The sequence below is a fragment of the Oncorhynchus clarkii genome, chromosome 11, assembly GCF_045791955.1.
Source record: "Oncorhynchus clarkii lewisi isolate Uvic-CL-2024 chromosome 11, UVic_Ocla_1.0, whole genome shotgun sequence".
NCBI lineage: Eukaryota > Metazoa > Chordata > Actinopteri > Salmoniformes > Salmonidae > Oncorhynchus > Oncorhynchus clarkii.
The window spans coordinates 12,085,447-12,359,728 of record NC_092157.1 but is presented as its reverse complement, the minus strand read 5'-3'; the positions used below and the strand labels follow the sequence as shown (position 1 = coordinate 12,359,728).

The window sequence follows — 274,282 nt, the reverse complement described above, 5'->3', positions numbered from 1 at the left end:
GTATGGACCTCTCTTTAGCACGGGGGCATTGTCATACTGAAACAGGAAAGGGCCTTGCCACAAAGTAGGAAGCACAGAATTGTCTAGAATGTCATTGTATGCTGTAGCGTTAAGATTTCCCTTCACTGGAACTAAAGGGCCCGAACCATGAAAAACAGCCCCAGACCATTATTCCCCCTCTACCAAACTTTAAGGTTGGAAAGATGCATTGGGAGCAGGTACCGTTCTCCTTGCATCCCCCAAACCCAGATTCATCCATCCAGTTGGTGAAGCGTGATTCATCACTTCAGAGAACATGTTTCCACTGCTCCAGAGTCCAATGGCGGCGAGCTTTACACCACTCCAGCCGACGGTTAGCATCATGGTGATCTTAGTCTTGTGTGCGGCTGCTCGGCCATGGAAACCCATTTCATGAAGCTTCCGACGAACAGTTCTTGTCCAGAGGTAGTTAAGAACTCAGCAGTGAGTGTTGCACCCGAGGACAGACTATTTTTACACGCTACGCGCTTCAGCACTCAGCGATCCCTTTCTGAGCTTGTGTGGCCTACCACTTCGCGGCTGAGCCGTTGTTGCTCCTAGAAGTTTCCACAGCACTTAGTTGACCGGGCAGTTCTAGCAGGGTAAAAATTTGACCAACTGTCTTGATGGAAAGATGGCATCCTATGACGGTGCACGTTAAAAGTCACTGAACTCTTCAACTACGGCCCATTTTACTGCCAATGTTTGTCTATGGAGATTGCATGCCTGTGTGCTCGATTTTATACACCTGTCAGCAGCGAGTGTGGCTGAAATAACCAAATCCACTAATAGTGTTTTAAAAAATAGGGCCCTACTTATTTTATTTGGATAGTCCCCTAAATAGATTCTGCAGATGCTAAAACTATCACCTGCCCTCTGTTGATATTCAACGACTGGGTTATGGTTAGGGATGGATATATTACACCACTCACTGACTCAGGAAGCCTTTTAAACCAAATCTGTCCCTGTATGTGACTTCATTGACAATTACTGTATAACTAATTAATACATGTTCTCAGTGATTCAACGTGACATTCTTTGAGTACTGCCAGTTGGGGCGTTAGGTAGCCCCGTTGTTAAGAGCGTTGGGCCAGTAACCGAATGGTCACTGGTTCGAATCCCCCAGCTTACTAGGTGAAAAATCTGTGCCCTGGAGCAAGGCACTTATTGCTCCTGTAAGTCGCTATGGATTAGAGCGTCTGCTAAATGAATGAGATGTCAATCAAGTGACATTGTTATGAATGGCATCCTCCTAACTAGTGCTGCGCTGTGATGGCTGGACTACCTGGGCTGGCGGTTGTGTGGTTAATACTCCCTGTTCTGTGTTTAAAACTCATCTTGTGAGCCGCTGTCATGTTTTTGCTATAACAATCTCGTGGAAAATTGTGATCGTTATTGCTATCCCATTAGAATAGCACAGTCAGCATTTCCGGCTGATACATTCTGCCAGTGTGGGGCCCATCCATCAACAGTGGTGCAGAGTTGCCGTGTGTGTGTGTCCCCTGAGTGAATGAGAGCTTGTGTGTGTGTGTGTGTGTGTGTGTGTGTGTGTGTGTGTGTGTGTGTGTGTGTGTGTGTGTGTGTGTGTGTGTGCAAGAAATAGAGAGACACACACACTCAAATACAACAGCTTTGTGTTTAGTGAAAACTCTTAGAGAAAAAGGGATCAGACACCAAGAGAAACTCCCAGTATTATAATGGATGGGTGTATTAGCAGGCTGCATCCATCTTGTCAGCTTTGTAACAGAGCCGCTCTATGCTAGGCTGGGTCAGGAAGCTCTCTCTCTCTTTCACCCCCCCACTCCCTCTCTCACCCCCCACCACTCACTCTCTCATGTTCTCCCTCTCTCACCCCCCTACTCCCTCTCTCACGTTCTCCCTCTCTCACCCCCCCACTCCCTCTCTCACGTTCTCCCTCCCTCACCCCCCCACTCCCTCTCTCACGTTCTCCCTCTCTCACCCCCCCACTCCCTCTCTCACCCCCCCCCCCCCACTCCCTCTCTCACGTTCTCCCTCTCTCACCCCCCCATCTCCCTCTCTCACGTTCTCCCTCTCTCACCCCCACCCTCCCTCTCTCACGTTCTCCCTCTCTCACCCCCCACCTCCCTCTCTCACGTCCTCCCTCTCTCACCCCCCACCACTCCCTCTCTCACGTTCTCCCTCTCTCACCCCCCCACTCACTCTCTCATGTTCTCCCTCTCTCACCCCCCTACTCCCTCTCTCACGTTCTCCCTCTCTCACCCCCCCACTCCCTCTCTCACGTTCTCCCTCTCTCACCCCCCCCACTCCCTCTCTCACGTTCTCCCTCTCTCACCCCCCCACTCCCTCTCTCACCCCCCCCCCCCCCCCCCACTCTCTCTCTCACGTTCTCCCTCTCTCACCCCCCCACTCACTCTCTCATGTTCTCCCTCTCTCACCCCCCCACTCACTCTCTCATGTTCTCCCTCTCTCACCCCCCCACTCCCTCTCTCACCCCCCCACTCCCTCTCTCACGTTCTCCCTCTCTCACCCTCCCCTCCCTCTCTCACGTTCTCCCTCTCTCACCCCCCCACTCACTCTCTCATGTTCTTCCTCTCTCAACCCCACTCCCTCTCTCACCCCACCCCCACTCCCTCTCTCACGTTCTCCCCCACTCCCTCTCTCACGTTCTCCCTCTCTCACCCCCCCCCCCCCCCCCCCCCCCCCCCCACTCCCTCTCTCACGTTCTCCCTCTCTCACGTTCTCCCCCACTCCCTCTCTCACGTTCTCCCCCCCTCTACCCACTGATTCAAGGCCCATCATATCTCATTCTGTCAGGTGTGCTGGTGTAGTGAAGGCCCCCCCAGAGGGGGATCCTGCCGTGTCGTACTCTCCAACTCGCTTGCAATGTTGACTGAGCGGAGCACTAATTTGTAATGAGATCAGAACTCCCACATGTAACCCACCTCCAGACTTCACTTCTCCCCAATCCAGCTCAGCTATTCATCAAAAAACTGCTCTTATTTTCCCCCTCGTGTTAGTTCCCTCTCCTATATTCTCTAGTCATAGCAGGGGGCCTGGCAGGGACGTGAGGTGGGATGCTGAATGCTACTTTAACTTCAGAGGCTTTTGTTTTGTGCATCTCTATGCTAAAGGGAATGAACTACTTTAAACTAAGTAAACAGTTCTTGTGTTTCCCAACATGGGAATGTCATCTTTTCCACACCCGAATCCCTCTAGTTACACAATCATTTGCTAATGCGGTCAAATACCCTGGAATTTCCACTTGTTTCCCGAGAATCCCGAATACCCCAAAGGCCTAGAATTCCAAACTGGAAGTCTTGAACCATGACTACTACACTGATACTTGACAGGGGTGGGCGTGACTGGACACTGAGAGACAATAAGAAGAGTAATTGTCCCAGAGTAACTCTTCAAAGACCTGAAGGGATGGAAAAAGCTATTCGTCTCACCTTTTGACCTGCACTTGTCAAAATGACTCAGAGTGGAGGGAAAATAGAAAAAGGGACCCCTCTTCTCCCCATCTCAGTTACCTGGCACAAAATGGCTGCCTTGTTGCCTCACTGTCTCTCTCAAAATTCAGCCAGGGGTGGAAACAAAGAAGCGGTTGGCTCTACTGTTGATTTGAATTTCACTTGGCGTCACTGTCCCCACTGTCTCTGTTTAAAGGTTGTGTTATGACCCCGCCAATGGACATAAGAGTGTAGGGATCACTCTGAATCATTATCGGACCCTCTTTCCGGCTCTCTAACTCAAATCACATTACCAGGATCTGTTTTGGAAAAGCAATGACCCTCTGCTGTTTCCACAGTCAGATTGAATTTCAACGTACAGGCCAGACAGTGGAGTCTAATGTTTGGAATACTGAAGTGGTTTGTTCATCTGGTATGTAACGGGGAATAGAGTTATGCAGGCGGGCGTATGGATGGTGAGGTCATGGTTGGCCAACAGAAATCCATACGTTCACTGTGAGCTGGAATGCATTCCCCGTTGCCTGGCTGCAGTGCAGTAGAATAACACAGCGAGGTCAGGCCTCTTTACACGACAGGTATTTCTGATTACACGGATGCAGAGGAATGTTTTTTTCTCTCTGGAGATGATTATGTTCCAAGGTGCGCTTCAATCCAGGTCTCTGGTCTGGACCCCACCGTAATCCTTGAGGTCTGGAATGTTAGCGACGATCCGGTTAAGCGCCAACGATAATGTCCCCAATATATCAAAACCGCCGTCAATATCAACATTTACAGCAGTGATTTGTGATGACACACAAAGTACCCCTGATTCTCCATTGTCTTTTTTCCCCCATAGAGTATATTTATACTACAGTGCCTTGCGAAAGTATTCGGCCCCCTTGAACTATGCGACCTTTTGCCACATTTCAGGCTTCAAACATAAAGATATAAAACTGTATTTTTTTGTGATGAATCAACAAGTGGGACACATTCATGAAGTGGAACGACATTTATTGGATATTTCAAACTTTTTTAACAAATCAAAAACTGAAAAATTGGGCGTGCAAAATTATTCAGCCCCCTTAAGTTAATACTTTGTAGCGCCACCTTTTGCTGCGATTACAGCTGTAAGTCGCTTGGGGTATGTCTCTATCAGTTTTGCACATCGAGAGACTGAAATTTTTCCCATTCCTCCTTGCAAAACAGCTCGAGCTCAGTGAGGTTGGATGGAGAGCATTTGTGAACAGCAGTTTTCAGTTCTTTCCACAGATTCTCGATTGGATTCAGGTCTGGACTTTGACTTGGCCATTCTAACACCTGGATATGTTTATTTTTGAACCATTCCATTGTAGATTTTGCTTTATGTTTTGGATCATTGTCTTGTTGGAAGACAAATCTCCGTCCCAGTCTCAGGTCTTTTGCAGACTCCATCAGGTTTTCTTCCAGAATGGTCCTGTATTTGGCTCCATCCATCTTCCCATCAATTTTAACCATCTTCCCTGTCCCTGCTGAAGAAAAGCAGGCCCAAACCATGATGCTGCCACCACCATGTTTGACAGTGGGGATGGTGTGTTCAGTGTGATGAGCTGTGTTGCTTTTACGCCAAACATAACGTTTTGCATTGTTGCCAAAAAGTTCAATTTTGGTTTCATCTGACCAGAGCACCTTCTTCCACATGTTTGGTGTGTCTCCCAGGTGGCTTGTGGCAAACTTTAAACAACACTTTTTATGGATATCTTTAAGAAATGGCTTTCTTCTTGCCACTCTTCAATAAAGGCCAGATTTGTGCAATATACGACTGATTGTTGTCCTATGGACAGAGTCTCCCACCTCAGCTGTAGATCTCTGCAGTTCATCCAGAGTGATCATGGGCCTCTTGGCTGCATCTCTGATCAGTCTTCTCCTTGTATGAGCAGAAAGTTTAGAGGGACGGCCAGGTCTTGGTAGATTTGCAGTGGTCTGATACTCCTTCCATTTCAATATTATCGCTTGCACAGTGCTCCTTGGGATGTTTAAAGCTTGGGAAATCTTTTTGTATCCAAATCCGGCTTTAAACTTCTTCACAACAGTATCTCGGACCTGCCTGGTGTGTTCCTTGTTCTTCATGATGCTCTCTGTGCTTTTAACGGACCTCTGAGACTATCACAGTGCAGGTGCATTTATACGGAGACTTGATTACACACAGGTGGATTGTATTTATCATCATTAGTCATTTAGGTCAACATTGGATCATTCAGAGATCCTCACTGAACTTCTGGAGAGAGTTTGCTGCACTGAAAGTAAAGGGGCTGAATAATTTTGCACGCCCAATTTTTCAGTTTTTGATTTGTTAAAAAAGTTTGAAATATCCAATAAATGTCGTTCCACTTCATGATTGTGTCCCACTTGTTGTTGATTCTTCACAAAAAAATACAGTTTTATATATTTATGTTTGAAGCCTGAAATGTGGCAAAAGGTCGCAAAGTTCAAGGGGGCCGAATACTTTCGCAAGGCACTGTATATATTTCACAGGTGTGCGCTTCACAATTCACTTCAGTCTTTGACAAAACTTCAAGTGGTCTGTAGAATGCTTACGGAGATCTTATGTGGTCACTGTTGATCCTTCAAGGCTTCCATAGTTCATCTCATGTTGAGTAGAGCTAGCAAAACCAGATTTGGTCATGCTAACATGGTCAGTCATCAGTCATTTTTTATGTTTTTGTATGACATCACTGTATTGATATTTTCATAAAGTGGTTTTCCTCTGTTGTGTTTTGCAGGAAGTTCTACTACATAACCCTGCTGAGGGACCCTGTGTCACGCTACCTGAGTGAGTGGCGCCACGTGCAGCGCGGCGCCACCTGGAAGACGTCCCTCCACATGTGCGACGGGCGCACACCTACGCCCGAGGAGCTGCCGCCCTGCTACGAGGGTACGGACTGGTCAGGCTGCACCTTGCAACAGTTCATGGACTGCCCCTACAACCTGGCCAACAACCGGCAGGTGCGCATGCTCGCCGACCTCAGCCTGGTGGGCTGCTACAACCTCTCCACGGTGCCCGATAAGCGGCGCTCGCAACTTCTCCTCGAGTCGGCCAAGAAGAACCTGCGCGACATGGCCTTCTTCGGTCTGACGGAGTATCAGCGCAAGACGCAGTTCCTGTTCGAGCGCACCTTCCGACTGCGCTTCATCCGGCCTTTTGTGCAGTACAACAGCACGCGGGCGGCCGGAGTGGACTTGGACAACGACACGGTGGCGCGCATCGAGGAGCTCAACGACCTGGACATGCAGCTGTACGACTACGCCCGCGACCTCTTCCAGCAGCGCTACCAGTACACTCGGCAGCTGGAGAGACGGGCGCACCGCTTGGCACTTCGGAGTCACGGGCTGGACCCCCGTGATTTACTCAGAGAGGAGGGTGGTGTGGGGGGCGAGGGGACAGCCAGGCTGCCCACAGAGGACTACATGAACCACATAATTAACAGGTGGTAGCCCCTATCCCATCCCACCCCAACCACCCACTTTCCTGATCTCCCCATTGTCTGGTATGGTGAGATTGCATCAGAGTGAATGTTTAGGAAAGGTGAGATTTGGCACTTATGGCTTGAGAGGAAGAAAGTTGCACAGGATTGGGTGCTGCAGTGGTTTACCTACAGACTTTGCATGAGGCGAGCTGTGGGTTGCGAACCAGATGATATCACTTCCAGCTACTGGGTGACATAGTCCTTCTGGTCTTCTTGGACTATGTGAACTCATGATAAACCTGAGTCACAGGGCTTTGTGATTGGAAGCCCATGATAAACCTGAGTCATGGGGATTTGTGATTGGAAGTCCATGATAAACCTGAGTCATGGGGCTTTGTGATTGGAAGCCCATGATGAACCTTAGTCATGGGGCTTTGTGATTGAAAGCCCATAATAAACCTGAGTCATGGGGGTTTGTGATTGGAAGCCCATGATAAACCGGAGTCATGGGGGTTTGTGATTGGAAGCCCATGATAAACCTGAGTCATGGGGGTTTGTGATTGGAAGCCCATGATAAACCGGAGTCATGGGGGTTTGTGATTGGAAGCCCATGATAAACCGGAGTCATGGGGGTTTGTGATTGGAAGCCCATGATAAACCTGAGTCACCCTCTGGAGTTCTCGGAGCAACAACTGTCTCTACTCAGATTCCCAATGGAGCAAAAGAAAAACGATGGATAATTCCTTTACAAAGTAACCAGACTTGTTTTACTTTCCGTTCTGTGTCTTGGCCCATCAGAATAACATATGTGCTTAATATGTTGTTGTAAGGAATTACAAAGCAGTGAGATGGGAGATTACCTGTACTGGACATGTCCGACGAGCCATCTTTTTATTTATTAACATTGCTTTCTGATCATTTGAAATACATATTTTTCCAATGTGAGAGACTATTTGGCTCGGCTTGAAATACAGTTTGACACTTGTAAGTTATAAAAGTCATGATGGTGACTTAAAAAAAAATATTTCATAACATACTCATCCATTTGCTGAAAGGTTACTAACATTTGCAATCAAAGTTTAGAGCTATATCTTAATAGAGATGATGCATAGTGTTTTTTTTGGTTTTTTTTTACACTACACTTTTACCATTTTGTCAATGTCGTGTGAAGAGGCCAGTTTCTTTGGTTCCGATGTATTTTCATTTGCCCGTTGTACTGTGATCTGTACACTAAAGGAGATGTACAGAATTGAATGAAATATTTGGGTTTGTCCAGGAACATTTCTGACCACAACCTCCATACAACAATTGATGCTCAACAGGAGACCGACCGAGGGTCTCGCACTGAAGGGGAAACAGGAAACACTGTCTTATTATTACTTGTACAAAATAAAACTTCTGTGAGTGTGTGCATGTGTGTAAGTGTGTGTATTGTAAGTGTGTGTGTGTGTGTGCGCGTCCATTTGTTTCTGAGCTTTCATTTCCTTCTGATTGGGATCAAATGTGTCACCTAAAACCAGAACTTAAACGGGTGAAATGGATGGATTATCCATTGAGTTTGCCATGCTCCTCGATGTGCGTCTGTTGGGGCATTATAAAACGATGTAAAATAAAGTGCATCAGGTTCCATATTAAAGAGGTGAAGAATGCACAGCCACTTGTCAACCATAAGCTCTTTTTTTTGTTAATAATACATTTTTTTTGTCAACTGAAATATGATGATCCCCTGGTAAACTGTGTTTAATTAACATTCTAACAGAATGTGTCTGGACATGATATAACCCTCATCAATCAATACTGGTGTATATGGAGCCTTCACAACTATCCTATTTAAAATTCAATTCCCAAAGTCCCCCATCCAACAACAAACTGTAGTCCCACAGGCATAGCCAGTACTAAAAACAGACCCAACTAATTGCTTGGGGAGTGTTAAGATGCTAATGCATTATTATTAAGGAAATTTGGACCAGTGTGTGCAGATCCTGCGAATGACTGTCTTTTCATCAAGAACAGAATGTTTGTTTTAGTGACGAATACTTACATTATGTCCAATCCTCTCCGGAGCGGAGGTATAATGATTGGTAGCAGGAGACTTCTCTAATGCAAAGTATTTTTATCTTATTTGAGAAAGATAGCTTTGGGGAAGATGGATTACGAAGCTATGGGTTTAGACAAATCGTTACATAATGAAGTGTATGTGTGTGCGTGCAGTCGTGTGAGATAAAGAGAAAGCAAAAGAGTGAGAGAACAAGAGAATTTGGTGAAGTGGGACATTTCTACATGGGCTCTGGTCTGGTTTTACCCATATTGTATTATTGCTGTGAGTATTTCTGTTCTTCAAGCAGATTGGATCTTCTATTCAACAACAATTAAAAAAAAAAAAAGATATTTCTTTGTATTTGAGTCTCTGCTCTTATTCCTCATTGTTTGTTGTCCTGTTTGCATAATTGTTTTTATTACAGGAATTTAGCTTTAAAATGACTTTCTCTTAACCTCATGGCAAAATGTGTATAATAGCAGGAAATTAGCTCAGGGATTCTTGAGAGTCAGGACAATGCTTGTCTGGCTGGGAAACTTTTTTATTACTTTTTTTTTTTTTTTTGCATTATTTGAGCTTAAAATGTACATTTTTAGGGGAATTTTTATAAGAACAAAAATAATTTTTTGAATACTTTAAATGTTATTAATTTCCATGTCGGATGCCAATTTCAAACTCCAAAAAAGTGTTTAAATTCTGAAAACTGGCAATGGATATTAACTGGAAAATTATCGTGAGAAAATTATTGCAATAGGCCCTCTTTGACTTTTTAATTAAAGATTTTTTTATCTCTTTTTAATTAAATAATGTTTATCTCAAAACTAAAAAAAATAAAGTGACCAGATTTCTGATATGAAAACCGGGGACATTTCCAGTTCGGCGGTCAATATATAATTAAAATATCCAATGTTATTATCTATGAAATAAAAAGGTGTACAGTTCCGGTTTCATGTATTTAGTCTAACAGGCACACTGAGAAAGGCAAAGAAAACAACTATACTACAGAAACACTATAGACAAGACAGAACTGTCCGATCTGAACAGCCATTCAGTGGTCCTGCTAGAATAAGAGCAGAAGAGAACATGAGCAAAACTGAAAAAACAGACAATAGTATACGTGAAATATTGAACAACATAATAAAGAAATAAGATGCTGATGAGATTGGTAACTACATAATATACTTATACCAACCTAATCTGTATATTTCTCAGCAGAATGTATTTTCTTCAGGATTGTTCTGTCTTTGGCCAGCCTCTCCATGAACTCCTGGCAGGGGAGGTTGAAGTTTGTCTTCACAATAAGCACAGCCTTGATGGTAGGAACAGTGAACCTATTTCTTGCTGCTGTCCATAGAGCATTAATTTGGGAGAACACTCTCTCGACTGGTGCATTACCTCCAGGTAAGCACATGACAACAGAAGCTAATCTAGCCAGGTTAGTGTGTGGGATGTCATTCTCTTTGAAGTGGGTAACCACCGTGCTCCATCTCTGACTAAGTATTGTCTCCATTGGGGCATTTTTCCTGCAGTTTGCCTGCCTGCTGCCTCCTGGATCTCTTCACGTAGAGGTTGCCTTTTTAAAAGGAGACAATGTAAATATTTTAGATTATCTGTGTGCTTTCCCCATGCTTGCAAGTAGTTCATAGCCATAGTGAAGAATGATTGGGATGTTTTGAGAAAGTTCTCTTTAGACATGGCTCCAGCTCTCTCAGAAGTCCTCTGACCAAAACTGGAATGAAGTTGTCATCACGTCTTGCAGTCAATTTTGCCTCAACGTTTCTCAGAATTGCAGCGGACTCCACAACACAGTGGTCCTGGCCAAGCACCTTGATCGTGTCACTGAATACGGTCAGGTTTCCATGGACAAAGACCAGCCAACGTTCAGTCAGTGGCTCTTCGAACATTGTTTTCAGGACAACAGGGCATTTGTCTTCAGAAAGAAAAAAAAGAATTTCAATGGCACATACATTTTCAGCACTCTTTCTAGAGCAGGGAGCATGGACAGCCAGCAAACATTGTGGTGTACTAAAATGTTATGGTACTCCTGGCCAACAAACTCACAAAAGCTCTTCAGTCTTTCTACTCTGACGGTGAAAATATCTTTGTGAGCAGATACTCAACATCAAAGGGAATCATATCCAAATCTGTTCTGTTATTTATTTTACCTTTATTCAACCAGATAGGCTATTTGAGAACAAGTTCTCATTTACAACTGCGACCTGGCCAAGAATAAAGCAAAGCAGTTCGACAGATACAACACAGAATTACACATGGAATAAACAAACATACAGTCAATAATACAGTAGATAAAAATCTATATACGATGTGTGCAAATGAGGTAAGATAAGGGAGGTAAGGCAATAAATAGGCCATCGTGGCGAAGTAATTACAATATCCCAATTAAACCCTGGAGTGATTGATGCGCAGAAGATTAAGGTGCAAGTAGAGATACTGGGATGCAAAGGAGTAAGATAAATAAATACAGTATGGGGATGAGGTACTTGGATGGCCTATTTTACAGATGGGCTACGTACAGGTGCAGTGATCTGTGAGCTGCTCTGACAGCTGGTGCTTAATGCTAGTGAGGGAGATATGAGTCTCCAGCTTCTGTAATTTTTGCAGTTCGTTCCAGTCATTGGCAGCAGAGAACTGGACGAAGAGGCGGCCAAAGGAAGAATTGGCTTTGGGGGTGACCAGTGAGATATACCTGCTGGAGCCCGTGCTATGGGTGGGTGCTGCTATGGTGACTAGTGAGCTGAGATAAGGCGGGGCTTTACCTAGCAGAGACTTGTAGATGACCTGGAGCCAGTGGGTTTGGCGACGAGTATGAAGCGAGGGCCAGCCAACGAGAGCGTACAGGTTGCAATGGTGGGTAGGATGTGGGGCTTTGGTGACAAAAACAGATGGCACTGTGATAGAATGCATCCAGTTTGTTGAGTAGAGTGTTGGAGGCTATTTTGTAAATGACATCGCCGAAGTTGAAGATTGGTAGGATAGTCAGTTTTACGAGGGTATGTTGGCAGCATGAGTGAAGGAGGCTTTGTTGCGAAGTAGGAACCTGATTCTAGATTTTATTTTGGATTGGAGATGCTTAATGTGAGTATGGAAGGAGAGTTTACAGTCTAACCAGACACCTAGGTATTTGTAGTTATCCTCCACATATTCTAAGCCAGAACCGTCCAGAGTAGAGATGCTGGACGGGCGGGCAGGTGCGGGCAGAGAAGAGCATGCATTTAGTTTTACTTGCATTTAAGAGCAGTTGGAGGCAACGGAAGAAGAGTTGAATGGCATTGAAGCTCGTCTGAAGGTTAGATAATTATTTAACACAGTGTCCAAAGAAGGGCCAGAAGTATACAGAATGGTGTCATCTGCGTAGAGGTGGATCAGAGAATCACCAGCAGCAAGAGCGACAAAATTGATGTATACAGAGAAGAGAGTCGGCCCAAGAATTGAATCCTGTGGCACCCCCATAGAGACTGCCAGAGGTCCAGACAACAGACCCTCCGATTTGACACACTGAAATCTATCAGAGAAGTAGTTGGTGAACCAGGCGAGGCAGTCATTTGAGAAACCAAGGCTGTTTAGTCTGCCGATACGAATGTGGTGATTGACAGAGTCGAAAGCCTTGGCCAGGTCGATGAATACGGCTGCACAGTAATGTCTCTTATCAATGGCGGTTATGATATCGTTTAGGACCTTGAGCGTGGCTGAGGTGCACCCATGACCAGCTCGGAATCCAGATTGCATAGCGGAGAAGGTACGGTGGGATTCGAAATTGTCGGTAATCTGTTTGTTAACTTGGCTTTCGAAGACCTTAGAACGGCAGGGTAGGATAGATATAGGTCTGTAACAGTTTGGTTCTAGAGTATCTCCCCCTTCGAAGAGGGGGATGATCGCGGCAGCTTTCCAATCTTTGGGAATCTCAGACGATACGAAAGAGAGGTTTAACATGCTAGTAGTAGGGGTTGCAACAATTTTGGCAAATAATTTTAATGATGTGGGCAGGACAACCTAAGCCAATCGCCTCCCGCTGCAGAGCCTTTTTAACTTTGGTATGGACATTGACCCTCCCCAGCCTATTCATTCCTCCAAAGTTGTTATTTGTTGTCGGCAGAGAATGTTTTCCAGGTTACATTTTTGGGTGACCACCAGGACCTCAGCTGCAATTTCCTCTGCTGTTTCTCCTTTCAATTCTACAAAATCAAGCAGTTTTGTTTCCACAGATGTGCTGCCATCATATATCTTACTCACTATGGCGTCACATTTTGTCCTAGCACATGTCAACTTTGGCTCATAAACCTTCCATGTGAGTTGTGCTGGGCAGTCCATAGATCTGTAACTATGATTGTGTTGCATAGTGTGGTATGCAAAGACACCCTCCTGCACAGCTAAACCATATTCTTCTTGGGAAGGCTCTACCTTGTTGAAGAATGTGGTGACAGAGGGCAGACCAACACGGCCAATCAGAGGCTTTATGCCTTTTCGTCTGTTGATGTTCTACCACTGCCGTTCTTCCCCCGCTGCCAATTGGAAAAAGAGGAATTACTAAGGTTGCTGTGAACCATTCTATCGTCTTGACCTGAGCGTATAAGCGGAAATTCTCTCATGTGGCCATTAAAATGGCATTTTCCGTTTCTTGGAAAGAGAAAATCTATTTTCTCTGTCCCTTAATGAATAATGTTGCTACTGTTTACCATCTGTGACTTTATTCCTAGTTATATGTACATATCTACATCAATGATCTTGTACCCCTGCACATCGACTTGGTACTGGTACCAGTACTGTTACTCATTGTGTATATGTTATTATTTTAATTTTGTGTTTAACTGCTTCGTTAATGTTGTTTTATTTTCACTATTTCCTTTTAGGGGCTACATTTTCCTTTTCACTCTGCTTTGTTGGGAAAGGGCTCGTAAGTAAGCATTTCACGGTAAAGTCTACACCTGTTGTATTCGGCACATTTGATTTGATTTGTTAGACCTTGTGACCAGATTTAAATTAAATCATCCAAGCAAGGAACATAGCAGACAGAATCACTCTGGCCTTCGCCATTGGTCATCTAGGCTCATTACACCCCTGCTTACTGTGGCAAAGTAATTAAGTAAAAATACTTGAAAGTACTGCTTAAGTCGTTATTTGGGGTGTTTCCTTTACTATTTGTATTTTTTACTTCACTACATTCCTAAAGAAAAGGTACTTTTAACTCCATATGTTTTCCCTGATACCCAAAAGTACTCATTACATGTTGAATGCATAGTAGGACAGAAAATGGTCAAATTCACCCACTTATCAAGAGAACATCCCTGGTCATCCCTGCTGCCTATGGTCTGGTGTACTCACTAAGCACAAATACTTTGTTTGTAAATTATATCTTAGTGTTGGCGTGTGCCTCTGGATATCCGTAAATTAAAAAAATGAGAATTGTGCCATCTGGTTTGCTTAATATAAGGAATTTTTAATTATCCATACTTTTACACTTGAAAATGAAGTATATTTTAGCAATTACATTTTACTCTTGATACTTAAGTATATTTAAAACCAGATACTTTTAGACTTTCACCCAGTAAAGTATTACTTGAGTAACTTTCACCTCTACTTGAGTCATTTTCTATTAAGGTATCTTTAGTTTTACTCAAGTATGACAATTGGGTACTTTTTCCACCACTATGTTAACTAACACTTTTGGCTTAAATGAATAATGAGTTAAGGAGTTAATGAATGACTTGCTGTCCGTCGAGAACAGGGCTGTACAGTGTTGTCTGCAAGAAGTCGGGAAACGTTTTGAGAATGTTAAGCAAGTGCACAGTTCTGTTGGGTTTTAACAAGCGCCAGTGGAAACGGAGAGGGAATTGGGATTATGACGGTCTCCCTGTCCCTGCGGAACGAGTCAAACAGATGGCAACAGCTGGCCAGGTTTAACCTGGGGGTGAAGTCTGCTTGAGTTGAGCTCCACATGAGGTACCGCTGAGAGCATACCAAGGTCACGCTCAATCACCCAGGATATATCATTACTCTCGACAGAGAGCAATATTGTATTAACAATGTATTAAAGAACTGATGCAATACACCAGACAGCACCACATTAGCCATTTTCTTGGAATACTGGTTGTGTGTTTATTTGTTTGAGCTTATCAGAACATACAGTAGAGCAAACCACTTTGGGTAATTTCTAGGTGAAATTAACAGTCCTAACACAGTACTTTCTGGTAAACATGATTTTGATAACATGTATGTTTACATTGTATGTTTATCACATGTAGTGATTAATTGTTGTTTTTCAAATTGACTGTTGAAACATTACTTGAATGTGTTTCCTTTGTGCTCACTTACCTCCCAATTTCAGTTCCATCTTTATGGGATCCTGTTTTTGTTTCCAAACCACCTAGCCTACATTATGTGTATCCACTATATATAATGTATTACTTTCGGGGCTTCAAACTTAACGTCGGAGACCTGTTTACAACTGAAGTGTACATATTTCAGGAGCCATATAGGAGCATGAACATGTGTCCACAAACACAACCAGGTGCACTTGTCACTATAACTGACCTTAAACCCAGACATCATGAATTAACTGAATAACAAGTCTTTCTGATGATATACTGTCGACGCTGTTGGGTTGTTTCATGTTTGAATCACAATGAATAAGTCAGAGCTCAGCTGGTGGCTGTGTCTGGAGAGAACTCCAAAGACAGACTCCATCAAAACATTGCAATGAGTCGATTTGGCAGAGAAAGAGAGAGGCTGAGGAAATAGCTGGAGGATTGGCCGTATAGTATTGTGCATTTTTCGGTTTACTCAAGAAATGAGAAGACCTTGTGCTTCTCAGCACCTTTAAAATGTGTAAGTTGCACAAGGCCATACATTCTCAACTGCCTAACCCAATTACAGTGTGACAAATGGGCACAGAATTGAATTGACAGAGCTATTCGTTTATGTGAGATAAAACAGGCTTACATTGTATAAAGCTCTGAGATCAAAAGACTGCCTCAAAACTAAGACTGTTGTTATATAACTCCAACTATTTCTCTCTTTGGTTTCCCATAATGAGTGAACCATGGAGTGATCTCTTGCAAACATTAATTGACTCAAACACATCAAACCAACTGTGATATTTAAATAAATGAGCATTATAAGTATTTATTTACAAAACAAAAGTTTTTTGAGGTGATATAAGGTGATAGCGCCAAAACTTTTCACTGATCCTTGAGTGGATGTTGAATTAATATTGACTCCCGAGTGGCACAGAGGTCTAAGGCACAGCATCTCAGTGCAAGAGGCATCACTACAGTCCCTAATTCAAATCCAGGCTGTATCACATCCGGATGTGATCGGAAATCCCATAGGGCGGTGCACAATTGGCCCAGTGTCACCCGGGTTTGGCCGGGGTAGGCCGTCATTATAAATAAGAATTTGTTCTTAACTTACTTGCCTAGTTTAATAATGCTTAAATAAATAAATAAAAAAATGTAATGGAATTCAAAAACTATCTTTCAAAGATTAGGCTCTGTCTCCATCTGCTGGTTATAAACTGCCAATCCACTGCTCCCCTTGTGTTGATGTCGAATGGCATTTTCTTTTTAGTAGGTTTATGTAAAACTGAACCAACAAATATAATGCTGTATTTCTTGTAATAAGCATGTATAAACATTAAGGTTCATATTATAATCTATTTCTATGCTGTAATTTTTGAGGTTTATAATGGATTAAAAAAAGAAACATCCCTTTTTCAGGACCCTGTCTTTTAAAGACAATTCGTAAAAATCCAAATAACTTCACATATCTTTGTTGTAAAGGGTTTAGACACTGTTTCCCATGCTTCAATGAACCATAAACAATTAATGAACATGCACCTGTGGAACGGTCGTTAAGACACTAACAGCTTAGAGACAGGAGACAATTAAGGTCACAGTTATGAAAACTTAGGACACTAAAGAGGCCTTTCTACTGACTCTGAAAAACACAAAAAGAAAGATGCCCAGGGTCCCTGCTCATCTGCGTGAACGTGCCTTAGGCATGCTGCAAGGAGGCATGAGGACTGCAGATGTAGCCAGGGCAATAAATTGCAATGTCCGTACTGTGAGACGCCATTAGACAGTGCTACAGGGAGACAGGACAGACAGCTGATCATCCTCGCAGTTGCAGACCATGTGTAACAACACCTGCACAGGATCGGTACATCCAAACGTCACACCTGCGGGACAGGTACAGGATGGTAACAACAACTGCCCGAGTTACACCAGGAACGCACAATCCCTCCATCAGTGCTCAGACTGTCCGCAATAGGCTGAGAGAGGCTGGACTTAGGGCTTGTAGGCTTGTTGTAAGGCAGGTTCTCACCAGACATCACTGGCAACAACGTCGCCTATGGTCACAAACCAATCGTCGCTGGCCCAGACAGGACTGGCAAGGCGCGGTTTTGTCTCACCAGGGGCTCCCTCATCACCCACGACTTATCCTTGGAGCTGTAGGAGATGAAGGCGTCGTACTGGTAGTCATCTTTCCCCGCTGCCTTACACCCTCGAAGGCGAGTCTGCAGGAGGAGCAGGTAACGGCTACATGTGCAGTAGCTAATGGACCCCAGGAAGAGTAGCGGCTACATGTGCAGTAGCTAATGGACCCCAGCAAGAGTAGTGGCTACATGTGCAGTAGCTAATGGACCCCAGGAAGAGTAGCGGCTACATGTGCAGTAGCTAATGGACCCCAGGAAGAGTAGCGGCTACATGTGCAGTAGCTAATGGACCCCAGGAAGAGTAGTGGCTACATGTGCAGTAGCTAATGGCGATCCTAAAAAAACTAAACTAAACATACTTTAGTACAGTCATATTAATGACTGGAGCGCCATCCTTATCAAAATGGAGGCAGTTGTTATACAACACCAGTTGTTTCAGATTCACAAGACCTTAGAAGAAGAATGGCACGAGTCAGTCACGAGTCAGGCACGAGTCAGTCACGAGTCAGGCACGAGTCAGTCACGAGTCAGTCTTTTGATATGGTTCCTAAATAGATCCAGGTAATCAAGGTTTTGCAGGTCCCGGAAGGATCCTTCCTCAATGTATATGATAATGTTTAGGCCGAGGTCCAACTTCAGAAGTCTGCTGAAAGATTGATTGGTGATGTATGTTACATCGCATGGAAAACTTTTAGGTTCCGTAGGTCACTGAAAGTATTTAGAATGAATTCACTTCCGATATTGGACAAGCGTCAAAAGGTTTCTTAAAGGGAGGAACCAGCTTTGTTCACAATGACTTTGCCTGACACCCCTTAAATCCGGCTGAACCTGATGATGATGAGCAGCATGAAGAAGAGACAGGATCTTGTCATATTTTCTTTCACAGCCAACTGCACCTAAATAAGGAAATACAGAAACGTAACAAAAGCCAGTGATCTGTAAAAACAAGAAGATTAGTAAAACATATTGGTGTTTTAGCTAAAGAACAGTTCCATCTAAGAAAAATAAATGCTAGTTATTTATTTTTGTTATTCCAGTATACACATTTGCATCGGAAATAAGATCTAAATTAAGATTGAATGAGACAGAGACAGATAATTTAAATTCTAAGCTGGTAACATTTTCATAAGTGGTAACTTCATTGTAACATCCAGACAGGTGATCAGAAGGCTATGTGTAAATAACCCTATTTGCGATTGGTGGAGGGGTTCGGCATCCATCCAGCGGAAAAGGGCGGCAGGTAGCCTAACAGTTAAGAGCGTTAGGCCAGTAACATAAACGTCGCTGGTTCGAATCCCTGTGCTGACTAGGGGAAAAATCTGTCAATATGCCCTTGAACAAGGCACTTAACCCTAATTGCTCCTGTAAGTTGCTCTGTGTAAGAGCAGCTGCTAAATTACTAAAATGTAAAGTAGATCCAGGGTAGGAAGTGTTCAAGACTGCACAACCATGAGGATGCAGTAGGGAATGAGAGAACAAGACTGAGAAAGAGCTAAGCCAGACAACTGCACTGACCTTTTAATTAAAACCTCCACTTGTTAGTATATGCAAAGGTACATTGGCAGTCAATACATGCACAAATGAGTCATACAGGGATAAAGCTATGAACACAAATAGCAGGTCACAACCTTAAAAGCACCAATCACACAGTGGCTCTTCCTTCCTCAACCGCCAGTACAACTGTGAGTATTTATGAGGTCAAGGCAGCTGAAAGGGTGAATGCTGAGTGTTAAGCCCTTACAGTCAAAGCCTCTTTAGTTTTCATACGTTTCCACCCGTCTCTGTGTGGCCGCTGCCTTATTCATATCTGACAACATGCGGGAAGTTAATTTGTGGTGAAAACATGAAGCTTCTTTAGTCCAGGTGTCCCTAAACTCTGGTCGCCTAAGGGAAATAATGTCACAGAAGCTTCTGCCAGGCTGCTACTCTGCCAGGCTGTTACTCTGCCAGGCTGCTACTCTGCCAGGTTGTTACTCCCATTCTGTCTGGATCTGTTCAGGTTTATGTGAAACGGATGCTCTCCAACAAGGCCAGGAAAGAGAGAATAAGCTTTGGTCCATGCAAGACGTCCGAAACAGGTACCTCTGAGGTGGAGGAGGCCTTTATATCAGATGACAACGTTTCTAGCCCTAAAAGCCGAGTGACTTGAATTCTCCATCTCAGAATGTTATGTGGGGTCTCTTAAAGAAAATACAGTGACACATTTTGTTTTGGCTCAGTACTCCAGCACTTTGGATTAGAAATGATCCAAGTCCAGACTGTCAGCTTTGAGGGTATTTTCATCCATAACAGGTCAACTGTTTAGAAATTACAGCATTTTTTGTACCTAGTCCCCCACCAAAGGTTCTGACTCTGTCTGCCTGGTGGCCCGACCTGCCATAATGTGCTCCTCCCCTCTCTCCATCCCTCGCTAGCTCGCTATGAAAGATGCAAGAGTTTGTGTTCTCAGAAGTACGGCAACTAATCAGTCTCCTCCGTTAAAAAATTACTGAATCTAAGGAATCGAATCTTGACACCTAGAAATTGGAGTTGACACAGGGAGTCGATGTGCAAGGAGTCAAGGAATCATTTTTTTTTGGAATCGACTCTCTATCGGTTGGAAAAATGGCAGAGAAAGTCAAGCGACAGCAGCAAAGTCATGTATGGCAATACTTTCAGAAGTTAAATGAGAAGTTGGTGAAATGCAAACTTTGCATGGTGGAATTGAGGTACAGTAATGGTAGTACAGGTGCCACCTGAAAGGGATGCACCACGGAAAACCAGAAAAAGGCATTTTAAACGTTAAAATATTTTTGGCTCCATTTGTCACATCCCTACTATCAATCAATGTCTCAAGCCTCCAGTATTTATGCTGCAGTAGTTTATGTTTCGGGGGGCTAGGGTCAGTTTGTTATATCTGGAGTACTTCTCCTGTCTTATCCGGTGTCCTGTGTGAATTTAAATATGGTCTCTCTAATTCTCTCTTTCTTTCACTCTCTCGGAGGACCTGAGCCCTAGGACCATGCCTCAGGACTACCTGGCATGATGACTCCTTGCTGTCCCCAGTCCACCTGGCCTTGCTGCTGCTCCAGTTTCAACTGTTCTGCCTGTGATTATTATTATTTGACGATGCTGGTCATTTATGAACATTTGAACATCTTGGCCATGTTCTGTTATAATCTCCACCCGGCACAGCCAGAAGAGGACTGGCCACTCCACATAGCCTGGTTCCTCTCTAGGTTTCTTCCTAGGTTTTGGCCTTTCTAGGGAGTTTTTCCTAGCCACCGTGCTTCTACACCTGCATTGCTTGCTGTTTGGGGTTTTAGGCTGGGTTTCTGTACAGCACTTTGAGATATCAGCTGATGTACGAAGGGCTATATAAATACATTTGATTTGATTTGATTTGTGTAAGTAGCGACCCTCTGGTCTGGTGTATGTTGTGGTAAATATATTCATCCCGTTGTTATCTGCCTTTACGCCTGCAATTATTGCCCCTTGGGGATAAATACAGTTGATTGAATTAAATGAATAGATAGTCCTGTGCAAAGACCCTCAAAACGATGTACATATATACAGTACATCTTACAAGGGCAGATACTGGACATGAACAAACATCCAAACATCATAGAGAAACATCAACGGCAGCAGTACTGCTAAGCTCATGTATAGGAAAAGAAATGCTCAAAGTAAGTGTGTAGCATAGGCAGGTTGTCTCTTCCCTCTAGTCAATAACTCGAAGCTGGAGGGTGTTCTCCTTCACTGGGCCCACCAGATTGAACAGGTGCTGACAGGGGGCGAGCAAATGAGGAAAGAGGACGATGATATAGGACCCTCTGCTGAGCTGGAGCATTGGAGCAGCCGCATGACCACTTTTAACAGGTACCCATGCTCACTTGTCATGCCACCCACCAGACGAATCCCCCCTTTTTCTGACAAGCTGCTCAGCTCCGCACTCAGTCTGTCTCAATACATAACCTTGAACACTCGAAAATGTGTTCCAATGAAATCCAATAACCAACAATGCAGTTCAATAATTACAGTTAAGAAAATATTTACCAAATATTTACTCAAATCAAATCAAAAAAGTACATAGCAGTAACGAGGCTATATAGAGGGGGTACTGGTACCGAGTGAATGTGTGGGGGTACAGGTTAGTCGATATATATATATATATATATATATATATATATATATATATATATATATATATATATATATATATATGTTGGTTGAATCCACACTAGTCTATATCAAATGTGTTCAATGTTTTCTCAGCCTTATGGATGAGATCAAACTGCTTTATGTGAAGAAAGTTATTGGAGTGCTGCAGGTGGCCAAGTCAAAGACACACATGACATGGACAGAGTTGGTCAGTTTCACCATGTCTCAAATATTTTATATGAGGAGTCCAGCATCAATTATCAGTTGCATTCAGTCAATTTTAACACAGATATTTTGAATTCAAGCAGTAACCGAATGAAGTTTAAAACTCGAAACTAACCTTTCGGACTGAAGTCTGTCCACACGTTTGTTTCCACTCATTAATGGTAATAAATGATGCTACAGAGTACAGTGAGTTTTACTGTAACTTTTTCACAGTTCAGTGGTGTTGTGTGTGAGCAAAATGAATCCATAGAGAAATGTAACCTACATCTGATCTGCTGTTGGATGGAGACATCACCATTGTGGCAAGTTAAGCAAAAGACAATGTGAAATACCTCAATACATTGAAGTTATATGGCCCACTTGGAAAGTGTAAGAACATTGACATGATATCAAGGTGGGAATATGCAATAGGTTTATGAAAATACTGCCACATGATCTTCCAAGACTAGACATGCTAAGTCTTCTAAGACTAGACATTCTAAGTCTTCTAAGATTAGACATTCTAAGTCTTCTAAGATTAGACATTCTAAGTATTCTAAGATTAGACATTCTAAGTCTTCTAAGATTAGACATTCTAAGTCTACTAAGACTAGACACCCTAAGTCTTCTAAGACTAGACATTCTAAGTCTTCTAAGATTAGACATTCTAAGTATTCTAAGATTAGACATTCTAAGTCTACTAAGACTAGACATCCTAAGTCTTCTAAGACTAGACATTCTAAGTCTTCTAAGACTAGACATTCTAAGTCTTCTAAGACTAGACATTGTAAGTCTTCTAAGACTAGACATTGTAAGTCTACTAAGACTAGACATTGTAAGTCTACTAAGACTAGACATTGTAAGTCTACTAAGACTAGACATCCTAAGTCTTCTAAGATTAGACATCCTAAGTCTTCTAAGACTAGACATTCTAAGTCTTCTAAGACTAGACATTCTAAGTCTTCTAAGACTAGACATTCTAAGGCTTCTAAGACTAGACATTGTAAGTCTTCTAAGACTAGACTTTCTAAGTCTTCTAAGACTAGACATTCTAAGGCTTCTCACTTTAGCCATTGGGTATAGTGCTATTGTAAAGTGCCAACCGTCTTCACAGCCTAAACGTATGTAGTGTAAGTGTGTATGCAAATCCTTGAAACTGTGCATGCCACAAACTAACATAAGCAATTAGACAGCACTGCTAAAACACTGCACCTATCTATGTGGGTACATAGGTATTAGGAACACATTGTAAAGCGGGATCAACCAATTTGACAAGACATGTCGCAGTGTATGACCTCTTCTAGACGAGCATGTTGGAACACAATCACCAGGCTGAGGAACAGCCTCCATATGATCCACAGCATCTCCCAGCACGATAAGACCTCAGAGAGAATGACCTCTGTCTTCGTCAAGGTCACCAACCAGACGATCACAACCTGCAAGCCCTACCTATGCCAGGACGTGGCCACGGTCTGGGATAACGACAGGTATTTATCCTAATATTAAAATATACAGTATGTGATCTCTGCAGGAATTGAACCCACAACCTTCAAGTTGCTAGCAGCCAATGACACAAACAGCTGGCTTTCTCCCACCGTGGTCCAAAATGAACAATGCTCTGCATTGAACAATGGACGATGCTCTACATTTCTTTAGCAGGTTTACTTCATGGTCGTCACGGAAACATGAGTGGGCATTATTAATGGCTTCAGTCTGTATGATCAGATTTATAACATTGTTAACATAAAAAAAAATCCCCTGTTATGCAATTGAGTATTATATACACACAGTATGTGATAATAATACCAAATTATACACAGAAATATACCACATACTGTATGTCACAATGTGTGACAAATGAAACCCTGAATGAAAAATATTGATTTATTTCGCAATCTTAACAAACTGCAGCTATGAAAACATTTCAACCAATTTCCATAAAGTAAGTAAGCCTCTGAGATCGATGTAGGGATGTTGGCCATTTTTCTGCATGGTCATCGTATTCAAGCAATGTAATAAGTCACCCAATAACTTCTTGCGGAAAGTGGCCCTACCTTCCAACCCCGACTTTGTAAACTGCAATACTGTGCACAAAGATTTCAGGACTACTCTACTCTGTAAGATGTTGCTTCATTCACATGTACATTTGTCTAGAGGACATTCAAATGAAAGTTAATTCTACATTTGAGCTTCTTTAATAAAAAAAGTTATAATTGCACCTTTATTTTAAGATACACTATGCAGAAATGGAGCCGCCATTTCCTATTTGCAAAAATTCTAATAGTTTGCGTAATTTCAGTTTATGTGACAAAACAAGCAAGCTTAGTGTAGAGAATCATTGTACAATCTAAACCACTGGGAAATGTATTTTCCTTTACCAAAATGTTTGTATTTTGAGCTGTTTGAAGCTGGTCTACAAAACTGAAAATAAAAGACAGCTCTATAGCTTCTTAGAATAGATTTCAATGAGAATGATAGATCTAGAACTCACATTTCTATGTGAATTTGGTCAAAAGGGGTCGCCCAAAAAGTGATATATTGCAGCTTTAACTAGGCATGTCATTTTATCTTCCAACTAGTCGACATGACTGACATGTTGATTGCTGTAGTTGTTAAAGTGACTGACATGGTGATTGCTGTAGTTGTTATGGTGACTGACATGGTGATGGCTGTAGTTGTTATGGTGACTGACATGGTGATGGCTGTAGTTGTTATGGTGACTGACATGGTGATTGCTGTAGTTGTTATGGTGACTGACATGGTGATTGCTGTAGTTGTTATGGTGACTGACATGGTAATGGCTGTAGTTGTTATGGTGACTGACATGGTGATGGCTGTAGTTGTTATGGTGACTGACATGGTGATGGCTGTAGTTGTTATGGTGACTGACATGGTGATGGCTGTAGTTGTTATGGTGACTGACATGGTGATGGCTGTAGTTGTTATGGTGACTGACATGGTGATGGCTGTAGTTGTTATGGTGACTGACATGGTGATTGCTGTAGTTGTTATGGTGACTGACATGGTGATTGCTGTAACGTCACTGTATATGTTTTTATAAAACTGTGCTAAAGTAAAGCAAAACTACAACTGGGCCAAGCAACTATTGTTGGTCCATACTAGTATAATTATGTGGCATGTCTGTGGAATAAGTCTGTGGAATGTCTCCTCTCAGAAACAAGCTGTTGAGGAGGAGTGCATACAGCTCAGCCAGAGGGGTTTACTACAAAGACAAATATCTTAATTAGCCAACTAACTTTGATTAAAATAAACTATAGATTTTCTGGTTCATGCTAAACTTAGATATGTGTTTTTGGTTGTTGAGTCAATTATACCATGCCTATTTCAAGGTGTTCTCAACAAACAAACAAATGTTTCAGAATATTTAGGCAACTTACCTGGCTAATTCACTGAGCCTGCTTTGTACAGTAGTATACCTCTCAGGAGTATTAGCTGTGCTTCCAGAGGATGCGGGAGAAGCTTCGAGACAAGCCCAACGACAAGCAGTTTGAGTTCAGGTAAACAAAACTAAAAACTCGTCTAGCTGGAGAAACCTGACCTAGGTCAATTATATACACTGTCAAATACTTAAGTTGCACTTCATTTAATTTGCTCTATACAATGGAACCAAAATAGGATTAGTCCTAAAAGTGCAAACATAAATCAAGCGCACCTCATATACTTTCAAGTATTTTAAGGTATTATTTTACAGGTATGGTATTTGACTTCGTTCTAGAGAAAAATACATAGAAGTACGGACAGGCCAATGACCTCTGTGTCACTGTCTGCAGTGAAAAGGACATCTTTGGAATGTTAGACACATTCTGCAAGCGTCTGGAAAAGATTGCAGACATGGCTTCCATTTTGAAAGACCTTGCATCTCTGCAGCACATGAAAGTGGAGGGCATTGAGAAGATCTTTGTTCGCTATCAGACCATTGTGACCGTCACCAAGTCCAAGACCTACAGATGTAATATCTTAATTTGATCACCCTGCTTAATGAAGAGTACAGTGTTTTGGAGATTTAAAAAGGCTTCTGAAGTTTGTAATTTCAGACTTGAAAAATGTATCAACCCTGACAAAAACGTACATTAATTATAATCCAAATAATAATTCACATTTCCTGTTGCTGCAGGACTATTTTCCTGCTGTAACAAACTGGTGCAAATTAAAATCCTACATTTGTAGTCTATGAATTCTTTGAATGCTACTGATCCTCCTGTTTCAAGTTCCAGTTCCAAGGCCTCTTTCAGTCTCCCCAGTCATCGCTAGTGACCTAGTGACCATTTGGACCATAGAGATTCTGATGTACAGTTTCTAGAGGTTGATCATGACTGGTTATGTTGCATCTACTGTACGTAACCCGTTGTAATAACTGGCAAAGCAGCGTTTGACATGTTTCAGTTATGATTCCTCCCATTTGACCTCACTGAATTATTTCTCTACCATCAGGCTGTGCGAATGCTTGACCTCTAAGTTTGAGAATGGAGTCAGTTGGACCTCACAGACAAATACATGGCAGGACTGCATTGCTATAGCCGAGACCTGGAGCTTGTCAGTCATCTCTATCAAACGCAGAAGGACAACCCTCCCATTCTTCAAAACATGCCTCCTGTAAGTCCATGTAGTCTAACTTTAGCAAATGAATGATGTCAAAGCATGATTAATAGTATTTTCTGTTCCTATCTACAACTTACATGATCAATTTTTTTTGCATATACTGTACTGTTCTCTGACCTCTGTGGCTCCTGCAAAACACATTTCACACAAACGTTGGCTGTCCGTAGAGCTATGCAGCACCGCCTGTCACGCCCTGACCTTAGAAATCATTTTTATGTCTCTATTTTAGTTTGGTCAGGGCGTGAGTTGGGCTGGGCATTCTATGTTTTGTGTTCTATGTTTTCTATTTCTTTGTGGTTGGCCGTGTATGGTTAGCAATCAGGGACAGCAGTCTATCTTTGTCTCTGATTGGGAACCATACTTAGGTACCCTTTTTCCCACCTGTGTTTGTGGGAAGTTGTCTTTGTTTGTAGCACTATAGCGTCACGGTTGGTTTGTATGGTTATTGTTTTTGTCAGTGTCATCCGAAATAAAGGAATATGTACGCTTACCACGCTGCGCTTTGGTCCTCCTCATTCAACGATTGTGACACCGCCTCAGTTAAATTTGATGTTGCGTGACAGTGAGTGAGACCAAAAGTAGTCAGTGTAATTGTCAAAGTGTGTATGAAAGTGGATGTAATAGATGTAGACCTATTCACACATTTAAGGCATACTAGAACAAATACTATGTGAAGGACACAGCACAGCTGTGGGGGTCTATTTGGTCTTCATAGGTTTTAAAATGATTCTCTTTCTGGCAGGTTCCAGGGAAGAGGATGTGGTCATGGCAACTATTCAGAAAGATTTAGTTATATCTGTCCTGAGAAACGATATGGACATTCTAAAGATAGTCTTTCAATAACATTTCCTCAATTGTTTTATAAGTAACCCTAAATGAGGCACCTTCCTAACTTTGTCTTCTGGAATCATAGTTTTGTGTGGGAAACAAGTCAAACAATTTTAATGTGACATCCACAGTAGCTACTTTATAAAAAATTATTTAGAAAAATACCAGCTAATCAGCAGTTGTGTTCCATCCATAATAGATTGCTTCATTCTAAGCAGTATGCTAGTGTAGATATTGGTACAGACACTAATGTCTCTGTTTGGCTTGAGATGAGGAAGGTGATCAGAAGCTATAAATAGATGGCCGCCGTTCTTCTTGAGGTCAAGCTCCTGTACCACAGTGCATGGAGCAAAGCCATGGAGATGGCCTGTCACGGCCAGAATGCATTGCTGCTCGCCAGACACTCAAACACAAAGGTTTTTTACATTTAGCCGACGCTCAGGAAGTGGGAAATCTGAGGATGGTCATTTCCACTAGATGTCAACAGTCTTTAGAAAGTCTTGTTTGTGGCTTCTACTGTAAAGGAAGGGCTCATAAGGGCTCTTTGAGTCAGTGGTCTGGCAGAGTGCCACAAACTCGTGATGCTCGTTCATGTGAGAGGTAGCTCACGTTCCATTGCTTTTCTACAGACAAAGGAATTCTCTGGTTCGAACGTTATTGAAGTTTTATGTTAAAAACATCCTAAATATTGATTCTATACTTCGTTTGACATGTTTCTACGGACTGTAACGGAACTTTTTGACATTTCGTCTGCTCCTAGTGAACGCGCTTTGTGACTTTGGATTTGTTCACAAAACGTGCTAACAAAAGTAGCTATTTGGACATACATTATGGACATTATCGAACAAAAACATTTATTGCGGAACTGGGATTCCTGGGAGTGCATTCTGATGAAGATCATCAAAGGTAAGTGAATATTTATAATGTTATTTCTGACTTCTGCTGACTGCACAATATGGCGGATATCTTTTTGGCTTGTTTGGTCTCTGAGCGCCGTACTCAGATTATTGCATGGTTTGCTTTTTCCGTAAAGCTTTTTTGAAATCTGACACAGCGGTTGCATTAAGGAGAAGTGCATCTAAAGTTCCATGCATAACACTTGTATTTTCATTAACATTTATTATGAGAATTTCTGTAAATTGATGTGGCTCTCTGCAAAATCACTGGATGTTTTTGGAACTACTGAACATAACGTGCCATTGTATACTGAGTTTTTTTTATATAAATATGCACTTTATCGAACAAAACACACATGTATTGTGTAACATGAAGTCCTATGAGTGTCATCTGATGAAGATCATCAAAGGTTAGTGTTTAATTCTCTATTTCTGATTTTTGTGACTCCTCTCTTTGGCTGAAAAAATGGCTGTGTTTTTCTGTGACTTGGCTCTGACCTCGCATAATTGTTTCTGGTGCTTTCGTCGTAAAGCCTATTTGAAATCGGACACTGGTGGGATTAACAAGAAGTGTATCTTTAAAATGGTGTAAAATACTTCTATGTTTGAGGAATTTTAATTGTGGGATTTAGGTTGTTTTGAATTTGGCACCCTGCACTTTCACTGGCTGTTGTCATATTGATCTCGTTAGCGGGATCTCAGCCCTAATAATTAATCAAATCATCAGGGTGTCATGTACTGCATACCATTGTTCTTTATTCTGTCCATACTGTTTACTTCATGTCTGAAATATACTTTGAAAAAGCTGAACTGGAACAACAGACCACATCAGACAAGCTTTGTTTGAAAGGTTCTCCCACTTCAGATGTTTTTTTTTTTTTTTTTTTACATATGTGAGGTCATCAGGGATGGACTCAACTCTGTTTGGCTCAATCAAACCAAGACATGCAACAATTAAATTAAATTATACACATTGGCAACAGTTAGTTGCTTATGAGTACCACAACCACCCTAAATTGAAGTATTATTTTCCTAGAATAATTTATATTTTCATAGCTCCATGGTCATCCATTGATTCTGAGACGAAAACTTAATGTGGTGAGCTCCAAGTACCAGTCGTACTTTTACCTGAGTCGACCACAGTTCCAGGTTCCTTTGCTCAAGGCCTCTATTCAGCTGGCCATTCTAAACATTGTCCTCAGGCACCAGTCTGAAAGACATCAAGGTGCTCCTTCACACATTTAAAGAGAGAGTTCACTCCAAAATCAACTTTCTCCAATCTCTATCACAAGCATCTCCAGGTAGGATTCCTGAATTGTATTACTATCAGGTTTTTTCATTATAATTACTCATTCCTTAAATATTGTTAAAATAATAATTTAGTAAGTGATCCAAATTGGGGTCTTTCCTTGTGCCACTCCATTGATTCCATTCAAGCCATTACAATGAGCCCGTCCTCCTAGAGCTTGGTTACCCAGAAGCTTCATGATCTTTCGAAGGTTTGTTAGAGAGTTCACCACTCAAATTGTCTCCTACTCTGTAGGTAACATTCTCTCATTGTTTGAGAGAATCCCAAATTGTAGTCCCATTTAAAATGTATTAAATGTTTGTATTTAAAATAAAAAAAATGAATACATTTACCGCAGCAATGAGACTTGGATTGGCAACATCAGAGGAAAGAGATGAGAGCTTCTGCCTGTTTTAGTGTGACCTCTGACCCCTATCACAGTCATCCAGTAATAGTACCTCTACAGTATTACTTCAGGAGCTATGTTCTTTGTATGACTAGTCTTCCTCTGCTCACCTTATGTAGAAACTGGAGGCTCAGATTGAAGACTTGCCAGCCCCCTGCACCATGGGTTCAGTGCTGTTCTACAGACCACCTCAAGCTCTCCCTGGCTGAGGAGTGTTGTGCCTGGACGCTGTGGAGCTGAGCTGAACAGCCAGGCCTCAGCCAACATATACTCCTTTGTGGACAGCTTGACCAAGAGGCTCCAGAGGCCTATTGATGACCTGGAGGATGTTTCCGAGAGGTAAGAAGGGCAGAGATCCGGATAGATGCCAACATCGGCCCCCTGGAGGAGTTGTTCACCCTGCTCAACCGCCACGAGTAGATCTTCAGCGAAAGTCAACGGGCTGATGTACGCCTGGAAGAACTTTAATGCACTGGTGGGTGGAAAATGAAACCTCATTGGACAGGATAAGGCACAACGCTAGCTCATCATTTTAAAAAATCGTTGTTTTATTAGGCAAGTTTAAAAGATTGACGTTTCGGCCTTCTTCAGAATAATCACTAAGGCAATGGACAAGTTCATATAGGGCATGAGGAAGACAATTAGGGAGAAAGCACCACCAGCTGAAGAGAGCTAATGAGAGACAGTGTGATAGACCATACATGGTGGTACTGATGGTGTGGGGTACTATGGCCAATGTCTCCATCTAGTGATGAAATACAGAAGTGGAACCAATAAAAATCAATTGGAAAACTGGGCAAGCTTTTTTCAACTACAGTAGGTGTAAATGGTATACAACCATTACTATATAATACATGTTGAAAATGTTGGGTATTTAAGCAGTAAGGCACAAGGGGGTGTGGTATATGACCAATTACGCAATCCCAGAGGTGCCTTACTGCTATTATAAACTGGTTCCCAGCGTAATTAGGGTTATTTTTTGTCATACCTGTGGTATACGGTCTGATATACTATATACTACGGTCTGATTTACTATGTCAGCCAATCAGGATTCAAGGCTCGAACCACCCAATTTATAATGGAAAATAAACAACTGGGCCAAGAAAATCTACAAAAAATCAACAGCTTGAACAACAGTTAGTGAGCTAGTGAGCTCCCTCCATGTGTAAACAATGGGGGGGGGGGGGGGGGGGGGTCCTTCAGTGTTTGTCAACATCGCCACCACGTTTGTTTTTACAGACTTGTTCAATTCCAAAATAAAACAACTCAAAGCGAGTGTCTGTAACGGGATTCTTCCGTCGAAGGAGAGGAGGACCAAAATGCAGCGTTGTTATTTATAAACATCTTTAATGAAAGATGAAAACGTGAACACTATACAAAATAAGAAACCGTGGAAAAACCGAAACAGTCCTAACTGGTGCAAAACACAGAGACAGGAACAATCACCCACCAAATACCTAAAGAATATGGCTGCCTAAATATGGTTCCCAATCAGAGACAACGATAAACACCTGCCTCTGATTGAGAACCACTCCAGGCAACCATAGACTTACCTAGAACACTCAACTGAACACAACCCCATAGACTACAAAACCCCTAGACAAAACAAGACACATGTCACACCCATGTGTGGGGGGCGGCAGGGTAGCCTAGTGGTTAGAGCGTTGGACTAGTAACCGGAAGGTTGCGAGTTCAAACCCCCGAGCTGACAAGGTACAAATCTGTCGTTCTGCCCCTGAACAGGCAGTTAACCCACTGTTCCCAGGCCGTCATTGAAAATAAGAATTTGTTCTTAACTGACTTGCCTGGTTAAATAAAGGTAAAATAAAAAAAATAAAAAAAAAATGTCACACCCTGGCCTAACCAGCATAATAGAGAAAACACAGAATACTTAGGCCAGGGCGTGACAGTGTCCTCGCTCTTTGAGGTGGAGGGCCACTGGGCTGTTGGGGTCAGCATGTTCACACATTCTAGTGCACAACTCTCTTGAGGTCTCTCCTAGGTAAAATAAGCCCCACGGGCAGCAAATCACATTGCGAGAATTACAATCGATGGCACTTGAGATGTGTATGTCACAGCCCCACCTGGGGTGCTAAAAACTTTTCATACATTTGGTGTACTAGCTTTGAGTACAACTTCCACAGTTAAACCTGCCATCAACTGTACGTCACATTTTCTCACCTGATATTTCATGGTTCTTCGATTCACTTGCCATGTGTGAAGTGTGGTTATCTTGTTGCCTACCGAGGCAAAATATACAAAAATGTCTCAGGAATATGACGAAGTTCAAGACTAACATACTGTATATACTGTAGAGAGTGTATTAGTTGTTATAACCAATCAATACATATATTATATACATTTGGCAGCAGAGGGCAGCAAATAACTGAGTATGTGATGGACATATCCTTCCTGCTCTCGCTCAAATTTATGCCAAAGATGGTGGATAAAGGAAGATGTCCAACAACAACAACAAAAAAATCACAGTTCCGGTCTGCTTATAGGGTGGCTCTCCCATAGGCACCAATGCATTAGCAACTGTGACTGATCTGCTTAGTTCATTGAATGTATATGAACCAGAAAAAAGGATGGAGTTAAATATCTCACTTCCACTCCTGTATCTGTTTGAGCTGTGCTCTGTATCTGAAACCAAAACAATGACTATGACTCAACCTGTCATGAAGGCAGACCTACTGTCAGTGGTGGAGGCCTTCCAAACTCTGTCCAGACCTACTACTCTGACTATGACAAAAGGTACGGTACAGTAACCATTCTTATTGAAAATGGGGCGGCAGGTAGCCTAGTGTTTAGAGTGTTGGGCCAGTAACCGAAAGGTCGCTGGATTAAATCCCTGAGCTGACAAGGCAAAAAATACATATACATATCATTCTGCCCCTGAAGGCAGTCAACCCACTGTTCCCCAGTATGCTGTCATTGTGACTAAGAATGTGTTCTTAACTGACTTGCCTAGTTAAATAAAGGTTAAATAAAAAATACAAATAAAATAAAAGAGAAAGTCCACCCCAACATCGGCCTGTCCTGAAGCCACTCCTGCGTTGTCTTGGCTGTGTGCTTGGGGTTGTTGTCCTGTTGGAAGGCGACCCTTCGCCCCAGTCTGAGGTCTTGAGCACTCATCAAGGATCTCTCTGTACGTTGCTCCATTCATCTTTCCCTCGATCCTGACTAGTCTCCCAGTCCCTGCCGCTGAAAAACATATCCACAGCCTGATGTTGTCACCAACATACTTCACTGTAGGGATAGTATTGGCCAGGCGATGAGCGGTTCCTGGTTTCCTCCAAATGGGAAGCTTTGGATTCAGGCCAAAGAGTTCAATCTTGGTTTCATCAGACAAGAGAATCTTGTTGCTCATGGTCTGAGTGTCCTTTAAACTCCAAGTGCGCTGTCATGTGCCTTTTACTGAGGAGTGGCTTCCGTCTGGCCACTCTACCACAATGGCCTGATTGGTGGAGTGCTGCAGAGATGGTTGTCCTTCTGGAAGGTTCTCCCATCTCCACAGAGGAACTCTGGAGCTCTGTCAGAATGACCATTGGGTTCTTGGTCACCTCCCTGACCAAGGCCCTTCTCCCCCGATTCCTCAGTTGACTTTACTTTACTTCCTTTATTATCCCCATGGAGAAATTTTGTTGTAGTGTCATGTACACGTTTAAAGTGGCGTTTAAATAACAAAACGAATTGACAATACAACTTTCATAACAGTTACATACCAATGAAAAGAGACTAGCCTGCTGGCCTTACTGGGTCAATAGGAACATGAGCCCAAGCTATTTAGGAGGGATATCACACCTGGCACAAATGACTGTCTAGTTCTGTTTTTCCTGCTGAGGGGTGCCCTATACCTGCGCCCAGAGGGAAGTAGTTCAATGTCCGGGTGGCTTGGGTCTAAAATCATTTTGTGAGCCTTGCGGGGGGCCCTGACTTTAAAAATCTCATCCAGGCCTGTCTGTTTGACTCCAAGTACCTTTCTTGCTGTGGTGGTAATCCTTCTCATCATATTTCTCTGGCTGACAGTGGCATTGCCAAACCAACAAACAATACAAAAGTTAAAATACTCTCAATTAAAGATTTGTGTAATAGTCAGTATAGTACAGTCAACATTAAAAGATCCCAGCTTTTTGAGAAAGTACAATCTCTGTTTATTCTTTTTGTAGATCAGGTCTGTACATTTACTCCACTGAAGCTTATTGTCCAAGAGGACAGACACCCAGATATTTATATTCCTCTGCAATCTCTATGTTCTGACCTCTGATAGATGTTGCAGAAGTAGGCGTTGTACGCTTTCTGAAGTCTATGCACATCTCTTTGGTCTTGTTGGTATTGTGATTCCTCACACCACTCTACAAAGTCATTTAGGACCAGGCCATGGTGTTCCTCGTCATCATGCAACAGGCTGATCAATGTAGTGTCATCAGCGAACTTAACTAGGTGTCTGTCAGGATGGGAACTAGTACAACTATTAGTGTACAATATGTACAGGAGTGGGGACAAAACACATCCCTGAGGAGAGCCAGTGTTGGTGGTGCGTATGTCCCACACGTGAAAACCTACTTTGACCCACTGTGACCGTTGGTTCAGGAAGTTCAACAGCCACAAAACCAGCCCCCCCATCTAAGGTGAAGTCCCGAATGAGTCTGTGTGCCAGAACATTAGGCTGGATTGTGTTGAAGGCAGAAGAAAAGTCCACAAACAAACCCCTGACATGTGATTTGGCACCCTCTAGATGTCTACAGACCATGTTGAGGAGAGTAAGAATGGCATCATCAACTCCTCTGATGGGCTGATATGCAAACTCAAATGGGTCGGGAAGCTTCTGGGTGACACTGAGAACATGACTTATCACAATTTTCTCAAGGCATTTCATTACTAAGGATGTCAAGGCGACAAGGCGGTAGTCTTTCAGCACAGAGGGATTAGATGCTTTAGGAATGGGTATAATTATTTTGTTTTTTCACAATACTGGCACATGTTGCTGGTCGAGCGAGGATTGGAAAATGTCTGTAAAAACACCAGCCAGTTGTTCCGCACAGTGCTTTAACACATGCCCACTTATTTTGTCTGTGCCTGGGCTGTTGTGTGTGTTATATCCCCTGAACAACTTCAAACCATCAGTCTGTTTAACAACAACCTTCTCAAACCTTTGTAATGATGCTTCCATTTGTTTTATCTCTGACACAAAGTTGTCTGATTCAAATCTTGAGAAGAAAACATTCTGTTCATTAGCCATGTTCTGGCCCTCGTGTCTCCCAAGGTCAGCACTGGTTTTCCCCCTGCCTATGTGGGGGGCACTAGCCATGGATTTAATCCCTTGCCAGGCCAGCCTTGAGTTTCCTGAGGAGAGGGTCCTCTCCACCCATTGCTTGTATGCCTCCTTGTCCACCAGTATCTGTCTTTTGATCTCACATTGTACATCTCTTAAAGCCTGTCTATTACCCTCAGCATAAACTGCCAGCTCTAGGAAGAGTCTTGATTGTTCCAAACTTCTTCCATTTAAGAGTGATGGAGGCCACTGTGTTCTTGGGGACCTTCAATGCTGCAGAAATGTTTTGGTACCCTTCCCCAGATCTGTGCCTCGACACAATCCTGTCTCTGAGCTCTACACATAGTTCCTTCGACCTCATGGCTTGGTTTTTGCTCTGACATGCACTGTCAACTGTGAGACCTTATATAGACAGGTGTGTGCCTTTCCAAATCATGTCCAATCAATTACATTTAACACAGTTGGACTCCAATCAAGCTGTAGAAACATCTGAAGGATGATCAATGGAAACAGGGGGCATCTGAGCTCAATTTCGAGTCTCATAGCAAAGGGCCTGAATACTTATGTAAATAAGGTATCTGTTTTTGATTTTTAATACCATTACTAACATTTCTAAACCTGTTTTTGCTTTGTCATTATGGGGTATTGTGTGTAGATTGATGAGAATTGTTATTTATTTAATCAATTTCAACCTATCAAAATGTGTAAAAAGGGAAAGGGTCTGAATACTTTCTGAATGCAGTGCATGTACCTAAACTGTTTTCCATTCAGACATTTTTGGTAGTTGGTTGATAGAGCGTGTGTATTACAAGTGGCCCTGGAGTGGAGGGTTTGGCCCCATATGAAACCAGTGACAGACTGCAGAGGTTCCAGGCCCAATTCAATGAGCTGTGGAGAAAATATGTTACCTTCTCCGGGGGAAGGAGTTTTTCGGCCTCACAGTTAACAGTGACTATTCTCACATTCATATACACTGCACAAAAAAATAAAGGGAACACTAAATTAACACATCCTAGATCTGAATGAATGAAATATTCTTATTAAATACTTTTTCCTTTACACAGTTGAATGTGCTGACAACAAAATCACACAAAAATTATCAATGCAAATCAAATGTATCAACCCATGGAGGTCTGGATTTGGAGTCACACTCAAAATGAAAGTGGAAAACCACACTACAGGCTGATCCAACTTTGATGTAATGTCCTTAAAACAAGTAAAAATGAGGCTCAATAGTGTGTGTGGCCTCCACGTGCCTGTATGACCTCCCTACAATGCCTGGGCATGCTCCTGATGAGGTGGCAGATGGTCTCCTGAGGGATCTCCTCCATGACCTGGACTAAAGCATCCGCCAACTCCTGGACAGACTGTTGGTGGATGGAGGGAGACATGATGTCCCAGATGTGCTCAATTGGATTCAGGTCTGGGGAACGGGCAGGCCAGTCATAGCATCAATGCCTTCCTCTTGCAGGAACTGCTGACACACTCCAGCCACATGAGGTCTAGCATTGTCTTGCATTAGAAGGAACCCAGGGCCAACCGCACCAGCACAAGGGGTCTGAGGATCTCATCTCGGTAACTAATGGCAGTCAGGCAACCTCTGGCGAGCACATGGAGGGCTGTGCGGTCCCCCCAAAGAAATGCCACCCCACACCATGACTGACCCACCGCCAAACCGGTCATGCTGGAGGATGTTGCAGGCAGCAGAACGTTCTCCACGTCGTCTCCAGACTCTGTCACGTCTGTCACATGTGCTCAATGTGAACCTGCTTTCATCTGTGAAGAGCACAGGGCGCCAGTGGCGAATTTGCCAATCTTGGTTTTCTCTGGCAAATGCCAAACGTCCTGCACGGTGTTGGGCTGTAAGCACAACCCCCACCTGTGGACGTCGGGCCCTCATACCACCCTCATGGAGTCTGTTTCTGACCCTTTGAGCAGACACATGCACATTTGTGTCCTGCTGGAGGTCATTTTGCAGGGCTCTGGCAGTGCTCCTCCTGCTCCTCCTTGCACAAAGGCGGAGGTAGCGGTCCTGCTGCTGGGTTGTTGCCCTCCTACGGCCTCCTCCACGTCTCCTGATGTACTAGCCTGTCTCCTGGTAGTGCCTCCATGCTCTGGACACTACGCTGACAGACACAGCAAACCTTCTTGACACAGCTCGCATTGATGTGCCATCCTGGATGAGCTGCACTACCTGAGCCACTTGTGTGGGTTGTAGACTCTCATGCTACCACTAGAGTGAAAGCACCGCCAGCATTCAAAAGTGACCAAAACATCAGCCAGGAAGCATAGGAACTGAGAAGTGGTCTGTGGTTATCACCTGCAGAACCACTCCTTTATTGGGGGTGTCTTGCTAATTGCCTATAATTTCCACCTGTTGTCTATTCCATTTGTACAACAGCATGTGAAATTTATTGTCAATCAGTGTTGCTTCCTAAGTGGACAGTTTGATTTCATAGAAGTGTGATTGACTTGGAGTTACATTGTGTTGTTTAAGTGTTCCCTTTATTTTTTTGAGCAGTGTATATCACAGGAGGCTGCTAAGGGCAGGACGGCTCATAATAATGGCTGGAATGGAATGGTGTCAAACATATGAAAACCATGTGTTTGATTTGTTAGATACCATTCCATTAATTCCGTTCCAGCCATTACTATGGGCCTGTCCTCCCCAATTCAGGTGCCAATAGCAGCCTGTGATATCCATATACAGTGCCTTGCGAAAGTATTCGGCCCCCTTGAACTTTGCGACCTTTTGCCACATTTCAGGCTTCAAACATAAAGATATAAAACTGTATTTTTTTGTGAAGAATCAACAACAAGTGGGACACAATTATGAAGTGGAACGACATTTATTGGATATTTCAAACTTTTTTAACAAATCAAAAACTGAAAATTTGGGCGTGCAAAATTATTCAATCCCCTTAAGTTAATACTTTGTAGCGCCACCTTTTGCTGCGATTACAGCTGTAAGTCGCTTGGGGTATGTCTCTATCAGTTTTGCACATCGAGAGACTGACATTTTTTCCCATTCCTCCTTGCAAAACAGCTCAAGCTCAGTGAGGTTGTATGGAGAGCATTTGTGAACAGCAGTTTTCAGTTCTTTCCACAGATTCTCGATTGGATTCAGGTCTGGACTTTGACTTGGCCATTCTAACACCTGGATATGTTTATTTTTGAACCATTCCATTGTAGATTTTGCTTTATGTTTTGGATCATTGTCTTGTTGGAAGACAAATCTCCGTCCCAGTCTCAGGTCTTTTGCAGACTCCATCAGGTTTTCTTCCAGAATGGTCCTGTATTTGGCTCCATCCATCTTCCCATCAATTTTAACCATCTTCCCTGTCCCTGCTGAAGAAAAGCAGGCCCAAACCATGATGCTGCCACCACCATGTTTGACAGTGGGGATGGTGTGTTCAGGGTGTTGCTTTTACGCCAAACATAACGTTTTGCATTGTTGCCAAAAAGTTCAATTTTGGTTTCATCTGACCAGAGCACCTTCTTCCACATTTTTGGTGTGTCTCCCAGGTGGCTTGTGGCAAACTTTAAACAACACTTTTTATGGATATCTTTAAGAAATGGCTTTCTTCTTGCCACTCTTCCATAAAGGCCAGATTTGTGCAATATACGACTGTTGTTGTCCTATGGACAGAGTCTCCCACCTCAGCTGTAGATCTCTGAAGTTCATCCAGAGTGATCATGGGCCTCTTGGCTGCATCTCTGATCAGTCTTCTCCTTGTATGAGCTGAAAGTTTAGAGGGACGGCCAGGTCTTGGTAGATTTGCAGTGGTCTGATACTCCTTCCATTTCAATATTATCGCTTGCACAGTGCTCCTTGGGATGTTTAAAGCTTGGGAAATCTTTTTGTATCCAAATCCGGCTTTAAACTTCTTCACAACAGTATCTCGGACCTGCCTGGTGTGTTCCTTGTTCTTCATGATGCTCTCTGCGCTTTTGACGGACCTCTGAGACTATCACAGTGCAGGTGCATTTATACGGAGACTTGATTACACACAGGTGGATTGTATTTATCATCATTAGTCATTTAGGTCAACATTGGATCATTCAGAGATCCTCACTGAACTTCTGGAGAGAGTTTGCTGCACTGAAAGTAAAGGGGCTGAATAATTTTGCACGCCCAATTTTTCAGTTTTTGATTTGTTAAAAAAGTTTGAAATATCCAATAAATGTCGTTCCACTTCATGATTGTGTCCCACTTGTTGTTGATTCTTCACAAAAAAAATACAGTTTTATATCTTTATGTTTGAAGCCTGAAATGTGGCAAAAGGTCGCAAAGTTCAAGGGGGCCGAATACTTTCGCAAGGCACTGTATACAGTACATTGACATACAATGTTTCCTGGACCCATAGTATTCATATCATTGGAATTAAAAAAACGTTCCATAGAGATTTGTTTTAGAGAATAATTTAATTCAGGGCTACGCTAATATGGCTAATATCCCTCAGCCACAGAATATCTGCATCTTCAGATAAGTAAAACAGAGCTGGGCCTTTCATCAAAACTTTACACTCTCTACAACTCTACTTTACACTCTATTGAGTTTATTTTAATTGTATTTTTACAAGGACAGTGCACATTAAACGTTTCAGTAAAAGTGCCGGTTTTAGCCAGCCGGCTAATTTTCTACCGCAGTCCCTGGACAGGTTATTAAAAACAAGTACAATATAGACAATAGCAACATAGGACAAGCAAGACATAGCATACAGACATAGCAACATAGAACAAAAAGCAGCAAGACCTCTCTACAACTCTACTTTACACTCTCTACGATACTCAGTCACTGAAAGTGTCACTAGTTACTATGATATCCAATGGGCTGACCTAAACTTAGACAAGATCAACAATGAACTGCAGGATTTCCAGAACAGGTAGAATCCCATGAACTGTGATATACCCCTGGCACTTCCTTTCCCAGTATGTGTTCCCTTCATCGACGGTTACAAGATAATGTACTCAGAGAACATTGTGGAAATGCGGTCATGTGGGAATGTGGTCATGTGGGAATGCTTGCTGAGTGCATGAAAACAGGTACGATAAAACTATCGTTGTAATGGGCATTGTTTAGCATTTTGCATTCACAGGGAGTATTCATTTAATGACGATAAGGTCTTGTTTATCACCATTAAGCCCTTTTTCCACACCCAACCCGTCTCCCTCTCCCCAGACCTGGTCAAGATGACCCATCTCCCCAGACCTGGTCAAGATGACACCTCTCCCCAGACCTGGTCAAGCTGAACGGTCTCCCTCTCCCCAGATCTGGTCAAGCTGAACCGTCTCCCTCTCCCCAGACCTGGCCAGGCTGAACCGTGTCCCTCTCCCTAGGTCTGGCCAAGCTGATGGAGGCAGAGCAGTCCTGCTCTTCAGGTACAGTAGTGAACCCGCACCATTAGTACAGTAGTGTACCCACACCATTAGTACAGTAGTGAACCCACACCATTAGTACAGTAGTGAACCCACACCATTAGTAAAGTAGTGAAACCGCACCATTAGTACAGTAGTGAACAAGCACCATTAGTACAGTAGTGAACAAGCACCATTAGTAAAGTAGTGAACAAGCACCATTAGTACAGTAGTGAACCCGCACCATTAGTACAGTAGTGAACCCACACCATTAGTACAGTAGTGAACCCACACCATTAGTAAAGTAGTGAACAAGCACCATTAGTACAGAAGTGAACCCACACCATTAATACAGTAGTGAACCCGCACCATTAGTAAAGTAGTGAACTCGCACCATTAGTACAGTAGTGAACAAGCACCATTAGTACAGTAGTGAAACCGCACCATTAGTACAGTAGTGAACCCGCACCATTAGTAAAGTAGTGAACCCGCACCATTAGTAAAGTAGTGAACAAGCACCATTAGTACAGTAGTGAACCCGCACCATTAGTACAGTGGTGAACCCACACCATTAGTACAGTAGTGAACCCACACCATTAGTAAAGTAGTGAACAAGCACCATTAGTACAGAAGTGAACCCACACCATTAGTACAGTAGTGAACCCGCACTATTAGTACAGTAGTGAACCCGCACCATTAGTACAGTAGTGAACCCGCACCATTAGTACAGTAGTAAACCCGCACCATTAGTAAAGTAGTGAACCCGCACCATTATTACAGTAGTGAACCCGCACTATTAGTACAGTAGTGAACCCGCACCATTAGTACAGTAGTGAACCCACACCATTAGTACAGTAGTGAACCCGCACCATTAGTAAAGTAGTGAAACCGCACCATTAGTACAGTAGTGAACAAGCTCCATTAGTTCAGTAGTGAACAAGCACCATTAGTAAAGTAGTGAACCCACACCATTAGTACAGAAGTGAACCCACACCATTAGTACAGTAGTGAACCCGCACCATTAGTAAAGTAGTGAACCCGCACCATTAGTTCAGTAGTGAACCCACACCATTAGTACAGTAGTGAACCCGCACCATTAGTAACCCGCACCATTAGTACAGTAGTGAACCCACACCATTAATACAGTAGTGAACCCGCACCATTAGTAAAGTAGTGAACTCGCACCATTAGTAAAGTAGTGAACCCGCACCATTAGTAAAGTAGTGAACAAGCTCCATTAGTTCAGTAGTGAACCCACACCATTAGTGGACAACTAACCGATACAGCATTTATTTTCCATGCAAAGCTTTAGCTGAAAATGTTCTGGGTGGCACAAGGTAACAATGTTTAGCGTCTTCCATCAACAGTATGACCAGAGCCATCTGTACTTTGGATCTGAGTATGACGTCTGGGTATGACGTCTGGGTATGACGTCTGGGTATGACATCTGGGTATGACGTCTGAGTATGACGTCTGGGTATGACGTCTGGGTATGACATCTGGGTATGACATCTGGGTATGACGTCTGAGTATGACGTCTGGGTATGACGTCTGAGTATGACGCCTGGGTATGACGTCTGAGTATGACATCTGGGTATGACCTCTGAGTATGACGTCTGGGTATAACGTCTGGGTTTGACGTCTGGGTATGACGTCTGGGTATGACATCTGGGTATTACATCTGAGTATGACGTCTGGGTATGACGTCTGGGTATGACGTGCTAACCCTATGAAGACACTCTTTCTAAAATGTCTCACCTACACAGAGGAGGTTGGTGGCACCTTAATTGGGGAAGGCGGGCTCGTGGTAATAGCTGGAGCGGAATAAGTGGAATGGTATCAAACACATGGTTTCCGTTCCAGTCATTATTATGAGCCGTCCTCCCCTCAGCAGCCTCCACTGCATCTACAGTGTGGCTATAACAAGTTTCTAAGTAAAGCCCCTCTGCAGGTCATTATTAGCCTTGGCCTTAAATATAACGATGTCATTCACTCTGTCAGTGTGTGTGGCTTCAGGACAGGTGCCTCCCTGTATCTTAACTCCTATAATGGCTCTAGAGTTTCTTCCCTAACTGTCTGCAGTCATCTGCACACATTCACTAGGGAACACACACACACACACACACACACACACTGAGGGGATTAGAAAGCCTGTCATTCACAGGCAGTGAAATATGGATGCCAGGGGAATGCCCCGGCATGTAAGACTGTGTGGCCGTGTGAAATAGAAACAGATGTGCCAGTGAAGTCAAGGAACCTGATATCACAGCCCTTTGTCCCATCAACTCTCAGAGGAACATGGTGTTTTTGGAGTTGCAACACCACATGCGGTCTGATATGACTGACTGACTTTCTTCTGTCCAATCTATCATGAGCTTTTTAATAGATGTTTATCAAATGAATTCCTTATTTTAGACCAGGGTTATTCAACTACCGGCCCTCAAGGGCTGAAGATCTGCTGGCTAAATTTTTCGACCTGGAAGTCTATTGTTAGATTGGTCGATGTCACTGATAGGCCAGAGAGTCAACACTGAATCAGTGTCTGATTATAGGGGAAGAATGAACATTGGATTGTGTTCCTGTCCTCCAGGCCTGGAGTAGAATAGCCCTGAATTAAAACCAAAATATAATTTAAACCTAATTGATGTCAATTACTACCAATACATGTGTGTACTCTTGTACCGTCATGGCATCAGGACTCTATCACTGAGGAGGTAGCTGTTCTCACCTTACCTGGACTAGAGGATTACAACCTGGAGGCAAGCCAAGAGGATATTGGCTATGTGGTTCGCCTATGCTCCTGGACTGAAGCTATGAAGGACTTATTTTTAATCAACAAAGAGGTCATCCCTTTGAAGGTACACTACTCTGCAACCGTGCACCCCTGGATGAAGGGAATATACAATGTGGTCCAAAATTATTCACACCCTTGGTAAAGATGAGCAAAAATTACATAAAATGAATCATTCAAAGACTGAGATATATTGTACACTCAAAACATTTGGGAAATGATATTCCTTTATTCTAATACAATTATTTTTATTCTCAAAAAGATAGTCGTCAAGATGATTGACACCTCTGTTTTTAATACCTTTCACTACCTCACCATGCAAGGATAACAGCACTGAGCCTTTTTCTAAAATGTTTTATGAATTGGAGAATACATTGGGAGGGATCTTGACCATTCCTCAATCCTTCCGGATCCTTGATATCCTTCATCTGCGCTTATAGACAGCCCTTTTCAATTCAAACCACAGGTTTTCAATGGGTTTCAAGAGATTGATATGGTCATTGCAAAATGTTGGATTTGTTGGCAATTAGCCATTTCTATGTGGATTTTGATATGGGCTTGGCGGTTATTGTCTTGCTGCAGGATCCACTTGAGGCCAAGTTTAAGACTCCTGGCAGAGGAAACCAGGTTTTTGGCAAAAATATCCTGGTACTGAGTACATTTCATGATGCCATTGATCTTAACAAGGGCCCCAGGACCAGTGAAAGCAAAATGGCCCCCTCTCTATCAGGAGTTGGAGTCAGAGCGTGTGAAGCACATGGAGGAAGTGACGTCCAACAAAAGGAAGATGCAGGAGGATAGCCTCCTGTACAGACTGACCAGCACTGAGGGCCCTATAGGTAGAGGACAAGCCCCTCATCGAGGTCCTAATGGTCAGCAAGACCACAGCAGAGGAAGTATGTTACAGGTACTGTTGCAGAGCTATTTGGGTTGTTCATTGGATTCGTTCTGACATTTCTTGATTTTTTTCAAATGTATTTATTAAATTATAATTATTTGTGTACTTGTTTGTCATTTTACTGCATTGCTAGGGCAGGTTATATGTGTGTGTGTCTCCCTTCAGTCAAAATCTTTCAGGTAATGCGAAAATATCAAATCAAGCTGCAATGCCAGATTTCCATTTACAGGTCCACATTTCATATGATAAGTATGATACAAAAGGCTGCTCTGAAAGAGCATGACATTTTAAAATAAATTTTTAGGCATCCCAATATGTTTTTCAACTATGATTCGTGAAGACACAATAATCCAACAATGTACTTGAATTGTTCCAATGAGTGAGAAATGAACAGTGGCCGCTGAGAGGTAAATATCAACCTGGCCAAGGAGCAGTACTGTCCGGTGGCCACACGGGGCAGCATCCTCTACTTTCTCATAGGGGAGATGAGCCTGGTCAACATCACATCATGTACCTGACCTCACTAAGCCAGTTTCTGGTCAACATCATGTATCAGACCTCACTACGTCAGTTCCTGATCAACATCATGTATCAGACCTCATTACGCCAGTTCCTGGTCCACATCATGTATCAGACCTCACTACGTCAGTTCCTGATCAACATCATGTATCAGACCTCACTACGCCAGTTCCTGGTCCACATCATGTATCAGACCTCACTACGCCAGTTCCTGGTCCACATCATGTATCAGACCTCACTACGCCAGTTCCTGATCAACATCATGTACCAGACCTCACTACACCAGTTCCTGGTCCACATCATGTACCAGACCTCACTACGCCAGTCAGTTCCTGGTCCACATCATGTATCAGACCTCACTATGCCAGTTCCTGATCAACATCATGTACCAGACCTCACTACGCCAGTTCCTGGTCCACATCATGTATCAGACCTCACTACGCCAGTTCCTGGTCCACATCATGTACCAGACCTCACTACGCCAGTTCCTGATCAACATCATGTATCAGACCACTCTACGTCAGTTCCTGATCAACATCATGTACCAGACCTCACTACGCCAGTTCCTGATCAACATCATGTATCAGACCACTCTACGCCAGTTCCTGATCAACATCATGTACCAGACCTCACTACGCCAGTTCCTGATCAACATCATGTACCAGACCTCACTACGCCAGTTCCTGATCAACATCATGTACCAGACCTCACTACGCCAGTTCCTGATCAACATCATGTACCAGACCTCACTACGCCAGTTCCTGGGCATCTTCGACTCTTCTATGGAGAAATCCACCAGGTGCCAGATCACCTCCAATAGGATCCTCAACATCATTGAGTTTATGAACTACTTGGAATTTCAATATCCAGCAAAAAGCCTATACGAGGACCACAAGTTCACCCTGCTGCTTGTCCTGAGGACTGACCTGCAGGCCAGGAACATCTCCCACAGCGACATTTATCAAAGGTTCATCCAATAACGTTCATATTTACAGACCTATATCACATTGACATCAGAGTTCTTACCTGCTGATGTGTTATGAATGTGGCTGATGTTTTCTTCTTCCCAGACATCCAGCTTGGAAATGATACTGATGGTTGAATACAGCAAACACTTCTTGACCATCCCATTTGAATTGCTGTGGAGTAAATTTTTTACAACCTGTTGATACCGTGGAATTTCCATAACGGAAACAAGTTTAATCCCAACGTCACTACTACCGTATGTTTAGGATAAACTGTGGGGCCGAACTTTAACCAGGTCACCTATCTATGATTTTAAACAAGACAATTTCAACTTAACCCTTATTTTAACATATCATATAATCACACATATCGATATCAGTTAGTGTCTTTTGGAGACAATTGACTTGTCAAGAATTAAATCTATCCCTTTGCTTTTATCACCCAAGTAGGGTAGTGATCTCATAGTGTCTGACATGCGACTTGGCCCACCCACAAGGGGTGATGATCTCATAGTGTCTCACATGTGACTTGGCCCACCCACAAGGGGTGATGATCTCATAGTGTCTCACATGCGACTTGGCCCACCCACAAGGGGTGATGATCTCATAGTGTCTCACATGCGACTTGGCCCACCCACAAGGGGTGTAACTGAATATCTCAGACCTAGTTCAGCTTACGTCCCACTGTTGACTTTATGCATCCAGATCTATTTCAGCCCCCCGAATTTCCCTTCACACACACCAATGGCATTAGGACTTTCTTTGACTGCCATAATGTGCACCAGGTTGTGTATCTCTTCTTTTAATTATTTTTTTTTTAAATGGGGGGGTAGATCAGCTTTAATATTGCAGATAGTTTGTAGTTTCTATCAATGTAGTTGTCTGCATGAATTCCAAACTATATATTTATTTTATGTATATTTTCCATTATTATTATTATTATTATTATTATTATTATTATTATTTTCCCCTAACCCTAACACCCCTCCCCTAATTGGAGTAAACTTATGGACAACAACACTAAGGCTTCTACTTCCAGCTTAAACATACTATATACATTTTACAGAGACAGTACATTTTTCCATAAGTTATCTATTGTTTGTTTTTAGTCCCATCCTTCAGTTACCCTAAACCCCTCCCATCTATCTCTAAACACCATCCAGTTTTGATTTCTACTTAGTGATGAGGATGGTTAGCCGCCATACTTCAATCTCGTAATGAACCCACTATTTTCTCAGCAAATTCCCTGAGTTGACTTCTTCACCCTCAGCCCCAATTTGTTACAAATTAGCAATGAATCGTCATATGGGAAACTTCATAATTCTCAGTCTCTTTACTGTGTTTGTTGCAGTTATTCAATGAAATAATTATTGACCCACTAGTAGTAGGCATATTCACTGTGCAGAGAAGCATTACAGAAGATGCTATTACTTAAATTATACCACAGCATTGTTGAATACTCTGATTGGCTAGAAGGGCAAACTAGAATAAGCATTAAAATCACACAGTTGGAAAAGATATCGGGACACCTTGCAATCATGATGCAATACGCACCTACACATGCAGCCCATACTTGTTACAAAGTTACAGAAAGCTAATCCAACAACCACACAAACTGAAATTGGATACATTGTAAACGCAGACCCAAACAAGAAGAACGTAGCTATCAATCCCTTTGGATGAGTCTGGTAATATCCAGGCCTTCAGACCTTCTCACATCCCTGAGGTATTCATAATTCCCTCGCAATGCACAGTATATCGAGTGTTGATGCTTATGTAATGTACAGAACCTCAGGGTTTGTACCTTACATGCACTACATGACCAAAAGTATGTGGACGCCTGCTCATGGGCATTAATACGGAGTTGGTCCCCGCTTTGCTGCTAAAACAGCCTCCAGTCTTCTAGGAAGGCTTTCCGCTAGATGTTGGAACATTGCTGCAGGGACTAACTTCCATTCAGCCACAAGAGCATTAGTGAGGTTGGGCACTGATGTTGAGCAATTAGGCCTGGCTCTGAGTCGGCGTTCCAATTCATCCCAAAGGTGTTTGATGGGGTTGAGGTCAGGTCTATGTGCAGGCCTAACCCAGATTCGTCTGGGGGACTACCAGATAGTAAAGCGTGAATCATCACTCCAGAGAACGTGTTTCCACTGCTCCAGAGTCCAATTGCGGCTAGCTTTACACCACTCCAGCCGACACTTGGCATTGGTGATCTTAGGCTTGTGTGCAGCTGCTCGGCCATAGAAGCCTACTTCACGAAACTCCCGACAAACAGTTCTTGTTGCAACAGAGGATAGTTCGGCAGTCCCGTTCTGTGAGCTTGTGTGGCCTACCATTCCGCGGCTGAGCCGTTGTGTTGCTTCTAGACATTTCCACTTCACAATAACAGCACCCACAGTTGACATGGGCAGCCCAGAAATTTGACAAACTGATTTGTTGGAAAGGTGGCGTCCTATGACGGTGCTAAGTTGAAAGTCAGTGAGCTCTTCAGTAAGGCCGTTCTACTGCCAATGTTTGTCTATGGAGATTGCAAGGCTGTGTGCTCGATTTTATACACCTGTGAGCAACAGGTGTGGCTGAAATAGCTAAATCCACTATTTTGAAGGCGTGTCCACATACTTTTGTGTGTGTATATATAGTGTATATGTATAACTAGTTAGACAAATGGAATGCATCTCCTCCTCCCCTAGGAGGTGCTTCACTCGACCTGAACTATATGGAGCCCAAGCCTAACACAGGATGCAGGACATGACGTAGCTCGGCCTGGTCCATCTGTCCAGCGTGCCCCCCTTCACCCAGCTGCTGACCTAGGTCACCCACAATGACCGCTCCTGGAGGGCCTGGTTCGACGAGCCCACCCCAGAGGACACCCTAGTACCTGACGGGTAGAACACCATGCTGGACACCTTCACAAAGTTATTGTTGATCCAGAGCTGGTGCCCCGACCGTTCCATCGCACAGGTGGTACGGTGAGGGTGGGCCATCAACATTTCCTGTGCTATCGGCAACAATCTATTTCAGTTTCAACAGAAGATTCTTAAATGAATGTGAAAAAGTTTCATTATCTATGTATTCTAGTGTAATATGTACATTTGCATATCTGTTTATTTCCGAGGTAGTAGTTTGTATCTACCCCTCAAATCAAATGTAATTATTTCGCTATATCACCAAGCTTGAACACATCTTTATGAATCTTTCGCTGAGTCTAAATGATGCCTTTAAACTTTTGCTGCAGCTACTGTGCCTCAGAAATAAACATCCATGAAATTATACCAATCAGTGACTAATTAGCTCTTATTTAAATCCAAATAAAGCCGATTGCTGAGTGATGTCATTTGAAAGGCCAATTTACTTGGTAACCATGGAAACTCTGGGGAGAGAGAGAGAGAGAAAGGCACAGGTGCACTGTAATCTTTTACAAATGCATCCTTACAGACAAGCACCTCCCATTTCGGTTCGAACTTGGGAGGGAACTATAAAAAGCCTCTCTGAAATGAGCGAACAGCTGACAGCCCACATAGCCAGAGATTACCAGTTCAAGTTCCCCCATCTCTCCTCAACCAAACCATTGGCATGTTACACAAACCTGACTGTGTAGTGGAGTGGGTCCAGGTGCTTTAAACACTGAGCAAATGTTATGTGTCTGAAGAAATAATAACCGTTTGATGATACAATGTGCTGTATTGTGTAATCATAAGGTCAGGTTGATTATGGTTTCGAAAAACGATAAAAAAATGTATCGGTTTTGTCAACAGCATATGCTCCTTCCTGAACTGAAATGAATAGACATAACAGCAAGGTAAGGGTGGGGTGGTACTTTCCCACTATCGGATAGCCAGAGGAACTAAGGCACTGAATTCCCATGTCAAATCTGATCAGAGCCCTCCAATTTCGAAATGCCACTTACGTAATGAGGGGAGGCAGCTTATTACATTTTGACACACAGGACAGGTGGAAGCTGAGCTTGAGGCCCTTCGCTAAACATCCCCTAAAGTAGGACTAATCCAGAAACCTGAACCCTTTTCACACTACTGAGCCAAACCAGGCTAAGCCCAGCAGAGCTGTACTGGGCTGGCCTGGTCACTCAGGCACTATAGTTTATGGATCCATGCTGGAAAGAACAATGTGAAAATAAAATAGCTGAGCCAGTGCAGTATTGTCCATTTCTGCCCCATACGGTGTTAATCAGGCACTGCATGCTCCTGAAACTGGGATGAGGTTCCCTCACAGTGTGGGTGCTGTAAACAAGCTGATTTTTAAATATATGTTTCATAGATTTAGTTAATGTTCTCCACACAGTTTCTTCTCCTTTAGTCAGTGTTGAATTCTGTGGCTTCCCCCTTTGACAACACCTGTCTGTGTCTATTCTGCCAGCGCAATGCTGGCCATGTGTCACGTTTCCAATCCTCTATATATATAGAACACGACTCATACTACTGCTCCCTATGCTCCTAGGCTGCAGATCCTCTGTGTTGCAGGCTGCAGATCTTCTGTGTTGCAGGCTGCAGATCTTCTGTGTTGCAGGCTGCAGATCTTCTGTGTTGCAGGCTGCAGATCTTCTGTGTTGCAGGCTGCAGACCCTCTGTGTTGTAGGCTGCAGATCTTCTGTGTTGCAGGCTGCAGATCTTCTGTGTTGCAGGCTGCAGATCTTCTGTGTTGCAGGCTGCAGATCCTCTGTGTTGCAGGCTGCAGACCCTCTGTGTTGCAGGCTGCAAACCCTCTGTGTTGCAGGCTGCAGATCTTCTGTGTTGCAGGCTGCAGATCTTCTGTGTTGCAGGCTGCAGATCCTCTGTGTTGCAGGCTGCAGATCTTCTGTGTTGCAGGCTGCAGATCTTCTGTGTTGCAGGCTGCAGATCTTCTGTGTTGCAGGCTGCAGACCCTCTGTGTTGCAGGCTGCAGATCCTCTGTGTTGCAGGCTGCAGACCCTCTGTGTTGCAGGCTGCAGATCTTCTGTGTTGCAGGCTGCAGATCTTCTGTGTTGCAGGCTGCAGACCCTCTGTGTTGCAGGCTGCAGATCTTCTGTGTTGCAGGCTGCAGACCCTCTGTGTTGCAGGCTGCAGACCCTCTGTGTTGCAGGCTGCAGACCCTCTGTGTTGCAGGCTGCAGATCTTCTGTGTTGCAGGCTGCAGATCTTCTGTGTTGCAGGCTGCAGACCCTCTGTGTTGCAGGCTGCAGATCTTCTGTGTTGCAGGCTGCAGATCCTCTGTGTTGCAGGCTGCAGACCCTCTGTGTTGCAGGCTGCAGATCTTCTGTGCAACACGGCAGTTATTTTTCTTTAAGTTACTATTTACTATTGACCTTATTAACACCCTGAAATATCAACTTTTCACAAATAAAAACAGGTGGATTCAAACATGTAGATTTTTATTTCACAGTTCTCTGTCATCTTAGAACCCTATGTTAATGTTTTATGTTTACAGTTGAAGTCGGAAGTTTACATACACTTAGGTTGGAGTCATTAAAACTCGTTTTTCAACCATTCCACAAATTTCTTGTTAACAAACTAGAGTTTTGGCAAGTCGGTTAGGATGTCTACTTTTCCAACAATTGTTAACAGAGAGATTATTTCACTTATAATTCACTGTATCACAATTCCAGTGAGTCAGAAGTTTACATATACTAAGTTGACTGCCTTTGAACAGTTTGGAAAATTCCAGAAAATGATGTCATGGCTTTAGAAGCTTCTGATAGACTAATTGACATAATTTGAGTCAATTGGAGGTGTATCTGTGGAAGTATTTCAAGGCCTACCTTGAAACTCAGTGCCTCTTTGCCTGACATCATGGGAAAATCAAAAGAAATCAACCAAGACCTCAGAAAAAACATTGTAGACCTCCACAAATCTGGTTCATCCTTGGGAGCAATTTCCAAACACCTGAAGGTACCACGTTCATCTGTACAAACAATAGTACGCAAGTATAAACACCATGGGACCACGCAGCCATCATACCGAAGGAGACGTGTTCTGTCTCCTAGAGATTAACGTACTTTGGTGCGAAAAGCAAAGGACCTTGTGAAGATGCTGGAGGAAACATGTACAAAAGTATCTACAGTATATCCACAGTAAAAGGAGTCCTATCTTGACATAACCTGAAAGGCCGCTCAGCAAGGAAGAAGCCACAGTTCCAAAACCACCATAAAAAAAGCCAGGCTACGGTTTGCAACTGCACATGGGGACAAAGATCGTACTTTTTGGAGAAATGTCCTCTGGTCTGATGAAACAAAAATAGAACTGCTTGGTCATAATGACCATCGTTATGTTTGGAGGAAAAAGGGGGAGGCTTGCAAGATGAAGAATACCATCCCAACTGTGAAGCACAGGGGTGGCAGCATCATGTTGTGGGGGTGCTTTGCTGCAGGAGGGACTGGTGCACTTCACAAAATAGATGGCATCATGAAGTAGGAAAATTATGTGGATATATTGAAGCAACAACTCAAGACATCAGTCAGGAAGTTAAAGCTTGGTCACAAATGGGTCTTCCAAGTGGACAATGACCCCAGGCATACTTTCAAAGTTGTGGCAAAATGGCTTAAGGACAACAAAGTCAATTTATTGGAGTGGCCATCACAAAGCCCTAACCTCAATCCCATAGACAGTTTGTGGGCAGAACTGAAAAAACATGTGCGAGCAAGGAGGCCTACAAACCTGACTCAGTTACACCAGCTCTGTCAAGAGGAATGTGCCAAAATTTACCCAACTTATTGTGGGAAGCTTGTGGAAGGCTATCCAAAATGTTTGACCCAAGTTAAACAATTTAAAGGCAATGATATCAAATACTAATTGAGTGTATGTAAACTTCTGACCCACTGGGAATGTGATGAAATAAATAAAAACTGAAATAAATAATTCTCTTTACTTTTATTCTGACATTTCACATTCTTAAAATAAAGTGGTGATCCTAACTGACCTAAGACAGGGAATTTTTCCTAGGATTAAATGTCAGGAATTGTGAAAAACGGAGTTTAAATGTATTTGGCTAAGGTGTATGTAAACTTCAGACTTCAACTGTATGTTAATGTTTTCAACGGATGTAAATTGTGAAGTATTTTTTGTCCGTTAGGTATAGCCTGTGTTCTCCACATTAGCTGGTGAATATTAATCATATGCATGTAAATCTCTCATGGCTCTAGGTGGAGGAGAGACTGACTTCATCATTACTTGTTTTTGTAAGAAGTGTTGACAAGCTGAATGAACCGAGGTGTCTGTTTAAACTACTAGCACACAGCTCAGACACCCATGCATACCCCACATGACATTCCACCAGAGGTCTCTTTACAGTCCCCAAGTCAAGAACAGACTATAGGACGCACACAGAACTACATCGAGCCACGACTATATTGAACTCTATTCCACATCAGGTAACTGATGTAAGCAAGTAAAATTAGATTTAAAAAAACAGATAAAAAATACACCTTATGGAACAGTGGGAACTGTGAAGAGACACACACAGGCACAGACAGGCACAGACACACAGACACATGGTAAGGGGGAACACACTGAATGTGTTGTGAAATGTAATTTCATGTAGTATTTTAAAGTGTATTTAACTATCTTATGCTGCTGGACCCCTGAAAGAGTAGCTGCTGCCTTGGCAGCACCTATTGTGGATCAATAACAAATACAAATAACCCATATCATACCCCTATATCATAACCCATGTCATACCCCCCATATCGTAACCCACATCATACCCCATATCCCATATCCCCAATGACTGTTGTTTCTTTCATAACAATAACTCTCTTTCCATCTACTGTTCCCGTTCCCTTTCCTCTGGTTCTTCCTAATGCTCTGCCTCTGCCTCTCTTTCCCCTCTGCAGGACAGTGAACCTTCTGAAAATCACTACTGTAGGTCTACTATGTAAGACTATGTTGTACACCCTGTATGAATAAATAGATGAATGAATAATTCACAAATGTATAAATTATTTAAGAAATGAATTAATCAGTCAATCCATCCGTCAATCTAATGTATGTTGGGTTTTATCCTTGCATGAGAGGCGTAAGTTTGGCCCCCTGGGCTGGAACATCCTCTATGAGTCCATCCAGACAGACTTCACTTCCAGCATGCAGTTTGTCCAGAACCACCTGGACGAGTTGGGTGTGAAGCGTGGCGTCAACTGGAGCTACCTGGGCTTTATTCTGGCCGATGTCCAATATGGTGGCCACGTCACAGACAACCTGGACAAACACCTTCACCCACGTGTGGTTCTGAGAGCGCTCGTTTGCCGACAAGTTCCGTTTCTACAAGGGTTATACTATACCCAAAGCCAAGAGTGTGCTGGATTAGCGGCTCCACATTGAGACCCTGCTGCTGGTCAACTCATCAGTATTGGTGTGACATCGGTGCTACATCGTGCTTTTCTGATTTCAGTCAACAGACAGTTCATGTTAGACAGCTTTTGGTTCATTTTTAATAGGCAACTATCAGAATGGAGCTGCTAAAATATTTTGCTCTACTCAAACATACAACACATATACTAATCCCAGTTGTGTGACCGACAGGTATTTATTCAGTCTTCACGAGACCCTGAGCACCATCATCAATATCCAACCCAAGGACAGCGGGGGAGGGACAGTGGGGGAGGGACAGCAGGGAGGGGGAAGGACAGCACGGGGGAGGGAGAACGGGGGGGGTAGGGGAGCGACAGCAGGGAGGGGGAGTGGAAGGGACAGTGAGGGAGGGACAGTGAGGGAGGGACAGTGAGGGAGGAGGAGTGGAAGGGACAGTGAGGGAGGGACAGTGAGGGAGGGACAGTGGGGGAGGAGGAGTGGAAGGGACAGTGAGGGAGGGACAGTGGGGGAGGGAGAGTGGGAGGGACAGTGGGGGAGGGGGAGTGGAAGGGACAGTGAAGGATGGGCAGTGGGGGAGGGGGAGTGGGAGGGACAGTGGGGGAGGGACAGTGGGGGAGGGGGAGTGGAAGGGACAGTGGGAGAGGGGAATGGACAGTGGGGGAGGGACAGTGGGGGAGGGAGAGTGTGGGAGGGACAGTGGGGGAGGGGGAGTGGAAGGGACAGTGGGGGAGGGGGAGTGGAAGGGACAGTGGGGGAGGGGGAGTGGAAGGGACAGTGAAGGAGGGACAGTGGGGGAGGGGGGGTCGAAGGGACAGTGGGGGAGGGGGAGTGGAAGGGACAGTGAAGGAGGGACAGTGGGGGAGGGAGGACTATAGAGGCCACTGTGTCAGAAGCTGGTCAACGAGATGCTGGACAAACTGCCAGCGGACTATGTTCCACATGAGGTACCCAACCAGACATGGATAAGATTGGTAGTGTCATTCAAGGGTTGGGGTCAAACAAACTACATTTATTGGCATTGTAAAGATCCCATATGTACCACAGATCAACTGAACAATTGCATCAATAATAAGGTCCCCTGTGATTTGTTCTTCAGGTGACAGCTCATCTTCATGAACATCTTTCTGTGGCAGGACCTTGACCGCATTCAGCGAATCATAGTCTGAGTACCCTCACTGATCTGATACCGGCCATCGATGGTAACTCTCTGAAAAACACATACTGTAATACAGAGATAATATAAAAAAGGAAATCTGTAATAAAAACTTTTTTCACACTGTACAGTGTAACTAACATTAGACAATATTTTCCTCTAGATCTCATTAGAGATCATTATCATGTCTGAGGATTTGAGGGATGCCCTGGACAGCATGTATGATGCCCACATCTACAAACTAGGTCAAAAGATCAGATGGGACTTGGCAATGTGGGCTTCTGGTTCATCAAGCTACTGGAGAGAAACCAGCAGTTCCATACCTGGATCTCCACTGGACGGTTCCACCAGTTCTGGCTCACTGGACAGCTCCACTGGTCCTGGCTCACTGGCTTCTTCAATCCACAGGTATGAACGTTTATACAACGGGTGGGTCTAATCCTGAATGCTGATTGGTTAAAACTGTATTCCAGCCAGTGTCTATTTCACAAGTTACCACCGTCTAAATCTGTGACGTTATAATGGCTATTTACTCTGTTCCATCTGACTGTCTCGTCAGCCCAGCCAGGCAATTTATAAACTTGATCTCCACTATAAAAACCATCGAGGTATTATCTCACATTTCTTATAGACTAACATTTAGTTTTCAACAGCGGAGATTTGTATAAACCTTGCCGTCTGTCTCTTCGACATTTGCAACATTGTTTCAATATTCAAATTTGATCTTCAGATGTCCCATAGTAATCGGGAGTTGGGATGAGACAGACAGGCAGGCAGCTTTTCTCACCCGTTGAAATCATGAATCAGCATAATTTTTATGGATATATATGAAGAAATAGGGTTTTCTGACTGCCATGAGGCAGGAGAACACGAAGGTTTGTCATAGGGTTTTCTGACTGCCATGAGGCAGGAGACCACAAAGGTTTGCCATAGGGCTTTCTGACTGCCATGAGGCATGAGACCACAAGGATGAAGCTGGCCAAAGACTGGGCCCTAAACACTGTTGTCCTGCAAAACGATGTCGCCTGGAGGATGAGGAAGGATGTCATGGCGCAGCCACCAGACGAAATGGGTGGAGTCTTCATGTACTGACTCTTCTTGGACAGGGGAGGGTGGGACCCGGAAAAAAGTCAAACTCACGAGTCGCCTTTGAAAGGTTACAAGAAACATCTAATCTTTCAATGGAAATGCTTATACACATTTTTGTTTTATTAAAAGTATACTGAAATTATCTGAATTAAAAAGAGGTGATGTACCAGGCCTGGGTCAAATAATAATGTCATATACTTACAGATACTATCTTCATGCTATCTGCCTCTTCACGCCCTTCCCTGTGGTCAATGTCTATGTTATCAGCATCTTGGCTGACTATGCCAGGGTCAGCAAGGGATGAGCCTGTATCCCTGTCCCATGTATAAGAAACCTAGACATACAGACCTGATCTTCCTCTTAAGTCCCCTGACCATTGGATGCTGAGGGGAGTGGCTCTGCTCTGTGACTGAAAATGAGTGGGAATTTCTCTTCAAGTGGTAGCTATTTTAGTTTGCACAAGTTATGGATGGGGTGTGTGTGTGTGTGTGTGTGTGTGTGTGTGTGTGTGTGTGTGTGTGTGTGTGTGTGTGTGTGTGTGTGTGTGTGTGTGTGTGTGTGTGTGTGTGTGTGTGTGTGTGCGTGTGTGTGTGTGCGTGTGTGTGTGTGTGCGCGTGTGTGTATGTGTGTGTGTGTGTGTGGGTCTCAACCACATACTGAATACAATAATGACAATGTGTGTGTTTATCTCATTCCAAGTGGTTTGTCAGAATTATACTCTATTGATGCACAAACGAATTGATTAATCAATAACAACATCATTTTGTGCAGCCAATTTACAATCATTTGCATTTTTATTGAACATATTTTCAAAGAATACCGGAAGATGGAAACAATGCAATGGTCTTATAGAAATGAGAGTTTTTGAGTAACTCATCATCACATCCTGATGTTGCATCTGCTCAAGTGCTTTAGAACATATTTTTGTTTGATAGTCAACCTGTCATTAACCTGTCATCCTAACACCCTTATCCACATAAATCAACCCCTCTATGACACTTGATGCTCTCAAAAAGCATTTAAATAGCATCATGTGGCATCATAGTAACAACGTTATAACCTTTTTTGGTCCCTCTTCATTTGAAGTGCATTTTATGAAGGCTTCATAAAGCCTTCATATAGGATTCATAAGCGCTACATAGATGCTTCACAAATCATCATGTTCTATAAAGATTCATAACGTGGCATAACTGTGCAACAACCATCAACTTATTTGTTCACGTTTATTAATCTTTTATAGAGCATGAAATACGGTTATAGATTATGTGTGACCCATTTATGCAGTTCTAATGAAGCCTTCGTAAGATGCACTTCAAATAAAGCAGGGCCCATTTTTTAAAATCATTTTGTAATAAAGCATATCATAGCAAACAAGGATGCCATTTTTATTTTTTTTATTTTACAGTTCTATACTTTATGACGGGGTCGTGTACGTTGCATTAAACAAAGTGTGGTTGTCAAGCTGTTTCAACACATTTATGGGAACTTACAAAAGCTTTTGACTTCATGTAAAAAATGCCAACTATCTTGAGATATATTGCGCTATAGCAAAACAGTTAGTCTGGTATTACACCTATTTTAGACCTTTTTCAACAGGAGTAAAGAACTGTGTTCATTAATATAGAAACTAAATCTACAATTAACAAGATTATTGGACAGGTGAATAAGATGATAACATGCACAATGTGTTACCTCTCCTTAGCAGCAGAGAGGCTTCATATATATTACATATTCAGTGACATTCACTCTAGAGAATTACTCTCAACTTAAACTTAAAATAAAATAATATCTATAAACATGCAGAATTACTCACTCTGTTGAAGCAAACAACTCTCAATAAAATGTCCTAGTAATGGCTTTATATTTTAAACTACACTAGATATGGAGCAGATGCATATCTTTATGAATCTGCTTATGTCCATTTGGCCATTTGTATAACTATTTTTTAAATTTTTTTATAAAAATTTAATTTCCATAGATATTTGACATAATGCACATTAGTTTCTTCACTCACCAATTTGTCCATTCAATTACATATGCATTTTATATATGCTTTACTCCTCAGACACCAGCTGATGGAGTTTTTATCAGCAAAAATTGCACAAGAAATTCAATTTATCACTAAATTCTGGTTCGGCTGGCATGAATTTACATAATTGAGACCAAATGCTCATCATTCATCACTTACCTTTGCACAAAGACACTTTCCAGTCAATTTAATGTTTTGTGTATGAAACATTAACCTTAATCAAAACATACCAGAACTCCATTTCAACTTCCATCACTTCCATAGTTTAGCCTTAACATCCCATATTCAGCCTTTCAACATGCAAATTAAAGACAATTGAATGTCTTATGTATTATAATATGCTGATTTATAAGTCTGTAGAAAATGTCCAATTGCACAAATTTGCTGTAATTCTTGTCAGTTTATTTGTTTTGCATTCTTGTGTTAAATGTAAGAAAAAATGACAAAAAAAGATAGAAGTATATCTATATAAATCATTGAATTTCCAAAATAAAGACGATTTCAAAATGTTGTGTGGATTATATAAACTCATTGTGTTGAAACCCTAACTGGCCTGTTCATGGGACTATCGGTCACAGGACAATCCTTCACAAAGAAAACACACACGTTGTTGTTTCCCATTTAATTGAACGCTGGTTTAGGAGAGCTGTTTAATATCATGCATCGGCACCTCCTCCTCTACGCCATCCTCAGCGAGCTTAGGGCTGTTGGATTTGTGGCCCTTGGGTGGCGGGACGGGTGTGGCGTCCTCGGTGACCCCCACAGCCCCCTCCTGGCCCTCCGCCACAGTCCTCTCCTTCTTTAGTTTGGCTGGCACATGGCTGGCAATGGATTCCTTGAGCCGCGAGCCGGACTGCTTGAGCCTCTCCCCAGACTGGCGGATCTTCTGCCGACGCTCGGTTGATACGATGCGCTCACCCATCTGGCCAACCTTGCTGCTCATGTTCTCTTTCGTCTTTGTCATGTTCAAGCGGGAGAAGGTGGACTTGAAGCTCTCCATGCGGGTTAGGCCTGATTTCTTCATCTTAGCGGCCGTGGACGAGGCTTCCTCCACCACCATGTACTCATCATCAGACTCAGGGGGGAGCTCAAAGTGGTCTGGTTCCACTTCGGCCACAGATGGTTTGGGTTCCTTGGAATCCTTGGGTTCTTTGGGTTCCTTTCCGGCTGCCACAGCAGACACCTCACTGTCCCCCTGTAATGAGAACAGAAACCAGATCAAGTTTCATAAAACTAACTCAAAAGAATCAAAGGGATTCACAAAAGCACTTGTGAGTCTGCCCGCTAGAACACATCTGTAATATCAAGTGGTTATCAGGTCTGAATAATGTCTGAGCACTGACAGAAGCATTGCAATAGTATTGAGCTGTAACACTTAGAAAATAAAGACCTCAAATAAAAGTCTGGATAGATGTTTGGAGGAGAATGGCAGCCATAATATTTCTGTTTGTGTCTTATTTGTATGATCTAAATCAGGTTAAATGAAGTATCTCACGCCTTGACAATCCTGAGAAGGAGAGACCAATTATTTTCGCTTTAATGCCGCGGTTCCCATAACCCAGTTAAGACATTAGTTAATGGGTTAATGTTTCAGGTTTGAAAAAAGAGCAGTCATTATGAAGACATTGTCTAGAATCATAAATCATTCTATTTTATGATTGACCATAGAGTGCAGCTACAGTGCCCTCAGAAAGTATTCATACCCCTTGACTTATTCCACATTTTGTTGGGTTACAGCCTGGATTAAAAAAATAATAATTTCTCTCACGCATCCACACACAATACTCCATAATGACAAAGTGAAAACATGTTTTTAGAAATGTGTTTTTGGAAAGTTGAAAATGAAATACAGAAATACCTCATTTACATAAGAATTCACACCCCTGAGTCAATATATGTTGTTGATTATTGCTAGACAACCATTTTCAAGTCTTGCCATACATTTTTAAGCAGATTTAAGTCAAAACTGTAACTCGACCACTCTTGGTAAGCAATTCCAGTGTAGATTTGGCCTTGTGTTTCAGGTTATTGTCCTGAAAAGTGAATTAACCTCCCAGTGTCTGGTAGAAAGCAGACTGAATCAGGTTTTCCTCTAGGATTTTGTCTGTACTTAGCTCCATTCTGTTTCTTTTTTTATCCTGAGTCCTTAACAATTACAAGCATACCCATAACATGATGCCGCCACCACAATGCTTGGACATATGGGGAGTGGTACCCAAATGTATTGAATTTCCCCAAACACAACACTTTGTATTGAGAACAAAAAGTGAATTGCTTTGCCACATTTTTAGCAGTATTACTTTAGTGCCTTTTTGCAAACAGGATGCATGTTTTGGAATATTGTTATTGTACAGGCTTCCTTCTTTTCACTCTGTCTATTAGGTTAGTATTGTGAAGTAACTACAATGTTGTTGATCCATCCTTTAGTTTTCTCCTATAACAGCCAATTAAACTCTGTAACTGTTTTAAAATCACCATTGGCCTCATGGTGAAATGCATGAGCGGTTTCCTTCCTGTCCAGAAGGACGCCTGTATCTTTGTTGTGACTGGGTGTATTGATACATCATCCAAATGGTAATTAATAACTTGATCATACTCAAAGGGATATTCAGTTTCTGCTGTAAGGTGACCTTCTTTGCGTGGCATTGGAAAACCTCTTTGGTCTTTGTGGTTGAATCTGTGTTTAAAATTCACTGCTCGACTGAGGGACCTTTACAGATAATTGTATGTGTGAAGTACAGAGATGATGTAGTCATTCAAAAATCTTAAACACCATTATTGCACCAAATAAAGGTGTTATAAAAATAAAAATTGCGCACAGAGTGAGGTCATGCAACTTATTATGTGACTTGTTAAGCAAATCTTTACTCCTGAACTTATTTAGGCTTGCCATGATGAAGGGGTTGAATAGTTATTGACTCAAGACATTTCAGCTTTTCACTTTAATACATTTGTAAACATTTAGAAAAACATAATTCCATTTTGACATGACGGGGTATTGTGTGTAGGCCGGTGATCATTTTTTTCTCTCAATTTAGTCCATAAATTCAAGCTGTAACACAACAAAATGTGGAATAAGTCAAGGGGTGTGAATACTTTCTGTAAAAACATATGTAAATGAGTCTAGCTAATTACGCTTGTAATTCACACGCAAATACATGGTCTAGCACCACTTTACTTCAAAGTGGGACGTCCACTGCATGTATTGTTCTCACTTAATAAAGTTGGGAGTTTAAAGGTGAACTGGGGACTAGTAATAATACTCACACTGGCTGATATAGCTCGGCTATAGGCGGTAGAAAGCTAAACATATCACATCATAGCTTTTGCAACTTTTTACAGTGTGTAAATAGCTTTAAGCAAGCTGTATCTGTTTCAATGGGCAGCTTTATCAGTCAGGTAACTTGATTACTAATATAATACAACAAATAAGTTTAAAAAATATACAAATGATAGGTTAAAAGTATCATGCTAAATCCTTACAAGTATTCAAGTTCCATTTATGGTTGACGAAGTTTACTTGCAGTGCCTAATTCAGAGTTGCAGGGCTGTTCCAATATAGCTGCGTAGCTAGGTAGGTACCATTCAATATATGAGACATAACCACTATTAATGTACTGTATCATTTATATGCCTCTTGCGTATTATGTGAAACCTGATGGTAGCACTTTATTTTGCAGTCCCCCAATAACCTGGTATTTGACTTAAAACCACAGGGTAACAGCTTACGTACATATTTATTGCTACCAAGAATCATTGTCACCAAACTAGATACATGTTTTGAAGTAACTATTCGAAATTTCATTTTTTTTTTGTAACTTCATATTTTTAAAAACCCCAGATAGATACCAGTAGTAATATTAAATAAATCATGACATTTTCTATAAAGGTCTTTTAGTACCAAGTGGTGTTAAAATGTTAGACAATTGATCCAGTCATCTTAGGTAGCTTTAATTACAGCATGACATTCCATTTTCTTAGAAGGGAGAGTATGAATTGAATCAGTTCATTTGATGCTGACTTCAAAGCATGTGCTTGATTCAACATTAGTATGTGAGGCATGTCAAACTGCATATTTTTCAGTGATTATGCGGCTGCCAGTGAATCTAGTTTGTCTATGGAAAAAGCATGTTGTTCTTTATGTTATTTGACCTTCCCCTCTTCTTTCCTCATCTCAAATAAAATGGCTGCCAAAATCCACTACGCCCCCAACCCTGGCTGCTTCATCCAAATCGTATCATCATTGGCTATTTGCCACATAGTTTCTTGTTCTTGAGTGCAGCATCTAACCTTTCAGTAGACTGCAGTATATCTTGCGTGCTGTCAAGGCAACTTAGACCCTGAAATACTCTGGTCAACGGTGGGCTTGCAGCTGTTAGCTTTGAAGGCCAAAGTAAAATTAAGCCGGTACCATTCTGCCATCTAAAATAGTCCATGCTTTGATTTCACTATAACACCCTCAATTTTATCAGATGCGTTCTCCCCTCCTGTCTGTTGTTTCTGTTGGCAAAATCTTACCAAATTCCACAAGTTTTTAACAATTTACCACATCCTTCTACAACTATTGAGAGTATGATCCTCAAATAACCGATAATGAAGCCAGTTAGTGGATAAAGATGACAATGATTACTACCACTTGCTTCTGACACCATGCTTTTTGCAACAATGCAATTGGCTAGATGGGATTACCTGGTAGATAACAACCCGGAACTTGTTCTTGGCCAACAGTTCCTCCTGGGTGGTTTCCACCTTCTTGACGCGGATGTTCTGATTCTCTACCCGTACACGGACGTCCTTGATGTGGCAGCTGACCTTGCGCGTCTTCTCCAGCAGCCTGTCCACTGTGCTGCTCGTGGCGGCATGGTTTACCGTCAGCTTCACCACATCCTCCTGGATGGTCTTGACACTGTTCTCCAGCTCGAGCTGCCTCTCCTCCATACGCGTCTGGCACGTCTGCACGTTGTCGATGATGCCCGCCACACGCTCCAATAGCGCCATGATGGTTGCAGTATCGTCCCCCACAGCCAGACCTAGTTTATCAGCCATGGTTGGTGTCTTCAACCACCGTGTCTCGGATACAAAGGGAAAAGGTTGAGGTTAGAAATCCTAATTTTTCTTAGTGGTCAGTAGAAACCACAGAAAGGGTAACCAGGCCTCTAGGTAGCTTCAACCTGAGACTTGTCAGAAAGGGTAACCAGGCCTCTAGGTAGCTTCAACCTGAGACTTGTCAGACCAGCAGGGGTTGGGTAGGATTGGGTTGGGTTGGGTTGCTGGATCATTGGGCCATGGAGGGCAGCAGACACCTCGGCCAAAGAGACTCACCCTGGAACTGGTGCCTCACCCAGATCCAATGCACAAGAACATGGAGGCTCCACCTCTCTAGGGTGTGGGCAGCGCAGATCCGAGAGGGCAGACACCGTCAGGCAGGGCTCAGAGTGAGAGAGTGACAGAGAGAGACATGGGGCCCAGACTTGTCATGCGTTCACCCCAGCTAAAAATACTGAGCGTAAAGTGACTCCTCTACATTTTTTGAAGATGTGTGGCTGGGAGCATGGAAACCCCCTATCCATTCTACTTCCATCTTCTCTAAGCGAGTTATAATTTTACTGTTGAACCATTGGACAACAATATGCAAGCTATTGCCCCGAACGCCTACAGAACAATCAGGAACATGTCTTTAATTGGAAAAACCTCTCAATGGAGCTATCGTTAAATAATAGTAGACCTTTTACGCTAAGGTACACTAAGGTACATAACTGTTGCCCCAGTTAACATTGGTATCCAGAGGTCTATGCTGTCCCCTCGGCAGTCCCCTCTGAGATCTATGCTTACCCCCGAGCAGATCAATCAGATCAGGGTTTGGGCATGCGTTCCAAGAAGTATGCTAGTATGGATATTGGAACGTAGCCCAGGGCTCATGCACACTATGGGAGTGACATCACATTTGTGACCTTGTGGTACTGGATACAGACTTAAAACATAAGTCCAACAAGGTTACAGGCCTAAGAGTTCAATAATTGCTTATTCCCTTGTGTAATGTGTCTTGTATTTCTGTACTGCCTTTTATTATATGAATGCATTCCAAGGGTATCTTTGGTTTGTCATTTGGTTTAAGAACAGATACATCATTTTGTCTCTGCATCATTAAAGTGAATTTCTCAGATGGGGTGCTAAGCTCTTCTTCTACCCTTCTTTATATTTAGGCCAGTCCGAGGGGACTTCCATGATTGAGTATCTCAGTATAGCATTGGTAATATAACTCAAGTTAATCATCGTAAGATTATTATTGGTGCAAAGAATTTTACTCAATTCAGCTTGTCAGTAGTCAGAGTCATCAGTAGGAAATGAAGTAAACTAATCAGTTACTGATTGATACATTAAGTTAGAAAAGGTGCTGGCAGGTAGCTTAGCAGTTAAGAGTGTTGGGCCAGTAACTGAAAGACTGCTGGTTCGAATCCCTCCGCCAACAAATGCCCCTTAAGCAAGGCACTTAACCCTAATTGCTCCTGTTAGTTACTCTGGATGAGAGCATCTGCTAAATGACTAAAATGCTGGGAAATCAATAGATTCTTGGAAGTTATGGATCCCTACTGTAGATTGTGACTTTTTCTCTGCACACTGATTGGATATTGCAAACAATCAGTTACCTGAAATAGGATCGATATCTATTTCATGTGATAAAATACAACTGAGTTGCAAGCAGATTGCAGGCAAATGTTGAGAGTGACACACGGAACATGCAACCCAGGTGCAACTTTGTTTAAGCAAACAAAGGATGTGTTGAATGATTTTACCTTCATTTAAATAGGTATATTGATTGAGAACGCATTCTCATTTACAACATCGGGATACGGCAGGGCAGAAGTGAACGTTATCACTATTTATTTTCCAAAATGCCGACAGGTCGGGCTGGCTGAGTAGGCCCCCATAACTTAGCAACCTGTGCAAGTCGTTCCTTCCATACAGGGAGGGGCTAGGCACCTCCATGGGGACTGGGTAGGGGGAAGGGGACTGTCCAACTCCTAAAATGATGCCACCAGCTGCTGTCTATAATTAAACACTGGGTATATCTATAATTGCCCATGTCCCGTCATAGCGGAGAGCAGGCTTACTTCATCCATGTGAAATCTTCATCCATACGAAAGTTACTCACTCACTCACATAACCCAGTGTATATAATATCCCCAAATACCATCATCCATCTCTACACCTCATATCCCCATGTTGTGCCCCTCCCAAGATCTCTTAAATGAAAGATTACACACCCGTTTTAAGCTGACACGGTTTTGAACTCCTCACATACTAGATAGGAACAGACTCCTTGAAGGATTGGCTAATCCTGCCAAGTATCTGTAAATGTAATGTATGCCGAGAAGTGTGTCTGCTGCCAGCATGACTATCAGAGACACGGACTTCTCAGCTTCATACCAGTGAGCTTCGTACACAATCAGCTTTGTGACCATCAGCTACATACCCATCAGCTTCGTACCCATCCGTGTTGATTCCAAAAAAGGTGTTGATTGTCTGAAAGGGTAATACACTTAACTTAATACTGTACATAACATAAATAATTATATTCGTTAAGTTGACATTTTTTATTCACAACTGTCATGTCAAATTAGATTTGAACACTGTCACCTTTTAAAAGTCCCGCTAATCCTATTCATTAACATGGAATGTTTAGAGATATGCTGACAGTAATGGTCCAAGAGAGAAAATATTTTGAAAATATTCAAATCAAATCAAGTTTTATTAGTCACATGCGCCGAATACAATACAACAATACAAACCTTAATGCTTACTTACGAGCCCCTAACCGACAGTGCAGGTTCAAAAAATACGGATAAGAATACAAGATAATAATTAAAGAGGAGCAGTAAAAAATAACAATATATACAGGGGGGTACCGGTACAGAGTCAATGTGCAGGCTATATACAGGGGGGTGCCGGTACAGAGTCAATATATACAGGGGGGTACCGGTACAGAGTCAATGTGGAGGCTATATACAGGGGGGTGCCGGTACAGAGTCAATGTGGAGGCTATATACAGGGGGGTGCCGGTACAGAGTCAATATATACAGGGGGGTGCCGGTACAGAGTCAATATATACAGGGGGGTGCCGGTACAGAGTCAAGGTGCAGGGGCACCGGTTGGTTGAGGTATTATGTACATGTAGGTAGAGTTAATTAAAGGGACTATGCATAGATTTCAACAGAGAGTGGCAGTGGTGTGTAGAGGGGAAGGGGGGGGGAAACGTGAATAGTCTGGGTAGCCATTTGACTGGATGATCAGGAGTCTTATGGCTTGGGGTAGAAGCTGTTTAGAAGCCTCTTGGACCTAGACTTGGCGCTCCGGTACCGCTTGCCGTGTGGTAGCAGAGAGAACAGTCCATGACTAGGGTGGCTGGAGTCTTTGACAATTTTCAGAGCCTTCCTCTGACACCGCCTGGTATAGAGGTCCTGGATGGTAGGAAGCTTGGCCCCAGTGATGTACAAAGGCCGTACGCACTACCCTCTGTAGTGCCTTGCGGTCGGAGGCAGAGCAGTTGCCATAGCAGGCAGTGATGCTCTCGATGGTGCAGCTGTAGAACCTTTTGAGGATCTGAGGACCCATGCCAAATATTTTCAGTCTCCTGAGGGGGAATAGGTTTTGTCGTGCCCGGTTCACGACTGTCATGGTGTGCTTGGACCATGTTAGTTTGTTGGTGATGTGGACACCAAGGAACTTGAAGATCTCAACCTGCTCCACTGCAGCCCCGTTGATGAGAATGGGGGTGTGCTTGGTCCTCTTTTTCCTGTTGACCACAATCATCTCCTTTGTTTTGATCACGTTGAGGGAGAGGTTGTTGTCCTGGCACCACAAGGCCAGGTACCTGACCTCCTCCCTATAGGCTATCTCGTTGTTGTCGGTGATCAGACCTACCACTGTTGTGTCATCAGCAAATGTAATGATGGTGTTGGCCGTGCAGTCATGAGTGAACAGGGAGTACAGGAGGGGGCTAAGCACGCACCCCTGAGGTGCCCCTGTGTTGAGGATCAGTGTGGCGGATGTGTTGTTACCAACCCTTACCACTTGGGGGAGACCCATCAGGAAGTCCAGGATACAGTTGCAGAGGGAGGTGTTTAGTCCCAGGGTCCTTAGCTTAGTGATGAGCTTTGAGGGCACTATGTTTTTGAACGCTGAGCTGTAGTCAATGAATAGCATTCTCACATAGGTGTTCCTTCTGTCCAGGTGGGAAAGGGCAGTGTGGAGTGCAATAGAGACTGCATCATCTGTGGATCTGTTGGTGCGGTATGTAAATTGGAGTGGGTCTAAGTTTTTTGGGATGATGGTGTTGATGTGAGCCATTACCAGCCTTTAAAGCACTTCATGGCTACAGACTTGAGTGCTGTGGGTCGGTAGTCATTTAGGCAGGTTACCTTAGGGTTCTTGGACACAGGCACTATGGTGGTCTGCTTAAAACATGTTGATATTACAGACTCGGACAGGGAGAGTTTGAAAATGTCAGTGAATACACTCGCTTGTTGGTCAGCACATGCTCGCAGTACACGTCCTGGTAATCCATCTGGCCCTGCAGCCTTGTGAATGTTGACCTGTGTAAAGGTCTTACTCATATCGGCTGCGGAGAGCGCAATCACACAGTCATCCAGAACAGCTGGTGCTCTCATGCATGTTTCAGTATGATTTGTCTCGAAGCGAGCATAGAAGTAGTTTAGCTCGTCCTGTAGGCTTGTGTCATTGGGCAACTCTCGGCTGTGCTTGACCTTTGTAGTCTGTAATGGTTTGCAGGCCCTGCCACATCCGACAAGCGTCAGAGTCGGTGTAGTAAGACTTGATCTTAGTCCTGTATTGACGCTTTGCCTGATTGATGGTTTGTTGGAAGGCATGGCAGGATTTCTCAGAAGCTTCCAGGTTAGAGTCCCACTCCTTGAAAGTGGCAGCTCTAGCCTTTAGCTCAGTGTGGATGCTGCCTGTAATCCATGGTTTCTGGTTGGGGTATGTACGTACGGTCACTGTGGGGACGACGTCATAGATGCACTTATTGATGAAGCCAATGACAGATGTGGTTTACTCCTCAATGCCATTGGAGGAATCCCAGAAAATATTCCAGTCTGTGCTAGCAAAACAGTCCTGTAGCTTAGCATCTGCTTCATCTGACCACTTTTTATTGATCTAGTCACTTGTGCTTCCTGCTTTAATTTCTGCTTGTAAGCAGGAATCAGGAGGATAGAATTATGGTCAGATTTGCCAAATGGGGGGCGAGGGAGAGCATTGTATGCGTTTCTGTGTGTGGAGTATAGGTGGTCCAGAGTTATTTTCCCTCTGGTTGCACATTTAACATGTTGATAGAAATTAGGTAAAACTGATTTAAGTTTCCTTGCATTGAAGTCCCCGGCTACTAGGAGCGCCGCCTCTGGGTTAGAGTTTCTTGTTTGCTTGTGGCAGAATACAGCTCATTTAATGCTATCTTGGTGCCTGCCTCTGTGGTGGTATGCGAACAGCTACAAAGAATATAGATGAGAACTCTCTCGGTAGGTAAGGTGGTCTGCAGCTTATCATGAGAAACTCTACCTCAGGCAAGCAATGGCTTGAGACTTCCTTCGATATCATGCACTAGCTTGTTGTTTACAAAAATACATAGACCGCCGCCCCTTGTCTTACCAGACGCCGCTGTTCTATCCTGCCAGTACATCGTATAACCAGCCAGCTGTATGTTGATATTGTCGTCCTTCAGCCACGACTCCGTGAAGCATAATATGTTACAGTTTTTAATGTCCCGTTGGTAGTTTAATCTTCCCAATAACTCGTCCATTTTATTGTCCAAATATTGCATGTTTGAGAGCAGAATTGAGGTGAGCGGGGGTTTATTCGATCGCCGCCTACCCCTCAGAAGGCAGCCCACCCACCGGGCCTCTCTTTCTCCGCCTCCTCTTCACACAGATCACTGGGGTCGGGCCTGTTCCCGAGGGAGCTGTATATCCCGTCAGAGTCGTGAAAGAAGAAAAAGGATTCTGCTAGTCCATGTGTCACGCCCTGGTCTTAGTATTTGGTGTTTTCTTTATTATTTTGGTCAGGCCAGGGTGTGAAATGGGTTATTTGGTGGGTGATTGTTCCTGTCTCTGTGTTTGTTTGCACCAGATAAGGCTGTTTAGGTTTTCACGTTACGTTTATTGTTTTGTATTGTTCGTGTTTATCTTTTATTAAAGATGTATCGAAATTACCACGCTGCATTTTGGTCCTCCTCTCCTTTGACGGAAGAAAACCGTAACACCATGATGGGAATTCACAGTCCTGATGTCTAGAAGTTATTTTTGGTCATAAGAGGTGGTAGCGGCAACATTATGTACAAAAATAGTAAAAAAATAAGTTACAAACAACGCAGATAAACAAATGAAAAAACACAATCGGTAGGGGGCACGTAAAACTTCTGCTCTGGCGCCATTTTACTACCCCTTGTCAGACCCCTTGTCTTTTTCCACATTTTGTTATGTTTCAGCCTTATTCTAAAATGGATTTTTTTTTATTATCCTCAGCAATCCACACACAATACTGCATAATGACAAAGTGAAAACAGGTGTTTAGACATTTTTGCATTTTTTTTTTTACATAAATACCTTATTTACATAAGTATTCAGACCCTTTGCTATGAGACTCGAAATTGAGCTCAGATGCCCCCTGTTTCCATTGATTGTCCTTGAGCTGTTTCTACAACTTTATTAGAGTCCACCTGTGGTAAATTCAATTGACTGAGCATGATTTGGAAAGGCACATATCTGTCTATCTAAGGTCCCAGAGTTGACAGTGAATGTCAGAGCATAAAACAAGCCATGAGGTCAAAGGAATTCTCTGTAGAGGTTTGAGACAGGATTGTGTTGAGGCCCAGAACCTGGGGAAGGGTACCAAACAATGCCTGCAGCATTGAAGATCCCCAAGAACACAGTGACCTCCATAATTCTTGAATGGAAGAAGTTTGAAACTAGCAAGACTCTTCCTAGAGCTGGCTGCCCGACCAAAACTGAGCAATCAGGGGAGAAGGGCCATGATCAGGGAGGTGAGCAAGAACCGGATGGTCACTCTGACAGAGCTCCAGAGTTCCTCTGTGGAGATGGGAGAACCTTCCAGAAGGAGAGCCATCTCTGCAGCACTCCACCAATCAGACCTTAATGTTAGTGGTCAGATGGAAGCCACTCCTCTGTAAAAGGCACATGACAGCCCGCTTGGAGTTTGCCAAAAGCCACCAAAAGACTATCAGACCATGAGAAACAAGATTCTCTGGTCTGATGAAATCAAGCTTGAACTCTTTGGCCTGAACTCCAAGCATCACTTCTGGAGGACACCTGACACCATACCTACCGTGAAGCATGGTGGTGGCAGCATCATACTGTGGGGATGTTTTTCTGCGGAAAGGACATGGAGATTAGTCAGGAGAGATTCTTGATGAAAACCTGTTCCAGACCGCTCAGGACCTCACACTGGGGCGAAGGTTCAACTTCCAACAGGACAACAACCCTAAGCACACAGCCAAGACAACGCAGGAGTGGCTTCGGGACTAGTCTCTGAATGTCCTTGAGTGGCCTAGCCAGAGCCCGGACTTGAACCTGATCAAAATTCTCTGGAGAGACCTGAAAATGGCTGTGCAGCAACGCTCACCATCCACACTGACAGAGCTTGAGAGGATCTGCAGAGAAGAATGTGAGAAACTCCCCGAATACAGGTGAGCCAAGCTTGTAACTCCATACCCAAGAAGAATCGAGTCTGTATTGCTGCCAAAGGTGCTTCAACAAAGTATTGAGCAATTTAACTGAATACTTATGTAAATGTGATATATTCGTTTTTAGGTTTAATAAATTAACAAACATTTATAAAATCCTGGTTTTACTTTGTCATTATGGGGTATTGTGGGTATTGTGGGGTATTATGGGGTATTGTGGGAAAAATACAATTTAATCAATTTTACAATAAGGCTGTAATGTAACAAAATATAGAAAAGGTCAAGGAGTCTGAATACTTTCCGAAGGCACTGTATGACAGAGACACTGTACAATAAGTGGCTTTGTCTACCTCTGCTGGATTCTTGTGTTTACTGTAGTTCTAATGTTGAGGTTATGGCTTTTTACACTACCAAGTAACCAGTGTTGGGGAGTAGTGAACTACATGTAGTTCAACTAGTAATTTAACTACATTTTGCTCCAAACGCTGCAGCAGACCCGCTGAATCATAGTTTCAGCAGCAGACCTGCTGCTCATAGTTTCAGCAGCAGACCCGCTGAATCATAGTTTCAGCAGCAGACCTGCCGAATTCTTACTTGAATCATAGTTTTGGTATTTAATAGGTTGAATAGGCAAAAAAAACTGCAGTGATCTGTTATTGCAATTTGCAGTCTATGACATTTCAGATTTCGATATGATAATTTATCACATAGTAGTTTGGATGTAAGTGAACTACTTTTTCAAAGTAACGTTAGTTAAGTAAAGTATATTTTTCTGAAGGGGAGCTTTAGGCTAGCTTAAGTTCTTTCAGTGTGAAGTAATTGGTAGCTTGGTAAACTATATTTTCAGAGTAGCTTCCCCAACACTGCAAGTAACCCAATAACCACTGTAGTTCTCAGAATCAGAATAATATTGTGTGTATTATGTAATATTATGTAATATGCACATATGTAATAATACTGTATCTGAAAAATGAGCCGGGTTTGACATTAACCCATTATTACTGTAACAATATTACAATCCTATAATAAAAAAATGTAATTATATCACAATAACATTACATGAATATAACTACATTCTGGTTCTGTAATTTGTACTCATATGAAGACAACATGAGCGTTTGGAACACAGATATTTTAATACCACTGAAACGACATCACTAAACACATTTTCACAGCTCATGCAATATACAGAATCTACAATCAAATATGTTTACAACTATTTCATTAACAATAATACAAACAACATCAGAACATCAAAAACAACAAATGATATATAAAAACATTTAAATTAGTACCTAGTGGGAAAAAGTGTTCCATCCCCGGAATGGTATATTGAAAAGTAACCAAAACAAACTGTACACATCAGCTTATACCTCATTTATAGAAAACTGCATTTGGTATATAGTTGAATTTTGTAAAAACAAAACATAAACAAAGAAGTAAAATGTACTGAGAGAAAGTCACTAAAGCTGAAGCTCGCTGTCCAAGGTTTGTGTGCCTAAAGCTACCACCACCACCACCTTGCAAACAATGGATGATCAGATAAAAATAGCTGTCCTTTTTCTGCCCGTTAAAAAAAATTATAATGCAGCAGTCTGACAAAAAAGCAGCAAGAGCTGCAAATGTCCATAGGGGAGAGAAAAATAAGGCCCCATTATAAAAAAATGATACATGTCCATTCAAAATAAAGGAGGCACAAAACAACAGATATCAAAATGCGATCCATGTGGTGCAATCCAAAATGCATTAAAAAAAAACAGCTACATCATCCTGGATGAAGTCCCAGAAGGAAAATGTCCACGGTGCTGCGTTTATCTTCGTCCCCTCTGGTTTTTGGGACACCTCCTATTTAAAAAGAAAAAATGAATAACAACAAACTACATTTTGACTGCCCCTCAAAGTACAGTGTTCTGAACTGTAGAACTTAAAGAAATATGGAATGAATTACAAAATTAGCATAGTATGTATGCATACACTTTTTTCAAATGACACACATTTGGCATAGCACTTTCCATAAGACTTGCAAATTCATGCCACGGTATGTTGTTTACAAAAATGACATAAGCAGATTACATGTTTCTGTATTTTATAAGCCTATCATAAATGTGCTAATAAGATCACATAGGTCACTTTGGAGAACACACCCACCTTGTGAAACACATGACAACGGCGACGATGATGGCGATCTGTACGGCTCCGATGATGGCCGCTATGAGAACGTAGTGGAGTTTCTGTCCACTGGGAACCACGTACAGGATGTTGAAGTCTTGGATCTCGTCACACTGCTGGCCAGTGTAGCCCGAATCACACCTGAGAAGTCAACCAACCAGGTAGCACTTAATTTCATGATACAGAAATGACCAGGTGTTCACTGAGAAATGACACACACAGTAATTACCTATGAATTAAGAAAAAAAGGCACACAGAGCACATCGCTGCTGTCAGATGAAAACATCCTCTTCAAAACAGAAAAAACAATCATATTTTCCCATTAACAAACATACAATTATGAAACATTAGACACTATTTTGAATAAATGTTTACATTTGTAAAAATGGAGTTACAAGGTTTTCATTCGACAGCGACGATATGCAGGTAAGTAAAAAAAAAAAAAAGGACACCACATTATCTTACCGGCATGTGGGGATGCTATACTTGATTTCACATTGGCCGTGTTCACAGAAGTTGGCGTAGTCCTCTGTGCAGGGGGTGAGGATCTCTCCATAAGCTCTATCCTCCCCTATGTCTGCCGTGTCTTTAAAGGCATAAATAAAATTGCGGTCATTGATATTGTTTATATACATTTTAATGGGTGAGCTAGGCCTTGTCATCATTTGCAAATCAAATATAACTGAAATGTATCGTCGAACAGAAATATTATTTGCAGTGATGTAACAGCATAACATCACTATTCCCATATAGACAACATGAACCATGGTCTGAGAGATAAATCAACTACCATAACAACATCATAACAGAGTGTGGGAAATGGGAGCAACCTTACCAAAAAGATCAGTCTTGCTTTTGCTACCATCGTCTTTGTCTTTTTTCTGCCCTTTTTCTGAAAACAAGACACATATTTGTGAGTGCAACACAGACATTGCCCAGTATTGCTACAAGGCCCTTTATCTACTTCCCCTTTAAGGGATAGCAGCATTTGAAATGTGAAATAATTCATTAGGCTACCTTAAAAATATTTTTTATACTGTAAGAAGTAAAGAGAAATTGAATTGGAGTGACTCAGGGAATCAGTGTTCCAGCTCTTTGTTCTTGGAGTTGGAGAACCGTAATCACAAGGATTATACAACTGGTCATAAGAGGCCTGAAAATTGCCCCCACATTATTTTTATGCCTGGAGCAAGCGGTGACGCGGTCACATTATGGTCTCATCCCATTACTCAGTGCTGGCTTGATAGAGATAGGAATGTACATACATTTCAGCTCCACCTCAAGAATATAATATAAATACTATTTTGACTCTAATATAGTACATGTCCAACATTTGCAATTGCAGTAAGCTAGCATCATCATAAAAATAAATGTGGTTGATCAACAAACCAGTTATATGATGTGGATTTTGTACAAGTAAGACACCTACCATTTCTATAACAAACTAATAACCTACAGTACTGTTTAGGATGCTCATTGACAATAAGGCGACCATAGACACAATGTGAGGGGTATGGCGGGTTTCTATGTTGACCAGTCACAGTACGAGGCTGCTGGTAACTCTGACAGACAGTTATTGTAATGCATGCAATCATTTGCAATGCTCATTTGCATTACCAAATGAAACAAATGACAGATAAGTGGTGAGTGGCTGGGTTTAACTTGAGGGGAATTTGGCGTGTTGAGATGTAGGGTGACACGGGCATGCTTCAGCTTCACTGCATTTAATGGCCCTCCTGCAACATTTGGCCAACTGCACCGTCATTAGAAATGCCTCGCAACTGATTTAAGAAGAGATAGACACGTACTGTACATAGGGGTCACATGACAAATGTTGTTAAAACACATATCAGGCTGTGCACAACAATTACTATCTGGGAATGAATGCAATAACACCATGGTTGCCAATAATATCACCATGGTTGCCAATAATATCACCATGGTTACCAATAATATCACCATGGTTGCCAATAATATCATCATGGTTGCCAATAATATCACCATGGTTGTATACAATGTGAAATTCCATTATAGGAATACTATAGGAATATTGGAACATCCATAACTAATTATTAGGTTTCCACGGTGGGATGCATTCTATTCAAGTTTAGATTAATGTGATATGTGGGACAAAACAGTTCATTATTTGTGTAAATTGATCTTTTAGATCTAGATTTTGGGACATATTTCAAATAGGGCCATTTGTGTGGCATGGCATCGCACTCAGATAAAGAACTACATTGGAAAAATGTCTTTAAACTGATTTTCTAATAAGAATGGAGAAATATTTTTGTAGTTCTCTGACCAGCTGGTTGCCCAATGTCCCTGGGTCATAATAATGTGCCCCAAATCCCAACTGTGTGAGATTGGGGTCATGTTCGCATTGCAACATTAGTGTACAGAAGAAAGAACAATCTCAGTTTTTTTTATTTGATTCTCAAGCATTGTATAAAGCTGTTGTAAGTAGGTGGGAACCTAATAGACTTAGCTATCAGCATGTATAAAGCTGTTATAAGTAGGGGTGAACCTAATAGACTTAGCTATCACCATGTATAAAGCTGTTATAAGTAGGGGTGAACCTAATAGACTTAGCCACCACCGTATACTGTAGCATAGCATAGTGCACGGTCATAGTGAGAATCGATCAACCAATTGGAGTGGGGATCATATTTGAATTTCCCTTCCTGTGTTCACAACAGAGGCATCAGAGTTTGACATTAACTAGCCATCATACAGGTCACTGGCTGTGTAGAGTGATGCAGGGGAAGGTCATCACTTGGAAAGAGGGATGTTTATATTAACACACTACGGATCAGGAATATCAGGACTGGCAACAGAAACACAGAGGAGGATATCCAGGACATTGTATTCAACATGAAGGATTTATATCATCTACACTAAAAATCTCAGTCAAATATAAAATTGTGATGGGTTCTATTTCCCTGAGACTGTGAAAAATAAATGAAATCAATCGAAAGCCCAATGTTTTTCCCCCCTGAAATAATCCTCTTTATAATACAATACAATATGATAATGCAGTGCAATGCAGGCTAAATGCAGTATATTGGACATAAAATGACATGTTTCCAAATGACATTTTAAGATGAAAATGTGGCATTACCTGGACATCTCCCCAGATGCTTCACGTCAATCTTCACCTGCTTCAAGCACGATGCCTCTCTTACGTGACAGGGGGCAGTGTAGGAGTTTCCGTCTGTTCCACACACCGGGTTGTCATTATGGCCACTGCAGTCAATGTTGCACATGCACCTGGGTGTCGAAGAAAACATTTATATAAACATCTGTTTAATGATCACTGTATTAACACTGTATTATCACTGTATTAACACTGTATTAACACTGTATTAACACTGCATTAACACTGTATTAACACGGCATTAACACTGCATTAACACTGCATTAACACTGCATTAACACTGTATTAACACTGCATTAACACTGTATTAACACTGCATTAACACTGCATTAACACTGTATTAACACTGTATTAACACTGCATTAACACTGTATTAACACTGTATTAACACTGCAGTAACACTGCATTAACACTGCATTAACACTGTATTAACACTGCATTAACACTGTATTAACACTGCATTAACACTGCATTAACACTGTATTAACACTGCATTAACACTGCATTAACACTGTATTAACACTGTATTAACACTGCATTAACACTGCATTAACACTGTATTAACACTGCATTAACACTGTATTAACACTGTATTAACACTGCATTACCACTGCATTAACACTGTATTAACACTGTATTAACACTGCATTAACACTGCATTAACACTGTATTAACACTGTATTAACACTGTATTAACACTGTATTAACACTGCATTAACACTGCATTAACACTACATTAACACTGCATTAACACTGTATTAACACTGCATTAACACTGTATTAACACTGCATTAACACTGTATTAACACTGCAACAGTAAAAGCTCTAAACATACACCATCAATCAAACTGAATCGAATGTGACAACCCAGGACCCCAGTATATGGAGAAAATAACAGAAGATTTGAAAGGAGGACTAGCGGTCGCTAACGATTCAGATAATTGGGACCCAAATAAAGAAGACCCCCTTTCAGAAACTACTGGTTGCACAATAACATACCTTTAAAACCAATACGTTTTTCCAACAACTTTAGCATCCCACCAACCTTTTCTTTATATCTGAACAGTGTTGCCGGTATCAAAGCCGAAACGTTTATTTCCTCAAACCGACCTAGCCATGACTGCGATAAAGTTCTGCCTATGGCTCAGTATGAAATGTAGCCGTAATACTGAGGCGGCATTGGCACGCACTATGCTCTGGTTGCTAGGCAACGCCCGTTGCTACTATCCTCCTGGCAGTTGTAAACTTTGTCACCACACACACTGTTTTCTTAACCACAACTGGATGGATCCATAAATAATTACTGTGGGAATAAGTATTACTGAATGACGAAAATACTGGAATAAAGTAGGCTAATGCAATTGAAGGCATCAAATTATTGGTTACTGAAACTCCCAAAGTCATCTAATTGTTATAATACATTTGAAGCAATAGCAACTATTCCAGCACCGTTTTGTGTTGCTTTGAGACAAGTCTGGGGATCAATCAATGTCATAATATTCTCTGTTTGGATATTAGTTAGGCAACAATTAGGCTGTGGAAATGTTAGCTAAGTTGAGGTGAGTGCTGCTCGTGATCACCTTGTCTAGTTGGTTCATTCATTAGCACTGGTCAGAACATTTTGCCAGCATGTTATGTAACTTAACAAGTGGATAATTTTTCTCTTCACTCACAGTCGCTTAGAGGCCTAGGCCTTCTCCTGACCAAAATCCTGTGACTTGACTAAATCAATCAATGTGATTTTGCTTCACTGAATATCCATCTGTATATTTGGTTAATTCTCTGGCTGGGCAGATAAGTGGAGGTGGTATAGCTCATCTATCACTGATCAGAAACATTTAGCATGCTGTAAAGTAGCCTAAATCAACTGTAGGTCTATCACTGGTCAGAAACATTTAGCATGCTGAAATGTAGCCTAAATCAACTGTAGGTCTATCACTGATCAGAAACATTTAGCATCCTGTAATGTAGCCTAACTCAACTGTAGGTCTATCACTGATCAGAAACATTTAGCATCCTGTAATGTAGCCTAACTCAACTGTAGGTCTATCACTGATCAGAAACATTTAGCATCCTGTAATGTAGCCTAACTCAACTGTAAGTCTATCACTGATCAGAAACATTTAGCATCCTGTAATGTAGCCTAACTCAACTGTAGGTCTATCACTGATCAGAAACATTTAACATGCTGTAATGTAGCCTAACTCAACTGTAGGTCTATCACTGATCAGAAACATTTAACATGCTGTAATGTAGCCTAACTCAACTGTAGGTCTATCACTGATCAGAAACATTTAACATGCTGTAATGTAGCCTAACTCAACTGTAGGTCTATCACTGATCAGAAACATTTAACATGCTGTAATGTAGCCTAACTCAACTGTGGGTCTATTATTTTGCTCGAGCAACTCCAAAAGCCTGCAGAGTTTGTGAAATATAAACACGAAATTCACATGCTTTTGAAACGTGGATAATAAAAGCATGGGTTCAGTTTCAAAATATAACTTCATCTTTTTTTTGACAGCAGCTCCGCATGCTGCCGTGATGTAAGTTGTATGGGAAAAGTATTATTTGTATTTTATTCTGTTATATTTCATTATAGTCTTAGCCTACTGTAAAATATATGTGTGTTTACTGTGATCAGGGTAAGTCTTGTCTGTTTAATGAACTAAATAACTATTGATTTCCTGTGCATGGCACAGCCATGTATCCTATAGGATGCACAGAACAGTAACATAATTCAACTCAAAATATGCCATTCTAATCTTATAAAAATACATCTTATTGGTCTTATAATGTTTCTTAGGACCTGCCTAAAACATAATGGATTTCTTTGTGTTGGTGTATAATTAATGGTTTTATTCAAATCCACCACATCAGCCCACGTCGAGTCACACTCCTAAACGTGCTGGCATGTGCACGGGAGATATAAAAGGCTTTTCCTGGAAAGGATGAGGCAAAAATGGGTCTGTGTGAATTGGGTTCTAAAAAACATTGCCTGATTTATTTTATAGGCAACATACAGTGAAGTCTTTCTGTAAAGGGTATAATTCCAGAAGAAAGTACTCACAAGATATCCTCAGAGTCCACGTCGCATTCTGCTCCAAACTTGCAGGTGCCACATTTTGTAGGCTTTTTCCCTCTGCCTGTGCCTGATCCTTCATCATCTGTAGGAAAGGAGTAAAACAAAAATGTGCTGTTAGCTGTCAACAAAGTTAATATTGTTGCATTAGTGTTTGGATTGGCAAAGCTTTTCTTTTAGCAAGCTCTTTCTGTAACATTGTAACATGGGTTGGTAAGTCCAACTTATTAAAGTGAAGCAGGAACAAGTTACAGCACAATACCTCCGTCGCCTGATCCGGAACTGCCATCTGTGAGTTAGAGCATAGAAAATGAGTTAGTTTCAGCTTCATCTAAATGAGTAATAAGGCAATGACTAGGGACAGTTTAGAGTGAGAAAAAAGTGATCAGTCTGCTGCATCCTGACACTCACCGGTGGAGCAGGCCCCTTCAGAGACCTGTGATATGGACTTCTGCTGCTTGCACGCTGCTCTCCTCATGAAGCACTCGTTCTGGAAGGTGTCTCCGTTGGACCCACAAACAGAGATGTACTTCTTAGAGCACTGGAACACAACGGGTAATGGTAGGGTGTTACAGTTAATGAACCATCATAGCCTAGACCTAACCATTCCTGAGGACAGAAACCTGAAAGCGCACATAACATTTTAAATGCCCATAGACTTCAGAAATAATTTATAAGCAAACGCCATGCTAACGGATGGCAAAGGGTTATGCAACATTTGGATAAGCCATTCCTGCTTGCTTTCTTACTCAAGGTGATGGCAGTCTTATTTCACAACAGAGAACATGATAGCATCTTTCCCACTGTGTTACTTACATGGAACTGGCAGACACATTTCAGGTCAGGCCCATTCTCTCGACAGGTTCCCCCGTAACGACATGTTACAGCATCACACACTCTCAGGTCACTCTTCTTCTCAGACGCATCTGTAAAAAATAAAGGTGTTCTTATCAGCAAGGCAGTGAAATACCATTATTTTACAAAGAAATAAAGTAGAGATATATTTTCCAGTTTACAATAAAACCATCTAAATATTTTTGACAATGTATCTAGTGTAGTCTACTAGTATCCATGTGATATAGCTTTTCTGTCTTTGAGAATAACATATGAATAATTGAGCCTAAACTCTTTTTTTACTAAGAGTATATGAAATAGTGTGAAACCCTGTATAGCTATGCTCGTATAATTCATGTTCCAAAACACACCCTCAACTTCCCACTCAAATTTGTACACAAACAGTATTTTCCCTCATTTGTATCTTACCTTAAATACAGTTAGCCTGGATTCCAAATCAATATGCTTTGTTTCACCATGAAACTGAGTAAATCAGTTAGGATTCCAGGCTAAAATCCAGTATGAACCAAAGTTAATTAACTCCTGGCAACTCAAGAGTTCACGGACACTCCTTCCAGTAATGACTTTCATCACTTGTATGTGCTCCAAAGCCAATAACAAGCTTCCCCTTTAGCCAGAAATATACTTGAACATATCTCATACTGGGCAGTATTTGTCAGAGGAAGAAGCCAAAATCAATGGCACTAAAAGAGTGAAGATGCGGGTCGTTAGCAGCACGTAGCCACCGGACTGCTTCACCACAACACATCAATAGTAGTAATCTCATCACTTCGTCAATGGGTCTACTAATGAGAGATCGGGTACAGAGAGAGCTTAGCTACACATCATTGAGAAAGACAGTGCTATGAGCATTGTGCTACAGTCTCTGCCCAGTATAACTGGACTGAGAAATTTAGCCACTAGTCATTCGCACCATTTGGCCCTCATTTACAAATTCCTTGGCATTACATGATCACGGGAGTCCAAAGCCAAGTACGATCAACAGGGACCTAGAGAGTTGAGCAGAAAAGATTGGAGGAGAAGGCAATGTGAGAATCTTTCATCGGGAGCTGAAGCACATTATGTGTAAGAAGCATCACTGATAGGATTGATGAGGATTTCAGGTAGCCAAGGTAGGCTTACCAGCACAGAGCCAGGTATGCCATCACAATGTGTACGGAATGATGTGTTACGTAATCCTGATATTTAGTGAAAACAAAGCCAGTGCTGTACAACCGGTAGGCTTTCAGTAAACTGTTTAATTCCCCCTGTTGACATGCAGTTGCAGTATATTTTGTTTTTCCCCTAGCTTTGATAACTACAGCAGGAGTGGGAAATGATTGTTGTACTAGAACTACTCTAGGTTCATGGACACCCTGAGGGAGAGTGTTTGACTCTGGAGGAAAGGTAAACAGAGTTGTAATGGAGGAGTGAGAAGGCCTTCCCAGCCTTCCAGGCAGGTTGGACAGCAGCCATTTACATCCTTCTGGGGTCAACAGCGTTATCTCCTAGCCTTCATATCAACTGGCAGGACATTGGAAAAACCCCTGGCCTGTGAGTTTTAGAGGGTGGGGGTTGGGGGGGTGCAGAGAGAGCGAGGAAGAGAAACATAGGAGAGAGGGAAAGAAAGAGAGAGAGAGAAAAGGAGAGGTGATGGGAATGGAAGAATCCTACTGCACTGAGGTTTGATCTGAAGTTCCCTTCTGTTCTCGTTGCCAGTCCCCATGAGAGAGAAACATTTTCAACACATATGACCTGCAATAGGAGCTTTGTGTTATCTTATTCCCAAGAGTCTTATTCCCAAGTCTTATTCCCAAGAGTCTTATTCCCAAGAGTCTTATTCCCAAGACCTTCTCTGTTAGAGAAGGTCTAAAACCAGGAAGGCAATAGTATGCTGCTAATCCAATAGCTTGAGACAGGTAAACGCGCCACAGGGTCTAATAACCCAACCTTTGAACAAATGGGAGGCAAAGTAGTTCCAGGCCAAAGATTATCATCAGCCATTCCTAACAATTAGCTCTTCTTCTCAATAGACCAGTCTGTTACTGATAGGCAGTCCTGTGTAGCTCAGTTGGTAGAGTATGTCACTTGCAACTACAGGGTTGTGTGGGACCAGTACAAAGAAAGTATGAAAATGTATGCTCTCACTACTGTAAAACGCTCTGGATAAGAGCGTCTGCTAAATTACTCAAATGTAAAAAATGTTACTCAAGCAATGGTCCCAGTCTCTGTTATAAAGGCAGCTATCCCCCATCTCAGTCAGCCTGTACATAAAGGACCATTGGCTAATTTCCTCATTAAAGTCACGCCCTGGGGGTCCTGAAGCTAAACGATTTAAATACAGGTCCTGACCTAAAACTCCTCTGTAATCAAGAAAGAGCACCACTGTATAGGATCAGAAGTCTTCAAAACACTGCAGTAGTCAAGAGAGTATTTAAAAGCATTTCACCTCACCCGCAATAACATCTGCTGCACACGTGTATGTGACCAATAACATCTGCTGACCACGTGTATGTGACCAATAACATCTGCTGCACACGTGTATGTGACCAATAACATCTGCTGACCACGTGTATGTGACCAATAACATCTGCTGCACACGTGTATGTGACCAATAACATCTGCTGCACACGTGTATGTGACCAATAACATCTGCTGCACACGTGTATGTGACCAATAACATCTGCTGCACACGTGTATGTGACCAATAACATCTGCTGCACACGTGTATGTGACCAATAACATCTGCTGCACACGTGTATGTGACCAATAACATCTGCTGCACACGTGTATGTGACCAATAACATCTGCTGCACACGTGTATGTGACCAATAACATCTGCTGCACACGTGTATGTGACCAATAACATCTGCTGACCACGTGTATGTGACCAATAACATCTGCTGACCACGTGTATGTGACCAATAACATCTGCTGCACACGTGTATGTGACCAATAACATCTGCTGCACACGTGTATGTGACCAATAACATCTGCTGCACACGTGTATGTGACCAATAACATCTGCTGCACACGTGTATGTGACCAATAACATCTGCTGACCACGTGTATGTGACCAATAACATCTGCTGACCACGTGTATGTGACCAATAACATCTGCTGCACACGTGTATGTGACCAATAACATCTGCTGCACACGTGTATGTGACCAATAACATCTGCTGCACACGTGTATGTGACCAATAACATCTGCTGCACACGTGTATGTGACCAATAACATTTTATTTGATTTGAGCAGGACCAGGCCTAGAATTCAGTCAAACAGCATTGATCCTGACCAGCACTATAGAAGCATTAGTAATGTAAGTATGGTCATTATTGCTGTTTTACCAATAGTTGTTCTTCAGAGACATTTTAGTCATTTAGCAGATGCTCTTATCCAGAGCGACTTACAGTAGTGAATGCATACATTTTATTTCACTGGTCCCCCGTGGGAATCAAACGGACAACCCTGCTGTTGCAAGCACCATGCTCTACCAACTGGGCTACAGCAGAGCAGCAGTGCAGGTTCACAACAACCATGCTTCCACTGAATTCAACCCAATCAATGCAAGCGTTGACAAATAAAATCAGTGTGTCTCAGTAGAAGTGGGGAAATGCCACAATTCACTGTATTTAAAGGGACAGTTAACTCCAAAATGTAAATTTTGTCAGATATTTTTTAGAAGTAGTCTAATGTCAGGTCAAGCTAAATCCACGTCCCACATGATCAGTTGTGTGACCTAGATCCAGCTATGCCTCAACCTGAAAACGATGGAAAAGATAAACACACTGAAAAAAGGCAGGAAATATGGTGCTTGTATTTTCCATTAAATTCTGAAAGAAATTTTACCCTTTATATCTGGGAGATTTATGGTTGCTAAGGTCACATCTGCTATGGGGTTTTCTGAGCCTGATCAGCACCCAATTACAGGTTGTTTTCATGAGCAGTGAAGAACAACCAGGACCACAGGGAAAAGGAATGGCTCTGTTTATTGAAGGAAGTGAATCGGGTGAGTAGCGAAAGTAAACAAATAGCTTAACATGAGGAAAACAACGACGATTGGTTTTATCAGGAAAGCTACGCCGACATGCTCTTCTTTATAAATCGGAATATTTTGAAATGAAAAGTAAAAGCCTAGGTTACTTAACGAATACCATACATATAGGCCTCCATTAAAAACAGATGCTATGGGAACACTCAGGGCAATTGGGATTAGGTAGGGGTGGAAATATATCCACATTGTGTTTGCATTCATCTCTAATGTCATCAAGCATAGGCCAAATCATAGGTCAAATCTGGTTCTTCTCTAGATTTATTCCTAGGCCACTTTAATAAATGGAACACCAGTCACTTTAATAATGCCACTTGTATAATGTTTACATATCTTGCATTACTCATCTCATACGTATATACTGTATTTTGTACCATCTATTGCATCTTAGCCTATGCTGCTGTCATTGCTCATCTATATATTTACATGTATATATTCTTATTCCATTACTTTACTTAGATTTGTGTGTATTAGGTATCTGTTGTGTAATTGTTAGATATTACTTGTTAGATATTGCTGCACTGTCGGAACTAGAAGCACAAGCATTTTGCTTCACTCCCAATAACATGTGCTAACCATGTGTATGTGACCAATAACATTTGATTTGATTTTGATTTGATTTAGGTTCATGGATTTTCTAGGGAGTTTTTCCTAGCCACCATGCTTCGACATCTGCATTGCTTGCTGTCTGGGGTTTTAGGCTGGGTTTCTGTTTAAGCACTTTGTGACATCTGATGATGTAAAAAGGCCTTTATAAATAAATGTGATTGATTGAAAGTCACACTGAATGTTGTCTTCCATCCCGATCATCCTGATGGTGGAACCCCACCCCCCAATTTGACCAATGATGACACTGTATTCAAACAAAAGTCCTTACTCCTAATCAGGAAACTGAGAACTGGCAGTTTCCATTTAATAAGGAAACACAACCAAAGAGAGCAGCACAATCCAGGGTGGGGTTCACAGATGGAAATTATTTCCCTGCATGCACCTCATCAGAGGGGACAGATCGAGGCATCCTCCAAATACACATAGGCCTATCCAATCTAATTTCTCAAAAAAACATGCATTGATCCACAGTGATTCCGCTTATGAAGCAGGGCCACTCAGTGCCGTATTTCCGACTAATTCAGACTAAGTGAGCATGATGTTCTTTGTCTGCTGGTCAAGGATGCCCAATTACCGAGCAGCGTTCAATCAGCAAGGAGAGATAACCTACCTCCAGGGTCCTATGTAGCAAAAACACATAAAATGTTTGATAAACCCAAATTATTTCCCGATAAGAACTTGTTTTGTCAAAGTGAAGTGATAAAGTAAATGTGTTGATACTCACCTAGGCAGCCCTTGCCTTTTCCCGAGACACATTCGCTGCTCTGAGAGTATGAAGCCTGTGCTCCAGGCAGTGTAGAGACGGCCAAAAGGCAGAGGACCAAGGAGAGAAAACGGCCTGCCGAGGGTCCGTGAGATGAGAGGGGATATCCTCTGGACATTATGCTTACAATGCTGTGTAGAATGGGCACACTGTCGTTTCCCATGTTTCCTAACCTATGCTTTTTTCAAATGGCAGAAATATTTCAACGAATCCACCAGATGTGTATGGACACCCAACGAACAAAACGCGATGTTATTTGCAAACGGTTTCACCCACGGCTAAAAACAGGTTTCATCTCCAACGCAGAAATGGGATTTTCTCCCAGGATAGCCATAGAAAAAACACCATTATCTCGGACTTTTAACACACAAATTACATAAACCAAATGTCGGGTTGACTCTACTGGCCGCTCGACTGACCGTCGTACAGATAGGGTGTGCGATCATGGGCTATTTTGACTGTCGCCTTTACCTTTGACGTGCTTGCCTTTCTCTATTTTATCCCAGCGGAAAATATCCCTTGTTAAAATGTCCCTCCTTCATCAACACAATCCCAGCAAAGGCGAAAATATATTGTGTTGTTGTAGCAATTTACCCAGACAATGTCCCAGTGAGGTTTTGTGTATCACCATCAACAAAGGACTTCGGTGAAGCTTGGGATCACATGACGCGAGACCACCCCCATCATTGAAGCACGCTTTGCGATGGAGGGGCAATATAACCCCTTATAAATAAAATATATGTGGGGAGGGGATTCCGATTGTACCCTGGAAGGACACGTTATAACGCGGCAGTTACTAATCCTGTATAAAGCCTATCACCTATGAGACCACGCGGAGGTTACAGCCTAAACCAAAACTTTATTTTGTTAACATGGAAATTAAGACAATTAAGCCTAAAGAAATTAGAATGATTACAATTCTTATATATAAAAAAATATATTCAAATGCAGGCCTTATTATGTGCTGTTTTACACAGATCAGAAGGGTAGCCGGAGAATACAGATATACATTTTACCAATCCATGTTCAATTGATTATTTCCAAGTCATGTTATTCTTAACAAATTATATCCCAGATTCACAATTATACCATTTCTAAAAAGCTTTACATTCTAAACACGGAATATTATGGCACTGTCTTTAAATTAAAAACACTGATTATTATGGCACTGTCTTTCAGTAGCAGTTTGCCTCAAGAATAGACTATAACATGATTTAGATAATGTTTTTATATATATATATATATATATATATATATTTTTACCGTTAAGAACAAATGGCTCACTCAGCCCACAGGCTCAGTATATCATGTGGTGTTGGTGAGTACCACAGCAGCAGTGTCATTATTGATCCTGATGACACAACCACTCTTTCCATTTCATGTTTGAGCTGCCCTTCAAAAGACACATTGAAGGGTAGTCTAGCCTGTATCAGAAATGTGAGGTGCTTGCTGTGAAGGTTCTTATTCCAAGAGCACAACACATGGTTTTGGCAAATCAGGACAAGTTTGACTAAAATATGGATTCCTTTTTTCGGAGTGAAGAGATGTGTCTTGTCCAGCTGTTTTTCCAAACTGAGTCAGCTCACAACTGCATCAATGAGCTTGGGCATCTAGGACTGGTGCAATTTAAAGATGTGAGTATAAACAATCACATTTCCAGTGAAACTTATGGAACTAAACTATATTAACGGAAAGTTCTTTACATTTGAGGCTAATCGTCTAACCCAACTTTTTTTTTTAAACCCGTATGACTTTTTCAATATTTTTCAAGTATTGGGTATTAGTAGAAGTTAACTAAATAAAATAAACACAGACCTTTGTAGTTGAAATAGCCCAAATTAAACCGAGCACAGTATGGCTAATGTTATGAAGGTCAAATCCATTTAACTGCATGCCAGTCTATTACATATTGATTCCACCATGTACACTGGCTTAATATTGACACATTGCTGTAAGTTGAAATAATATAGAGTTATTAACACTGTAAGTTGACATAATATAGAGTCATTAACACTGTACGTTTAAATAATATAGAGTCATTAACACTGTAAGTTTAAATAATGTAGTCATTAACACTGTAAGTTGAAATAATATAGTCATTAACACTGTAAGTTGACATAATATAGAGTCATTAACACTGTAAATTTAAATAATATAGAGTCATTAAAGGGAAAAGTTGAACCTATCCAAATTCTTGTGCGTTCCAATGACAAATAACATGTGAAACGTGGAGATACTGTGTCATGTGTAGGTCTATTGATTCCCCTCTCACATTAAGGTTCATATATTTTGCCTGTAAAAAGCCTTCCCAAAAATATTTAATTATGTTTGTGCACAAACCAACAATTACACATTCACCATGCAAAAACACACCGTTACTTTTAGGCATACTTACTTTAATGCAATTACATAACTGATCGTATTAGAACGCGATTGATAATATATGTGGTGGGAGGGGAAGCTGAGTTTAGATCTGTATATGAGAACTTCAACCCAGAGCTATTCAGTTTGGTTACAGTACTTAGTTCAGTGTGAGTTTTTGATTTCAATTGAAGGTAAACACTTCACACATAATATGAGAAAATAGTTTACACTGAAAGCATTATTTGAACTGCAACCGAGGCTACTAACACCTAACAAATGTCAACCAATTTAAGTATATATTTTCATATGTTTTAGCTAAATCCTGGAACAGTCGCCTTTCAGCGCCGATTTGTGAAGGAGGTGAAGAAATGTGAGGAGATGGAGAGAATTCTTCGTAAGTATGTGTTTTTTAAAGGAAGATTTAAATAGGACTCTGGACAAATGCCCCTTCTAAATTAATAACATGAACATCCCCTCTATAAACATTGGGCTCATTTCTACTAGGGTTCTTGGAAAATGAGGTTGTCAAATCAAACATCCCCATCCCAGCAGACTTTACCAGTGAGACAATACCTGTTCCACGAGATGTTCTGGATTTAGAGGTAAGGTACTTGCTCTCATAGTTGGTCGGCTTCTCTCCCAGCCGTGTCATCATTCGTTTGATGTAACTTGTTTATACCAAGTTAGGCCACTGACAACCATTTAATACAATAAACTCATTTTGCAATCCCCCTTTCTCCATGTATGTTAAAGTCTAGCTTGATTCATGTTATGATATGGGTGGAAGGCTAGTGTTAGGACATAAACAAACACACTACCAGGATGCACTTAAACACTCCATCCCCAGGTGGCAGCAGCAACCAGGTCACGGTCTGTGCTCTACCAGGAACCCTTGATAAGCACTACAGGTGGTGCCAATCAGGATTGATTGGCAATATGTGACGAGAGGCCTCTCGGCTTGTTTGGAGTTGCTTTGTGTTGGTTAACCTCTTTAGTTTAGGCATGCCTCTTTGTAGTTTTATTTTTGTATATATTTACTTTGGGTCACCACTTTGAACGGGTACTGATCTGCTTGGACTGGCCGATGATGGGAGTCATGGCTGAGCTGGCCCTGAACCTGAGGTAAGGTGACTCTCTTCTGGGCACAAGCACTAAACACCTGGTCGCATATGCTTATGTCTCACATTTATGCACACATCAAATCAGGTTACAGACCATGTAGCTAGGCCTAAGACCCCTAGACATAACGAGTGCGGCAAACCCAGTAGGCTAGTTATTGGTTTTCGTAAAAATGTGTTTGATGTTAATGTAACTTGTTTATACCAAGTTAGTCCAATGACTACCGTTTAATACAATAAACTCATGTTGGGATCCCCTTTTCTCCATGTATGTTACAGTCTAGATTTGATAAACTGGAGCAGGAGCTGAAGGAGATCAACTCAAACCGAGACACCCTAAGGCAGAACTTCACTCAACTAATGGAGATCAACCATCTCCTGCAGATGACTGATGACTTTTTTGAGGAGGTAAATGACTGACTGCATTTGACTTATGTCCTCCTAGCAAATACTGGGATGGAAAGAAGAATATCATAAAAGAATGATAGCATAAACAGTCCTGTTTCTTCTCATGTTGTGCCTATAGGCTGAGTCCCAGCTCTCCATCTCTGAGCTTCCTTCTGAAGAGTCGGTGTACTCTTCCAGGGTGACATGCCGACGCACCAGTTACACCAGCACCAACGGACCCCTGAAACTTGGGTAAATTATTAGCCTAATGTTACTAGTCAGGCTAACCACACAAAAAAACACTGAAATTGGTTTAAAGTAGGGGCCACCACCATTTTCAGGTTGCTATCAGATAACCAAGTAAAGTATTTGATGCCTTCCTCTTCTTTCCCCATGACAGGTTTGTTGCAGGAGTCATCAAGCATGAACGTTTCCCTGCCTTTGAAAAGATCCTGTGGCGACTGTTTCATGGAAACTTTGTCCTCCGTCATGCTGAAATCAAGCCCCATGAGGAGGAGAACATGGCTGTAAGGAAATGGTTCACTAATAAGCACATCTTCAAACATGAGGATGTCCTCTATTTAAAGGCAAACAATCATTAAACAAAAAGGTTGTTCATTGGCTTATAATTGCAGATGCGTGTTTAGTAAACAAACATTGTTTAATGCTCACAGGAGGATCCAGTGAAGAAGGATGTGTTCGTAGTATTTGTCCAAGGAGACCAGATCAGAGGAAAGATCAGAAAGCTATGTGATGGGTGAGTGAAAAGATCCCTTGAGTATGTCAAAAGCCTTGAAAATAAGTAAATTAGCCCAAAATATTAATATTATGTTCTACTTCAGGTTTCATGCCAGCATGTATCCATGTCCCAACAATGCGTACGCAAGAAAGGAAATGAGGACAAACGCCAACACACGCATTGAAGACCTTCGATTGGTAAAAGTTCATTATAGAGCACTTTGACAATGAGGCTGCTCAAGCGGCACAATGGTCTAAGGCACTGCATCTCAGTGCTAGAGGCATCACTGCAGACCCTGGTTCGATTCCAGGCTGGATCACAACCGGCCGTGATTGGGAGTCCCATAGGGCAGCACACAATTGGCCCAGCTTCGCCCGGGTTAGGGTTTGGCCGGGGTAGGCCATCATTATAAATAAGAAGTTGTTCTTAACTGACTTGCCTAGTTAAATGAAGGTACTCATGCTAATACATACAGTTGAAGTCGGTGTTTACATACACTTAGGTTGGAGTCCTTAAAACTCGCTTTTCAACCACTCCAACAATTTCTTGTCAACAAACTAGAGTTTTGGCAAGTCGGTTAGGACATCTACTTTGTGCATGACACAAGTCATTTTTACAACAATTGTTTACAGACATATTATTTCACTTATAATTCACAGTATCACAATTCCAGTGGGTCAGGAGTTTACATACACTAAGTTGACTGTGCCTTTGAACTGCTTGGATTCCATAAAATGATGTCATGGCTTTAGAAGCTTCTGATAGGCTAATTGACATCATTTGAGTCAATTGGAGGTGTACCGGTGGATGTATTTCAAGGCCTACCTTCAAACTCAGTGTCTCTTTGCTTGACATCATGGGGAAATCAAAAGAAATCAACCAAGACCTCAGAAAAAAACATTGTAGACCTCCACAAGTCTGGTTCATCCTTGGGAGCAATTTCCAAACGCCTGAATGTACCACGTTCATCTGTTAGAAACAATAGTACACAAGCATAAACACCATGGGACCACGCAGCCGTCAAAAGTTCTGTCTCCTAGAGATTAAAGTACTTTGGTGCGAAAAGTGCAAATCAATCCCAGAACAACAGCAAAGGACCTTGTAAAGATGCTGGAAGAAACGGGTACAAAAGTATCTATTTCCACAAATATATCCACAGTAAAACGAGCCCTATATTGACATAACATGAAAGGCCACTCAGCAAGGAAGAAGCCACTGCTCCAAAACCGGCATAAAAAAGCCAGACTACGGTTTGCAACTACACATGGGGACAAAGATTGTACTTTTTTGGAGAAATGTCCACTGGTCTGATGAAACAAAAATAGAACTGTTTGGCCATAATGACCATTGTTATATTTGGAGGAAAAAGGGGGAGGCTTGCGAGCCGAAGAACCCCATCCCAACCGTGAAGCATGGGGGTGGCAGCATCATATTGTGGGGGTGCTTTGCTGCAGGAGGAACTGGTGCACTTCACAAAAGAGATGGCATCATGAGAGAGGAAAATTATGAGAGAGGAAAATTACGTGGATATATTGAAGCAACATCTCAAGACATCAGTCAGAAAGTTAAAGATTGGTCGCAAATGGGTCTTCCAAATGGACAATGACCACAAGCATACTTCCAAAGTTGTGGCAAAATGGCTTAAGGACAACAAAGTTAAGGTATTGGAGTGGCCATCACAAAGCCCTGACCTCAATCTTATGGAAAATGTGTGGGCAGAACTGAAAAAATGTGTGCGAGCAAGGAGGCCTACAAACTTGATTCAGTTACACCAGCTCTGTCCGGAGGAATGGGCCAAAATTAACACAATTTATTGTGGAAGGCCCCAAAATGTTTGACCCAAGTTAAATAATTTAAAGGCCAAGCTACCAAGTATTAATTGAGTGTATGTAAACGTCCGACCCACTGGGAATGTGATGAAAGAAATAAAGCTGAAATAAATAATTTTCTCTGTCACGAATACCACCGAAGGTGTCTCCCCTTGCTGCTCGGGTGGCGCTCGGCGGTCGTCGTCGCCAGTCTATTAGCTGCCACCGATCCCTTTTTCCTTTTAGTTTGTTTTTGTCTAATTGTTTTCACCTGTTCCTTGTTGGTTTATTACGTTTGGTGATGTATCGTGTTTGTTTTGGGTTTTCGCTGTCCAGTGTTTAACTAGGTTTTGGGTTTGTTCAGCGCCAGTGTTTTAGGGCAGTCACCCATGTTTGGACCTGTTACGTTTTGAAGGACATTAAAGCGTTTTCCCCGTTCACTTCGCTCTCTGCATTTGACTCCTCACTCATCACTCACCCGACGTTACACTCTCTACTATTAATCTAACATTTCACATTCTTAAAATAAAGTGGTGATTCTAACTGACCTAAGACAGATCATTTTTACTCGGATTAAATGTCAGGAATTGTCAAAAACTGAGGTTAAATGTATTTGGCTAAGGTGTATGTAAACTTCCCACTTCAACTGTACATTATATGTCAGTAATATGTCAGGACTTTTGCTATCCTGCTTTAATTAGTCCTAATGTAAGCGAAACTCGCCAAGGTTAGAGGTTAGAGGGATGGAAGAAAACAAAACACTTTTCTTTCTTTCTGGTCATTCATCTTCTGTCAGGTCCTGAAGAGGACAGAGGAGTTCCGTGAGACTACCCTGACTGCAGCAGCAGCCAACCTCCAGGAGTGGACCTCTAAAGTAAAGAAGATGAAGGCCATCTATTACACATTGAACCTGTGTAACATAGACATCACACAGAAGCTGATTGTTGCTGAGATTTGGTGTCCAGTGTCTGACTTAAACTCTGTGCACACTGCACTGATACATGGATCAGTAAGTCTCCCAAACTTGCTTAGATTACTAAGCATTCAGGGTGTGAACATGCAGATTTTTCTAAATGAACTGTGTGTGCTTATCTTTCTGTGTGTATCTGTGTGTTGGTGCTTTTTTAACATTAGGAGCAGAGCGGCTCCAGTCTTAGCCCCGTCGTGAACAGAATCCAAACCCAACAGACACCTCCAACATTCAACAGGGTTAACTCCTTTACCTCAGGTTTCCAGAGCATTATTGATGCCTATGGGGTCGGCAACTATCAGGAAATAAACCCAGGTAACAACACCACTATCTCCTGTGTGCGCTTGATTTACATTGGAGTGTGCAGTTTGGGGACTTCCATTTGATCACCCTGTGTCAGGAGAACATTCCCGCAATGCTGGAACTGTAAAACCTGTAGTGTATTTGAGGATTAAAAGGCTTCTGAAGTTTGTAATTCCACATAGAAATTTCAGACTTGATTTTTCTTTCGTGAAAAATGTTTCTACCTCTACAAACATTTTCATTCGTTACAATCCACATTTCCTGTTGCTGCAGGATTATTTTCCTGCTGTAGCAAACTGGTTCAAATTAAGATCCTATGTGTGTATTTAGAAGTATTTGACTTTTTTTTAAATTATTTTATATCATGTTTTTATTTAATTAGGCAAGTAGTTAAGAACAAATTCTTATTTACAATGACGGCCGGCCCAGGCCAAACCCTCCATTAACCCGGACGACACTCGGCCAATTGTGCGCCTCCCTATGGGACTCCCGATCACGGCCGGTTGTGATACAGCCTGGGATTGAACTCGGTCTGTAGTGATGGCTCTAGCACTGTAATGCAGTGCCTTAGACCACCGCGCCACTCAGGATCCCTTAATGACATAATGTGACTGACCCAGATCTGATTAGCCTATGTTTGTTTCCTTTTTTAGTCCCTCCTAAGTCGTTTTGGCAGTGATCACAACTATTGAAATCCTGTTTGAATGTGATGTCTTTTCAGCTCCATACACCATGGTGACCTTCCCCTTCCTGTTTGCGGTCATGTTTGGAGACTGTGGTCACGGTCTCGTCATGACTCTGCTCGCTTTATGGTTGATCCTACACCAAGAACACTTCAGAAAGCTGAAGAACGAGGTATGAAAAGCACTCTGTCAGAGGATGGCCTGAGCCCTGAGGATGAATAGTTTATGTCAAGTCAATTATGTTGTTTAAGTGCTACTAGTGAAAAGTCAACTTTTGAAGCTGTAAAAGTGATGTTGTACAAAATGTTAGTGGAAACCGTTTATTTTTTTTAAAACATGAGGGTGTTACAACTACACTAACATTGAAAGACAATGCGGTGCATTGTTTTGACTGTAACGTTAGTTACCCGTCCCTGCAGCTGATTGACATGCTGGTGGATGGACGCTACATTATATTCCTGATGGGCCTCTTCTCCATATACACTGGCCTCATCTATAACGACTGCTTCTCCAAGTCCTTCAACGTCTTTGGATCCTCGTGGAGCGTCCGACCCATGTTCCATCCACACGGACCGTGGACGTGAGTTTCCTCCTTTAATTAAGCTGTAATAGTATTGTAACAAATTAGTTGGAATAAGAATGTAAATGGTTAGTTTTGTTTTTTCCCCCCAGTAATGACACGTTGCATGACTCTGGCCATCTTCATCTGGACCCCCAGGTGTCTGGAGTCTACTCTGGCAATCCCTACCCATTTGGTGTTGACCCGGTTAGTGTGTGCAAACTCTTCCAACCATCTAAACCCACATAGATTTGAGGACAAAGGTTCAAATATATTTATCTCTATTTACAGTTGTGAAAAAAAAGTGAACAGCATTGTTTTCATTGTCATTATGTTACTGTTTATATCATGTCATGAAAAGTGCTTTTCTCTGCTACTCAGTAAGGTGGGCTTTCCTTCAGTGTATTTTATTCTGGGTTTTGTTTATTTTGTGCATTTTATTTTATTGTGTATTATAAATGCTTGAGTATTAAGTTATTAACCGGCTGGGATGCAGTTACTTAACTTCTTTAATTAAAGATGATCTTATATACAATGTAACCTGATCCAACTTTTTCTATTTCAAACTGATGTCTGATACAGATTTGGAATATTGCATCGAATAAGCTGTCGTTCCTGAACTCTTACAAGATGAAGATGTCTGTAATCATGGGAGTGGCCCACATGCTCTTTGGAGTCACTCTGAGTCTGGTGAACTACATGTAAGTAAAGGGCGTTCAAGACAGGAAGCGAAACTTCGCCAAAATAGAGCAGATTCCTATTTTCTCCGCCAGGTGGCTTTCACGAGCGCCGCCGACTACTCCTCCTGGATATAATTCCACCCCCCGCCTAGCTCCTTTGAAAGTGAATAGGAAACTCTGTCGCCGCTTCCTGTTTGGCAAGCCCTTAATACTAACACAGAGGCAGGAATATCACTGTGATAATGACATGTGAGAGTAACAGGGTAATAAAGAAAAGTACATGTGTTTTTTCCAGGAGAACTACAGTGCTTACAAAAACACTGTACAGCACTGTTTATGATAAACCAATACACCGTCACTTAAAATGTAGTGCCAACTGATTGCCTCCAACTGTATCATTTCATTGCAGATTCTTCAGAAACTTAAAGGATGTTGCGTTGCAGTTCATTCCAGAGGTGATTTTCATGCTGTCTCTGTTTGGATACCTGATCTTCCTCATCCTCTACAAGTGGTGTGTAGTGATGAAGTCTGAATCTGCTCCTAGCATCCTGCTCCTCTTCATCAACATGATGCTCTTTGACTACAGCTCTGAGGGTACTGTGCTTTACAGAACACAGGTACAATGGGTTTCTTTAATAATTTGTTGGTTCATTTCCCAGATTGGAACACATATACATACTCAAATGTATGCATTCACTGTACTTTAAGACCTTTTGGATAGAATACTCTGCTAAGTGACATAATGTAATCATATTTTTCTTTCAAGGAGACCACAGAAATTATTTCAATTTAACGTATGCATTTGGACACAAAAAAAGTATAGATGCCCAGACGCAACATAAACTTCGCTATGCATTAAGTTCTAAGCAAAAACTGTCATATTCTAATTTTTTTAACATTCTATTATACAGAAACCTGTGCAAATATTTCTGGTGGTTGTTGCTGTGCTTATGGTTCCTTGGCTACTGTTTGCCAAGCCCCTGCTCTTGTATAGAAAACACAAGCAATTAAAGCTGGTAAGTCAACTAGATTAGAATAATGCATTTTATAAGTAGACGTTTGTGATCAAAAGTATTGGATTAACAAGGCTGTTTTTATGTCAATGTGTACTCTGTAATTAGACTGTTCCTGCCTTTATAACTGCCATTAAAATACATATTTGAATGAAACTTAATCTAAAAAATATTCCAACAGAAGCCCTCAACAAACAAGCTTCCCATGCAGGTTTTTGGGATCTCCAACCAAGAGGCTTCAGATAACAGGAAAGAGAAGGTAAGTCACTGTTTATAAATAAATATACATGGTCAGAAAATATGTTCTGTAATTTATCATAGTTATGTGTTTATGAAAACAACATTAAATGTTAAAAATACAACTTTATTGTATTAAAGAGCAATAATTAGAAATGTTGTAAATAATAAATATATAAAAAATAAAAGAGCCAGAATCTCAATTGGTGGCAATGAAATGGAACAAGTCACATCCACTAAATTCCTCTGAGTTCTAATTAATGAAAAGTTATCCTGGAAAGATCATATTACATTTGTCTGCAGCAAAGTGATGAAATCTGTAGGTATCATCAGAAAGATTAGTGGTTTGGTTCATCAGGCTTGCTTCCTAACTCTATACTATAGCTTAATTTACCCATATCTCATTTGCTGTAATATTAGACCAGTACATATGCCTCCTACCCAGACAAATTACTCATCATACAAAATACATGTGAAAGACTAGCCGCCTCCTCTAATTAATGTACACCAGTTATTAACTTTCATCTACAACTACTCATACCTCCCAGACAGTTTATCTTTCAATGGATTCTTCCAGGTTCATTCTGACATCCATCTATATAACACACTGCAATAACCTTCACCCTCCCCACTGCCGCACCTCACAGTCAGTTCTCTATCAGATAAAGAGGTACCATACTCTGGAATTCTTATCTTCACATTGCCGAAAGCTCATCATCCCTCAATAACTTCAAGCGAAGAAAGGGGGTCAGCCTGATGAACCAAACTACCCAATAATCCCCTCTATGTAGCCTCACTCTCTCTCTCACACACACACACACACACACACACACAGTGTTTCTTGTATACTGACTACATTATGTACAATTATAATTAACATACTGTTTAACTAATTTCAATAAACTTTTTTTTTGTTGTACTTATATTTGTGATGTGGTTTTCATATCAGCACTTTTGGGCTTCCATCCTCACCTGCACACTGTTTTTACCAGGTTTTTATCTCTACTGTTTTGTCTTTCACTTTTCTTTGGTGTGAAAAAAGCCTTTTTCTCATTGCAGGTCAGTATGGCTGACATTTTTGTGTACCAGGGCATCCACACCATCGAGTACTGCCTTGGATGCATCTCCAACACAGCCTCCTACCTCCGCCTGTGGGCTCTCAGTCTAGCTCATGCTGGTAGTGTATTATTCTGCACAACACAATAAAAGCTATATGTCTGTGTGGCTGTTATGGTTATGACCTTGCCTCCCCTCGACTTTCTGATCCCCATAGTGAAAAGTATGACATAAGATGGTGTATAGAGTAAACTTCAATAGCAATCATTCCAGGATTTAAAAAAAATAAGTAGTTACATTTAAGTCATTCAGCAGATGCTCTTAAGTGCCCCGCTCAAGGGCCATTAATGTGCCTGTGCTTGTTGTCTGTGTAGAGCTGTCTGAGGTGCTGTGGAAGATGGTTCTGCAGGTGGCTCTGAGGGTCACCTCGGGGATGGGTTCTGTTCTGCTGGCAGTGACCTTTGCTGCCTTTGCTGTCCTCACAGTCACCATTCTCCTGGTCATGGAGGGTCTCTCTGCCTTCCTCCACGCCCTACGGCTGCACTGGTAGGGACAAGCGACACAAACACACATGCATCTGCACGCTCACACATACACACCTGATGTAGCCTTTGGATTCTGCAGCACTCCATCCACGTACAGACCTTGAGCTTATTGACACAACTGAAGCGCCAATTATGTAAAGAATATAACAAGTGAATTACACTTGAATGATACTTCCAAAGGTTGTGTTTTTCTGTCTCATTTGTCTTTTACAGGGTTGAATTCCAAAACAAGTTCTACAAAGGATCTGGGTACAAGTTCACACCTCTTTCCTTCGACAGGATGAGAGACATGCAGTGACTTCAGATAGAGAAACGCGTTATTGCTACGAGTCCGTTGTCATATTCATTTACTGTTTATGTTGATATGTCTTTGTGTTAGTCATTGATCACATTAAGTTGTTTTCGGTATGTAGATCGTACTCTATAACTGTCGCCATGGAATGAAAAATCGGTGCAAGCAAGGTGCAGCATTTGCCACAAGATGGCAGCACACAATTATTAGTCAGTCATGGTTCTAAAAGTAGGCTACATTCAGCAACAGAAGAATTGTCAAAAGAACACAAAAAATATAAGGAGATTTAGTTGAGCATCTACTTCCTAAAATGTCTTAAGAGTTTAATTAGATTAAAAAACAATGAACAATATTTAGATCCAACAATAGTGTACAAAACATTAAGGAAACCTTTCTAATATTGAGTTGCACCCTGCCCCTTTTTCCCTCAGAACAGCCTCAGTTCGTCGGGGCATGGACTATACAAGCGTTCCACAGGGATGCTGGCCCATGTTGACTCCACTGCTTCCCACAGTTGTGTCAAGTTGGATGGATGTTCTCTGGGTGGGGGACCATTCTTGATACTCACGGGGAAACTGTTGAGTGTGAAAAACCCAGCAGCGTTATAGTTCTTGACACAAACCGGTGAGCCTGGCACTTACTACCATACGCCAATTCAAAGGCACTTCAATATTTTTTCTTTCCCATTCACCCTCTGAATGGCACACACACACACACACACAATATATGTAAATTGTCTCAAGGCTTAAAAATCCTTCTTTAACCTGTCTCATCTACACTGATTGAAGTGGAATTAACAAGTGATATCAATAAGGGATCATAGCTTTCACATGGATTTACCTGGTCAGTCTATATCATTGGAAAGAGCAGGTGTCCTTAATGTTTTGTACACTCAGTTTATATCTGTGAAATGTCTTGGGATAGAGCATGGAAATGTTATTCTGTTGTGATTGGCTGTAGGGATTATTCTTGTACATGCTTAGTGCATGGAAATTCAAATCCCAAACCAATCAGTGCCTTGCAAGAGGTTTCATATTAATTTTAAGTGTAATAATACTGTATATCTTTGGGTTCAAGGGAAGTTGAACCCTATCCCTTCAGCTAAATAAATAATTGATTGTATAAACTAATTGGTCCTAATAGGCCAAAGATTAAATTAGAGAGAGTGGATTTATCTATAGATTTGGTGGGTAGATTAGTTAGTTGTGGATGTGCTACATTTGATCAATATCTTGTCCACTTGAAGAAAGAACTGTATCATTACCTAAACATTGACATTAGAATGCTCCCTTGAAGGAACCACCATGGAATGCAGACTAAATCTGCGGAGATATTTAGGCTAGTTGTTAAGGTAAAAACATTCTGTGTGAAAAGCAGTGTAAAGAAACCTTTGTAGTGAAGAAAAACATAGTTTCAGCTCACTTCATTGCCTTTCAACCGCTTCAGGAAAGGAAAGGCGATTCCCTGGTTACCTTGAAGAATAACAGTTGACCTACATGGCCACTGAGATTACCAATAACAATCGTCAGCTCCATAAAACATTTTAAAGAATCAAGTAGCACATTCATATTCATAGCTCAAAAAGGATGGTCACAACAAATACATTAACGACCATCTAAAGACAGACCAAGTGCATTCAGCTATCAGTGACAAAGTCTATAACACAGCTGTGAAACCATACTGGTCACAGTGGGTATCCTGACCCTTTCTCATCCTTATGTATGCCACAGTTTATTCTAAGCATTGCAGTATTTGGCTGTGTTCCCTTGTCTTTGTAAAAAAGAGGAGGGTTGTGACTATGAAGGTGATTTCAGAGACTGACTGCACAAGCGCTTCAGATGTTTATTAGACATTTATAAATCATATTTTATTTCTATGGTACTAGGTGATCTTGTGCCAATACCTAGGAGTTCTGTCAACATGACTATAACACAAAGCTTATTATTATTACTACACAACATTAAGTGCTGAGGTCAGTTTCATCCATTTACAAGCAATGTTCCCTCTACTTTTTTTGGCCACTGAGCGAATGTCAGGTTTTACTGTGAACACTGAGGCTGTACCCAATAAGTTACAGTTTTACTGTGAACACTGAGGCTGTACCTGCTTTAAGTTACAGTTTTACTGTGAACACTGAGGCTGTACCCGCGTTAAGTTAGTTTTACTGTGAACACTGAGGCTGTACCCGCTTTAAGTTACAGTTTTACTGTGAACACTGAGGCTGTACCTGCTTTAAGTTAGTTTTACTGTGAACACTGAGGCTGTACCAGCTTTAAGTTACAGTTTTACTGTGAACACTGAGGCTGTACCAGCTTTAAGTTACAGTTTTACTGTGAACACTGAGGCTGTACCTGCTTTAAGTTACAGTTTTACTGTGAACACTGAGGCTGTACCAGCTTTAAGTTACAGTTTTACTGTGAACACTGAGGCTGTACCCAATAAGTTACAGTTTTACTGTGAACACTGAGGCTGTACCTGCTTTAAGTTACAGTTTTACTGTGAACACTGAGGCTGTACCTGCTTTAAGTTACAGTTTTACTGTGAACACTGAGGCTGTACCAGCTTTAAGTTACAGTTTTACTGTGAACACTGAGGCTGTACCCGCTTTAAGTTACAGTTTTACTGTGAACACTGAGGCTGTACCCGCGTTAAGTTACAGTTTTACTGTGAACACTGAGGCAGTACCCGTTTAAGTTACAGTTTTACTGTGAACACTGAGGCTGTACCCGCGTTAAGTTACAGTTTTACTGTGAACACTGAGGCTGTACCAGCTTTAAGTTACAGTTTTACTGTGAACACTGAGGCAGTACCCGTTTAAGTTACAGTTTTACTGTGAACACTGAGGCTGTACCCGCTTTAAGTTACAGTTTTACTGTGAACACGGAGGCTGTACCCGCTTTAAGTTACAGTTTTACTGTGAACACTGAGGCTGTACCAGCTTTAAGTTACAGTTTTACTGTGAACACTGAGGCTGTACCCACTTTAAGTTACAGTTTTAAAAGTGGCCAAGTAGGCTATTTTGTCTATTTGATCATAATGCAGCTCTACCAGAGTGGCCTAAAATAAAAAACAATGGAGAAAAACTCATCTCATAACATTTTAACATGGAAATCGCTGTTTTATCGTTCAGCCTGCAGTAGCAGCCAATGTGTGGTGTTCAATGTAGGCCGACATTCCATGAGACTTTTGAGGAGAAAAAAACATGCAGGGCTTGACATGAACATGTTTATCCACTCGTCCTTCAGACAAGGTGACTGAAAATGTATGATGCTAGAAATCACTTTATAAAATAAAATGTATTATTATTCCCATACCATTATTACAGAGAATCAGACAAATTATGCTACCCTCTGCCTATTGGCTACTTAGTGTATTCAAGACCGTCTCAAAATACAATACTGCCCCTTTAAGACAAAAAAAAAGCTCTTTACCTGTAACCAGACTGGCTTTTCAAAGATGTCTAGAAATGTACCTGTTTTGTAAATGGCATAGATCCATATAAGGCAATGGTCTATTTGCATATAGGCCTACTGCAGCTCTGATTGGTTATGGTGCACTGGTCTGTGTAGAATATGGGACTTAAGTCGTGCCGGTCAATGCAATAGTATTCTACTTCAATGTGCTCTGCTTACAAGAAATTCTCAGTGCACAGTTTAGAGGGAACATTGTTAACAAGTATTCAATGTAATACTAATATATGTATAATATTTTGATTTACCTCTATGGAGTATGCCATGGCCTGGCAGTTCTGGGTGTTTACTTAGCTCTGTCGAAACTGGAGAACAGATGACTGCCGGCTTTATCAACAACAAAAAAAAAATTGTGCATTTGCCTTAAGTGCAAGTTGTGAGATGCAGGTGAAAGCAGGTTAATTGAATTGGGCTTTAAAAGTAGTGTATTGAGTGTGAGAGCATGTGCCAACTCTTGGCCCTCATTCTTTATTCTCCTCCACTTTTCCCACTTGTGCTTCATGCATGATCAAATCTCACTGAGGGGTCTCAACTTGAATGTTTTGCACAGGTTTGAGTGAGTGAGTGTGTGAGTGTGTGTGCGTGCGTGCACATCAACGCCAGCGTGTCAGTACCCTTACATGTTACTCTTGTTATTTTTTTTTTTTAAATAAAGAGCATGTACTCAGCCCTATAGGTGTGGATCAATCTGATGTGCCTCAGAACCAGTTTATGTACCCGGCCGGGTTGGGGTTAATTCCACAAATTCAAATTCAATTCCCTCTCCCTGTAAATTCCATTTAATTCAATTCCCTCTCCCTGTAAATTTCATTTAATTCAATTCCCTCTCCCTGTAAATTCCATTTAATTCAATTCCCTCTCCCTGTAAATTCCATTTAATTCAATTCAAATTCCAGGTCATTCTTTGAATTCAGAGATAATTAAATTTCTCAACTCAAATGTTAGGTAAATTCCAAGAATGTAACTCGTAATTCCATTAACTGAGACATTTACAATTCCAATTCTATAACTTCAAGAATGTTGAAAATAGAATGGAATTCAATGTAAATTCTCCACTTCATGAATATATATTCTCCACTTCAAGAATTGTATTTGAAATTAATATGGAATTGACCCCCAACCCTGGCATTCAGCCCTGTAGGTGTGGGTTCATCTGATGTGCCACAGAACCAGATGAAAGAGGTCTTGAAGACAAACTCGTCTTCCAGCATTGACCCAGTGTTTGCTCTGACTGACAGGATATTTCCAGGTGAATACCATGATTCACTCATTCCCTGAAAAAAAGATTAACTGTCATTCTCTGTTGTAAAGCGTTAAGTACAGGGGCATGTTTGGGCACTGCTTTGTGTGTTTCTAAAGGAAAAGGTGTATTTCAGTGTATTTAAGGACAAATGTTGTTTAGCAATGTCCATAAGAAGAACAACTTCTGAGATGTGTTGTACGGTGTATCATATTACAGCAGGTCACATACTGCAACACATTTCGAACAAACAGGTCCTCCCCAACTGGTCAACTGGGGACTTTATTTTCAACTGGACTTCTCTTACCTTATCATACACGGCAGGTTGTGATTTGAACAAAACAGTTGCATGAAAACATTCCGACAGAGTAGTTCATTCATTTTGCTCTTAGGCATCCTGCTGGATACTCACACTGGTTAGAACATGTGGTAAACCTGTTAGCATTATGATTCAGATGACCTTGGTTGGACAGTTTTTGTTTCTTAGCAATGTGGGATTATGTGTCCTTTACTACAGCCATTTCCCTGCAACTATAAGACAAGTAAATAAAATGTAAGACAGGGATATTTAAATGAGTTATCTGCACATTTCTTGGCCATATTCTGTTTTAAATTGTCAATAAAGTGGATATTTCAGCCCAGATTTTCTGTCTGCAGGTCTTGAGTTTTTGCTTCCGCTCAGTGGTTAAGAAGGCACTTCCGAATTCATTTCATTCACTGTCACATAATGTACGAAAATAAGAACGGTAACCCATTTGCCATAATGCTTTGTGTACTCAAATGCATAGTTCGCAAAGTAATTTGTCGCATGTTGAAAGCTTTTTTAAACTCGAACAAACATAGTTTAATAATGCATAGTGCTTTGAAGGTCCAGTGAGTGCATCATGTTTACAACACAGTAGACCTCAAACTATATTTTATGTCAAGTCTGATTTATGAATAGTTTGTGATAACAGAGTGGTTTTACATCAAGAGAAATTGTGGAAGAGAAATATGAGCTTCAAGTTCCTTATCACTAAGAAATGAACATGGTCCACACATACCCGCACAGTCGTGAAAAGGGCACGGCAGCGCCTCTTCTCCCTCAGGAGGCTGAAAAGACTATGCATGGGCCCTCGGATCCTCAAAAAGTTCTACAGCTGCACCATCAAGAGCAGCTTGACTGGCTGCATCACCACTTGGTATGCACCACCCTCGACCACAAAACGCTACAGAGGGTGGTGCGGACAGCCCAGTACATCACTGGGACCGAGCTCCCTGCCATTCAGGACCTCTATATCAGACGGTGTCAGAGGAAGGCCTGAAAAGTTGCCAAAGACTTCTGCTACAATCCAACAAACAAACATACGCAAACACACACATACTTTCATACTTATCATTGACTGATGCTACTCGGTTCTTTATTTACTATTATCATTATTAACTATCCTTATGCCAAATCAAGTTACCCTGTCTTTATGTACAATAAACCAAAATATAAATGGAACATGTAAAATGTTGGCCCCATGTTTCATGAGCTGAAATAGAAGATCCCAGAAATGTTACATACACACAAAAAGCTGATATATCTCAAATGTTGGGCACAAATTTGTTTACATCCCTGTTAGTGATTTATCCATTGACAAGATAATCCATCCACCTGACAGGTGTGGCTTGTCCTGAAGCTGATTAAACAGCATGATTATTAGACAGGTGCGCCTTGTGCTGGGGACCGTAAAGGGCTACTCTAAAATGTGCCCCACGGTGGCAGTGGGGTTATGGTATGGGCAGGCATAAGCTACAGACAATGAACACAATTGTATTTTATCGACGGCAATTTGAATGCACAAAGATGCCGTGACGAGATCCTGAGGCCCATTGTCGTGCCATTCATCCGCCTTCATCACCTCATGTTTCAGCATGATAATGCACGGCCCCATGCCGCAAGGATCTTCTAAACAAATTTCCTGGAAGCTGAAAATCTCCCAGTTCTTCCATGGCCTGCATACTCACCAGACATGTCACCCATTGAGCATGTTTGGGATGTTCTGGATTGACGTGTAAGACAGCGTGTTCTAGCATGTTCCCGCCAATATGCAGCAACTTCACACGGCCATTGAAGAGGAGTGGGACAACATTCCACAGGCCACAATCAACAGCCTAATCAACTCTATGCAAAGGAGATGTGTCACACTGCATGAGGCAAATCATGGCCACACAAGATACCGAATGGTTTTCTGATGCACACCCTTACCTTTTTAAAGGTATCTGTTACCAACAGATGCATATCTGTATTCCCAGTCATGTGAAATCCATAGATTAGGGCCTCATTTATTTATTTCAATGGACTGATTTCCTTATATGAACTGTAACTTTAAAATAGTTGCATTTCTATTTTTGTTCAGAATACATACTATATTTACCTCAAATACCTGGTACCCCTGGACAGAGATATGGTACTGGTACTCTGTGTATATAGCTTCATTATTGTGTATTTTATTACTCTTGCGTTATTTATATATTTGTAATAATTGTTTTATCATTGGAAAGGGCTCATAAGCAATAATTTCACAGTAAAGTCTAAACCTGTTGTATTCAGCGAATGTGACAAATAAAATATGATTTGATGTGATTTCAAAAAAACATAAAACACCATCAAATCTAAAATCTTGCCTTTACACAAGTTTCAAGGAAAGACCGGATGTGAACCACTGCTATACTCATACATCTTAAAGTTCTAACTGTGCTGTACAGTAACCCGATTCAACAAGGGCCCTTTACCATTGTAGCGCTAATACCTACTGGGAGGAGATTAGGTCATTTGCTTTGGCTGAGAATCATGTCCCACTTGTTTTTGTGACAACACTAAACTACAATATGTTCAGACCTGTATAACCATAATCAAATACATGATCGACAATAAACATATATAATTCCTTAGTAGGGGCTGTATGTTGCCACAATGTTCTTTTTAAAAATGTATTTAATGTTTTTAATTACTGTGTTGCATTAAGGGCCTTGTATATACTTGCTCTGTGGTTGCACAATCAGCCTGCCATTTCCTGAATCTCAAACAAATTGTCCAGAACAAGAGAATTGTATGCCCAACTGTTTTCATAACATTTGTCATTGATGTGCAATCTGACTACAGTATTCAATGGTATGTTTGATACATCAGATGTGTTGTGTCATCCAAATCAAGTGATCCCTTGATTGAGGAAATTGTTTCATGGAGACTGGTGCTGTGTGGGTTTATATCAAAACTGCCATTGTATTGTTCTGCCATTTAAAATCCTGGTTCATACCTACCAAGCTATACACAACTCTGGTCCCAAGTACCTGTCTGACCTCATCCCACCCTCCTGCCCCACACGCACCCATCACTCCTCCAGGTCAGTCTCCCTTCAGCAGACTCACAGCAAACTACAAACTATGGGTGACAGGGCTTTGAGATGTGAAGCTCCTCGGCTGTGGAACGCACTTATAGCCACTGTCAGGGCTGCAGAGTCTCTGGCCTCGTTTAAGACACAAGTTAAAGACAGAGCTGTTCAGAAACGCTTTCAAGGTCCTATGTTAATTCTGTTAATCCTGTCCACCGGATCTGACGACGCCTGTATATAGCTTTGATTGCTGTCTGTTTACAATGTTCTGTGTTTTGGATTGTTCTTATTATTATAATGGTCTTTTTGATTTTCTTCAGAACCTTGGGTGTGAGCGAATTTCTTAACAAATAAAAATGTGTTATTATCATTATTATTATTAGTTTAGAATAATACTTAGAGATGTATGATCTTAATTTGAACCAGTTTGCTATAGCAGGAAAATAATCCTGCAGCAACAGGAAATGTGAATTATGTGAATTATAATTAATGGACATTTTTTTGTAGGGGCTGATACATTTTTTGTTAGGGCAAATCATGTCTCACATTTTAAAGTGGAAATTACACACTGTAGAAGCCTTTTTAAACCTCGTTTCCTGACGTGCAGGAAAATTCTCTGCAACAAAAGATCCTACAGTTGACAGGGAGAGTACAGATGTTCGAAGGTAGACGACAGTAGCTGAGAGGAGAATTTAAACTAATCCTACCTGCCTGGAGCAGGAGGAGGGTGGCACTTGTGGTTTATTTGAAGTTACCCGCAGCATTTGTGATTCACGAGAGCTTGTCAAATCTAGAGGTCTTCACCAGGTTTGCCTTGTCAGGATCTTATTATTTTACCATTTCCAAATAAACAACCTGGTCTCAGAGCATTTTGAATGATTCTGTATGTAAATCAGAGACACTCAATTTAGTATTATATGCTACGTTTCATATGGTATGTATTAATTTGTGGATGTCCATCACACGAATTACAATTCGTATTATATGTTACGAATTTGCCAAATGTACAATATATTAAATATTTGCAAAAAGTACAATATGTTAAGAATTCTGCCTAGGTGGCTAACATTAGCTATGTAGCTTGCTAATGTTAGCTGGGGCTAGGGGTTAAGGTTAGGGCTAAGTGTAGGAGTTAAATTGAAGGGTTAAGGCTAGGGTTTGGGTAAGGGTAAGGGTTAGCTATAAATACTATGGTTAGGGGAAGGGTTAGCTAACATGTTAAGTAGCTGCAAAGTAGCTAAAATGTAGTAAGTAGTTGAAAAGGTGCTAAAATGCTAAAGTTGTCCGTGATGAGATTCAAACGCGCAACCTTTGGGATGCTAGATCTTCACGTTATATCCCATCCCTTAAGTTACCATCTATTTTATGTAACCATACCAAACAGTTTCATACTAATTTAAGTGTCCCGGATTTACATTTACTATGTTACATCTAGTCTATGAGACCAGGCTGCAATGAAATACAGAGTTCGTTGACCTGCTCAACAACAGATCCTGTCACTCACCATAGAAGGGCATGTTGTGATAGCCTGAGTCTGCATTTCACATCTGACCACCTGACGATGCACATTTTAAGGAATAAGACGGTGTTTACTGACATTCCATTGTGAGTGAGCTGAAATGTCATAATAACATAATAACAATAACAAACATCTTCAACAAACAAACGGGTGTCTTATACAATAGCTTGCAATAAAGTAGCCTAGGCATACATAGTCTACTTTACAATACGAACATAAACAACCGAAACAACATGTTATTTGAAGGTTTAAATATTTGAGGCAAAGCCTGTGACTGTGAAAGGCAATGATTGAAATAATTTTCTACTTACCTGCATTGCTGTCGAACGATCCTCCTTCCGAATGACGTCAAAACACTTGAAAGTTGCTCTGACTGCTATTCTGGAGAAAAAAAGAGAGGACCCTTCTCCGGGAAAAGAGAGAGTGCCAGCGCAACTAAGTCCCACCCAAACAGGCTACACCTATTACCTCCCCCTGGACGTAAAACGGGGGTAGATACATCACACAAACTTAGTATTGTTCGCCCAAGACTATGGACAAGTTTCTCCTGCAATTTCATTGAATATAACACATTTTGGAAACAATGCGACCTGGAAGTGGAATAGTTATTGCTGCCTTGTTCAGCCTGGGCTGCAGCATGACACTGACAGCGGACAAGAAAGGTAAGTGTGAGACCGACTTTTACACGTATATGCTTGTGGGGAATTTGGTAAAATTAGGAAAATAGTAGGGAATAGTAGGCCAGTCTAGGCTAATTACTTGAACGGAATGATAGACAACTATGAATGACAATTCTTCTGGATATACCACAGTATAACATATACATTTTTTAGGAGACACCGACAGCATGTTGCCTAATACTGAATAAGTTTTACATGATTTCAAAAGCAACTCTCTCTATCGATCAGTAGAAAAAGATACACAGTAGTATGTATGTAGGCTGATACACTTAATTAAATAAATTGCACTTTAAAAAAAACTTTTAAAATGAATAGTATAGTATAATATTGACATATGCAAGCTATTTAGCCTACCTTTCTGAACACCTACCTCATGGCTTCAGATATTTACATAGAGCTCTACAATGTTGTTCCTGTCACTGCATTACTGTCTTAAAGTAATTGCCCAGTGTTTCCATGTTTTTATTAAATATGACCTATGATTAATAAGAATATGAGTAAAAATAGTTTTCCTTCCCCAAAAAATGTCATTAAGTATGTTAAAAAGCATGTTTTCTGATGTTGGAATGGTGTGGGCGTATACCGTTATTGAAAATATTAACACAAGTTGACTGCTGATTGGCCAGCTCGTCCTCCTCAGGAGGATGACATCATCCTCTCTCAAGAAATAGCAAGCATTTTTAAATAGTCTGTTTGAGATACAAGTTTGAGGTGGGTTTTTTTTAATGGTTTTTCTCTCCAATTTATACTTTGGCCACAAATACGAGAATATGATGAGTCAACAACATTATTAGTTAACAAAATAGGAACTTTTTAGATTTTCACTGGACAGTTAATTTAAGTCTATTTCTAAGCAAAATAATAATTTTCATATTCTGAACAGAAACACAATAAATTAAGCAGAAATTGCATCACACAGTGGTAAAATGCTTCACTCCTTACACATCAAACATAACACCTCAAACTTCAAATTAAAATGCAACAGTCATCTTTATTTATTTTTTTACCCAGCGGCAGATAGCCTAGCGGTTAAGAGCATTGGGTCAGTAACCAAAAAGTAGACTTAGAGTCGACAAGGTGAAAAATCTGTCGATGAGCCCTTGAGCAAAGCCCTTAACCCTATTTTCTCCTGTAAGTCGCTCTGTATAAGCTGTAAGTCGCTCTGTATAAGAGTGTCTGCAAAATTACTAAAATGTCAATGTAAAATGGACATAAGTAACCCACAAGGAGTTGCAAAGCTGCTGTGGGACTGTCCAACCCTCCTCCTTGTCTAAACTGTCTTGGCACATTAGCCACCCCTGGGAAAGAGGAGACAAAATCGGGTACGGTGTTGTGCCAAAGTTTGTCTCCAGTCCAGATGGTGGTGATGACAGACGGCTGTCCCCTATGGAGCAGGGACTGCCCCATGTCCCCCTGGCTCCCCTGTGGACCTCCACTTGCAGTAGGAGACCCTCTAATCTGGCCATAGTGTTAGCTGTCTGTCAAAACACAGCAGATTGTTTGCTAGCAGGTTGTGGATATGTGTGATCTGGTTGGGGTTTTGTTTGGGGGTGTTGGGCAAAAGGCATTTCTATTCTAACCAAAATGGATGGAACATGTTAGTATATATTCTATTCTATTTGACATTTCTCAATTTAATGTGCCGTCATACAGAGTGTTAAAAAAAATCACTGGTTAAAAAAAAGCAACATTAGACATATTTAGCAGTCATTTATAAACTGTGATATAGAAGAAAGAGCATGTTCTGTGGGGAAGAATTCACAGTTGTGTTTGATGGAAATGTAGGGACTTGGAAATTCTACAGTGAGCCATTATAAAGTCTGATTTATTTAATAATCTACTGAGCACCAGGGAAGGAAGATTTTCCTTTTTAGTTACTAAAATGGATGCAAATTGAGCTATATAATGCTGACATGATTTTCTTATATAATTAAAATACTTCTCATCACGAGAGAAAATAATTGAGTTATTGTTCTTTTTTTGAGTCAGAATAGCTGACGGATCCTTTTCTTTGTCTGGCCTGACACAACAGCTTCAACAAAAGGTATATCTTGGAAGGACCCTTGCTTAATGCCCACACCCAAATTATCCTGGTTTGTGTGTGTGTGTGTGTGTATGCCAATTAGTGTTAATCTTCAGTACATTGTCTGAATTGATAAGACTGTTCCTGTGTCATAAACTTGACTCCTTAGGAATGTTCCCTGTGTTTCCACTATAACACAGACCTTTAAGAAAACATGTACAGAATTAGCATTGTTAATAATAAGGATCATTGGTACAGTATGTCAGTGTAATTGTGGTCTGTTCTCAATATCTTTTTAGAATTCATTAACTGAGTGATAATAGCAATGTAACAATGTCCTTGATAAAATGAACACAGTTATTTAATGCACGTAAAGAGAATGTGCATAGAGTAGATTGGAAGACCCATCTCAAATTGATGTTAGGAATGTCTTGTTCATATGACACTGGTTCAGTTTATACCAGGGATGCTGAAGTAACATTTGCTGTTGTTTTGATTCAATGAATGTTATTGTTCTCTAAAACTCTTGCCAGACTCTCAATGGCAGCTGTCTGCATTTAATCGTAATTTTATTTTGTCAAGGGGCGTCATGGGTTTTGTTTTGTTACACCACTCCGTCTGTGGCCTCGAACAGTTTTAAATACAGTCAAAGCAGCCAGCCATACAGAGCTCATCAGACCTAAACAGATTAGAATGACAGTCCTGCAAAGCTGTAGTAGGTCTTTAATGAGTCACACAGTCAATGTAACAGCTTTTAATCCATTGACAGAACATCCAGGCAGGTTGCAAACATTCCAGGACTTTAAGAACCCTGCAGAGCATACTGTAATGGTGTGGTGTTATGGCTCACCAAAGGTCTCACCTATTGTACAGGGGAAGAGTTAAAACACAACAGATAGGGCACACAACTGATTTAGAATTATTTTATAGAATGAGAAGGTAAGGTTGAACTCGTTCCGACAGTTTGTGACATAAGTAATTGGGTTTAAAATGGCCTTCATGTGGACATCCTCTATATATCCTGTCTGTATGTCAAGTCAGGTGTTCATAAAAACACATACAGTATCAAGTATTTCAGTTTGAAATGCAATGCTAAGACAGTAAACTCTCGCCTTAATTGTGACCTTGCGTACTTGCGTATCAACAACACAAAGTTATCACAAAACATTTGAACGAAAGCAATCCATTTGAGAAAAATAAACATTTCTTTCTTTCTTCCTCAAGATTAGAAAATCAGTTAAAGGAAAACTCCAAAAGATAGTTTTTGGGTGGAGTTTTCCTTTAAGTTTGTCTGCCTCACCTGTTCCAAAAACGTGTGGCGTCATGTTCTGGACTGCATTTCCCTAGGCTCCATTTATGACAGTATTTCTACCCATCAAACTGTGCACTCTAACCCTACCTGGAATGCTTGTAACGCCTCTGTTTCAAATCATGAAAGGGCTCTATTCAATCTGGATTGCTGAAGTGTAATAGAAATGTGAAGGTGTTTTCTGATTGAGCCGAGATATGCGTTTACCGTGAATGCAGTCTCCGCTAAAAAAAACATTGCCTTTAATTTTCAATCATGCTGTAACGTTGAACTTCAGTGATACAGACTGAATCGAGGCCTAAGTATCGAAGTACATTGAAAGGAAGTTGTCAAAATTTCAATCAACTTTTTTTTTTTTTTTTTAACTCGATGAGTGAAAGATTTTGATTGGTATGAATGTCATTGACATTTTCTTTTACATGTTCTTTAGACCACTATCTAAAGGACACCTAATCAGTTTGACTGGAGGAACCTTAAAAACCTCTTGAGTGTAGGGGGCAGTATTTTGATGTTTGGATGAAAAACGTACCCAAATGAAACTGCCTATTTCTCAGGCCCAGAATCTAGAATATGTATATCATTGTCAGATTAGGATAGAAAACATTCTAAAGATTCCAAAACTGTCAAAATATTGTCTGTGAGTATAGCAGAACTGATATTGCAGATATAAACCTGAGGAAAATCCAACCAGGAAGTGCCTAAGAGAAACGATTCTCCCTGTTCCATTGCATGCCTATCCTCCATTTAAAGGGATATCAACCAGATTCCTTTTCATATGGCTTCCACACGGTGTGAACAGTCTTCAGACATAGTTTCAGGCTTTTATTTTGAAAAATTAGCAAGAAAGATCACATCGCGTCATTGGATGGCTGGGTGTCAGCAGCGTTTTGCATGCGCCAACAGAGTGGAGACGCCATTTTCTCTCTCTCTCCTATTGAAGAAGCTACAGTCCGGTTGAAATATTATCGATTATATATTGTAAAAACAACCTGAGGATTAATTATAAAAAAACGTTTGACATGTTTCTTCCAACTTTACGGATACTATTTGGAATTTTTGTCTGCTACGTCGTGACTGCTCGAGTCTGTGGATTTCTGAACATAACGTGCCAACCAAATGGAGATATTTCAGATATAAAAATAATCTTTATGGAACAAAAGGAACATTTATTGTGTAACTGGGAGTCTCTTGAGTGCAAACATCCAAAGATCATCAAAGGTAAGCTATTCATTTTATTGCTCTTCTGACTTTCGTGACCAATCTACTTTGCTGCTAGCTGTTTGTAATGTTTTGTCTGCTGAGAGAGATGTCCTTACATAAACGCTTGGTATGCTTTCGCTGATTTTTTTAAATTTTAAATCTGACACGCCAGGTGGATTAACAACAAGCTAGGCTGTGTTTTGCTATATTGCACTTGTGATTTCATGAAAATTCTATATTTTTAGTAATTTCATTTGAATTTGGCGCTCTGCAATTCAGCGGATGTTGACGAAAATGATCCCGCTAATGGGATGGGTGCATCAAGATTAAAGCTAGAATCCTTAAACAATAACAAAGTGGCCACCCCACCTCTGTTAACATAAAAAGCTGAGGGACGGGACCGGTGAAATGTAACCACTCTCAAATTAAGACAGAGCTATGGATGCAAGGACTGACCATCCATGATATCAAAATTATAGTTTTAACCATGTTTGGATGCTATGCAGTGTTTGTTTACATTTACATTGTTTACAACCATTGGAGTAAACAAGCTTATATTTTGAGTTCCCATGGGCTTCGACCATTGAACTAAGCAAATGAGCAAATAAGTTATATTCTTCAAGAATCAATAGGTATGCAGTTTAGAATTAATTTCTAAGACCCGAGTGGATATAGCAAGATTTTAGCTTTACACCTCCCTCCACAAAGAGTTACAGAAAGAGGCCCCAGATATACGACACTATATGACAGTAAATTGAACAGCATCCAAGCTGGTCAACAAATAACTTAAATATATATTTTTTTCTTCTTCCATGACTTGGCTTTTATTGTTTTAGTGTTGTTTAGCATCGATTTCAATAATCTGCCTAAATACTTCAGTGTCAACAGCATTAGTTCTAATCAGCTATGTCTATGGCACAACAAGGGCACTGTCCAGCGTTGGCATTTGGCTCTAGGGTCTTCTCAAGCATACGTCGGCTATTCCCAGAACTACAAGTCCTCTCCAACCCAGAAGCCAAGCTTTCTCATTGCCGTTTTCACAAGACTAAATCGACCTTTTGAGATAAATCACGTAAATCACTATTTACTGGAAATTGATTCGAAATCAATCCAAACACTAACATTTAACATTTGATGCCACATACAATTTCAAGAACAATGTAAATACAGAACTTGTTAGCCATTTAGGCATCATCTGTTATTGAGTGTGTGAACAATGTTCCATTGATTTCAAGCCTGATTATCCAAATGTATCACCCAGGGGGAGGTCACTTGGGAGTGTGTCCACTCTGTAACACTTATCGGTGTTAGTCCAATAGCATTATATCTCACTAATCACAGCTGATCTGTTGGCTGAATTGCAATGGACTTATTTTGCTTGAACATTACTGGACTCGTTATTGAAATAGCTCTGCAGTCTTATTTGGCAAGTAAATGAAGGAAATTAACCAGAGAATTTAAAAAAAAGTTGTACATTCAGATCAGAACAAAATTATACAATAAAGATGAAATTATGTTTACTGTAAAATGAAGAGTTTTATCATTTAGATTTTTTAAAATGTGTTTTATACCCAACTGAAGAAAAAAAAACAAGTGCAAACTCTGCACCTTGTGCAAACACTTCTAGATATAGGTCTATCTATTTGTACATTAGCAGACAGACATTTTTGTGTTGTCCCCTGCGCTTGATCTCATTATTTGAATTTGGCACATCATCATAAAAGTAATTTATGGGACAGATCATGCTGCAATAGTTTTGTTTGGGAAAATACCACCAATTTCCCAGGAGAAGTACTGTAGCCATTATTAAACCAATGTCTCTATTTAAAAAGATCATGCAGGCTAATATTTAACACATTTGTTGATGTTGTACTTATGTCCAGAAATAACTACAGACATTGGTGTTTTAAAGTAGAACAGGAGTGTTCCACCCTCCTCCTGGAGGGCTGCTGGGTCTGCAGGCTTTTCCCCCAGTCATGCTTTACACTCTGTAAAGGCTTTTCCCCCAGTCATGCTTTACACTCTGTAAAGGCTTTTTCCCCCAGTCATGCTTTATACTCTGTAAAGGCTTTTTCCCCCAGTCATGCTTTACACTCTGTAAAGGCTTTTTCCCCCAGTCATGTTTTACACTCTGTAAAGGCTTTTCCCCCAGTCATGCTTTACACTCTGTAAAGGCTTTTTCCCCCAGTCATGCTTTACACTCTGTAAAGGCTTTTTCCCCCAGTCATGTTTTACACTCTGTAAAGGCTTTTCCCCCAGTCATGCTTTACACTCTGTAAAGGCTTTTTTCCCCAGTCATGTTTTACACTCTGTAAAGGCTTTTCCCCCAGTCATGCTTTACACTCTGTAAAGGCTTTTTCCCCAGTCATGCTTTACACTCTGGAAAGGCTTTTTCCCCAGTCATGCTTTACACTCTGTAAAGGCTTTTTCCCCAGTCATGCTTTACACTCTGTAAAGGCTTTTTCCCCAGTCATGCTTTACACTCTGTAAAGGCTTTTTCCCCCAGTCATGCTTTACACTCTGTAAAGGCTTTTTCCCCAGTCATGCTTTACACTCTGTAAAGGCTTTTTCCCCAGTCATGCTTTACACTCTGTAAAGGCTTTTTCCCAGTCATGCTTTACACTCTGTAAAGTCTTTTTCCCAGTCATGCTTTACACTCTGTAAAGGCTTTTTCCCCCAGTCATGCTTTACACTCTGTAAAGGCTTTTCCCCCAGTCATGCTTTACACTCTGTAAAGGCTTTTCCCCAGTCATGCTTTACACTCTGTAAAGGCTTTTTCCCAGTCATGTTTTACACTCTGGAAAGGCTTTTCCCCCAGTCATGCTTTACACTCTGCAAAGGCTTTTTCCCCAGTCATGCTTTACACTCTGTAAAGGCTTTTTCCCCAGTCATGCTTTACACTCTGCAAAGGCTTTTTCCCCAGTCATGCTTTACACTCTGCAAAGGCTTTTCCCCCAGTCATGCTTTACACTCTGGAAAAGCTTTTTCCCCAGTCATGCTTTACACTGGAATTTTACTAATCAAGATACGAAGCTGATACTGGTGTGTTAGGACAGGGCTGGAGCAAAAACCTGCCTATCCAGTAGTTCTCCAGGAAGAGTGTTGGCCGCCCCTGGAGTAGAGATTCTCACTTGTCTTGAGTTTCCAGTATACTATCATAACATTGGTGTTATATAGTTGTTTTCTTCAAATTGCCTGAATCCTGTCAGCGTCAAAACAGGTTTAACTCAAATATACACTGTATACACTGTGAATGTATGGTCCTTTTTGAGATGTGATATGAATTTTAGAAAACACTTCTGTAGTAACAAATAAACCATTATGCTATCTTATTTCATCTGAAACGTGTTTCTATACATGTACGTTCCACCTCCTCGTTAACTGCACTATCTAATTTAAAGCAGCCTTAATTAAATTTTCTAAAAAATGTAATATAAAGCTGCTGGTACACCTTCCTGTCTTTGTTGGCAACATTTACTGAAAGGGGAACTGCTCAGTGAATAATATTCTTGTCTCTCGCTACATACTCTGTGAGAGACAGGGAGACATCTAAAGCCAGATCTCAAAACCTCGAGTCCAAAGTGTTGTGAAATACTGGCTCGCTGGGGAAAAACAAAAATCCTGTCGCTGAGTTGATTCTTCTTATGTGGTGTTGTTTTCATATGTAAATTATTCAGACCAGTCAGTCATGGTGATTAAATGCGAGACATTCACCTAGGAGAGAACAGATTTTGTGTTCCTATTGAGATAAGAAGCTAAAAAGCCCTTCTATTCGTTAAGAGAGTGACATGCCCCTCTTGCTGTTTCAGCACAGGTGTCAGAAAGCAGATTACATTTTTTTTGTGAAAGACTCAACTTAGACACAATTCTTAGAATGAATCTGGATCTAAGATTACTATTGCGTAGTGAACCACACCTTATTTTTCACAAAAGACAGGAAATGAATCCAAAATAAAGTCAGAAGGGAGACAGCATGGGTTATATGACAGTGAGTCTGTGAAAGAGTGAATGCATTTGTGACTTACTGGATGTGTGACAGAGTAAGCTAATATGTTTGAAGATCTAATTCATTATGTTTCCTCAACCCAATTTCCTGCCATTTTACTCATGTTTGTTTCCTCCCATTTAAATCTTCCTTCCTGCTTTGACAAACAAGGCCTGTTTTTTTATCCTCATTGCCATGTTGAAACATCAGGGTCACCTGCCTCTGCCTCAGTTTAGTGTTGACTTTGACAGATTTCACCTTCCAGTCTTCACTGAAATCAAACATCCCTGAACTGCCATAGCAGGGGTTTGTCAAAGAACATGTACTGTACTTAACAAGTGATAGATGGCTCACTTGACTCCTGTGCTTGATGTGAGAGGAGGAGAAAAACACTTTAGAATTTCTGCTCTAGATCAAAATCAATAACGTTCTTGTGACGCTTGGTGGTGGGCTTCAATGTAAATAACATCCTGTAAATCGTATTGATTTGACCCCCCCCCCCCCCCCAAAGGGTTTGTTTGACCGATGTTGGACTTACACGAAAGGTGTGTTCTGCATTTTAAAGTGATTTCCCAGGTTGCTAATATACATGTGTCATCAATTGTAGGGTCTGATTAGGGCATAGACACCAAGACTGCAGCTTTGTTATTTTTAGACTGATCTGAATGGTTGTGAATTGATGACCCACACTTGAGGTGAGGGACGTGCCAACAAGTGCAAAATGGCCTTTTCTTGCGGGAAACGACCGATTAATTTGTGTTTATGCTTGCATTGTGCATTGGTACAATAGTCATGCAACTTTACAGCATCAGTATTTCGACGTTCATTCCCATTACAGAGATAATCTGGAATCGGTACATCCATTTCTGGCTTTAGAGGAATGCAGTTAAATGGTAGAGGGACAGGTTATAGATTATGCCTTAAAACTGATTATTGTAATCAAGTCAAATTAGAGTCACAGGAATATGATTTCTCCTGATTATTTAATTTAGAAAAATAGTAGCGTGCTATGTAGGACTATGCATACTAACATGTTAACTTTGGTTTTACTTGGTTGCTTACCAGGCACTAGCCAGGGCACTTGACTGTTTCTGCATTCAACAACGTTAGCCATATCAATGCCTTGCCAATGCAAGACAACAACTAGTTAGCTAAAGCCAAAACAGACTGGCACCCAAGCTAGCCAAACACACCCCTATAATTCAACAGATGGTAAAACTCTAAAAAGACATTCGGAATCGGTAGCACCCTCTATTCTTGCTGATACCACGTTCCCATAGTAGACACAGAGAGAGGGATATATAAAGAAGACCATGGTGAAAGAAAAAAGTGTTAAAGATAAAACCAAGGGTTGAACGGCCAAACACAGAAAACGGGGTCGACAGCCTTTTGAATGAGGGTAAACAACAGAAAGTCCAAGTTCTCTGGCCTTGACAGGGGAACACAGGGGATAAATCTGTTGGCCAATTAACTGAGCCGTGTGCTGCTACTTCAAATGCAGTCCACTGCCTGCCACTGAGATTTACACGCTTTTCATCTGCGGGCTTTAGGGGAGAAAGAGTTCGATTTTTATCAGTCCACAGCATATTTATATTAGTGCCTCGTGGGATTGTTTATGCAAAATAAAATAAAAAACAGATCCTTTCAACACCTTTCATGCACTGTCCACACAGCACCGGACCTGGGTTCTAGTAGTGTAAAAAATATTGAAATACTTTTAGCTGTGCTTGACTGAGCATACCTGGCACAATTGAACCAATGGAATAGTCCCAAAAGTGCCAACACAACCCATCTGGCTCTCAAGGCAGGTTCAAGCAAATATTCAAAAGATTTGAAAGATTTTTAGCACTATTTGAACCCAGGTCTGTTGTGCATACTCACTCAGCAGGGTGGTTTCCCCTAACGTTATTGTACCAGAGACAGGCAGGCTATCGGGCCATTCTCCTTAGAAGACCCACCGATTAAACTACAGTAAAAAATAGTGCTGTTGAATGCGGAATGAGGCAGCCGTCAGTTTGTTGTTTTATAAAGTTTTGAAAGTGTCTGAAAAAGTGTTGTATTGTAAAAGTTTGGTTACTAGCTAGCTACCTTTTGATTTGGATCCCGTGACGCGGTTGGCATCAGTTGCTGGGACTGCTGCTATCTGTCCAGGGATCCTGCTGACCGAGGGTCTTTTGATGAGCTGCTTTGTTTAGCAGTTAGCCTAGCTGCCACTGTTAGCTGTCTATCAAGCTAGCAGGGTTTCCTTGAGGGCTGGAATTCAGCCCGTGACGTGATTAGCCTTGTGGCTGGGACCGTGGATTGTCCTGTGCTTGTGGCTGTCTACATCCCTACAGTTTGTTGCTGTTTCCATCTTCCCTGTGACCTGCCCTGTCTGGAATTGCGGGGAGTAACAGCATAGCCTACGTTGCTACCATGATAAAGACCAAATCCAATGGGAGTATCGTTGAGGACAGTGGGGTCTCTCTATCACAGGTGAAGGATCTTTTAAACAAACAAAAAGAGTTCTACAAGCAGTTGTTACAGCAATAAGAAAATAGCTTGCTGTGTTGTGTCCAAATACTGGTAGAGTCAACTAATAAAAGAATGGACGACCTGACCAGAGAGGTCCAGGACCTGAAGAACAGTTTGCAGTTCTCCCAGGGTCAGCTCGATGAGTTTAAACAGGAAAATGGCAAGATGACAACAGTCTGTAAGTCATTGAGTGAGGACATTAGTTCTGTATGTGAATTCACGATAACAATGACAGAGATCTCTGATTATCTTGAGGGACAATCAAGGCGGAACAACATTGTTGTAGATGGAATTGTAGAATCTCCACATGAGACCTGGATGGAGTCCGAGGACAAAGTGAGGGAAATGATATCGGAGAAACTGAAATTGGACCACAGGAAGATTGAGTTGGAGTGCGCCCACAGGACTGGAAAACCCAACACCGGCCTAGGTGACAGACCCAGGCCAATAGTCATCAAGTGATTACTTAATTGGCAAAGTGGGCAAACTGAAGCAGGAATTGCCAAAAATGAACAGTGAGCCATCGTATTCATGCATAAGAAGAAAAATAAGAAAAAAAAGTTAGAATTTTGTAAAGTTAGTGTGGGACAGGTGGGAAAATGATTGTCATCGATGAATAATGACATACCTCCTGGCATTGACAACATACTGTAGATGGAAGGCTACTGAGGATGGTAGCTGACTCTATGGCCACTCCTATCTGTCATTTTCTTAATCTGAGTCTAGAGGAAGGTGTTTGTCCTCAGGCCAAAGTTGTTCCACTTGCCAAGAGTGGTAAAGCGGCCTTTACTGGTTCTAACAGCAGACCAATCAGCTTGCATGCCAGCTCTTGAAAACTGTTGGAAAAAAATGTTTGACCAAACACAATGCTGTTTCTCTGTGAACAAATTGACTCCCGACTTTCAGCATGTTTATAAAGAAGGGCACTCAACATGTACTGCACTGAAACAAATGACTGATGATTGGTTGAAAGAAAAGGATAATAAGAAGATATTATTGACCAAAACCTGTTGAGAAAACATGTGTTTTATGGGTTTTCATCCTCTGTGATATTGTGGATTCAGAGCTATGCATCTAATATAAGTTATTTCATGGAAGCTTCTCTAATGTCAAACATGTAGGGTGTGGTGTACCAGTCCTATACTTTTTTCATTTTTTTACCAATGACATGCCACTGGTATTAAACAAAGCCTGTTTGTCCATGTATGCTGAAGATTCAAACATATGCGTGTCAGCATCCACAGCTAATTAAGTCACTGAAACCCTTAACAAGGAGTTGCAGTCAGTTTTGGAATGGGTGGGCAGTAATAAACTGGTCCTGAACATCTCTAAAACTAAGAGCATTGTATTTGATACAAATCATTCCCTAAGTTCTAGACCTCAGCTGAATCTGGTAATGAATGGTGTGGTAGTTTAACAAGTTGAGGAGACTAAATTACTTTGTGTTACCTTAAATTCTAAACTGTCATAGTCAAAACATATAAACTCAGCAAAAAAAGAAATGCCCTTTCACTGTCAACTGCATTTATTTTCAGAAAACTTAACATGTGTAAATATTTGTATGAACATAACAAGATTCAACAACTGAGACATAAACTGAACAAGTTCCACAGACATGTGACTAACAGAAATGGAATAATATGTCCCTGAACAAAAGGGGGGGGGGGGCAAAATCAAAAGTAACGGTGTAGCCACCAGCTGCAACTTCTTTGGGATAGGGGGCAGCATTTTCACTTTTGGATGAATAGCGTTCCCAGAGTAAACTGCCTCCTACTCAGTCCCAGATGCTACTATATGCATATTATTATTATTATTGGATAGAAAACACTCTGAAGTTTCTAAAACTGTTTGAATGATGTCTGTGAGTATAACAGAACTCATATGGCAGGCAAAAACCTGAGACAAATCCAACCAGGCAGTGGGAAATCTGAGGTTTGTTGTTTTTGAACTCAGCCCCTATTGAAGACACAGTGGGATATGGGTCATTTTGCACTTCCTATGGCTTCCACTAGATGTCAACCTTCTTTACAACGTTGTTTCAGGCTTCTAGTGTGAAGGGGGGCCGGATGAGAGCTGTTTGACTAAGGGGTCTGGCAGCAGCCTCGTTCTCAGTCATGCGCATTTCACATGAGAGGTAGCTCTCGTTCCATTGCAGACAATGGAATTCTCCGGTTGGAACATTATTGAACATTTATGATAAAAGCATCCTAAAGATTGATTCTATACTTAATTTGACAAGTTTCTACGACCTGTAATATAACTTTTTGAACTTTTCGTCCGATGTTCGGTTGGACCTGAACGCGCGTTTGGATTTGTTTACCAAACGCCTTAAAAAAAAGAAGCTATTTGGACATAATTGAGGAACTTTATGGAACAAATCAAACTTTTATTGTCGAACTGGGATTCCTGGGAGTGCATTCATTCAAAGGTAAGTGAATATTTATAATGCTATTTCTGACTAATGTTGACTGCGCAACATGGCAGATATTTATTTTAGCTGTTTTGGGCTCTGAGCGCCGTACTCAGATTATGCTTTTTCCGTAAAGTAAAAAAAAAATCTGACACAGCGGTTGCATTAAGGAGAAGTTGATCTATATTTCCATGTATAACACATGTATTTTCATCAACATTTATAATGAGTATTTCTGTAAATTCATGTGGCTCTCTGCAAAATCACTGCATGTTTTGGAACTACTGAACATAACACGCCAATGTAAAATGAGATTTTTGGATATAAATATGAACTTTACCGAACAAGACATACATGTATTGTGTAACATGAAGTCCTATGAGTGTCATCTGATGAAGATCATCAAAGGTTAGTGATTCATTTTATCCCTATTTGTGCTTTTTGTGACTCCTCTCTTTGGCTGGAAAAATGGCAGGGTTTTTCTGTGAGTTGGTGGTGACCTAACATAATCGTTTGTAGAGCTTTCGGTGTAAAGCATTTTTTAAATCAGACACTGTGGCTGGATTAGTGAGAATTTTATCTTTAAAATGGTGCCTAATACTTGTATGTTTGAGAAATTTGATTTATGAGATTTCTGTTGATTCGTATTTGGCGCCCTGCAATTTCATTGGCTGTTGGCGAGGGGTTCCCAGACAGGTTAAGTACTGCAGTGCATCTCCTACTCATGGACTGCACCAGATTTGCCAGTTCTTTTTTAAATTATTATTTTATTTCACCTTTATTTAAGCAGGTAGTAACGCTCATTCCTTCGACGATAAACCCAAATCCGAGCATCACCCCTTTTGAGACAAAACCGTCACTCGTCAGTGAAGAGCACTTTTTTCCAGTCTTGTCTGGTCCAGCGACGGTGGGTTTTGTGCCCATAGGCGACGTTGTTGCCGGTGATGTCTGGTAAGCCCTCAGTCCAGCCTCTCTCAGCCTATTGCGGACATTCTGAGCACTGATGGAGGGATTGTGCGTTCCTGGTGTAACTTGAGCAGTTGTTGTTGCCATCCTGTACCTTTCCCGCAGGTGTGATGTTCGGATGTACCGATCCTGTGCAGGTGTTGTTACACGTGGTCTGCCACTGCGAGGATAATCAGCTGTCCGTCCTGTAGCGCTGTCTTAGGCATCACACAGTACGGACATTGCAATTTATTACCCTGGCCACATCTGAAGTCCTCATGCTTCCTTGCAGCATGCCTAATGCCCATGTTCACGCAGATGAGCAGGGACCCTGGGCATCTTTCTTTTTGTGTTTTTCAGAGTCAGTAGAAAAGCCTCTTTAGTGTCCAAAGTTTTCATAACTGTGACCTTAATTGCCTACCGTCTGTAAGCCGTTAGCGTCTTAACAACCGTTCCACAGGTTGTTGTTCATGAATTGTTTATAGTTCTTTGAACAAGCCTGGGAAACCGTGTTCAAACCCTTTATTTGGATTTTTACGATTTATCTTTCAAAGACAGGGTCCTGAAAAAGGGACATTTCTTTTTTTGCTGAGTTTAGATTCAATGGTTGTAAAGATGGGGACAGGTCTGTCCGTAATAAACTGGTTTTTTGACACCACACTCCAAAAAGCAAGTCCTGCAGGCCGTAAAGTCCTGTGCCTCAAAGAAAGACCTAGTGAAGCTGTAGGACAGAGTGACTGCACTTCTTCTTTTTATAAAAAGCATTAATGTGTTGAAAATTCCAAATAGTTTGCATAGTCAACTTATGCACATCTCTAACACACACACTTACCCCACCAGACATGCCACCAGGGGTCTTCTCATAGTCCCCAAATCCAGAACAAATTCAAGAAAGCTTACAGTTTTATATAGAGACATTATTGCATGGAACTCCATTCCATCTCATATTGCTCAAATGAACAGCAAACCTGATTTAAAAAATGTGATAAAGCAACACCTCTCCCCTATTTGACCTAGATATTTTGTGTGTATGTATCCTTTATCTAACTAGGCAAGTCAGTTAAGAACAAATTGTTATTTACAATGACAGCCTACCCCAGACGACACTGGGCCAATTGTGCACTGCCCTATGGGACTCCAAGTCACAGCCAGATGTGATACATCCTGGACTTGAAACAAGGACTGCAGTGACACCTCTTGCACTGAGATGCAGTGCCTTAGACCGCTGCACCACTCGGGAGCCTGAGTGATATGTAGGCTATGTGTACTGTTTTTAAATATATATAGTTCTGTTCTTGTCTATAAATGTTCTGTATTATGTAATGTTTCATGTCCTGTGGCTTTCACAATCCTAATAAAATACCAAAAAACCTGACCGGTTCTGGTCAGTAACACCCCAAGGACCGGGTGTTACTATAACAGGGTTACAAAACAAGAATTTTGCAGGAATTGAATGCACCTTAACTGTGTTATTGAGTCAATGAGGGGTGGCTAATGGCTATCATGCACGTTCCTTAGAATAAATGTATAACAGAAATAGAATGGATTCACCTCAGTACCACATACATTTGCTCCATAACCAGTCATCCAGGTTCACAGTGGAAATGATCAAGAGTCTTTTAAATCTCTCTGTAAACAACCTTGGGAAGGCAAACGCTGATTATGGTGAGCAAGTCATGTATCTGCCCCATTTCTAATGCCCACTTTGTTAAGTCAACATAGCATTTATTTACTCAGATTGGCCTAGACCTACACACTGATGTTATGGTCTGTATGATGTGAAATTATGCAATATCTAGTCATCTTTAACTGTAAAAGTGAATGTAGAAACCCATGCCACTAAAGAATGTGAGGGAAACCGCAGGGGAAACGGCTTGTTCAGTCAGATCCTGCTGCTCAGGTATCATTTTTTTAGGTTCAAACATTCAGATAGGCAAGTACATGCACTCAGGCCAGGGTGGAGCATGCTTTTGCTCCAACCAAACAGTCACACAGCTGATTCAGCTAATTCACTTTCTTGAAAACTATTTAACAGATTTGTTGTATCAGGTGTGTTACTGCTTTGACTAGAGCGAAAGCCTGCAGCCATACCGGCCCTCTGCGGATAAGACTATTCCATTGGTCCCATTACACCAGGAAAGCTCAATCAAGCTCAGCTAAAGTATCTGAAAGATTTGCTTGATTTGAACCCAGGTTGGAATTAAATTCACTCGACACAGATTAGGCCATTATTATTAACGTAATTCGGTGGATGCCGATTAGACCTTCACTAGTGCTGTAAGTCAGTAGGTACAAATTTTAGACTCTTAATGTAATTCTTAAGGCAGGCCGTCCAGAGTCGCAGCAGGGCAATTGAGGCTATTTTTTATTAGATTGCATTAGGGGGATACTGTGGCAGGAGATGGGGTCAAGCTTTTGCTATTATTAAATGAGATAGTTTGGTGCAGTAAGGCAGCCCCAGCCAACTGGGGATGGCAGGTAGCCTTGTGGTTAGAGTGTTGGGCGAGTAACCGGAAGGTTACTGGATTGAATCCCGAGCGGACAAAATAAAAATCTGTTGCTCTGCCCCTGAACAAGGCAGTTAACCCACTGTAGACCATCATTGGAAATAATAATTTGTTCTTAACTGACTTGCCTAGTTAAAAAAAAAAAAAAAAAAAGCTAGAGGATTTGAGAATATACTTAACAATGTGGAGCTGAAGTGCAGACTGTATCATACACTATGACCACTGTTACTGTAATAGACAGCCTACTTGCATCTTTAAGTTAGGACCACCAAAGCTATCCAACCACCAGGTTCATGGTACAACACAAGAAGAAGTGTTATCGTCAATGTCCTACTGTCATTCTCTTAGGGCCCGATTCAGAGTTGCGATATGCATGTGCTACTCAGACTTATTGTCAATTGGAAGACTTCAGTTAAGATGCCCTTAGCTTGAAACATGCCACAAGTGTGGGCATGTTGTGGTATGTATCAAGTACGGTGGTTGTGTTGTTTTTGTGTTGTGTCTGTTTATTTGTCTTTCATTTTTGCTTTGTTGTTTGTACTTACATAAAAAATAAAATAAGAGATGTTCAAGATGCCCTTAGCCATTTAGACAGCAGGACTGTGGGCAATTCAGCAAGATAGGACATTTTCAGCAGGAGCAATGAATGAAACAGGAAGGGACATTACTTTCCTTCTTTCTCCTCCCTCCTTAAGCCAGCAGTCTGAGTGACTGTTTAAAGTGACATCAGTGGTGAGTGGGCAGGCCTACCCATTTTCTGTGTGAATTGAATGAGTGTGACTACGTGTTTCTGCAAGAGAGAGTGTCCATCAGTGTCCTCTCACTCCTCCCGCTCTACCATTGCGCAGAGGATACATGGCACAGACTCAGGAAATTCCACACTTCTCTGTGAGGAGGGAGGGGAGAGGCAGAAGCACAGGAGTGGGCAGAGGAGAACTCTGGAGGAGGAGAGAGGTCATCTGTGGACTGTATACGAATGGAAAGTATGACTTATAGTTTGTATTGGTTCCCACTCTGCTATACCCATAGTAGCACAGAACTTGTATGACAGTCAACTGTTGCTCAGATTTCTATTGAGGCTATTCAAGTAGAAATATATAGTGAATATACAGTGAATATACAGTCTACACCCCACCCCCCACTCTTCACATTGTATAGTGTTACAAAGTGGGATTCAAACTTTTTTAGTCACCGATCTACACAAAATACCTTGGTCAAAGTGGAAGAAAAAGTATATATATTTTTAAAGATAATACACCTAATATACCTTGTTAAGATAAGTATTCCCCCCCCCCTGAGTCAATACATGTTATAATCACCCTTGGCAGCGATTACAGCTGTGAGTCTTCTTGGCTACATCTCATAAGAGCTTTGCCCACCTGTACTGTGCAATATTTGTCCATTATTCTTTAAAAAATTCTTCAAGCTCTGTCAAGGTCTTGGGGATCATGCTTAGACAACAATTTCCAGGTCTTGCCATAGATTTTCACGCAGATTTAAACTGCCTTGTTGCGTACTGTACATATGCATATTTTGGAATATTTTGTTGATCCATCCTCAGCTTTCTTTGCTCTTAGTGAGACTCTCATCTGTTTTTCAACAGGACAATGATCCAAAACACACTTCCAGGCTGTGTAAGGAGAGTGATGGAGTGCTGCATCAGATGACCTGGCCTCCACAATCACCCGACCTCAACCCAATTGAGATGGTTTGGGATGAGTTGGACCGCAGAGTGAAGAAGAAGCAGCCAAAAAGTGCTCAACGTGTGGGAACTCCTTCAAGACTATTGGAAAAGCATTCCTCATGAAGCTGGTTGAGAGATTGCTAAGAGAGTGCAAATCTGTCATCAAGGCAAAGGGTGGCTACTTTGAAGAACGTAAAATATAAAATATATTTTGATTTGTTTAACACTTTTTTGGTTACTACATGATTCCAGATGTGTTTTTCATAGTTTTGATGTCTTCACTATTATTCTACAATGTAGAAAAAAGTAAAAAATAAAGAAAAAAAAACTTGAATGAGTAGGTGTGTCCAAACTTTTGACTGGTACTGTATACACTTTTACAGTATTTTGTGTAGATCAATGACCAAAAATTACAATTAAATCTATTTCAATCCCACTTTTTAACGCACCAAATGTTAAAACAGTTCAAGGGGGTGTAGATATTCTTTAGGCGCTGTATGTGATGGGTCCCATAGCACTTGGACAGAAGGAAACTGGCTCACTCTCGAAACTATTCTAGTGTCTAATTTAGCCTTTCAGAGTCATCCAGCTGCACCCTGTAACATATCATATTTGGAAATTGAATATAAACTTTAGTTCTATATTTCCAGCTAAGACAAATGAACTGCAATGCCTCATACAGCAAACATTGAACTTGCAATGTCAGCTAAATAAACTCATACGGTGGGTGTACAGAAGAAATAAAACGATTGAGATTGCAAAATCTCTCTCACATAGACCCCACCCAGTACAACACACACAGGAACTTCTTCCTATGCAGTCTGGCATGGCCTTGCAGTGGAGGCTTTCCAAGTCAAACAATCAACTAAAACCTGTTCTTCAGAAACAAAGCAGGAGGATCATAGAGAGCTAAACCAGAGAGGATAGCACGCTTTACATCACTGGAATCCAAAGTCATATTAGCAGTCTGATTATCTTCTCATGCCCCATCTCTTTCACTTAAGGTTTGTAACTAATTGCTCTACTAGTCTACTGTGAACTACAGTCATTGAAAAAAATAGCCCTTTGCACACCTACTTTGTGTATGTTTGAAAAAGAAGAAACCAGCATACTGGTGTTCTTGAATACTTCACAATTTGATTCAAATATGAGCATATAAGATCGCCAGTGTGCTACGAGCAGCAGCAGAGTTCAGGGGACAGTTTTTGAGGAAGGGAGGATGAGTTCAACACACTGGTGTGATTGAAGGAGTGGGAAGGGAGGATGAGTTCAGTGGTGTAAACTACTTAAGTACAAATACTTTACAGTACTACTTAAGTAGTTTTTTGGGGGTGTCTGTACTTTACATGACTATTTATATTTTACTTCACTACATTCCTAATGAAAATAATGTACTTTTTACTCCATACATTTTCCCTGACACCCAAAAGTACTCGTTACATTTTGAATGCTTAACAGGACAGGAAATGGTCCAATTCACACACTTATCAAGATAACATCCCTGTCATCTCTACTACCTCTGATCTGGTGGACTCACTAAACACAAATGCTTTGGGGAATGGATAGTAGGGGAACGGATACTGGAACAGTAGGGGGAGGGATACTGGACCAGTAAGGGTGTGGGATACTGGAACAGTAGCGGGAGGGATACTGGAACAGTAGGGGAATGGATACTGGAACAGTAGGGGATAGTGGAGCAGTAGGTGGAGGGATACTGGAACAGTAGGGGGAGGGATACTGGAACAATAGGGGGAGGGATACTGGAACAGGAAGGGGAGGTTACTGTCACAGAAAGGGGGGTGTACTGGAACAGTAGGGGGGTACTAGGGGTTAGAGAGTGAGGGAGCCATACATACACACTCGTATGTTGATTTAGTCAAGAAGTGAAGATGGTCTACGATTTCACTTATAATGTTATAATGTTTGTTTAAAGCCTAGGCGCTTGTAATTGTTTAAGTTAAAAGCAGTTTCTTGAAGAAAAACTTGCCTGTCTACCGCAAACCAAATCATGACTCACTGAAAAACTTTCTCACAAGTTGCGTAAACAGCTAATATGAAACACAAGTATATCAGACTTATTAAATGATATGTTTGGCTACATCCCCATGATCATGCTGTGAGCCCTGTTGTCTTATCCCAAGATAAATTACACAGGAACTGGCTATTCCCTAACCTGCTGCTTCACCTCCCACTGACTACAGCATCTGCCTCTAAAACTGTGCCTGTGTGTATCTGTGTGTGTCTGTGTATGTACGTGTGTGTCTTCATTCAACTCATGATATCCTAGTACATGCTGCCTAACTCTACGTACCAGCGACAACCACTCCCCAAAACACACTGCTATCTGAGAGACCTATGGATTGGTGAACATTTCCCCTTGGTTGTTGTGTAGCCTGCAGCTGTGTAAAGGTTAATGATGTGTCAACCTTTCATCTCCTAAGAACCTGTCCAACCTGTTGTGGAGATGTTCATATCTCACTTACACTGAGTGTACAAAACATTAAGGACACCTGCTCTTTCCATGACATAAACTGACCAAGTGAATCCATGTGAAAACTATGATAGGTTATTGATGTCACTTAAATCCACTTCAATCAGTGTAGATGAAGAGGAGGAGACAGGTTAAAGAAGGATTTTTAATCCTTGAGACAATTGAGACATGGACTGTGTATGTGTGCCACTCAGAGGGTGAATGGGAAAGACAAAAGATTTAAGTGCCTTTGAACAGGGTATGGTAGTAGGTGCCAGGCACACCAGTTTGTGTCAAGAACTGCAACGCTGCTGGGGTTTTTACGCTCAGCAGTTTCCCGTTTGTATCAAGAGTGGTCCACCACCCAAAGGACATCCATCCAACTTGACACAACTGTGGGAAGCATTGGAGTCAACACCTTGTAGATGAATGTTTTGTACACTCAGTGTATATCAGAGCTGACAGTCAATCACCTGCACCTCAACACGATTAACAATGCCCACAGTAGGTTGGGTTTCTATGTTAATGTTCAGTGGGAACCTGTTTGGAATGTACTATTCCCACTGAATGATGTCTCTCATCCAGAAGTGAAACTCTGTTTCGTTCATTATGTAAATTACTCACTCATGCAGCCAACATTCAAGACAAAATTGGACGTAAACTATGAGCAACTAAACTGTCATTGTGAAACACATTTTCCCTTTAGCTGTGTTGTCCTGTGGTTTCAGTGTGTCAGGGGATCAGCAACAGGCTGACGCTGCTGGGGACTGTAGACGACCACTACAACAACCTGGTGAGGATGTACAGCAACTGTACCGTGGTCCTGGAGAACCTAGAGCTTACCTACATCCAGGACTACCACGACCTCTCCTTCCTCAAGGTGAGTCTCCTTCCTCAAGGTGAGGAGATGGAGGGTTCAATTATAACACATTGTTTGCAGTGGCTTCCCTTCCACCATTCCTATGTCCTAGCTCCTCTCCCCCTCGCTGATCTAAAATGACGAGAGAAAATTGTGTATCAGCCATTTCAGTCCCTTTCTTGCCGTGGCATCTAGCTCCTAGTTGAATGCACTGGCTGTAAATAACTCCGGATAAGAGTCTGCTAAATTAATACAATGTCAATGTAATGGTCAGAATAAAGCATTTCTCTCCTTTGTGCCTTTACTAACACCAACTGAACAATGATGGTATTGCAAACCTGGCATTACCTTCAGGGGCAACATGTATTCTGGGGATGGCTGCACTACTACTAGACCAAACTTGAACATCCTGTTAGCAATTATTTTCATAATTTCTATGGTGTTTTGCCCTCCAGTCCATTCAGGAGGTTGGAGGCTATGTTCTGATCGCCGTCAACAAGGCAGCCATCATCCCACTGGAGAACCTGCGTCTGATCCGAGGACACTCCCTCTACGACAACAAGTATGCCCTGGCTGTCATGTCCAACTACGAGAAGAACCACTCCTCTGTGACCCTTAACTACACACGGGGCCTGAGGGAGCTGATGCTGAGAGGACTGACAGGTTAGTGGGTGACTTCAGTGACTGTTTCCAGGATTCTGTCCACATCTGAGAGGGTCAAATACATTATATCATGTTATTTAAAGTACTTTGAAGTATTTGAGGTGCGCGTGATTTAGCGTGGAGTTAGAACTTTTGGGTCTATATAAAAATATAGCTCAAGTGCCTTCAGAAAGTATTCACAGTCATGACTTTTCCCACATTTTGCTGTGTGACAGCCGGAATTTAAAATAGATTTTTTGTCACTGGCAAAAAAATGAAAAGCTGTCAATAAGTATTCAACCAACACCTTTGTTATGACAAACCTAAATAAGTCCAGGAGTAAAAATGTGCTTAACATGTCATATAATAAGTTGCATTTAACATGATTTTTGAATGACTACCTCATCTCTGTACCCCACACATACAATTATTGGTAACACTTTACTTGACACCCAGTGTCATAACACGTTACCCCACACATCAAGCAGTCCCAAAGTCGAGCAGTAAATTTCAACCACAGATTCAACCACAAAGACCAGGGATGTTGTTCAATGTCTCGCAAAGAAGGGCACCTATTGGTAGATGGGTAAAAATAGCAGACATTGAATATCCCTTTGACCATGGTGGTTATTAATGACATTTTGGATGGTGTATCAATACATCCAGTAACTACAAAGATGCAAGCCTCTTTTCTCTTCTAAGTTGTCGGAGAGGAAAGAAACTGCTCAGGGATTTCACCATGAGGCCAATGATGACTTTAAAACAGTTACAGTTTCATGTGATAGGAGAAAACTGATGATGGATCAACAACATTGTAGTTACTTCACAATACTAACCTAATTGACAGGATGAAAAGGAAGCCTGTACAGAATACAAATATTCCAAAACATACATCCTGTTTGCAACAAGGCACTAAAGTAATACAGGGAAAAAAAATGAAAAAAACCTTTTTGTCCTCAGTACAAAGTGTTATGTTTGGGGCAGATCCAATACAACACATTACTGAGTATCACTTTCCATATTTTCAAGAATAGTGCTGGCTGCATCATGTTATGGGTATGCTTGTAATCGTTAAGGGAGTTTTTCAGGATAAAAAAAAACAACAAAATGGAGCTAAGCACAGGCAAACTCTTAGAGGAAAACTTTCCACCAGACACTGGGAGACAAATTAACCTTTCATCAGGACCATGACCTAAACCACAAGGCCAAATCTACATTTGGATTGCTTACCAAGAAGACAGTGAATGTTCCTGAGAGGCCGAGTTACAATATTGACTCTACATCGAAATCTATGGCATGACTTGAAAAGTGTTGTGTAGCAATGATCAACAACTAATTTGACAGAGCTTGAAGAATGTTTTAAAGAATAATGGCCAAAAATTGCACAATCCAGATGTGGAAAGCTCTTAGAGTCTTACCCAGAAAGACTCACAGCTGTAATCACTGCCAAAGGTGTTTCTAGAAAGTGTTAATTCAGGGGTGTGAATACTTATTAAAATGAGATATTTCTGTATTTCATTTTAAATAAATTGAAGAAAAATGTTTTCACTTTGTTGTTATGGGGTATTGTGTGTAGATGGGTGAGACAAAAAAATCTGTTTTAAATTCAGGCTGTAACACAACAAAATGTGGAATAAATCAAAGGGTATGAATACTTTCTGAAGGCACTGGATCTGTCCTTCTATTTTGCACAGACATTCTCAAGGGAGGGGTGAAAATTGCCCACAATCCTTTGTTGTGTAATGTGGAGACCATCCAATGGTGGGACATGGTAAACAAGGCCGGCAACCCCAGTATGGATTTCAAACTGGAGAGCTATGGCCGTTACTGTAAGTATGCTAGCTTCATTTAAAAACAAAAACACTGTAAAGTAATGAATCCTTTTCTCAGTTGTGTTCAGTGGAATAATTTTGGGTTGTTGTTTTTCATTTGAAGCTTCTGTAATGGATGTACAGTATGTTGCACAACTACTATGATTATTCCATATGATACAGATTTCGGGTTTGCATGGACAGGTTTTGCCATGTGTTACACTTGAGCAATAAGGCCCAATGGGGTGTGGTATATGGCCAATATATCATGGCTAAGGGCTGTTCTTAGTCACGACGCAACGCTGAGTGCCTGGACACAGCCCTTAGCCGTGGTATATTGGCCATATATCACAACCCCCAGGTGCCTTATTGCTATTATAAACTGGTTACCAACATAAATAGAACAGTAAACAAGTGTTTGTGCATCATACCCGTGGTATATTGTCTGATATACACATGGCTGAAATGCAGTTTCATTCAATCAGCTTCCAGGATCCAAACAACCTGGTTAATAATAGTTTTCTATGAATGAGATCATTCAGAAGTTAAGCAGTGTTTTTCCCACCTGACAGGTGGCAAGTGTGACCCTGGATGCTACAATGGATCATGCTGGACACCAGGACCAGAGAACTGTCAAACATGTAAGGATACACTCTTCTCTACTTGAAATTAGCATGAGAGTAGTCACACAAAAACCTCACGCTATTTCTCAATATTTTGTTGATGTTGAAAGTATTTAGTTCATTTTCTCCCACAGACCCTTGGTCTCAGTGAAGGGTGTGTTCTGTTGACTGGTCCTCATCTCTCTGTCTTCATCTCTCTGTCTATCCTCAGTTACCAAGCTGAAGTGTGCAGAGCAGTGCTCTGGAAGGTGTAGGGGTCCTAAACCCAGTGACTGCTGTAACGAACACTGTGCTGCAGGGTGCACCGGCCCTAGGCCTACAGAGTGTCTGGTGAGGGACTCTTCTGACTCCAATTTATTTATCATTTGCAAAAGTTATAATCACATAGGAAACACATCTAAAAGACAACAGGTAGACGATCCACTCCTGGGCTGCTCCACATTAGAAAACAGATATGCTTGACAATATTGCACGCTAATTGTGATCCTAGTCTTTCATTCTTGTATTCAAAGGCCTGCAGAGACTTCCAGGATGATGGCACATGTAAGGATGCCTGCCCTCCTACAATGATCTACAATCCCAACACCCACCAGCTGGCTTCCAACCCTAACGCCAAGTACACGTTCGGGGCCACTTGTGTGAAGACCTGCCCACGTAAGGCCAATAGTATCCATCTGTATGATTCATGATTAATACAGATGCACTCAGGGGTCTGCTCAGAAAGGTGCAATGTTACTGATCGCCCAGATAGAAATGTAAAGAACAGATGCTTGTCTGTCAGGTAGAATTGTAAATTGTGCTTTCCTTTCTGCAATTTTCAGACCGTTTCACCTCACTTAATACAGCCCAGTTATCTAGAAAACTCCACTGTACCTACATGGTGAAGAGACTTTTGCCTATAATTGGTTGGAGTGGTGAAGGTGTCTTTGGGTGACCCCTGACCTGTCCTGTGATTGGTTGTTTCTTGCAGATAACTATGTGGTGACGGACCACGGGGCGTGTGTCCGAACATGCGGTGGCAACACACACGAGGTGGAGGAGAATGGTGTCAGGAGGTGCAAGAAGTGTGACGGAATCTGTCCAAAAGGTAAAGGGGGAGTGGTGACCAGTCAAACTGGGCAGTTTTGAGGCCCATCTGTTTAGCTAAAAACAAATTGTTTTGTTGTTGCCTGTTTTGCATGTTATTTTGGCATAAGTATCAGTTTGCAAACATTGTAAAAACAAAACAAACAAAAAAACATAATTGAGTTAATAACGCCGCATACAAACTTGGTCTCTTTTTGCTTTCTTGAGTAAGGCAGCTTTAAAATAAAGGTGTTTCAGCCTAGCTCAATGCTTTGTCTGTGGTGGTGGGGCAGCCAGCGGAAAATAGGTGTTGGTAATGTTCTTTAGTTGCGGCGTGATTGGCTGTGTTCTGTCACTCATGGTGACACTACGTCCCTGCGAAATCTACGGCTTGAGCTTGAAAATTCAAGCCCCTTGGGTGCTACAATAGAATTACATTAGAAGTGCCCATCCAAGAAGGCTCAAGGTCATTGGCCACAGATAAAATGACGTCAAGTCACGTTGTATCTACAGTAGCTTTAATTGGATCTTAGCTAGCAGTCATCATCATGAATCAAGTCGACAATCTAGTGGCAAATCCTTTTCAATCCTCGTGATATGAAGATAAATAAGAAAGACAAATTATAGATAAAACGTATCGGTGCTCATCGGCCATTGGACATAAACATTACACAGCAAGATGGAAATCTCAAATTTAACAATGAGTGGTTTGAAAGGAATCAGTGGCTAACTGCAAGCATTGCAAAGCAATCACTAGCCTGCTATTCAGTGGAGTGGGTGTGTGGTCCAAGTCTGTGTTTAAGGGTCTCTTTTACAAGCTTAAAAAGGATAAACATTCAACATTAGCCATGCTGTCAATTCAGCATGACTTCTGCCGCGCTCAAAACAACTGGAAACTCGGAACTGGGAAATCTCAGACTTCAGTGAGTTCAAGACAACTGGGGACTCGGAAAAAAATTTGCTCCGACTGGGAAACTGTTTTTTGAACGGTCATCCAACTCAGAATTGCAAGTCGGGAACTCGGGCCTCTCTCTAGAGCTCCAACCTGAAGATCACTGACATCATCAAGATTCGACCTTGTTTTTTTCCGAGTCCCCAGTTATCTTGAAAGCACTATAAATCCAGAGAAGGCCAGACTTCGATGACAAAATTTGCCCAGGAAGGACCGCCGCGCTACCTTCCTGTTCAAGTGAGCACAAGGTGAGTCCAAAAATGTTGTGTATGCTGCTGCATAAATTATGTAATATGCCAGGAAGATATGTATACTGTAGCTAAGAAAGTAATACTAAGGGTATGTTGCGTAGTAAGCTGTTAGTAGCACATGTGTCTCACCCTACTAATTTGGTCTATTTTTCCCCTCTTAATTTAGCCTACTGCACATGTAGCCTATAGCCTGTTTTAGAGAAATGTCATCATCCGATATTGTAAGAGCTTTCATTGTCTGCTTATTATGCCCCCTTTATTTATCTGACTTGCTGTATATGGAAAATACTGTAAGAATGGCTCATGTTCTGAATTCTGTCGCTGTACATTTCAAAGTGCTGAACACATAGTTATACTGATTACGTCCGTCCTAGCTCACTCATTAATGTCTTCATCGAAATTACGGATTGCATTTATCCGCTCGTCGTTCCCTTATGCCATAGTTTGCACATCTCAATTGTCAGTGGAAACCACATTTGTTTAAGCAAGTCAGCCATATCAGCTATGTTTTTTTAAAAGGCAGTAAATGAGGCTAAAGGAACTGTTTCACTGCCAGGCAAGGCTCTGCTGATAGCCAGGTGTAGCAGTGGTAAGGTGTTGGGACTGCTGTTGGGACTCTGCTGTTGGGACAGCTTTATGTAGGCCTTAACCGTTTGTGGGCACCGTTTGTCACTGTTATAGTGCAATTAATGTATTGTTTAGAGTTGTGTTGTGTAGTGGCTTTGCTGGCATGTTTTAAAAAAATGGTGGGAAGTTTGCTCCACCAAGATTTATATGCTAAAATTGCCACTGTAAAGGGGTCTGAATATTGTAAATGTAACTTTTTGTCTGTGGTAAGCTGGACAATATAATTGTACTTTATTTTCAAATTTGCTAGCTGTGTGGTTTATAAACCTCATAACGTTGCATTAGATCGTCCATGATTTTAATGTTTTGGTGTTCTTCTCATCTAGTGTGCAATGGACTTGGAATGGGGCCGCTTACTGCCGTCTTGTCAATCAACGCCTCTAACATTGATTCTTTCAAAAACTGCACCAAAATCAATGGCGATGTTTCAATAATTGGAACCTCTTTGAATGGGTAAGGAATAATAATAGCATTGTACAGCGTCCATGGGCTGTCCTAATATGAACACTGTAGCACTGAAACAAAATGCTATTTGCCCTGTGTTCATTCAAATTAATTAAACGTTATATGAGATGTGTGTCTTTGTAATTGCTTCTCTCAGTGATAGGTACACATCAACACCAAAAATGGACCCTGCCAAACTGGATTATTTCAGAACTGTGAAGGAAATTTCAGGTAGAACAATGTTTAACTTATCTTCAATTGCTATGTAATTCAGCTGAGGGTAACCAAAGCAAAGATAATGCTTGATTAAATGTATTCTTGTTACTTCCCTAAAGGGTTTCTGCTCATACAAGCTTGGCCAAAGCACCTCGATTCTCTTAGTGCATTTGAAAACCTGGAGATTATCAGGGGAAGGACCAAACAGTTGTAAGTGTATCTCTGTCTAACGCTCTGCTATTGGAATGACTATGAAACATCGTTTTTTCAGTGGAGTACCGTTCATGATAGAAAGTAAATACTCAATAACCTAGGAGGTCAACCCTGGGCTGGGTTGAGAAACTCTGCTGTATGATATTTTAGCAATGTCACAGAAACATTGTTCAATGTTACGTATGGGCTAGCTACAGTAGCAGTAAGCTAACATTACCTTCCCTCTTCCCATAGTGGTCAGGTGAGTTTTGCTGCCCTGAACGTGGCCCATCTGAAGTATCTAGGCCTCCGCTCCCTACGAGAGATCAGCGATGGCAACATTGTGGTGAAGAACAACCCCCACCTCTGCTACAGCAACGGAGGCCACTGGAATGGCCTGTTCAGACTGGACAAACAGTTCGCAAGGGTGGACAACAACGCCAACATCAGCACATGTGGTACGCAAGGACAAGCATCAAGTATAAACTCTGATCAACGCCTTTGCAAACACTGCTTTTCTAAAAACAAAATGGTTAACAATGGCCAAATGCTAACATTCATCCTAACAGCCATATACACATAGGCCACAGGTAGTTACAGTTAGCTTAGCTATCTAACATTGCCATTATTGGATATAAGCAATGTGGTTGTGGCTCTACTTCCACCCTCTGGTAGGTTAGATAGATTTTGAGCACTACAGCTTAGACCTATCATATCCATTCAGATTTAACCTAGCCTAGGGGGTTAGGTGACTGTCCTAGGACAGGACTGTTTCATTCCGGTCCTGGAAGGCCGAAAGCAAAACACTTCAGTTTTTGTTTCTACCTGGCAGTTAATTGCACCCACCTGATGTCCCAGGTCTGGAGAGGATAAAAACCTGAACCAGGACCGACATTGAACAGTCCTGGTCTAGGAGTTGTTTCTGAATGGAGCCTATAGTTTTCCCCTCTCTTCCCTACAGCCCAGCTGAACAGTACCTGTGATGACATGTGCACTAAGGAGGGCTGCTGGGGGCCCGGTCCAACCATGTGTTTAACCTGCCTGTACTACGCCCGTAGGGGCCGCTGTGTGGGGGCCTGTCATGTACTGGACGGGTGAGTTAACCCAACGACACCAAGGGCAATACTACTGATACTGCTCATATGTGAACTACACGAGATGGAGGGTTGTGCTGTGTCAATGTTTTGATCGTTTTTCCTCGCCTTCCTCTTGCCTTCTCAGGACACCAAGAGAGTATGTGTTGAACAACATGTGCCTAGAGTGTGACCAGGAATGTATGGTGAAGAACGGAACCGGAAGCTGCTTTGGATCTGTATGCTCCTTTAACTTTATATCCATCTGAATTGTCTCATCTTATTTCATTATTTTGACATTCAGGTGTGATAGCTATTGAGTTGTGTAACAAATTCTGAAAGTCTGATGAGAATTCTGTGTGATTTGGCAAATATTGCAAAGTCAGCTGTATTTTCACTCAAGACAACAATTAGATCAACAATTCCGACCTCTGACCCTCCGCTCTGAAGGGCCCTGACAAGTGTGTGGAGTGCGCCCACGTCAAAGATGGCCCCCACTGTGTCTATCGGTGCCCACGCGGCGTTCTCGGGGACGTGGACAGGCCCATCTGGAAATACGCTGACAAGAACAGAGAATGTCAGCTCTGCCATGAGAACTGCACCGACGGGTAAGGCACAGTCTACACAGCGATCTCTAACTCCTCCTTGTAAAGGCAATGTCAGCCTTTTTTCAATGATTGTGTATTCAGAAACTATGATGAGTGTTTACCATGGTCAGGACTGTGTGAAGTAGTCACTCTGAGAATAGTATTCCCTCCTTTATTTCTGTAGATGCTCTGGACCTGGACTGAATGGCTGCAATGCCAGAGGGTGAGCGAGATATTTCAGATAAAGCAACATGAAACCAGTCCGATTACACATCTGTTTGTGCTGTTTGGTGTGACAATGACTATAGTAATACACACAAACACATCAGGGATCAGGGTAACGCCGAAACCATATCATAGTGAAAGATCAAGATAGATCAAGTGCTAAGTGATCTAGGTTGATGTAACCTTACATAAGTCCAGTATAGGCAACAGATGAAAGATCAATCAATCAACCAATCAAATGTATTTAATGAAGGCTTTTATACATCAGCAATTGTCACAAAGTGTTTTAGATCAGATGTTTTTATTAAGAAGCTACCAGGAAACTCACCTCTCGTGTTGTTGCTGCTTTCCCAGTGGTCCCATGCCGTCGGCGGTGGCTGCCAGTGTGGTGGGAGGCCTCCTGGTGTTTGTGGTCCTGGCCTTGGGTGTGTTTGTGCTAGTCCGCAGACGTCACATCGTCAGGAAGAGGACGCTGCGCCGCCTGCTGCAGGAAAGAGAGGTAACACAAACTATACTGTTCACAAACTGTACCGTTCACAAACTGTACCGTTCACAAACTGTATACTTTGGCATGCCTCAACATGGACACATATAGACTCGGTCACAGACGTGACACGCTCATGTTGATCATTCAGCAAGAGGGACCAACATACACGTTAACACCTTTACAGGGCCGCAATGACGTACAGTAGGTAGATAATTACACTTGCTTTGTTGTTGGTCCCATAGTTGGTTGAACCCCTGACCCCAAGTGGAGAGGCACCCAACCAGGCCCTGCTCCGCATTCTGAAGGAGACCGAGTTTAAGAAGATCAAAGTGTTGGGATCAGGGGCCTTTGGAACTGTCTTTAAGGTAAGCAAAGTGATCAATGCTTTTTTAATGGAGGTGGTTCAGACCGTGAATGAGTAATCTTACCTGAGACCTGAAGACTTGTGTTCGCTCTCAACATGGTTGGTATCAATTCAGGATTTAATTGAGAATGCCTCATAATTTCCAATTCAGTTCTTGAACTTGAATTGAAGTAGTAAACAGGAAACCGAATTGTAATTCGAATTTGTATTAAAGGAAATATAATTTAATTCAGTGAATTTAAATGAAATGTAAACGCCTCTTCTATTCTATATGATGTATAGTCTATACAAATATACAAACAATTGTATATACTTCACAGAGTTCAAGTAACAGACACATCTCAAAATCAACTGTTCAGAGGAGACTGCGTGAATCAGGCCTTCATGGTTGAATTGCTGCAAAGAAACCACTACTAAAGGACACCAATAAGAAGGAGAGACGCACCTGGGCCAAGAAACACAAGCAATGGGCATTAGAGCGGTGCAAATCTGTCCTTTGGTCTGATGAGTCTAAATTTGAGGTTTTTGGTTCCTCTGTGGAGATGGAAGAACTTTCAAGAAGGACAATCATCTCTGCAGCACACCACCACTCTGGCCTTTATAGTAGAGTGACCAGATGGAAGCCACTCCTCATTAGGCACATGACAGCCCGCTTAGAGTTTGCCAAAAGGCACCTAAAGACACTCAAACCATGAGAAACAAGATTCTCTGGTCTGATGAAACCAAGACTGAACTATTTGGCCTGAATTCCAAGCATCACATCTGAAGAAAACCTGGCACCATCCCTACGGTGAAGCATGGTGGTGGCAGCATGTGGGGATGTTTTTCAGAGGCAGGGACTGGGAGACTAGTCAGGATTGAGGGAAGGATGAACGAGGTAAAGTACAGAGAGATCCTTGTTGAACACCTGCTCCAGAGCGCTCAGGACCTCAGGCTGGGGCGAAGGTTCACCTTCCAACAGGACAACAACCCTAAGCACACAGCCAATACAATGCAGGAGTGGCTTCGATTCCAGTCTCTGAACGTCCTTGAGTGGCCCAGCCAGAGCCCGGACTTGAACTCAATTGAACATCTCATGAGAGAGCTGAAAATAACTGTGTAGCGACGCTCTTCATCCTACCTGACAAAGCTTGAGAGGATCTGCAGGAAATGATTTGAGAAATTCTCCAAATACAGGTGTGCCAAGCTTGTAGCTTAGTGGTTAGTGCGTGGTGGTTACCTAGTGGTTAGAGCGTTGGACTAGTAACCGGAAGGTTGCAAGTTCAAATCCCCGAGCTGACAAGGTACAAATCTGTCGTTCTGCCCCTGAACAGGCAGTTAATCCACTGTTCCTATGCCGTCATTGAAAATAATAATTTGTTCTTAACTGACTTGCCTAGTTAAATAAAGGTAAAAATAAAATACCCAAGAAGACTCGAGGCTGTAATCGCTGCCAAAGATGCTTCAACAGTGCTGAGTAAACGGTCAGAATACTTAAGTAAATGTAATATTTCCATTTTTTATTTGTATAAATTAGCAAAATGTCTAAACCTGTTTTTGCTTTGTCATTATGGGGTATTGTGTATAGATTGATGAAGATTATTATTTTTTAAATCCATTTGAGAATAAGGCTGTAATGTAACAAAATGTGGAAAAAGGGGACTGAATACTTTCTGAATGCACTGTACATATAAAATATTGTTGAAACCATTTATTTACAGGAAAAACTCTTTAATGAATGATCAAGGAAAACAAAAGCTGGATGTGAATACTCTACGTTATTATATTTTATTAATCACTTAAAATTGGTTAAATATTGGGAAAATACAACATTCCCAGAATGCATTAGTTTAATCCTCAAATTGATCCTGAGGCTTAGAAAAGGAGCCAAACAAATGAAATGGTTAGTGCAAATATAATTGGCTATTCAATACACAAAGGTTAAAAGAGTATACAGTATATGAACATTGTTTCCAGAGAAAAATGATATATTCTTTGTAATCTGTAAGTGTGACCTGTCAGATTCAATGACTGAGTAGAATTTCTGAAGAATTGCACTGAATTAAATTATATTTCCTCAAAATCTGTTGAATGTGAGTCGATTCCAAAATTCTGAATTGAGTCCAACCCTGCTCCCTAAGCTTTACCTCAGCGGAAGAACAACGTCTTGTGGCAGGTCACCAGGGTCCAAATCCCGTCAGTCACACTTTGCACAAATCACTAGTGATCAAACAGATCCTATGAGGTGTTCCTCGTCCAGTGATAGAATAGTATGTGCTCATTAGTTTATTAAAGGTGACAAACGTTAGAGCCGGGACGATATCAGTATCGCGATACTCGTTAGTATCGCGACAAGGAAAAAAAACACAAAGCGGATTTAACTTCTTTAGGAGAATTATTATTATACCTTTATTTCAACAAGGAACACAGACTGAGACCAAGGTCTCTTTTACAGCTGGGCCCTGCGTATACATGTTTACACATACAGTTTAGGTACAATGATTAAGAAACTACACAAGACAAACAAAACCATCACAGATAACACCAAAAAAATACAGCAACAGATTACATTTACACATAGGTTATTAATGTTGGAAACAAACATCATTATGTTGTCATCCAGAGTCACGTTTATTTTCCAAGCTATAGCACATAATATTTAACATACAGCAGATTTTTAAAGGAACAAAGAGTTTGGTCTGCTTAGTGATTAAATTTTTGGCATGGAAGAAATATTGTGATACTGGTATCATTCCAGACCTAATAAACGTGTGTTTTTTCTCCCCAGGGCGTGTGGATTCCTGAGGGAGAAAACGTGAAGATCCCTGTTGCCATTAAGGTGTTGAGAGAGGCCACATCTCCCAAAGCCAACAAGGAGATTCTAGACGTGAGTCAACTGTTTGTATAGTAGATATCCTGAATGAAGCCCAAGAGGTCAATGTTCCCTTTTTACTGCAGTTGGGCTGTGCTTTTCAGCAGATTGCCATATCATATTAATGTGGTTCCTTCCTGAGATGTTAAACACTTCTTCAGTCGTTGTGAGATCTGAAGATGACCCCCCCTTCCCCATGTTTTCTGTCTTCAGGAGGCCTATGTGATGGCCAGTGTGGAGCACCCCCACGTATGTCGTCTGCTGGGCATCTGCCTGACGTCCACGGTGCAGCTCATCACCCAGATCATGCCCTACGGCTGTCTGCTGGACTATGTCAAGGAGAACAAGGACCTCATTGGCTCCCAGTGCCTACTCAACTGGTGTGTACAGATCGCAAAGGTGAGCAAACAGGAAACAACTGCTGTGTTAACTTACATTTGTGTCTTATTTCTGTATACAAGTATACTGTAACAATTACTTCTGGGGAAACAGAACCTTCTAACAAATCATTAGCAAGCCTCTGTCAAAGAAGTAGCTACATTGTCAGTCAATCTGGATCTGACTAACGCGACAAGTCTCGAATAGAACCATGCCAGCCGCTATCACAGCTGGATAACCAGATGTGTCTGCAATATGTAGATGGACGGTAGCTCGCGCAGGATGGTTAAAAAGGCACAGAAGAGGATGGCTGACGTTCTACATGCCTGTAATCAATTGTGCTATTTTGTTTGTTTTTTTGCTTTGTTTGTAACTTATGTTTTTACTTAACTCCTGGACATCAGAACTGGGAATATTCACTACGGACTGGAAGAAGCTTTTTCCTTTAACGAGTCCGACAAGAAAGATATAGTGTTCTGCGGGGAACAGGCCCAGATCCCCGTCACTCGGCTACCTGGGGTGGCAGATCATTTTTTAAAATGTTTTTGGTTTTGTTTTACCTTGTCAGCTCGGGGATTCGATCTTGCAGCCTTTCGGTTACGAGTCCAACGCCCCAACTACTAGGCTACTTGGGGCGGCAGGTAGCTAGTAACTGGAAGATTGCAAGATCGACAAGGTTTAAAAAATAAATAAAAAATAATTATACAACTTTTTTTATTTTATATATATATATATATATATATATATATATATATATTGTATATACAGTGGGGCAAAAAAGTATTTATTCAGCCACCAATTGTGCAAGTTCTCCCACTTAAAAAGATGAGGCCTGTAATTTTCATCATAGGTACACTTCAACTATGACAGACAAAATGAGAGATACAAATCCAGAAAATCACATTGTAGGATTTTAAATGAATTTTTTTGCAAATGGTGGTGGAAAATAAGTATATGGTCACCTACAAACAAGCAAGATTTCTGGCTCACACAGACCTGTAGCTTCTTATTTAAGAGGCTCCTCTGTCCTCCACTCGTTACCTGTATTAATGGCACCCGTTTGAACTTGTTATCAGTATAAAAGACACCTGTCCACAACCTCAAACTCCACTATGGCCAAGACCAAAGAGCTGTCAAAGGACACCAGAAACATAATTGTAGACCTGCACCAGGCTGGGAAGACTGAATCTGCAATAGGTAAGCAGCTTGGTTTGAAGAAATCAACTGTGGGAGCAATTATTAGGAAATGGAAGACATACAAGACCACTGATAATCTCCCTCGATCTGGGGCTCCACGCAAGATCTCAGAGAACTGGCAGTGTGGTGCCAGGACAACAAACTCTCCCTCAATGTGAGCAAGACAAAGGTGCTGATCGTTGACTACAGGAAAAGGAGGGCCGAACAGGTCCCCATTCTCATCAACGGGACTGTAGTGGAGTGGTTCGGGAGTTTCAAGTTCCATGGTGTTCACATCACCAACGATCTATCATGGTCCAAACACACCAAGACAGTCATGAAGAGGGCACGACAAAACCTTTTCCCCCTCAGGAGACTGAAAAGATTTGGCATGATGTACGGCCCAGTACATCACTGGGGCCAAGCTGCCTGCAATCCAGGACCTACAGTGGGGAGAACTACTATTTGATTGCCAATTTTGCAAGTTTTCCTACTTACAAAGCATGTAGAGGTCTGTAATTTTTTATCACAGGTACACTTCAACTGTGAGAGACGGAATCTAAAACAAAAATCCAGAAAATCACATTGTATGATTTTTAAGTAATTAATTTGCATTTTATTGCATGACATAAGTATTTGATCACCTACCAACCAGTAAGAATTCCGGCTCTCACAGACCTGTTAGTTTTTCTTTAAGAGGCCCTCCTGTTCTCCACTCATTACCTGTATTAACTGCACATGTTTGAACTCGTTACCTGTATAAAAGACACCTGTCCACACACCCAATCAAACAGACTCCAACCTCTCCACAAAGGCCAAGACCAGAGAGCTGTGTAAGGACATCAGGGATAAAATTGTAGACCTGTACAAGGCTGGGATGGGCTACAGGATAATAGGCAAGCAGCTTGGTGAGAAGGCTACAACTGTTGGCGCAATTATTAGAAAATGGAAGAAGTTAAAGATGACGGTCAATCACCCTCGGTCTTGGGCTCCATGCAAGATCTCACGTTGTGGGGCATCAATGATCATGATCAAGGTGAGGGATCAGCCCAGAACTACACGGCAGGACCTGGTCAATGACCTGAAGAGAGCTGGGACCACAGTCTCAAAGAAAACCATTAGTAACACACTACGCCGTCATGGATTAAAATCCTGCAGCGCACGCAAGGTCCCCCTGCTCAAGCCAGCGCATATCCAGGCCCGTCTGAAGTTTGCCAATGACCATCTGAATGATCCAGAGGAGGAATGGGAGAAGGTCATGTGGTCTGATGAGACAAAAATAGAGCTTTTTGGTCTAAACTCCACTCACTGTGTTTGGAGGAAGAAAAAGGATGAGTACAACCCCAAGAACACCATCCCAACCGTGAAGCATGGAAGTGGAAACATCATTCTTTGGGGATGCTTTTCTGCAAAGGGGACAGGACGACTGCACCGTATTGAGGGGAGGATGGATGGGCCATGTATCGCGAGATCTTGGCCAACATTCTCCTTCCCTCAGTAAGAGCATTGAAGATGGGTCGTGACTTGGTCTTCCAGCATGACAACGACCCGAAACACACAGCCAGGGCAACTAAGGAGTGGCTCCGTAAGAAGCATCTCAAGGTCCTGGAATGGCCTAGACAGTCTCCAGACCTGAACCCAATAGAAAATCTTTGGAGGGAGCTGAAAGTCCGTATTGCCCAGCGACAGCCCCACGAAACCTGAAGGATCTGGGGAAGGTCTATATGGAGGAGTGGGCCAAAATCCCTGCTGCAGTGTGTGCAAACCTGGTCAAGAACTACAGGAAACATATGATCTCTGTAATTGCAAACAAAGGTTTCTGTACCAAATAATAAGTTATGCTTTTCTGATGTATCAAATACTTATGTCATGCAATAAAATGCAAATGAATTACTTAAAAATCATACAATGTGATTTTCTGGATTTTTGTTTTAGATTCCGTCTCGCACAGTTGAAGTGTACCTATGATTAAAATTACAGACCTTTACATGCTTTGTAAGTAAGAAAATCTGCAAAATCGGCAGTGTATCAAATACTTGTTCTCCCCACTGTATATAATAGGTGGTCAGAGGAAAGCCCATAAAATTGTCAGAAACTCCAGTCCCCCAAGTCATAGACCTCCCCCATTTGTTTTGTACACTGCTGCTATTCTTTGTTTATTGTCTATGCATAGTCACTTCACCCCTACCTACATGTACAAATTACCTGCAATTGCAAAATATGGACCCCTACAAATCAGCCGGGCTAGACAATCTGGATCCTCTCTTTCTAAAATGAACTGCCAAAATTTTTGCAACCCCTATTACTGGCCTGTTAAACCTCTCTTTCGTATCGTCTGAGATTCCCAAAGATTGGAAAGCTGCCGCGGTCATCCCCCTCCACAAAGGGGGAGACACTCTAGACCCAAACTGTTACAGACCTACAGTGCCTTGCGAAAGTATTCGGCCCCCTTGAACTTTGCGACCTTTTGCCACATTTCAGGCTTCAAACATAAAGATATAAAACTGTATTTTTTTGTGAGGAATCAACAACAAGTGGGACACAATCATGAAGTGGAACAACATTTATTGGATATTTCAAACTTTTTTAACAGATCAAAAACTGAAAAATTGGGCGTGCAAAATTATTCAGCCCCCTTAAGTTAATACTTTGTAGCCCCACCTTTTGCTGCGATTACAGCTGTAAGTCGCTTGGGGTATGTCTCTATCAGTTTTGCACAACGAGAGACTGACATTTTTTCCCATTCCTCCTTGGAAAACAGCTCGAGCTCAGTGAGGTTGGATGGAGAGCATTTGTGAACAGCAGTTTTCAGTTCTTTCCACAGATTCTCGATTAGAATCAGGTCTGGACTTTGACTTGGCCATTCTAACACCTGGATATGTTTATTTTTGAACCATTCCATTGTAGATTTTGCTTTATGTTTTGGATCATTGTCTTGTTGGAAGACAAATCTCCGTCCCAGTCTCAGGTCTTTTGCAGACTCCATCAGGTTTTCTTCCAGAATGGTCCTGTATTTGGCTCCATCCATCTTCCCATCAATTTTAACCATCTTCCCTGTCCCTGCTGAAGAAAAGCAGGCCCAAACCATGATGCTGCCACCACCATGTTTGACAGTGGGGATGGTGTGTTCAGCTGTGTTGCTTTTACGCCAAACATAGCGTTTTGCATTGTTGCCAAAAAGTTCAATTTTGGTTTCATCTGACCAGAGCACCTTCTTCCACATGTTTGGTGTGTCTCCCAGGTGGCTTGTGGCAAACTTTAAACAACACTTTTTATGGATATCTTTAAGAAATGGCTTTCTTCTTGCCACTCTTCCATAAAGGCCATATTTGTGCAATATACGACTGATTGTTGTCCTATGGACAGAGTCTCCCACCTCAGCTGTAGATCTCTGCAGTTCATCCAGAGTGATCATGGGCCTCTTGGCTGCATCTCTGATCAGTCTTCTCCTTGTATGAGCTGAAAGTTTAGAGGGACGGCCAGGTCTTGGTAGATTTGCAGTGGTCTGATACTCCTTCCATTTCAATATTATCGCTTGCACAGTGCTCCTTGGGATGTTTAAAGCTTGGGAAATCTTTTTGTATCCAAATCGGGCTTTAAACTTCTTCACAACAGTATCTCGGACCTGCCTGGTGTGTTCCTTGTTCTTCATGATGCTCTCTGCGCTTTTAACGGACCACTGAGACTATCACAGTGCAGGTGCATTTATACGGAGACTTGATTACACACAGGTGGATTGTATTTATCATCATTAGTCATTTAGGTCAACATTGGATCATTCAGAGATCCTCACTGAACTTCTGGAGAGAGTTTGCTGCACTGAAAGTAAAGGGGCTGAATAATTTTGCACGCCCAATTTTTCCGTTTTTGATTTGTTAAAAAAGTTTGAAATATCCAATAAATGTCGTTCCACTTCATGATTGTGTCCCACTTGTTGTTAATTCTTCACAAAAAAATACAGTTTTATATCTTTATGTTTGAAGCCTGAAATGTGGCAAAAGGTCGCAAAGTTCAAGGGGACCGAATACTTTCGCAAGGCACTGTATATCTATCCTACCCTGCCTTTCTCAGGTCTTTGAAAGCCAAGTTGACAAACAGATTACCGACCATTTAGATTCCTACCATACCTTCTCCGCTATGAAATCTGGTTTCAGAGCTGGTCATGGGTGCACCTCAGCCATGCTCAAGGTCCTAAACGATATCATAACCGCCATCGATAAGAGACATTACTGTGCAGCCGTATTCTTCGACCTGGCCAAGGCTTTTGACTCTGTCAATCACCACATTCTTATCGACAGACTCAACAGCCTTGGTTTCTCAAATGACTGCCTCGCATGGTTCACCAACTACTTCTCTGATAGAGTTCAGTGTGTCAAATCGGAGGGCCTGTTGTCTGGACCTCTGGCAGTCTCTATGGGGGTGCCACAGGCTTCAATTCTCGGGCCGACTCTCTTCTCTGTGTACATCAATGATGTTGCTCTTGCTGCTGGTGATTCTCTGATCCACCTCTATGCAGGCGACACCATTCTGTATACTTCTGGCCCTTCTTTGGACACTGTGTTAACTAACCTCCAGACAAGCTTCAATGCCATACAACTCTCCTTCCGGGGCCTCCAACTGCTCTTAAATGCAAGTAAAACTAAATGCATGCTCTTCAACCGATCGCTGCCCGCACCTGCCTACCCGTCCAACATCACTACTCTTGACGGTTCTGACTTAGAATATGTGGACAACTACAAATACCTAGGTGTCTGGTTAGACTGTAAACTCTCTTTCCAGACCCACATTAAGCTTCTCCAATCCAAAATTAAATCTTGAATCGGCTTCCTATTTCACAACAAAGTATCCTTCACTCATGCTGCCAAACATACCCTTGTAAAACTGACCATCCTACCGATCCTCGACTTCTGCAATGTCATTTACAAAATAGCCTCCAACACCATACTCAGCAAACTAGATGCAGTCTATCACAGTGCCATCCGTTTTGTCACCAAAGCCCCATATACTACCCAACACTGCGACCTGTACGTTCTCGTTGGCTGGCCCTCGCTTCATACTCGTCGCCAAAGCCACTGGCTCCAGGCCATCTACAAGTCTCTGCTAGGTAAAACCCGCCTTATCTCAGCTCAATGGTCACCATAGCAGCATCCACCCGTAGCACTCGCTCCAGCAGGTATATCTCACTGGTCACTCCCAAAGCCAATTCTTTCTTTGGCCGCCTCTCCTTCCAGTTCTCTACTGCCAATGACTGGAACGAACTGCAAAAATCACTGAAGCTGGAGACTCATTTCTCCCTCACTAGCTTTAAGCACCAGCTGTCAGAGCAGCTCACAGATCACTGCAACTGTGCATAGCCCATCTGTAAATAGCCCATCCAACTACCACATCCCCAAACTGTATTTTTTTTTTTTTTATCTTGCTCCTTTGCACCCCAGTATCTCTACTTGCACATTCATCTTCTGCGCATCTACCATTCCAGTGTTTAATTGCTATATTGTAATTACTCCGCCACCGTGGCCTATATATTGCCTTACCTCCCTTATCCTACCTCATTTGCACACACTGTATACAGACTATTTCTACTGTATTATTGACTGTATGTTTGTTTATTCCATGTGTAACTCTGTGTTGTTGTTTGTGTCGAACTGCTTTGCTTTATCTTGGCCAGGTCGCAGTTGTAAATGAGAACTTGTTCTCAACTAGCCTAGCTGGTTGAATAAAGGTTAAATAAAAAAATGAATATTGAAATCTCTAACCTGTACACCCCGCACACTGACTCGGTACCGGTACCCCCTGTAAATAGCCTCGTTATTGTTATTTTATTGTGTTACTTTTTATATTCCTTTACTTTAGTTTATTTGGTAAATATTTTCTTCTGGAACTGCACTGTTGGTTAAGGGCTTGTAAGTAAGCATTTCACAGTAAGGTCTACCCTTGTTGTATTTGGCGCATGTGACAAATAAAGTTTGATTTGATAGATTATTACAAATGGGAGCAAACTTTGCTTTCTTTGACACTCGCTCTGCCTTCCCACAATTTCAGGTGTAGTTAGGAATGGATGTTTAATCTGAAAGATTAGCTTAACTTCCCCACACATTCACACCCATCAACCTCCCAGGCCTCTTGGTTGAGCAGCAGACTCTTCCCAGCCTTGGTTGGGACCTTGCCTCTGGCTTTACTTAGTCTATTTGTACAGTAAGCCTGCTGAGGGATAATTATTGAATACACAGAGGTGTCTATCTGTTTGCAGCTTGTCTTATTGATTCTATGGAAATATGGTTCAAAGCAGGCATAAAAAGCTATAAAGGCTGTATTTGATAAATGTTAGTGAATTAGGCATCTGAGGCTGTTTATTCCCCCCTCAAAGTAGACCTCCATGGAAGGTTAAGTGTTGGGAGGTTATATGTTAAAGTTCCTGGTCAAAAGGGCTTTGTTTGTACAAATGCTTACCTCTGGATAAACACTCATTTGCCTCATTTTGATAATGATAACCAGCGGTGGAATTTGGAACTATATATACAAAAGTATGTGATGTGAACACCCCTTCAAATGAATGGATTTGGCTATTTCAAACCCGTTGCTGACAGGTATATAAAATCAGGCATACAGCCATGCAATCTCCATAGACAAACATTGGCAGTAGAATGACCTTACTGAAGAGCTCAGTGACTTTCAACGTGGCACTGTCATAAAATGCCACCTTTACAACAAGTCAGTTCGTCAAAATTCTGCCCTGCTAGAGCTTCCCTGGTCAACTGAAAGTGCTGTTATTGTGAAGTGGAAACGTCTAGGAGCAACCATGGCTCAGTCGCAAAATGGAACACGACACAGGCTCACGAATGGGACCGCCGAGTGCTGAAGCGCTTAGCACGTAAAAATAATTTGTCCTCGGTTGCAACACTCACTACAGTGTTCCAAACTGCTTCTGGAAGCAACGTCAGCACAAGAACGGTTTTCTTCGGGAGCTTCATGAAATGGCTTTTGCATGGCCGAGCAGCCACACATAAGCCTAAGATCACCATGCGCAATGCCACGTGTCAGCTGGAGTGGTGTGAAGCTCACCGCCATTGGACTCTGGAGCAGTGAAACGCATTCTCTGGAGTGATGAATCACTCTTCCCCATCTGGCAGTCCGACGGACAAATCTGGGTTTGGCGGATGGCAGGAGAATGCCACCTGCCCCAATTCATAGTGCCAACTGAAAAGTTTGGAGGAGGAATAATGGTCTGGGGCCCTTAGTTCCAGAGAAGGGAAATCTTAACGCTACAGCATACAATGACATTATGTGCTTCCAACTTTGTGGCAACAGTTTGAGGAAGACCCTTTCCTGTTTCAGCATGACAATGCCCCCTTGCGCAAATCAAGGTCCACACAGAAATGGTTTGTCGAGATCGGTGTGGAAGAACTTTACTGGCCTGCACAGAGCCCTGACCTCAACCCCATCGAACACCTTTGGGATGAATTGGAATGGCGATTGAGAGTCAGGCCTAATCGTCAAACATCAGTGGTATTGTGGCTGAATGGCAGCAAGTCCCCGCAGCAATGTTCCAATATCTAGTGGAATCCCTTACCAGAAGAGTGGAGGCTGTTATAGCAGCAATCGGGGGACACACTCCATATTAATACCCATGATTTGACGAGCAGGTGTCCACATACTTTTAGTCATGTAGTGTATCTGTGAATTCACCACTGTAAAATCAATAGGAATTCAGATCAAAAAAACATTTTGTATGGCAAAATGATTTTCTCTTTGCACCTACATATCACCCCCAATTCTACTACTGATAATAATAATGGGTTGAATTTATACAATGCTTTGCATTGTGTGGAGGGAAACAAATGACCTCATCTACTACCATTGTGTATGTAGTGTCCATATCAGGACAGCCTCAGAGTCACAAGGAGTCTTTTGGATGTTGTCTGCAGGGTATGAACTACCTGGAGGAGCGTCACCTGGTGCACCGTGACCTGGCTGCCAGGAACGTTCTGGTGAAGACGCCTCACCATTTGAAGATCACAGACTTTGGACTGGCCAAGCTGCTCACCGCCGACGAGAAGGAGTACCACGCTGATGGGGGAAAGGTTGGAACAGCCGACACCGCTGACCATTTCAATAGTCACATTTATTTTTGTACAACACATTTAATTTCCCTACTGGAACAATAATCATTGAATTCAGTTCAATCTTTACTGGATGATCAATGGATTTAACTGTGTGAATAAAGTGAGTGAAAATACTCACTCAACCATGGCTGACCAATAATCTTTACTCCTAGGTGCCCATAAAGTGGATGGCACTGGAGTCCATCCTTCACTGGACCTATACCCATCAGAGCGATGTGTGGAGCTACGGTAAGTCCAACTGGACAAACAGTACAGCACGTATTTGAGGAAATAGTCAAATAAACTGAACTTCTGAACAACTGCAGCTTCTGAAAGGTTTCCTGATGATGTTCCTTGTAATGACATACAAGGTGTGACATTGTGGGAGCTGATGACATTTGGGTCGAAGCCCTACGATGGCATCCCGGCCAGGGAGATCGCTGGAGTCCTGGAGAAAGGAGAGCGCCTACCTCAGCCCCCCATCTGTACCATAGACGTCTACATGATCATGGTCAAATGTGAGTGATGTGCGCCATAGATATATATGTATTGCGCACACACACAAGGGGTTTGATGCCAGTCTTATTTTCCTTCAGGTTGGATGATCGATGCAGACAGCAGACCACGGTTCAGGGAGCTCATCTCTGAGTTCTCCAAAATGGCCCGGGATCCATCTCGCTATCTGGTCATTCAGGTAATTGAAAATATTATTATTATTATTATTATTCTATTAGATAGTTGCACCAACTCTTATTTCTTTGACGGGACATTAGAGACAAGGTATTGATTGTGATCGTGATAGTGACTAATTAACTTTCTGATAAAGGCAGTTGATGGCCGAAACGTTTTTACATAAACAAAAATAAAATAAAGCTTTTAATTAAGAATGGTAGCTATTTTATATCTAATTCACTTTAAATGTACATTTCAGGGAGATGATTGCATGTACCTGCCCAGTCCCACGGACTCTAAGTTCTACCGTAGCCTGATCAGTACATCAGAGGACATGGAGGATGTGGTCGATGCCGAGGAGTATCTTCTCCCCGACAAGACCACCCAGCACCACAACTCAGGGGTAAACACACGTGCAAACCGACACACACACACACACACACACACACACACACACGGCTGATATTTGAATTTTCGATCTGCTCACCACAGAATGGCCATCTGATGAGAGAGAACAGTGTGATCCTTCGCTACATCACAGACCCCACCCACAGAGGTTCTCTAAAGAAAGACATCACAGTCCCCACCCACGGTGGTTCTCTAGAGCAAGATCTCGCTGCTCTTCCAGGTACAGTACAAACTGTATCCATGTCGAGTTATTGACTTAAAGATCAACTTACAGTAACACAAATGCATTGAGAGCGTAACAGTTTAGCAACATGCATCATCACTGCTCTCTACTGTAAGCCTGGGTATTAACTTTTTTCTTACCGTATTCTAGAATACATGAATCAGAACACCAAGCTCTCTGATGTCTTCAACCCCAACTATGAGGACCCCAGCGTGCCAGCCTGGGCTACTCGGACCTCCTCTGGGTACGACCCGGACAACAAGTTCTTCAACTCCCTGCCACGCGTGCCGGAGGGACCCGAGTATCTCAACATGGCCCGCAGTACCCTCCCTCGCTCTGTATGTGAGAGCAACCCAGACTACCAGGAGGACTTCCTGCTTCAGGCCACACCCACCAGTAGTCACTTCCTGCCCGCAGCAGAGAACCTGGAGTACCTCGGATTGAGCGCTGCTGTACACACCCCTGTACGCTAGAGGACTCCTCCCACAGATCTTAGGGGACAGTGAGGAACAATGGGACCTGAATAAACTTGGATGGAGACAGATGTGGGACATCAGTGAGGTTTTGGAGGAATTTCTCATGTGGTTGTCCCTTTATTTCTGGAGGGAATAGGCTTCATGGAGATGTCAGCTATGAACTGATGCTCTTGGAAATTATGTTCTCTATTTCAAATCCATGGATCAACCATCCATTTAGATGACTTTGAGTGACTTTCAGATCAGAAGAATGAGCCAAAGCCTTGACATAACAATTGTCATGCAAATCATTTTTACAGTCCGGGTCGAGTGTGTGGAACAGTTGTTTTTTTATTTGTCTTGCCATGAAATGTGAAGAGGACGGAGTAGACACAGACCACTAAGGCTGGACACTGATGGACCGTGTGCTTACATTGTATTGTAGACATTCTTTACAGCTCTGCTCTCTGGTTGTACACACTTGAATGCCAAGACTCAATTTGGTGTACCAAGCTACCGGTAACTAACAGGGTCAATCCAAAGGCTTTTGGAAAATGACACAGATGTACAGATTGTGTAGATCAATGCATGTTTCACACAAGACCCACAAGACAGTAAATAACTATTTATTCTAGGTTATTCGGGTCTCACTCTATCTTGGAAAGATAAGTCTTACCTCTTACTAGTATTAATCATTTAAATTGGGCCATAGTAACCATAAAGACACACGTTTAGGACTCAATTCAATCTGGATCGCTGAAACGATACTGATTGCGGAATAGAAATGTAAAGGTGATTTCAAATCAAGCCGACATCTGCAGCGTTTACTGTGAATGAGAATTGTCATTGCCGTGGTGACAATATAAAGTAATACATTACTGAACAAGTACTTTACTGGAAGAGTACAAATGTATACTATAAAGTACCATAACTACACAAATGTACAGCCCACTTTAACATATTGAATATCTTTCAGGTTAAGGTGTTGATGCTGTATCTAGAGGTCATCTTCTGGTACCATCAGTGTTCTCTCTTTCCTTAGATACTGAGGCTGATGGGGGAAAGGAAGGTCACCAAACAGTGTGTGGTACTGAATGGTTGTTGCAGACATTTAAGCTGAATTTAAATTGTTGTCTATACCCGTTTATCACTATTGAAATGTTCGGGTCAGTCACAAGCCTGGGCTGACAATTCAATTTTGAGTGCCATTCGTGGACTTGGAATAATTGGGTCAGATATTCAAAAGAGCAAATGTAATTAAATGTTTGCACATAGTGACCTAGTAAAATGCCCTTTCCAGATTTTAAGCACAAATCATTGTCAACCTATTCTCCACTTAAAATAACCTTGAATAGGTGTTAAATATTGTATATGTACTTTTGAATGTGCACTAGTTTACTTCCATCATTGTCAATAATGGATTAAACCCATTATTGTGAACTAAAGTATGTAAGTGTTGGTTTTAGATTTACAATAGCTCATTGGCAATGAAGATAAATCATTTGGGGGAAAATAGTTGTGGGTTGTCGTTTGAAAGAAAGGGAACATTGAACCCTAAAAATGTACAAATGCGATAAATGTTTACAATACATAAAGCATTGTAAGGGTCTAGTTGAGGACGAGAATGTCAAGTGTGTCATGTAGACTCTTCGCTCTTGTTAACAATAGGTGTAATGTCACATTGTTTGTGAAATTCCTTAATGTCTAACAAAACCAAAATGTGATACTGTCGATGCCTGAATTGCACATCCACGTGCAAATTCACTTTCAGTTCATATAGTATGAATGTACAATACCAATTCAAATGTATTTCACTAGAAGTTAGTCTTAAGCAATGTTAAAAGGTTAGATACTTGTATGTAAATGAGCACTTCCTGGAAATCCCTTCTCCGTGACTCTGTCCATTGCCTTTTTTGAACCAATAACAGAGGTGGCTCGTGCCCTGTTTTTGTGATTGTGTATGATAGGGGTTAGAAGTGTAATGCATGCAAGTAGAAAACAGTTGGCAATTCAACTCAATCAAGCAGTTGGTAATTGTGAGACTACTACCCTCTCTTTGAGCCAAAAGTGTTTGACACGTTACCATGACCTTCTTCCTGTGTTTGTATACTGCATCTAGTAGTATTGTGTTTAGGAGATCATTTTCAATTGTGCACTTCACACATAAAATAATTACAATGTTCCACTGTAAACCTGTCCTAGATGCTATGATGCTGTAAAATAAAGAGTTTAATCTACACTATGGGTTATTCATCAGGTTTTTCGTCAGTAGTAGAAGCTGACATGATCATTTTTCAAACCATAAGCCAGGTTTGTGTTAATTAGGCAGAGGGACTACCTTGACTTGTCCAATAAGAAACACTCCTTTTCGCTTTCCGTTGCGTGCCCTAATGAACATGACCCAAGGCTAGTCAGAAGGACATTTTGTCAAGCAGAATAAAGCATGACATGTAATATAAAATTGATTGTTAGAGTATGTACAAATTACTTTATTAGCATGATTTCAACAATTTACAATAAGTTAGACGGGCTGTGGGATAAGATGAAATGTCACAGCTCAAACTGTTGCTTGCTTCATGAGTGCTTGCTCCCCGAAAACTTGCTTGAAGTATACCACGTGTTCCTCACAGTGCTCACCTAAAGGCCAATCAAAACAGTGTATAGGGTCAAAGGTCAGTCAATACACACCAGTGGCAGTTGGGTGGGAAGTGATTTATTAGCAGTTCATTCAATAATGAGCTATTTATTCCAAGTTTTACTTATTAACCACATGGTTGTGTTTTTAGCATTGGTACCGATTGGGTCCTTATTAATGTATACGTTTTTAAATGTATTTTTATTAGATATTTAGAAAGGTCTATGCTTTGCTCTGTCATGGATTTCAGTTTGCGTTGATAATGTTGCCGTCTATCAAAACCTGAAACCTATAGGAAACAGGTTCAACCATTGATACTCTCCCATGTGTTCCAATGTTTCAAAGAAACCATGCAACTAGGATAAATGTATTCATATGAATTTAAAAAAAGCAATAGGAGCACACAACAGCAGGCGAAGCCAACTAAACTGCTCCAGCACCTTTCAGCATATGCCTGTTGTTCCTGGCTTAATATAGTTATTATTTGGGTCAAGGTAATCTAATAGAAGAAAAAAAAAAAAATCACAGAAGGCACTCATTCATTATTGAAAACTATGGCGTTATAAACATTTCTACAACATTCTTTCTACGGTCATTACAAAGGAGTTAGTCAGACCAGAGCCATGGAAATAGAGGAATTTAGTGTCACCCTACGCAGAGCCATTCCTTCCACCTTTCGGTGCAGACAAGTCACGCTATTGGTGAAACCACCAGACCTAAGACAATGTGGCTCTTGAGTAAGTGGTCTCCATGGTGATAAATAGCACATTACATAGGGAATAAGGAGCCCTTTCAGCTGAAGACCTGGTGTAGAGGTGTCACCTAACCTGGGTTGAAGCTGGGGCTGCCTCTCAGGCGCAGGTTCCTCTGCTCAAAGAACCGGAAGATGGTGTAGAAGAGCATCTGGTCGGCCGTCTGGAGCGCCGCGTCCAGGAACTTGCGAGCGGAGATGTTGTCGTTGCCTCCCACGCTGCGGATGAAGCGCAGAGCACCCAGCACCTGCTGTTTGGACAGGAGCACCTCCACGATCTCATCGTTGGCCGTGGACAGTCTCTGTCACACAGACAGATAGATGGAGGACGTTACAGATCAGCATGTTAAAACATGTCTATATGAGTACCAGGATGTATTGTTATAAGTTAGCCTTGAATGAAGTTCACATGAAGGCTATTTTCTGTAATTAGTTGACAGGATTCTCTGAAAAAACAACCAATTCTACAAAGGACTTTGGGGATGTCCTGTGTGATCACCGATAGCTGTTTAAAATAGTCTGCATGTTAGCGTGTGTGTGTGCATCATACCTTTAACATGTCCAGGGAGAGCTGGTGTGCAGCCGGGTAAGTGCCTTCTAGAGACAACAGCAAACAGGCCTTAAGACAATACAGACACTACAGATGTTAATTCCACAACCAATCAAAATAAAGATCATACAGTAGAACTGATCCAAGGTCTGCTCAACCAATGGAACAACAGACAGTAAATAATCAACCAGGGCTACAGTAGCCTTGTGCTTTTTACTTCCAACAAACAGTTATCTGGTGAGAAATGGGATCACAGGAAGGGAGGTTCCCACGCATTATGTTGGATTAAATATTATATAGGAATTAACTTTCAAAGACTGGGGTAAAACACATATGTCAAAAGGATTTTATATTGTTTCCATTGGAACAGGCAAATCTTATGACGTGCAGCTGAAGTGAAGTATTTGACCTAGATATTTTCTGAAGCATTTAGTCTATAGAACTAACAGCCTGCTGGCCCTTCGTATTAAACGTCACCCCCAACTCCTCTGAATACCCAGGATCAAACTACCATGAAATAGTGGAGCTTTGCTTATAATAATTGAGGACTCACCAGAGGTTTAGAGTCACTGAGGACGTGGTACTGGAGGAACTGATGAAGCATGTAGAAGAGACTGTGATGAACCAACGTCTTAATGACCAGCTCATACAGGTAATGCTGGAGGAGAAACAGAGGAGAGGAAAGTGGACCTTATTTTCAGACAACTCAACATCACAGTTCCCAATTGAAAGGTAATTTGATGACAATATGGGACAATAAATATGCAGAATCTACAGGAACACAAATCATACTAATGTAGCACTGACAACATGTTTCAAGATGAAACAGTGTCATCTCACCATTATGCATAAAACACCAAAAAGCTGTTCTGATAGAGCCTCCCAAAAATACTTTTCTGCAATGAGTACCTACCTGCACGGTGATCTGGACCTGGTTGAGTGAGCGGATGTACTCCATCAGCACAGCAATGATGAATTTGTGAGATACGTCCTGTTGGAGGGGTGAAACAATATAAATGTTCAGTCATCTAACAGGCAATTGAGAAAAAATAACTTTCAATTCAAATCGAAATTGAAATATGGGCTTCACCACCAGCGCTACAGTAGCCTTGTGCCTTTTACTTCAAACAAACAGTTAGCTGGTGAGAAATGGGATCACAGGAAGGAGGTTCCGTCACCTTTTTCTCTGTGAAGGAGGACAGGACGTGTGTGTACATGTCGGACTGGTCGATAACCGCCTGCGTCCGGACAGGCCTCTCCCGAGCAGTGCTGCCTCGGCTGGGACCAGACTCCATAGCCTGAAAGAGATCCAACAGGTAACAACTAGGGCTGTGGCGGTCACAACATTTTGTCAGCCTATGGATTATCAAGCCAATAACTCTGGTCTCATGGTAATTAACAGATTTAGCATCTCCTGGCTCCCACACAGCCTACAAGCCACTGATGCAGAGCTTTGTAACATAAATACATGTAATATTGCCTACACATTCACAATAAATCATATTTATTTTAGACAGGTCTAAAACATAAGAAAATGTAGTCTATTTCGGAAGAACAGAATAGCATTCTGTGAGTTGTCCTTAGATAAGGTCATATGGCTGGGGGCTACACTAGTTCATTTAGTAGACAATATTTACTTATAATTCTTTGGCATTATTTTATAGTATGAAGAATACAATTGAACAAAGCTGAATAAAATAGAAAGGATATTTCCCCAAATGATTTGAGGGATGCGAATATTCTGTGTTGAGCAGTTAAAAAAAGAAACAGGTACTCCTATATGCTTAATTTAGAGTTATTTATGTAACTTTAGTTGTTCTACAAACGTTGGGCTATATGTTTTGATTTTTAATATATTGTAAGGCTGCATGACGCGACTAATGATGACTTGAAAAAAAGTCATTTGAAAAGGCATGAGCTCTGCTTTGTTTGTTTTTTGCTCAGGCTGTACACACTTCAGTCTCTCATTCACAATTTGACAAGCACTTGATAATGCCTTGAATTTCCCAGCAGCATCCCCTTTGTGTGGCCGTAATGCCCCCTAAAACAAATCCATGCCTTTTGCAGCCAGTGGCCATTGTGCCCTTGGGGTAAATATAATAATTATGATTCCCTTCTCCTGGGGTGCTGCGGGCTCCAAAGCACCCCTCACTCACATGGCATCATGTGATCGTGTCTTTCTCACAGGCTAAAAGTGAAGACAGACACTTTGGGGACGCAACTGTGCGCGTCATTATTCAATTCCGAGGTGCATATTTAAGATATTGGAAGAAATGTCCGCATTTACTTTTCGTCAGCCAACAAGATGAGTAGGCCTAACGAACAGCAAAAGCACTTGCCTATGGCAATCTACTATCCCCCATAGTACGAAAGTTCACCTATTATATTCTGTGCGAGAAATAAATATTCCAAACGTAGTCTGGGACAGTTGTGGGATGCAATAGATCCCAAATTAATATAACCACTAGTATCAAAAACCTTTTTTACACAATGTGGCTCACGCAACAGATTGGAACATTTAGCTTAACATTTAAAATTTAATAAACTATTAGGATATTTCTTCACATTATAAGCGCAGAAATGCGAAGACTGCAATAAGCGCAAATGTTCCATTAGCAGGAAAACACCATTATCAAAAGTGACCACAAATGCAATTCTGCTTGTAATGCTTATATTATAAAGTTCCATTTTTATGGGGAAAATTACTTTCCCCAAACTTGAAACTCACACGATGCTTATATATGCCAGTTAAGCTCCACATCCCTTGTAAAAGAGGATCAAATGTGCCTAATTTTAAGATGTTATTTGGCCACTTTAGTTGTGATACAAACCTTATCAAAACATACAGGCCTATGGGCTAGGCTACATGACGTGTGTGACCATGATTAGAAAAAGACAGGGGGGGGAAGGCCTGTTTCTTACCTTACGCTGGGAATCATTTACAAGTAATAATATATAATTCACAAGTGATATGCTAATATTGTCACTCATCAGACTATTCTTGATTTAATCTAGTCTTTACATATACTAAATGATATATATGTTTTAAATTGGTTTTTATTTAGAATGGCCCATTATCATGCACCTGTCTCAGGGGCAGTGGAAAACAGGGGCAGTGGAAAAAAAACACGTCATCTATGCACTTAAATAACGAATGGAGGTCGCTTTTCTTGTGGTTCATTTTCATACCAGCCAGGTAGGCTATACTCCTGTTGTAAAGAGAAGCAATGTGCTTAATATTAGGAACGTTGAGAAATAAATATACTAGGTCTAGCCTATAGAAAGCTGATGGCCTCTATTAAAAAGAGGAGGATCCCATCACTCTGTTTTCTTCTGCAATTGCATAGCCTATAGAAATGTTGTGCAACATAAGCTCATGGGCTCTCATGAAGTGTTTGATTAGATTTTCGATCAGGGTGATTAGAGAGACAATAGAGCGCTGAGTACCAGACAGTTAGCAAGTTTGGTAGGCTACTAATGACCATCAGCAGCAGAGCTTGGAGGAGCCTAATTACCGTGACTAAACAGTCACATGGAATTTGACTGCCGGTGTGGCGATAATAGCCCTAGTAACAACAAAGTCTAGTTACTGCAACAGACAGTGTATGGGCTACTGTCCTGATAATCCGTAATATGGACAAATCAAATCTATTCAGTTGACTATATCCTCTTCATCCTTTTTGTTATTCAAGTTACAAGATCAAAATGGTTAAACGGATCTACTAGTAAGATACCACTACTATCCTAAATAACTTTTCACTAGTGTCACTTGACTTTGTTTCCAACATTAGTGCTGTTTTCCTAAAGAAGTCCTAAAGTGTTAGTTTTGTTTCCTCGATACTGGTATGATCATGACCCTAGTGGGCAGTACTCACCACAGTGTAGGTCTGCTCTGCCTCCAGGTACTCTTTGAAGACTTGGTTGAGTTTGTCAAACACTGTGGCCACCACTGGTAAGCTCCCCTTGTCTTCCCCGTTGAGCACTGAAACACACAGAGAGAGAGGCCTTGAGTGAATCAAATCAAATCAAATATATTTATATAGCCCTTCGTACATCAGCTGATATCTCAAAGTGCTGTACAGAAACCCAGCCTAAAACCCCAAACAGCAAGCAATGCAGGTGTAGAAGCACAGTGGCTAGGAAAAACTCCCTAGAAAGGCCAAAACCTAGGAAGAAACCTAGAGAGGAACCAGGCTATGTGGGGTGGCCAGTCCTCTTCTGGCTGTGCCGGGTGGAGATTATAACAAAACATGGTCAAGATGTTCAAATGTTCATAAATGACCAGCATGGTCGAATAATAATAAGGCAGAACAGTTGAAACTGGAGCAGCAGTGAACACTGCCTATATTCTCTATGGTTCAGGCTCTAATCGTCTATTCTACAACCTTGTTTTATTAGAGTGCTTCCTTCAGCGACAAACACAGTCTCCCCTATCTGTTACACAAGGCAGTCTTACTTTGTGAGCACACAGACAGGATGACCATCTTGCAGTCTCGTCTGCGCAGGAGGAAGTCGATCAGCTTGCCCTTGTCCTGCAGGAGGTTGACGGTGGGCGGCAGCTTCACCTGCAGATACCACTGATATCCTGAAACAGAGGAGGAACACACAGAACAGGTCAGACACCCTGAAACAGAGGAGGAACACGCAGAGGAGCAACACGCAGAGGAGCAACACACAGAACAGGACAGACACCCTGAAACAGAGGAGGAACACGCAGAGGAGCAACACACAGAACAGACCAGACACCCTGAAACAGAGGAGCAACACACAGAACAGGTCAGACACCCTGAAACAGAGGAGGAACACACAGAACAGGTCAGACACCCTGAAACAGAGGAGCAACACGCAGAGGAGCAACACGCAGAGGAGCAACACGCAGAGGAGCAACACGCAGAACAGGACAGACACCCTGAAACAGAGGAGGAACACGCAGAGGAGCAACACACAGAACAGACCAGACACCCTGAAACAGAGGAGCAACACACAGAACAGGTCAGACACCCTGAAACAGAGGAGGAACACACAGAACAGGTCAGACACCCTGAAACAGAGGAGGAACACACAGAACAGGTCAGACACCCTGAAACAGAGGAGGAACACACATAACAGGTCAGACACCCTGAAACAGAGGAGGAACACACAGAACAGGTCAGACACCCTGAAACAGAGGAGGAACACACAGAACAGGTCAGACACCCTGAAACAGAGGAGGAACACACAGAACAGGTCAGACACCCTGAAACAGAGGAGGAACACACAGAACAGGTCAGACACCCTGAAACAGAGGAGGAACACACAGAACAGGTCAGACACCCTGAAACAGAGGAGGAACACACAGAGGAGCAACACGCAGAGGAGCAACACACAGAACAGGACAGACACCCTGAAACAGAGGAGGAACACGCAGAGGAGCAACACACAGAACAGACCAGACACCCTGAAACAGAGGAGCAACACACAGAACAGGTCAGACACCCTGAAACAGAGGAGGAACACACAGAACAGGTCAGACACCCTGAAACAGAGGAGGAACACACAGAACAGGTCAGACACCCTGAAACAGAGGAGGAACACACAGAACAGGTCAGACACCCTGAAACAGAGGAGGAACACACAGACCAGGTCAGACACCCTGAAACATAGGAGGAACACACAGACCAGACACCCTGAAACAGAGGAGGAACACACAGACCAGACACCCTGAAACAGAGGAGGAACACACAGACCAGACACCCTGAAACAGAGGAGGAACACACAGACCAGACACCCTGAAACAGAGGAGGAACACACAGACCAGACACCCTGAAACAGAGGAGGAACACACAGACCAGACACCCTGAAACAGAGGAGGAACACACAGACCAGACACCCTGAAACAGAGGAGGAACACACAGGACAGACACCCTGAAACAGAGGTGGAACACACAGACCAGACACCTTGAAACAGAGGAGGAACACACAGGACAGACACCCTGAAACAGAGGAGGAACACACAGAACAGGACAGACAACCATGCAAGAACATGAGCACCATCCAGAACAAACTGTAGATGAGAAATGTGGAAAGCAATATGGTAACTAAAAAAAATGAATTGAAAGCAATATGGTAACTACATAGTCTAGAAGAGGAGGAGGTGGCTCTACTACCACGTTGGTTACTATACACCCATCTGATCTACAGTGAATAGGGGTTAGTGGTTGTTTCCGGTCCAGATGATAACAGACAGTAAGCCGGGACATAGCCGTCTATGGTTAGATGTTTCTGGTCCAGATGATAACAGACAGTAAGCCGGGACATAGCCGTCTATGGTTAGATGTGTGGGTGTTCTCACTCACCTTCGCTTGCACTGATGATGATGTCGGGTTGAAAGACGCTCCAAGATGAGGAGTCTGAAGGTCAAGGGAAGCATCCATGATCATCAGTAATACCACCACCTACCATTTCCCTGCTAGCTGTTCCAATATGTCATTGACACCGCTTCATTGACAAGTGCCCGCCGCAGCTCATCTAGCTACTTGCGTTTCATAAAGGATACAGAGCTCACAAGGCACCGGAGGCTGGCTAGGTACAGCAGAAGGACCTATGGAGAAGTGAAGTTAGTTTCTGTCAGGGCTTTAGGAGATCTATTCTAAAAGTGACAGGAAGTTACGTCACGTCTCAGACAGACAAATGACACATGGGTAGAAAGAGACACCTGTCTGTCACACATGAGTGATACAATTACAACTGGAATGACTGAAAGTCAGAGAAGACAGGTAAAATACACACATACTGTCAGCCAGTCAGTGACCAAAACAGCCAAGCAGTTGGTAAAGTCTGGCCTGTCCATACACACTCAGTGGCCAGTTTATCAGAACACCACTCCGTTCACAGAAATGATGAGTCACGTGGCCTGCTATATAAAGCAGACAGAAAGGCATCCAGTTACTGTTCGATTGAACGTTCCAGTGGGCAAGTGACCTAAGCGACCGGGTTCAGAAACGGCTGGCGTCCTTAGACTTTTCACGCACGACAGTGTCTAGGTTTTACAGAGAATGGTGCGACAAACAAAAAGCATCCAGTCAGTGGCAGTCCTGTACGTGAAAACACAGCTAGTTGAGAGGTGGAAGGAGAATGAATCGTGCACGCTAACAGGCGGGCCACAAACAGGCAAATAACAGCGCAGTACAACAGTGGCGTGCAGAACGGCATCTCGGAACGCACAACTCGTCAGTCCTTGTCACGGATGGGCTATTGCAGCAGACGACCAGGTTACATTCCTATCATCTAAAAACAAAAAGAAGCGGCTCCAGTAGGCAGGCGAATACCAACACTGGACAATTGAGGAGTGAAAAACATTGCCTGGTCTGACGAATCCTGGATCCTGTTGCATCATGGCAGTCAGGAATAGGCGTAAGCAGCATGAGTCCATGGCCCCATTCTGTCAACAGTACAGGCTGATGGTGTAATGGTGTGGGGAATGTTTTCCTGGCACACGTTAGGTTTCTTGATACCAATTGAGCAACGTTTCCATGCCACAAAGAATTCAGGTTGCTCTGAACACACAAGCGTATCAGTCCCAGTACTAGATGGGTGTATCTAATAAACTGGCCAATGAGTGTACATACATAGAGTAACTACAAGTAGCCTATACCTGTGAGGGGAATCCTGTAGGGGTGTATGGAGCGAGGAGGCAGCACAGGCTGGTGGACGTTTAGGGCACAGTCGGGCTCCCGTAGCTTGATGTCAAATATGATGGAGGTCTGAAATAAGACATTATCTACATCATGCCAGACTTAATGGGTTTGGACCCTGGATATGAAACAACACAACCGTAGTAGTAGTTTGCCTGTCTAACCTCAAGCAGTGTTCTGCCTTGATTTTTTAACAAGGTGGTCTTCCCTTTGGACTCAAGAGATTTTGCATTTATGAACACCTGTAAAATGCACCCCTCTTACAGTCTTTGGTGAGAACCCTGCTCAAAATGCTCCAATTGTCATTTCTTGCCAAAAGGACTCACCTGGGTGCTCTGATGATGCACTACCACCAGGTTATCCACCACGTTGAGGGCAAACTTCCCTGTGGTGTTGAGTTTTAACACGTTGGTCTTCTTACAGGATCCCTCCCTGGGAACAACATGTCGTTAGGCCAGACATAATTTACCAATTTAGCCCTTCGGGTATTCCCTATGTATAAATTACACCATGGATATTTCATTTCAAGATTGATCCAGTAAATGTCTATGAGTAGCTTCTTACTCTAGCTAGTTTCTCTAGTTACACAAGAAACTCTGAATATAAGGGCGATATGATTGCTGCATGACCATGTTAAGTTAGGAGGAATTTCAGCATGTTTAGAGGAATGTCCATTAGGAATATGCTAAATAAGATGTACCTGGGTAGCTGATAGAGGATCACCTCAGCACAGGGACTGTCGGTAGTTCTGGAGTGATGCTTCAGATACATTACATACAGCTGACCGTAACTACCATTAGAAACAAAGTGAACAACTCATTCAGCGTTCAGACCGCCCAAAGGGCTTTTGCTTTTTGTTTGAAATTGTTACTTGAATATCGAGCCAAAATATGAAATATCAATTAAAAACAGTTACAAACTCACATGTTGGACACAGCAATGTCCCTCTCTGACAGATTGAGCTTGGCTGGCTTGGGAACCACCGGAAGCTCGATCTCAAACTTGGACATTTTAGACATGGTCCCACTCTGGTGGGACAAAAAAAACAATAGGTTTTATGATTATAGTTCCAGCAACTTTAGGATGCGAATGCTTGCTCAAACATGAACATGAGCTTTTGGTGGTATATATCATGTCTTACTGTATCAGCAGGTGAACATTTTTGAGACATCTTATGTCAGTTTTGACCACTTACTTTGAAGGCAAACGGCTGCAGCACATTGCCCTGGAAGGTGGTAGAGAGCAGGATGACTGCAGTCTCAGGACAGTACATGTACCAGTTCACATTGATGCTCTGACTCTTCAGCAGCTTCAGGCTACGCTTGTCAGGAAGCACCTAAACACAGAGAGCATATCATTGACAACTTCAACTCAAATGAAATTCTGGAACAAGACACCTTTTTGTAGAACATTTTGAGCGTAACAGGCATCCCTGTTCACATTGCAGTCTTCTTCTTTTCGTATTCCAGTCTAAAGAGGTAACGTTACCAATCAACCTAATACTGTGCAGTACTGCAAAATCTGACAACTTTATTTCTCAGTCAGTGGTATATTAAGACCTCTAGTGGTTGTAGTTTGAATTGAGTCACGTAAGTGTCATGTGATAATGTTTTAGTATAAGAAAGAGTAATACAGGGCAAACTCAATTGATAGTGCTGTGATACAATAACCTAGGAAACAATCTAGGTGTGCAACTTTCCTGATAGTGCATTCCTATCCTAAATCACAAAAACAACTGGCTTTATTATACATCACAAGGAATATGATTCATGTGAAACATAGTTACCTGGTAGAACTCAATTCCCTGGTCAGTGATGAAAACGATTTCATTCCAGTTAGTCCAACAGAAGCCCAAAATACTGGCATTCTTCATCTGTCAATCAAAAAGGAGAATATAAAACAAATCACACCTATTGAAAATTGACTCATGCTTAGTTACAACATGAAGAAATTACAGCTATTTTGAACTTCAAACATTTGACACTGGATATGCTTGCATACCTTACATTCCTGGGAGAATTCCAAATGTGGATAATCCGGTATGAAGTTTATGAAATCCTACAAGAAACAAAAACTGAGGCTTTTGGTGAGGCCATCAGCATGGATAGAAAACACAATAATTGAATAACATTGAGTTGAGAATGATTGCTGTAATGTTTACCACAGATTTCGGTGTTCTCTGAACTGCCAAAATCTTATTTCCGATTGAAAACTTGATGCACTTCACCTCTCCTTTGTCATCCATTCTGTGAAGAAAATGTATATACACTGCATGAGACCATTATCATTGAGCTTATGATCATCATCATCGTCACAATATATGCATCATCTCATTACCTGAAGGCAACTGAGCTTTTGTCCTCTGGTCCTTTAACCACAACTCCAGTGGCACCCCCTGATCGCACTGCAAACACCTGAAGAAGCAACCAGGGTAAATAGAGAACAATCAATATATAAAAGGATTTGGAGCCTGGCATCCATTACATTAAGAGAACAGTAACTTCTACCTGAAGCATTAGAATGAGGGTTACTGCTCATCTAACCTGCCTCGTTTAGCTGGTGAATGTACTACCAGAGACATGTGTTAAATGTTGACTGAAGTTCACTAATTCGACTACCATATTAATTAGCCATACTGTATGGCTACACTTTAGGACCTTCACCAAGCTGCAACATGGGAATCAACAGTTCGACAGCCACCCTCATCAAAGCTAGTTATTTGTACTTGCGTTCACATAAGCCAGCATACTGCAGTAGCTACCAAGCTGAATGTAAAATCAAGATACAATATGATTTATTTAGCTAGCTATAATCGCGCTAACTAAGCATCTAGCTAACTGTATCTGGAGTAACCACCATAGCTGAGCATATCCTTCTAGCTAGCCTTGGTTATTAACGTTAGTAACGTTAAGTACCTGTTTGTTTGCTTCGTCAAAAAACACATTGTTGACGCTTGAGGCATTTTCAAATTGCACAGGATTTTCACAAAGTTCCAGGTAGTAGTGTTCCTCACTCATTGTGAATCTTTAGCTTGATTGACTATTATGTATTGCAGTTAGTTGTCAGTGTTTGCTCTGCATTTCATAAATTAATTGTCCAAAGCCTCTCTACCGCAAGTTCCGGTTTCAAAATCATGTGACAGTCACGTGACTCACATAAAATATTAACGCCACATAGAACAATGACATACATCACCGGATGTATAAATCTGAAAGCTTGGCATGTCCACTCACTACAGCCCAGAGGCCGGCAGCGGGAGGAGATGGACCGACATTCTGCACATGTTCTCATCGACAAAACATTTGATCTCAATACAGTTTTCGGTTACTAAAACGAAAATATGTTATGAACTGATTTTGAATAAGTTTAGTAGACTTTACCCTTTGCCAAAACACTTTTTATATTGCGTTATTTAGGAGTGCAAAGGCGAATTGAGTTATTGCACACGCGCACTTCACAAAGTAGGCGTTCCCTAACGGAAATACACAGATGCCTCCTCCTTGTTCTGCCCAAAATGACACATTTGTTCACATAGACCAGTCTGTCGTTTCCTATCTTTGGTAATGCCGTCTCTGGTAATGCTGCGTTCATATCATGTCGAAAACTCGGGACCTCCGAGTTAAAAGTAAATTATTTGCGTAAAGCTTCCTATTTGTTGATTCTAGTACCTCCCGGTTGGGAAACTCGGGATCCGACTCTTCCGCCTAGGTTAGCAAGTTAGACATTTGAGTTTCCAACATGCGACTAAACGCTACTTTCAAAATAAAAGTCGATTGTCAAACTGAAATCAAACACTCAAACAAGATATAGGTGGTTTCTGCAGGCTTTTATACAAGTTGGACTGGCTGACTGAGTAATATTGACATGTTATAGTTACATATAGATTGCTTGTATTGTTTTATAACTCCTAGTTTAAGTGCAGTTTGGTGTCTCCTGTCAAGCTGTTGCTGCTGATGCTCCATTTGTCCAGAGCAAAGGAAAATTAATGACAAAGCATAACTAAAATTTATGCCATTTATTTCCAACATTATATTGAAGTTGGAGATCACAGAAAACACAGCTCCCTTGTACGATCAATGGACCTCAATGCATCTTGGTGCCAATGAAAAACAATTCATTGCGTCTTCATTCATGACTGCACCTTTCATGATTAAAATATTAACTGACACGAACTAGGGCTCTTCACCAAATATTGGATTGCAATTTGTTCCATTCATATAACGCAAAGCTCTTTTCATTCGAGCCCAGTTCACCTGTGAAGATAACTTCATGTCATGAATGCTGAAAACCATCTAATTTTTAAAAAGCAATAATTGTGTACGCATGTAGATGCATCCGTCATGTCCCCCTTAGATGTCCCCATCCATTTCATCTACAAACGTAGTAATGGAATGAGATGTTGACATTTCATGGAGGTGTATGGGAGGCTGTTCAGCCCACTGCCCCCAGTGTAGCATCTTGGGATGCAGTGACCTTTCGACCTTGTGTCCCTCATTGTGATGAAAGACCTTTGGGTGGGGGTTTACTCGCCCATTCTCTCAAACAGAATCAACTGAACAGGATCCATGGAGCTAATCATGGTGTCTAACATCTCATCGTTAATCATCCTCGTGGTGTAATAGGGGAGGCCCTCCGTCGCTGGTGCTGGAGTAGGTTCTCTTGCCCCTTCTCTGCACGTGGTCTTCATTCATCTTCTCCAGTGCCTCGATCTATAAAACGACAAGTGAGGACAGTGTTAATACAAAAATCAAAGACGTAGAGGAAAGTAACCCATCAACTTAATTATGTGCATACAGGTAGTCAACCACTGTATGAAAGTTAATATTATAATCCCCAGTTTCTGGTAAGCACTTTGACAAAAAGCGCTCTATATCTATACAATTTGATGGATTAGGGTCAAATTGTACATTGAACAAAAATATAAGCGCAACAAGTAAAGTGTTGGCCCCATGTTTCATGAGCTGAAATAAAATATCCCAGAAATGTTCAATACGCACAAAAAGTAAATTTCGAACAAATTGTGCACATCCCTGTTAGTATGCATTTCTCATTTGCTAAGACAATCCATTCACCTGACAGGTGTGGCATTTCAAGAAGCTGATTAAACATGATCATTACACAGGTGCACCTTGTGCTGGGGACAATAAATGGCCACTAAAATGTGCAGTTTAGTCACACTCCACAATGCCACAGATGTCTCAAGTTGAGGGACTGTGCAATTGACATACTGACTGCAGGAACATCCACCAGAGCTGATGCCAGAGAAGTTAATGTTAATTTCTCTACCATAAGCCGCCTCCAACGTTGTTTTAAAGAATTTGGCAATGGGTCCAACCGGCCTCACAACCGTAGACCACCTGTAACCACGCCAGCCCAGGGCCTCCACATCCGGCTTCTTCTTATGCGGGACCATCTGAGACCAGCCACCCAGACAGCTGATTAAACTGTGGGTTTGCACAACTGAAGAATGTCTGCCCAAACTATTAGAGACCATTTCAGGGTCTTGAACTGACTGCAGTTCGATGTCATAGCCGACTTCAGTGGGCAAATGCTCACCTTCGATGGCCACTGGCACGCTGGAGGTGTGCTCTTCACGGATGAATCACAATTTCAATTGTACCGGACAGGTGGCAGAGAGCGTGTTTGGCATCATGTGGGCAAGTGGTTTGCTGATGTTAAAGTTGTGAACAGAGTGTCCCATGGTGGCGGTGGGGTTATGGTATGGGCAGGCATAAGCTACAGACAACAAACATAATTGCATTTTATCAATGGCAATTTTAATGCACAAAGATATCGTGATGAGATCCTGAGGCCCATTGTCGTGCCATTCACCCGTCGCCATCACCTCAATTTTCAGCATGATAATGCACAGCCTCATATAGCAAGGATCTGTACACAATTCCTAGAAGCTGAAAATGTCCCAGTTCTTCCATGGCCAGTATACTCACCAGACATGTTACCCACTGAGCATGTTTGGGATGCTCTGGACATGTACGACAGCGTGTTCCAGTTCCCTCCAATATCCAGCAACTTCGCACAGCCATTGAATTAGAGTGGGTCAACATTCCACAGGCCACAATCAACAGCCTGATTAACTCTTTGCGTATGAGATGTGTAGTGCAGCATTAGGCAAATGGTGGTCACACCAGATACTGACTGGTTTTCTGATCTTCTCCTACCTTTTTAAAATAAAAAGTATCTGTGACCAACAGATGCATATTTGTATTCACAGTCATGTGAAATCCATATGTTGGGGTCTAATGAATTTATTTACATTGACTGATGTCCTCATATGAACTGTAAGTAAAATCTTTGAAATTGTTGCATGTTGTGTTTATATTTTTCTTCAGTTTAGTATAAACATTCCCCACCCCAATAAGGCATTCAGTGCATGATAGATTTGTTTTGTGTGTTAAGACAAGAGCCCACTTTAAACTGCCTGTAAAACTTAGTTCTGTAAATTCAATGAAACTACATGAATCTCCAACAGAGAAATAATACCCTCATAGGGACCTCAATGTTTTCTGACCTGGGCAAGGAAGTCTGCCTCGCTGTCACCGCTGAGCTGCAGCCCAGACACGACGTTGAAGAGCTCGTACACATTCATGGCTTCCGACACCCCACCCTTCTGGAAGAACTGCAGAGACGAGATAAAAACGATATCTTGTTATTAAAACCACCAGCGTGTCACTGATACAAAACCTGATGTAAGAATAGTGGACATGTTTTGACTTTCGCCTAGTTTCCACCAACTGAGGTGTGGCAGCTAAATATACAGGACCTCATCCTGTATATATACATCCTGTACCTGAACCCAACCCGTAATCATTCAGAATGAGTGACTAAACTCAACCCTTACCGTAACCATTCAGAATGAGTGACTAAACTCAACCCAACCCGTAACCATTCAGAATGAGCGACTAAACTCAACCCTTACCGTAACCATTCAGAATGAGTGACTAAACTCAACCCAACCCGTAACCATTCAGAATGAGCGACTAAACTCAACCCAACCATTCAGAATGAGCGACTAAACTCAACCCAACCATTCAGAATGAGCGACTAAACTCAACCCAACCATTCAGAATGAGCGACTAAACTCAACCCAACCATTCAGAATGAGCGACTAAACTCAACCCAACCATTCAGAATGAGCGACTAAACTCAACCCTTACCGTAACCATTCAGAATGAGCGACTAAACTCAACCCAACCCGTAACCATTCAGAATGAGCGACTAAACTCAACCCTTACCGTAACCATTCAGAATGAGCGACTAAACTCAACCCTTACCGTAACCATTCAGAATGAGCGACTAAACTCAACCCTTACCGTAACCATTCAGAATGAGCGACTAAACTCAACCCTTACCGTAACCATTCAGAATGAGCGACTAAACTCAACCCAACCCGTAACCATTCAGAATGAGCGACTAAACTCAACCCAACCATTCAGAATGAGCGACTAAACTCAACCCAACCATTCAGAATGAGCGACTAAACTCAACCCAACCATTCAGAATGAGCGACTAAACTCAACCCAACCATTCAGAATGAGCGACTAAACTCAACCCAACCATTCAGAATGAGCGACTAAACTCAACCCAACCATTCAGAATGAGCGACTAAACTCAACCCAACCATTCAGAATGAGCGACTAAACTCAACCCAACCATTCAGAATGAGCGACTAAACTCAACCCAACCATTCAGAATGAGCGACTAAACTCAACCCAACCATTCAGAATGAGCGACTAAACTCAACCCTTACCGTAACCATTCAGAATGAGCGACTAAACTCAACCCTTCCCGTAACCATTCAGAATGAGCGACTAAACTCAACCCAACCATTCAGAATGAGCGACTAAACTCAACCCAACCATTCAGAATGAGCGACTAAACTCAACCCAACCATTCAGAATGAGCGACTAAACTCAACCCAACCATTCAGAATGAGCGACTAAACTCAACCCTTCCCGTAACCATTCAGAATGAATGACTAAACTCTAGCCTTAACTTCAGGATTTGACGTTTGAAGAAATGGAAACGAGAGAGCAGCAGAAGCAACGAAAACACTTCGAAATTTGACGTTTGGAGAACGTGGACGCACATGAATGCTGCAGTGAGACAGATCTTGTTGTGCAAATCAGGACTTTAGTCTGTGTTTACTGTGAGCTGGAAGTAACAGGCAATTTAAACCTACAGTACTTGTATCACTGTGAGCTAACTTACCGTAGCCACGTTTCTGCAGTCCCTGAACAGGAACTCAAGGCCATGAGGGTGATTGGGCTCAATGGACTGACTTACATCAATTAGCCAAACCTACATAAAACAAGATGATTAAATCACTCATGCTGAATAAAGGTAAAATCTCATGCCAGAATTTCCAGTTGAAATTAACCATGAGGAATCAGGTATAAAAATAAGGTGTAGACTGACCCACCTGGATAAATAACGGTTAGACAAACATGATAAATAGCCTACCTTCCCCTGATGCCACAGCATGTTGTATTCGCTCAGGTCGGCGTGGATGAGGTTACACTCATGATACAACTGCTGCATCATCTGCAAGGACAGACACACCCAGGGGTCATAATAACCCAGAATTATACTTCTCAGTCAGATACTCATCTCTTTGAAACGAGTGCGCACAACCAAATATTACTATGAGGTACGTAAATACACAACAACATAAGTAACGTCTACATTAGTGCATGGCGGCACAGCAGCTGCACTCACATGAAGCACTTGGTAATAGGCCCTGTTCATGTCCTCAGAGCCCAACATGGCTTCTTTCAGTTTGGGAGCCGGCACATGATCCTTGCCAATGAACGACATCACCAGGATGTGCTTCTTCAGAATCACCACCTCGGGGCATGGGATGTCAGCCTTTTTCATACTGATGGAGTGGGGAAGAGAGTGAGCCATAACACAGTTGGAGCATTGGAAACTGATATAAAAAATAAAAAATAAAGTTATTTGAACCGAGTTTTTAGATAAATGAGGTGAATTGGTGTTGGTCCATTTAAGTGACATCATCACCACGCACCGAGCCAGGTTGTGCATCTCTTTCTCAGCCCAGAGGCGGATGATCTTGCGGGGATTCAGCTTGCTGAAGCGTTCCTTGAAGCGGTAGTCGTCCTTGATGTACTTGTCGCGGTTCTTGAACTCATTGAGTGTGGTCTTGAAGACCTTGAGTACACACTCATCTGGGACAGCCTTCTCCTCCATGCTGGGAGAAAAAAACAATATTGGAAAACCTTAGAAACCAACTACAACTTAATTAACAGACATTTAGGGGGGGAAGTTCTATACAAAAACTGTTAAATACTACAACTATGGCTACTGAAATATGGCAAATAAATCTACTGCTATAGTGTCTCTGTCATGACATAATCATTGACAATGTAAAGGTCATGACGTAACTTCAGGCAATGAAAGGTCCTGATCTGACTCATCAGGCCAGGTGATAGACGCCTTGGGTCGATCAACCTTTGGTCAGTCAATTCAAGGTGTGGGTTCTTGCGAAACACAATTTGTCATGATGTCACCCTCACCTTCCCCCATCTGCGTGGAACACCACAGACTCCTTTCCAGTGCTGATGCAGCCGTTGATGTTCTCCAGAACGCCTGCGTTCACCATTTTGTACATGAGCAGACGGGTCCTTGGGTCCACTGCTTGTTCCTGTGAATGAAAAGAGGGAGAAAAGTACAGAAAAGAAAGCAGAAGTGGATAATCATGACGGAATTGAAATATATTAAAATACTATACAGATCTGAACATGGCATGAGGCCATTTTGTTGTCATTTTCAAATTCTTATTTCTATTGTCAATTCCTCCTTTTGCATAGACTCACAGCAGTGGAGTGCTCCTTTTTGTCATGCAGTCGGGCACTGCGACGCTGCTCGGAGTGGCAGTGTTGCTTCAGGGAGTTGTACACCTGGTTAGAGAGCTTCAGGTCCATGCCAAGCCCATCTCCCACATTGATCTCTGGGGCAAACTGGGAGGACAGGACAGAGAGGGAGATTACAAAAAGGCTGACAGTTTGGGATATGTTCACAATAGTGAGTACACAAATTAAGCCACACATTTCAAAGCTAAATGGAGATAAATGCTAATTACTACTTATACAATTTCCCCAATGTGTCTGTCTATTGAATGACGCTGAACCAAGGAAAAAGGTGAACTTCTTATCACTCTTACATTGTCCATGCGTGCAGTATTCTTCCTGCCACACACAACCTCATCGTGCTTAGTAGTGATGTTCTTGCCTTTCCCAGTAAAGCCTTTTCTTGGAGTTGTCGTGGGCTTATCTGGAACACGTTTAGAAAAAAAAGAAAAAAAAGGGTTAACGTAGTAAGTTTAACTATTGCTTTAACATAAAACAACCACCAATCAACAGCAACCAATATTTTATGCAGGAAGATGTTGGCCTGTTACAAGTTTAAAGTAGATGTATTGGACCTAGCGTCAATACTGATATATGGGGTAAAATTATAAAGGAATGGACGTTACCGGCTTTGTAGGGGTCGTGGCGAGTGTCTTGCCAATCAACTTCATCCTCGGAGCTGTCGCTATCCTCGTAAGGGTGCACCATGCGATAGTTCTCAAAGGAGATGGACACTGCAACAGTAAAGAACAATCTCTCAAATTCTTCATAACGCCACTACGGTTCATTCTTTTTTACACATTCTAGAAACCTGGTCATGTTTACTAGGGTACAAAACACTTGAAAATGTTTTGACATGGAAAACTAAAATGAGCGGTCCAGGTGTTCTCACCCCGTTTCAGTCTGTTTTATTCAGTATCTAATGAAAACGAACCTTGTATTGTTCTAATACCAGACATGTTCATAGGCTTACGTTTGCTATCCCCGTTTAATTTTTTTTCTTCCGTGCGCAGCTGGGTGTCAAACTCCTTGTCAAACTGCATCTGCAGCATCTGAGCCAGCATCAGATCACAGTCCGTTTCTGGCTCCTCACCAGCATCCAGAGCAGCATTGACACTAGAACACATAGGATATTGGACATAAACATGCCGTCCTACACCCGCACAATAACCTAATGTGAGTGTGGTGCTAGTTTCAATTGACACTGAAGTGCCTACAACGACCAGACAAGAGGGTGAGAACATATCCTTTCAAGTTTTTATTTTATTTCACCTTTATTTAACCAGGTAGGTCAGTTGAGAACAAGTTGTCATTTACAACTGCGACCTGGCCAAGATAAAGCAAAGCAGTGTGACAAAAACAACAGCGTTACACAAACAAACGTACAGTCAATAACACAATAGAAAAATCTATGTACAGTGTGTGCAAATGTAGAAGAGTAGGGAGGTAGGCAACAAATAGGCCATAGAGGCAAAATAATTACAATTTAGCATTAACACTGGAGTGATAGATGTGCAGATGATGTGCAAGTAGAGAGGGTAAGTAATACTATAGGGATGAGGAAGTTGGGTGTGCTATTTACAGATTGGTTAAGGTGAACCGACAACACAGACAAGGTGGTGTAAGGGTTAGGGATATTGATGATATTATTATTATGGTACTTACTCTGGGGAATCAGGGAAAGCATTGCTTTCCTCATCCAGTTGCTTTGCCAGCTGCTCGCTCATGACGTCAGCGAGGGAACAGGGTGACACCGCCTTGGTAGTGGTGGCGCCCCATGGACTCTGAAGGACCATATATTCAAATGAGCTAATAGCAATACAGTCCAACATGATGCTTCCCTTTGCTAACATATCGATGTACTCGTTATGTGCTTGAATAACTACTTGAATAAAGCGGTAGTTAACCAATTAGTTGACAATCTAAGCGAACTATACACACGTTAGCCATCCTGTCAATCAAAAAAGCCATGCCAGGGACATGCCGCGACTTGTCTAGCATTTATATAGCTTGCTAGCTAATACGTTAGTTACTTATTCTGAATTAACCAACGTTTGAAGCATGTCAGCTTGTTGGCTCGTCGCTATCAGATTTGGCTGTTGATGGATACGAATGTGAATTAGCGTTACAGTAGATCGATTAATGTGTAGCTGTAACATTATTTAAAACTAGTTTAGGTCACGTTAATCTGTCCTCCCCAAGACGAGCCTTTTAAGGCTCGGTTTTCGCAAGGGCCATATTACATGTCAAGAATGTCGGACTAAGTTAGCAAACTAACTCACCTTTGGTCCTTCTGCAGTGATCCCTATTTGATCCATGACAGCAGCCCAGAGTTTCAGTCTTTGACAGCAGCAGTATTCAGACAGTCAGATGTCGAGCAATAATCTTAGCTAGCAACACGTTTACGACGACAAACAGTCTCCTTTTATCGTTTCCCGAATTAGACACGATAATGAAACCGTTTAGATGTGTTATCTTAAGCCAAATAAAGTTAATGTCACTAATGAACAGATTTCTTGCTAAATGACAAGGATTTTACGAGAGCTGTAGAGCAAATTCTGCTTTGCGTTGTTCCAGAGATATTAGAAAAGGAAGAGAGACGAAACCTAGCCGGAAATGACTGGAGCAACGTGTAAAGCACCGCCCAGCAGACTATTGACCAATCGCGTTCAGGTTGTTCTTCTGCGTCACGCAGTTGCTACGCTATTCTTCAAGCAATCCCTTCTAAAAAGTCAAGAGTTTCAGTCGAGAAACTTGGCTATTTTCCTCAAAATAACGTAATTTCAAAGCTACACGATATTATAGAGAACAAGTTAAATATCTCATATCTCGAAAAATATGTGTAATTTTGTACCTGTTGCTCACGCAATTCATGCTATTTCATGCTTTTTTGAAATAGCTTCCAATTAAGTCCCATTTACTCCATGAAGGAGTGATATCGCCCAAAATGCACCGTGCGGGCAATTGATGTCAATAGAATTTCCCATCTCCTCAAAAGTGTCTCTGGTTCTTCATCCAGAATAAGGAAATGACGTTTCGATCCTTCTTCGGGGATTCAAAGGAAACCAGCAGGTTAAACCAGGCGCATTGCTGCCATCTACAGCTCAATGTGTTTCCCTGCTCCTACCATATACAGTATATGGATCTTACCCTGCTCCTGAACCAAACTCGGCTCTTTTTAGTATAAAAAAAATGCATCCGGTCTTGCAATTTTGTTTTTAAAATGTATGTTATTCTTTCACAAGCATTTTTAACAACACATTATCTCTGAAGTAAATTAGTAGGCCAGACACCTATACAGGTCTTTCACCATTAATCAAGGTATACTACACAATATTGGCATTCAATAAGTTTAATTCAGAATACATGTAATTGTTCAAAGTGTGTGCGTGCAGGGGCAGACTGGGACCAGAAATCGGCGCTGGCATTTCTAACCCACCGGCCCATTTTCTTCCTTGAGGACCCCATTATTAGCCAGATAATGACAGGCCACAAGACAAAAAATGGACAAGGCCATCGGGCATTTGCCAGAAATGTCAAGTGGCCAGTCTACCCCTGCGCAACTTGGTAACTTGTCAGTTCTCACTGATCACACACATTCAATGTCCAATCAGCCTGTCTTATATTATTATCAGTTGAGCAGCCATTCCTCTTATTATTTGACTGAAACTCATATGCCACTGCATCATCGTCTAGCACTACCTTACTACTATTACACACACACACACACACACACACACACACACACACACACACACACACTCTCAGTGTCTGTCTGTGGTAGTGATATTGAGGCTTTGATAGATGTTGTCATAAGGTGTGATGTCTTGATAGACAGACTCCTGTTGGGCGTCGTCATCTTCATCAACATCCTCATAAGGTTGGGAGGAGTATTGTTTCTTACAGGAAGCCAGTTTCACATTCACAGCTTCTGTATTCTCATAAACATCCTAAAGAGAGGGAAAGGGGAAACAAAGTTACATGGGCATATCTACTCAAAAGACTGAATCTAGAGACTGTGGTTAGTGTGTCAGCCTTTGTAGCAGATAGTAATCAGATCAAGGTTGTGGATAGAGCAGAGAAAAGGCCCTCACCTCATACACCGACTCAGACAGCCCTGTTTCTCTGTGTGGTTCTGCAGACCCTGTGGAACACATAACATACACACATAGATAGATAGATAGATAGATAGATAGATAGATAGATAGATAGATAGATAGATAGCCTGTCTTCTCTTGAGAGCCATGTCTGCCTATGTGCTCACTGCCCACAAAATGAGGTGGAAACTGAGCTGCACTTCCTAACCTCCTGCCCAATGTATGACCATATTAGAGGTACATATTTCCCTCAGATTACACAGATCCACAAAGAATTCGAAAACAAATCCAATTCTGATAAACTCCCATATCTACTGGGTGAAATTCCACAGTGTGCCATCACAGCAGCAAGATTTGTGACCTGTTGCCACGAGAAAAGGGCAACCAGTGAAGAACACACACCATTGTAAATACAACCCATATTTATGCTTATTTATTTTATCTTGTGTCCTTTAACCATTTGTACATTGTTAAAACACTGTATATATATATATATAATATGACATTTGTAATGTCTTTATTGTTTTGAAACTTCTGTATGTGTAATGTTTACTGTTCATTTTTATTGTTTATTTCACTTTATATATTCACTTTATATATTATCTACCTCACTTGCTTTGGCAATGTTAACACATGTTTCCCATGCCAATAAAGCCCTTGAATTGAATTGAATTGAGAGCAGAGGAGAGAGACAGAGAGAGAGAGATAGAGAAACAGAGAGAAAGAGAGACAGAGAGAGAGAGAGAGGGAGAGAGAGAGAGAGAGAGAGAGAGAGAGCAGGGGAGCGAGAGAGAGAAACATAGAGAAAGAGAGAGAGAGAGAGAGAGAAAAGAGAGAGAGAGAACAGACAGAGCAGGAGAGAGAAGAACAGAGAGAAAAGAGAGAGAAATGAGAGAGAGAGACAGACAGAGAGAGAAAGAAAAGAAAGAGAAAGAGACAGAGAGAAAAGAGAGAGATAAAAATAGAGAACGAGAAATAGAGATTGTTACTCACCCTGGATCCTCTTGCATCTGTATATTATGATGAGTGCCAACATCAACACAAACAGACTCACAGAAAAAGTCATCACAGTGAACGCAATAAACACATAGGTCCCTAGAACACAAGGAACCAACAAGCACAGCTACCATCAATTAACAGGTAACACATCAACACAAATTATAACCACTAGTGTTCTAATGGAATAGTGTCTGAATGATGCAGTGTTACTGTACTGTTGGTGAAGCCTGCTGATGAAGGTGGCATTAGTGATGATGATGTTGATGCTGATGATAATGATGATGTAGAGGTCACTGAGGTTACGGTGGTGACTAGGGTCATTGGAGATGGAGACAGAGCCGTTGTTGTTTCTTGTGGAAAAATCAGAATGAGATAAGAAAATATCTAATATGAATTCAGTCAATATGAGTACATCAGTGGAGGCTGCTGATGGGAGGACGGCTCATAATAATGCCTGGAACGGAGCTTCAAGCACGTGGAAACCATGTATTTGATACCCTTCCAATTAATCCGCTCCAGTCATTACCACAAGCCCGTCCTCCCCAATTAAGGTGCCACCAACCTCCTGTGGAGTACATACATAGCTAGTGAAACATTCTACACTGAAACATTTTTAAAACGCAACACGCAACAATTTCAAAGGTTTTTCTGAGTTACAGTTCATATAAGAAAATCTGTCAATTGAAATAAATGAAATTAAGTCCTAATCTATGAATTTCACATGACTGGGAATACATATATGCATCTGTTGGTCACAGATAGCTTTAAAAAAGGTAGGGGCGTGGATCAGAAAACCAGTCAGTATCTGGTGTGGCCACAACTCATGCAGCACAACATCTCCTTCACAGAGTTGATCATTGACTGTTGATTGTGGCCTGTGGAATGTTGTCCCACTCATCTTCAATAGCTGTGCCAAGTTGCTGGAACACGCTGCCGTACACGTCAATCCTGAGCATACAAACATGCTCAATGGGGGACATGTCTGGTGAGTATGCAGGACATTTTCATCTTCCAGGAATTGTGTACAGTTCCTAACGACATGGGGCCGTCTATCATCATGCAGAAACATGAGGTGATGGCGGCGGATGAATGGCACGACAATGGGCCTCAGGATCTCGTCACAGTAACTCTGTGCATTCAAATTGCCATTGATAAAATGTCATTGTGTTTGTTGACCGTAGCTTATGCCTGCCCATACCATAACCCCAGAGCCACCATGGGGCACTTTGTTCACAACGTTAATATCAGCAAACCACTCACCCACGACTCCATACACGCTGTCTGCCATCTGCCCGGTACAGTTGAAACCGGGATTCATCCATGAAGAGCTCACTTCTCCAGCTTGCCAGTGGCCATCGAAGGTGAGCATTTGTTCACTGAAGTCGGTTTTGACGCCAAACTGCAATCAGGTTAAGACGCTGGTGAGGATGACAAACATGTTTCTGACAGTTTGTGCAGAAATTCCTCGGTTGTTTCATCATCTGTCCGGGTGGCTGGTGTCAGACGATCGAGCAGGTGAAAAAGACGGATGTGGAGGTCCTGGGCTGGCGTGGTTACCCATGGTCTATGGTTGTTAGGCCTGTGGAACATACTGCCAATTTCTCTAAAACAACGTTGGAGGTGGCTTATGGTAGAGAAATTAACATTCAATTCTCTGGCAACAGCTAAGGTGGACATTCCTGTAGTCAGCATGGCAATTGCACACTCCCTCAAAACTTGAGACATCTGTGACATTGTGCTCTGTGAAAAAACTGCACATTTTAGAGTGACCTTTTATTTCCCCCAGCACAAGGTGCACCTGTGTAATAATCATGCTGTTTAATCAGCTTCTAGATATGCCACATCTGTCAGGTGGATGGGTTATCTTGGCACATGAGAAATGCTCACTAACAGGGATGTTAGGCTCACTAACAGGAATGTTAGGCAACCTGCCTAAATGACTACAGACTTGTAGCACTCGCGTCCGTAGCCATGAAGTGCTTTGAAAGGCTCGCAATGGCTCACATCAACACCATTATCCCAGAAACCCTAGACCCACTCCAATTTGCATACCACCCAAACAGATCCACAGATGATAAAACCTCTATTTCACTCCACACTGCCCTTTCCCACCTGGACAAAAGGAACACCTATGTGAGAATGCTATTCATTGACTACAGCTCAGCGTTCAACACCATAGTACCCTCAAAGCTCACGACTAAGCTAAGGATCCTAGGACTAAACACCTCCCTCTTCAACTGGATCCTGGACTTCCTGACGGGCTGACCCCAGGTGGTGAGGGTAGGTAGCAACACATCTGCCACACTGATCCTCAACACAGGGGCACCTCAGGGGTGCGTGCTTAGCCCACTCCTGTACTCCCTGTTCACTCATGACTGCACGGCCAACACCATCATTACATTTGCTGATGACACAACAGTGGTAGGTCTGATCACCAACAACAACGAGATAGCCTATAGGGAGGAGGTCAGGTACCTGGCCTTGTGGTGCCAGGACAACAACCTCTCCCTCAACGTGATCAAGACAAAGGAGATGATTGTGGTCAACAGGAAAAAGAGGACCGAGCACGCCCCCATTCTCATCGACGGGGCTGTAGTGGAGCAGGTTGAGAACTTCAAGTTCCTTGGTGTCCACACCACCAACAAACTAGAATGGTCGAAACACATTAAGACAGTCGTGAAGAGGACACGACAAAGCCTATTCCACCTCAGGAAACTAAAAATATTTGGCATGGGTCCTCAGATCCTCAAAAGGTTCTACAGCTGCAACATTGAGAACTGGTTGCATCACTGCCTGGTACGGTAATTGCTCGGCCTCCGACCGCAAGGCACTACAGAGGGTAGTGCATACTGCCCAGTACATCACTGGGGCTAAGCTGCCTGCCATCCAGGACCTCTATACCAGGCGGTGTCAGAGGAAGGTCCTAAAAATGGTCAATGTCCCCAGCCACCCCAGTCATAGACTGTTCTCTCTACTACCGCATGGCAAGCGGTACCGGATTGCCAAGTCTATGACAAAAAAGCTTCTCAACAGTTTTTACCCCCAAGCCATAAGACTCCCGAACAGGTAATCAAATGGCTCCCCGGACTATTTGCATTGTGTGCCCAACCCCTCTTTTACGCTGCTGCTACTCTGTTTTTCATATATGCATAGTCACTTTAACTATACATTCATGTATATACTACCTCAATTGGCCCGACCAACCAGTGCCCCCGCACATTGGCTAACCGGGTTATCTGCATTGTGTCCCACCACCCACCCACCACCCACCACCCGCCAACCCCTCATTTACGCTAATGGGATCTGGGATCGTTTATTTCAGCTCATGAAACATGGGACCCACACTTTACATGTTGTGTTTATATTTTTGTTCAGTGTAGTTAATTAAAGGGGTAGTTTCGATAATTTATCCCAGTCATTTGATATTGATACATGCAGATATCTCTCTAATCCATATATATAGCATAACATTCCAGATTGAGCTTGGTTTTAGAAACCTTAGATTTTTGGATAAACTATACAGTACCTTCAAATCAAAATCAAATCAAACCTTTAATAAGAGCTACACATTCTCATGCTATGAAACAGGTAGTGGGTACAGCAGAGAGGAATAAGCGAAGTGAGAGGGTTTACAGGTAGCCTAGTGGTTAGACCATTGGCCTTTACTAGACTATGGGGATATTTTATATATGAATGCTTCCGCTCAGTGTTTGAGATCAATTGACACCCTTTACCATGATGCTTTGAGATTTATTTTAAACTGTACAACACTTACTCACCACTGCACATTGTATACCAGGGTTGGCTGGCCTTCTCTAGTCACTTGTAGGCTCAGTCACTGGTATACTTTTATTTACAAAGCCATTTTGGGTTTACTACCTTTTTATTTGGGCATATTTATTGTTCAGAAATGTGGTGGGTACTCTCTTCGTTTGCTGGACATTATCCTGCTAACTGTTCCAAATGTCCGAACTGAATTTGGTAAAAGGGCTTTTATGTACTCTGCGCCATCGTCTTGGAACACCTTACAAAATACTTTTAAACTAGAAGAACTTGTCCCAATTGGTGTTTTTAAATCACTGATGAATGATCTTGAGACTGATTCCCTGACCTGTCAATGTTTTTAATTTGCTGTTTTGGATTTTGTTATACTCTTGTGAATTCTATGGTTTTTACTAGATTACTTGTAGTTTTTCATGTTGTTTGTCTGTCATTTTTGTAATGACTTGGTGCTGCCTATCTTGGCCAGGACGCTCTTGAAACATATATTTTAAATCTCAATAAGCCCTTCCTGGTTAAATAAAGGTTAAATAAAATAAAATTGGGCCAGTAACCGAAAGGTTGCTGGACTGAATCCCTGAGCTGACAAGGTACAAATCTGTCATTCTGCCCCTGAACAAGGCACTGTTCCCCGGTAGGCCGTCATTGTAAATACGAATTTGTTCTTAACTGACTTGCCTGGTAAAATAAAAAAATGTATTCCGCCTAAAATACATCCACAAAAATAAGAATTCTTGTACGGAAGTCAATGAGAGTGTCGAACATATTTTCTTATTTCAAATTTGCTACCTGAGGCTTATTTGATAGAATAAGCTGTAATGGTAAGGTTGTGCTGATATAAGTGGACTTTATATCGGAAAAAAAACAAACAGACTTTATATCAGAGTTGATCCAGTTGTTCACATGGGTATCTGCTCTCTCATTGGCTAGAATGGTCCCACCGGATTCTCGACTCCTCCTGCCTGCCTTCCATCTTTGAGGACATGTATTTCCATTGTTAGAGCTGTCACTAAACTATATTGCCAAATATTATAGATCATCTTTGATTACAGGTAGGGGTGAGGGTCACATGACTGAAATGTTAGAGAAAAAACTTTTCACCTTTGACCTCTAGATGTACCACAGAGTAGACATCCAAACCTCGATCGACACGGATGCCACACATATACATCCCAGAATCCTTTTGGGTCAGCCCAGTGATTGTCACGGTGAACACTCCATCTGCGTTGTTGTCATGGAGAGAGAACCTCCCAGTGTTGTGCTTGGATGTGACTGTAGCCTGTTGTAGACATGTTGAGGGTCGGGTCCCTATGCAGAAGTACTTCTGACTCTCCTTGTGCTGAGGCTTGTAGGGACAGTTTACTGACACAGAAGCTTGGCTGTTGCCCTGGACGAGGGCACGGTTGTCACAGCACCAGTCTGCCAATCAAATGAGATACAAATTTCAGTTCAATTCCATTTTGTCCAAGACATTATTACACAAAGGGCAAATTCATGACAGGAAAAAAAACATGAATGTCACGTAATCACTTCTCACATGTAATATTATGTGAAGTTAATTTGATAACATGTGACAGCATGTAAAGATAACATGAAACAAAACATGTGAATGTTCTTGCATGTGGAACTGCAAATTTAAAATGTTAAAAATGTTATTTAACCCTTATTTTACCAGGTAAGTTGACTGAGAACACATTCTCATTTACAGCAACGACCTGGGGAATAGTTACAGGAGATAATGGGGGGGGGGGGGGGGGGGATGAATGAGCCAATTGTAAACTGGGGATGATTAGGTGACCGTGATGGTAGGAGGGCCAGATTGGTAATTTACTCCTGAATGTTACTCCTGAATCACTATGATAAATATAATAGTTTTTCTTGAGTGTATTGTGCAAAGCTGAAGTCCAAAGGCTAGGAATACAGGTAAAATCAGTCAATGACACAAACATGGTGGCGTTGCAGGAATATCAGAATGCCGTGAACCAAGAGGTTGTGAGTTGAAATCCCAGGTGAGGACATGTTGAATAATAATTACTGTATAAATAAACACACACAATGTAATCATGTATGTCAAATATGTACATTGAAAACACTGCAATTATTTTGTGATGTTCTGGGGACATCCTAATGAGTCATTTCTGTTTCCAGGGCATCATCTGTAAAATCTCATGTGAAAAATATTCACACGTGATCACGTGAAAATCCATATGGGAAATTTCACATGTGAAATAAAATGTCACGTGCAAAACGTGGAAATTTCATGTGAAATCATTTTGTAAGGGATGTGCTGGACAAAGCGATTTTAGATATATTATATACAAATACACAGTAAACATTGGTAAATTGTCATGAGTTTAGTCAATGCCATCTGTATCTAACTGTCTTTAGAGTTTATTTGAAATTGTTAAATGTGCCTGCGTCATCTTTGTGTTGATGTTCCTGAAAAATGATTTTTTTAAATACATGTATAAAAAAGGGAACTTACCTTTGACTACTTGCAGTCTGACTTCTGTATAGATGTCTTTCCCATATCTGCTCACAGCGCACCAGTATATCCCAGCATGCTGTAGGGTCAGTTGAGTGACATTCACAGTGAAGACTCTTCTCTTTATGTCATCATGCAGAGAAAAGCTGTCTTTCTTAGTGTGGTGAACTCCCAATTGAGTTTCAATGACAATATCAGAGTTGCCACAGCCCCTATTACAGAGGTACTTTTTGTAATTCTCATACCCATGGCCATAGGAGCAACTGATCTCTGCTTCTCCTCCCTCATATCCTGATACTACGATCTCCTCTGCAATAGATACACTCCACAGAGCAGCTGGAGAGAGACAACAAGTTCACATCAGACACAGATCTGCCCTTTAGTTACGAGCTGCTTCAGCACAGAGAACAGTCAAATAGAAGGAACAGCAAATCAAATGTGTTTAGCAACCGCAACAATGTCCAGTGTTCTTCAAATAAGCTTTATGTTATGTTTTGTAGATATGATGATGAACTCACCAGAGAGGCTAAAGAACACTCTTCGAAGACTTGTCATGATGAACTGCTGTTCTCAGTTTGTCTATACTGACTTCATTAAGTTGCTGTCTCCTGTCTCTCACCTTCAGATTATTCCTACTTCCTCCTAGTGAGGGTAGGTTAGCTAGTCTCTCTCTCTCTGTGTCTGTGTGTGTCTCTGTGTTATTCTATTCTCTCCGCTTCAGTGTTTCCTGTGTGTGTCGACTTCTTTCTGATGGGGGACACCAGCCCTGCAGAACACGCATCGTTGTTCACAATCATATAATGTGCATGTGTGTGTGTGTGTGTGTGTGTTATTTGTATACAAAGCCATTTATCTGTTCAAGAGTCTACTATTGAACAGTTAGGTATCCATTGTTTTACATTCAGCAGAAACAGATTTTTTGAAAGAGTCGCCAGTTCTGTACATAGGGAAACCATAAAAAATGGACAACAATATATTTTTCCTCCACCTGGGATTTTGTCACATCAATCATTTAGATTTTATTTTATCATGAACATTTCTAATGTTGTAAAAAACTAAATTACATGGTAGGGTACTAGGGGGTAACTAGATATCACTAACTAATTTCCCCAACACTTTCCCTGGTGCTCAGCAAAAAAATTCCTATGTTCATCATAACTTTTGGAGATATTTAAACAAAACGATTTTGTGGTAAATGTATATATTTTTAAAAATATATATATATTTTTCGTTCTAAATATATTCCAATGAAGTTAGATCTATAATTGTCTTTTAAATATACAAGTAGGAAAGCCTTAAGAGAAATAATCCACTTGCTTACAGAGAAAAATGTAGATAATTTGAGTAAAGTAGTAATATGTTGGATGAGTTTGTTGGGGGCAACTCGGCCCCCCCTACTATGGGGTAACAGGCCCCTAGGGGCAGTAGAACGGTGCCGTTGCAATTTAATATTTGCTCCCCCCGCCACACTGTACAAGAGGAAGCAGTTTAAGAAAAACCTTTCTGTGGTGAAGCGGGTAGAATATGTACTTGATGCAAAGAAAGGAAGAAGTTTTCGGTGTGTTCCTATTCTGCAGTCACTGTTACAAGTATTGAGCAACAAGAATTTTCAGGATAAAGCTTTAAAAATAAGGCCTACCAGTTTTTCTCGAGACGAGTCTTTTTATGATGGCACACATTTCAAAGAAAATGACTGTTTATCAGGAGATGAATTAACCCCATCTTTACTTCTCTATGTTGATGACTTTGAAGTGTGCAATCCCCTTGGAACATCCCACGAAAAGCACAATATCCCAGGAGTCTATTGGGTGTTGGCAAATGTCCCATTACAGTTTAGGTCCACACTCAAGTCTATATGTTAAAACATATGGATATGGGAAGGTGCTAGAGCCACTTTTAAAAGATCTTGCACAATTGGAGGAAGAATAACTTTGAATTCCTGTGCTGGGAAAGATACTGAAAGGCACATTTGTTTGTTTGGTGGCAGATAATCTTGGAGCCCACTCTATTGGTGGATTTGTAGAGAGTTTTAGTGCAACGCATGTCTGCAAGTTCTGTTCGGCTGAGCTGTCTGAGATCCAGGTAAAAGAAGTGAGAACTGGGGCATTCCAACCCAGAACAAAGCAGCAACATTCTGAACAAATACAGACAGTTTTAGAAAATTCCACCTAAATACATTGCTATGATGTGAAAAAGCAATGTGCTTTGACTAAAAAACTGAAACATTTTGACGTGCTATCTGGCTGTCCACCAGATGTGCTGCATGACTTTTTTGAGGGAATCCTGCCTCTGGAACTGGCACTGTGCTTAAAGGTTTTAATCAATAATAAATATTTTACTCTGTTGGAACTCAACAATCTTATCACACAGTTCCCCTGTAAGTGGAGTGATAAAACTGACTGCCCAGAGTCAATTCCTCTTGACTTGATGAATCCAAGGAAAATAACTATTGGAGGAAATGCTCATGAAAACTGGTGCATACTGCATCTGCTTCCATTCATTATAGGAACTAAAATCCCTGTAGGTGAACCATCATGGGAAATTCTTATGGACCTCAAAGATATTGTTGAACTTGTGGTTTCGCCAATTCACACAGAACAATCAATTTGGTACCTTGACAGCAAGATATCCAAGCACAGGCATAGATTCTTAGAGGTTTTTCCTCAGGGTAGTCTTATCCTGAAACATTTCAATGAACACTACCCGCAGCTGATGAAGGCGTGTGGACACCTTATAGCTTTTTGGACTATGCGATTTGAAACTAAACACAGATTTTTTAAACGGATTGTTCGACAGACCGACAGCTTTCGAAACATTTTGCTGGCACTTGCAGTTAGGCATTAACTAATGCTTGCATACCATCTGCATGGCACCAATCTTGTCAAGCCTGCCCTATCTGCCACAAAGCTGTCCGTTTGTTGCTTTGGAGATGTTAAAGGATGACAAAGGAAGCGGTACAATTTTATTTTCTAGATGAGACTTTTGTTCAGATGGCAAACACACTTTCCTGCAATGGTACCAACTACTCGGTTGGAATGATCCTAACCTATGGATCCACTGGAGGTCTACCAGACTTTGTTGAAATACTTTGAATGATCGTTGTTCATGGTGAACTTGCTTCTATTGCCAAGTGTCAGAATGCTTGGTATAATGGGCACTCTAGGGGGTTTGAGCTGGAATCCACACAGAAGCTTAAGGTCATTAAGCAAAAGGAGTTGGCAGACATCTACCCACTAACAGCATACTCTTTTGGCCAAGGTAACCCTGAAGCACCATATTTGCCTGCAATATTAGGTAACAACCTTGGCCAGCAGCATACCACCCTGCACACCACTGCTGGCTTGCTTCTGAAGCTAAGCAGGGTTGGTCCTGGTCAGTTCCTGGATGGGAGACCAGATGCTGCTGGAAGTGGTGTTGGAGGGCCAGTAGGAAGTACTCTTTCCTCTGGTCTAAAAAAAATATCCCAATCCCCCAGGGCAGTGATTGGGGACACTGCCCTGTGTAGGGTGCCATCGTTCAGATGGGACATTAAACAGGTGTCCTGACTCTCTGAGGTCATTAAAGATCCCATGGCACTTATTGTAAGAGTAGGGGTGTTAACCCTGGTGTCCTGGCTAAATTCCCAACCCTCAAACCATCACAGTCACCTAATAATCCCCAGTTTACAATTGGCTCATTCATCCCCCTCCTCTCCCCTGTAACTATTCCCCAGGTTGTTGCTGCAAATGACAATGTGTTCTCAGTCAACTTACCTGGTAAAATAACAGATAAATGGAATAGTTTTAAATGTGGTGTATTTATACATGGGTTTAAAAACAATGCCTAGGTCATGACGAATTTGTTATAGAATTGCTTGGTTTTGGAAGTTTATTATTATGAGATCTAGTAAGCAGCACTTGATATCGATTTAATGGGACACCCATGTTTGACATCATACCCATTTGATAACGTTAATGCATTTTTTCTTGACAGGATCACTATCGCTACAACCGAATAGGATTGTCTGCCAGGCTACAGCTCCTATTGGAGGGCCCTGCTATCCGTAAGCTAACATTGCCTTCTGGAATCCCTGCTACTGTGGCTGAGCTTGGCACAATTGTGAAAGAGACATTTCATCTTAAGAAATTATTTGTTCTACAGTACATGGACAGTGCATTTGGAGATCAGTTATTTTCTTTGCTTGATACTGAAGACCTAAAGGATGAAGACACCATCAAAGTGGATGACCTTGACTCCCCACCTCTTATTACTTTAAATGTACAAGAACTCAATAACAGCTCCACAGAGACATCGGATGAGAGGGGCTCCCTTGGATCACGTGACACTGTGATATTGTCTTCTCCAGAAAGTACCTTTTCCCAACGCTCCAGTCCGTGGCCATCTGAGTCTGAAGTTCCTCGCTTTGCTTATGATACAGAGCTCATTCTTGAGGCAGCTAATGAAGCACACATGAAGGATGGAACACTAATCAACAATCTGTGAAATCAGCCATCCTGGAAAAACTGAAAGGATCTTTCAGTTAACAGCCTATCCGTCATGTCTACATATTTGTCAGGTTGCAGAAGCTTTGGTAAAAAAGTACCCATGTCATAAAGAGCCTGGGGCCTTCTCAGGCCTGTATGGATGGCAAACCAGCCTGAAGTACAAGATGGGCAATTACAGATCGAAACTGAGAGGAATTGGTTGCCCAGAACTGGAAATGAACTCTGTCAAGAGAAAATTACCAGAGGACAGGCCCGTTGCCAAGAACATAAAAAAAAAAACAAAGAAGGCGGAGGTAAATTACCTCCCACCCCACCCTGTTGGAGAAACAGATGAGACCCTGGAGAGGAAGCGAGTGGAGCTACTGGGAGAAGTACAAATATATGACAACCACAACATTGTGAGTGCCAAAATGGCAAAGACCTTCTCATATGGAAGACAAGATGTCCTTCAGGCCCTTCCTGTGAAGGACTTCAAAGAAAGATGGCCAGCCCTGTTCCAGCCCACTCAGGTACAAAATACAGCTGAATGAAAAGAGTCAATGTAAGTAAAAAAAGTATTTTGATTTAAATATTTATAAGATCATTTTTTCTCTCTCTCTCTCTCAAGGAAGAATTCAGAAGAATTACAACTGTTGTTCGAGTCCAACGTTATGCAGAAGCTAGACAAATTTACACCAAAACTATTGGACTTGTTTAAGTCAAAAGGAGGTGCTGTAAAGGCAGACAAGCAGATAATCCTTGAAGTTCTGTACAGGGTATGCACAGTAACACCTTCACAATAGTATTTAGGTTAAATTGTGCATTTATTTGCCTGTATTAAATGCAATTATTTGTATAACATCATATTACAGTGTAACACCATCCAGGAAAGAAGAGAGTGTGATCATTGGCTTGATCATACACCTCTGCAAGAGGGTTGAAGACCTTATCACAGAATACAAGGTAAAGGTTTTTTACTGAAGCCATTTCAGTGAGACATCACTGAAGCCATTTTAGTGAGACATCACTGAAGCCATCTCAGTGAAATATACCTTTGAGGTGTTCCAAAAAGTAGTCTTGGAACTTGATGATCTCAGGACGTCCCCACGGGTCTAAGCTCTAAAGATGACGTTACTTGTTTTCAGAGATATCTAAAGATATCTATGAGAACTCTCAAAGGGCCACTCACAAACTGTGGTCTAAACCCTACTCAGTAAGCCGAACAGCTAGTTGCTAGGTGTTATAGGACCTACAGTTTACATTATGCTCTTTGTAAGGTGAAGTCATAAGAGACATTGTCAATCCCTGTTTTAAAAAAACCTGCTTTGTTTTAAAACTTACTCCATATGCACTAGTGGATATCTGAGACTACTTGTCAGGTGCAACAATCTGGATGTAACTTTACCTAAGGAGGCAAGGTGGAGTTATACCCAGAATGCTAAAACGTGTCAAAATAATATGTCCATACGGGCTTCACTTGTGCATATGGAGTCAGGTTTAAGGGACAATTTGGCATATATTGTGTAACAATATGTGCAATGTATGTTTTGAAAACCCATATTTTCCTTAATCTAAAACAGTTTGAATGAGGTTGTATTTGAGCTAAAGTTCATATGGTGCTTTGTGTAAAGTATATTAAGACAAATCATTCATTTACGTTTCTGTTAAAATATTGCTTTGTTGTTTTAAGGGGCACACAGACCTCCAGAAATGTCTTGCCAAACTGTACAAGATGTGAGGTCAAAGTGCTAATCCCAAACTATCACCTAAACTTTATGCAGTTGTGAAGATCTAAAATGATTTGTAGTCAGGTGCAAGCTATCTTGAATGTAACTTTCCTTAAGGAGGAAAGGTGGAGTTATACCGAGAATGCTTACAGATTACAAAATACGATTGATTGCCTAAGGAGTAGGGTTTAAGGGACAATTTTATTAAAAATAAAGGTGTGGAAGTTTGAAGTTGAACACTGTTGTTTCTTTTTGCGTTTTCCCTTGTATAGAAATAAAAAATAAAAAAATGTAAATTATCCCAAGTATATTGAGGTAACTATTTGCATCAACTTTTTGAGTATATATTTCAGTAGTAGGAACCCAATTTAAATACATTTTACTAACCTGCATACCATAAGTAACTGAGCAAAAAACATTTGTAGATAAAACATGGAATATCAATTACCATACTGAGTAAATTCAGCAAATTAAACGTGCAATATTAGTTCTGTAACTGATTACATTAAGTGTATCAAACTTATAACATTAGTTCTGGGACTTAAGCAGGAATGATTTAAGCAGGTAAAAAAATAAAATGTTCTGAACCTGATAAAATTAAGTTGAATGAAAGGAATTTTTGAGATCCAGTTAGTTGTTTGTCCTCCTTTGATTTACTTAAAAAGCTGATGCAAATAGTTTTTAAGTAAAAGGGGCACACTATTTTTTACAGTGCGGGTTTATTCTGTTTTTCTCTCAAATCATAGTCAAGAAAGAAAATCATTTCTGAAAAATGTCACTTGTAGTCTAGTTGGAATTGACTGAATTTAAATGAAATTGACCCCGTGAGTAGCCTAACCCATCCTATATACAGTACTTTAATAAATGATATATTATACTCATTTTGGCATTGTGCAATAGGCTATAATAAATTACATTAGGTCTAGTGTAAAGGCAAAACTAGGTTTACTTGTCAAATGGGTAAAAAACTATTAACTGTACATAAACAGGACAAGGATGCGATGCGCGCGTCCATCAGAACCCATATTCTAACCAACTAGGCACAATTGCGGCAAACTGAATTGATGGAGACTGCGTCCATTTTTTATTGGAGATTTGAAAATAACATTGGGATGAGAATAGCCTATGGTTTATGTCGTGAGAATGGTGTGATACTTTGCGGCACACGGCATTGAGCACCGCGGGGTGATTCGCCTCCTCTGTGGGTCTCTATCAATATGTTCTCAGTTTGCGTCCTCTTGGTCCGCCTCCAGGCAGAGCGCGTACAACCCTCATCGAAGCAGCTACAGCCGCGCATGGTCGCCAATCTGTCTCGTTTATGGGTCACAGCATCATTTTAGGCAGCCTTCACCGGAGGATAGCGAACATTTGGACAAAGCAGTCCCTTACAGGATTTCAAATAACATTTTACCGGGTATTCTTTCAAAGAATTATTCTCTTTTTCATTATTTAGGCCAACGTTTCCTTGCCAACTGGATATTTTGTATTTCTTGAAACCCCTATGGCCAGTCTTTAAATCAATGAAATGATACGTCTGCTGTGCGGTCCTGCGCGTCATCGGACACCTGGCTGGTTTTACAGGGCGTGGTGTTCATGTAAGTATTACATTTATCTTAATGTGGATTTATAAAATCTGTATAGAAAAATGATGTATCAATATGTGGCATGTTTTTACGGGTACATGGCAGGTCGTCCCGATTCACATTGTGGTGGTGCAGAACGTCATGTGACGCAATTAATCCCTGAACGGCAGATGGATGGAATAGGTATTTTTATTATTGAGCACTGGCATAATATTTGTCGCAGCGTTTTCCCCATTAATTGGTGAGCATCACAGTCACCCATTACCTGCTTGTGTACCAGCTATACGTCAGTCTTGCTAATGATCCTTATAAGTAACATGTACAAAAATAATACAATACGGTTTATGATAATAGCCTAATAATAATTATTAGTGTTATTACATAACATTCATAAACTCTTTTGTTAATCATATTTGAGTTTATCATATAAAATGCATATATGATTTGCCCACATTTTGGCACGCTTCATTTTAATGAATGCAAATCCGTGCCTGTTATAATTGAACTCTGATCTGATGACTATGCACAACAAAATATAGCTCATGGGTTTCTCCATGAAGTCAGCAATACCCGCCAGTGTCTGTGTATGTCATTGAAATGGTCAGCCCTTATACATGTCCCAAACCTGGGCACTGTTGGAAGAAAAAAAAACAAGAAAAAAAAGGGATTTTAACTTCCTCCCTTTCGGTGGAATATGTACTGATCTGACATGATTTGACCTGTAATAGATACCGTGCTTGATTTGGGCAGGAGCTCAACGGAGCTGAGTACCCACACCTCAACATCTCTACTGCTTGAGCTCCTGCATTATAGAATATTAGCTCAAACGTCTTGTGGAGCTCCTGCACCTTAATATAACCAGTGCAGGCACCCAAAATGAGTACCTGAACCTACTTCAGTCCAAGTCAGCACTGAATAGATATGAGGTCGAAACGCTACTTCCTCCTATCTATACTGAACAAAAATATAAACTCAACATGTAAAGTGTTGGTCCCATGCTTAATGAGCTGAAATAAAATATCCCACACAATTTCCATATGCACAAAAAGCTTATTTCTCTCAAATGAGCATTTATCATTTGCCAAGATAATCCATCCACCTGACAGGTGTGGGCATTTCAAGTTGCAGATTAAATGGCATTATAATTACACAGATGCACCTTGTGCTGGGGTGCACCTGTGTAAGGCCACTCTAAAATGTGCAGTTTTGTCACACAACACAATGCCACTGATGTCTCAAGCCTTGAGGGAGCATGCAATTGGCATGCTGACTGCAGGAATGTCCAACAGAGCTGTTGCCAGATAATTTTAATGTTAGTTTCTCTAACATAAGCCTCCAACGTCGTTTTAGAGAATTTGGCAGTATGTCCAACCGGCCTCACATCCGCAGAGAACGTGTAACCACGCCAGCCCAGGACCTCCACATCTGGCTGTATTTCTGTCTGTAATAAAGCCCTTTTGTGGGGAGAAACTTATTCTGATTGGCTGGGCCTGGCTCCCCAGTGGGTGGGCTGGCCCAACCATGGCTGCGCCCTTGCCAAGTCATATGAAATCCATAGATTAGGGCCTAATTAATTAATTAAAAATGACTGATTTCTTTATATGAACTCAGTAAAATCGCTGAAATTGTTGCATGTTACGTTTTGTTCAGTATCCGTGCTTAGCCTATAGGCCTACTCTAAGGAAGAGAAGAGAAAGGATGCATGCGATTAATTTTCAAACGGGATCCTGGGATTTGTGCACTTGTGGACCAGTTATGCTAAACTTCTCTGTCTTTCTAGGCTAGACACTACAGGAGACACAGATCAGGTGTTGTACTGGAGAGACACGTGTGCCGGCTAGACGCCACTAACAGCAATGTGCTGTACAGCAATCAAGACTGTTTCCTAAGCAGGTGTAAACAATAGTAGTTATCCAAAACACAGATATATAGAGAGTGTGAACTTGACAAAAAAAATGACTCACTTGCAAGCGGGCCTGAGCTCGGAGACCACGGAGAAAGCTCGTCAGGAGCTCAACGAGAACCCCGACAGCCTCCACGCAGACATCCAGCAGGTGCGCGACATGATCGTGACGCGGCCCGACATTGGCTTCCTGCGCACGGACGACGACTTCATCCTGAGGTTTCTGCGGGCGCGCAAGTTTAACCAGGCAGAGACCTTCCGGCTCCTGGCCCAGTACTTTCAGTTCCGCCAGCAGAACCTGGACATGTTCCAGAGCTTCAAGGTGGACGACCCGGGAATCAAGCGGGCGCTGATGGACGGCTTCCCAGGAGTCTTAGAAACACCGGATCAGCACGGCCGGAAGATACTCATCCTTTTCGCTTCCAACTGGGATCAAGGCAGGTGAGTGTACAGGTATTTTAGTAAGCACATTTGTCTCAATAAAATGGCTTCAGTGATGTCTCACTGAGATGGCTTCAGTGATGTCTCACTGAAATGGCTTCAGTGATGTCTCACTGAAATGGCTTCAGTGATGTCTCACTGAAATGGCTTCAGTGATGTCTCAGTAAAATGGCTTCAGTGATGTCTCAGTAAAATGGCTTCAGTGATGTCTCAGTAAAATGGCTTCAGTGATGTCTCACTGAAATGGCTTCAGTGATGTCTCACTGAAATGGCTTCAGTGATGTCTCACTGAAATGGCTTCAGTGATGTCTCACTGAAATGGCTTCAGTGATGTCTCACTGAAATTGCTTCTATGATCTAATTGTTTTGTTAATCAAATAAGCAATTGTGTTCTAGCTACTGATTGATACTGATTTGATAGAATACTTTGGAACATTTAGTTTGGAACAAAATAGCAAAACTCACTTGCCCAGACACTTTACTCCAGCCCTTGTCTGGACAATGTCAATGATCAGACACATTAGAACAGAGCCGGAACAAAAATCATTGAATTATTGTAATAGTCTTGATACAGCACAGAGCTGAATTGTTCTGGATTTTTATCCCAATCAGATGTTTCCTTCTCTCTCTGTGAAGGAACTCTTTCACAGACATCCTCCGAGCCATCCTCCTCTCCCTGGAGGTTCTCATAGAGAACCCAGAACTCCAGATCAACGGCTTCATCTTGATTATCGACTGGAGTAACTTCTCCTTCAAGCAGGCTTCCAAGCTCACACCCAACATCCTCAAACAGGCCATCGAAGGCCTGCAGGTAGGCCTAACCAGGGTTGTGTTCAGTAGGCATGAAACGGAACAAAACAGTCTGAAACAGGGAGGTACTACAGAATCCGTCCGCAAAACCTAAACCTATAGGGGAGGGTCTGGGTGGGCATCTGTCCGTGGTGGCGGCTCTGGTGCGGGACGTGGACCCCACTCCACCATAGTCTTGGCCCACTTAAGTGGCGCCTTTGGAGCGGCGACCCTCGCCACCGACCTCGGACTGGGGACCCTTGCAGCGGGCCCCGAATAGACAGGAGACTCCGGCAGCTTAAGTTGGAGTCATTAAAACTTGTTTTCAACCACTCCACACATTTCTTGTTGACAAACTACAGTTTTGGCAAGTTGTTTAAGTTGTTTAGTTTTATCTACTTTGTGCATGACACAAGTAATTTTCCCAACAATTGTTTACAGACAAATTATTTCACTTATAATCACAATTCCAGTGGGTCAGAAGTTTACATATGCTAAGTTGACTGTGCCTTTAAACAGCTTGGAAAATTCCAGAAAATGATGCCATGGCTTTAGAAGCTTCTAGTAGGCTATTTGACATCATTTGAGTCAATTGGAGGTGTACCTGGATGTATTTCATGGCCTACCTTCAAATTCAGTGCCTCTTTGCTTGACATCATGGGAAAATCAAAAGAAATCACCCAAGACCTCAGAAAAAAATTAGCAGACCACCACAAGTCTGGTTCATCCTTGGGAGCAATTTCCAATAATAGTACGCAAGTATAAACACCATGGGACCACTCAGCCGTCATACCGCTCAGGAAGGAGATGCGTTCTGTCTCCTAGAGATGAACGTACTATGGTGCGAAAAGTGCAAATCAGTCCCAGAACAACAGCAAAGGACCTTGTGAAGATGCTGGAGGAAACAGGTACAAAAGTATCTATATCCACAGTAAAACAATTTCCACATCGACATAACCTGAAAGGCCGCTCAGCAAGGAAAAGGCCACTGCTTCAAAACCGCCACTGCACATGGGGACAAAGATTGTACTTTTTGGAGAAATGTCCTCTGGTCTGATGAAACAAAAATAGAACTGTTTGACCATAATGACCATCGTTATGTTTGGAGGAAAAAGGGGGACGCTTGCAAGCCGAAGAACTCCATCCCAACCGTGAAGCACGTGGGTGGCAGCATCATGTTGTGGGGGTGGTTTGCTGCAGGAGGGACTGGTGCACTTCACAAAATAGATGGCATCATGAGGTAGGAAAATGATGTGGATATATTGAAGCAACATCTCAAGACATCAGTCAGGAAGTTAAAGCTTGGTCACAAATGGGTCTTCCAAATGGACAATGACACCAAGCATACTTCCAAAGTTGTGCCAAAATGGCTTAAGGACAACAAAGTCAATTTATTGGAGTGGCCATCACAAAGCCCTGACCTCAATCCTATAGAAAATATGTGGGCAGAACTGAAAAAGCGTGTGCGAGCAAGGAGGCCTACAAACCTGACTCAGTTACACCAGCTCTGTCAGGAGGAATGGGCCAAAATTCACCCAACTTATTGTGGGAAGCTTGTGGAAGGCTACCCAAAATGTTTGACCCAAGTTAAACAATTTAAAGGCAATGCTACCAAATACTAATTGAGTGTATGTAAACTTCTGACCCACTGGGAATGTGATGAAATAAATCACTCTCTCTACTATTATTCTGACATTTCACATTCTTAAAATAAAGTGGTGATCCTAACACCTAAGGCAGGGAATTGTTACTAGGAATAAATGTCAGGAATTGTGAAAAATTGAGTTTAAATGTATTTGGGTAAGGTGTATGTAAACTTCGACTGTACATGGTTTTGTCATGGGGACTACATTGTTGGCCTTGCACTGCAATCATTAAAGGTGTCAATTGGAAGTGTGAACGGGACATGTCCAAGCAATGCGTTGTTGCAGTACTGCACACTGTAGATGGCTTGCACAGTTTCAAACAGCAAGGAAAATCCTCATAATCAACTATCAATCAATAATCAATATATTTAAGCAACAAGGCTTGAGAACCTGGGGATGATTGTGTGAAGGAGCAGCCTTTAGGAGTGTGTAATCATAATACTATTCTGTTTCGGGGGCTTTTACATTTATAAAATGGTTGCCAACATATAAAAAAAGATGAACATGATTTCATTAACAATGTTATGTTAATGAGTAAATGTGTTTTATTTCATCCTTCCAGCATACAGTATAGCCTGGGCAAAAGCCAGTCGTTTAGTTCTGATATTCTGAAGTTGCTAGCCAAACAGGCTGGTTGTCCCTTCCGTTCTAAGCAATGCGCTTGGCCTGCTCCCCCCAGTTCATTTTGCTGCAGGCTACTGTACTGTCAAAAACCTTTTCAATAAAATAAGGAATGCCATTTAATTTAGCTATAATAACAGAGAAGAAAGAGGGACTGGGTTAGCCTACCATTTAATATATATATATTTCTTATGCTATTGAATTTCTAAAGTCTCTCTATTGCAACTAAAATAAAAGAGAGTGAACAGAGTTTGAAAGAATATTTAGAAAAACATATATAGCAGTATTTGAGTATCTCAACCTATTTTCCCCTCCCTGCTTCACTACAGGACAGCTTCCCTGCTCGCTTCGGCGGGATCCATTTTGTAAACCAGCCCTGGTACATCCACGCCATGTACACCATCATCAAGCCTTTCCTCAAGGACAAGACAAGGAAAAGGGTATTTGCCTTTTCACTGCTTGGTCACTTTCTCTAACCCTACCCCTCTCTTTCTTTCTATCCATTCCGTTATAACTGCCTCAGTTGCAGTCCTATTGAATGGTCTGGTAGAGGTAGAACACGAAGCCAGATAGAGAGATGTTGTTAAATGCCTTTACTAGTTGAATCAAATGAAAGGTGACACAAAGGGGATGTATAATTTAGTACTTCAACCTTTCCTCAGGGTAGTGCAGGTTAGATCAATGGAAAAGCTAAAAGCTATTTTGTAATACAGCTTCCTTCAAAGAGTTTAATTATTTTGGGGAGGGGTGTGTAATTACACTGGTTAAAAGGGGAAGTAAGAGAACAAGAATTGTGGATAGTTATGAAATGTATTGGCCAGGGCTCCCATAGAATGAGAACCCCTAGATAAATAAAGATTCTTCCCAACAGATTTTCCTCCATGGGAACAATCTCAACAGTTTACACCAGTTAATTCTACCCGATTGTCTGCCGTCTGAGTTCGGTGGCACCCTGCCGCCGTATGACATGGGCATCTGGGCACGGACCCTCTTAGGGCCCAACTACAACGACGAGACGGAGTACACACTCACCTACGACGCCCTCCACGTCAAAGAGAACTATGGTGGCGGAGACAAGGAATGTGCCGACAAACTTCTGAAAAGGTGAGCTACAAAAAAGGTGGCAAAATTCAACTAATTTTCAAGCGGGAAAATATCCATGGGAATATATGGGATGTGGGAATTGAATGGAATGTTTGGATGATTCCCCTCCCTCGCAACCTTAGCTACAGTATAGTAGTACAGAAAACGAACAAAAAGCTAAACAAAGTTAGAGAACACAAACGATCAATCCAGAGCGGTCATTCTTCTTCGTTAGTATAGACATGCCGATTGTTTGAAGTTTGTCAGGGCAATTACGCAGTCCAAAGACTTCCAGATAATGACCGCTATGGGGCTGATCACTGACTAGTGTATTCCCTAACAATTACCCCTTTCAGTACGTGGTCATTACACTTGAGATTTTCCGACTGCTGTCTCCTAAACAGCTCAGAGACCCACTGCAGTTTGCCATTAATTCTCGGCCCCCAGATAAAAAAAAAAGACTCCTCTCTGAAACACAAAGGTTACACCAGAGCTATGTTTAGAGCAGTGGAGGCTGCTGAGGGGAGGACGGCTCATAATAATGGCTGGAACGGAGCGGAATGGAATGGCATCAAAACACACAGAAACCATATTTGATGTATTTAATACCATTCCACCGATTCCGCTCCAGCCATTACCACAAGCCCACCCCAACCTCCTCAGGTATAGAGGTACTGTTTATGGCTCCGGGTAACATTTCTTTTAGGTTCAGAGCTATTGAACATCGTGCCCTTTTAAAAGCTAAAGGCTTATCTATAAGACTGAGCATGAATGAATACAGTATACAGTACTGTAGATGGACGCTTTGTCCTAAAGCAATGGGAAAACAGAACATCTTTGAGAGAAGAGAGAGACATCTAAAAAGCATGCAGAATCTCTCCCATCTGCAATCAACAGAAAGCCATGTAAGATCAGGTCTCGGGAGAGCGGGCTCCTCGGAATTGATTTAATTAAAAAAAGCACATATAAGACCCTCTTCCTGACCCCAGCTAGTGTCTGCTTCAATCCCAGGGATCCCCAGTCACATTCTCTTGCCACGATAACACAGGGGATGACAACTGGAGGGAATGGGGCGTAGATGGGTGGTTGGTGCAGAGAACATGAACCAGCTCCCGTTCATCATGTTGATTGATTAGATTAGGGTTCACACTATATGGCCAAGCTGCAAAGTCAAAATTGACTATATTATGAAAATGTATTAGCATGGAAATTAGCTTTTAGTCCTTCATTTAATGGTTAGGGTGAGGCACATGGTTAGGGGTATGGTTGAGGTTTTCTTTTAAAATCTGATTTGTTTGGAGAAGCTGCCATACGACTGGCTTTGTAGCTTGGCCCAATAGTGACAACCATTGATGAGGGATACTGGAAATGCTTGCCTGTTATTGGTCATCATTGTCATTAGTGCATCCTGTTATCATAGTGGTCATGAGCAATGAGATGGCATGAGCCACTGGATGCAGCGATCAGATGGATAAAACAGATTATTGAAGATTGGGTCGTTTCTGGGTTGGTTGGATATGCCTAATGTTCTATGATTAGATCAAGGAGGGCTTGTTAGCCTTTGATTGCCGCTGTTTTGCTCCAGTGTGGACTAAGTAGGCCATTTTGCCTGTAGTCCTGCAAGGCTGTGCAGCAGAAGGGCCTGACAGATGTAAGATAGAGTAAGGCTGCTAATGACCAGTGAAGGACATCCTCCCAGAAACAAGATGGCAGAATAAACTCATCTCACTGATTATACTGACTAGTAGAATTTTGCTACGATTTGATAAGCTCCAGATGTAGAGACCCTGCTATATAATTCATTATAAACTGGGTGGTTCGAGCCCTGAATGCTGATTGGCTGAGGGTTGTGGTATATCAGACCATATACCGCGGGTATGACAAATCATTTATTTTTACTGCTACAATTACATTGGTAACCAGCTTATAATAGCCATAGGGCACTCCACCATGCATAAGAACAGCCCTTAGCCGTGGTATATTAGCCATATACCACACTCCTTCTGGCCCCCAAGAATTTAAGCTTTCTGCCAATATCAGATATGTCTGTGTCCTGGGCAATGTTCTTGTTACTTACAACCTCATGCTAATCACATTAGCCTACGTTAGCTCAACCTTCCCATGGAAGGGACACCGATCCCAAAGAAGATGAAGGGTTTTTAAGCCTTGAGACATGGATTGTGTATGTGTGCCATTCAGAGGGCGAATGGGCAAGACAAAAGATTTAAGTGCCTTTGAACGGGGTATGGTAGTAGGTGCCAGGCGCACCAGTTTGAGTGTGTCAAGAACTAACATTGCTGGGTTTCACACAACAGTTTCCCGTGTGTATCAAGAATGGTCCACCACCCAAAGGACATCCAGCCAACTTGACACAACTGTGGGAATCATTGGAGTCAACATGGGCCAGCATTCCTATGGAAGCTTTCGACACCTTGTAGAGTTCATGCCCCAACAAATTTAGGGATATTCTGAGGGCAAAAATGGGGTGTACATGATCCGTGAAGCTCTATGTAGGTTTTATAAAGGATTATGGAGCAGCTTTATTAAGCCTTATAAGCTATACTTCTACATTGAGATATAATGTGAATTGGAACCTTTCACTGACATAAGCATTTCATTTTGAGAGTCGCATTCAACTACATATTTGAGGCAGAATTGAAAACATTCTATTTAATACTATATTTATCATGTTAAATCTGATAGATATTAAACAAAGCTAATTTTGGAATATCTAAATATCTCAGTACTCTCAATGCGACAGGACAGGAGACAGAAGGACATGTTTGTGCCACTGTTTGTCTTTCTGTCTGTCCTTCCTTCCTTCCTTCCTTTCCTTAGCAGAGAGAGTTCTGGGTAGGCTCCATTTCCACCAGCTGGTGATTTTAAATCAGTGGGCTTACAAAGGGAGATGAGAGGAGAGCTAAGCTCCCCACTGGTGTTAAACAGCACGGAGTAGGGATTTAGTCTTAGCCCCATCGGATTTCCCTCCTCAGCTGGGTCATTAAGGTCATCTTTAATGGACCAGTCATAACCTAGCATGTTATAAGTACTTCCTGGTAGCTAAAGGAGACAAGAACACAGAGGCTTTGTGATGACGCATGAAAATGAGGGTAGAGAAGAGCACAGGGAGGAGTGATTATGGACGAGGGGTATTACATCATGCATTTTACCATTGGCAGTGTGCACTTTTCCTAATCTGGATTTCCCCCCAAAATGGTTGGTTTTCAGTTTGTGTTCAGACATGGCCCCTGATGGACTTTCTCCATTATACTGCTTATAGTAGCCCACCTGTGTCTTACAGGAAATGACCATCTCTTACTGTTGTTGTTCTCAGGTCCCAGTCAGCCGTGGAGCCTGGTACCCTACGACAAGGAGACAGGGAGAACACGGCACAGCCACTCCTGGCTCTGGACTGATCTCTCCTGTCCGTCCACATTGGATCCAAACCCCTCTCATTAGGATTCCAACCCCACTGACTCCAAAACCTAAATCTGAACTTTGAGAAAGTCAAAAACTGACTCGAAAAGGAGACCCTAAACCCTTGTTCACATGGAGCTGCTGTACTGAAAACCTCTCATCTCTTGACTCTGAGCCAGTGGCAGTTTCAGATCAGGACCTTCAAAAGCTGTGCCATCCACTTTCACTGGCAGACCTGTCCGTCATCAGCCATCCAAATCAATTCTGATAGGAGTAGAATGATTAAACGAATGTCAGTGTTACCAGTACCACTAGGAGGGACTGACTGACCGAGTTAAATGCCAAACTGGATGTCGTTTCTATGAAAGTCAATATATTTCAAGATTGTATATTTATCAGGGCCACTGCACTATCAGTGTGACCTCCATCGAACTGCAATGTATTTAAGTAATCTTTAAAAGAATGTATAGAAAAAAACATTTTTAGTTGTGTGCTAATTACGTGAATGTTCAGGTTGTCATTGAAAATCACACAAAGGAGTAGAATTTCAAATGAGAGGACTCAGCGTTACAATATACAAATTAAGCTACCTATGTATTTAATGAAACTACACAACATTCTGATCACGTGACACCATTTTGACCAAATTGTTTAATTTACTGGAAAAAAAAAAAGCTTTACAATTCTTAATAGTAACTGATTACAACACACAAAATAGAATTGAAAGAAACATGACTTATTTGGCAGGCCAGTTTCAACAGCTCAGTGATTTCAACACCATAAAAGTATTCACTTCCTAAGATGAGTGATAGCACTTCATAACAGAGGACCACAAAAGGTGAAGTCTCAAACAATGTGGCATTGTAAAGGTGCTGGATTTGTTACCCTTGTAACTAAGGGAATCATTTGAAGCATGGAGGAGATGGCTTGAATGTGTCATCGTCATAACACAAACTGATAACCACAAATACCCCCAAGACACCAATGACCATGTTGAAAGGCAATCCAATGAGCCTAAGGTTTTGACTCCATCCCTTTGGATTGTGTGTTCACATGCTCCTCTGAAGTAGGGGTAAAATTATGTTAGCCAAGTTTCCCCACACATATTTCTCACTTGGAAGCTCATTATGAACAGTTTGGGAACTCAAACTCGTAGTTTTGACGAGTCCCTGGGATTACCAAGAATTTGTCGGTCCAGAGTTTCTAATAGCACATGAACGCTGCATAATACCACCGGTCTGATTTGGACATGATATATATGTTTTATTGTCACATACACCGGAGAGGTGCATTTCATTGCTGCAGTGAAGCTGACTACCAATGCTCATAGAGAATGATTAAATAACATATCTAGAAGAACATGCTTTGGCATTTTTCTTTTGAATATCAACAACATTGGTCAGGCAAAGCCCCTCTAATCAGCTCTGCTATACATGGAATGGAGTAGACCTGGGTCCAATACTTTCAAGCTTATGCTTGATTTAGCCTGGGGTTCTCCTTTTAGGGACTGTTCCATTGGCTCCATTGTACAAGGCAAACTAAATTAAGCGCAGCGGAAGTATTTGACCAAGGTATGGAATGCCGTGTGACAAGTCTTGCATAGAGTCAACATGCTCCTGCTGAAGTTTTACACAGGGAAATTGTAATTTTATAAAACATAAAATGTTTATGTATCTGACAAATACATGCCTTCAGTCACATGTTCATATTTGACACATTTAAGAATGTAAATACACACATTGTAAGATGTCAAATGCCAAAAGACAAACCTGTTGAGTAGAATGTGTGTGCGCTCCTAGGTCAAGGCGCAGTTCAAAATAGTGTATATTGTTAGCGTACAAAAATAAGATGTATCAGTCAAGATTCTTGGCAATATTAATTCTGCAATAAAAACATTCTTGGCATTGTGATTTCCTATCCATTGATCCAAAGAGACATGCGAAAATCCTACAAGTGAAATTGGAATGGCCTAATAAGCAGTGTGTCTGTATTACAATCAATCAATATAGCACTTCGGTTCCCTAATGAAAACAAAAATGCACTTGTGACAAATTTACAACACAACCTACGTGATATTCAACCCACACCTTAACGTTATATAAAAAAAATCACATTTATGCCTAAAAACCTATTTGGCGAGTACCACAGTTAGCAGTCAGTGTTCCCAAGGGTCGTTGTAAGGCTTTTTCCAATCTGAGAGGGCCTTTAGTAACTCTTCAAGATGGAGCCAAAATGGCACCCTGGACTGAGCAGAGGCAAGTGTCACAATTGTCCCATTTGACCTAAAATGGCTGGCTGTGGTGTCAATACTTGTGAGGGAATGGGTTGACAGATACCTTGGACCTGTCAGTCAGTCTGTCGGACAGTCTAAATGGGGGATAGAGTCTGCCGTTGGTACTGGGTGAGCTCGGGGTGCCACACGTCCACGATGAAGATGAGCCGGTAACTGTCGGCGTCCTGCCACACCTCATGCTCAAAGGAATCATCAAAGATGAGCACTTTCCCCTCCTCCCAAGCCCTGGAAGAGAACACAAAACAAACCATAGCCTTTCTGTTAATGAAGCCACATGGATGAGTTTATAAGTCCAATGGCAGCTCCTCCAGTTAGTTTGGTATAAAGCTGAGGGATGGGGCTGGGGAAACGTAACCACTCAAATTCATAGGCGGAGCTATGGATGCAAAGACTTACAGTCCACAAGATCAGACAAGATAACGTTAAAGACATTTTGCAGCAATACTTAGTCTTGAGTGATATTAGGTACTGAGCACTCCTATGGTAAGTCTCACACTGTACCAAAAACGAACAAGTGGGTGATGTTATTAGATGTAAAAAGGCTTGACGTTGATGGCAGTGGAAGGTGTTACCTGGTATCGTTGGTGCACCTGATCTTGCAGCCCGTCTTGGGGATGACCAGGCCCAGGTGCATGCGCAGGCGACAGTTGGTGGGCCCCGTGTGGGGCCAGACGTGAGTACCGGGCTGCATCACCGAGAACTTGATCTGGAGCCCAGAGAGACAGAGCGAGAGCGGGGCGGTCATACACCCAGAGAAAGTGAACACATCTGAATTTAAAGTATTAAAATTAAGTATGTTTAAAAAAATAATTTCACTATTAGCTTAAAGGCACGTTGGCCAACCACATTCACAAAATACAAACATTTCCTATTTTTGCAACAGAAATTGAAATAAATTGCAGTGAGTGCAGCATAGTGCCTTTATAACTCCATCCATTTCCAGTAGGAGCCTGCAGGGCCAGACTGTCTGTCCATCTCCTGCTCTACAGCAGTGCTGGCTGGCGTGATGCCTAATAGTTGGCATGTCAGTCACGTCTGCGGAGGGGTGACCTACCTGTCCTCTCTTGCAGCCTGTAGCCTCTGGGTAGCGCTCCAACAGGCCACAGGTCTTTGGAACACTGCGGCAGGACTCCCCTGCCTTCTTGCCTGCATGACCAGGAGAGAGAAACAAGGAAATAGAGGCCAGGTTCAGACACCACTAACCCCTAATCCTAAGGCACCTTTTTATTTCAATTAAGTTCAGTGTATTTGTACGATAGGAACTTGCCAGGTGCTAGTTGTGAAGGGTTTGATTGCTTTACCTTGCTGCCAGAGGGTGAACTGGCCCCACTCCCCTTTTTCTCTGAGGTTCTCCTCCTCTGGAACAAAGAGGCCAGTGGTTCTATCCATCACAGACTGGGCCTCGTCCCTGATGATCCTCCAGTTCCTCTCCAGGGTCTGTTCCATAGACAGAGTTAGGACACGTTAGTATATTTCTACGGTCTTCCCCAGGTACAGCAAAGGGGATACATGGTCAGCTTTATGCCCGTTCAAAACTCGAACGAAGAAGAAAGCTACTTTAAGACGCAGGCAGCCCTCTATATTCAATCAATCAAATATATTTTATAAAGCCCTTTTTAAGCAGTTGTCACAAAGTGCTATACAGAAACCCAGCCTAAAATCCCAAAGAGCAAGCAATGCAGAAGCACACAGCTAGCAAAAACTCCCTTGAAAGGCAGGAACCTAGGAAGAAACCTAGAGAGGAACCAGGCTCCGAGGGGTGGCCAGTCCTCTTCTGGCTGTGCCAGGTGGAGATTATAAGATTACATTATAGAAAGGGGGATACCTAGTCAGTTGTATAACAATGCATTCAACAGAAATGTGTCTTCCGCATTTAACCCAACCCCTCTGAACCAGAGAGGTGTGTGGGGGGGGGGGGGGGGGGGGGGCTGCCATAATCGACATCCAGGTCTTCGGCGCCCGGGGAACAGTGGGTTAACTGCCTTGCTCAGGGGAAGAACGACCATTAAAGCCAGATCGTTCTTCAGATGTCGCTGCCCACGCTGTCACAGAAGTGATCAATGGAACAGAGAGGAAGTAATCTCTCTAGGCTTTATTGAACTCTGTGACATTGATCAATCAACTAGCAGAGAGAAAAAGACAACCAGCTGAGACATTATCACATCTACCATCATCAGTACCTTGACTAGATCCATATATCCAGTGTCCTTGGGCGTCCACCACGGCTGGGCTTTGAGACCGTCCACATTATAAAGAGATCGCTGCCATACGGAGGCAAAGTGACCTCTCTGGTGCCCTCTCTCATACCACTTGTAGGCCTGAGAAAGGAGAAGACCATGGTGCATGTAGTATTCAAAAACCAACACATTGGAACTCACACAGTATTTTCAAATGCTCTGTTATTTCTTATTGTCAGAAGAAAAAGAGTAATCACAAGAAGTCATACTGTTACCATACAAAGTGAAGTTACTCTAGTGAATACTGCTGGTGTTGAGTCAGTATTGGTGTAAGCTTGGTGTCTGAGTTTGATCTTAACTCACACTGTCGTCTCCCATTCTCTGTAAAGCGTCTCCGAGGTGGAAGTAAAACCTGCCGTCGTCTGTGCCAGGGTCTCCTGATTCCAAACCATCCTGCAGTGCAGAGAGAGGGGGTTCAGTGCAGAGAGAAGGGGTTCAGTGCAGAGAGAAGGGGTTCAGTGCAGAGAGAAGGGGTTCAGTGCAGAGAGAAGGGGTTCAGTGCAGAGAGAGGGGGTTCAGTGCAGAGAGAAGGGGTTCAGTGCAGAGAGGGGGGGTTCAGTGCAGAGAGGGGGGGTTCAGTGCAGAGAGGGGGGGGTTCAGTGCAGAGAGGGGGGTTCAGTGCAGAGAGGGGGGGGTTCCGTGCAGAGAGGGGGGGTTCAGTGCAGAGAGGGGGGGTTCAGTGCAGAGAGGGGGGGTTCAGTGCAGAGATGGGGGGGTTCAGTGCAGAGATGGGGGGGTTCAGTGCAGAGATGGGGGGGTTCAGTGCAGAGATGGGGGGTTCAGTGCAGAGATGGGGGGGTTCAGTGCAGAGATGGGGGGGTTCAGTGCAGAGATGGGGGGGTTCAGTGCAGAGATGGGGGGGTTCAGTGCAGAGAGAGGGGGTTCAGAATCAGAAGAGTGGTTTGAATATGTGTGATCATGATTCATGTATTATTTATAAAACACACAGTACTTACCCTGAGGAATGGGATGCTCTCTGCTATCTTGTTTTCTGATTTGAGGATGAAGCCGTAATGGACTTTAGCAAAGCCGTCACTTGGTGCAGTGGCCAACACCTACCGGGGAAACATCATTCAAAATCAATTGTTAATCAAACAATAACACTCATTGAAGCTTCCCTACTGAAAGTGGCCACATTTAATTTACTTGTAATCTTGCAAATTACGATCACATTTCAGTTGTGTTTGCTGAAGCACAGACATGGGTGAAAAAGTGCAACACAATAGCAATCCATTTTCTACACATTGTTTCACCAATATGGTGACGTCTTTGGCTCACCTCCTCGTAGACCCTCTTGGCACTGTTGTTGTCTCCGATGAGCAGGTGGGCCACGCCCAGATCGTTCTTCAGGGCCATGTCCTCAGGGAAGATCTGTACCAGTTTCTCCAACGTGGCCAAGGCACCCCTCATACGACCTACACCAGAGAGAGAGAGGGGGGGGGGGGGGGGGGGGGAGAGTCACCCTATGTACAACCAGACTACCCAGAAATCTCAGTTATAAAAAATATATAATCAATTAAATCTACATGAGAAAGACAACCACTACAACCCCTTTTCTATTCATCCGAGTCCAAACTGGTATTCAAACTAAGTACACAGGAGAAATGGACAATATAATATCCTCTCTCCCTTCAAAAATATGTGTTTGTGTGCGTGCGCGCGCGGTCACTCCAGCATGCTGGGACCTGTGTATTACCGAGGAACTGCTGACGCTCAGCCCGTTTCTTCAGTGTGGCCTTGATGAGGTCAGGTGTGGCGTTAGGCAGCTCTGACGCCTCCTTGTATGTGCCGATGGCTTTCTGCAGCATGTCGTTGCTGAGCATCTTCTCTGCCAGGCCATCCTCAGCCTGAACTCACATAGCACACACACAATGAGCCCTACAACATTTCAGGTATTTTCCCTATTTGTACATGGGTGCAATTTGTTTATGCTCATAGTATACAGTTTTTAAGTGTTTTGTTAAAGTGTAAAACACTAAGTGTTAAACGGTTACAAATTGTTTGACCAGTTCAAAATAAACCAGGAAAATTGAGACGTCGTTCTCACCAGGGCTTTCCCATAGCGACATCTGGGACTCTGAGGATACTGCAGCACTAGAGTTTCAAAAGCCCGGACAGCCTCTTCCACTTTCCCCTGGGTGGTGAAACAAGACAACAGATCAGCATTGATTCAGCCATTTACTTTCAAGATAATAACATGTTCATTAAAAACCTTGCACAGGCTTATAAAGAGGACAACACCAGACTACCTTTTTACGTAACTTCTCAGCAGCGTCAATCTCCGTCTTGATCGTTTTCTCAAATTTATTCAGGAGTTTGGGCTTCTTCTTTTTGGCTGAAACGAAGAACAGAACCTCACTGAGGGTTTGGTTGGATCATTCCAACCAACCATTCCAACCAGGGGCGGCAGGTAGCCTAGTGGTTAGAGCGTTGGGCCAGTAACCGAAAGGTTGCTAGATCAAATCACCGAGCTGACAAGGTAAAAATCTCTCGTTCTGCCCCTGAACAAGGTAGTTAAACCCACTGTTCCTAGGCCATCATTGTAAATAAGAATTTGTTCTTAACTGCCTTGCCTAGTTAAATAAAGGTTTAACAAAAAAAAATTGTGTGTGGCTGCAACCTCAGCATGTGACTATTGTATGCAGTTTCTCAGTGAAAATGGCAGAGCACACTGTAATCACGGTTATTTTCTACTCTGAAGTCACTTCCTCATTGTGACTCATTTCAATGACATCGGTATTCACAATTAAACGACTGACACAGCGTAATGTCGACGGAGGACAATAACTACAGTACGGATGTGAACAACCCTCCTGCAGAGCTTCGGCGTGTGCACGATTTTGCTACACTTAAACACCCGATTCAGTAAATCAAGGTCCCCGAGGAGGAGAATTAGTAGGTGCGTCAGTAGCGGTGGATCAAAACCCTAGCTCTCCAGGAGGGTCGACCACCCATTGCTATCTTGCTTCTGTAAAGCTCCGCCATAAAAATATAGATAAAATAAGCAATTACCTTTTTCTTTAAGCTTATCCTTGGGCTGGTCCTCAGCATTTTCTGAAAGATATACAAAGGGAAGAAAATGACAGCTAGACAAATTAATGCTAGCAACATACTGTGGCAGCACAAATAACAAATATTGATTAAAGATTTTCAGATCCATGTAACTAAAGTATGGTATAAAAAAACATTACAAGATTTTCAATAGTTCTTATAAAGAAAGACACATTTAAGCCCCAAGAACAGATCTGGTTTAAAAAGCATAATGATTTTCTTGGAAAAAAACAAAGTTTTATATAAAGGATTATATTGAGAATAAACTGGTGTCCACCAACACAGTAAAGTAAACAATAACGCCAACAGCAGCAAACCAATGATTTATATATAGTATACACTAGATGACTGTGCTGAAGCCTCCATCTTGGCACTCCCCTACCATGAAATGCATTTATTAATGTCTACATTGGTTTTTGCCATGTTTATTTTATTACAGACACCCTACTTTTAAATTATATTATGTGAGCTAAACATAAAAATTATATATGTAAATAATAAAACATTTTCCTCAAAGTATATTTTTTTGAAAGTTCTAATATTACGGTACCCACTTCACCCAAAACAAAAAATACATGTCATTTTGTCCTTGAAACATTTAATAGAAATAATGTAGAATTCCATTCATTCTTAAGGTCATTCTTGCTTGTTCTGGGGAGGGCCAATATGGCCGACTGGTGCCTTCAAAGTCTCTCACTGACCAATACATAGCATTACAAACACTCTGCAATAATAGACACTTGACATTGTAGAGGTCGGTTTTTTCATGACATTGGATAGGCCAGGGATCTGGGGGGCTTTTTAAAGTGCACTCCACACTTCATCTTCAGACCAGTGGGTTTTTCCCCTACTGCTGTGTAGGCAGGGTTCCTCACACCACAACATTGTCCTTGCAGTTAATGACCACAAGAGGGTACTTACGGGCCGGTTTATCAGTCAAGGCTTATTTAAGAGGAACTGTGTGACTTTGATACCTAGTCATGTAGTGATACACGTCTATTGAACATCTTACAGCCAACTCATTAAATGTCAACAAGTGACAATTTTTTAAATTGGTTTTTCCTTCAGGGGATGCTGCAGCAGCTATGGGAACCACCCCAAAAAAACATCCGCCACAAATGTTTACTGAGAATGAAGCGTGAACGTGTGTTGTTGGTGTGCCGACGTTCTGAATCTCCCTATGGTGTTTTGTCCTCTACCACCACTGGCTCCTCAGCTACAATCCACACGTACAGGTGAGCAGGTACACTGCACTTACAGTAAGAAATCAACACTATTCACAGGAGCTCTAAGTGAGAATGTTCCTTTAAAAAGCAATGGTTTGAGACTATGGTATAACACGTGTTATACTCCTAACCTTTCAGTTCTGGAACAAATTCAGCTTCCAGTTCCGGAACAGATTCCACCTCTGGTTCCACGTCAGCCTCCGGTTCCGGGACAGATTCCACCTCTGGTTCCACGTCAGCCTCCGGTTCTGGGACTGATTCAGCCTCTGCATTGTATCGCAGTTGTACTAAAGATTAGATTTCAGTGCCATATGTAAGATTGGGGACTTATCTAAGATATTCCATTGGTGTGTGTTGTGTGTGAGACAGAGTGTGTGTGCATGCATGCACCTGTTTCCTTTGTCTCCGGGGAGCCTGGTTGGTTGTTGTAGGAGCCTGGTTGGTTGTTGTATTGCTTTGACTCTTCTGCAAGACAAGCAAATAAAACAGGTCATAAATACACTAAGTGGACACAGACCATTCACAACGTCTAATAAACACACCATCACCAATGGTCATATTGAAACGTTGAAATGTAGAATCAGTACTGTAGCTTACCTACTGTCTGCTGTGGCTGTGCCTTCTCAACCAATTCTGAAAATATACAGTAGTATTCAGTGCAAGGTTACAGTTAAGACCAGTTAACCAAGGAGAAGGCAAGGAAGGAGAGTAGAAGAGTATGTGGCCAATGAATAATCAAAACATTCTGAATCTCACCTCCTTTCGTGTCAATGGCATTGTTTTCATCCCCTAAAAAATAAATGCAAAACAGACTCATGTAAGTATGAATGAGTTAAAGACACATGGTAAAACAAAATGGAGACATACTAACCATAAGGATGTGTTGCTTCATCTCTACTATCATCTAAGGAGAGACAGGACAGAACATTTAAGAACGTTAACTATCATGCTAAAACACAGAGCAGCTTATAAGGGTACCGGTACGATAAGTAGTAGGGATGTAACGACTCTGGATTCAAAATGTTTAAGATGCAATCGTATCGGTCCCACTGACCCCAAACCGATCCAAATGTAGTGGTCAGAAAATCGACTCAAACGTTAAAATGTTTTGCTTATATTACTTTCCGCCTACCTAAAAATGAGTCATCTTTTGTGACAACTGGTGCATCCTCTCCTTCAGAGTGGAACTAAGCATGTAACTGTGTTGAGTGTCATTGATCTACATGTCATTTTGCATGCTGAACAGCCCTAGGCCAGGGTTCCACAACTGTGTTGAGTGTCATTGATCTACATGTCATTTTGCATGCTGAACAGCCCTAGGCCAGGGTTCCACAACTGTGTTGAGTGTCATTGATCTACATGTCATTTTGCATGCTGAACAGCCCTAGGCCAGGGTTCCACCACTGGCGGCCTGTGGTTTTCTTTGGCCCCCCCAAGTTCTGAGCAAAAAATAATCATAAATATATACAGTACCAGACAGAAGTGGACACACCTACTCATTGCAGTGTTTTTCTTTTTTTTTATTATTTTCTACATTGTAGAATAATAGTGGAGACATCGAAATTATTAAATAACACATTTGGAAACATGTAGTAACCAACCAAAAAAAAAAGTGTTCAACTCAAAATATATTTTATATTTGAGATTCTTCAAGTTGGTTGAGAGAATGCCAAGAGTGTGGAAAGCTGTCAGAGACAAAGGGTGTCGACTTTGAAGAATCTCAAATATAAAATATTTTGATTTGTTTAACACTTTTTTTTGGTTACTACATGATTCCAAAAGTCTACACCCTTTGCCTCGATGACAGCTTTCCACACTCTTGGCATTCTCTCAACCAGCTTCATGAGGTAGTTGTTTCAATTAACAGTTGTGCCTTGTTAAAAGTTAATTTGTGAAATTTCTTTCCTTCTTAATGCATTTTTCAGCCAGTTGTCTTGTGACAGGGTAGTGGTGGTATACAGAAGATGGCCCTATTTGGTAAAAGACCAAGTCCATATTATGGCAAGAACAGCTCAAATAAGCAAAGAGAAACGACAGTCCATCATTAATTTAAGACATGAAGGTCAGTCAATACGGAAAATGTCAAGAACTTTGAAAGCTTCTTCAAGTGCAGTCACAATAACCATCAAGCTCTATGATGAAAGTGGCTCTCACGAGGACCGCCACAGGAAAGGAAGACAAAGAGTTACCTCTGCTGCAGAGGATAAGTTCATTAGAGAGTTAACAGCCTCAGAAAACTCAGCCCAAATAAATGCTTCACGGAGTTTAAGTAACAGACACATCTCAACATCAACTGTTCAGAGAAGACTGCGTGTGAGTCAAGAAATACAAGCAATGGACATTAGACTGGTGGAAAACGATTCTTTGGTCCGAGTCCAAATGTGATATTTTTTATTCTAACTGCTGTGTCTTTGTGAGACGCCGAGTAGGTGACTGGATGATCTCTGCATGTGTGATTCAGACCGTGAAGCATGGAGGAGATGGTATGATGGTGCTTTGCTGGGGACACTAACACGATTTATTTACCAGCATGGCTACCACAGCATTCTGCAGCAATACGCCATCCCATCTGCTTTGCGCTTAGTGGGACTATAATTTATTTTTCAAAAGGACAATGACCCAAAATATACCTCCAGGCTGAGTAAGGGCTATTTGACCAAGGAGTGCTGCATCTGATGACCTAATTTGAATCTCAAATATATTATGATTTGTTTAACAGTTTTTAGGTTACTACATGATTCCATATGTGTTATTTCATAGTTGATGTCTTTACTATTATTCTACAATGTAGAAAATAGTAAAACTAAAGAAAAAACCCTTGAATGAGTAGGTGTGTCCAAACTTTTGACTGGTACTGTATCTAATAATCTTAAAAACGGGAGAGATGCACATCTAATGAAAATATATATATATATATATATATTTTTTTTTACATTTATTGAACCTTTATATAACTAGGCAAGTTAATAATAAATTCTTATTTAAGCCTACCCAAGCCAAACCCGGATGACTCTGGGCCAATTGTGTGCCGCCCTACGGGACTGCCAATCTCGGCCGGATGTGATACAGCCTGGATTCGAACCAGGAACTGTAGTGACGCCTCTTGCACTGAGATGCAGTGACTTAGACCGCTGTGCCACTCGGTTACAGTACGAGTATGTAAAAGAGCCTATTTTGTGATTTATTATAACATGTTGTGCAAGCCATTGCTATGACATAGCATGTGACGTATAATTGTTCTTGTCACATTTCATTAAGAGGAGATGTAAAACATACCTGGGATAAAATCATCCGATATCGGGGGGAGAGGGACAGCAGCTGAAATGACATTGACATGAAGCTTGAGGAAGAGAGAATAAATACTGAAACTTGGAAGGCAGACACACCATTCTGTACAGCAGAAGCTTTTTTAACTAGGGTTAAACTGAGCTTGATGGCATTTCAAACTAAGCCGGTTTGCAGTTATGTGCTTTAGCCTATTGCTGTTGTGGCCATTGACCGGTACAGTATGCTTTTATTGGCAGGTAGTGGGCCAATCCAGGGCTTCCCCATTATTACTTTTCCCAGGCGGGTCGCATCAGTTTGTACATTTGCCAGAAACGCTCCTGCTACCTTTTCGGGTGGTTCTCAAGGCCCCCAAAGCAACATCCAGGGCCTAGTTAAGAAACATTTTCTATGGGAATAGGAGAGGAAGCACTGGGCCAAGCAGGTTACTGGTCCTGCCATTGCTTTGACCTCTCCAGCCCTTTCAGAAGGATGAGCCATCACAGTAGGGTTAAAAGGTATGGTATTAAATGAATGGAGCCTAGCAATTGCCTCATCTTTCCGAAGGTATTATCATAACCTGTGCGGCAGAGCAATCTCAATACAAAAAAATAAATCAATGTTACGATAAGATCTCTGAATCTGAATAGCAGCTTTTTATTGAATTCCAAATCAGGATGATAAGAACGAGGTACACGAAATAATGGATAAAGAGGCTGGTGACGATTTAGTATCCATCCAAAACGGATCGGGACAAGGGTTCTTCTATGGGTTCATACTTAGAGGGCTTGCAGAGATAAGACAGACAAAGTCGAAATTCGTCAAATTTTTTACTGATCAACGGATGTGTAATGTCTTCTTCGGGCATTTGATCCGTCTCTGTGTGGCCGGCACCAACGATGCTACATGGACTGAGGTGAGTGGAGAGAAGAGCACTACAAGCTCTTGACTACCTCTATCATTCACTATTAGTCTGAGTCACACAAACCTTGGATTTCAGATTCCACATCCGTGTTCTGAGATCCATCAACTGTTATGAGTAACGACATTAAAAAGGTCAGTGGATAGGCTAGTGAATGTTACAGTCGGATGGTTAAGACGGAAAGAGAGAAAATATACCATCATCATCCGGAGTGGGGGCAGCATCTGGAAGGAACAGACAGGACATGTATTGCTATTGCAAATGGACATTAACCAATTATATTCTGTGATTCCATTATTCTGCAATGTAGCACAGCAACAGAGTGAGTGGAATGTATTTTCCTCAAGAGTCACAGTACACATATCTCCCCACTGAAACTGTATGCCAACAGACTGACATGTTGATGGGACTATGCTTAGCTACACATGGAGGAAATGGAACTGCAGTTGATATAAGCCATGATGACAGTATGTAGCAGGTGATAATGATGTTTACATTCGTACCCTGGTGGGATTGGGACAGACCATATTTTATCAAGAGGGGTATTCACCTTCCTCTACCTGGACAGCAGCCTCAGAGAGAGCCTCAAATGAGCCTGCTTTAACCTCCAGTTTCCCTTCAAAAGATTCCTCAGAGGTAGCTCCCGATTTGACTAGAGCTCCCTCAGCATTCGGACTCCCCCCTTCAAGGGCCTGCAGATCCTGTGACGGTGTCGGTGGATGCTGCTCTTCTTCCTCAGTCCTCTCTGTTGTCTGGACAACTTCCTTAACAATGGGCTCGGCTCAAAAGTTGAATTTTACAATCCAAGGACATTCGTTTAGGGCAGGGACTCTTATCCTTATGAAGACATGTTTGTCAAAACGCATCTGTCGTAAGTGGGAGTTTTACCCTCTCTTTGAGATACAAACCACAGCTTACATAGATTTTTTGTCCTTCATTTTTAGACGAGTTGACAGTACTGCATGTCCAGGCAGTGTAGCACGACTCCATCATTTGTCGTTGTAGCTGTATGGGGTTCTGCTGGCCGGAATTCATGCATACGTTTTTTCATTCAAATACCTTCCCTTTGTGACAGTCGCTGACCAAATACCAAAGTCATGCTAGAGAATGTGTACCGGTTGTGGGTCGTTCCACGGGTGCTACAGTGCAAACTCTCACATTGAATGAGGATTTCCAACACACCTATACTAGGTGGTGTTTTAAGATGTTTATCTGTGTAACGAAACAATGTAGAATAATAGCGAAGACATCAAAACTATGAAATAATACACATGGAATCATGTAGTAACCAAAAAAAGTGTTAAAGAAATCCAAATATCTTTTATATTTGAGATTCTTTAAAGTAGCCACCCTTTGCCTTGATGACAGCTTTGCACACCTGTGGCATTCTCTCTGCAAGCTTCATGAGGAAATCACCTGCAATTCACCTTAATTAACAGGTGTGCCTTGTTAAAATGTTAATTTGTGGAATTTCTTTGCTTCTTAATTCATTTGAACCAATCAGTTGTATCGTGACAAGGTAGGGGTGGTATACAAAAGATAACCCTATTTGGTAAAAGACCAAGTCCATATTATGGCAAGAACAGCTCAAACAATCAAATCAAATGTAATTAGTCACATGCGCCGAATACAAAAGGTGTTGACCTTACAGTGAAATGCTTACTTACGAGCCCCTAACCAACAATGCAAAAAAAAATAATACAGATAAGAAAAATAAATAAAAGTAACAAGTAATTAAAGAGCAGCAGTAAAATAACAATAGCAAGACACAAAAAGTCCATCATTACTTTAAGTCAATCCAGAAACATTTCTTGAACTTTGAAAGTGCAGTCGCAAAAACCATCAAGCGCTATGATGAAACTGGCTCTCATGAGGACTGCCACAGGAAAGGAACATCCAGAGTTACCTCTGCTGCAGAAATTGCAGTCCAAATAAATGCTTCACAGAGTTCATGTAACAAACATCTCAACAACTGCTCAGAGACTGCGTGAAATCAGGCATTCATGGTCAAATTGCTGCAAAGAAACCACTACTAAAGTACAACAATAAGAAGAGCCAAGAAACACGACCAATGGACATTAAACCAGTGGAAATCTATCATTTGGTCTGATGAGTCCAAATTTGAGATTTTTGGTTCCAACCGCCTTGTTTTTGTGAGCTGCAGAGTAGGTGAACGGATGATCTCCCCCGTGTAGTTCCCACCATGAAGCATGGAGGAGGAGGTCTGATGGTGTGGGTGTGCTTTGCTGGTGACACCGTCTGTGATTTATTTAGAATTCAAGGGCACACTTAACCAGCATGGCTACCACAGCATTCTGCAGCGATGCGCCATCCCATCTGGTTTGCACTTAGTGGGATTATCATTTGCTTTTCAACAGGACAATGACCCAACACACCTCCAGGCTGTGTAAGGGCTATTTGACCAAGGAGAGTGATGGAGGGCTGCATCAGATGACTTGGCCTCCACAATCACCCGCAGCCAACAAGTGCTCCACATGTGGGAACTTCTTAAAAAGACTGTTGGAAAATAATTCCAGGTGAACCTGGTTGAGAGAATGCCAAGAGTGTGCAAAGCTGTCATCAAGACAAAGGGTGGCTACTTTGAATAATCAAAAACATTTTTTTTTATTTGTTTAATACCTTTTTGGTTACTACATGATTCCATGTGTGTTATTTCATAGTTTTGATGTCTTTACTATTATTCTACAATGTAAAAATAAAGGAAACCCCTTCAATGAGTAGGTGTGTCCAAACAAACCAAAAAGAAAGCTTTGTCTCCAACTTTTCTTCATGTACTGTAGCCGTAGGACAGGACAAATACATTTTCTGTTAACAAATAAGCCCAGAGGGCTTCAGTTGAGTGAGAGTTACAACCACTCTAACCTGTCCTCGAAAAAAATAAATGTAAAAAATCTGGTGAGGATATGTACACAGGCGTCTTTGACATCACAGTATTTTTTTCAATGTAGTATCACATCCTCATTGTCTCTTGGTCAGGCAAGATGGATCAAATCACATTATGCATCTGTGTTTTTTGGGTAAGAAGAGTATGTTTGTGTAAGTAAGATAATACCTTCCTTTATGCAATATGAATGGACACTAAGTTTGGCCCTTGCATGGAATCCTTGAAAAACAATCACTCAAGAAGGTGTGGTCTTACCTGGTTCTTTCACAGCATATTCCTCCTTGGCTTCCCTCAGCAACACAGAAACCGGCCTCTCCTTCAGTCCTGTTAGTTTGGAAATGTTCATGTGGGCATGTGAAACATTAGGTAAAAAAAAGCAGCCATTTCTCACCACCACACAACTCTAGAAACCCAATCTCAGCTAGTCTATTTGCAACACAGACAAAACAATAACTATTTCACAAGAGTATCAATTTCAACTGTCAGGAATATGATAGATTTAAATACATGCATATGTTACAAGAAGTGAGAATAACCAAAGAATTAGGTATTTTGTAGAGCCCGACCGATATATTGGCTCACCGATATTAAAATCGGCCTTGTACTGATATATCGCTATCAGCAGATAACCAATATTCTATAAATAGGATGACAAAAGGGAATCTAGTCTGAACACTTGCGGTCAATCTCATGACATATCATTATTCTCACAATGTAAGAAATCAATATCTGAAGCATAGTTATTAGACAATTGCTCTTTTGGATGCCAATTTATGAGAATTCAGTGTAGAAAATGTCACTTTTTATTTCCCAGCAGTAAAAAAAAAATGTTTTGTCCCCCTCCCCAAAAAATCTTTATCGGAAACAAAAAAACACATTGATCGGGCTCTGGTCTTTTGAACCATAAGGCCAATAAATGAAAGAATAGTTTCTATAAAGATTAAGGGAAATGAAATGAAAGTCATCATCAACAATGCACAACTGACTTGGGTTTACAGTTTGACGTAACAGTGCCTGATCCAGCAGGTATGGGAACACTTCCATGGGCCATTAGTCACACAGATAGATATAACATCCTGAACTATTAACCCCCTCCCAACTTGATTGGTTATTTTAAAGGGGATCCTTTGACAGTCCTGGCCATGCCCTAAGCAATGTCAACATTGACAGTTTATCAATCACATATCAGGGCTACTGGCAATCTGACCCGAAATTACTCCTAATGTAAAGAACAAAATATGTACTACATGCTTGAAGATGAAACAGGTTGGGCTACAACATTTTGTATGAAAGTTGCTATAGATAAAGTAGTTATTGCTATTGAAGGAGCACACACCAATTTGAGAACTGATCTGTAATAATCAGAGGCTTTACATTGAGGATACAAGCTTTCCTTATCTGGTATAATTGCATTTTTGGAACAAAAACTAAGTCAGTAATGATATGATTCAACAAATAACCTGAAATTGGTGTTTCAGCAGTACTACCAGCACCTAATAAGATTTATGCTTCACAACATTAAGAAAAGGCCTACATATAATTATGAAAATACACCTCAGCTGTTTCAAACACCAAGACACAAAAACAAAGATTCTAAAAAAGGTAGTCTTTTTTTGTGTCATCCAATTTCTAAATAATACCTTTACAGCAATAAAAACACAGTACAGGTAGGATTTACAACTGGTAAATGGCAATAACAGTGCTCTAGAGAGTTGGTAGGTTTTTCCACCCGGAGAGTTTCACCCTCTCACTAAAGAGGCATAATGAAGTATCTACGAAAAAATCTATGTACAGCCTGGTTTCATAAGGCTTTTCACATAATATGCAAAGAGGTGCCCAGGTTTTACTGCAGATACATTTCTATCTCTAAAGGATCAATCTTATTGTGTAAGATATCTTATTATCTTACACCAAAAAACCTACAATAGCTAGCTAACACAATAAATATTATTTAACTAGCATAAGTGGAAAGCGAAAACTGTTCGCACACAGTTGACAATTGAGTCTATAGCGCTCGTATTTAAGATAGGTGTTTTACAGACATTTCAATTCACTGAGAAACATCTTATACTAACACAAATATCTCTGTTTCGTTTTCAAAATGGAGAAGAAAAAAACATTGCTTCAAGCAAATGATCATACTTCATGTCTCTAGTCTGAAATGGATCTTACTTCATGTCTCTAGTCTGAGATGATCATACTTCATGTCGTCAGAAATGTTTTTTTTCTGTCATCTTTTGACATTACCACTTTTATGTTAGAAAATGGTTAGGATGATGTAAATGTTTGTAACAAAGTAAAGAATACACATGTTAGTCGTTGCTCTTATATTGCATTGTAACTAGTTTTAAAGTAGTGTACGCACTATCAGTGATTTGCAGGGTACAAAAAGTCCACAAATGAAAGAAAGACAGACACCCACACACTAATGAATGCTTGGCCTGAATGTGATTGAGTTCATTACCATCAATTATATTTGCTCAATTCAAAATCAATTACTAGCCCCTCCTTAGACACGTGTAGATTTGAAGGGGTGGCATAGGTGTAAGCAATATGGCGGAACACCCATCCAGCCAATCAGAATAAAAGATGAAGCAAACACTGCATTGCATATACCTTTCTGATCCCTTCAGTTTCTGCCTTTTCTTTGAATACCCGTTCTTTTTCAACTCTGTCCTTCCCTGCCTTCTCAGGGGTTAACTGTTCCATCTCGACCTTGGTTTGACTAGGCGCTCATTCTCTAACCACTCTTGATCTTTAGCAGCCATCTCTTTGGCTTGTTGCTCCTTCACTGCCCTCTCTTTGACTACTATCTCCTTTTCAGATTTTTCTTTGGCTACCCATTCTTTCCATCCTCTCCTTTTACTTGTGTCCCGTTCCATCTCAATCATCTCCTTTTCTGCTCCTTCTTTCTCTAGTCTTTCCTTTTCTGCCTTCTCTTTGGTTGATCGCTGTTTTTCCAGTCTTTCTCTAGTCTTTCCTTTTCTGCCTTCTCTTTGGTTGATCGCTCCTTTTCCAGTCTTTCTCTATTCTTTCCAGCTCTGCCTTCTCCTTTGCTATCCTCTCTCTGCCTTTTTCTTCTCCAATTTCTCCTTATGTGCCTTCTCAGCTTCCCTCGGTTTTTCCAGCCTCTTTTTCTACTCTCTCCTTCTCCTCTGCTTCCCCTAGTCTATCTTTCTCTGCTTGCTAATGTGCTCTCCTTTCATGTGCTCTCATTTCCTCTTTTTCCTTCTAAAATTGAGCCTCTAGCATTTCCTGGGCTTTTTGTGCCGCCTCCTGCCTCCTAAGCTCCAGAGCATTGACAAATTGTCTCTCATCCTCCTCTTTCGTCAGAATACTCCTCACTTCAGCCAGAGCGGCAATTTTTTGGGCTTCAATCTTCTCCTGGATCATCCTCAACTGTTCCCTTAATGCAGCCTTTAATTTCCTCCCAAGTTCAATAGTTGGGTGCTCTGGGGGTTGGAAACTTGTTTTAAAGGGCAGTATGTTAACACCCCTTCAAATGTTCCACTACCAATGGCACATGCTAGGAGGTTTTATTGTGTTTTGTTTAGGGCTGTCAAACGACAAAACTAAAAAAATTAAGTTCATTGCAGGATTTGTTGGAATTAAATCACAAATTCGGAATTTGCTCAAATTAAGCTGTAACGCAAGTTTGTTTTTTTATAAAAAGCATTACAAGAATAATGCCTAATTTAACGCCATGTTCATTTTCAAAAACTCATATTTGTAAAAATAAATAAACGTTTATAAATCCGCCCCAAAAATTTGACAGTGTCCAAGGGCAAGCTGGAAAGTGAAAAATGGCTATATTATGAAAATGTATGAACACAAAAATGTGCTTTTTGGTTAAAGGGTTAGGTATAAGGTTAGCAGTATGGTTAAGGTTTGATTACCCTGCCTCTGTTTGGATGGGCCTGGAGAAATGTAAGCACCCTCAAATTCATAGACAGAGCTATGGATGCAAGGACTGACCATCCATGATATTAAAAGCTGATATTAAAACAGGGAAAGTTAAACAATCCCTGGAGTGCATCTTTAAAGCTAGAATCCTTAGTTGAAACATTCACATTTATCACAATTCCAGTGGGTCAGAAGTTTACATACACTAATGTGACTGTGCCTTTAACCAGCTTGAAAAAATCCAGAAAATGATGTCATGGCTTTAGAAGCTTCTGACAGGCTAATTGGCATAATTTTAATAAATTGGAAGTGTACCTGTGGATGTAATTCAAGGCCTACCTTCAAACTCAGTGCCTCTTTGCTTGACATCATGGGAAAATCAAAATAAATCAGCCAAGACCTCAGAATTTTTTTTTGTAGACCTCCACAAGTCTGGTTCATCCTTGGGAGCAATTTCCAAATGCCTGAAAGGTACCACATTCATCTGTACAAACAATAGTACGCAAAAAAAAAACACCATGGGACCACGCAGCCGTCATACCACTCAGGAAGGAGACGTTTGTTTTTAGTCCTTCCTCTATTTCTGATGTCCATCCAGTTTGATTTCTATTTGTAACTGTGCTATTTCACAACATTTCTGAACCTATATACATTTTACAAACACTGTTTGTTTTTACATTGGTTATCTTGTAATTAGTCCCACCCTTCAGCTCCATTCAACCCCTCAGCTATCTCTTAACAACATCCATTTGCCATATATTTTTCAACTGTGCTGTGATGCTTCAAAATGTCTGAACCTTTCTATTCTCATAGCTTCTACAGATTTAAAATTAAAGATAAATAATAATTATTAATTGATTGACTATGACTTTTCAAATCACCCAGTACTGCCACCTGCAGCGTTAGTTCTAGGTAAATGTTGCAATTCTTCAGCCATTCCTGGACCTGTGACCAAAAATGAGCTACATATGGACAATACCAAAATAAATCTAATGACTCTGCCTCCTCACAGCAAAATCTGCAGCGCTGGGAAGAGATATATAGTCATTAGGTCGACCGATTATGATTTTTCAACGCCGATACCGATTATTGGAGGACCAAAAAAGCCGATACCGATTAAATCGGCCGATTTAAAATAAAATTATTTGTAATAATGACAATTACAACAATACTGAATGAATACTTATTTTAACTTAATAGAATACATCAATAAAATCAATTTAGCCTCAAATAAATAATGAAACATGTTCAATTTGGTTTAAATAATGCAAAAACAAAGTGTTGGAGAAGAAAGTAAAAGTGCAATATGTGCTATGTAAGAAAGCTAACGTTTCAGTTCCTTGCTCAGAACATGGTGGTTCCTTTTACCATGAGTCTTCAATATTCCCAGGTAAGAAGTTTTAAGTTGTAGTTATAGGAATTATAGGACTATTTCCCTCTATACAATTTGTATTTCATTAACCTTTGACTATTGGATGTTCTTATAGGCACTTTAGTATTGCCAGTGTAACAGTATAGCTTCCGTCCCTCTCCTCGCTCGAACCAGCAACACAACGACAGCCACCATTGAAGCAGCGTTACCCCTGCAGAGCAAGGGGAACAACTACTAGAAGGCTCAGAGCGAGTGACGTTTGAAACGCTATTAGCGCGCGCTAACTAGCTAGCCATTTCACTTTGGTTACACCAGCCTCATCTCGGGAGTTGATAGGCTTGATCATAAACAGCGCAATGCTTGACACACAACTAAGAGCTGCTGGCAAAACGCACGAAAGTGCTGTTTGAATGAATGTTTACGTGCCTGCTTCTGCCTACCACCGCTCAGTCAGATACTTGTATGCGCAGGACACGCTAGATGATTTACTTTACGGTCCATAGAGGTATTTAAAACCGTATTAAAATCCCCCACCATAATAATAAAGTATAGTGTTGCTTGTAGAGTTGGTAAATGTTTATATATACAGCAAAAGGTGGCGCTACAAAGTATTAACTTAAGGGGGCTGAATAATTTTGCACGCCCAATTTTTCAGTTTTTGATTTGTTAAAAAAGTTTGAAATATCCAATAAATGTCGTTCCACTTCATGATTGTGTCCCACTTGTTGTTGATTCTTCACAAAAAAATACAGTTTTATATCTTTATGTTTGAAGCCTGAAATGTGGCAAAAGGTCGCAAAGTTCAAGGGGGCCGAATACTTTCGCAAGGCACTGTACTTATAAGAAGCTTGGATCATCATTATTTGGACCATATAGGTTAATAAGCCATATCGGTTTATTGACCAATAACATATTTAAAATAATCCATCTACCTTGATGATCTGTTCGGACAATTTGCACATTTGGATTTAAATTACTCTCAATTAATATCATCACCACTTTTGAATTTCTTTGCCCATGGGAGAAATATATTTCGTACCCCAGTCCTTTTTCCACAAAACTTCATCTAAAATTGTTGAATGGGTTTCCTGTAAACAATAGATATATTCCTTCTCTTTTAGCCAGGTAAAAACTGATCGTCTTTTCTTATTATCTGCTAAGACATTGCAATTACAACTGGCTATACTTACCTCACCACTTACCATAATGAGACACAGGTTTCAATTCTATTTATCAAAATATATGGTTTGTAAAAGTACCATTAAAAAGTAATGATGATGATTGAGTGTCTGTATAGCTGTACCATGATATTTGCAATTCTATTAAGTAAACCTCCAAATTGGTACCTACTATTACACCCGCTAAAAGCCCTCCTCATCCCGAGTTGGGTTGTCATCCCAATTTCCGACAGACCACCCCCAAACCCCTGGGTCCCATAACCACGGAGAGACCGAGAACCATTCTTCGATAAGGACACACAATGCCACCCACAGAACAGAAGCAGATCAACCGCCAAATCCAGGCTTTTAACCATTATTTTATCTTTAAAACCTCTTATGGCTGCAATCCCCGTACAGGGATCAACATTCGGGGAAATTTCAGAGTGACTAACTAAAAATGCAATGTCGTAACATTAAACATTCTTGAAAATGCAAGTGTCTTACATCCTTCAAAAGATTAGAATCTTGGTAATCAAACTACGTTTTCAGATTTAAAATAGCTATTACAGAGAACAAATGCCATGCTTTTGTTTGAGAAGAGCGATCAACATTTTCCGCCATGACAGTTGACACATTCACATCTGAAGGTAAAATTAAGACTTACATTCTGATATCTTGCTCTTATTTCTCTTCCTGAGGGTCCCAGTGATCAAATGAAGTGCCGTTTTCTTTGATAAAATCAATTTTTATAGCCTAAAACGAAACATTTTGTAAACCGTTTGTGTCGTGAATTCCATCTCTATCAACTTTTGACGGAGCATTCAACGTAATTACACACACTAAACAATAATTTATCTAGTCATAGTTGGTTTCATTGCAATCCTCTGGATGTTTGCAACACAACCAAACTTGATTGTTTTTTTGCGCGGACTATTGACCGAAGTGAGCTGATTTGAAGACAACGAGCAAAGACCTCATTGCGCACCAATAATATTAGCGAAGCTTCGTTGATTGACTGTATTTCTGCCCAATGACCACTGATCTTCTTGAAATCTAGCTGGGTAGATATGGTTATGGGTTGGACCACCATCCCTTGTTTGTAAACGCATGCGTAACGAACTTCCTTCTCGCCATTGACCATCAGACTAGTTGCAGTCACGCTGTTACGCACAGCAGTGTTTTGGATAATATTTTGGAAGCAGTATTTTGGAAAGTATTTTTTCAACGATTTGATTGAAGATATCATGGTAAATAAATCAGGAAAAGCGAAGTCCAAGTCTAAGTATACAGATTTGCACTAGATTATAGAAGAGATTGATTGGGAAAGTGAGACAGATTTTTTTGTTTGAGGAATCTTTGAGTGAACAGTTATAATTCAAACATTGAAGAGCTGTTTCTGCAAGGACAGGGCGTACTTCTGGACTGGTAAGTGCTAATGCCGTTTTATGAAGAAAAAAAAAATATATATATATATTTAGGTACACTTCAACTATGACAGACAAAATTAGGAAAAAATATATCCAGAAAATCACATTGTAGGATTTTTAATGAATTTATTGTGGAAAATAAGTATTTGGTCAATAACAAAAGTTTCTCAATACTTTGTTATATACCCTTTGTTGGCAATGACAGAGGTCAAACGTTTTCTGTAAGTTTCCACCCCCATGCTGTTTCCACGCCCACGGATCAGTCGTCCTGGTCCCTTTGCAGAAAAACAGCCCCACCCCCATGCTTCACAGTAGGTATGGTGTTCTTTGGATGCAACTCAGCATTCTTTGTCCTCCAAACACAACGAGTTGAGTTTTTACCAAAAAGTTATATTTTGGTTTCATCTGACCATATGACATTCTCCCAATATTCTTCTGGATCATCCAAATGCTCTCTAGCAAACTTCAGACGGGCCTGGACATGTACTGGCTTAAGCCTCTGTACTGGCTTTAAGCCTCTCATCTTTTTAAGTTGGACAACTTGCACAATTGGTGGCTAACAAAATACTTTTGAGCAGTATATACACTGCTCAAAAAAATAAAGGGAACACTAAAATAACACATCCTAGATCTGAATGAATGAAATCTTCTTATTAAATATTTTTTCTTTACATAGTTGAATGTGCTGGTACAAGCTTGCTTCTTTTTGTAATATTTGTCGATACATTTGTCTAGTCATATGATTTGTTTTGTTATCCAGATTGAAGTTTATTATCCACCAGATTGTGTAGTGCTAATATTTAGTCTAACTTACCGACATTGAATATTATGTTCTAATCTTGAGGTGGTCTAAACAGCTGTGTTCAGTCTGCCATCTTGAAGACTTCAAGTTAGTTGGTCAATTCAAAAGGAACACTATTCCCGAGGAAATCCAATACCGCGTGGATGCTTTGGAGTCTGATAAATCTGAGGACGACGTTGGGAAAAAATATTTTGGGTATTGAGTAGACTGATCCCCCCATTTCATTGATCCCAAATCCATATGTAAAGCTTTACAGTGCAATATGTATGTCAATACACACAATAGGCTGACTGGAAAGGTGATTTCACACAGTCACAGTCCCGTGATAAGAGCTACAATGCTAAATTTTTACGTAAACTATAAACAGTTGTGTTCAGTGGGTTCACAGAGTAGACTGATACCCCATTTCATTGCCTCACATTCCAACCTTGTTTAACATTATCTAGTCTAAATATGGCATGATTCCAACAATTGTAACCTCCTGCATCACTTTCAAAAGAGGTACTTTTATTTTGAAGACAACCCGCAAATTCCACTATTGTGCCTAATCCTTATTGTGGCTAGCTTCACAACACATAACCTGGTCCGGTCATTTGTCACTAGCCAGATGAAGCTAGCTGGCTGCTTATGACGTTAGCTTTGGGCAACAAGGTGAAGTAGCTGACTAGCTATTTATTTTCATGAACTGAAGTTCAATAGGTGAACAACAAGAGGCTACCTAGCTAATACTTACTCAAGGATTCCTAAATCATTGCAAAGAATAATGAAAATGACTGCAGTTTCTACTGGTCATTGTTTTCAGGCTGGTTGCATGGTTCCCCAGAAGTTTCAGTCAAACAAGTAATGATTTATTACCAACGCTGTATTGGAAGCACATCGTTCGTGGCCAGTGTTTACAGACTTTGTACAGCTTTGACAGTGCTACTGATAGTAGTGGTGACGCTTGGCTTGCAAATACAGAACACACAACATTCTATAATAGAACTGTGTTATTTGACGTTTAATCTTTTTTGACACGCAAAGACCCAAATGGCGTTCCATCGTATGTCGTGAAGCGAACAGCAGTGACGCTATTACTGGGTTACTCCAGTAGGGCAACATTTGTACCTGTGCTCGATCAGTCGGTAAAAACCAACATCACCCAAAACAGAGAACGGTTGACTGTCAAGGGCAATGAATTCCATTATCTTGCCGTTAATGGATTTCGACTTTAAGTTGTCTCGCTGAAATTTGATTACTCTTTCAAATGACTGCTCAACTTGTTGACTGTTCGATCCACACAGCAGACATTGTGGGCTAGGTTAGGAATGCTGTGTTGCACGTGCAACGCAACATTTTACGTGGGGTCATTACGTTATATTGGTATGCACGTCAGCTTTGACATGTTGGCATTTTTAGCTAATATCGGCCGATTCCGATATGTTCACCGATATATCGTGCATCCCTACTCACAACCATTAAAATAAGTAGGCTACCTTTTGGATTTTCTGTTTTTGGAACAAGAACCTCAAATCTTCTCCGCTGACATTTTTTCAGAGGACAAATAGAAAGAAAGGCTAACTTCTCTAGGGTAGGGGGCAGCATTTGTAATTTTGGATGAAAAGCGTGCCCAAATTAAACTTCTACTCAGGCCCAGAAGATAGGATGTGCATATAATTGGTAGATTTGGATAGAAGACTAAAGTTTCCAAAACTGTTCAAATAGTGTTGTTGTAGTTTTCTATTCAATGCCATTACAGTATCCATTGACTTATTACTCAAATTGCAGTTCCTATGCCTTCCACTAGATGTCAACAGTCTTTAAAAATTGTTTCAGGCTTGTATTCTGACAAATGAGAGTGTAAGAGCAGTCTGAATGAGTGGACCCTGACATGTCACAGAGCTTTTTCATGTGCGCGACCGAGAGAGTGCCTTTCTTGTTTACCTTTTATATTGACTACGTTATTGTCCGGTTGAAATATTATTGATTATTTCGTATGGCATGCTTCTATGAACTTTTTTTTTTTTGTCTGCCTGTTGTGACTCCGTTTGAGCCTGTGGATTACTGAAGAAAACGAACAAAACTGAGGTTTTTGGAGGAAAAAAAAAGAGACTTTATCGAACAAAAAGGAACATTTATCAATTAAATGAATGTCTTCTGAGTGCAACCATATGAAGATCATCAAAGGTAAGTAATTAATTTTCTCTCTATTTCTGACTTGTGTAACTCTTTTACTTGGCTGGTTACTGTTTGTAATGATTTGTCTGCTGGACTATGTTCTCAAATAATTTGAAGGTATGCTTTCACCGTAAAGCATTTTTTTTAAATCTGAGACCGTGGTTGGATTCACAAGAAGTTCATCTTTAAACCTATGTAAAATAGTTATATCTTTTCTGAATTTTTATCATGAGTATTTCTGTATTTGAATTTGGCACTCTGCAATCTCACTGGGTGTTGGCCAGGTGGGACGCTAGCGTACCACATACCCATTAAGGGGTTTTAATAAGCATGTGTTAAATCAAGAAGAATTAATCATGCTATTCCAGAGTACATCATCACTGCAAAGTCAACCTCAGTTTCTGAAAACAACTAAGTTAATCAAATGCGCTGCCAATTTCATTGTCCTTCATGGAGACACAAATGTAACCAAACTATATCTATATATATATCTATCTATATATATATATATATATATATATATATATATATATATATATATATATATATATATATATACACACACACACACACACACACACACACACACACACACACACAGTGCCTTCGGAAAGTATTCAGGCCCCTTGACCTTTTCACATTTTGTTACGTTAGTCTCATACATTTTTTATTGAATACAAAGAAAATCATCAGCAATCTACACACAATACCCCCTAATGACAAAGCGAAAACAGGTTTTTAGAAATATACAAAAAGGACAAATACCTATTTACATATGTATTCAGACCCTTTGCTTTGGGACTTGAAATTGAGCTCAGGTGCATCCTGTTTCCATTGATTATCCTTGACATGTTTCCACAACTTGGAGTGTTAAATTCAATTGATTGGACATGATTTGGAAAAGCACACTGTCTGTATAAAAGGTCCCAAAGTTGACAGTGCATGTCAGAGCAAAAACCAAGCCATAAGGTCGAAGGAATAGTCTGTAGAACTCCGAGAAGGGATTGTGTCAAGGCACAGATCTGGGGAAGGGTAACAAAAAATGTCTGCAGCATTGAAGGTCCCCAAGAACAAAGGGGCCTCCATCATTCTTAAATGGAAAAAGTTTGGGACCACCAAGACTCTTCCTAGAGCTGGCCACCCGCCCAAACTGAGCAATCAGGGGAGAAGGTCCTCGGTCTGGGACCAGATGGTCACTCTGACAGAGCTCTAGTTCCTCTGTGGAGATGGGGGAACCTTCCAGAAGGACAACCATCTCTACAGCACTCCACCAATCAGGACTTTATGGTAGAGTGGCTAGACAGAAGCTACTCCTCAGTAAAAGACACGACAGCCCGCTTGGAGTTTGCCAAAAGGAACCTAAAGACCCTCAGACTATGAGAAACAACATTCTCTGGTCTGATGAAACCAAGATTGAACTCTTTGGCCTGAATGCCAAGCGTCACGTCTGGAGGAAACCTGGCACCATCCCTACAGTGAAGCATGGTGGTGGCAGCATCATGCTGTGGGTGTGTTTTTCAGCGGCAGGGACTAGTCAGGATTGAGGCAAAGATGAATAGAGACACCCTTGACGAAAACCTGCTTCAGAGCGCTCAGGAACTCAGACTGGGGCGAAGGTTCACCTTCCTAATCACAGTGCAAAGACAACACAGGAGTGGCTTCGGGACAAGTCTCAAAGTCCTTGAGTGGCCCAGCCAGAGCCCGGATTTCAACCCAAGCGAAAATCTCTGGAGAGACCTGAAAATAGCCATGCAGCAACACTACCCATCCAGCCTGACAGGGCTTGAGAGGATCTGCAGAGACGAATGGGAGAAATTCCCCAAATACAAGCTTAGAGCGTCATACCCAAGGAGACTTGAGGCTGTAGTCGCTGCTAAAGGTGCTTTAACAAAGTACTGAGTAAAGGGTCTGAACACTTATGTAAATGTGATATTTCCATTTGTAAAAAAATTATAAAATTAGCAAACATTTCTAAAAACCTGTTTCTGCTTTCTCATTATGAGTTATCATGTGTAGATTGATGAGGGGGGGGAAAAAAACGATTTAATCCATTTTAGTGTAAGGTTGTAACGTAACAAAATATGGAAAAATTCAAGGGGTCTGAAAACTTTCCGAATGCACTACTGAGATGCCATTGTGCCTTACAAAAGCCTGCAGGAGCTGCAGTTTGTCTTACATCATACACATTCACAGTCTAACCACAAAACAGAGAGGATTTAGGCTCAAAACATGAATTGGGCAGGATTGCAGAGGAGTAGGTTGGCTACCGCTGGATGAAGAAAACAGATGAACAGTTACAAATAATCCAGCCTCTCTACTTGCACAACTTGAGTCCGAACTAAGGTCTTCGTTGGCTACACACTAGCTAAAACTCCTATTTTCTCTCTCGCTCTTCAAAATGAGAGGCAACAGTGTAACACAAGCTAATTAAACCACAGTTTTGACTGAGGTGTTGCATGTGGTTTTGTCTACTATAATTTGCTTCCAGGTCAAAACACCACATGATTGATACAATACAAGTTTTCTACCTCTGATCCCTGACTGCTGAACAGTCTGTCAAAAGGTGTTTTCAAAATCCCTGGCAGACACGCAAACAGAGCCAAGGGTCACAGTCCAGAGAAGGTTGATTCTCACACAAAGTGTCCATGTCATGCCCACTAGAAATGGTCTTAAACACACACACACGCACAAACAAACAGGACAATTTAATTCCCAAAGGAGAATAAAATCATTCTGGACAATAAACAACACTGGGAACGATACCTTTTGGTTTGGACTTTTTTCTTGTCCTCTAATTATGTCAAATGAAAGAAGAACCATTAGCTAGAGTGACACATTTCGACATGGTGTGTTCTTTTTTTTAAAGGACGCAGGGTCATGAGAGAGTTGAGCAACAAACAGAAAATGTTGGCCAATGACAACACGCACAGACCAACCAGGAGGAAGTACCTTTTTTCAGCCTTTCCATTTTGGGAACAGGAACTTTGATCTCTTTTTCATCTAACATACAAACAAAACCAAAAAATAAATTAGAGACAGCATGGACCATGTCGGAGGGGACTGTACGTGCCAATTCCAAAGTGTGCATCATAGCGCCAATTTGACACGATCGCTCAATCAATATCAAACAGAAACCAGTCACTTATTCCTATCCTGTACAAAATGCATAAAATACTTAATTGATGCCCATAACCATTGACAGTGCCCATGCTTGTAGACAGACACTAAATATAAGAGTTCAATCAACATATTTATTCCATAGACAGACGTTCAAACTACCTCACAACATAAAATATCTGAACACTGCATTTTGTTTATGTCAAGATATTAATAGGCTAGGGCAACATCTTGCAATATGCCTACTTAAAATGGCCTAAACGGTTGTCCCTCCAGTCTGAAACAGAAATACACCCCTCTTAGTCACCATGACCTTTGGTAAATAAAACAGTCCGAAACCCCTCAGTAAATACTTAGCCCATGGCCACAAGTCAACGTGGACGACAATCCCAAACTCTGGGGTTCATGCTGACCTTTATGGGTCTGTTTAGCAAGAGATGGGTGAAGTTCAGGAACTTCTCTTCAATCCAATAATAGCATGGTGGCATATTAGCAGTTAAAAGTTTAACAAACATAAGTACCAAAACATTAGTTGCACATTCAGAGAATAGGCCCCGCTCAAGTGGTCATTCACATTGCATCATTCCAACAACACACTCAGTGTTAGCACTTCCAATATGTAAGCCTAATAACATCGAGTCATAGGAATTTAAGAAAATCAGTCTTCCTTGACCTACTGCTGGGTAAAGAGGCGACTTCTAGACTTAGTCTTAGGACAGACAATGCAAATAGATACAGCACATTTTGAATTAAGTTTACATTACTACATTATTACAGTACAACAAGCTAACTAAACAAAGTTGATCAACGCTGACGTCCTCTGTTACTGAGTATAAAAACTGCATGAACTGCAGATTCTAACGTTGCTTTGCTTAAAAAGCTACATGACAACATTTTTTTTGAATTAAACTAGGAGTCACCTGAACTGCAACATCCAACGTTATCAGAAGCCTGAACAGTGTTATGTAGATGGTGAGTGAATGGTTATATAGATAGAAGAAATGGACATTACAGTAAAAGGAATTACTGTAAGGCTTAAGAGTAAAGATTAAGTGATTCTTTACATTTAAAAAATTAATTACAACTAAATGCGAAACACAGTTTAACTTGGAAAAATGAAAAGATTAGAATAGCACAAAGGATTCATTCAGGTCAGAAAACAGATGAGCAAAGAATTAGTGCATCACAATGACGGTGAGAAGTACAGATTGCAGAATCTTAGAAAAAGTACAAAGCATAGTCCCAAAAATCCAGGTCAATATTCCCAATGGCAAGCACCACTGCAGCAAGGCCAAAGTCGACGAGGACAAAAACATAATATCCTTATTTCAGACACTCTTTTCACAGTCCTTCATTTGACAGGATCAGCGGCAGATTCAACTTCCTCCAGTTAAAGATGAGGGGGGGGGGGGGGGGGGGGGGGGTGAGGTGACCTTTGGGTGACCTTAGACCTCACCCAGTAGACTACTCTCCTTCTGCTCCTCATGGATGGCAGGCTAATAGGCGAATGCTCAGGAGCGTTTGGCTATTGATCCTGTAGGTCTAATATAACGCCCTGAACCCCACCGTCATTCTGGGACGTACCAGCATCACCCTCCTCCTCCTCCTCCTCTGCTGTCTGACTCTCTGGAATCTCTGGATCCTTCTCTACGGGAGGAGTGATCACATCATAGAGAAACGTGAAGAAGCCGTAAAACCAATCAGAGCCTTCCTCGGCTAAAATACCGAAGATTTCCTCTAGGGAATCTGCGTTTTCATTAGTAATTTCACCGCCATCTTTGGTCAAGCCTGACGAGAGAGAGAGGAGAAAAACAAGGGGGAGAGAAGAGGAGCGAGAGGATAGAGGATGGAGAGAGAGGGAAGAGAAATGAATAAAGTGGATGGTAATGCAGGAAAGAGAGAGGCGTATAAGTCGAATAGAAGAGCGGCAAGAAAATACCCCCCTTTAATAGTTGTGTAGCGCTCTTGAAAGTGTCGAATAATGAAATGTCGTTGCCAGCTATGTTCAGGGATTGTGGTCGGTAAGGTAGAGTCTTTTGTTCTGGTCTTTGATTTTTTTTAGTCTTTATTAGTGCCTTTATTTATTAGGATACACAGGACAAGAGCTATTAGGCTAGGCATTGTGGGAAATGAGAAGTGTCAGTAATAAAGCAGTATCTTAAATACTGTACATGCGGCAGGTGACCAACGTTACAACAACCATAAGCAATAGTTGGTTTTCAGCACAAATGCACAACAGAAATGTAGACTGTCAAAGTTAAATAACGCTGTGTAGATGCTGCCACAGGACTTCAAAGCTCTTTTGAGCCGTATACTAAATTAAATAGCTACTGCTGAACTACTCTGTGCAGGAGTACTTACATGGAACTATTTGTTTAACAAAGACTTTCGTTAATTAAACAAAGACTGGCAGTTTTTAAAGCCACCCACTTGAGTTTTTCCCCATTGAAGTAAGCTCTAAGTAAGCGGTTAAGTTCATGGCACTGGTACTCAAACACAAGAAAACCAAGTCAGTCATGCATGAGTAACATGTTAGAGGTCACAAAAAGGTCATTATTAGAAGAAAATGCACTTGCCGAGTAGTACTTTGGCGTCCTCCACATCGAAGTCGCCGTCGCCGTCTGCGTCATACGCTGAAAGTTTACCTGCAAAAAGGGAATAGTCTTAAAGTCATATCATAAACAATGTTCATAGTACAGTCCTTTCCACAAATGAGCCTGGGGGGTGGGGGGGGGGGGGTCTAGGGGACATACACTTCCTCTGTAATTACAGACAGTTAATAGGTCATTGGGATTCTTTAATGTGACTCTCCTGATTTTAGTGATACTTCACTACTTGCCAATGAAGTCATACTATGGTGTTCAGAGTGGAACCATATCATATTTGATTTGATATCTACAGCTCAGCTCTGAATTCCTTCTGTATTTCTGAGAGGGAAGTTGTGGTCATGGTCATGCAGCAGTATATATATATATATATATATATATATATATGAAGCGGCAACACTCGACTAGCCCTAGGCCTACCACAGCCGAATACAGGCAGCTTGATGTAGCCAACAAGTACAGCCCCTGGATAGGACGCTAGTGGGTCACAGGGCCTTGATGAAATGAAGCTATACCTTCAATCCAAAGAATTTGCTCATTCAAAATCAGATATGGGAAGAAAAAAAATGTAGTATGAGTCAAAGCCTAATAAATAAAAGGGACTAGTAAAAACAAACCAATCAAAAGACCAGGAAAAGAAACATCAACAAGCCATGCAACATACATGCCATTTAGCAGACACGTTAATCTAAACGATTTAGTCATGCGTGCATTACATTTTCGTATGGGTGGTCCCAGAGGGAACACCAGTGAGACAATTATGTTGTACTGCATATTGTTAAATCATTATTTTGAGGCATACTATAATGTAATCTATTCAAAACTAATAACAGATAGAATTGAAGATTGGTGATACATGCAAGTAAAGACCATACCTTGTAAAACCTCTGAAAAGTTAAAACGGAATTCCTTTGCTCTCTCTGCTTTGCAAGATTAAAAAGACACACAGGAGCAGTTTGTTTATAGGGACATCATCAATATCAAAAGTTAATGAAACAGTAACAGTGTCAGTATTACTTCATGTTACACATTAAATTGGGTACTAAAATGTAATTAAAAAAAAAACATTTTTACAAAACCCTCTTACTAATTTCAATCGGAATTCATCTTTCCCCCTTAAATGTTCTTCATAAAGTCATATCCGTTTCTGACAGAAGGCCCTCTGTCTAAACCACATAATGCCTTCTCAGAATCATACAGGAAGTAAGTGGCGTTCTCATGCACCTACAGAAAGCTTTGTGGTCAGAACATCATCGTCTATAGGGGATTACTCAATTTAGGCTAAACACTGCAGGTTGAAATGTAGCATACAAACTAGGGATGCACGATATAGCGGTAAGCATATCGGAATAGTCGCTAAAAATGGCAACATCGGCCCGATGTCTAGTTTAACGCCGATGTGCAAAATCGATGTCAAAGCTGACGTGCTACCTATATAACGTAGGTAGATGACCTACATACCTATATAACGTAGGTAGATGACTAATGACGCCACAAAAAAAAATATAGCGTTAACATGCAACATAGAATTCCTAACCTAGCCCACAATGTCTGCTGTGTGGATCGAGCAGTCAACAAGTCGCGCAGTCATTTGAAAGAGTAAGAAACAGGGTTTACATGACATGTTACAGACACAGCTGGACAAGATGGAAACGAACACAGTGACAGTGTACACCGAGGAAGAGGCGCCACGGACACAGAGTTGAAAGTTCACTGCTTGACATGTATGATGAAATCCTGGTTGAGACTGAACAAATGAACAATGAAACAGCACAGTAAGTGAAATAAATAGGTTTTGATTATGTTTTACTGGTAATGGGGACATTTGTAAATGCCAACAAAATAACTTTTTGGTCAGTGTGTGTGTTTCAACTATTTCACTGTACTAGAATGCTTAAAAAGGCTGTGGTTATTGGTATCGGGTTTTTTAGCAAGGAAAATGTCTTATCGGTGCATCCCTAATACAAACATAACCCAATGCCCTAAATTTGACATGATATGTTGTATATTGCAATACATACATTTTGTAACGTTGTGCATTTTTATATTTAATCAGATATAACTTAATTCTTATTGTAACACAAAAGGGCAAGAGTTTATCAGATAACGCTTTGTTATTTACAGCCTGTTGATAGTTACTTAGAAATGACTTGTTAAAACAGTAGCCTGATTAAATAATACTTCCATGGTAATTACACTTTGGTTTCTTTGAAATTCATTGACATACCATTTTTTTTGTAGTTAGTAGTTACCAATAGTGTGTAATTCTTTGAGGTGAGTATTGTAACCACAAAAGGTTCCTTGGTGAGTAACATGTCAATACCAGGTACCAGCTTAAACCGAGCTGTAAAATAAAGCATTACTGTTTATCATAGGGCTGTGGGGAGGTCAGGTGACTCACCGATGACATTGTCGTAGTCCACCAGGTCAAACCACACCACGGCCACAGAGCTCCAAACCCCCAGCAGGGCCAGCACCATGAACCAGGTGAAGATCTTTGTTCCGCTAAAACCACCACCACTAGCAGCAACAGAAGCCTCCACTTTCACACCATTCTTATTCACCACTGCTGCAGGCTTCACCTCTGGAAAAGAAAGGACACAATGATTAGATTAATAATTCTGACTGGAACATAGGCTACCGGGACATATCTCAGTCATTCTTACTGGAGCATACTGTAGGCTACGCTACCGGGACATATCTCAGTCATTCTTACTGGAGCATACTGTAGGCTACGCTACCGGGACATATCTCAGTCATTCTTACTGGAGCATACTGTAGGCTACGCTACCGGGACATATCTTAGTCATTCTTACTGGAGCATACTGTAGGCTACGCTACTGGGACATATCTCAGTCATTCTTACTGGAGCATACTGTAGGCTACGCTACCGGGACATATCTCATTCATTCTTACTGGAACATACTGTAGGCTACGCTACTGGGACATACAGTGCCTTGCAAAAGTATTCAGATCCCTTGGATTTCTTCACATTTTGTTGTGTTACAAAACGTGATTTAAAATTGCAAAAAATCTATGTTTTGTCAACAATCTACACAAAATATTATGCCATGTCAAAGTGGATGATTTTTTCAAATATTGTTTTTTTAAAGACTATTTCAAAAGAAGGTTGTTGCATAAGTACTGAGCTCCCTGAATCAATACATGTTAGAAACACCTTTGGCATCCATTACAGCTGTGAGTCTTCTTGGGTAAGTCTATAAGAGTTTGGATTGTGGAATATTTGCCCATTACTCTTTAAAAAAACATGGAACTCTGTCAAGATGCTGGGGATCATGGCTAAACAGCAATTGTCAGGTCTTGCCATAGATTCAAGCAGATTTAAGCAGACTGAAGCAAGTTTTTCTCTAGGATGTTGCATGTGCTTAGCTCCATCCAGTTTATTTTTATCCTGAAAAACTCCCCACTATTTGCCGATGTCAAACATTTCCATACCATGATGCAGCCACAACCAAGCTTGAAAATAAAGAGGCAGACACTCACTCAGTGATGTGTTGGATTTGCCCCAAACTTAAGGCTTTGCATTCAGGCCAAAATGTATGCATTGAGCCAGTGCAAAACACACTCACTAGACTCTACCCACACACTCACTACAGAGAGTCCAACACACACACACACACACACACACACACACACACACACACACACTACTCTGTTTATTATCATCCTGATTGCCTTGTCACTTTTACCCCTACCCACATGTACATAATGTATTACCTCAACTACCTCGTACCCCTGCACATTGCCTAACTTCCGGCACTCCTTGTATATAGTCTCATTATTACTTTGTGACTATTTGCTTTATTGCAAATTTGTTTTACTTTTTAACTCAATATATTTTTTTTATTTATATTTTTTTCAATTGTACCTTTATTTATCCAGGTTTTTCTCATTGAGATAACATATTTTCCAATAGAGACCTGGTCCAATAGCAGCAGGGGGAACAACGTTTCAGACAAAACATCTTACATACTATAACACAACATTAAACAAAAACACACATACAGTACAACAAAAACATTTGACGTTAAAAACACAAAAGTCTTGACTAAAAACAGCTGGCCTAAAGACAATTACACTCGTCTATGATATCTACGTCGAGCAAGTGTTTAAAGTCCACCAACAAAAGTAGATCAGGCCTCCCGGGTGGCGCAGTGGTTAAGGGAAGCAGTGCGGCTGGTTGGGTTGTGTATCGGAGGACGCATGACTTTCAACCTTCGTCTCTCCCGAGCCCGTACGGGAGTTGTAGAGATGAGACAAGATAGTAGCTACTACAACAATTGGATACCACGAAATTGGGGAGAGGAAAAAAAAAGGGTAAAAAAAAAAGAAAAAAAAAAAAGTAGATCATCAAATTTTAAAATGTTCAGGAAAGAATTTCAGGACCACAGAGCTAAGAAACCAAAACTATTTCTAACATGACCTGTTCTAATTTTTGGTACTGTTCGAAGCAAATGAGAATGGGACCGTAATGATATTGATATTTATTTATTCGACCTGACTAAAAAAGAACAGAGATAAAATGGCATTTTTACCCAGTATGGCCTTAGAAATCAGTGTATGCCAGTGTTTATGCCTACGCAGTATTTAAGCCTGGTCAATGATGACCAGCCAACAGCTCTGTAGAGATCACAATGATGTGTAAAACAATTTTGATTTGTAATGAACCTGAGGGCTGCATGATACACTGAATCAAGTGCTCTCAGGGTAGTGGCTGAGGCCTACAGTGCTGTGAAAGAGAATTTGCCCCCCTTCCTGATTTCTTATTTTTTTGCACATTTGTCACACTTAAATGTTTCAGATCAAACAAATGTAAATATTACACAAAGATAAACTGCATTTTGTGTTTACTTGGGTTAAGTGATAGCTTTTTTCCCTTTAATAAATAAAATTATCCAAACCTTCAGGGACCTATGTGACAAAGTAATTGTCCCCCCCTTGTTAAATCGTGATTTTACTGTGGTTAATCACATTTTTTGGAAAGCTGAGTTCAATTTCACTAGCCACACCCAGGCCTGATTACTGCCAGACCTGTCAAATCAAGAAATCATTTAAATAGAACCTGTCTGACAAAGTGAAGTAGGCCAAAAGATCTTAAAAAGCAAGACATCATGCCACGATCCAAAGAAATTCAGGAGCAGATGAGAAACAAAGTAATTTACATTATCAGTCTGGAAAGGGTTACAAAGCAATTTCTAAAGCTTTGGGACTCCAGCAAACCACGGTGAGCGCCATTATCCACAAATTGAGAAAATTTGGAAGAGTGGTGAACCTTCCCAGGAGTGGCAGCGACGACTCACCCAAGAGGTCACAAAAGAACCCACAACCACATCTAAAGAACTGCAGGCCTCACTTGCCTCATTTGTCAGTGTTCACGACTCAACCATAAGAAAGACACTGGGCATAAACAGCATCCATAGCAGAGTTCCAAGGCAAAAAACACTGCTGACCAAAAAGAACATAAAGGCTCGTCTCACTTTTGGCAAAAAACATCTTGATGATCCCCAAGACTTTTGGGAAAATATTCTGTGGACTGAAGAGACAAAAGTTTAACTTTTTGGAAGGTGAAGTCCCGTTACATCTGGCGTAAAAGTAACACAGCATTTCAGAAAAATAACATACCAACAGTCCAATATGGTGGTGGTAGTGTGATGGTCTGGGGCTGCTTTGCTGCTTCAGGACCTGGACGACTTGCTGTGATTGATGGAACCATGAATTCTTCTCTCTACCACACAATCCTGAAGGAGAATGGCCGGCCATCAGTTCATGACCTCAAGCTGAAGCGCACTTGGGTTCTGCAGCAGAACAATGATCCAAAACACCAGCAAGTCCACCTTTGAATGGCTTGAAAAAAACAAAATGAAGGTTTTGGAGTAGCCTAGTCAAAGTCCAGACTTGAATCCGATTGAGTGGCGTGACCTTTAAAAGGCGGTTCATGTTCGAAAACCTTCCAATGTGGCCGAATTAAAACAATTCTGCAAAGTGCAAAGAAGAGAGTGGGCCAAAATTCCTCCACCGCGATGTGAAAGACTCATGGCCAGTTATCGCAAATGCTTGATTGCAGTTGTTGCTGCTGAGGGTGGCACAACCAGGTATTAGGTTTGGGGGCAATTATTTTTTCCATGAAGGTTTGGATAGCTTTTTTCCCCAAAATAAATCATCACTTAAACGGCATTTTGTGTTTACTTGGGTTATCTTTGTGTAATATTTAAATTTGTTTGATTATCTGAAACATTTAAGTGTGACACGTGCAAAAAAATAAGAAATCAGGAAGGGGGCAAATACTTTTTCACAGCACTGTATTACATCACTAAAATCTAAAACTGAGGTCATACAGGCATGTGGAGGCCACACACACTACTGAGCCTCATTTGGACTTGTTTTAAGGTCATTACGTCAAAGTTGGATCAGCCTGTAGTGTGGTTTTCCACTTTAATTTTGAGTGTGACTCCAAATCCAAACCGCCATGGGTTGATAAATTTCATTTCCATTGATAATATGTGTGTGATTTTGTTGTCAGCACATTCAACTATGTAAAAAAAAAAGTATTTAATAAGAATATTTCATTCATTCAGATCTAGGATGTGTTATTTTAGTGTTATTTTAGTGTTCCTCAGCCTAGGGGCAAAAAAGTATTTAGTCAGCCACCAATTGTGCAAGTTCTCCCTCTTAAAAAGATGAGAGGCCTGTAATTTTCATCATAGGTACACTTCAACTATGACAGACAAAATGAGAAAAAGAAATCCAGAAAATCACATTGTAGGGTTTTTAATGAATTTATTTGCAAATTATGGTGGAAAAAAGTAATTAGTTCTCTATTATCATTCAAAAAATAGACAATTGGTTGTTAACAACTTAACTGAAGCTATGGTACATGTTTCTAAATGGATGACTAAGTCTTGCCTGTATTTAAATAGCAACAAGAATGTATGTACTTCTATGTACTTATCAAGGGCCTCCCGAGTGGCGCAGTGGTTTACAATGTACAATCTCTGCTGTGCCACCAGAGATTCTGGTGAGCCCAGGATCTGTCGCAGCCGGCCATGACCGGGAGGTCCATGGTGCGATGCACAATTGGCCCAGTGTCGTCCGTGTTAGGGAGGGTTTGGCCGGCAGGGATATCCTTGTCTCATCGCGGTACGGTGTTTCCTCCGACACATTGGTGCGGCTGGCTTCCGGGCTGGATGTGCAAAAAAGTATGTACTTCTCTAAGGAATCCATTGATTCTTCCCAACCAGCTGTTCTTGTTAATGGGGAGAATATGACAGTTGTGTCTAACTTCAAGTATCTTGGTGTCATTTTGGACTCCAAATCATTTACAAATATAATTGATTTAGTCTGGATAGCTTTAAGCAGTATGTCGATGCAAGCCTTGCCTTTAAGATCCTGCATGGTCTTGCCCCTCCACCGGCATATCATGCTCAAGGAAAGCACAGCCAGGATAACAAGGGCAATAAACTAGAGGGGATTGCGCTGTTCCTTTTGGACACAGTAAAAAAAAATGTTTTTTAAATATATGTTTATATCAGCCAATCAGCCTTCTCTGTTAGTGCAACAATATACTGGAATGCAATGCCCATGGACTTGAGAAGCTGCACTGATTATTGTACTTTTAAATTGAAAACATGGCTAAAATCTATCCAAACCTGTACATGAGTTATCTGTGGTTCCTCATATGTAAGACAACAGTTGATGACAGTGTTGTTGTTGTTAGAATGATATATTATTGGATGCATTGCATTTGTATTTTGAATTGTGGCTGTGTAATTGTCCTTAGCTCCCACAAGAAATGTTTGTTTTGTTCGATTAAGTCCATATTTATGTCCAAATACCTCCGTTTTGTTCGCATGTTTAGTTCACTATTCCAAAGGCACAATGCGCGACCGCAAAATCAAGACGAAAAGTCAAGAGTTCCATTACAGTTTGTAGAAACATGTCAAACGATGTTTACAATCAATCCTTAGGTATTTTATTAATACATCTTCAATAATATTCCAACCGGACAATAGCGTATTCATTACAGAGGAAAATGGAACAGCGCGCCGCGTGACCACGCAGTAAACAACTGATTGGCCTCAGCCTAGTCCACTTGTTGAAACAGCTCTTATTCGACACCCTTCCACAATAGAAGCCTCAAACAACTTTCTAAAGACTGTTGACATCTGCTGGAAGCCTTGGGAAGTGCAATGGCCCCATTGACACAGCATATTGGATAGGCAATCACTTAAATGAAACTACAAACCTCAGATTTCCCACTTTCTGGTTGGATTTGTCTCAGGTTTTCGCCTGCCATATGAGTTCTATTATACTCACAGACATCATTCAAACAGTTTTAGAAACTCCAGAGTGTTCCCCATCCAATACTACTAATAATATGCATATATTAGCATCTGGGACAGAGTAGCAGGCAGTTTACTCTGGGCACCTTATTCATCCAAGCGACTCAATACTGCCCCCGTCACCAAGAAGTTAAGATTTTTTTGAGGAGCCGAGGGCCCATGCCAAATCTTTTCAGCTTCCTGAGGGGCAAGAGGTGCTGCTGTGCCCTCTTCATGACAATGTTGGTGTGTGTTGACCATGTTAAGTCCTTAGTGATGTGGATGCCAAGGAACATGAAGCTCTGGCCCGCTCGATAAGGGCGTGCTCTGCTCTCATTCTTCTATAGTCCAATATTAGTATCTAACATATATGGGCAATTTTCTGGATATGATAAGAGTATTTTTTGTAATTATTTGTGACCTAAAAAAATATAAATAATTGTGTGCCACGCATCTTTCAATTAGTCATGTGCGAGGTTCTACATGGTCTAAATAAGTCAACTGTCAAGTTTGCCTGTCTGTAAAGAGAAGGGGCGGGTTGTACGTTGTTCAAATCAAATTTTATTGGTCACATACCTGTTTAGTAGATGTTATTGCGGGTGTAGCGAAATGCTTCTAGTTCCGACAGTGCAGCAATATCTAGCAAGTAATATCTAACAATTTCACAACAAATACCTAATACACACAAATCTAAGTAAAGGAATGGAATTAAGAATATATAAATATAAGGACGAGAACCTGCTGCTCTGATTGGATAGAGCGAAGCTGCATTTCTCCGTCCAATAGCTTCATCATTTCGCGCTCCTCCTAATCTGCAGTGAGAACGTGCAGGGAGGTATTTTGCTAATCTATTTAGGCATATTAAAAACACATTTTCCAATCACGAGTATTAGCTGATCTGATTATCAACTGTCAATTTACAGATACGATTACTAGTAGGGATGCACAATATATCGGTGAACATATCATAAAATCAGCCGTTATTAGCTAAAAATGCAAACATTGGTATCAGCCGATGTCTAGTTTAACGCCCAATGTGCAAAACCGATGTCAAAGCTGACATGCATACCTATATAACGAAGGTACGTGACGCAATGATGCGCGCTATACAGCATTCCTAAACTAGCCCACTATGTCTGCTGTGTGGATCGAGCAGTCGAGTCAATTTCAGTGAGACAACTCAAAGGTGAAATCCATTAAAGCCAAGATAAAGGAATTCATTGCCGTGAACAATGTGTTTACAATACAGCGTTGGTAATAACGCATTACTTGTTTGACTAAAACTTCTGGGGTAGATATCTTTAGCTTGGTACCTAGCTAGCACCAATACAACCAGGCTGAAAACAATGACCAGTAAAAACTACAGTAATTTTCATTATTCTTAGCAATATTTTAGGAATCCTTGTGAGTAAGTATAAGCTAGGTAGCCACTTGTTGTTCACCTATTGAAATTGAACTTCAGTTCATGAAAATAAATAGTTAGCCAGCCAGCTAACCCTGTTGCCCAAAGCGAATGTTATAAGCAGCTCGCTAGCGTCATCTGGCTAGCGAGCTTGACTGGACCGGGTTGTGTGTTGTGAAGCTAGCCACAATAAGGATTAGGCACAATACTGGAATTTGCAGTTTGCCTTCAAAATAAAATGTCATTGACAGGGTTGCAAATTAATACAAATATTCAAATTATCCCAAACATTTATTTTGAAGGCTACCCGCAAAGTCCACTATTGTGGCTAATCCTTATTGTGGCTAGCTTCACATAGATGGGTTCGACCACCATTAATAAAATAAGAACCGTCTTATAAATTAGGGTTATTTTAGATGATGAAACCTAGCTATATAATTAGCTAGCTAACTATTGCTACTGAAACAGATTATGTTGTGTTATTTGTCACGTGAAATAGTGTTATTTCACATGCATCTTTTTTGACATGCAAAGACCCAAACAGAGTTCCTTAGAAATCCCGGTTGAGAATGAAATGACGAAACAGCACAGCAAGTAAGTAAAATAAATAGGTTTTGATTATGTTTAACTGGTAATGGGGACATATGTAAATGCCAACAAATTAACTTTTTGGTCAGTGTGGTGTGTGTAACCTTTATTTAACTAGGCAAGTCAGTTAAGAATAAATTCTTATTTACAATGACAGCCCGGACAATCCTGGGCCAATTGTGGGCCGCCCTATGTGACTCCCAATCACGGCCGGATGTGATACAGCCTGGATTCGAACCAGGGACTGTAGTGACACCTCTTGCACTGAGATGCAGTGCCTTAACACACACACACACATACAGTGGTCTAACTATTTAACTGTGCTAGAATGCTTAAAAGGCCGCAGTTTATTTTATATATATATATATATATATATATATATATAGGAGGAATATATCGGATATTGGTATCGGCCAAAAATGTAATATCGGTGCATCACTAAATTACTAGTATGGCCATGTCAGCACACCACTACTAAGCACACACCCCTGAGGGGCCCCAGTGTTGAGGGTCATTGTGGCGGAAGTGTTGTTGCCTACCCTCAACAACTAGGGCCGGACATTCAGGAAGTTCAGGATCCAGTTACAGAAGGAGGGGTTCAGTCCCAGGGTTCCTAGCTTGGTGATGAGCTTGGAGAGGACTATGGTGTTGAATGCTGAGCTGTAGTCTATGAATAGCATCCTCACTGAGATATTTCCCCTCTTGTCCAGGTGGGAGAGGTCACGGTGATTGTGTCATCTGTGAATCTGTTTGGGCAAAAGGCAAATTGTAGTGGGTCCAGGGTTCTGGGATGATGGTGTTGATATGTGTCATGACTAGCCTTTCAACGCACTACATAATTACAGATGCTACAGGGCGATAGACATTTAGGCAGGTTACCTTGGAGCTCTTGGGAACAGGATCATCTTGAAACATGTTGGGATTATAGACTGGGACAAGAGATTGAAAAATGGTCAGAGATCTCCAATTACGTAGAAATGTTTTCAGTGAGACCCTGGGAATGTTCCCCCTCTAACAGTTAAATACATCTATATTTTTAAATACAGTAGAGGGGTAGTGTCACATCATACTTTGTGACATTGGCTATTCACGAGGAAACTAGATAGCAGTTAACTCAATTAAGAAGTTTATGAAACATTGAAGAAGACCAAGACTACATTTTATTGCCATTTCTGGGAGTGACCAAAGTCACACACCAAAATAGGCCCATCTCAAAATGGACAGATCAATTAGGCTCATCATATCAAAAAATGTGCCTTAGACAGCTTTGACAAAACAACTCAAATGGAGGGCACTGTACAGAAGCACAAGCTGCGCAGGAACAGGTGAAACCAATGAGAGAGGCACTGCAATAGCTCATTAGGACCCGCTAGGTTTACAAAACAATTCCTCCATAGAAGGAAAATAAGACGTTCTGGGGCCAGGGAAAGAGATGTGGCCACTACATGAACAGGTACTGTAGTCATAGTGCTGTAAATGGAACTATACAACCATAAATAGAGTGATGGTGACAATATGACCTGATGGAAGAGTGGGGAGAGTTAGAGCGAGGAAGATCATGTGTGAACAGGTGTTGTTATTCAACTACTAAAGGCTTCAAAGAAACAAGGTTTAAACACACACAGCTACCCTACTCTAACTGTACAAGTTCAAGAGCATTACTGTAGACAAGGTCACGTTCTTCAGTTACAAACAATACAACAAAAATACTCTGGCCTTTGTCACAAATAACAACATATCCTGTTTGTGACAGTATCCGAGCCATGACAAGTCACTATGTTATATATATAGTCCTTCTAAATATTTAGCACACACACACACACTACCAGTCAAAAGTTGACATACCTACTCATTCCAGGTTATTTATTTTGTATTATTTTCTACGTTGTAGAATGGTGAAGACATCAAAACTATGAAATAACACATTTAGAATCATGTAGTAACAGAGTAACAAAAGTGTTAAACAAATATAAATATATATTTAATATACTTCCTCAAAGTAGCCACCCTTTGACTTGACGACAGCTTTGCACACTTTTCACATTCTCTCAACAAACTTCATGGAATGCATTTCAATTAACAGTTGTGCCTTATTAGAAGTTAATTTGTGGAATATTTCCTTCTTAATGCATTTGAGCCAATCAGTTGTGTTGTGACAAGGTAGGGGTGGTATACGGAAGATGGTATTTTACCAAATAAGGCTAAGTCCATATTATGGCAAGAACAGCTCAAATAAGGAAAGAGAAATGACAGCCCGTCATTACTTTAAGACATGGTCAGTCAATCTGGAAAACTTCAAGAACTTTGAAAGTGCAGTCGCAAAAACCATCAAGCACTATGATGAAACTGGCTCTCATGAGGACCGCCACAGGAAAGGAAGACCCAGAGTTACCTCTGCTGCAGAGGATAAGTTCATTAGAGGTACCAGCCTCAGATTGGAGCCCAAATAAATGCTTCAGCGTTCAAGTAACAGACATCTCAACATCAACTCTTCAGAGAAGATAGCGTGAATCAGGCCTTCATGGTCAAATTGCTGCAAACAAACCACTACTAAAGGACACCAATAAGAAGAGACTTGCTTGGGTCAAGAAACACAAGCAATGGACATTAGACCAGTGGAAATCTGTCCTTTGGTCTGATTAGTCCAATTTGATATTTTTGGTTCAAACTGCCGTGTCTTTGTGAGACGCAGAGTAGGTGAACGGATGATCTCCGCATGTGTGGTTCCCACCATGAAGCATGGAGGTGTGATGGTGTGGGGTGCTTTGCTGGTGACACGGTCAGTGATTTATTTAGAATTCAAGGCACACTTAACCAGCATTGCTACCACAGCCTTCTGCAGCGATAGACCATCCCATTTGCTTTGTGCATAGTGGGACTATCATTTGATTTTCAACAGGACAATGACCCAAAACCCACCTCCAGGCTGTATAAGGGCTATTTGACCAAAGGAGAGTGATGGAGTGCTGCATCAGATGATCCGATTAGAATCTCAAATATATTTTGATTTGTTTAACACTTTTTTTGTTACTACATGATTCCAAGTGTTATTTTCAAAGTTCTGATGTCTTCACTATTATTCTACAATGTAGAAAATAGTAAAATAAAGAAAAACCCAGGATATAAATAAAATACAATGGAGGCTGCTGAGGGGGGGACGGCTCATAATAATGGCTGGAACGGCGTGAATGGAACGGAAACCATGTATTTGATAACACTTCACTTATTCGGCTCCAGCCATTATCACGAGCCCGTCCTCCCCAATTAAAGATGCTACCAACCTCCTGTGATGACTTCATCAGTATAAAGGCAAGGTAGTTTGTGCTGTTAAATAGCTACAACGCTACCTATTTAGGTTGCTGGCGAAGGTTGCTATGTCGACTACCTTTTGTAATAGCCCTACTTTACTGCAGACACTGCTGTGTTAACCAGAATAACAGTCCCTCATCCTAGTCAATTCAATATTTTAAACTGGGTGGTTCGAGCCCTGAATGCTGATTGGCTGAAAGCCGTAGTATATCAGACCATATACCACGGGTATGACAAAACATTTATTTTCACAGTAGTAACCCGTTTATAATAGCAATAAGGCACATCAGGAGTTTGTGGTATATGGCCAATATACCCAGGCACTCCGCGTTTCATCGCGCGTACGAAAAGCCATTAGCTGTGGTATATTGGCCATATACCACACCTCCTCTGATCTTATTGCTTAATGGCACCACACTGTCGGTTACCATTCAACACTTCTGAATGAAGCAGTTAAGCAGAACCATTAGCCTACCATTAATAAATCCCCTTGTACTTATCTAGGATTTCTTTAGCCAATATGGCTTCTTCACAGATGGGCTCCTCCATCAGGGCAGATGAAGTGGGATCCATGATGAGAACTCCTTGATTTTTCCCAGTTTCTAACAAATCCCCACTGCCTGAATGAGGCGTAGAGTGACCACTTGGACAGCTGGAACTTGATACTGGCCAAACTAGCCCAGGGGACTATTTTTTAGAGCCAACAAACAAATATGGGGAGGACATGCAGTGTGTGTGTGAGACACTCATCTGCCATAGCCAGATAGGACACAAGAGGGACTGTGCAGAACAAGGTACACACAAAGACATTGCAGCAGAGTTGGCACTTGTCCAAACACAGAAAACATGACAGTTGCCTGTCAGTTGGTCTTTAGTGAAGATCTGGTGCAGAGGTTGAAATTCTCTTGAAGTTGAGCACATTACACTACAGCATTTAGAAATAGTTGTACAGTAGAAAAGTGTGTAAAGGAGCAGTTCATGACTAGGCTGACACACCCATTCTGGTGCAATACGGGCACTACCACCTTCTCACTAGATGGGTGGAGTAGTGTGTTATCAGCTTACAAACTTCCAACCATTTAACCTAGTCTAAATATGTTGATACCATACCTTAACAGAAGATACTGTGCAATACATGGCACTCTCTCGACAGCTTCCAACAATGGGACACGCAATATGCTAGTTGCCATGATACAGAAGCCATCAATGCAATTTGAAAAGTCACAATCATCATTACACACACAGTGTACAAAACATATTGAGTTGCCCCACGTTTTGCCCTCAGAACAGCCTCAATTTGTCACGGCATGGACTCAAGGTGTCGAAAGCATTCCAACGGGATTTGGTATTTTATTAGGATCCCCATTAGGTGTTGCGAAAACAGCAGCTACTCTTCCTGCGGTCCACACAAAACATGAAATAATACAGAACATTAATATACAAAAACAGCTCAAGGACAGAACTACATCAATTAAAAAAAGACAAACGTAGTCTATATATTAATACACAAACTATCTAGGTCAAATGGGGGAGAGGTGTTGTGCCATGTGGCATTGCTTTATCTGTTTTTTTAAACCAGGTTTGCTGTTTATTTGAGCAATATGATATGGAACTGAGTTTGTTCTGGATTTGGGGACTGTGAAAAGAACCCTGGTGGCATGTCTGTTTGGGTAAGTGTGTGTCAGAGCTGTGTGGAAGTTGACTATGTAAATAATTTGGGATTTTCATGTTGAGGACCAGTATTATTACTGGCCACCCATTCCAAAACAGACTGCGACTCTTTGTTAAGGGTTTCAGTGACATCATTAGCTATGGTTGTAGAGGCATATATGGGATTCTGTCCCATGTTGACTCCAATGATGCCCACAGTTGTGTCAAGTTTGCTGGATGTCCTTTGGGTAGTGGACTATTCTTGATAGACACGGGAAACGGTTGAGCATGGAAGAAATAAAAAAACAGCAGCATCGCAGCTCTTGACACACGCACCTGGCACCTACTTCCATACCCTGTTCAAAGGCACTTCAATGTTTTGTCTTTCCCATTCACCCTCTGAATGGCACACATACACAATGCATGTCTCAAAGCTTAAAAAAACATCCTTCTTAAACCCGTCTCCTCCCCTTCATCTACACTGATTTGAAGTAGATTTAACAAGTGACATCAATAAGGGATCATAGCTTTCACCTGGATTTACCTGGTTCGTCTATGTCATGGAAAGTGTTCCTGATGTTTTGTACACTCAGTGTATTTCAGCCATCATGACTGAAGACTATAACAACTTCCTCTAAGGCCATTGGCTAATCTTCATGTGTTTATAATAATACAAATTAAATGGCTAATTATAATTTGTGTTAACCTAATAATCATCATCCTCTTTTTCAATAGGCGAGTGCATCAGAGTAGTAGGTCCATAAATGGCAGCCAAAGATTTCAGCAACAATCTGTCTAACAAAGGATGTTACAGGGCATGGACCATGAAGATTAACAACTGTCAGGTATACGCACACCTGCAACATTTTTCTGTGGTTGATGTTGCCTTGGCAGTTGTGACACCCTAGTGTAGATTCAGTGTCTCTTTCCCAATACCAGCACAGCACTGCAAACAGGGCCAAGCATTAGTAGGCTATGCCTTCCAATCAGATATTACAATCACAGTGCATGTTGACTTTTTATGGTAGCATCACATGCACTGCAGTGCGACAGACAACTTCCCATGTCTTTGCACTTCTGATTGCCAGTTTGTGCAATGAAAACACAATTAAAATCCATGCATTGACAGTTCCTTGTTATAAGTAACTATTATCCACCAGTCACAACACAGGACACTTTTCACTAGTTTAGACTCAGTCCTCAATTAAGACACTCATATTCTAAGATAATTGAAGAGGAGTAGGCTATTAGTGTGAAAAATGTTAGGCAACCCTTTAATGACACAAAATCCATTAAACAGTTAGACAGGTTTTTTTTTCTTCAGATATGTGCCTAGGGATGGTCTGGATGAATGACATGGTGTGCACTGGGAATATGGAATCATTTGATGACCATTCCCTACAGGCCAACATAGCATCATTCACATTCATCATAATTTGAGAAGAGAGAAACACGAAGCCTAAACCAACAACAGAAGACAAATAGCTAAACATATAAATTCCCTTCTAAATGTAGTGAAGACATTAACTAACCTGCTGACACAGTGGACAACAAGTGAACGTTAGCAGCGGGGCTACATTGTATCATTGTAACATAGTTGCTACATTGTAGCGTTTCAAAATAGATTCTGCACAATTGGTTCGAGGAAAGAACATGATGAAATACATTATTCTTTGCCTGTTGGTGGTGCAGTTGCATAACTGTCAAATAAATATTTAACTAGCTGGACTTGCACAATCATTTAGCGTACGAGCTATGCTGTTAGCTAGTTAGCATTGGGAAGGGTACCGACCTTTTTTGGCTTGGTTTCTGAAATTCTTCCTTGGAGCCATTGTAAATGCACGGATGCTGACTGTTCAAATAATTAGACTGTAAACTCCCTTCTTGTTCCCTAAATTAATTTCCGATACCACCTTGATAGAGATAGCTTCCTATTACCTACCATTCCAACAAAATAATAATGTCCTCATGGATACTGACTGACAAGCTAAAGTCCATGGTAACCAGTTTACTATTGAGTGATCTTAAATTCCGCCAGTCCGCGACAGGGAATGAAAGATGGGCGGAGTTTTCAGCGGATTAGTTTTTGTTGTAATTCTACCGCTTGGACCACTACTTGTTGGGAGTGCCCAGAGATTTCCGCCCTGCAGTTTTGATAACAGCGATAACAAACGTGTCAGAGTGTCCCCTGTATATCGCGACATCTTCACATAACATAAACATCAAAGGGGTTTAAGTGGCTGCTGAGTGGACCTGGAAGGGACAGAGAGGGCTGTAATAGTATCCAACCTGAGACAGGCTGGGATTTCTCTGCCTGGGTCCCTGATGGGGATGCCTGCAGTATCTTCTGGAGGGTCAAATACAGTGATGTATTTAAACCCTGAAATGCTATGTATTGGCCAGTGGGAGGCTTTGAAGCCACCGATCGGCCATATTGCCACTCCCCAGAAGGAGTGGGAATAAATGGAATTCTACAGTATTTCAATTAAATTTATTTTTGTATTGTTTGTTGTAGTGGGGACAGTAGAACTTTCAAAAATAGTTTACTAAAATCTGTATGTTTATCTCACATAATATAATCAATAATAATAATAATAATAAACAATCATTTAAAAGTATGCATTAAGGTGTAGGCTTGGGCGGAATCCAGATGTTCATATTGTCATACCGGGATTTACGGTATTACCAGCAAAGTACATAAGGGGCGCTAAAAATGCAAGAAAAGCCAATTGGGCCTCTGTCACCAGAATGCTAACAAATGTATCACTAACTAAAAGCGAAATCACAGATGATGTTAGCTAAAGGCTAACGAGCGAGAACGAACATAAACTAAATGCAAAGACAAGCAAATACAGCTCAAAGTTATACAAGCATAGCTAATAGCTACCAAATGTCAATTTCGGTGAGTGTTGAAATTTATAAGCGACGGTGAACGAGATAAATTGTGCAAATGAACAAAGTTGTGATGTGTAAACGTTACACGGACCAGATGGGAAAAGAACGGAGACAAAAAAAAATAAACGCTAGTAGGAAGCACACAAAATTGACAGCTGTACAGATACCTCATCCAGAGCTATAAGATATCTGATTGAAAACATTTAGTAGTGAATTGCATACAAGTGTAACTTCATCAACTCGTACCCCACACAAAAGACTCGTCGATAGATATGGAACGCTATGGCCTCACCAGCATGCTTTCTCTTATTGTGCTTTTTACAAACAAACACGCGACTGGCCCAACTGTTCTGGGGATCTACGGTAAACGTAATCATTTAAAATAATTTTACAGATGAAATGAACGCAATCTTCTCAATCTTCTGGGGTATTGCACAAGTTGATTGCAGGTAATAACTAAAAATGGCGCAAAAAAATATTAACATTTATTGAAAAACTTCAAAATTAATAGTTTTGATGGTATTTATAGTATAGAAATATCCTCCTGTGGCTTTTTCCAAATACCACTGGTATACGGTATACCGCCCAAGCCTATTAAGGTGTCTGTAATAGAATAAACATGGCAAAAACAAATGTAGACGTTAAAAAACGCATTTCTATAGCTTCCAAAATCGTTTTCTACGTTGACGGGGGAGTACCAAGATGGAGCCATGTGGAGCCATGTTGGCTTCAAAACAGCTCCCCGTTTGTCATCTAGTGTATATATAAATAATGGGTCAGATCTAACCATGCGGGGGTTCCCCAACTGGCGGCCGTGGCCCCAATTTCAAATATTAAATCTGTTTGGGCTTCTTGCTGTCAATTTGCAGTCTACAAATTATTTGTAATTATGTTCAGGTCCCCTGACCACCCGTTCAATAAATAAATCGTCAGGTGGCTGATTCTAGTTGATGATCCCTGATGGGCTCTCTGGAAACAATCTGGAGATATAGATTAAGAGAGCTTCAGGGATGACTATACAATTGCAAGAAATGTCATGTGTGTGTATATATATATATATATATATATATATACACATACATACATACATACATACACACACACTGTATAGTTGAGCACTTACACATACTTGCAGATGTACAGACCCATAGCTGACAGAGCTCAGACCATGACAACTGCTTCCAGCAGCATTTGCATTCCAAGGCAAATATCATATTACACATTGCAAGTGGTAGCCTTTTGTGTCCTGGAATTCAGCAATGTGATTTCTGATCTTAAGTCTCGGATCAATGCAATTCATCTTCCTCTGAAATTCAAAAGCATGTTATTCTCATTGTCATGTTGGCTAATTTAATATGAGCTTATGCACCCACAATATATATTAAATTACAATCAGCACTTCAGAGCATAAGCGGTTGTGGATACAGAGGCATATAATTCTTTAGTAGCTTTTTTTAATGTAGAGAATTCAACAACCAAAGTTTCTTTAGGATTAAAACCAAATAAATTCTTTATTATAATACATTTGCTATAACACTGTGAAATTCACATTGTTGGAGTTTGAGAGCACAGTCTTCATTTCGTTGGCATAAAAAAAAAGTTGTGAATCCCTCCACTTTCCTCAAGAATATCCCCCCCATAAACTTTGTCAGTGTATAATGGATATAGGCCGATTTAGCAGCAGACTGTCATGGGTAATGCCAATGACAACAATTTAGCTTTGCTCTCAAATACAGTACAGTAGCCTATAAACATCCTGATTCAGTGGGTCCTTTAAATTGTACATACCTGTTGCTTCTTGACATTTGTGATTTTAATGAGATATATATATTTTTTACATGAGAAATCACCCTTTTGAAAATAACATAGGTTTTGCAAAAAAAAAAAAAAAGGAAATATAATGTTCCTGATGATCAGAAGTACAACTTGTGCCAAGTTGCCTATAAAATATGACAGTCTATTTACAAAAAGAAAGATAGGTTCAGTAATTTAAGTGTTCGCTAAAGAGATAGTATGGGGAATGTGTACTTGTATGTGTCCATTTGGTGAGAGAAGCTTCGCACAGCAGCTTTCAATACATCAGTCAGTTGCCAAACTGAGGTAACTGAGGAATATCACACAACATAAAATAAACATTGTCATGTCTTTACATTCTGTCAAGTCTTTGATTGGTTTGAATGGTCACCTGACTATCCAGAAAATGTTCCTCAATAAACCCTTTCCTAACCATGGACGAGGATGAAGGGTGGTGATAGGTGGCCGGAAACAAGCATGTTCTAGGAATGTATGGGAGGGGGGGACCCCAACAAAAACTAAAACATACTCATGTCAAAGTGAACCCCCAAGCATAGTGACTTTCTCAAGCTGGTTGTCACGCCTTCTCTCTCAGAAGATGGGCATGTCAATAAAAATCTTACTTACAAAAAAGGAAAAAATAAATAACAAAAAGGAGGCAAGGAAACGTCATAAAATAAAACCTAAATGACAAAGAACCTTAAAATGCCCTGGAAATGTCTTCAGTCCATTCACTGTACACAGTAACAATAGTTACCCTCCTTTCTCCTTGTGTGTTCTGGCTGATTGGAGAACAGTGATTATTGTGTGACACTCTGGCTACGGACCAAACAAATGCTTTCTGAGGGGTTATAAGGCTCTAACAAGGAGTCGTTGAGCACAGGTTTGTGTTACTAACACATGGATCTGGTTGGATGAGTTTGAACAGTCCATGTTTGGTTCCAGAAGAAGGAGGTGGTGGTCAGGATAGCACAAGATGACACCGGTGACCTCACGTGGACTTCTGCCGATAGTGAAGGGTTAGGTCTCCGCCACTCTTCCAGATAAAATGCTTGACCGTCCGCAGGTCCATGTTGGGATCCAATACCTACAGACAACAAAAAGTGGGAACATACATTAATACATTTCAGTCATTCAGCAGACGCTCTTATCCAGAGTGGACTTACAGTTAGTGTATTCATCTGAAAATAGCTAGGTGGGACAACTATATATCACAGGCATAGTAAGTGGGGGGGGGGGGGTTGTTTAAGATACTCTTTGAAGAGGTAGGGTTTTTGTATAGTACCTGATCCTGACAGAGCAGCTCAATCTTCTCCTCGGCCAGCACGGCCACGTCCTCCTCCTCCTTCTGCTGCTGCTGCTCGCTGGGCTTGTCGTTGTTCCCCGAGGCCCCTGTCTGAGACTCGTTGTCCAGGTTTATGATCTTCTCATATACGTGTTCCATCACCTTCCTCACCTGTAGCATGTCGCTGGCCGACAGACGGTCCCTACGGAAGAACCACAACGTTGGAACATAACTGCAAGCTTAGAACATTGAACGGTGAGAAATAGTTCAAGTGAATGATACCATTAGGAAAATGTGTTTTACAGGGAAGGATGAACAAAGAACAATAATAGGAACAGAAAAACAGATTGTCGGTTTAAAATGTTGTACTTACTTCTTTAAGGTTTTTGCACCAGAGGAAGAATGAGGCTGGAGGTAGAATGGGATTTTGTTGAATTTGGGCATATTTTTCTAAATCACAGGGAAGAATCAAACATGAGAACCATATTGTATCAACACTACACAATTAGCTATAATACTGTAATGTTAGAAGATATATAGACAGTACCAGTCACAGAGGAGTGTGCAAAGCTGTCATCAAGGCAATGGGTGGCTACTTTGAAGAATTTTAAATATATTTTGATATGTTTAACCCCTCTTTGGGTTACTACATAATTCCATGTGTTATTTCATAGTTTTGATGTCTTCACTATTATTCTACAATGTTGAAAATAGTACAAATAGAAGAAAAACCCTTGAATGAGTAGGTGTGTCCAAACGTTTGACTGGGACTGTACATGTATTATATTTATCATGAATAATAAGTCGAGAGCTCACATCCACGGTAATGTCGATGACCCACTGTGGCACGGTCTCGTTGAGCAACATGGACTCAGTTTCACCACCTGAGTCTCGACACAACAACCTGGAGAAAGAGAGGGCCGGGTGGGTGGGGTTTGCACTTCTGGGACTATTCCATTGGTTCCATTACACTGGCAAAAGCTTGATTGAGTGCCGCTTAGGTACAGTATTTCAACGAAAACCAGTACTATTTCCAACCATGTCTGACTGTGACAGGGCAGTTTAGCACAGACTTCAACAGCAGCATGGATGGAAAATGTTCATATTTCATCTATTCTAAGTAACGCTGTGTATTTTACCTGAACAGGGTCCTTCCCCCTGCCTCTCCAAAGATGACTGGCGTGTGAGGGGGAACATGGAAGTAGCCATTACCTTTCTGTATCCTGCTCTCATGCTCCCCGTTCACTGAAGACAGACACACACACACACACACACACACACACACCATCAGAACATGGACTATCACTGATAGATTTAATTCAACTCAATAACGTCAGAAGAATATCAAAGACTGCCTGCATTATACTTTATATTATTATTATATACATATTACTACAGTAGTAGGTGTAAGTGTGTTTTTCAAGTGTTAATGTCACGTGCACAAGTAATGCCTTTTTTGCAAGTGTGTGTGTGTGTGTGTTTAACAGCGCACCATGGTTCATCTCGGTTTCTTCATCCATAGGGTTGACGTGTGTCCGGGGCCAATACTCCAGTAAGGCCTGCAGCAGCAGTCCACCCAGGTTCACTAGAAGAGAAGACAACTCTATACCGACGGTACTGCACATATGGGACCATATTCACTTTGTGTGGGTAAATAGTCCACGTGATCTTGCTAGGCAGTACATTTTATTTTAAAAGCGCTCACATTTGGGATCAGCCCCATCAGGACTGGAGAAGCCTGCATCCTTGGCCGACACCCACGCAGCAAAGCAGTCACTCTCATCCAGCGTGATGGTCAACATCTACCCAACGGAATATGTGCATTAAAATGAAGGCAAATCACTGTCCTACCGATTGCTATTACTGTCCAAAGCTTTACAATGTAAAAAAAAGAAGGCAGGATCATCTTACCCCAGTCTTAAGATCCACAGAGAACCAGTTTGGCACATACACCATTTTAAACCTCTTTTTAATCTCTTCGTCAAACTCCATCTTACCCAGGTCTTCCCCTTTACACGCCTGAATGAGGACAAGAGGTATTCAATCAAAAAATATGGCAAACGATGAAGAGATGGCAGAGAGACGGAAGATGGCAGAAAACCCAAATGTAAAACACAGAAGGCAATGGGCACGCACCTTTAAAATATCCCAGTATGCAACGTTGTTGTTGGTATCTTTGGTTAGTATATGTCTCTTGTCATTCAGAATGTGGCACTGAATAATGCTGGCTCCGCCTAGTGGACAGAAATACACACAACACTCATTTATGCCTAGAACGTACAGTGTACAAAACATTAAGAACACCTTCCTAATATTGAATTGCACCCCCCCCCCCCCCCCCCCCCCCCGTTTGCCCTCAGAATAGCCTCAATTCGTCGGGGCATGGACTCTACAAGGTGTCAAATGCATTCCACAGGGATGTTGGCCCATGTTGACCACCATGCTTCCCACAGTTGTGTCAAGTTGGATGATGTCCTTTGGGTCGTGGATTGTTCTTGATACACACGGGAAACGGTTGAGCGTGAAAAACCCAGCAGCGTTGCAGTTCTTGCCACAAACAACAGCGCCTGGCACATACTACCATACCCCGTTCAAAGGCACTGAAATCTTTTGCCTTGCCCATTCACCCTCTGAATGGCAGACAGACAATCCATGTCTCAATTGCTTCCAAATCTTTCTTTAACCCGTCTCCTCTACACTGACTGAAGTGGATTTAACAAGTCAATAAGGGATCATAGCTTTCACCTGGATTCACCGGGTCAGAAAGAGCAGGTGTTCATAATGTTTTGTACACTCAGTGTACAATATCTAGTACATTCTAAATACCAGAATTTGCAATACAAAGATACAAAATTATGAAGTTAAATGTTTACCTTTAACAACCTGCTCGGGCTGTGTGCAGAGAGGCGTCAGGGGAGTAGTGCAGTCGTTGTCGTAATCTCCAGATGCTCGGAAATTGTGAATGCCCTTCAGAGACTTCAATGAATCATGACAGGAAACATTAAATCAGGGAGTGAACATTGCATTAAAAGTATACAGACAAGGCTCTCTTCGAAGAGACACACAGGCTATACGGAATTCTTTGTTTCTACTGCGTTATATCCAGTTTAATTCTACTACTAATATTAACATATCAATTACTCATATAAAACCCCTGTTGTTCCACTCCAGCTATGATGCTTACCCATTTGTTGACGGTGGACTTGGTGGTGGAGACCCAGAGGGCCGTGGGGGGGTCAGCGGAGCGGTCCAGCTCCATCTGAACCAGGGAGAGACAGAGCAATCTTCACTTAAAGGTCCAATGCAGCCGGTTTTAGCTCAATATCAAATCATTTCTTGTTAACAATTTAGTACCTAACTATGTTTGTTTTAAATTACAACTGTAAAAAAGAAAGAAAAATAGCTTCTTAGCAAAGAGGGATTTCTCAAGCAAGAATTTTGGTGATGTCACCCAGCAGGCCAAAACTCCACCCTACCAAAACAGGCTGAAACTTCAAGTGGTATTTTCAAACAGCTCTTACACTAAAAGGGCATTATCATCACTTTCACAATTGCACAGTATTATTCCAACCTCAGTGTGTAAATATATATAAAAAAACACAGCAAAATACATGTTTTTGACTGCACTGGGCCTTTAAGGCTGAGATAAGAAAAAACATTGTAACATTATGATTGGATTGTATATGGCTCAAAATACCTAAGTCCAATAAACATCCAGGCTTAATATCTACAAGTTACAGATGTTGCAACTACATTTCCCAGTATGCCCTCTACTCAGAGTATCCCAGTAACCACACCCCTCTCACCTTGAGGACGGGGGCCTTCTCCTCACAGATGAGCATACGGAGCTCTGGGTTCCTCAGGTCAGTGCAGTAGATCTTGCGGTCACGGCCACCAGAGTAGACATGCGTGAAGGCCTCGTTGACCTGTAGGGCCCATACGCCCTCATCGTGCACCCGGTAGGTGGCGATGCACCGCTGCTGCCCCAGCGACCACAACCGGATGGTCCCGTCTGAGCTGCCCGAGAGACACTGGGCGGAAAGAGAGAGCTGTAACATTAGGAAGGTGAAATCCCAGTTGAAAGTTTCAGGTTGGAGGCTTCCCTCGCAGTTCATTCCCTGCTGATTCCAGAAATCCTCCAAATGGTATTTTTAAAAAAAGGCAGTCCTCTTTGTCCCTATATGAAAAATAAGGCTTCCAAAAAAGAGTACCAGTGGCTGACATTTTTAAAGGTGAGGAACAAAATTAGATTTTTAAGGGCCATCCTTACCTGAGTACCATCCCTGTTTAGCAGTAATGATTTGACGTTGTCAGTGTGGCCTTTCAACTTCATCAGTTTGGCACAGGTTCTAGGATCCCAAACTCTCAGTACCTTTAAAAGGGCACATTCACTCTTTATGAGGTATATGGAAAAAAAACATAGTTAATTTCAAATTGCCAAACCAAAAAAAAATGTAAAAATATAGTTTAAGGTTTTTGTTGGTGGAACTCTTACACGCAGAGGTTTACATTTTTGTTGGTGGCAAACTCATCCATGGTGTGTCCCACCAACAAAAACTGGCAGTAATTTAGTTAATAGACCAATGAGAAAGAGAGTTCCAAACCTCTCGGCCAATAACAGCTAGTTTTCCCCTCCCCACTCAGACCACTCCCAGAAATTGCTCTTTGCTAAGAACCTATTTTTGTTTTTGACCATTTTAATTGAACAATCACAGTAAGGTAACTTAATTGTTACCCATAAATGATTTGATATTGAGATAAAATTAAACAAATTTCACTTTAGAAAATGTCAGTAAAATAAATCAGCTTCAGTTAGCTGGAAGTATTATAACAAATGTCATCACACCACTGGAAACATTAAGTATATAATCAACACAAATGTGATTTAAGAACCCACCTTTTCAGTGGACCCTGACACAATGACGGTGCCCATCTGATTCATAGCCAGACTGTAGATGGAGTCTTTGTTCCCACTCAGTGAGGAGGCTGGGAGACGACAACAGCATAGTTACAACACTCAGGTCTGTCTCAACAGACTTCTGGTTAGTCAGTGGCACTTAAAGACCCGTAAAGATACCCATGGCCATCATTCAAATTGATGTGTACTTGAGGACATTAGCTGTGTTCGAATACCCATACTAACATACTACATACTTAATGCGTATATACTAGCTAGACATCTTACAACTTCATTAACAATGTCCATGGAGAACGCACAATGACTATACCACTTAGCTAACCTAAGAATGACGTGAATAATCAAGTCAATAAACGTTGGGTAGTTAGTATATAGTTAATATACTGGCAAGTTTGTTGTATTAGTAGCCAACGACCTTTAGGTCGCCAGCTAACATAACGGTACATACAAGCAACTGCTGTAATGATATGCTGTTTGTAAGGCTAGTGTGGCTAACACATTGTCAGCCAACATAAGTTATTTGAAAAGGCATTACTTTACTGCTCAACATGGTCTTAACATTTGTCATAATTAGTTCAAGCAATTCATTTGTATCCGCTCTCGTCGGACTTCGGCTGCATCGTCAAATCTGAAAATGTTGTGAAGCCACGCCCATTTATGAAGAACTGCATTATGCACGGAAATAGTGTCTACTGCTTGTATACTTCGTATTTTAGTGAATTTAGTACAACATCTGGAAACTTTTGGCATACTAACTATATCCATACAATGACCACTAAGCCTAGTACATACTCAATTTACATCACAAATAGTAGGTTAGTGAGGTTCGTATGAGCATTCGAACACAGATATCGTCTTCAACGAGCGATTCCTCCAGATATACAGTACATCTATCTATATCTGTACAGTACATTCCAAGTAGTCCAGTGAACATTTAAAATACTCAGTCCAGGGTGTGCCTATGACATGGTAGCTGAGTTATGTTCATTAGGGCATGCAACAGAAAACATTTGGAAGAAGAAAATGTAATGAACAGTCCAGTCCAGGTAATCCCTCCCCCAGTTAGTCCTTTTTTTCCCAGTTTGGTGCTGAATGAACATGATCCAGATGAGAGAGCATACTCACTGGTGACGGTGTTATTGGAGGCAGTCAGTGCTGTTAGTGTGTTGACGTCCCATAGGAAGATCTGTCTGTCCAGCCCCGCTGAGGCCACCAACTCCTTGTCCTTGGCATAGGCTAAGGCTTTGACATAGTCCTGTACAGACAAAACCATAGGGTTTTGATGCCAAGTCTCAGTGCTTTTAAAATTAGATTTTTGGTTCCGATTAGGCTAAAGCACATATCTTGAAATGTGCATGCTAAATGTAATACAACTTTATTTCTCTACAGCTGCATCGTAACTTTCGCTTTAAATATGCATTGATCTCAAACGAAGATGTGTGAACACTGGGTACTTATCTTAAGATCACATTCAGGCCTTTGTGATGCCACTTGAAATGGGATTACAGGTGTGGTATTTTGGAGCTATCAGTATGGTATTGCTTACCTTGTGTGTTCGCAATGTGGACATGCAGAATCCCTTATGCGCATTCCAGACTTTCACTGTGGTGTCTGAGGAAGCAGATATCACTGGAATACAGAGTGAGATTATTCAGACACGGGATCAATAGGAAAAATATAATATGGCTTTAAAAATATGTCAACTTATTTATAAAAATGGTTTGCAGGCTTAACTGTACCAGACTGCAAAACATTCAAAATATATACAGTGCCTTCAGAAAGTATTCACACCACCTGACTTTCACATTTTGTTGTGTTACAACCTGAATTTGAAATTGATTAAATTTAGATTTCAAAGCAGAATTATGTTCTCATAAATTAATTACAAATAAAAAGTTAGAATGTCTTGAGTCAATAAGTATTCAACCTCTTTGTTATGGCAAGCCTAAATAAATAACTTTAGGATTTTTTAATGACTACCCCATCACTGTACCCACACATAATTACATGGGACCCTCAGTCAAGCAGTGAATTTCAAACACAGATTCAACTACACATACCAGTGAGGTTTTCCAATGCCTCACAAAGGGCACCTATTGGTAAATGGGTCCCAAAAAAAAAGCAGACATTGAATATCCCTTTGATCGTGGTGAAGTTATGACACTTTGGATGGTGCAAGGCCAACCACTGGGGAGCCAGGTTGAGCCAATTAGAATGAGTTTATCCCCACAAAAAGGGCTTTATTTCAGACAGAAATACTCCTCAGTTTCATCAGCTGCCCGGGTGGCTGGTCTCAGACAATCCCACAGGTGAAGAAGTTAGATGTGGAGGTCCTGGGCTGGCGTGGTTACACATGGTCTGCGGTTGTGAGGCTGGTTGGACGTACTGCCAAATTCTCTAAAACAATGTTGGAGGCGGCTTATGGTAGATAAACATTCAATTATCTGGCAACAGCTCTGGTGGACATTTCTGCAGTCAACATGCCAATTGCAAGCTCCCTCAACTTGAGACATCTGTGGCATTGTGTTGTGTGACAAAACATTTCAGAGCTGCCTTTTATTGCCCCCAGCACAAGGTGCACATGTGCAATGATTATGAAGTTTAATCAGCTTCTTGATATGCTACACCTGGATGGAATTTCTTGCCAAAAGAGAAATGCTCACTAACAGGGATGTTAACAAATTTGTGTACAACATTTTAGAGAAATAAGCTTTTTGTGCTGATGTAACATTTTGGGGGGGGATCTTTTATTTCACTTCATGAAACCAACACTTACATGTTGCGTTTATATTTTTGTTCAGTATAAATGACAGAGTGAAAAGGAAGCCTGTACAGAATAAAAATATTACAAAACATGCATCCTGTTTGCAACAAGGCACCAAAATAATACTGCAAAAATAACTGAGCTTTTAGTTTGGGGAAAACACATCACTGAGTACCATTCTTCATATTTTCAAGCACGGTGGTGGCTGCATCATGTTAAGGGTATACTTGTCATCGGCAAGGACTAGGGAGTTTCTTAGGATAAGGACTTTGCATAGGCAAAGTCCTAGAGAAAAAAAATAAATAAATATATATATATATATATATATATATATATATTATTGATTTTTTTCTTCTACTTTGACAGAGTATTTTGTGTAGATCATTGACAAAAAAAATACAATTAGATCCATTTAAATCCCACTTTGTAACAAAAGAAATGTGGAAAGTCAAGGGGTGTGAATCCATTCTGTAGGCACTGTACAAGCAAATATCCATAAAACAGTTTTGCCAATTTGCATGTGATGGATATGTCCTAAAATGCAGTTGTGTTTCAGTGATCATTCTTTAATAATAAAAAATATAGGCTATCCATTCTGAGGGGGTAGGGCTCGACACGGTTCTCAGAGAATTTCTCAGAGAACTTCAACTCTGGCTTAACACATCACACGGACTCACATGTCTTCCCATTGCAACAGAGGACGATGTCATTGACCCAGTCCGTGTGGTGTTCCATCGATGCAATGTACGGGTCCTGCTGCAATAAATAAGACTTATGCTGCAATATCAGTGGGTTTATGCAAGTATTCTATGACAATCAATTACAATAACAGCACAACAAAAAAGCTTGGCGCTTTTCATTCGAACATTGACCATGGATATTGGTCTGTACATCTATACATCTGACATATCAGCTCTTTCTCAATGTCTCTTTACTTGACACCTCACATCTCCCCCATATTGGAGAAGAAAGTCAGAGGGCCGGGACCTTGGATCCTCTCCTCCAAAACAGTTGAAAAGGATGCAAGAAATCAACAAATTTAGACTTTGTGGCTGTGGAATCTGACTTTGTGGCTGTGGAATCTGACTTTGTGGCTGTGGAATCTGACTTTGTGGCTGTGGAATCTGACTTTGTGGCTGTGGAATCTGACTTTGTGGCTGTGTTATTTAGCGGAAACTATCACAGTGTGACCTACAGTAAAAGCGTTCAAAGGGTCAAGATAGGATGGCATCCTGCCAGGTTAAGTGTGTAGGTGACGGACAGGTTACCTTGTGCTGGTTGACGCTCCATATCCTAATGATGGAGTCTCGGCCAGCTGTGAAGAGGCGGTTCAAGGCCGGGTCGAGCTGCAGGGCGTTCACCCCATTGCGGTTGTACTTCTCCACCTCATCCCTAATCACATAGGATACCTGCACAGAGAATTGGATAGGAGTGCAATTTGAACCACATAACAAAATGAAGATGGATTGGGATTGTTTCTCGTGAATCCTTGACATCGATTTTACTGAGTTACAGTTCATATAAGGAAATCAGTCGATTTAAATACATTTATTAGGCCCTAATCTATGGATTTCACATGAATGGGAAAACATGCATCGGTTGGTCACAGATACCTTAAAAAAGGTAGGGGCGTGGATCAGAAAACCAGTCAGTATCTGGCCTCATGCATCGGTTTGGGCTGCGACACATCTCCTTCCAATAGAGTTGATCAGGCTGTTGATTGTGGCCTGTGGAATGTTATCCCACTCCTCTTCAATGGCTGTGCGAAGTCTATGGATATCGGCAGGAATTGGAACACGCTGTCGTACACTTTGATCCAGGCCATCCCAAATATGCTCAATGGGTGGCATGTCTGGCGAGTATGCAGGCCATGGAAGAACTGGGACATTTTCAGCTTCCAGGAATTTTGTATACATTAGAGGTCGACCGATTAATCGGCATGGCCGATTTCAAGTTTTCATAACAATCTGAAATTGCCATTTTTGGACGCCGATTACATTGCATCCCACAAGGAAACTGCATGGCAGGCTGACCACCTGTTACGCGAGTGCAGCAAGGAGCCAAGGAAAGTTGCTAGCTAGCATTAAACTTCTTATAATTATTATTATTTTTTAAACTACACATGGTTGATGATATTACTAGGTTAACTAGCTTGTCCTGCGTTGCATATAATCAATGCGGTGCCTGCTAATTTATAATTGAATCACAGCCTACTTCGCCAAATGGGTGATGATTTAACAAATGCCCAATCGTTGCACCAATGTACCTAACCATAAACATCAATGCCTTTCTTAAAATCAATACACAGGAGTAGATACGCAGGTTTTAAGAAGTATTTAGTTAAAATAAATTAATGTTAGAAGGCAATAATAACTAGGGAAATTGTGTCACTTCTCGTGTTCATTGCACGCACACAGAGTCAGGGTATATGCAACAGTTTGGGCCGCCTGGCTCGTTGCGAACTAATTTGACAGAATTTTACATAATTATGACATAACATTGAAGGTTGTGCAATGTAAGAGCAATATTTAGACTTAGGGTTGCCACCCGTTAGATATAATACGGAACGGTTCTGTATTTCACTGAAAGAATAAACGTTTTGTTTTTGAAATGATAGTTTACGGATTTGGTTTACGAAGGCTCATATGTGTGTTTACTATATTATAATTAAGTCTATGATTTGATATTTGATAGAGCTGTCTGAGCGGCGGTAGGCAGCAGCAGGCTCGTAAGCATTCATTCAAACTTTCCTGCGTTTGTCAGCAGCTCTTGGCAATGCTTGAAGCACAGCTCTGTTCATGACTTCAAGCCTATCAACTCCTGAGATTAGGCTGGCAATACTAAAGTGCCTATTAGAACATCCAATAGTCAAGGGTATACGAAATACAAATGGTATAGAGAGAAGTAGTCGACGCGTCATAATTCCTATACTAACTACAACCTAAAATTTCTTAGCTGGGAATATTGAACAACCAGCTTTCATATGTTCTGAGCAAGGAACTTAAACGTTAGCTTTTTTACATGGCACATATTGCACTTTTACCGTAGGATTGAGGTCAGGGCTTTGTGATGGCCACTCCAATACCTTGACTTTGTTGTCCTTAAGCCATTTTGCCACAACTATGGAAGTATGCTTGGGGTCATTGTTCATTTGGAAGACCCATTTGCGACCAAGCTTTAACTTCCTGACTGATGTTGCTTCAATGCATCCACATCATTTTCCTTTCTCATGATGCTAAATTTGTGAAGTGCACCAGTCCCTCCTGCAGCAAAGCACCCCCACAACATGATGCTGCCACCCCCGTGCTTCAGGGTTGGGATGGTGTTCTTCAGCTTGCAAGCCTCCCCCTTTTCCCTCCAAACATAATGGTCATTATGGCCAAACAGTTCAATTTTTGTTTCATCAGACCAGAGGACATTTCTCCAAAAAGTACCATCTTTGTCCCCATGTGCAGTTGCAAACCGTAGTCTGGCTTTTTTATGGCGGTTTTGGAGCAGTGGCTTCTTCCTTGCTAAGCGGCCTTTCAGGTTATGTCAATATAGGACTAGTTTCACTGTGGATATAGATACTTTTATCCCCGTTTCCTCCAGCATCTTCACAATGTCCTTTGCTGTTGTTCTGGGATTGATTTGATTTGCACAAGCATTTCGCTACACTCGCATTAACATCTGCTAACCATGTGTATGTGACCAATAAAATTTGATTTGATGTGGAGGTCCTGGGCTGGCATGGTTACACATGGTCTGCAGTTGAGGCCAGTTGGACATACTGCAAATTCTCTAAAACAATGTTGGAGGTGGCTTACGGTAGATAAATGAACATTAAATTATCTGGCAACTGCTCTGGTTGACATTCCTGCAGTCAGCATGCCAATTGCACGCTTCCCTCAGAACTTGAGACATCTGTGGCATTGTGTTGTGACAAAACTGCACATTTTAGAGTGGCCTTTTATTGTCCCCAGCACAAGGTGCACCTGAGAAATGATCATGCTGTTTAATCAGCTTCTTGATATGCCACACCTGTCAGGTAGATGGATTGTCTTGGCAAAGGATAAATGCTCACTAACACAGATGTAAACAAATGTGTGCACAACATTTTAGAGAAATAAGCTTTTTGTGCGTATGGAAAACTTGGATCTTTTATTTCACCTCATGATTCATGGGACCAACACTTCACACATTGCATTTATATTTTTGTTCATTTTATAATAACATGTAGGCACTGTTGCTGAAACTAATCAAGTGTCATAAATGGCTTGTAAACACTGGTAATGTACTGGACTAGTGAGTTTTTCAGAATAGAAAATGAATGGACATAATCCTAGAGGAAAACCTGGTTCAGTCTGGTTCTCAACATACACAGTCAAATTAACCTTTCAGCTGGACAATAACCTAAAACAAAGCCAAATATACACTCAAGTTGCTTACCAAGACAACATTGAATGTTCCTGAGTTGCCTAGTTACAGTTGACATAAATCTACTTGAAAATCTATGGCAAGACATGAAAATGGCTGACTAGCAATGATCAACAACCAACTTGACAGAGCTCGAAGAGTAAATAAAAACGGGCAAATAGTGTACAATCCAGGTGTGTAACGCTCTTAAAGACTTACCCAGAAAGACTCACAGCTGTAATCGCTGCCAAAGGTGATTCTAACATGTATTGACTCAGGGGGTTGAATACTTATGTAATAAATATCTTTCATTAATCTTTTTTTTAAATACAATTTATCCACTTTGACAACATAATATTTTGTGTAGATCCTTAAAAACAAAGACAACTAAATCCATTTTTATCCCAATTTGTAATAACAAAACAAGTTTAACGTCAATGGGTGTGAATACTTTGAAGGCAATATACATACAAACTAACATTATTGAATGGATACAGAGTAAATCATATTGCATCAGAGGACCAGAACACTAACTTATTGAACATACTGCATGCCATCATTCGTAAAGCATGTGTGTGACAGCAGTTTGCTGACGTCGAGCAATCGCATAGGATCAAGGCTATGCAATTGTAATCGGACAAAGATAATTACACCATCCGACTGGTTGTATACCACATAGCTAGCTTGCTAAAGGGGATGTGGTTTTCTAGCTAACCAGCTAGCTCGTGATGTGAGGGTGGGCGCGGGGGAAATGTTCAATGTCTCTAGTTACCTGAAATAACAACCCCGCACGTTCACATGCAAATCCCTTGACAACCCATTAAACACGAGACACGGTCTCCGTTAAACGAATTGAGTCATTTGCAGCGGGCCGCAGAATGTATTGAGTAGCAGCAAGCTAAACTAGCTAGCTCTCTGCTAGTAATGCCAGAGCCGAGGGAGGAGTGACCGGTGGCACTTGCCCGCCACACGTTGAGGGTTCAAAGACATCCACGGACGAGCAGGCAAAAGATACATTTCCACGGATAAGTATCGTGTATGAATGCAAATTGAAAAATCTTTACTCTGCACGCAACTGCATGACAAGATAGATACATTAGTGATTTACCTGCACTTTTCTCCGCCCAGCAGCATTCTGCCTGTGATGAGTCGCCATCTTTACATGATGACACCTTGACGTCACTTCCATAAGGCGGTTGTCCCTAGTTACCACACCCACAAAGTCATAAACCCCGCCTATTTCCAAAATGTTCACGTTTCAAGATCAACATTTCGTTTGATGTGGTATTTTAGTCATACGTACAGGATACACACAGTCAGGGTTGGGGAGTAACGGATTACAATCCGCTACATGTAAGGGACTACAAAAAAAACGGTAACTGTAATCCGTCACGTTACCAGCAAAACTATTGTAATCAGATTACAGATACGTTTGAAAAACTAGATGATTTACTTCGAGGATTATTTTTAAATTCAGAAAGGATGTTTGCGCAAAAAAAATATTTAACACTTCTCTGTTTTCTCATTGACAGACATTCAAATCAGCATTGAAAAAAAACGCAAATGTAAATTTGTTCCACCTGAGCGTGTCTGACCACAAGTCAGAGACCACTATGATTAAACAGCAAATGCATTTGATGGATCGCGGGAAAAGAGCAGGAATATGTTTTTGTAGGCTACAGTCCAAGCTATTTCTTCCAATGGTGCGACTGCTGTCGACATCCATAGATTATCCAATTTGAATAAACGCTTGGAGGTAAGGATGAGAGCAGTGTTGTAGTCTACGGTGATACGGACATCACTTCTTATTGATATCTACATAGCGCATTGATGTGAATCACACTGCTGCTCTCTCATTTAGCTACATGCTCAAACTTGCACACTTTTGATAGACTTAAAACTTGCACACTTTTGATAGACTTACTACAATCTGTAGTAGCTACATCCATTTCTGGATTTCTAAAGTATATATATATTCATGTAAAGATATTATTTAATCATATTATTATATGCAATAGAAAGCGATGGGTTAGAAGAAGCCTACATAACCAACCCATAAAGTAAATTTTAACATCCATATATGGCCAGATATGTAAACTTTAACATTGATTTATCCTGCAATAGATGTAGTTCAATTTGTAAGATACATTTTTGTCTTCTAATGCCCCATAAAGGGAAAGTAATCTAAAAGTAACTGAATGTAAATCAGATTACGTTACTGAGTTTGGGTAATCCAAAAGTTACTGATTACAATTTTGGACAGGTAACTAGTAACTGTAACAGATTACATTTAGAAAGTAACCTACCCAACTGTGCGCATAGTATACATCATCCAACGAAATTTTTACTTGCAGGTTCCTTCTCGACAATGCAACAACAACAATAATAAATAATAAAAGATAAGAATACAAACAAAGTAAATGTCAGGTAAATGTCAGTAGAACAGAATAATAAATGTTAGCATGAGTATAATACAGGATAGCACAATTTATAGTTCAATATTTCCATTTAAAAATTATATATATAAAACATTTTATTGGTCACATACACGTGATTAGCAGATGTGCGAAATGCTTGTGCTTCTAGCTCTGACAGTGCAGTAATATCTAACAAGTAATATCTAACAAAATACACAACATATACCCAATACACACAAATCTAAGTAGTAATGAATTAAGACTATATACATATGGACGAGCAATGTCAGAGCGGAACGGACTAAGATACAGTAGAATAGTATAGAAAACAGTATATACATATGAGATACCCTAGAATAGTATATAATATATTATATACATATGAGATGAATAATGCCAAATATGTAAATATTAAGTGACTAAGATACCCTAGAATAGTATAGAATACAGTATATACATATGAGATGAGTAATGCTAGATATGTAAATATTAAGTGACTAAGATACCCTAGAATAGTATAGAATACAGTATATACATATGAGATACCCTAGAATAGTATATAATATATTATATACATATGAGATGAATAATGCCAAATATGTAAATATTAAGTGACTAAGATACCGTAGAATAGTATAGAATACAGTATATACAAATGAGATGAGTAATGCCAAATATGTAAACATTATTAAAGTGACGAGTGTTCCATTCCTTAAAGTGGCCAGTGATTTCTAGTCTATGCCTCTAGTCTATGCCTATAGGCAGCAGCCTCTAATGTACTAGTGATGGCTGTTTAACAGTTTGATGGCCTTGAGATGAAAGCTGTTTAACAGTCTCTCGGTCCCAGCTTTGATGCACCTGTACTGACCTCGCCTTCTGGATGATAGCGGGGTGAACAGGCAGTGGCTTGGGTGGTTGATGTCCTTGATGATATTTTGGCCTTCTTGTGACATCGGGTGCTGTAGGTGTTCTGGAGGGAGGGTAGTTTGCCCTCGGTAATGCGTTGGGCAGATTCTCCCCTTTGGAGAGCCTTGCGGTTGCGGGCGGTGCAGTTGCCGTACCAGGCGGTGAAACAGCCCGACAGGATGCTTTCAATTGTGTATCTGTAAACGTTTGTGAGGGTTTTAGGTGACACGGCACATTTCTTTAGCCTCTTGAGGTTGAAGAGGCTCTGTTGCGCATTCTTCACCACACTGTCTGTGTGGGTGGTCCATTTCAGTTTGTCCGTGATGTGTACGCCAAGGAACCTTCCCCCTTCTCCACTGTGATCATGTCTATGTAGAT

General features: G+C 41.4%; 10 protein-coding genes and 2 long non-coding RNA genes across 32 annotated transcripts in view; 4 read left to right on the top strand and 8 right to left on the bottom strand.

Moving 5' to 3' along the window:
- LOC139420212 (heparan sulfate 6-O-sulfotransferase 1b) overlaps positions 1-9,288 on the top strand; it is a 103,527-nt gene extending 94,239 nt beyond the window's left edge. The window contains exon 2 of the mRNA XM_071170058.1: positions 6,209-9,288. Coding sequence (XP_071026159.1) covers positions 6,209-6,920 — 712 coding nt within the window. The 3' untranslated portion in view covers positions 6,921-9,288. The remainder of the gene's footprint in view (positions 1-6,208) is intronic.
- A 47,595-nt stretch (positions 9,289-56,883) lies between these two features.
- On the bottom strand, positions 56,884-63,678 carry LOC139420206 (caveolae-associated protein 4a-like). Its single transcript, XM_071170052.1, has 2 exons — positions 62,827-63,678; positions 56,884-59,332 (listed from the first exon to the last, which is right to left on the bottom strand). Exons 1-2 carry the CDS (start codon positions 63,181-63,183, stop codon positions 58,775-58,777), a joined length of 915 nt encoding a protein of 304 aa, XP_071026153.1. The 5' UTR covers positions 63,184-63,678; the 3' UTR covers positions 56,884-58,774.
- An 8,288-nt stretch (positions 63,679-71,966) lies between these two features.
- On the bottom strand, positions 71,967-86,176 carry LOC139420615 (tomoregulin-1-like). The gene is made up of 10 exons (XM_071170813.1): positions 85,480-86,176; positions 80,074-80,183; positions 79,669-79,798; positions 79,520-79,546; positions 79,246-79,342; positions 76,140-76,288; positions 73,854-73,910; positions 73,484-73,604; positions 72,998-73,159; positions 71,967-72,694 (listed from the first exon to the last, which is right to left on the bottom strand). Exons 1-10 carry the CDS (start codon positions 85,679-85,681, stop codon positions 72,661-72,663), a joined length of 1,089 nt encoding a protein of 362 aa, XP_071026914.1. The 5' UTR covers positions 85,682-86,176; the 3' UTR covers positions 71,967-72,660.
- Positions 86,177-87,035: 859 nt separating this feature from the next.
- LOC139420210 (V-type proton ATPase 116 kDa subunit a 1) lies at positions 87,036-98,562 on the top strand. Its single transcript, XM_071170057.1, has 20 exons — positions 87,036-87,152; positions 88,198-88,276; positions 88,387-88,484; positions 89,280-89,408; positions 89,527-89,639; positions 89,788-89,914; positions 90,062-90,144; positions 90,230-90,323; positions 92,731-92,943; positions 93,069-93,219; positions 93,929-94,062; positions 94,310-94,470; positions 94,563-94,656; positions 95,032-95,150; positions 95,539-95,746; positions 96,041-96,145; positions 96,324-96,401; positions 97,439-97,556; positions 97,810-97,981; positions 98,194-98,562. Exons 1-20 carry the CDS (start codon positions 87,036-87,038, stop codon positions 98,276-98,278), a joined length of 2,478 nt encoding a protein of 825 aa, XP_071026158.1. The 3' UTR covers positions 98,279-98,562.
- A 151-nt stretch (positions 98,563-98,713) lies between these two features.
- Positions 98,714-108,230, bottom strand: LOC139420211 (uncharacterized). The gene is made up of 3 exons (XR_011635477.1): positions 108,172-108,230; positions 107,846-107,896; positions 98,714-98,847 (listed from the first exon to the last, which is right to left on the bottom strand). It is a non-coding gene; the product is annotated as an uncharacterized lncRNA (long non-coding RNA).
- Positions 108,231-108,372: 142 nt separating this feature from the next.
- LOC139420209 (melanoma receptor tyrosine-protein kinase-like) lies at positions 108,373-156,515 on the top strand. The gene is made up of 27 exons (XM_071170056.1): positions 108,373-108,522; positions 130,316-130,467; positions 130,902-131,109; positions 132,783-132,917; positions 133,472-133,540; positions 133,734-133,852; positions 134,035-134,176; positions 134,493-134,609; positions 136,744-136,870; positions 137,019-137,092; positions 137,197-137,287; positions 137,525-137,727; positions 138,231-138,363; positions 138,491-138,581; positions 138,793-138,950; positions 139,114-139,152; positions 139,509-139,653; positions 139,884-140,006; positions 142,773-142,871; positions 143,070-143,255; positions 152,336-152,491; positions 152,686-152,761; positions 152,884-153,030; positions 153,109-153,206; positions 153,444-153,587; positions 153,677-153,812; positions 153,966-156,515. Exons 1-27 carry the CDS (start codon positions 108,444-108,446, stop codon positions 154,286-154,288), a joined length of 3,570 nt encoding a protein of 1,189 aa, XP_071026157.1. The 5' UTR covers positions 108,373-108,443; the 3' UTR covers positions 154,289-156,515.
- A 216-nt stretch (positions 156,516-156,731) lies between these two features.
- Positions 156,732-169,022, bottom strand: LOC139420208 (regulator of MON1-CCZ1). The gene is made up of 20 exons (XM_071170055.1): positions 168,795-169,022; positions 168,217-168,293; positions 168,041-168,125; positions 167,881-167,937; positions 167,666-167,752; positions 167,075-167,215; positions 166,804-166,907; positions 166,580-166,669; positions 166,206-166,311; positions 165,840-165,948; positions 164,742-164,786; positions 164,542-164,595; positions 162,663-162,791; positions 162,082-162,188; positions 159,385-159,504; positions 159,120-159,197; positions 158,760-158,864; positions 158,207-158,275; positions 157,733-157,958; positions 156,732-156,907 (listed from the first exon to the last, which is right to left on the bottom strand). Exons 1-20 carry the CDS (start codon positions 168,894-168,896, stop codon positions 156,828-156,830), a joined length of 1,971 nt encoding a protein of 656 aa, XP_071026156.1. The 5' UTR covers positions 168,897-169,022; the 3' UTR covers positions 156,732-156,827.
- A 664-nt stretch (positions 169,023-169,686) lies between these two features.
- On the bottom strand, positions 169,687-178,690 carry LOC139420207 (serine/threonine-protein kinase RIO3-like). Its single transcript, XM_071170054.1, has 13 exons — positions 178,049-178,690; positions 177,432-177,550; positions 176,740-176,882; positions 176,393-176,500; positions 176,081-176,190; positions 175,734-175,877; positions 175,434-175,561; positions 174,926-175,108; positions 174,616-174,775; positions 174,361-174,441; positions 174,109-174,198; positions 172,409-172,516; positions 169,687-170,588 (listed from the first exon to the last, which is right to left on the bottom strand). Exons 1-13 carry the CDS (start codon positions 178,082-178,084, stop codon positions 170,478-170,480), a joined length of 1,521 nt encoding a protein of 506 aa, XP_071026155.1. The 5' UTR covers positions 178,085-178,690; the 3' UTR covers positions 169,687-170,477.
- Positions 178,691-180,855: 2,165 nt separating this feature from the next.
- LOC139420736 (uncharacterized) lies at positions 180,856-185,797 on the bottom strand. The gene is made up of 3 exons (XR_011635526.1): positions 185,744-185,797; positions 181,078-181,212; positions 180,856-180,958 (listed from the first exon to the last, which is right to left on the bottom strand). It is a non-coding gene; the product is annotated as an uncharacterized lncRNA (long non-coding RNA).
- Positions 185,798-196,855: 11,058 nt separating this feature from the next.
- Positions 196,856-204,927, top strand: LOC139420205 (clavesin-1-like). The gene is made up of 5 exons (XM_071170051.1): positions 196,856-197,244; positions 197,881-198,055; positions 200,630-200,740; positions 201,172-201,404; positions 204,718-204,927. Exons 1-5 carry the CDS (start codon positions 196,856-196,858, stop codon positions 204,797-204,799), a joined length of 990 nt encoding a protein of 329 aa, XP_071026152.1. The 3' UTR covers positions 204,800-204,927.
- A 509-nt stretch (positions 204,928-205,436) lies between these two features.
- LOC139420202 (aspartyl/asparaginyl beta-hydroxylase-like) lies at positions 205,437-254,659 on the bottom strand. Of its 19 annotated transcripts, none has more exons than XM_071170032.1 (25): positions 254,323-254,550; positions 239,644-239,826; positions 238,118-238,162; positions 237,213-237,281; positions 220,954-221,022; positions 217,991-218,017; positions 217,860-217,901; positions 216,884-216,925; positions 214,479-214,511; positions 214,364-214,396; positions 214,205-214,240; positions 213,998-214,072; positions 213,739-213,894; positions 212,343-212,384; positions 211,580-211,665; positions 211,378-211,464; positions 211,027-211,177; positions 210,609-210,745; positions 210,287-210,385; positions 209,634-209,723; positions 209,274-209,411; positions 208,395-208,530; positions 208,148-208,239; positions 207,666-207,799; positions 205,437-207,318 (listed from the first exon to the last, which is right to left on the bottom strand). In XM_071170032.1, the coding sequence occupies exons 1-25, from the start codon at positions 254,360-254,362 to the stop codon at positions 207,168-207,170; spliced, it is 2,193 nt and encodes a 730-aa protein (XP_071026133.1). In that variant the 5' UTR covers positions 254,363-254,550; the 3' UTR covers positions 205,437-207,167. The 19 variants fall into 19 exon arrangements, with proteins under 19 accessions (XP_071026133.1, XP_071026134.1, XP_071026132.1 ...); XM_071170033.1 differs by having other exon boundaries at positions 213,739-213,873; XM_071170031.1 differs by having other exon boundaries at positions 238,118-238,165; positions 254,323-254,519.
- A 2,247-nt stretch (positions 254,660-256,906) lies between these two features.
- Positions 256,907-271,764, bottom strand: LOC139420613 (WD repeat-containing protein 48-like). 3 transcript variants are annotated; one of them, XM_071170811.1, is made up of 19 exons: positions 271,690-271,764; positions 267,455-267,595; positions 266,864-266,942; positions 264,969-265,051; positions 264,548-264,677; positions 263,402-263,490; positions 262,775-262,876; positions 262,311-262,535; positions 261,689-261,763; positions 261,378-261,480; positions 260,641-260,738; positions 260,416-260,523; positions 260,210-260,306; positions 259,997-260,089; positions 259,644-259,749; positions 259,321-259,408; positions 258,878-258,954; positions 258,505-258,706; positions 256,907-258,306 (listed from the first exon to the last, which is right to left on the bottom strand). In XM_071170811.1, the coding sequence occupies exons 1-19, from the start codon at positions 271,735-271,737 to the stop codon at positions 258,211-258,213; spliced, it is 2,040 nt and encodes a 679-aa protein (XP_071026912.1). In that variant the 5' UTR covers positions 271,738-271,764; the 3' UTR covers positions 256,907-258,210. The 3 variants fall into 3 exon arrangements, with proteins under 3 accessions (XP_071026912.1, XP_071026913.1, XP_071026911.1); XM_071170812.1 differs by having other exon boundaries at positions 266,864-266,939; positions 271,690-271,745; XM_071170810.1 differs by having other exon boundaries at positions 262,775-262,897; positions 271,690-271,737.
- Between the last annotated feature and the right edge of the window lie 2,518 nt (positions 271,765-274,282).

Excerpts from the sequence above, each read along its gene's own strand:
- LOC139420210 (XM_071170057.1), top strand. The coding sequence starts at position 87,036 with ATGGATTCCTTTTTTCGGAGTGAAGAGATGTGTCTTGTCCAGCTGTTT. Across the intron at positions 88,485-89,279 it reads GAGATGTTCTGGATTTAGAG|TCTAGATTTGATAAACTGGA; the intron begins GTAAGGTACTTG and ends TGTATGTTACAG. Across the intron at positions 95,747-96,040 it reads CTGTGCTTTACAGAACACAG|AAACCTGTGCAAATATTTCT; the intron begins GTACAATGGGTT and ends TCTATTATACAG.
- LOC139420205 (XM_071170051.1), top strand. The coding sequence starts at position 196,856 with ATGACTCACTTGCAAGCGGGCCTGAGCTCGGAGACCACGGAGAAAGCT. Across the intron at positions 200,741-201,171 it reads AGGACAAGACAAGGAAAAGG|ATTTTCCTCCATGGGAACAA; the intron begins GTATTTGCCTTT and ends TCTTCCCAACAG. Across the intron at positions 201,405-204,717 it reads GCCGACAAACTTCTGAAAAG|GTCCCAGTCAGCCGTGGAGC; the intron begins GTGAGCTACAAA and ends TGTTGTTCTCAG.
- LOC139420207 (XM_071170054.1), bottom strand. The coding sequence starts at position 178,084 with ATGGATCAAATAGGGATCACTGCAGAAGGACCAAAG. Across the intron at positions 174,776-174,925 it reads GAGATGCACAACCTGGCTCG|TATGAAAAAGGCTGACATCC; the intron begins GTGCGTGGTGAT and ends CCACTCCATCAG. Across the intron at positions 174,442-174,615 it reads CCTATTACCAAGTGCTTCAT|ATGATGCAGCAGTTGTATCA; the intron begins GTGAGTGCAGCT and ends CTGTCCTTGCAG.
- LOC139420613 (XM_071170810.1), bottom strand. The coding sequence starts at position 271,737 with ATGGCGACTCATCACAGGCAGAATGCTGCTGGGCGGAGAAAAGTGCAG. Across the intron at positions 262,536-262,774 it reads TAAACAGGGATGGTACTCAG|TGTCTCTCGGGCAGCTCAGA; the intron begins GTAAGGATGGCC and ends CTTTCCGCCCAG. Across the intron at positions 258,707-258,877 it reads GGTGCAAAAACCTTAAAGAA|GGACCGTCTGTCGGCCAGCG; the intron begins GTAAGTACAACA and ends GTTCTTCCGTAG.
- LOC139420615 (XM_071170813.1), bottom strand. The coding sequence starts at position 85,681 with ATGGGAAACGACAGTGTGCCCATTCTACACAGCATTGTAAGCATAATG. Across the intron at positions 79,547-79,668 it reads TGAAGGGGCCTGCTCCACCG|ATGGCAGTTCCGGATCAGGC; the intron begins GTGAGTGTCAGG and ends TCTAACTCACAG. Across the intron at positions 73,911-76,139 it reads GCATCTGGGGAGATGTCCAG|AAAAAGGGCAGAAAAAAGAC; the intron begins GTAATGCCACAT and ends TCTTGTTTTCAG.
- LOC139420206 (XM_071170052.1), bottom strand. The coding sequence starts at position 63,183 with ATGGCTGATAAACTAGGTCTGGCTGTGGGGGACGATACTGCAACCATC. Across the intron at positions 59,333-62,826 it reads TCCGGGTTGTTATCTACCAG|GGGGACAGTGAGGTGTCTGC; the intron begins GTAATCCCATCT and ends TTCTCATTACAG.
- LOC139420209 (XM_071170056.1), top strand. The coding sequence starts at position 108,444 with ATGCGACCTGGAAGTGGAATAGTTATTGCTGCCTTGTTCAGCCTGGGC. Across the intron at positions 136,871-137,018 it reads ATTGGAACCTCTTTGAATGG|TGATAGGTACACATCAACAC; the intron begins GTAAGGAATAAT and ends TGCTTCTCTCAG. Across the intron at positions 139,153-139,508 it reads AATGGCTGCAATGCCAGAGG|TGGTCCCATGCCGTCGGCGG; the intron begins GTGAGCGAGATA and ends CTGCTTTCCCAG.
- LOC139420208 (XM_071170055.1), bottom strand. The coding sequence starts at position 168,896 with ATGAGTGAGGAACACTACTACCTGGAACTTTGTGAAAATCCTGTGCAA. Across the intron at positions 168,126-168,216 it reads AAAAGCTCAGTTGCCTTCAG|AATGGATGACAAAGGAGAGG; the intron begins GTAATGAGATGA and ends TTTTCTTCACAG. Across the intron at positions 166,908-167,074 it reads TGCAGCCGTTTGCCTTCAAA|AGTGGGACCATGTCTAAAAT; the intron begins GTAAGTGGTCAA and ends TTGTCCCACCAG.
- LOC139420202 (XM_071170031.1), bottom strand. The coding sequence starts at position 254,362 with ATGGCTCCAAGGAAGAATTTCAGAAACCAAGCCAAAAAAG. Across the intron at positions 212,385-213,738 it reads ATTTGTTCCAGAACTGAAAG|AAAATGCTGAGGACCAGCCC; the intron begins GTTAGGAGTATA and ends TATATCTTTCAG. Across the intron at positions 210,746-211,026 it reads TGAGCGTCAGCAGTTCCTCG|GTCGTATGAGGGGTGCCTTG; the intron begins GTAATACACAGG and ends TCTCTGGTGTAG.